We start from the raw sequence: 240686 nt of genomic DNA on the forward strand, positions 1-240686 counted from the left end.
AAAGGAAAGGCAAGTCCTTGCTATAGAACAAAATCTTTCTCTAACATAAAGTTCATTATAAGATACAAGAAGAGAAGTCTCATTCCTCCTTGTTGACAAGTAAAGAACATCAAAGACTGTTTCTCTATCTGGTCCTTTCAGGCTGGTAGGTTTTTCTTGTTTAACTCTTAAGTCAACTGCTACCAGTCAGCAGACAGGTCCCAAGGCAGACAGCATTGCCGAGCTTAGAAGTGGATTCCTGCTGTCCTGAATGCACAGGACTACCAAGGTCAGGACATCAGTGCTGGCTGATGGGGCTAGTCCTGGGAGACTGCCTCACTGTCTCACCGGGCTGCCAGTGAAAACAGACGGTTGTCTCAGCAAGAATGGAAAGAATTAATTGAGATCTCAGACCCAGGCAAGAAATTTGCTTTTTTTAAAAAAAAAATCTTAATGAAAATTATATCATACTCATCTTCAAGTTTCTCAAATAGAAACAGAATGTCAAAATGGAGATTAAAATGAAAGAGAATATGTCCAAATCGGCCAAAAGTTTTGTTTTCTCATGGAGGCCTGGAAAGATATCTTTGCTACTAAACAAGATCAAATTTTTCTTCTTTCCTGTGACTGGACCTTAAGTGGGTGTAAAGTGTGAATCGCATATGTGCTTTCTCTGTGCTCAGAAGGAAAATTTCAACCTGCTTGTACGCCACACTGCACTCAGTGGGAAATCATTTGACATTTAGCTCTTTTCTCTGGTTCACAGTTAAACTAGTGGAAAAGAACAATACTGAAAACAACTTCATAATGATGTATTGCTTCAGTTATCTACCAGATTTAACCATTTCTAAGAAATCTTCTCCAAGATATGTTATACAGAAATAAAATCTGGGTCATGTATTTTTGCTTTGTTAGGTTTTTTCTTCAACTGATGTAGATTTTTTTAATATAAGGACATTCTTGCTTTTTACTGTACAAAATATTACAAAACTTCAGCAACCAGCTGTAGTCGTCTTCTTTTGTCATAATTATTTCAACTGATTTAAAAATATAGTCTAGAATTTATTGCATATTTCACCCTTACAAATAGTTGCAAAAATCTTTCTATACATCCAGTATGGATAAATAAATTAATCATGAAACAAAACAGTATCTATGCATTCTCTTCATATTCTAATATAGCTTCTTTAAAATGTCATTCAGATAGATTGCAATAGTCTTTTTTTACTAGATTTGCATAAAACCCAACTAAGTCCCACTGAACATCTTGTGAAAAAGAAAACACAGGAAGTCCAAAATGTAGCCGATTTTTCTCCCTGGCTCTGAAAATAGGAAGAGAGCTAGCATTCTGAGGACTAGCAGTGACTTCATGTATTTACAAAGTGTATTAAAAATTATTCAGAGAATGCTGACATAAAATGCTAGGTAAAACGTCCTTTAGTATCACAAGGACTTGTTATATGAAAACAGGCCAAATATCACAGATATAGCATAGATCAGATCTTCTGAACCTTATTTACTAGTATGCAATTTACTAATGAAGACTAAAAACAAACAAAAAACCCCAACAATGAAGGTTGTTACATCCACAAATACTACTAATACTTCTTTCTTCAGATTCTTTTGCAAATTAGGGGTTAGACCCAAATCAGATATTTGAGATATTGCCTATTTCTTTATTCCAGGAACCATTCATATTCTTTGGTAATGTTATTTGTTACAAAGCCCCTGCCTCCAGGCAGCACACTCTCTTCTTCGAGTCAAAGGCAGCAGCTATGCAACTGTCTTCAGGCCAGCTGGCTGTGCTGGCTGAGCTAAGCTCTCTAGTAGTTAGCTAGTATGTCCGCGTTCCAATGTACTTATGCCTTGCAGAATGCCACTGCTAAATTTGGAGCTGCTTTTCAGCACAGACTTCTCAGTATCTCTGATCCATCAATCTAAATAGACTAGTACATGAAAATCTAAGTCAATCAGGTTACAGTGAACTGTAGGGGCTTTTGACTACCAGCTGTGCAATGAAGCCTTATTTTTCAAGGGTGCTTCTGAGTTGAGAATTCTTGAATGTAAGGAAGTGTACCTTTCAAGTGCATACAATTTTCCTCAGCAGGGGAGATTCATCATGCACCAAAATCCTTTAAATTAATTCACTTATTTGGCAGGAGGTTTATGAGCTTTTTCTTCTTGAAGTTCCGTGCAATATTCAACTTGAACTTTTTTTCTTACAACAAAAAGGGAATAATTGGCATTCGAAGGCTTGGATAATCCTTGAATTCTCGTAGGTAGGTGCAGTGTTTATCCTTTGCCCAGATTGTCATCTGAATGAAGCAAAGCAAGGTGAACAGCCCCACTGGAAGGAAGGGAGAAAAAGATACATTTAATTGTGAGATTTAAAACACACTCTTGTTGCTGACATCACTTCAGGGTAAAGTACCAAAACATTACTCACCTGGAACACACTGAGTCATGACAGTGAAACTGATCCAGGTCCCCACCTGTTTTGGCCAAGGAAATTTAAAATATTTCTTGTGACAGCATTTGCATTTATGTCTCTATTGATCAAAACCAACCTTGTCCTAGTATAGGTAAATAAAAAAGCCAAGATCAGCCAGATCAATTTCTAGTGTTAATAACCTTTAGCCAAAAAGGTGAACAGTGCCCTATTATCACAAACAAAACCTTCATGTTTGCCTCCATAGTTATCATCATGACAAAATTTTACGCTTTACAACATAGTGTCCTTTCCGTTTCTCTGCCTAATTTGTATTTGTCACACCTCCATCAGTGCTGGGAATGGTAACTTTCTATAGCCTCAGGCCAAACGCTCTTCTCATTAACATCTGTTAATCTCCACTGAAGTAAAAACCTGGTGCTGTCCTTCTGTGCAAGAGTGAATTTTACACTGAGTTGCACTGGTTTTAACTGTTTTTGAACTGAGTATGGCATTTGGCTCCTGATTAAGGAATATGAAGCAATAAACTGATTCAAGCTTCTAAAGCAGTCACCACCAACACAAGCAACTGTATAACTTAAGAAAATGGGGAAGAAGACCTGGGCCTATTTCCTATTTACCACAATACCTTCTCTTTGTCTTTCCCCTTTTTCTCTACCACAATATCTTCTATTCGTCTGCCCACTATCTTCCTGCATACTGTGATATTCCTGGGCTCTCTTATATTATAAATCCACCAGATGCCCCCATCCCCTCATTGCAACGCACATTCAGTGGCAATCTGCCTGTTCCTATCTGCAAAATTTGCACTGCTTTAAAGTGTGTCTGTCTTATCTAGCAGCCACACTGAAGCATAGGTCCAGGGTCTGGGCTGTCTAAGGTTAGCCCCCAAGTACTGCCTCAAGGGTGGAGAGGAAGAACAGACAAGTTCCTGTCTGCAATCTGATTTCATGGGGTTTAGGGGAGGAGGGGAAATGTATTGAGCTAAACTGTTTCAGAGGTTTCTTCCATGTTTAACATTCCAAAAGAAATGAAAATATATTCAGCAAAACTAAAATCTGAACATCTTATTTGAAAATACATACCTCATATGTATAGTTAGGGCAAGATACAAAGAAAAACAGCCATGTGAAAGGATTCTTTGTTGGATATGGGATCTTACGGATTTTGGATCCTATAGATTAGAAAACAAATCATAAAATATTCACACTCCTAAATATATTGTTTCCTATAAAGACAACCCAACTCTGCCTACTCCTGTGTCTCAACACTGTCAGAGGGACAAGTAGAATGTGGGGAAAAAGGACGTCCTCTGGACCCACAAGGAGGAATAGGATAACTGTGAGGAAATGTTCTGAGCGTTACAAAGTTATCAACCTACGCCTTTGATCACAGTCACTCCTGTAAGAAGAGGTACCTCAAGTTTTAGATTTAGAAATTAAAGGTTTCCTCAGATTGTTGCATAATGGTATTTTAGCACTCATAGTTGATAGCTGTAAATGTTTGGTTCATGCCCAAGCAACCCTGGCCTGCACAGAGATCTTGTGCCCACTGTAGACGCCAGTGAAATTACTTCCCCTTGCTCACCAAAGCATAGCTTATACTAGCACTGTTTCCTTCTGCACTACCAGTGTAACTAATATAACTGCTCCCCCCAACACTATCTGGCCCTAACCAATAGAAAATACAATAAGATAAGAAGTGCTATTTAACAGTCTGGTGTTGGATTCCTTGCCTGTCTGATCTCCCCTAGAATCCAGTGCTGAGCAACCTGCGCGCCCACAGCAGTCAGCTGGCAGGTATCAACGCCCTCCAGGATCAGGTCTTTCATGAGGTAGAGTAACTGTAGTAGTGAATGGCTGTGCAAAAGTGAAAAATGATAATGCAATTTTTACCATTTCTCTGGAGGTCACTGAGGACAACATGAATGGAAAAATTTCCAGCTTCACATAGCTGCAAGAAAAAGCATGACAGAGTTAAAAATGTACTTCCCTTATATTTACTCTTCTTCCTTTTGTTATTTCCTGGAGTACTTTTTTTTTTTTAAAAAAAAGGGAAAAGAACCTATTATAAACATAATGAATATCCTCAACCAAGACTGCTGTCTGATGGGAGGATGGAATGTCTTTGTTCAAACATGAGTCCATATTATGCTCTGTTATATATTTATGATATTTGCTAGCAAATGTGGACTTCATGTCCAAAAGATCAAACTTACTGCTTATATAAGCCACATGAGATCTAAAGGCAATAAACCAAAGGGGATAAAAGTAAATCCAGGAGATACTTCCTTTATCTTTTGGTTATTCTTATGTCTTTAAAAACACCTCAAAAATTGATTTGGGTAGCTTTGGTTTCTCAAAAGTTATTAAAATCCCAAGGAAGATAGGGGTTGGACTCTTAAGTTTAAGTTTTCTTCTCTAGAGTATAATGGATATGAATCATGAAATGTAATTGACCCAGCTTCCTCCACTGGTTTTAAATAATGCTTCCCCAATCAATTATGCAGAAAGTGTATTGAAATGACCCATTTATATGATTATGGACAGTCTCTAGTGTCTGCAAAGCATAACTATGAAAGCAAATGACTGGTGGTCAGAGCTCCTGAGTTTTATTCCCAGCTCTGTGCTTTCAGTTACATAGTCTCTCTATAAAATAGGAATAGATTATTAACTCACAGAATTTTCATACCGAGAAGCTGCTTTGAGATCCTGCAGTCACTGATTATTAGTTTCTCAAAGCAAGTGAACAGCTGATGTTCCAAACAAGTTACACATACATAGGAAAAATGGGTACATCTTTGTTGGCTACACTAACATTGCTTCTGCATGTATGAAATGTTCCTAGGAACTGTGAGAATGAACAGACAGTGACTTAAGAATTTTGCTTCATAAGGAAAGCCGTAAAAAATTTCTGAAGCCCAGCAAAATTAACCCCTATGCCTAGAAATTATTAGCAACATACTTTCTTAGCTGGCCAGTTCTCTGAGTTTTATGACCTGTTGTGATTCTTGACACTCAATAAACAGTTCACAAAACAAACTCACTGGCTTTTAAACACTGTCACAAACTGGTAGTTCCAGGATTCTTTTAAAGATTATAACAGATCATCCCGGCAGATAAATATCCCAGTCTTGGAATGGATACTGAATCAAAATCTTCCCTTGTGTACAAGATCACATCAAAAACTGACAGATTTATCTGTTCTGCGTGCAAGTGATCAGCTTTAGTATGTCCCAAGTGTTCAAGTTTTAAGTATCTGCTTATCCTACTCACTCCTCCACTTACACAACATAAGAAATAAAGCAACATGTTTTCGCATTTTATAAAAAGAGCAACAAACCTACCAGAAACATGATCACAGCAAAATTTATCTGTTTTTTCCCATACGCTATTAAAAAAAAAAAGTTTACATGTGATTAGTACTAAAATACAAACACATAAGTACTTAAATCACATTGAGGGCTGTTTTGCTACTTACAAGGAGGAGTGTAAAGAGGATGATTGATGTAATAAGCAAGCCAAGCTGCAAATCCCCAGTAATACAAGCAGTTCTGAAAAACAGGGAATTTGTCTTTGTTTTAGTACAATCCTCTAGGTCGGTATTTACTGCAAGGACCACTGACAACAATGAATTGAGCTGATCCTTCAAGCTGCTGGTAACACAACAACAAATGACAATGCTAAGTGTGGTAAGGTGGGAGCAGACAACAGGAAATAACAGGAAGGAAGTAGTGCTCATAGACTGAGATTTCCTCTCAAATATCTTGGAGCTGTTAAATTTATAAACAGTTTTAGAAAGTACGACCATACTATTGAAAACAAATTTATCTGGCAAGCCATTTGGCCAAAGATGGAGTACCATACAGACTGTATGTTAAAGAGAGGCTAGTTTTGCTAACCCCTGAGACTTTGTAAAACCAGATTTAGGCACTGTGCTCTCTTCCCCTGCTTATTACTTTGTATTGCCCAATCTCTTGCCTTTCCTCTTCTCCTTCATCCCATTGGTTTTCTTTCTTTCCCATGCTTTGACTTTTCCTACCTAAAGTCATCATGCCTGGTGCCTTCCTCTGCCCTTTCACTGCAATATCTTTAGTTTGTCTCTGCTGTCCTTGGCTTTCTGTGATCCAGCTTCCATCCTCTAAACTCTGGTAACACGGATGTCACTAATGGCTGTACTGACTCATTCCTGACCAACCTCAGAGTTTGTTCACAGGATTCATCCAGGAAAAAAAACTACTTACAATGACAATCTCTACCTCTTGTTTGGTTTTCCTGGCCCTGCCTCTTGTGTTTTTTCTTCTGACACTCATTGCTGCTTTAGTATCTTGGTGACAGGTTATCTTCTCCCTCCTTACATATCTGCAGGTAGGAGAAAGGCCCATTCCTCTTCTTCATCTATGCTCTCACCTCTAGGTTCCATTCTCTTGCAGACAGACTGTAACCCTTGTCAACAACTCATAAATTTGCCTCTCATCAGTTGAGATTTCTTCCTTTATCACACCTAGTGCCTCAGTTTTTAATGTTTTAGGGCATGTTTAGTTATCACCTGGATTTCAGCAAGACCGAAACTGAGCTCTTTATCTTCCTTTCACTTCTCCTATTCTTTCCTTCCCCTAATCTTTCCTTCCCTCCTGTTTTCACTCTTGAGTAGAACACTGATCCTCTTACTCTTTTCTGGTGATGCTTTTTTCTTGGCCTTCCAGTAGGTTCACATACCTTAGACATTTCTATATCTTTCTGCTTTTTCCTTCACAACTTTCCTTTCCTACTCATGCAGCCAAAATTCTTATCCAAGGCTGCATTCTTTCCTTTCCTGACTGGTTCAACTTTTTTTTTTTGCTTTGAATTTTGCAGCCTTTTTCTCCTATATATACCAGAACTGCATTTCTAGCAATAATACCCCGAAAAGTGATTACCTCAGCATCTGCAACACACACTAGCTGACTGCAGTGACTGACAGTGCGTTTTTGTGAAAATGCTGGTGAGGGGTAAGCCCCCCCCATCTGCTGCAAGCAGTTGTATCAAATATTTTGTTGCATTTCCACTTTCTTTTCAGAGTTAATTGAACCACTGAAGTGTACCGAGACCTCAGACAAAATGGACACGCTTTTGGGTATGCTTTAATACAAGCACATAGTATGTCCTTGCTCTGAGATTATATATTAATAGATAACTGATGAGAAAGAGCAAATTATTAACCAATAACGACAGATCAGACGGGACAAAAGGGCAGAGAGATTAAGTAACTTCCCTGTGATGACTTCTTTCTTCCCCAGGAAAAGCAGCAGAGCCAGAAGAACGACTCCAGTGAGGAACAATCTAGTTAGTCCTATCCATAAACTACTTCTTCTTCCCTAACAGCATGTTCTTCCATCATTACCTACAATTTACTAACTGTTATGATTTAACCCCAGCTGGCAACTGAGCCCCACACAGCCACTTGCTCACTCCCCCCACCCAGTGGAATGGGAAAGAGAATCGGAAGGGTAAAAGTGAGAAAACTCACGGGCTCAGATAAAGGCAGTTTAACAGGTAAAGCAAAAGCTGCGCACACAAGCAAAGCAAAACAAGGAATTCATTCACCACTTCCCCTGGGCAGGCAGGTGTGCAGCCATCTCCAGGAAAGCAGGGCTCCATCACGCGTAACGGTTACTTGGGGAAGACAAACGTCATCACTCCTAATGTCCCCCCCTTCCTCCGTCTTCCCCCAGCTCTATATGCTGAGCAGATGTCATATGGTCTGGGATATCCCTTTGGTCGGTTGGGGTCAGCTGTCCCAGCTGTGTCCCCTCCCAGCTTCTTGTGCACCCCCAGCCTGCCCGCTGGTGGGGTGGTGTGAGAAGCAGAAAAGGCCTTGACCCTGGCTAAGCACTGCTTAGCGGTAACAAAAACATCTCTGCATTATTAACACTGTTTTCAGCACAAATCCAAAACATGGCCCATACCAGCTACTATGAAGAAAATTAACTCTATCCCAGCCCAAACCAGCCCACTAACTGCTGTACAAACCTAGGTGGAAACAGTTTCTTGTAATGTTGGAATGGCATCTTATGAAAAACTTTTCCTAACTTCAGGGCTTGGCACAGGATGGATCATATGGCAATGGATTTCAGTCAAGTAAAATTAAATAAATAAATTATCATGGCTCAGCTCCCAACAATTACATGCTGTAATTAAACTGAACAAGTACTAGTCATCCAAAGAACATGATTTACTGCAAGAGTATTCCTCAGTTATAAGAAAAGGAGCTTTAAGATGAGTGGGGTCTGCCACTGCTAAGGTCCAGCGCCACTAGAAGCCTTATTGCTCATACAAAGGAACTTCCAGTAAGGTTCAGATAGAAACAGCAGAGTATATGCAGACTTCATAAACTCACTTAAAGGAAAGAAATTGTTTCTGTGAATCTTTCATATTCCAGGTAAATAATGAAGCTTTACACCTATCTCTTATAAGAAGATTTTGTGGATCAAGTTCAGATATTGCAGAAATCCCATAAATAAATTATTCGTAAGTTTACAAAGTTATGGTTCGGATTTTTGTCTTCTCTACTCCCATCATGATCCTTATGATGATCAAAACTATTTCTTAATGCCTTGTTTATGTTTATTCATGACCAGCATGTACCCTTCTGTTTGTCTTGTTATATTGTCTTCTGGTTTAAATGGTATTTCTTTATATATAGTGTTTGCTTTCATCCAGATGTTTTTATAGAAAGCAACAATATCCCCTTCCTTTTACCCACGAAAATGTTCAGTAAGACCAGTCATAAGACTAATCTTTGAGGAATTCCACTGGTACCTCCTATTGTTAAAGGTCGGACTAGATCCTTTTCTGGCACAACCACCATCACCTTTACTTTAGTTAGTTTCCTTTATCACCACACAATTTTTTTATTAATCCCTATCTTATTCACCCTGAGCCAGTTGTTTACTAAGTCCAGATAAATCAGGTATTCTACTTTTCCATTGCCTAGAAAAATGACGTATCTTAGAAAGAATTATACTATGATAGTATATAGCATGAATTGCTTTTGGTGAACCCCTGCTGTATTTTACGGCATCATTTATTCCTATTTCCATTTGGTAAACAAAAGATGAAAATCACAAATCTCATCAATTCCTGTCTCAGATCTCTGCTGATTAAGACTGAAGTGCCTCTTCTACAGGTAGCTTTCCACTGCACTTAGGAAATAACGCTATCTACGTGTGCTATGTATGTGATCAAACACTTAAAGAAGCTTTGTCTACTATCTGTATGTGAGAGAAAAAAGGGAAGAGGATTGATATTTTTCTCACTGGCACAATTTGGAGTAGCACCACCAAAGTCAATGAAATTATGAAAGCAAATCAAACCCAAGCACATGCTAGAGCATGTAGAAGAACTGTGAGCAACTTTATGAATGAAAGCAAGTACCATCAACCTGAGAAGGTGGAAAGGAGAAGTGATCAGAACACTGGTAGAAATGTCAATTTTTAGCAACAACAGTTTGTATGGTCTGAAAGGACAAGTAGTTGTCAGACATGGCAGTGAGAAAATGAAGACTTATCACACTGCATGGATCTTTTTCAAGGTAAAGTTGCTCATTTAGCTGCTGTCTAGCATGCATTAGCTACTACTGTGTCAAGAACAAGTCTTAAGAGATCTGCTAGCCTTTTAACAGTGCCTGCACTCTTCCACTGCGGAAGACACAGTAAATGGCTAGGAGGACTCTTTCTGAGGGCAGTGCTCAACTACAGACCCTCCTTCCACTTTAGAAAGCTTGAAGCTATCGCCAGAACTACAGAGCTGCCTGCACAGCTGGAAGGAGTTAGCCACGAGCTAGAGCTTCAGCTGCTGGGAGTTTCACTGCCATAATTGCAAATTCCAAGGGACTGTCTAAATACCAAATTGTTAAATACCCAAATGCTGATACCATACCCATTACGGTTTTCAGCTGCGTAGATTATAATCGTCTGTCTTCCTGAGGGATAAAGCGTATTTTTGAATGCCAGTGTGTACTCTGTTGCATAACGTTTGTAAAATAACTATGGCCCGTGCATAGCAATGCAGTCCACTGTACTATACTTCAAAGGAATAGAGAGGGTCTGCATCTCAACAGCCTGCTCTATGCCACAGCAGCACTGGTAATGATATACAGTGCTCCTGCAAGAGAAGAAGCACAGACCAAGCTGCTTTGTGCTGGATTAAGGTAAATTAACAGTTGCTTAAGAGCAAAGAGGTGGTTAGGGGCAAAGAAAGATGTAAAATGACTGTACAAAAGTAGATTTTTTTTTCAAAAGCAACCCTCCCAACATTGTGTCCTGCCTATGCTACCTTAAAAGTGAACGTTGTTACTAAAACCTTCACACCCAAGGAGCTAGCTGAGTGAAAAGGAACAGGTATGCCGAAGGTTTAAAATTCTAAAAGAGCAGATGAGAAGACTATAATTAAGAATAACAGTATGGCAACATGTGGGTTATTACAATAGCAACGTTAAGAAATCTTTTGAAAGAACTACAGCTTTATGGGTGAGATTCGCTGTGGCATTACTACAAAAGCCACACCAAAAATCCATGCTGCAGAGGCAGAGCATAGGTTGGCTAGGTTGGATTTGTAAGGGGGGGCTATGGATCGATTCTGACACAATTTACCTTCACAAATATTCCTCAGTGGGCATAGTCCCATGGGAGAACCGATGAACAAATACTGTGTTTCAATCAACCTTTTGAGTAGTGGAAAGAATGGCAGATACATGCCAAGCTAGAAACAGCAAGACAAAAGCATTTAAGAGTGCTTAAAAAAACAAGTGTAGCAAGACATTTGGAATATAGACTATAATGCTAACAAGAAATCTACTGCTCAAGCCTGCAAACGACTTACTTAATCTACTTGGATGCGGGCTTGATGTAAACCTCTCATCCAGACCATAGACAAAAGGCATGCGGAAATAAAACAGAAATAGATGAACAATGGACCTGTATATTCTATCAAAAATACACTGCAAAAAAGAGAGAATAATAATTAGACAGCTGAATTAGATGGTGGGTTTACTTTGGTTTCTTTGTGATAACTAATGCAGTGGGATAATCACCTCCACTGACCCAGGATGGCATTTAGAGAGGCGAGGGAGGGAATACCAGGTTGGGGCTTGGGCTATGAAACTGGTAGACATGCAATGTCAACGTTTTGCAACACATCTGCCTCAGTTGCATGCAAACAGCCATTGCCAGTGCAGCTGACACAGTATGGGTGAGAAAGGATAATAAGGGCAGCCCAGAGATCATGACAAATATGCGTGCATGTTATATTTACACAGCTCTCACCCTCCTCTTGCCCTCAAAAAACTGTTGCTTTGTTTTGGGTTAAAATGAAATTTGGTGAAGAATTTATCTTGAAAAAAGAGGAGTAGTTTGTTTCTAATGAATGAATTCTGTTTTTAAACTGGAAACACAGCTTGTAAGCGTTCACAGGTGACCCCATCTGTATGAACAGTTAGCACAGCAGAAGTCACAGGGAACGATTAATTCATTTCTATGTTCAAACTATCTTTAATTTGAAGACAAAGAAAAAAAAAGAAAAAAAAGAGAGAAAACTAAAGAAGCTAATATTTAACTTGATTTCATTTCAGATAGGTGTGTATTTCTTAGGAACATCACCTTAAATTGAAGTTAACTTTGAATCAAGCATTAACAGTTGAATTTTCCACACTTCTGTAAGTGACAAAGGTAGGCCCATACCTCATTTATGGAGAAAGAAGGGAAATTGATTGTACTTCTGTCAAAAAAAAACCAAAAACTAGCCACTGTTTTCTAATGTGTTTAGAGTTATTCTTACACTCAGAAAAGTTATGTTATTGACTTCTGTAACAATCAGCATTTTCTCTGGTGAAGATCAAATTTGATTGTAGATGAGAAATTTGTGGGGTTTATTTGATAAAACTGAAGCATTTCTTGGCTTACATTTGAATGAAGTAGATCGAAGGGCAAGGAGAGCAGAATGTAGAGGAAAGATTATGGAATGGCAGAAATCTGGAGTTACTCTTGCACTGTGATATTTTTGGTATATATTAATGCATGTATGTCTTGGGAGTCTACATTGCCATTAGAAGTTTTTGCCTGTCTTACCGTTTTTTGGATTGTGTAATAGCTACCTGATCTATCAGCATTGCATCCAGAGTAATGATGTGGAGATTCAGTCTTGCAGAACATTTGACTTTTAAAATTTTACCTCCTATGAATGTTGTCTTTGCTATTTGTCCTTAACACAAGATTTCATTATGTCTCATAGCTAAAGAAATGGTAAATGTGCCTTTAAATTACAGGGTACTTTTCCCTTCCTGCTGTTGCTGTTTCTTTAGCAATTAGTATAGTATGTACATAGTGTGACCTTCCTGGAGAACTGGAAGGGTCATTGGTCACCTCACTGCCATTAACAGCAGTGCTGTGTTGCCTGCAGAGTGAGTTGTGACAGAATTTGCGTTTGAGCTAAGAGAGTAATATGGCGAGGTGTTTGTGGATGGCTACTAATACTGCAGAAATTATCAGCTTGTCATTAGCCTGCCACTAGCATCCTGGGACGCAGCCACATGCAGAGAGCTAACTGATCTTTCTTTTGTGCATTTTCCTGCTGAAGTCACCTCAATTACTGACATGTGAAGTTGCTCACATGCCTCTTTGCAGGACAAACTCTGTAGGAGTATAATCCTGATCTTTGTCAGGAGGTTACACAGGCCCTGTGAACCCAGTATCCTCAAATGCATTTAGACACCGGAGTTCCTAGTGATTTTTGCAGGTAGACATCTAAATCCATTTGAGAACCCTGCACCTCAGTTCAGTAGAGCCAATCTACCCCGCAGGAAGTTTTCCATGGCTGCTCTCCCAGGGAGCTAGGTATTCAGAATACTTTGTTACTACTGCTTTCCCTGATTAAAATGAACTGAATCAATAAGGATTCATTGCCTGCATCCACTATCAGAGCAGGCATCCATGCAGAAATATTGGAGAGACAAAAAGTGTGTAAGGATTAATTATGGAAAAATAGCCATTAAAATGGCTCAGACCTTGAAGCATAGCTCACCGTAGTCCATCCTATCTGTGGCCCTAAAATCTTTAAAGTATAAGGTAGCAGTTGTGCCAACAGGGAGGTGCTCCAGGATTTCCTCATCCCCTCAGGGACTTTCCTTCTGACGAAGGAAAGAAGTAATTACATCTTAGTGAAAGTCAAGTCAGCTTTGGTAGCATACTAGCTTTATATTGTGCTTTAACCAGTCTGAGATTCTTTGATGTGACATGGGTTTATTGGAATCTCAATAAACAAACTAAGAATGTTTATACTTAATTTTGATTTATCTCTGTAATCCCATAATAAGCCTGGATCCTCTATTCACACTAATATAGTTAGGAGAATTCCAATCCTATATGCCTGCCTAGTCTAGTAGACTTGCTTCATCATTGCTACAGCAGGATTTGCTGATGGGTCACTGCCTTTTAACATAGTTCACTGACCTCCTAGTCAGCTGCACCTCCATCTCTCTCCTCTCTCTTCCCCTCTTCTCATTGCTCATCATCAGACAAACAGATGCTAGGATAAGCTGAGACTGGAAGGCTCTCCTACAGAGGTTTTCATTGCCTCCTTTTTTCCCCAACCAACCAGCTAAGAGGTGATTCCACAGGACTTGAGCTAGTAGTCAAGCTTTTAATGCCTAGATGTGGGGGAATCTCCAGAAGGCCAACATTTTCTCACGGCAAGTCTCACAACATAAGTCCATGGAGGAATCTGACCAGGTAGATCTTTGAAGAAGGAAATAAGATACTCATACGCCTGTCTTCCACGGACAGATTCTACACAATGAACTAATCTTCACCAGCACACTTTTAAGGGACTGTTTAAATAAAATTAAGCTTAATGGAAGCAAAAGAAGAAAGCGCTAAATTTCATACTGAATGCTAAGATGAATTAACACAGTTTGGCAATTAGACTTTCTTTTGTGCACCCAGGCCATGTACTAAGAGGCTTCTAGTAGCAATACCTACAACTGCATTAATGAAGTCAGCCAGCTGGCATCAGCTTTGTCAGCAAATCCTACACCCATGGCAATGTGTTTTGTATTAGCTTACCTCAAAAGAACTGTAATTCTTGCCTGAGAGCAGAGGATTATGTGAATTGATAGCTCTAACTCATAGCCCTTTTTAGTACTCCCAGCTGCGCATCACTGTGGAGATCATTTCATTGCAGCTAACGGAAATTAGTATTAGATTCTGTGCTGCCTGTCTTCAAAGCAAAAGTGCTCAGTAGTTATAAAGTGCATTGGAACAATGTGCAGACTCCTGAGTTAATAATCAAGCACCAGGCACATGGATGGAACTCTGTTCAGTACTTTCAAAGAATTAAATTTGTTTTGGATTCTCTTCAGCCTTCATAGTGCTAACTAACATAGCTGGAAACTCATTCTTAAGAGCTAATACCTGTGCAAAGTACACCTTTTATGCCAGGCCCCTGCTCAGAGCTTTGTTACTCTAGCCCTCACAAGTACTTACTCGGATCGAGTTTTATCGACTGCCTTGCTGGATACCACTGAGGATCTGTAAGACCATACAGAATTGTGTGATAAAGGATGTTTGTTTTAGATCATCCACTATTATAATGAATGCAACACAACAAGATAAGATTTAGTTAAAGATTTTTAGGAATATTTATTCAACATTAATATCTGTGAGAAAGTAGGCAGCAGAAAAAATACAAAGGTGTATCAGGACAGTATAAAAATGATACTGAAATCTCACTGTGATCACATTCATGTGCAGGATACTTAGCATTATGTGTGTGTACATCACAAGTTTCAAAATATGTAATTTTCTCCTATTTTTATACTGAATATTCTGATGTGATGTCAACTGCTGCAAAAGTTATACTCACATAGTTTATGGAACATCAGTCTGATCTCCCTAATTGTGGCATTTGGTTCCACCTAGGCAACAAAAAATATTGTATATGTAAGATGCATATTTTGAAAGACAACTACTAGGTGTAAGACTATATGAGTAGAAATGTGACTCAATGTAACAGTATAACTTTCTTACAGATGGCTAGGATTGGTATGGATGATTCAAAATACTTCTTGCAGGGAAAAAGGAGGACAATTTGTGGCATCTGTTTCAGAGGCAGTTTCTCTAGCAGTGATCAAGAGTTACTACAACAGCAGCGACAGTTTGATGGCTTATGAGTGAGTAAGGCACAACTGGCACCATCTTACTGAAGCAGCTGAAGTTGTGCTCTTTGCCCAAAAGCTCCTTCTGGAAAAGGGTTGAAGTAGTCTGTAGTCAGTATAAAGCGTGCATAATTGTTGCCTCTTCAGTGGCCAAAGAAAGGCTATCAGGAGATGAAATACCCTTCATAAACACTAAGTTTACTTAAAAAAAGTTAGTAATTTTTAAGTAGTCACCTAGCATTTTAAACAGACTTTTGTTTTACCTTATCTAGGAAGCACAGCTGTTTCTTTGTCTTCCAATCAAGGATTTCCACCTGATAGGACACAAAATGATAATTACTAATTATTGGCTAAATAATCTCTAAACTCTTAGTTGATTCCCAAATTCACAGTCATTGTTTGAAGTGAGACACCATTTTTCTCTGATCTGTGGACCGTATTAAAAACACTTCTGATGTGCTCAAGAGAGCTTTAATCACAGCCAGGTTCTCAAAGCACTCAGCTTGCAAAAAACATATATTCTTGCCAAATAAATTGTCTTCCTGGATATATTCAGAAGCAGAAGTGCTAACTTATTGATCAAAACACATTGATCTGGGGTATTTTCTTATGCTAGAGCAAAAGGAACAAATAAGGGATAGAGAAGTTTCACAGGAATCACTGAGGAACAGAATTTTTATGATTTGTAAAACTAGAAAGACAGTTTGAGGAAAAAAAACATTAAATGTGCATATTATATGCATATAAGCAAATATTCTGAGTACATACAGCTTGAAGATTAATGTGCATTGTTCCCAGAATATTTGAATTGTAAAGAAAGTGGAAAACATTGGCGGACATAATGAACACATGCAGCTGAAGATCTCTACTTCACAAATCCTTAAGAGGTTATTATAGGAATATTCAGTGTCACTCGTGCCTCTCAGATCACCTGTATTAGTAACTACATATTAGCATTTTATATTCTAAGCAGTGGTTTAGCTACAGGTCTGAAAAGGAAAGAGCAGTTTATTTCCATGATCAAATGTCACTTTGGCAAAAGGTTATGATTTTAATCAACAGCCAAGCAGAAAAGTCCCCAGACATTTCAAAGCCCAGTTGCAGCAGGCCACCAAAACCTAAAATACACTGATGGTGGTTTAATTTCATTTGTTCTCATCAAACATTTTGTATGGAACTTTGTGATACAGCTACGAGTGAAAGTTCAAAGCTTATCTGTCACACTAAATGACTGGGACTATCATTACTTAGTACCAAAAGAGTTTGTTGTTGGTTTTTTTTAAAAAAAACAAACATCTAGCATTAATTATGTTTGGTATTAACTGGCCAAGAGGATAGATTAACATTAGACTTTAAATACAATTCCTTACTAAAAATAGGAGTCACAGTCCAGTATCTTTCTAATAGGGTTGCTTTGAAGACATCGCTTGGTTAAAGTATCTTATTTCCTTCTTTTACTTGTCCCAAATTGTTCTTTCTCTATTGGTGCAGCAATGGAGCACTTCAGCTCCAGCCAGAAGTATCAAATCTGATCTCCGCAAGGAATACTAATGCAGTGATATTTTCTGCTTGTGCATTGTAAGCTCTAAGTGGGACATCAAGGGAGGTAAGCACTTTTCCTCCTTTGTGATATGTAACAAATGTGTGACAGATTATTGGGATATTGTATGTTTCCCCTTCATTTTTTATACTTGAAATAACACAAATTTCACGTTTTAATGTGTCTGTTTGTGGGACATCTCCATCAGAAAGCAAAGCAAGTGGATTCCCTTCCCAGAGGGATATTCTTGAAATATAGCATTCTGACTCTTGCAGTCCACAGAACAAGTACTGTGGGGGCTGTGAAACATTTTTTGTCCCTTCTGATGGCAAGTTGCTACAAGAGTTATTGAAAACTTTGGTGTATCTGAAAGCTCTTGTGTCAACAAATATCATTGGGCTGCCCTACAGACTGCAGCAGCACCCACAGTTTTAGCAGTCTCCTTCCTGTTCTGTACCCACTCCCAGCATATACATATTGGATCAGAATCCCACAGGGGCAGTTTTAGTCTGTAGCCTTCAGTGGCTGTATTAGAGAAATCTTCTCCAGACCAATTAAAGAGTGGTTTAGATATCTTTCTGCCACTCTTTTAATTGGGTTATTCTCATTATGCAGAATGCCAGACTGAAAATTATAAAGCATTTTATTTTGCTCTGTGGTTTTCATGGGAGTGACTGTACAGAAATTTAGGTACTTCTGTGAACCTTTGGAATCAGAGTGGAAAACAAACAATTCATCCAATATATTCTATACTGTTATTTGGTTCCATTCCAGCATGTCTCTTTGAAGTGCCAAACTGACATACCTGCCTGTACCGGCCCATTTCTTCAAATACCTAAAGGGAGCCTATAGAGATGATGGATCCAGACTCTTCTTGAAGGTACACAGTGATAATGGTGAGAGGCAATGGACACCAGTTGCAATATGGGAAAATCCAATCAGATACAGATAGGAAATTTTTTCACCATGAGCTTGGCCTAACATTGGAACAAGCTGCCCAGAGAGAATGTGGAATCTCCATCCTTGGAGGTATTTAAAACTGGACGGGACAAGACCCAGTGCTATTTTATCTATTTGTATCTGCTTTGAGCAGGAGTTGGGCTACATGACTTCCAGAAGTCCCTTGCAACCTAAATTATTCAATGTGTCTATATTTTTTGTGGACACCCATTCCTGAACTTCAAACATTTCCGTTTCTTTCCATTACTTTCAAGATATAAGCAAGTATCAAACATTCTTTCCCTTTTCAGAAGGATGGACGTAGGAACACAGCTTTAGTTTCCACTCCAGCTCATAGAAAGTTGTGCGACAACAGGGTGAAAACAAGGTGACTGTTTCCTCTAATTATCATGCCTCTTAGCTGTATCAGAACATCCCCCGACGTTTAGATGTTCCCTGCATAAGGGACAAAAAAGCCTGATCCAAGGCAAGCAATGTTCTCTTTTCTGAATATAATGGCCAATCACATGAACCCCCATAGCACTGAACACTGTGTTTCCAGTCTTCGGGCGCAGCACCAAGTCAGTTAATGTACTGGCTGGCAACAGTTTTTAGATACCCAGCAATCTGGCCTTGGAACACTTAGTGATGGGTATCACCCCTTTCAAACATAAATTGTTTGGCGTAGGGAACTTTAATTTCTATGCATTTTCAAAGCATTTAGCACAATAGGACACTGACTGTTGGCTTGCACTAGTGCAATATGATTTACAGTCCACTTATTTGGTGAATTTTTAAAGGCATTTTAAATTGCAGCTTCTCTAAAACTACTCTGAGTAGAACTTAATCAAGAGGCAGATTTGAGCAAAATAGCTATGTTAAAACTCTTCTATAAGTGACTGGAAGTATATATCTTCAGCGTTTAGAAGACAAATTTGTTCTAGTGCATAAGGGTTAAAGAGTGATAGTGTCTTTAAATCCAGAAAATTTCTTGATTATTATTTTTAAGATGCAGTGTCCCTTGGACAGGATTACAAAAATACAGTAGATCTCATTTCTGCAGTTTAAAGCCATATCAAATACTTAAGGATCAACAGATCTTCAAAAATTATGTGATAACTGTTATGGAATTACTGACACACTTACCATGTCCATGTATCTTGGAAGTTTTATTTGCAGCCATTTGTACTCAGCAGATTCAGTCACCTGCAGCTGAGTGAGATTTTGTGAGCATTGACATAAGAATATATTGTATTGATTTATTTTGAAATCACTCAGTAAAAAAAATTTATTTTACAGTCTAGGAACCAAACAGTCCAAGAAAGAGTAATGCAGAATGAATTAATTCTCCCTGAAGTATTAGAGTGATTACATAAGTCAGGTTCCTTGAATTTAGCACTAAAAAAAATTCACTGGTTGCCACAATCCTAATTAAATCTTTCTAAATGTTTTACTTTTCCTAGGAATTAGTAATTTCCTCTGTCGTCTTAGACTTTTCTGGTATACTATGTTGTTCCTGAAGGAGGTAAGCATGCCTTAGTGGGATCTCACGCTATCAAGAATAACTTTACTGAAGTCAATAGAGTTAAGCCAAAGGGAAATCGCTGTAAGTGTACTTACACTGAAAACTTTGTTTGTGCTGCTGCTACAAATGACTTTCAGTCTGAAATTTCCCTTGCACAGGAATGTACAAGCTGTTACAGAGGATGAGTCTAAGGATCCAAAATCTAGAACAGTATCTTTCCTTGATACAGGCAAGAGCAGGTGACTCAGAAAAAATAATAAAACAGGGCAAGAATGCAGTGACTGGGGGGAAGGGAGGAGACAGACACACAGACTGCAATTTTCCTGCACCAGAAGTGCTGCCTTTGTATTTAATAGCTTTTCATGGATTTTTCCTCAATTACTTTATCCACTTGCCTTTTAAACCTCTATAAACTGTTTGCATGCAGTGTCCTGAGGTGGGGAGTTCCATAGCTTAGCCACATGCTGCGTGAGGAATTCCCAAAGCAGAACCAAGGCAAATGTTGAACCACAAAGTGAAATTTCATCAACTTACCTGTGGAGTGCTGTACCTTATTCTTTAAGTAGTCCAACTAAGTGAAGCCTTACCTCTCTGAAGTAATTGGCTCATATTTCATGAGACTAGAATCTTATTACATTATTTCACTGTGTATAAAGAGAGGACATACAGTGATACCCATACTCAAAAGGTTTTATGCAATTAAATTTCACTTTTGTAGAATTTAGTTGTCTAACATTTAAAGGTTCACAAGACACACACTAGATACTTACTCCTCAGCTTCCTAAGTTCTGTTCCTATGCAAGCCAATGAGAACTACCGTCTGAACCGTGCTTAAAGTCAGTACATTTTTATTTCCTTCCACCTGTTTCAGTTTTGTTAGTTAGGCATGCTTGCATCTAAATCCTCGAGGACCTTGATCCGGTAAGCATCTTTATCCCAAGGTCAGCACAATGCACAGCATTTAGATTATTTCTGAATGAAACTGAACTGTCAGCAAAGCAGATGATCTAATTCTTCATGCTTTATATGTAATGGTTAGACCCACTGCCAGGAAGGGGGAAAATTACTTTAGACTGTCTTCTGCCATTCCCCACTCCTCCCATAGAAGGCTTGGGCCACCAAGCAAGGAATAAAGGATTCAAGAGAGACCAAAAAGTGTAGGCAGGAGAGGACAGGAGTGTATTCCAGTGAAAAGGGCAGTCTTCTACCAAAGAGAAATCCTGAATTCCTGTCTCTCTGGGCTGCTTCAAGTACTGCTCCCTTCCATTGCCATTCTGTTCAGCATTTCCCTACAGTGGATGCCTTTTGGGATACGACACAGTGAAGTAAACTTGGCTACCTTAACCAAATTGTCATATCCACTCTTGGAGCTGGGTGCCTAACCTGAAGGCATGGCAAAGCCCAAGTCGCTTTGTGGACCTGGACTTGAGGATGGTAACAGGTGTAGAGCTACAAATGGTCATCCTTCAGAAAGACAAATCTATTTATATAATTGACAGGGGATAAAATGAGTCTGTGTAAGAATGGTCAGGAAGGAAGAGAAAGGTGTATTCCCTTGGAGTGGGAGGCTGGTTTATTTTTCACAAAATGGAAGAGCTGTTAGAGATCTGTGCTTTCACAGTGAATTCTGGCTCTTGGAAACCTATGAAAGCTTTTCAGCTTTTACTAGCATGACATCTTCCAGGAGGATACACAAGATGGGAAAGGAACCTGCACCAGTTAATACTGACTGAGTGGGTATTTACTTACACTGGCTAACACAGAGCCACACACTGCCAATTTCCCAGGCATACTGAAGAGTGACATCATTCACTGAGTATCGCTGTCACTATGAAGCAGGCTGGAGTGCCTCCATCTGAGAACCTACACCAGCTTTGACTCAACACTAAGTAGGCATCCAGGTTTTTTTCAACACCACTGCATAGCCTTTTCCATGTGCAAGAGAATATTCATTGCCTCATGGCTTTAGTTTGTGGTGACTATTTTCTACAATGACAATATTCAGGTAGAAGAGGTTTATAAATTCTTTGTGAAATCAGAGTAATTTCTTTGCATCAGCACTGTGATTTGCAACGTTGAACTTAATTATCTGTAGTTCCGTTACTACTCTTCATGGATCATTTGGTGTATGGATGTCAAAATGTACATCCAGTGCAAGCTTTTGACATGGAATTGAAGAGACTGAAGAAAGATAATTTTTTTCCTTTTTTTTAATCTAGGGGTAACACAGATGGGTCTGCTCTCTTTTGACCTCGCAGGAAGACTGGAAGCCCTGGGAAGTGTGGAGCCCTTATACTGACAGGTGAGCTCACAAGATTTGTATTAATTTTTTAAAATATACTTCAAAGAAGCCCATTATTTTTTCTAAAACAAGACTTTCTATTTCAAACGTAGCCTTCAGATTCTAAGTAGCTCCAGGCACTTCCTGCCAAATAATGTTTTACTAGCATATTCTCCTATACAAAATTAAAAGTTTCTCTCTCAAGTTGCATAGAGAAAAAGGACAATTTACTGTCTTCTAAGTGAAGCAGCACAACTGTGTGTAGAAAGTGTTGGTAAGTGTGTGGAGAAGTGGTGAGGGAAGAGAAAGAATGTTTTTCCCTATCATCTCATCTCTTTCTGTGATAATAATCTTATGTGTTACTTGTGAAAACAGAGCAGATGTCTTCAAATAGCAGGACAATTTTCAGCATTGTCCCTTTAAATGACTGTTCAAATATCTCATATGTGGCCTTGTCTTGTTAAGGCAACTCTTGGAGGAGACAGCATCTTAAAATCCTCTGCAGTCCTGCTTTTGGCACTTGCTCTCAGTGCTCTTGATGAGGCTTTAGACAGCATAGCTCTGAGGGGGAAAAACCTTTGTAACAGGAGCTGTGACATCTCAGCAATGCTAGCTAGGCAGCAGTCACCTCCCCTCCCCTTGCATTCAGAGGGTTTTCATCACAGTCAGAAGGGGGAGAAATTTTAAATGCCAGCAAGGGGGGCCAGTACATTATTGCTTTTAGACTGTACTGCATATGTCAGTTCAATCTGTCCTCAGGGAGTGAAGACTCCAAAACGTTTTTGGTTATCACTGCTCACAAAAGGCACTTCCCATCCGAACCAGTTAAGGAAGCAAAAGTACAGCTGTGGCTCTTATGACGCTAATTTTCTACAGTATGAGTGTGTTTGTTCAAGTATCTTTCCTCTAGGAAGTCAGAGCGCCATACTATTTTCTTTAGATGAAATGCCTTTGAAGACCTAAACCTGTCAAGTAGAAAGAAAGGGTAGAATTCATAAGCCTAACTTCAGAGCTCTCTGCTACAGACATTTACATCAGAGCATGTCACATAGACAATCTTTGTATGGAAAGCAGGAAAGCAGGCACTTTTAGGATAAACTGTATCATAAGCTTTGAAACACATTAAAACAGGTCAGAAGAGCTGTTCTCTAATCAGTTTGGAGAAATGAGCGCTCCTAGAGAATATTAATTATCTAGACACAAGTCTCTAACATAAATCTCTAAATTTGCGGAGGTGAATCTCCTCAAATTATCAAGTGCAGTACTTTCAGGTATGCACATATTTCTTTAAACCGTAGTTGGTTTTGCTAAGCTTCTCCTGAGCTATTAGTGATAAAAAAGCTGAGGTGAAATTAGAAACATACCAATACCTGAAGTAAACAAGACCTATTCTAGCATTATTACAGAAAATTACAGAAAAAGAAATGTAGAGGCAGCCATCGAGACACAGGTCTAGGAGTACAACAACCTGACTTTGCATATCAGTTCTAATACAGACATAAGTAGAGGGAAATCACTCAGCCACTCTGTTTTTTTTGCTGTCCATCCATTAGGTCCAACATACTTTGGCTTAATTAGGTGGTTGCTCATAATTCTTGGTACTAAATTTGAACATAGCCAATTCAAAATAAGGAGTTAAAGGTATTTCCAAAGCTGAATCTGCCTTTCACTGGCTTCTTAATAGTCACTTAAAAAATAGGCAACACTATTAAAGTGTTTCTGTCTTCAGCTGCACTGAGAAAGACTCTCATAAAGAAAACCAAGGGAATTAACAGCCAATGTCTTAGCACTCACAGTCATAGAATCATAGGATTGTTTTGGTTGGAAAGGACCTTTAAGATCATCAAGTCCAACCGTTAACCCAGCACTGCCAAGTCCACCACTAAACCATGTCCCTAAGCACCACATCTACACATCTTTCAAATACCTCCAGGGACTGTGACTCAACCACTTCCCTGGGCAGCCTGTTCCAACGCTTGACAACCCTTTCAGTCAGTCTGATGTTCTTGCCCATCTTTTTGTAGGTCCGTTCACCAGAGTAATTTTATTCATGGATAAGGGAGAGGACCTTCCTACATACTCAGGAACCTATGAAATTGAGTGTGTACTAAGCATGATCAAATGCACAAACTCCACAAAACAGGAAGAAATGAACTCCACCAATAAACCTCTGCTAAACCTGTAACAGCCATTTTCCAAAAAACTCAATGACAGTTTGGTGACTGTAAAGTGCTTCGTGATTCTTATAAGGGAGCACCACAGAAGAGCAATAAAGGGTAAATGGCTGAGAGATGTACAGGGAAAAGCACAGAACTATACAGTATCTCAAACAGGGAATGCTAATGTTTGTAACACCAAAAGAGATTTCCACCCCATCCCAGGAAGCACTGGGAGAGTTGGGACACTTACCCTCTCTCTTTTGGTAGCTCAGTTTTGAATGCATGGTGGGGAAATGCAATTCAGAATTCAAATTCATTGAATTTATAACAGAAAGCAAATCAGTGGGGAGAACAGCGCAGAATGTGATATGCAACAGCACTGCTCAGGGCTACCTAGGCTGTCTTTGTCCACATTCTACACCCCGAGTCAGCTCAGACACCGGATGATGTAAGCAAATCCGTTTCCACCCATTATCTGCTGTGCAGAGAAAAGGACTAGACACACAAGGCTGACATGTAAATTTATGAGGCATTCTGAGTTTGGATTAGTGTTGCTTAGACACAGGATCTTGATTTAGGACTCAAAGACCTGTATCCGCTGCTGTTGTTCTGCCTAGCAAGATGGAGCAGGTCATTCCACTTTCTTGTGTTTCTCCGTCTGCAAAATCCGGTAACAGTAATGATGTCTGTGCTTTTGAGGTCTTCTAGTAACAAGTGCTATTCAGAAGTTTAGCATGGCTAAGGCAGAGGAGCAAACCTGCAGACCAGACAATGACTGAAGACATTGAGGAGGGTAATACACATGTGCCTGCTCCTGCATTTGGATCTCACGAGAGTCTGGGACACCGGAAGAAAAGCAGGAGGCAGTAAAAAGCTTGGTTGTTTTTCCTAAAAGAAGAGGGAAGTCAACACTGCAGACGAAGAGGCATGGTGCAGGTGTTGACCTCATGCCCACAATAGCTAGAGAGATGTTAATTTGCTGAATTGTTAGTGATGTCCAAAACACTTTTATAGCTTTGGAAAGCAAAATCTGAACGTTTAGGTCATGGTAAGTAACTGGAGGAGCAGCTGCTTTTCAGATTGTTTTAAATTATGGTAATGTTATAACAACAATTGTTTTGTATTTTGCGGGGGGGGGGGCGGGCGGGGGGGCGATTGCATTCACTTTTAGGCTAGTCTTGTGCTGGAGAAACTGAAGTGTAAGCCTGCAGAAACACATTCAGGATGGCTGACATGTAGCTTCTCCCGACTTGTTTTTGTAATACAAGCCACTCTTGAGAATTTTTGTATTAGCCCGTCTAACTAATTGTAGCAAAGAGTCGGTGTGGCTGTTTATATAAGTTGATGAGATACATTACCCTTCACGCTCCCCAGGTGCATGTCACTCTGCACTTTCTGTACACACAGGGAGCTGACTGCACTAAGCTCCGTCCGGCTATTTTTCATTTCCCACGCCCCGTGCCAGCAGCGGGCCGGTCGAGCCTGCCCAGGGCGGGGGCTGCGGGCGCCGGTCGCCCTCGCTCCCCGCCGTCGGACGGTGCGCGCTGCGGCGCCGAGGGGAGCCGCGCTGGGAGCCGTCCTCTCGGCCAGGGCACCACGTCCCTCGCCGGCTCCGTGCCACCGAACCGAGCCGCCCCGGGGGCTGCAGCGGGCCGGAAGGCTGAGCGGGCCGGCTCTCGGCGAGCTGCACAGCGGCTGGCGACAGGGTCTTCCAAGAAGTTGGGGACGGAAGGTGCCGAGAACATTCCTCGCTCTCGCCCTCTCCTGACGGCTGGGATGCACCGCCAGACCCACCCCGACAGGCTGACCACGGCGCTGCCCTCGGGGGGAGGCACGGGGAGCCCAGAGCCGTTGATCCGGCGCCTCCGCGCACCGCCCAGAGCCCGCCTGTAGGCCGGGGACCTCCCCTCCCCGCTTTCCGGGGCCACGTCCGGTGACCACCGGGGACGCGGGGAAGAGGAGCGGCGAGGGGAACGTGCCTGGGAAAGGAAAGGACGGGGCGGGAGGGGGCCGCTTCTGCCCCCTCGCCCCGAGGAAACGCCGGCGAGCGGCGCGCCCCCCAGGCTCCTCCGCCCGGCTCCAGCGGCGGTCTCTTGCCTTGGCAGACCCTCGCTCCGGCTCCCCGGCGCTTCAATGCAGATGGAGAGGGAAGAGAGAGAGGAGTCCGCCGGGACACCGGGCAGCCCCGTCCGCCGGCGGCAGGGTGCTGCGGGGCCCAGGCCCGGCCCCGGCTCACCCCGTCCACCCCCCGCCCCCGGCGCGGTGCCGCCCGCACCCACCTCGAAGAAGCCGGCCCTGCCGCCCATCCTGCGGGCTGCCGCCGCCCCGCCGCCTCCCGCCGGCGCGGCACCTTCCCCGGGCCCCCGCGCTGCGGCCAATGAGGCGGCGCCCGGCCCTCGCGGGGGGGCTCCCGGCGGCAGCGCCGGGCCGGGGGAGGCGGCGCCCGGACCCCCGCCCCGCCCCGTGCCGCTGCCGCTGCCCGGCGGTGCGCGTTGGGCGGCTGTTAAAACAAGTGCGTGCCCAGGCAGCGGTGGGACCCCAGGCAGCCTGCGGCAGGGCGGGGGAGCCGGTGCCTCGCACAAGCCACGTTCTGCCGCTGCCCGCGTTCAAAAAACTGGGAGAGAAGAGTAATATTCACCGACCGCCTGGAGTGACGATTCTGTCGCGTTTCATTCGAAAGGGTAATTTATTTTTCTTGGAACACTACAGAATTACTACAGGAAATCAATCGCATTTCATGGTTTTTAAGGATCTGAAGTAGTTTAATGAGATAACCTGCAAAAATACAACTGACCGTGAGCTAGAAAGCATCCTCCTTAGCTTACGTTTCAGGGGTGATTTGACTGACAACAGAACTCTGCTAGAGACCCCTTCTCCTGTGATGTGTTCCTGCCGCCGCAGAGAATTAAATGCATGGCATAAAGTAGTACAGAGACTGATACTGTTTTTCCTCCAACCAGTCTTCATTACGTGACATCCTTTTTCTAGAGCTGAGGTAAGGAAATTTTAGCAAATTTCACAATAGGAACATGCTTTTTCACTGCCACAAATTTCCATTAGAAAGATTTATGCTATGTGCTGTTTTAAAACCTTCTGCAATCCCCAAATTTAACCTGCTTCCGTGGAATTATAACCAAAGCTACTTAAATGAAATATCAAAAAATAAATTTCACCAAAAGAAAAGGCCTCTACTGGAAAGCCAGAGGTCGATCAGAAAGACCCAAGAGGGCAGAATTCACGACTAGTGTAAATATGGGCAAACCTGTGAAGGCGTATGGAGGTACGCTCCTTCTCAAGCCAGTTATGAGTTTGGATGGTTAACCTTTGGGCTAGGTTAGAACTTCTGGATTTTTATGTTAAAAAAAAAACCCAAACAAAATTACTGCTTTTCCAAACAAGCTGATATTTCTTTCAGTATATTTCACTTCCAGATGCTCTGGATTCATACAATGAGGAAAACATTTCAAATACATGAAAGTAATCCAATACGGAAAAGTAATCAGAACACAAATATAAAGAACATTTAAACTAACCTTCTGTAGCAGCAAGTATTCAGACAGTGCTTCAAACTGACAGAAGTTATGCAAATTGGTTCTATTAGCGCAGCGTGCAGCCTGGGGAAGGAAAATCTGTTAGAAACACAATTCAAATTCCTGTCCTGATAGCAAAGTTACAATTTGTGGCATACTGTTCCCTTTAACTGTAGTTATAAAAAAAAAAAACGCCCCCCAAAAAAACCCTTTGAATCTCCAGTACAGAAGGGCTTTAACGTTCAGAGTGTGGCTTTCCAGAGGCCACCCGGTCTCAAAAAAAGTGCCCTAACCGAAATCCTTCAAGTTTCACTGAAGTGTAAAACCGGAGTTACACCCTGACATTAAGTTTTCAGTTTCACCAAAACGTAAACATAACCAATCCAAACAAGCGTTTGGTGCCCTTTTCTGGGTCCTTTATCTCCGTGTCCATCAAAGCGTCACGACCGCAGTTCGGCCGGTTGCGTTAGCTTCGCCAAGCCCGCAGAGCAGCTGAACAAGGCACGTTTGCGAAGTGACTGCACTGGGCACCCAGCAACGGCTCAGGGCCCGGCCCGGCCCGGCCCGGCAGCGGCTCGGGGCCCGTTCCCCTGCCGCCGCTGCGGGCCGAAGCGCGGGGTGTAACCGAGCCGCGGGCCGCTCCCGCCCGGCAGAACCACGCCCGGAACCCCGGCGCTCCTCAGGGCACGACGCCGGGACCGGCTCCCACGGCCGCTGCCCGCCCCGGGCCTTACCGACACACAGGCCCCAGCTCAGCAGCCGCCGCCACACGGCGGCGACACTCCGCGTACCGGCGGAGGCCGCGGCGCCAACAGCCGAGCCCGCCCCTCCCGCCAGCTCCCGCTCTGGGAAGGTCCCGTCCCCCCCGTGAGGGCAAGTGTCTCGAGAGGGGCGGCGCGCAGGCGCGCGGCGGGAGCGTGAGGCGGAGGTGGCGGGGCGCGCGCTGCCTGGCGGGTGCGCTCGTTCCCGCGCTGGGCCCGCCCCGCCGCCCATTGTCCTCGTGCCATGTGACCGGGGACGGTTACAAAGCGTCCCCCCCCGCCGCCGTTATTTGTGCTGAGTCACGGCGCGGTGCTGCCCGGTGCCGCACGTTTCGCGGGGATCCCAGCCGCCACCGCAGCGCCAGGCTTCCTCATGGGAACCGACAGCGCCCGCGCCCTGCTGGAGCGGGCGGCCACCCTCACCCTGCAGACCGGCAACCTCCTCAACTGGGGCTGCCTGCGCAAGAAGTGCCCGGCCACCCCCGGCGAGGAGGTGAGCGGGGAGAGCCCCGGGGTTTCCCTTCAGGGCGCTGCTGCGGAGGCTCGCCCTGAGGCGGGGGGCGGGCTGCGGCGGGCGCCTGCGCGGCGGGGGGCCGGGGGGGGCTGTGCCACAGCCGAGCGGTCGCTGCGGCGGCTGGGGTAGCGCCGGCTACCCTTCCCCGCGCGGTCAGCGCGTTATCCGGAGCAGGGCGCTGGGCAGCATGGCCTGGAGTCCGTCACCGAGGGGAAAAGGGCGCAATTGCCCTGACGGCCGCCTCGGCGGTGTCCGCGGGAGGCAGCGGGCGGGGGCGGCGCCCGCCCTCCAGGCGTGCCGGGTGTGCCCGGGGCGGCACCGCGTGTGTGCGCTATCGAGGTACGGGATGGGAAAGGCGAAATAGCCTTTTTTTGTGTGTGTTCTCTTCCGTGTGCTCTGTCCTGCCGGGAAGGCACGGTGGGGCTGGCCTCGCTGACGGCCGGCGGGCCCGCGGCCTGGCGGGGAGCGGCGGGGAGGCCGCAGGGTGGCTGTGCTGGGCGCCGGAGGGATAGCCAGAACAACCCCGCTAGCAGCGGCGCGGAGGTGACACCCCCCCCGTGCCCCAGGAAGCACTTGGCAGTGTTTGAATCTCTGAGGAAAGCAGACTGTGTTTCTGCTCTCGGGGAATGAAGCATTGAAACGCTTACAAATTTAAGTACTCCCTGTAACGGCAAAGGACATCCCTGATACTTCTTTAGCAAGAGAAAGAGATGAATAGATACAAGTTTGCATTACAAATGATGAAAATTCTCTTCTCTAACCTGAAATTAGGTGGTGACTGGTGTCAGAAAAATTACTCATTGCTGTCTTCCTTAAAGAGTGTAGCTGTCATTCTTTATTAAAGATTTGAAAGAACTGCTTTAAAACTATTGCCTTCAGCTGTATGTGTCAACACCTACAATAATCCTGATAAAATGGCTGGAGATCCTGTGGTCATGAACTTCAAAGCCACTGTATTTGCTGTCTCATCATGTCATAGTGATCTGAAAATGGTCATTTAATAATCAGAATAACTATCCTTTTGGCTGGTTATTGCTACATAGTGGCACTGTTTATACTGTAGAAGTTGGTTGATTGCTTGTTAATCATGCACAAATGGTAGGAAAGGTGACTGGGAGGCTGATGTAATAAGAAGGAAGAATTCATCATACTTTTATTTGGTTGTCATGTGGTAATAACTTTTTTATTTGTCCTGGTTGCTTATTACAACATTCTGTGATCTGTGTGAAATAGGGATAGATTCTGTATCAAAGAGATAGCTGTATCATAATGGGCACCCTTGTGTGAGTAGTTTCTGGAGGGCTGTTAAATAAAGAGTGGCCAGTGTGCATAACTAATCAGTTAAGATAATTAAGTTCATTTGTTTACAGGAAAATCTGCACTTAAGCATAAGGCTGCCTGCTTTCCAGAGTTGCTGGAATTCCAAAAGCAAATAATTGGCATTAATTATCAGAAATAAACTGGCTTTTAACTCTTCTATTTGGTGTAGTTAGTGTGTGTATAGTTCTCAGCGGCAGAACAGAAGCTAAAATTTTGCAAACTATGAACCATAAGATTAGGAGTTTGGGGGTGTAACTGTATTTGAAAAAGCTGGTCAAAGCAGTCAAGTGTGCTGTGCTTTTTATGTGTTGAGGGCAGGGGGATGGTGTGCTTTGGAGACAGAGGCTTCTGCATAGTAACTGCAGTAGAAATACAAAGTGTGAGAGTTGCACGGTAACAATATATAGAATATACATATTTGACACAGTCTCACTTTCCCTCAGAAAGGAAAAGATAACATTATAAGTTGCATCAAAATAGGCTAAAGAGTTCCAGCCTTGTGGATAGCTATTTAGTGGGGGGAGTTAGTTCTTGCCTTTTGACTGAAGTTGTTTTTTTATGTCATTTTAAATGACTGGGAAAGAATGAATAGAATTTGTGTTCACAAAGTAGTATTACTGTGTTATGTCTTAAACTTTGTGATATCCAGTTTTATGGGGGGGACATTGGCTTCTCGTTTGTGCATGGTATTATGGGCTCTCTGAATTAATGTTAGGTGTCACAAGAAATTGCTATTTAATGGTACAAAAAGAAGGTATCCACATAGATATAAAATATATGGCTAAAAATGAAGTAAAGCAGCACTTTACTTATGAAAGTGCTCCTAGCTGTGGCAGATACCAGTCTTGACCGTATATTTACTTAGCCTGCAGGGTAACAACTCCCTGAGATGTATCAGAGGGAAGCTAAAGCATGGTACAGCTGAAGCGCTGGTACAGCATGCAGTTAATTAGCTGGTTTAGACTTAATAGTTATGCCTCACTATGTTCAAGAAAATCCATGGTCAGAATCCTAGTCAAGTTTATTTTGCATCTGCAAATGCAGGAAAAATGCAAGTGTGGGTTAGGATCTGAAGGTTCCCCCTTCGGTAATGAAGGACTTAAAAGCATTAGTGGCTTGGCACAGTGGGATAGGTAGGCAGTAAATGGAAAGGGTCAGATGCATCTTGGAAAGAGAAGTAATTAATATAATGAATATTTAGTGATTAATTGTGAAGTCTCGTTTCTGACAATGTCACAGCACGTGTGCTATTATCTGCCTACGTTGTAACTTAACAATCTCTACGCAAAAAGCCCCCCACCCCACACTCTAGTTCTTGCTTAGCATTGTTCTTTCCTTTAAAGGTGGCATTGGTCTGAGAAGTTAATGAAGTACAGTACTTACATTACTGCTAAAATTCTTTGTGAGAGAGGAGAGGAAAATATGTAAGTAAACTAGTTTGAACAAGTTTCAGATGGAAGCTATGAGGGAGGAATCTTTGTGGTTGAGGGAATGGTGTCATTAGTTCACCTGCTCTGTCTGTCCTACATGCCTGTGAAGCATTGTGTTTCGGTGCAGCTATAACATACCTACACTTCAATGTGAAAAAATATTTTGTAGGTGCGAGACTGCATTCAGAAAACGCTGACCGAATGGGGCTCAAAGATTGGACAAGATCTAAATCAGGTAAGAGGTGTTATGCATGTTATCCATGTTACACGTGAAAACAGAGAAATGTGTAGTTGGTTACACCTTATAAAATATAACTGAATCTATTAAATTTCTGTAAAAGTATCTGCAGCTCTGTATATCTTAAGAGAGTATTTCTCAACCCCTCTTTATTTTTTTTTTTTAATGTTTAGTAAATTTGGAGAGGTTAAGAAATACCAACTTAAAAGAATCCTGTTGATGGCAAATAAGACAATTCTTAGCAAAATAAAAGTCCTGGTCTGTAAGATTTCAAGTTAATTGTAGGGGCAATCACAAACAAAAAAAAAATGTGCATACCTTAGTTTGCTAGCATGCTTGTAAAAACTCAGTGGAGAAAACTATGGAGATGATAAACTAGATAGCTGAAAATCATCCCATTTGGTGGGGAACTCACAAGCATAGCCTTGGTTGTCTCAGAAATATTTCTGAAGATGCAGAAGTGGCAATTTTTCCTTTAAGAGCTAAAGACTTCCACATAATTCTTAAAACCACAGTCAAGGGCATCTGACATTAAGATCTTTGTGTATTTGCCTGCTCTTCTTTCACTATTGATTCTGAAATTAGGCAAAGCAGTAATAGATTCCCACTAAATACATTGTTTGCTCTGTGAAACATTAACGTGCTTCATTAAAAAACAAAACAAAACAAACTTTCCTGACGGTTTCTTTGGGTTTTGTTACCGGTTCTTGTGTAATGGTGGCATCAACTGCACATTGCTGCATTCCACACTGGAGTGTGGCGAGGCAGTTATTGCTGAATGATTTGTGGAAGATCTAATGATTGCTCAAGAAGAGAACATAAATAAACATTTGTCTCTGTAAGATGTAGTGATCCATTTAAAGTTAATTATTTAGTGTAAGCTAGGTTTTACTGTCAAAACTTGTCAACTGCATAATTCCAAATTCTTTTATGAGTTACTAGTTTCCAGTAATAAAAAAAATAAATAAATAAAAAAAAAATAAAAACGCCACCAAAAACTTTTGTTTAAAATGTTGACTGTATGGAATAACTCACTTGAGGATTTTTTGGTAGGGCAGCAAAAATTACCAGAGTTCTTGGTTGGAAGTGGCCTGGTATATATGTGTGTATAATACAAAATCTCGTGTAGGTAGAGCCTTAAAGTCACCTTGTACCAGCTGACGTAAGATGTCAGAGGACAGAGGGTGAAATCTCTGAAACTTTCCTAGCTTTTAGTTTCAAAACTATTGTTTTAAATCTGTATTTTACAGCATTCTCATGTTAGGCTTCACTGAAATTACAAAATATTTTTATGCAAAGATGTTCCCCTAATTCTGGTTATGGTTTTTTTTTGTCATTTGGTCATGAGGCTTTTTTTTTTTTTAAAGCAAGGCAGTTTGAATTGGTACGGCAATCTGTTCGCATCAGATAATCAGAACACTACTAAAGCTTATTCCAATAGTTCTTAATCAGTAATTCATATTTTTTTATATTAGGGGCATGTAGGGCCTTTCATATAGCTTCGTTTTCCTGTCCTCTCCTCAGAGATCAAGAAGCATTGGGTTACATTCTTTCTGTCACTGCATTTTTATACTATTTTTGTTTCTGACTGCTATAAGGCATTTTGGTTTTTTGTTCTTTTTAATTACTTAAAAACATTATTCAGAAACTTACTGTCTCTTCTTGACGAGTTGTTCCTAAGTCTCATGTACTTACTACAGGAAGTACTGGAGGTTCTGGAATGTACTGTAGCTCAAGCTATAGAAAAAATAAATCCTGAAGAAAGGGATGAGTTGAAAGTCTCAGGTAAGAACATAGTTAAAAATCCGGCAGCATAAGAAGGTTTCATATGCAGTTATTAATAGGATGTACATATATGTATATTTTTTCTACCATGTTTTGTAATTGCAAAGTCAAATGACATCAGTGCACACTGTCATGCTTTGGGTAATCTAGAAGTTGGCTAAGAAAGGCTTGAATTCATATTTCAGGTTTTAAAGCAGCTCGGCATTTTTCTAGTTTAACTTACATCCCCTGAAGACATTTTAAATGTATTTTGTGAATCTGTGAGTTTTCTGAAGCAAAGTATTACAGATAATACTACAATTAAGAAATAGCATTGGAAGCACATTTATTTGCATAATTTTTCCAGGTTGAATATGATGAACTTGAAGGAGGCAGTCCAAACTAACACTAGTACATTTTGAGTCTCAGTAAGTTGTGAAGAGGTCTGTTTGTACTATTATGTTTGGGGTTTTTATACAGGTTATTATGGTTACTGCTTAGTGTCTTGATGCTTAAATCCTAGCTTTACAGCTTATTAGATCATCTAACTGGATGATTGCTTGTTCTGAGACTGCACAACTTTGAAATTTAAGAGAACAGTGTCTTATTGGGCAGTCATCTTTCAGAAGGGTTTTTTTTTTTCCCCAACTTTTGAAGTAATTGATGTATATTCTAAGAACCCTTTATCCAAGAACTCCTAAGTAGTGTATATAGCAAAAGCAAGTAGCTATATATTTAATAACAGCTGGCTTGTTTAGTTATTGATTCCAGTTTCTTTGAAAATAGCAAAACTCTTCATCGTTGGATCAAACTCTTCATCGATCAGAGATGCAGTTGACATGGGTAAGTGTGAAACTCAAAACTTCTGGTAGGGTTTCTTTTTACTTCAGTGTTTGGAAATAAATTTAGAACCTTTTCCATCTAAGAGGTGTATTTAGTGACTGTCACAAGTATATCCAGTTTTTCTCTGAGGAGGGACTTAGGTAATCAAGTCTATTTACGTGTTAGTTCAGTCAGTAAACTTATTAAATGGGGATCACTGTAACCTTGGGACCACAAACTCAAATCTGATTCCTTGCTCCAAGCAGGAGCAAGGTTTTATTCGTTAACACAAAACGTGTTAAACAGCGAATAGCATGTGGTGGTGTAGTAACAGTGATAAAATAGTTCTTGCCACTTGTTGTTAGTTGCCAGTTGGTTTTAACATGGTGAACTTCACTACTAACTGCAGTATCTTAGAGATTATTTAGGAACTAAAACAATATTGCAAGCAGCTGATGAAATAGTTAAGTTTTATTGAAAATAGAATACAATGGCTATACTGATACCTAAAGTTCTGTTAGCCTAAAGTAGGAGTAATTATGAGCAGCACTGCACTTTACCACTTGGGAAGAATAGTTGGGCATGAGGGGTTACCAAAGAACAAAGGGTCACATATCATTCTTTTCTATTGATACCCCAGTTAATAGCTTCTTCATTGTAAGTTATAGTACCATTTGTTAAAAATGCATTCATAGAATCCTTCTCCAGAAGAAAATAATTTGTTTAGTGACTTAATTTTATTCTTTTTGCTGTGCAGAAGAGGCCTTGTGACTTGCATCTTTCCTAAAGCTCAGTGATACTGCAAGACTTGTCACTTATCTCTGGCAATTTAAATCTCCATATTTGGTGTGCTTTTCATCTAAATCATCCCATATATCAAATAGTTCTCCTAGTCTACGCCCTGTACTTGGGTTATAGTTTGGGATGAAAGTTAGGAATTTTGGAAGAAGTTGAGAGTGAAGGAATCAAGAATTGTATGTCACCACTGTCTTCAGGGAAAAATATAGTTTTAACATTGAAAAGGGGAAAAAAAGCTTCACATTTTGTTGGGGGGGTGTTTGGTTGGTTTTTTTTTTCCCCCAGGACCTACAATTGAAGCTTAACCTTCAGCTGTATGTCTGATTCTTTGCTAAAAACATTGTGTTACTATCCTTGAGTAGTGATACACCTAGAGCTTCAATGGTGAATGGGAAGCTAGCAGAGTGAAACAGGAGGCGTGTTTTTTGCTGAATTTGAAAAGTCATGCTGCTTATGTTTGTATTTCATGAAGGATTTTGCAGTCTCTCTGTTCTTTTTCCTCAGCATGTTCTGCCCTTGGAGTTGCTCAGTTAGACTCAGTCATTATTGCCCCACCTCCAGTTGAAGATGGAACTAGCCTCTCCTTGGAGTATTTGCAACCTTACTGGCAAGAACTTGAAAATCTAGTTCAGAACAAAAAGATTGTTGCCATAGGTACCTCTGACCTAGATAAAACACTGTTAGAGCAGCTGTATCTGTGGGCACAGGTGAGAAGAAACTTCCTGCTTGTAGCATTTCTAGGAGAGAGAACTGTGACGTTGGCTGCCACATTGTTATAAACTTGTGTTATAAATGGGTTTATTTACAAAATATTAATTAGCCCTGTTATTTTCAGCATCTTATGGATGGTCACAGTGTTGTTCAAGGTGGGGGAGGCTCAAAGTATGATTGTCACTTGTTCAGTATTCTTATGTATAGGCCAGCAAAGGCTGGAAACCACAGGTCTGTTCAGTAGCAGGTTCTTTGAAGTAGTTAAAGTTTAAGATTTGAATGCTATTATATTTAGAAAGGAGTATAAACAGTACTCTTAAACCTTCGGATTTATTCCAGGGACTCTGAAAACATAGCTGTTTTCACTTTAATCTATGTTATGAATGGAGGCATTTCCCCTTAGAGAAATGCTGTTTGAGTGCTGAGCTTAGAGGAAGGACAGGCTGTGAATCATGGCACAATAGTTTGTTGTCCAATGCGACTAATTGCCTTGTGTAACATTTAAGTGATGGAGGTCTGTACTATTATGTGCCCATGCTCATGTAAGCTTGTGGATTTACTGTTTCTTTATTAGTTCTTTGAGTACTCCTCTTACGACATTTCTTTTGTGGTATATGAACATACTGTATCTGTATAAGAGGTCCTGCTGAGGGTTCTGATCTGTGCTTTTCGCTGTTTTGTGTGTACCAAGAGGAGGATCACCTGCATGATGATCATGGGTGCAGTTTGTGATGAGCAGAGAGTCAGTGGAAGAGAGTCCCTTTTAACTTAATCTGATCTAGGCACTTACCTGAAGGCATGGGAAGACTGCAAATTATCTCCCCGTAACAAAAATTATTTGGATTTTTTTTAAGTCTCTTTCAAACTAACACCCCTATATGTTTTCACTGCGACCCCCCTGCTGTTTAGGGAGCACAGCACAGAAAGGGTTAGTACACATCCTACTGCGCAGCACCTGAAGTTAGATCCTATTCTTGTTCTGGACTCGGTGCTGCAGGGAGTTGCAGATTTTTGAGTTACCTGTCCAGCACGATGCAGAATTAATTAGCCTTGTTCAGACATCAAAACAATGGTCAAAGGCAAATTGTTCAAAGCAAAATATCTGTTGTAATATAGGGCATGGGGGAAACAACTAAAATAAGTACATTAATATTTTTCTTCTTATAAAAGTATTCTGTTGCTTTCAGGTGAAACCCAGTAGTAATCAGGTGAACCTAGCTTCCTGTTGTGTGATGCCACCTGATCTCACAGCATTTGCAAAAGAGTTTGACATACAGCTGTTAACTCATAATGACCCAAAAGGTAAGGCTTTGCCAGATAAATTAACACAAGACCACTAAATTTATTTATTCAGTACAAAATCAGGAATAATCTTTCTCTGAACTTCAAACTTTGTTATATTTGAATCCTGAACAAAAGATTCTGGAAGTTTCACCTCTATAAAATATTTCTAAGTTCTTGCTTTTGCTTCAAGAAAGGGGGGAAAAGGCCATCTTCCAGCCTCAGATAGTTTCTTGAAATTGTTTTAATCAGAGAAAATAAAGTAAATAGAAGAACAGAGTACTGAAAAAAGTGTACTACATACGTTCAAAAAATAGCTTATTTCCACAAAACATAAAATGAAATGACAGTTGTATTGCTGAAGGCCAGTAAATGACAAATGAAAGTCCACTTGCCCAGAACTTGTCTGTGAAATAGCTTGCACAGAAATGTTGGTCAGTTGCTTTTTGAGTAGTTTAGTAATGTTAGACATATAAAATTATTACAGTTTAAGCAGGATTCTTTCAAAGTAGTGACTTCTTAAAATAACATTGTTACAAAAAGAGTTGGTGTAAATTCTTTAATTGCTTCGTGCAGAGATTCATTTATTAAATATGACTGAAGGACTTGAAGGCTTTCCTTTAGACTCTAGGACTCCCAAGTTACCAGCTCCCTCGAATATTCTGGGATATGATATTAGTTTCTCTCAAACATCATCTAATCTTCTTCACTATAATGACGCCTTAAATATCTTGCTGGAATTGTAAGTGAGAAGTCTTAAACAATATCCAGTTCATTCCTTCCCTACATTCTTCCTTATGACTTCCTTATGATTCATGATGATCATACTTTTCCCTCCTTCTCCCTTCTTCCCATTCTTCCCCTGAAGAAAAAAAAGTATTAATGGAGTACATGTCTATAGTACCACTGTTACATACTCAAGCACTGATGAAATTCATTAGTTGTATCAGCATTGCTCTGGCAGCACACAAGATGAATTGCCATTCAGTCCGACAATTTCCATGTCCTGTGAAGTCCCAAGTGCAATCTGCAGTTTAGTAAATACTCTCTATTGAAAGTCATGAAATGAAGGAGAAGAGGATTTCAATAGAAAACAAGAGTAAGGAGTGATTCCCTTATGCATTGTTTGCTAAGCGTCACTTTTCTGTAATGGTCAGCTGAAGAGTATTGAGACTATCTTTTGGGAACGCTCATCATCAAAATGTTTGTTCCTTTGACTGACTTTCCAGAGGAAACTAGGAGGATTTGTACTTGCCTTCCTTTTCTGCTTTGTGGCATTTAAGCCCATTTTTCTTAATGCTTTCGGGGCTTGTAGTTATTATGAGCCTAGTTATGGGAGATGCTATAAATGTTGAGCTTCCAGTGACTGCAGAGGTAACTGAGAATGCTCAGTACTTTGCTGATTCCAGCCTTATGCTTTACTCACCTCTGGTTTGTCTAGCTGGCTTCTCAAATTTAATTTTCATTTTTTCCTCCTAACGGCTCTGCTGATCAACTCCATCTGATACTGTAGAAATCTCAGTTAATTAGTTTTGTGGGAAATACTCAATGTTGCAAATAAAGTGACCCGAAGGTTTCTTCTGTAATATTCAGCTGCTTTTACCCTATGTGCATTCTGGAAGAGTGGATCTGTGGAGTATCCACCACTGCTTAAGGTTTCTGGCTGTAGGAAAAGGCTTCTCTTACTAAGTGTTGCTCTTTGCAGCTGTTCAGATGACATTATTTAAAGCATGAATATCCTTTTTTAACTCCAGAATTACTTTGTGAAGCAAGTTTCCAAGAAGTTCTTCAGGAAAGCATCCAGGACACGAAAGCACACGAGTGGATTCCTTTATGGCTTCTCCGGTATTCAGTCATTGTTAAAAGCAGAGGAATTATCAAGTCCAAAGGCTATATCATGCAAGCTAAAAGAAATGCCTCTTAAAACACTTTTTTCTCCTTTTTTTTTTTTTGATGGCTTACTGTTTTAATTTCTTGGGGATGGGGGGAACATTGCTTTTTTCATAGAAACACTTTTACAGCATTTGTAACAAAGACCAAAAGTTGTAATTATTCAGTGTATTGTCAGCAGGAGTATCTGCAGTGTTCTAACACTATTTTTCTTTCTTAACCTATTGACCAGTTAACTTAAAATATTAAATATTTTGGGTTTGTTGTTTTTAATTGAAATTATCTATAGAGAAACAGTTTAAAATATTTTTCTTTGTATGACCAGTTCACTGTAAAATTATCATATTTTAGCTGCCATTAGGCAGTATAGAGGAACTTAAATATTTTTATTTTTTGAAAAAATGAATTTCTCTTAAATAATAGTTACTTATCTTGTAGGTACATAGATTTCAAGCCTTCAAGGACTAGTTTTTATAGAAAATTGTCATCTTTTCTGAAAAATAACCCCAAAAAATTAAACTGGTATCTCATTACTAGGTATGTATATATAGGCAAGTCAGCTGTTTAATTTGTGTGGATGGGAAAATTGCTTTATTTTTAATATAGTGTGAAAGACCTCTATGATTTAGAAAAAATGCATCTTCCGAATTACTTTCTGACTCTTACTTGAATTCCTTCTGGCTTCTTTGTGCCTCAATATGCTTTGTTTAGTGTTTGCACAAGTGGGATGGCATCTTTACCGTTTGAAACAGAAAATGTATTACTGTGTGAATGTTTAAAATAAGAATTGAAAACAAGTGATGAAAAAATGTTAATCAAAAATTGAATTGTGCCTGTCATCTTCTCAGCTGTGGCTTGTTTTTTTGATACTTTGTGAGCTACGCAATCAGAATCGGCCAAGTCAGAACAGATAGTAAGTGTTGAAGCTGTTCACTGTAGGATTGTGTAAAATGGATGACTTCTTTTGGGGTTGCCTAGGAAACTTTATTGCTTGACTGCCATTCAGAAATGATGCAAGCAAGGGTTAGCTTGAAGTTAGGTATATTTCTGTTTGGCAGTAGCTTAGCACACTGGCTTTTGAATCCTGGAGAGGTTGCTGCAGCTAAGGCAAGGCTTCTGGTTTAATGTAGTCTTTCTATCGAAAAGGCCTTTTCATTTCCTTGGCCTTTAAATCAGAATAGATAGGAAAAGCTCAGCTTGTAGTTAAGCAGGAGCTTGATAGTGTCTAAAACAATCATTTTCCTTTTGATTTCAGGCAGGAGCAGGGCTTCATACTAGTAGTACTCATTAACTTAGCTGTACATAGTTTGAGATTTGGACTGTAACGGAATGAATTTTTGCCAACATCTTTCATATTCTGTCATGTAGGCAGCTAGTGGAATTTGAATGCTTGTAGGCAGTGTCTAGAGGGTCAGCTTCCTATAATCCATTCTACTAAGTTAAAAGATTAATCTTTTTCAAGATACCTTTTGAGTCCTCAAATATCTTATCTGTAAGTGGCAAATAGTGGGAAATTCTCTTGGACTTCTTCAGTTCTTTTGATAAATGAGAAAGAGAGAATTGGAACTAGTAATGCATCAATGAAAGTATGAATTTTTTTCTCTTAATCAAAATGTAGCCTTTTTTTTTTAATGTCAGGTCGATATGTATCAGAGTTTCAAAATCACATGAGTTTCATTTTAAACTTCCCTACCACCTTTGAGTTGTGTGCTGCTGATGATTAACCACTATCTGTAAATTCTGTTTCTGTGTTTGGCTGTTGACATTCTGTATTGTATTACTTGCATGTGTTCTCAGTTTTATAAATTGAAATGCTACAAAACAAGAATTGTGTTAAAACAATGTATAGCCTGCTCTAATGGGATAATTATTTATTTCCTTTCTGTAAACTGTTAACAGTTTGCTTGCTGTAGAAGAGTACCTGTTACGACATGATAATTTTAAGATATTACAATTTTATTTTTCTAGAGTCACAGGTAGCGTACCACTTTATCAGGTTATCGCATTTGTTTTGTGTCAAAGTGGGAGAGATGGGATTTCCTTCCATGAGAAACTTGAAAGTTTGAATTAAAATCTGAAATTCCTGTATGCTTTTAATCTGTGCTTTGTATGAATCCTCATCATCTCAATAACAGTATTTTACACTGTCATAAATAGTATTTTACACTTTGTCCTAAAAGGGTCTGAAGTGTCCCAGCTCGGGGATTTCATCGCCTCATGGCGCCTATGACCGTCTCCCCTAAGCGGGAACACGCACTCCCTGCAGCACGCTGGGCTTTTCACTCCAAACCCGCTCCCCTGCGCCGCACCGCTCGTGTCCCGTCGGTGCCTGCAGCGCTGCCCTCTGCCACCCCCGGGCCTGGACCAGCCGGGGCCAGGCGGGCCCTCTCCCCGCCCGCGTCCCCGCCCTGCCCTGCCGCGCGCCGCCGGAAGGGCGGGCGGAAGGGGCGGGCGCGGCGCGGCTGGCAAGATGGTGGCCACGAGGCGGGCGGCGGCGCGGTGCAAGGAGCAGGGGGCGCGGGCCGGGGGAGGCAGCGGCAGCTCCTCCGGGGCCGAGGCGGCGGAGGTGAGAGGAGCCGGGAGCGGGGGGCGCGGGCAGCCGGACACCACCCGCCGTGCGGGGCGGCTGCGGCAGCCCTATTCCTGCACGCACGCGGCGTCGCCACGGAGGCCCCGGTGTCCGCAGCGGGCGGGCGGTGGAGCCCGCCGGCTCCGTGGGGCTCGGTGGTGGCGGCTGCGTAGCCGGGGCTGGGGGCGGCAGTGTGCCCGCCTGCCGGCGCCGCCGCCGTCCCCGCAGGGAGCTCCCGGGCTGACCCTGCCCCCGCCTTCCCTTGTCGGGGCTTGTAGCCGTTGTAGGTTGTGCAGCCATTGTAGGTTGTTCCGCCATGTCACGTTGCAAGTTAAAGGTCAGGGTATGGGGTTTTGTGGGTTTTTTTCCAGTGCAGTAATTTTAGTATTTCTCCGTGGCTTTTCCACTAGACATGAAAACTCTGATGCGTAAATACGGATAGTTTAGGTAGCATGGTTTATGTTGAGCCAACATTGTTCTGTGTTTTGGGAAGATCCTGCTGTTGTAGAGTGTGATTTTTTTTTTCCAAAATTTTGCAATGTTTTCCAGGTAACTTACAAGCATCGTTAAAGAAGCAGGTTATAACTAGTGTTGCGGTTGCTGTGAGGCTAGTCTGTTCCTAAAACTGCTAAAATTGGTTATGGAAACCATTTTGGTGCACATTCTGCCAGTTGCTAGGCTTGAGCAAATCTTCAAATGTCTCTGAACATCATTTCTGGATTTGTTTCCCATGGCAACTTGCCAGAACTTTTTAGAATTAGACAGAATATATGTGTTTATATTTCTTAATAGATGTGTGTGTTTGTTCTCCTGCCTTAACTAAAAGACAGAAGTCAAACAGATAAGCAAGGGATGGTTTATTAACCCTTCTTCCACATAGGGCTATTCAGAGACGTATAATATGTTGTCAGCTCGAGTAGATTTGTTCAAAAGTATTGTTACTGATCTGTATAGCATCCTTTTTATGGGTTTTTTTTTTTTTAATCTGTCAATAGCACACTTTTTTCACTCCTTTTCTAGACGGCATCTGCTGAAATTAGTACTTCTGTGTCTATGAGGATGACTAGAAGAACTAAATCAATTCATAAGCCAGAGGTAATTCAGGAATCTCAGTTTGAAGAGGTGGAACATGCAGAAACAAAGTCAGATGTCAGTGATAGCTTAGACATGCAAATTACTAGAAATGAGAACACAACTGTTCATTCAGCACAATCAGTTGCTGAACCACAAGCTGATGGGGATGTGTCAGAGGCAGAATCAAACTGCTCAGTTGTGTCTGGTCTTCAGACACCTTTGTTTGTAAGAGTAACAAGAAGACGACAAATTGTAGTTCCTTATCAACCAGATTCTCCTGACAAAAAAAGACATGACAAGACAGCTTTTCTAAGTAAGTTAAGCAAGTTTCTGGATGAAGATGATGTCTCTGAAGCTGAGTCTTGTTCTTCTGCTGTTTCTGGTGTCCAGATGCCTAATGTTATCAGAACTACAAGAAGCAGGCAAAGCAAAAAGAAATTGCAACCAGATACAGTTCGTGAAGCCCAGAGTGAGGATATTTCTGATGCAGAGTCTTGCTGCTTAAGTTCTCATATGGAACCATCCATCACTACCAAACGAATTACTAGGAGCATGCGAATGAAATCACAAGCAGAAAATACTAAGCAGGCTGAGAAAGGAAACGTCATTGTTTCAGAAGATGAGAATTTAATTGAGAACACTGTTAAATCTGAGCCAGTAATTGTTTCTGATTCTAGACCTCCTGCAGAACTTGTCTCTGACACAGAACATGCTTCCTCTGTCACTGAGGATAATAAAGAACCCAGTTCACCTAAAAGCAAATGTTCTTCCAAATCTGCCGATACAATCCAGAGTGAAGACGTGAAAGAAGAGATTTTGAATGATGAGACATCTAGCGGTCTTACAGAAATGAAACAAAGTGACACTGAATTGCCTGGAGAAAAAGCAATAAAAAATCCACAGGCTGTTGGGATAGATGATTCAGAGGAGGCATGTGGCTTAATACAAGAAGAACACAGTAAAATACTTGTGAGGGAGGAGAAATTAGAATGTATGGATCTTTCTTTGACTGATTGCATGAGTCCCAAACGATTTTTAGAATCCCAAGGGCAAATAACACCAAATGAAAGTAAAAAAAATCCAGAATGCACAAGAGCAGATGCTGAGGCAGACGCACAGCAGTCTTTCACCCATGCTGATAAATTAGGAGAGGGTGAGCAATCTAGTGCAGTGAGCAGCCCACAAAAGGACATAGCTGTTGCAGAAAGACCTGATAGCGTTGGTAGATGCAGGATGCTTGAAATCGGTGTAGACAGTGGTGAAGACCAAGCAGGAGAAAATGCTGAATCTGTATCCCACAGCAGTGAAAGATCAAGCAGTGGAAACGATTCAGTTGTGTTGTTTCTGAGCAAAGATGAAAGTGATGAATCTGAAAATAGTGATGTGGCAGACACAGATACAGCTGAAGAGAATCTGTGTTATAAAGGGGCAGATGAGAGGACTCCTTCCCTCAACAAATCTTTAAAAAGCAGTTCACTGTGTGCTGAAGGGCTTTTTGTAATTGATACTGAGCCTGGCATGAGTTCCAGCCAAAAGTATTATCTAGATCAGGTAGACCAAGATAATGATGCTGGAAGTAAGGAGGAAGGAAGTGAAAAAGTTGGAGAATCCTCAGATCTGGAAGAGGATGAAGAGGAATTGATAGATGAAGATGAGAAGGATGAAGATGATGATCTGTTGAAAACTAAGAGTGACATGTAAGTATCTTTCTGGGAATAACTAAAGAATCTGCATTTCATTGAAGCATATGCATGGGATATGTACATTAAGTGCTAAACGATGTGGAATAAATGAGGGAGCAGTCTCATGAGTCATATGACATGGAAAGTGGGGTTGCACAGATTATGAAATAGAAATATAGTCCATAAATTCAGGGTTTGTTTTTTTCAGTTTTGTATATAGCAGAACAGAACTCTGAAATATTTAGGCATCTGGAAGCCTTGTATGTGTTCAGCTTAAAAAAATCTGAAACTGGATTAAACTGGTCAGGCTGACTTAATTGCTTATTCAGGTCACTGTTTTCTTAATTGTTGTTTTTTTTTTATTTTTTTTTTTTTTAGTTTAGGTATAAATAACAAGAAGTGCAGTAAATTTCTTACACATTGCTTAATTAGGTCATGCTTTTTAATCCTAAACAGTTGCATATACTTTTATGTTTTCAGTTCTTGGTGATGCTTCAAGTGAAATCAGCCCAGCGTAGAATCATAGAGTAATTTAGGTTTGATGTGACCTCTTGAGTTCTTGTAGTGCAACTCCTGCTAAAATCCTTTTATATGCTTTGTATGTTTAAAGCATAATCTTCTGTTTAGGTTGGATAAATAAGTCTTAATCGTCTAAAAACCTTCAGGTAGGCCAGAAGTCTTCCAAAAACTTAGCCAAGCATTCAGTGTAAAGGCATTATAGAAGATTAGTCACAGTTTAATAGAAAGCTGTAAAGGGCTTGTATTAATAAGCATTCAAACTGTAATAAATACCTGTAGTACCTCTTTAGATATTACTGTAGTTCGCTGTAATACTTTATAGCTGTTAAGCATTCTTGTCATCAAAAACCTCCTTTTGTGTCAGCTGTCTTACATTGTTTGCAGATAACGTTCCTTTGACTGCCTGAATGAAGTGATGAAGAAAACGTGAAACATACTAGCTTTGGAATCTTTAATAACATTATTCTCAGTACTATTAAACAGACAAGGACTTAAACATTCTTAGAATGAATTCTAGCTTCTTCATACTTTTCACGAAGAGTTGACAATATTTTTACCACCCATATGTTTGTGCCTTTGGGTTTTTTTTTTTCCTCTTTAGCTAGCAAGTTTCTCAATGTGTAGGAGGAGGATGCTGGTCATGAGTTCTTTTGGCAAAGTTAAGCAAATTAGAATTAAATTTTATGGAAGATAGTAATATGTAAGATAAGAATATAGCATTAGAATTAATATGAAAGATTTGTGGAAGTGATTTGTTCTTTATTAAACTCTCACTTCACATAATGGCATGATTTTTTTTCTCCCCTCATCTTCTGTCACCTCGAAATTATGTATTTCCTCTAGATACTGAGGCTTAAAATCATTGCAGAACTGAACCTAAGTGGGAAGACTAAGAAAAATATTTTTTCTGTTTATCTTTCTCAGAGGACTGTACAAGATTAAGCTGCATGCTTGTTACAATATTCTAATCGTTAACTATTTCCCTTTTAGTTTACATCTTTCCAGCACCATAGACCCTGGTTTGAATATCAAGAAGCTTGGAGGTTTATATATTAGTTTTGATGCAAAAAAACAGAAGCCTAGATCGAGTGTAATTAAACAACTGAAGGAGGAGAAGGAGGACCAGGTAATGTGTTTACAATTATGCAGTTACCTGTGACTACAGTAACACAATGATGTTAATAAGGTTGTTTTACTTGTTTTTAAAGAAGTATCCTGTTTCATGGTTTGCTGAGAACTTACATTCTTTTTGGCCAAAGTGTGTATGTACATTTGGTTTTAATGGTGAGCATTTAAATATATGTGACACTTCAGAAACTGAAAAGCAGTGCAAATGCCAGCATTATCCTTAAAATAGAATCACAGAATCACAGAATGTTAGGGATTGGAAGGGACCTCGAAAGATCACCTAGTCCAATGCCCCTGCCGGAGCAGGATTACCTAGACCATATCACACAGGAACACGTCCAGGCGGGTTTTGAATGTCTCCAGAGAAGGAGACTCCACAACCTCTCTGGGCAGCCTGTTCCAGTGTTCGGTTACCCTCACCGTAAAGAAGTTTTTCCTCATATTTAAGTGGAACCTCTTGTGTTTCAACTTGCACCCATTGCCCCTTGTCCTGTCAAGGGATGTCACTGAGAAGAGCCTGGCTCCATCCTCTTGACACTTGCCCTTTACATATTTATATACATTAATGAGGTCACCCCTCAGTCTCCTCTTCTCTAAGCTAAAGAGACCCAGCTCCCTCAGCCTCTCCTCATAAGGGAGATGTTCCACTCCCTTAATCATCTTCGTGGCTTCTGGCGCTGGACTCTCTCTAGCAGTTCCCTGTCCTTCTTGAACTGAGGGGCCCAGAACTGGACACAATATTCCAGATGCGGCCTCACCAGGGCAGAGTAGAGGGGGAGGAGAACCTCTCTTGACCTGCTGACCACACCCCTTCTAATACACCCCAGGATGCCATTGGCCTTCTTGGCCACAAGGGCACACTGCTGGCTCATGGTCATCCTGTTGTCCACTAGGACCCCCAGGTCCCTTTCCCCTACGCTGGTCTCCAACAGCTCTGTCCCCCAACTTGTACTGGTACATGGGGTTGTTCTTGCCCAGATGCAGGACTCTACACTTGCCCTTGTTATATTTCATTAAATTTCTCCCCGCCCAACTCTCCAGCCTGTCCAGGTCTCTCTGAATGGCTGCGCAGCCTTCCGTTGTGTCAGCCACTCCTCCCAGTTTGGTGTCATCAGTGAACTTGCTGACAGTGCACTCTATTCCCTCATCCAAGTCATTAATGAATATATGGAATAGAACTGGTCCCAGTACCGACCCTTGAGGGACTCTGCTAGACACAGGCCTCCAACTGGACTCTGTCCCATTGACCACCACTCTCTGGCTTCTTTCCTTCAGCCAGTTCACAATCCACCTCACTACCCGATCATCCAGACCACACTTCCTCAGTTTAGCTGCGAGGATGCTGTGGGAGACCGTGTCAAACGCTTTACTGAAATCGAGATAGACCACATCCACAGCTTTACCATCATCTATCCACCGGGTTACGTCCTCATAAAAGGCTATCAAATAAAATGGGTTGATTATGCCTGCAGTTTTGCCTAATGGTACATGAGCTGAAGGTTTGCTGACAAGATATTTAGTCCATAGCGAGATTGAATTTCAGTAAATACAGGTCTGTACTACCCCTAATATGGAATTAGCAGTTTTATTTCAAAAACATGCCTTGAGATAAAGGGAATGTGTTATTTTTGTTGAGCCTCATCCATGATAGCCCTCTGTATTCTGGAGCATTTGCTGTCTTGCTTCTTCCAGAGCTAGCCAGCTGCTTGCTGTTGTTGACCAGGGTTGTGTTTTGAAGGTCCCTACTACTTTTGTTGTGAGTCAAAGAAGCTCCAGTATTGTATTATAATGCTTGCTTAGATTCTGCATGATTCCATTGGTAGCTTCTGTAAATACAGTAAAGCAGTAAAGTTTGTATCAGTGAGATGACTGTCTAACATTTAAAAAAAAAAATCTTCCAGCTCTTGCAGAAGAGTATAATAACTCCAGATTTTGAAAAAAAAGAATGTGTCCCACCCTTCAGGGAATCGCTTCACCAGCTAAAGAAACAGCGCAGGGTAAGTGAAGAGCTGATACTGCCTTGAATGACAGAACAATCTTTGGTAGAAAGCCCCATGCTGAGACTCTGTGCATATATAGGCCTCACTGGAAGTGATGAACTGTAATTTAGTGTCTTTCTTGAGCCATCTTGTGAAAAGCCATCCTTTTAGTCTTTGTCACCAGGACAGTGAAGTGAAAGATAATGTGCTCAGATGCTACAAATCTGTTACTACAGTGCTGATGACCATCTTATTATAAGGGTCATAAAATACACTCTTCAAAGGTACAGAGTTATGTTGTAAATGCTTTATCCATGTTTTGGAGGAGAGAGTTCCCTGCTCTATCCTGTCCTGGTTGCTGAATGCAAATTTATTATTCTTGGTATTGCATCCTAGGCAGAGCGAGCGAAAACAACAGGTGACGGTTGGTTTGGTATGAAAGCCCCAGAAATCACAAGTGAATTGAAAAATGATCTTAAAGTTTTGAAGATGAGAGCTTCGTTGGACCCTAAGCATTTTTATAAGAAGAATGATAGAGATGGTCTACCCAAGTACTTCCAGGTAAGGAAGCAGCAGAAGGTGGCATTGTACTGCTGAAGTTTTGAACAGCTATTCTTATTCCCTGCCTATTTTTGTAGGTAGCCTTTATGTTGATTTAATTTCATAGCTTAATTATTAAAGTATTTTGATCACTTGGCTGCAGTTTACAACTGCTTAACTTTCTACTACTATGTGCTGGGGTTTTTTAATTTCAGCTGATCTCATAGTACTGAACAAACATCTGACTTAATCCTTATTCTGAGCCCTCAGCAGACTAGGTTTTCACTACTTTTTTAAAGTAATAGCCTTTTTTAACAGGTGTGTAGAAAATAATTAGCATTTATTTTCTTACTAGCTAATACAGTTTGAATTATAGAATCATAGAATGGAGACAGCTAGCTTTGTGATCAGCCAGAATTTCTGCTGCTGATCTCTCAGCTTTGAAGCAATTTACATAAAGAAAATAATTACTGCAGAAACTATAGAAATAGGCTTCCATCTGCTTATGCCTATTTGAATAGTTAGCATGCTTGAGGAAATTATTTTCATGTCTCAAACAATTACCACTTCACTCTAAAGGGTGGGTTTTGTATGTTTTGAAGTTTCTGGGCATAGAAAAACTTAGAAGTGTTCCACATAATGAGATCGGCGCAGGTCTCTCTTTCACTACATGAAATATGTACTCCGTATATCTCCAGTACTAACCTGAATCATCAGAACTGGCTAACATACCAGTTGGAAAAAATGTGATGCATTCCAGGGTAAAGCCCTTGTATTAGGGCTGGATTAACTGCTGTGTAGCCATGTAGCAAAACCACCACAATGATAGAGATGGGAAAGAGCTAAGATGGTCATAAGGGTTTCCTTTCCCTCATTGGGAAAATGTTTAAAAGTGAAAAACTGGATTTCTTTTATGAATACAAGCACTGATGTTGAAAACTGTACAGTCTTAAAGCTCAGGCCCTCCTCTGTGCACTAAACAATGGGCCAAAATGTGACTCTGCATACAAAACATAGCTTAATTCTTTCGATATTTTGCACTTTCTTAAGATACCATTCTGATCTTTTCTGTAGGTGTCTTTACACTTGTTGCTGAGGATTTTAAAAAAAAAAAAAAGGCAAAATAGTCAACATCTTGCTGTACAGTAATGATGTTTTTGTTTCTGTTTTGAAGGTTGGAACTGTGGTTGATTCTCCCATAGACTTTTACCATAGTCGAATCCCTAAGAAACAAAGGAAGAGAACAATTGTTGAAGAGCTGCTTGCAGATTCTGAGTTTAGAAGGTATTTAAAAATGGTTTTGTAATTCTAACGTCCTATATAAGAGAGGAGTATTTTTAACTGTATAACTGTTTTTGTTGTTTTTATTCAGCTTACATGGGTTTTTTTATACTTCGAAGAAAACTTTTAAGTCTGTTTTAGCGCTTCAGCAGCACTGCCATTGAGAAGATCTAAGGGACAGGGGATAATTAAACTCAGACAGCATATTTCTTATCTTCATAAAAGGGTTTTATCCAACTCGGGTCATTGCTATTGGCAGTCACTCTTAAAATAATGACAGTGTTGAAGAGGTAACAATCAGCCCTATTCTGATTTAATTCTAAAGTAAGGGTTTGCACAGGCTTACACCAAAAACCAAGGGCTCTGAATGAGGGATTTATGCCTATGCACTTTTTTTGTTGTTTAAAGACTGATTAATTTTTCTTAGCATAATCCATAGAAAAGTGCTGACTGTAATTCCATGAACGTTGATGTGATTTCATTTTATAAGCATGTCAGTCTGCCACCTGTCATAGCAATCAAAATTGCACCAGAAGTCTGACTTGAAGAACATGATTGGATTTATTAATGTTTGCCTAACCTACAATTTCTGAAGTAGATCCCTTAGTTGATCCATTTTGATATTGATTATTACATGATGTTAATCTGCACTTCTTTTGTCACATAATGACATATTTTCTTGGAGGTAGTATATGCTTTGGGATTATAAGGTTAATGTCAGGCTTGTAAATTAATTATTAATGTTGGGAAGGCAAGTTAGTATAGCTATTTTTTGGCTTGACCTGATTTATAAGGTATTTATTAGGAGCAATTTTTAACAGTTAATGTCTTTGAAATTTGATCAGTTCATTTATGTTGTGGCCGATTAAGGGCTTTAACCAGATACTTCAGCATTAGTGCAGATATTTGTCAGGTTTCAGTCTCGCAATTGAAAGCCTCAGTACTGCTCAGTGTGCAGTGATCATTTGTGGCAATTGGTATAGGTACGTAAGAATCTGTATTAGAGGAGGTAGCAACTCATGTTCAGTAAGTGTATCTTGTTCATTGTTTAGTGTTAATCTCATGTCAGTTTTCAGTCTTGAGTACAGTAAGGTTGTTTTTCTTGAGTTTGCTGAGAAGGCAGTATAAAAATGGGTATAATTTGTCCGTAGCGTTGTTGAAATTAATGAGTCTTCTCACTATAAGCAGTAGCAGTGTTTTAGCACACTGTCCAAAATGTGATTGCATATGCAATGAAGAACACCTTGGTTATGCCAAAATTAATGATTCTTCAATCAAATTTACTTCCAAAACAAATTTACCTGCATTTATCATTAATCCAAGTGTTGATTTCCCTTTACCTACGCATAAGTGTATAAAAGTAAAGAAACCTGACTCGGAAAACAGGAGAGAACTCAGTTTGGCAAATTATATATGTAGAGTACTTTCCATGTTGTCTTTTCCCAAACTTTGGTTTACCATGCTTAAAAGTAAATTATCTATTTTGTTCAGATATAATAAAAAGAAGTATCAGGAGATCATGAGTGAAAAAGCAGCTTTTGCAGCAGGGAAGAGGAATCGGAAGAAGAAGAAATTTCACAATTAAGACTTGAAGAAAAATAACAAGCTGGAACAACTTATTTGTTATAAAACTTTTTACAGAATGCTTTGGTTGTGGTGTTTTTTTCTTTAAGATTGCAGGTTGTGCAAATTGAGCTTTAGGGAATTTCTTGCAGTGAGAATTTGGTAGGGAGCTTTATCAAATTATCAGGTATCTAAATTTAAATTAATTTAGATTTTAAATTAAATTAATTTTTATTTCAATTAATGTTTATGTAAAAAGGTAATTATATGAAAGCGTATTGTTAAATCTGAGCACAAAATACAACTTTATGGATTGTGATCTTTTCAGGCTTCAGTTTTTACATCAGTGAATTAGTCAATTCAGTTTAAAGTTATGTGCGTAATTCACCTTGGCACCCGTTAGGTGCCAGAATAAGTTTTTCCGTGTCTTGTCAGAGGTGCTGCTGGCCAATTCGGTAACAGAAGGTATTGAGAAATAGGTTGGTTGTGAAGGGTTTATTTCAACATTGACAATAATAGGATTGAGAATGTCCTGGAATTCAGCATATACACATATATATATTTATATTATAATATAAATAGTATATACTTCATAAATAAATATAAACAAATAATAAGATACAAATTACATACTGTATAATAATGTAAATATGTGTTATAAAATTTTAACATTCAGTTATATGTTGCTTTTATTAATTTTTACCATTTGATAATTGTCTAATGATCTTTCGGAAAATAACTTGACAGCGGGTCCATTATCTGGGCTGTAGTGTGCAGATTGTGGTCTGGCATACTTGGTCTGGACTTGGAATAGTTCTTCAGGTAAATGAATAGAGTGAGTTTGGAAGGCCTCTGCTACTATTACAGAACCAGAGATTGCATCAGTTCAGTTCCCCTTCAGTGGCAGTTTGTAACCTTTTGTGATTGTTGAAAACTTTTGTGGTCTTTGTTTGCTTTTTAATGACCTGCTTATTATATTGCTGTTACAGTTAGCATAACTCAGTTATACTGCCCTTAGGTAGCAGAAAAGACGGATAGCAGAAGAAATAAAACTGTCACTACGTTCTTGGGCGGATTGGGTGAGAAAGATTTAAAAGAGATTATCAGAGGACCAGTGATATTGATTGTTTCTTATCATAAGAACATTGAATTTTAAAGGTTGCAGATTTTAAACCAGTAGTATGCTCTTGACCAATGTTTAACCATGACATTTTCTATTACTGAGAAGTAGTTGGTTTTTTAAGGATTAGCTATTTGTGCTGGAAGTAGGTAAAATGAAATGAGCGTCATGGTATATATTGATCACTAACTGAAGTTTGAAAGAAATTTTCCCTTGATCCTTTGGGGTTTTTTTATATTCTTCTGAAGTTGACCATAATGTTTTGCTTCCAGAGACAGACGGGAATCTAGATTCCTTAAAAAGTCTTGACTTCCTGGAGGTGAATGGTGTGCAAAGTGAATTCGTTGGGACATATCAAACACATACAAGTAGAACCACCTGTCCCCAAGTCTCAGCTAACATGTAGATACTGTTCTCATACAATTCTATGTATGCTAATATCTCGATTCTCTGTAAATTATAAAAAAGCCAATAAAAACAACTATGGTGTCTTGTTCTCTGGATGAGGCATGGAAGCACAAAAAAAAATGCGAGGAAAGAAAACAAGGCACCACAGTAGTTGTCATTCTCTTCCATACTGGGATGTTCAAGTGCAACTTTGGAAAAGCAGTGTGTGACTCTGAAAGACCTTAAAAGAGAAATGCAAGCTTTAGTGCTACACAGCAAGCAACAACTCAAATGTCTGTTACTCAGGCTGCTCAATAGCTAGTTACAGAAGCTGCTTCAGGTGCAAGATAGCTAGTGATGGATTTGGTTTATGTTCTGTATCTTTTCCCTTCCTTTGATTTTTCTAGTGTCTTCTGTTTTGCCATGCACTGGGCCCAGCAACTGCCCATGTTCTGTGTGAGCAAGAGGTGAGAGGTACTGGACAGTGTTCGCTGGGCTGCAGTGTGGTATTTCCAGGTTGTGTTTGCCAGCTTGTCAGCTATTGCCTGAGCTTGTGCTTCAGCCTCTTTTAGTTAAGGCACTAGTTCATGTACCTTTTCTTAATCACCAGTTTTCATAAATGCATAGGCAGGTAGTATTTTGGACTCCTCTACCTTTCAATTAAATTTGATTGAAATTGACATAATGTTTAAGTTGCTGGGGAGAGAGTGAAAACAAAATGTACCATGTGATTGCATAAGCTTATCAGATTTCTCTGAAAATACTCAAATACGTAAAAAAAATTGTTTGTGAAATACCAGCATCGCTTGAGAAACTTTGCCTATAAATTGCAAGTTGTCCTCATGGCAAAAAAAGTTCTTTGTATCCAGTCAGATGTAAGGATTATTAGTGATTATCGGACTGCTTCTTTGCCTTCACATTGCTTTCTTTTTTAATTACTCCATAAATTTGTAACAAGCATCATCTGTCCAATTTATATTGTTTGCTATAACTCTTGAATTTTTTTCTCCTGATTCTCCTAATGCAGTCTGAAATACTGTAAGTACGTTGTCTGTGCAGCATTTTCCTCAAAACCCTCTTCATACACATATTTTGTGGAATTGTGTCCCTATGCTTTTCCACTCGGGTTCTAGAATGTTAACACAGCCAGTGTCCCAGGAGCACTGTGCCTGTGCTTACCTCTAGGAAATGCCCGGCTCCTTGGACCTGCAATTTTCTCTTTTTCTTTTGGACTGTAGCTTAACTCTGCATTTTTAGAGTATTGATTATGTAAATATTGCTTGCAACGTGCAAATGTATATGTAAGAGCCTCTGCCTTCAAATTTTTTCCATTGAAACTATGCAAATGTTATGAAGCTGTCCTTAGTTACAAAAACTAGAAGGGGGAATGGTATGTGGACTGAAATGCATTGCTGGAAGTGAGTGAACAAGGAGGAACATTTTCTTTTTTGTCATTTGATTTAGTTGCTTTTTATGGGGTTAATCTAGAGAGGTTTTGTTTTTGCTACGTATCTGCAAATTCTGAGGAAGTGATGTTTCTGTAAAGGGCTGTACATATTTTATAGCTAGATCGCATTCTTGAGTGGGTGACTGCTGCAAAACAGTGACAGTTATTGTTCCTCATGGTGTGTTTCATTTCAATTATGTGGCTTTTTCCTTTAGTGCTTTTAAATAAACATCATTACAGTTTGAATAAGAGGCCGTAGTCACACATGGCAGAATTAAAAATAATTTATAAAAAACCCCACAAATTTAATAAAGTAATGAATCAGATGAATTTATAATTTATTCAATCCTGAGCAAAATCAAGGTTTGTTCAGTGCTGCTATTTTGTGTTTTACTACCCAGTTCTTTTTGATTGCTGTTATTAAAATGGCTCTTCATCTTCTATCTATGGGTATGTGTAAGTTCAGGAGAAAAGATGGTATTAATTCAACTGTTAAATGCTTCAGTTTTGTCTACTGCATTTTGTGGGCTTATTTTGTAGCTTGAAAATAACTTTAACTAGAAATGTATCGTGGACTGAAGTGCCTCCAGGAAAGACAATCTTATTTTCAAGTCAAATTAATTTCCGGAGGCTGTCCTAGAAGCCTAACAGCGTAAGTCGGCTGGTTTGAGGATACTGACAAGATCTGCCAGAGCTGTTGCTGTTGCAGGGGTTTGCTTGGTGCCTTTTCTTTTGTACGTGTTTTTAAAAAGTTGCTGCGTGCGGAAGCGGGGCCCTGCCCGCTGCCGAGCGAGGGCGGGCTGCGGCCGGCGCCACGCGCGCCTCCGCGCGACCTTGCCGCGCGCGGGCGGCGGTTGCTGCCCGCGCGCCTCAGCGCTCCCTCGCCGCAGTCGTCGCCTGAGGGCAGCCGACGGGACGGGGTGGAGGAGAGCTCTTCTCCCGCGGGCTTCGCGGCAAAGGGCCGCTGCCGCGGCGCCCATCCTCGCCCCTTCTTCTTCGCTGGCGGTGACGCATCTTAATGTCGCTGGGGCCTTGCGGAGGTTCGAGCGGAGATGTCTGGTTTGCGATCGACGGAGCTTGGCGCCGCTGCCTCCGCCCGCTCCCAGCCTTCCCCACTCTGCGGAAGGCGGGCCTAGAGAGCCTCGCTGAGGGGAGGCGGCCGCCGGGAAGCGCCAGCTCGGCTGACCCGATTGCTCCGGCGGTAAGGGTGAGGTAAGGGACGGGAGAGTGGGGTTAAAATACTTCATCCAAAAGGGGAGGGGGAGAAGGAAAAATAAAAAAAAAATGGAACACACGACTCCGCCGGGACTCGAACCCGGAACCTTTGAATCCCTTCAACCCTCTAGAAGTCCAATGCGCTATCCATTGCGCCACGGAGCCACCTGTTGGAGTGTTTGCGCACGGCCCAGAGAGCCTGCGCGCGAGGCTCCCCGGCCGGCGCCGCGCGGCCCGTCGGGAGGGTCCCGGGCTGCGGGCACCCTCTGTGTCACGCGTTAGCGATGAATACGCGCTCTTTTTTCTTGGGTGGTTTGGGGTTTTTTTCCTAACCAGTATGAATAGGCCTAGTCTTGTAAGCCGCTGTATAAACGAGTCTCGAGGCAGCCTCTACGTGCCGCTTGAGCGCTGCCCACGGCCGGGTGCCGGGTGGGGCCCGCTGCTCGCTGTTAAGTGCTCGCCATAGGACCGCGTCGTTACTTCTTGTGAGAGACTGAGGGTTTTTTTAAGTTCATCAGTAATCAATATAAAATATTTGTGGTCATCCTACTTAGGCGTTTTCAACATTAATCCTTATGTTTGGGGGAATATAATTGTATTCTACAATTGCCTTGTATTGGGAAACTGTACTTCCAAACGTCCATCAATTTGCATAAGAAAGTTTTTATAGGATTGGGTATTTTTATACGGATGGAGGTGGTACACTGATGAATTAGATATAATGATTTTGCTTTAACAAATATTTCTCATATTGCAATTATTTATAATGTGCTTTACTCCAGCACTCCTTCTGAAGTGAACACGAACATTTTAGACAAAAAAACCAACCCCTTTCAGTCATAGCATCAAGGATATGGGAAACCACACTGGGTCAGTTCCAAAGTTATTTGGAACCAAGTTATTTTAACATTGGTGATTTCCAGAATTGTAGGTTCTTAGGCACAGTCTAAACATGGGGGTTTGGTTTTTTTTAAAAAAAACAATAGCATCTGAACTAAAGGAACCTAGACAACTGTGGTTATGTTTATGGGGCATCCCATGCACTGCAGCATTTTGCTGGCTTTCTAGTGTCACATGAGACAAAAAAAAATACTGTGTGAGAATCTGAAAGACAAGATATAGGTGACAAGTAAAAACGTGTCCATGCAATCTCTGCTAGACACTGCAGCAACTTATTGTGAGTTGACAGGTACAGAAATAGGATGTGGGAATCACACCTGGAAATTAGTGACTGAGAATATTTTGGAGAGCTTAAAAACCCCTTGTAAATGGAAAGAATAAAAAAAAGAAAATAAATTAGGGAAATAATATTCTATTACATGACAATATTTTCAATGTGAGTGAAAACATTACAGTATACTTGGATCATTGTTCCAAATACTGTGAATGCCTATTACTAAATCCATTAAAGGGAGCAATGACTGAACTATATCTGTTCTAAAATCACAGTAAAACCCCCAGTGGATGCAGTAAAGCAACATTTTTCCCTTAAAAGCTGTAATTACGGTCTGAAACAAGTCTTTGATGTTATTTTTTTAAATTAAGAGTAGGCATATTAGAAACCCCAAAAGACAAGAGTATGAGGTAATTCTTTCCTTAACCCTCTCCAAAACTGAATTCTAAGCCCAGGCGAAGCCTATGACTTTCTGCTGCTGCGGTGACCCTCCGGCTTGGCTCTCCCACAGCCGCTCTTGCCAGGCTCGGGGAGGGGGCGTGGGTCTGCCAGGCAGGAGGTCGGACTGGAGGGCTCAGGAGAGCGAGCTGGGGCCAGAGTGGGCAGGGCTGGAAGGAGATCTGCTCTGTAGTGCCATGGTCTAGGTTATACAGTAAAACTGTTTTATGAGAATCTTGTGTTTCACTTCATAATAATTGAAAAGCATCAGTATGCATGAGAGTTGAGAAAAAAGTGAAAACAAGTGCACCGTAAAATCTGATGAGCCAGGAAGCTAATCAAATCGATGTAAAATAAGCTGATTAGTATACACAATCCACTAGCCATTGCATCAAGGGCTGAGATACCAAGTGTAATGAATAACCAAGGTGACTCAGGTAACAAAGGCACACTGGTACTACGCCCCATGATTCCCATGAGGTCAGCTAGCGTGCCTGTGGCCAGCAGTGAGCCAAAGCTCATGAGCTGGCTGATTATTAAATAGCTCCTGCAGTGCTGCCCAGAAACTGGGGGGGTTACTGGGAGGGTTTGGTCGTTACAGCAAGTACCATGCTGGAGGTACACCACCTAAACTAACAAACTCTTGTGGAGACAGAGCAGTTGTAAACACAGACCAAGAATCACTAAGTTACACCAGATTCAGAGTAGGTCTGATTGAATATACAAGCTCTGGGTCCGTATGATCTTGCCACAACTGTACCATAGTGGACAGATCTCTTGATAGTGCTCCTGGGAAAGGAATGCAAAGTGTGGAAAGTTTAATTGGAGTCCTCAGATTGTAGCAGCTCGGGGCCTGTGCTGCGTGAAAGAAACAGAACTTTTGTTTTTAAGAATTTAGTTGATCTTTAGAATAATAAATTTAAATTTATGCTTGTGCAACTCGAATAAACTGCTTGTAAGTAACTAAGAATCACCATAAACATCTTGTAGTTTGTGAATACCTGGGCACATTTATTGTGGGGTGAAGTGAGTGTCAGTACCTCACCAATGTGATTTGGTAACATGGTGCCTTTGGACAGCACAGCACTGAATGACTGCAGATAGTGAAGAATCAGTTTGCTGTGAGAAGACTGGTTCTGAAGGTGTATGAGTGAAGAATCCTGAGCCTCATATGATTGTTATTTCCTCTCAGATTTTCATTTTGGTTAGCTGGTTTACACAGGCAGGTAAAGGCTGGCTATTGGTTCCATTTGTGTGGGAGGACTGACTGGGGAAGCGTTTAGAAATTTTCCAGAGATATTTGCAATTATTCAAGTCAGTTTCCAGTTTTACTCTGTAAATGTAGTCCCAGTGCAAAGTCTGCCTTCGTTTTGGACAGCAGATGGAGCTGCTGCATGAGAAACAGGACAGCTCTCGGTTCATGAACTAGGGAAATGTGTGTTAGGCAAAAACAACAGATCAGATTAACCTTCGCTGGCGCCTGGACCTGGATTGGTCCGTTGGACTTTCCCTCTTCTGGGGCCGGCTGAAGTCCACTTCTGTGGCAAGCTGGCTTTCATCTTAGCTCCTCTTGAACTTTGTGCTCAGTTTCAGGGAGTAGAAGTTTCTTGGAGTACAGTTGTGCTGTTTTTTGTTACTGGCACTTAGTAAATTTTCGCTAAACTCAGCTAGGTGCCATTTTGCTACTTTTAAATATGAGGAGAAACTGAGATAGGAATACCTTGACACAAGACAGCAAGAGCATGACAGGCAGGCCAAAAACGGCACCATCCTGTAGGACTCTTCCATTGATTAAAAACAAAATCTAGAAATTAGTTATGAGATTGAAGTATTCTTCGAGAGACTTTTTACAACTTGGGTTTCAGCATTAACATCTGTCATTATAAAAAAAAAGTGCTATGTACTATATATGCAATTCATTTTGGTAAGGTTAGAGCTTCAGTGAATTTATTAGAAAATCAGTTTCCAAATTTACAGAGCTTCCACAGGTGTTTTTTTGGGAGTACCATCATCTTTCTCTAAGAACCTTTACAGAAAATATACTTGTTGAGAGCAAGAGGTCATAGAAGGCTACAGAGAAAGAGGTTATCACGTATAGATTGTCTAAATGGGACCCTTACACAATCTGTACATTTCAGGTTCTTTTCTTTCTCTCCCTTGATGTGGGGATTATTACAACCCTACTGCTATAATGATTCATCTGTGTAATGCAACAAGAGAAAGCACTCTTTGAACTGGCAGGAAAAAGGCTGGGATGCACAGGGCCTGAGGATACTTGAAAGTAACTCTTTCAGGGAGGGTTTCTTTTGGTAACTTCCAATTTGTTTTTATGTACTTTCTTAACATCAAGATAAGTGCTTCCTGTTGTAGATGCTTCTGCATCTCTGCCTTTTCCTCAGTGGGGGCTGTAATCTCCATGTGACTATCAGGATATTGGAGAATTACCACTCTTCGTTTGTCAGGCTGCCAGCAGGAAGACTGCTGTTAGGAACCTCTTCCACTTACCTTATTTATGGCTGTTGTTGGACTAATACATGTTCTGTCCTCTCAAGTATATTTGGGTAGGTAGGAGTAATTCCCAAGGACGGTGTCTTGAGGAGTTGGAGACACATGAGCAATCATGCCGTATCGCTCCTACAAGAGAGTACAATGTTAATTCTACGGGCAACGTTAATTCTGTGTAGCTCTATTAACAGATCAGCTGCTGCAGAGCTAGCTGTGAGATGAATACAGTCGTTTGATGGAAAAGTTTGAACCCCTTTCCTCGTGTGGCATAAGTATTTTTAAAATAGTAATTTTTAAATACCTGGTGTACAGTCCATGGATGTTAGTCATTGTTTTCTGTGATGATGCAATTGGCGGTGAGCCTAGGAACTGCTTAGAATGGTATCACTTGCAGTTCATTTGTATTTGCTTAAATTCCTTCCAACGTCTTCTTTTGGAATAAATGCAAAATTATATTTTCATCATTCATATTTACAATTTTGTTATTGAACGCATTTATGTACCACACATTTGTTATTAATTTCTTATTTACTTTTTCTTTCTTTCTATGTTATTATTATTTTATTTCGTTATTTTATTATTTTATTTCATTATTATTTTATTTATTGTTATATTTTCTTCAGAAAGCAAACTACATAAAACCAGCTGTCTACAGTGACTTTGTTTTTGTGAGGGTTTTTCCCCATGTTTTTCCTACTTCCTGAGTATGTACATTTGGAGGCCATTCACTGCAGTGGTATAGACTGATGGTCAAAGGAACATTTTTAATAAATGCAGATTATTGCAGTCATGATCAAGAGTGCTTTCTTCATGTCACACAAGGATGAAAATCATGACTACAAGGTGCTTTTCATCCTTAATTTCCATTGACGTCCCTTGTGATATTGCTATTGACTGTTTTCACTGAAAATAATTTGAGCATTAGCACCTTGCAGCAGATCCTCAACACTTCCAGAAATCAATTTCAATAATCACATATACAGATTTTTTTTTTTTTTTCCTGGAGGATTGAAGTGGCAAATGCTTGACAAACATTTACTTCAAGAGCGCTTCCTATTAGTGCCAAACCTATGCAGAGTCATGTGGAATCTCTCTGAGCACTGCGACAGGACATTTGAAGAAGTCCCGGCTGGTGCCTCTTGCCAAAAGTGAAGTACATCTGACTTCCAGAAAGATGGGAGACTGTTTCAAGACAATTTCAACGTTTTCTGTTGTTAATAGGATCTGTTTTTTCATCAAAGCATATAAAATTTTGTTTCAGAAATGCATAAGATTTGTGTTGAACATCCTTCAAAAATACCCAAAGTGATGCCTCCCTTTCACTATATAAAGCTATTCCTAAAAAGCCCCTTTTTTGTTATTTTTAATATCACATTTTGTGAGTATGTTTAATTTTATGCTTGTTTTCAAGTGGGAATTTGCTTTGCAGAATTATTTTTTCTTTGGTTGATTAGCCTTTTCTACTTCAAAAATTTCGGTCCATGTTCTATATCTTAACACAGTGAAAATTAGCTGCTAGCATCTTTTCAGTGGTGCTACGTAGTTCTGCATTTCACTCATCTTGTATTCTGTTGCATTTCAGAAATGTAACTTTTTGTGCATTTCTGTTGCCAAAGGAGAGCATGTCTATGTTATTTTGAAAAGATGGAATTTTTTTGCTTTTTATTAACATTACAGGTTTGGTAATAAGCCCAAGTTTCTGACTTCTCAAACTGTTTCTCATGCATCTCTTCTCAGTGTCCTTTTGTGTACTTCCCTCAGGTTGTATTCTGTGCAAAGTACTCATCTGTGATGCATTTTGACTGAATTTTCTTAACTACAACTACCCTTGGTGTTTGGCCTACTTGTGTTGGGATTTCTGTTTGTGTTGCAGCTCTCCATTTCTATTTTGCTTAGTTCCACTTTTTTGTGTGAAATCCTAGACACATGATTTCATTCACCTTATTTTTCTGTAAGCATTTGTTCTTCTTTGTCTTAAGGTTGTCTCTTTGGTATTATGAAATTTTATCTAGTCTCTTTTTATGTTATTTGTAATTTTCAGAGCTAACGAAGTGATAAGCAACACCTATTTTTGTCTCAAGTTAATTCTCAAATTTATGGGGAATGTATCTCAGTTTACCTTAAGGGCCAAAGCAGTCTTAAAGACTACATCCTTAAGTTAATAATTATCAGAGACAACATTGATGGTGCAAAGTTTTGTTCTTGCCGAGATGTTGAAATCTAGGTGTAACCATCTGGGTTTTATTTTTTTAAATTAGCATCAAGCCAACAAATTTTACACAGTCAAGTTGTTCCTTTAAAGCTTTTCAGATGACACTATAGCTCAGCCCTTCCTATGCAGTTCAGCAGAAAAAGTATGTATCTGTGGTCTAGTGATTTAATCCTGAATTTATGGATTCTTATTCCAGCCATGCAACTACCACGCTGTGTGACTGTAGGCAGTCTGCTCCGTTTGCCCTTCTGTATAGACAGTAGATGCTTTCTTATTCTACGTATTGTTGTGCAAGTTAGTCGTCTGCAAGGTAACTGTAAAATTTTGAGATGAAACTTCCTCTGAAAATGTCTTATTATTATGTACCTTACTTTGTCACTTTCCATATATCAAACCTGAATGGCAGAAGATCTCTAATAGAATCTACCCAGGTAGCTTAGCTGCTTTTCAGCAAGTTTCCCTTCTCCTTTGTATGGGTTTAGTTAAATGCTATTGGGTGACAGAGTTCTCCTGTTGCCTGTTTATTCAGCTGCGTCTTCAGCTCAGTTACTTGGGTCTTTGTTATATTGTCCAGATAAACTTGAGACACTGATAAAGATTATGCTGTCTCTGCCAGTGTGTACTTAAAAAACAAATAGGAGAAAACCAACAGCAAGTACACAGATTTGGTCTCAAGGCTTCTGAAATAATCAAGAGGAGATGGATATGTTTCTCTAGGATATTGTGCTAAGATATAGTACTTTGAAATTATGAATATATAAATTTTGCTCATCATCAAGTATGCAGATTAAAAGCAAGAATTTGAATATACAATTAAAAGATAGTTAATCTGAAACAATCTTAAAAAATCCTTACCTTCTCCCGCACTGTTTAAATGCAGTATTTGCTTTCACTCCTCAGCCATGCGCTCTGGGAATGATGCGCACATATTAAATGCGTGCAGTGTTTAAACAGTGGTGCAGTGCAGTCGTCTGGTTCAGTGCAGAGAACAGGAATGTTATGTGAGTAGAAACACTGGGTTAACTTCTGCTTTCGTTTGAATCATTCTGAGTCTGAACTAACAAAACCAAGACAGCGGAGTTATTTCAAGGCTATATCAATGTTAGTAAGAGTATAATTTGGCCCAGAGTGTCTCGCTTTTTGTGGTGGACAGAATTGGCATGATGCTCACTTTAACAGAGCAAATGCAGGTGATTTTTTCCAGCCTTTCCTTTGGAGCTGTCCCTGGTTAATAAATCCAGGCTTTAAGTGTTGTCATTACCTTTCTTTCAGGGGAAAAGTGTTTTTAATCTGCATTGACTGGGACCTCCTCTGAATAGGGATAGGAAGAAAAGTGGCTGCAGATTCTTGTCTCTTTGATTAGAGGGATACTTTAATATTATGGGATTTACTGTTTATTTTTTAGATTTCCCAGAGTGTGGCACTAGTACTGTGTGAACTATTTTTCTTGACAGCTCAAAGTTACTGTGAGGTCAGAGTGTCCTGTCAACTGTTTGGATCATCACTGGGTAATAAGTGTGTCCCTAAGGATGGTTGTGTGTAGTCAGTGCCATTTCTGGAAATGGCTTGCCAAGCATGTTCTAAAAGGATGAAAAGCTTTTATTCTTGATAATATTTTGCTTTTCACTCATTTACGAATATGAGTGACTGACTCAGCATAACATGTGAATACTGACTCTGATCTAATTGCAGAAACAATACTATTTAAAAATCGTGTCCTTTTGTCAGACTTTTAATTACAAATATTACACAGGCTGGGAATCTAGCCCAGAATTATATATATGCCCTTCCACTCCTTCTCCCGACAAGTTTTTACTAGATCTGTTTCAAATGTATGTTGATTTTACTGTACTGAAACTTTTCAGCAAAATTATCCCTCTGTGGATTTTCAGAACTGGCAAATGTGGATTGTTTTTTAAAGGTTTATTTGTAAATTTGCTTTATGTACTTGAATATTCACTTCATGGAACTGTATCACAATTTATGAATTTGAGTTTTGTAGCTAAAGTCAGTGTGTAATATGAGGTAATGGACTGGGTGCCAGGAGTTCTCAAATTCTAACCCTCTATTTGTCTTGGCCTTGCAGCATGGCTTGGCAAGTCGTTCACATTTTCTTGTAGGTGAAGTGAGGGTGATATCCACTCAGTGTTCTGCAGAATTTTAGCTCCATAATATTTCTATGGAATTGACTAACTCTTCCGTCAGTACCCATAGCCTTCTAACTCTGTGCTGACATTCTTAGTCTTTCTCACTTTTTATTCCCACTTGGCAAGTGTGAAGGGAGTGTGACTGAGCACCTGACCCTGTACAGGCCCAGCTGTGCAGAGAAGATGCTTAGCAGCTCATGGTTCACACACAGAATGGACAGGGAAAATGATGAAGCACCTGTACTACAAAGGAGTTATCTGTGGATATTCCAGCTCCTTTAAACCAAAAGATGTGCCTAACAGGACATCACTACTGCCTTAGGCCTCTTGCATCCCTGCATGCTATCTGCCAAATGGGAAACAAAGCTCATCCCATTTTACAGGATTTATAGAAACTTCAGATTTACTTCTTGCAAAAATGAGCATTCTCTTTTATACACGTAGAAATCTGAAATTATTTTTATAGTAACCAGTGAGAGAAGACTTAAGATTTTTTTCTGGTATAATTGATACTAGAGTGTAGATCGGAGATGCACAGGAGTAGATCAAGTCTTGTGTCATAAGGGCAAACAGAGACCCTGGAGGTTATGCATGGGCTAGGTATGGTTGTGATGAATGGTATGAAGCAGAAGTGCGTCTGTGGTCAGTGTAATGACGGGAGTGATACTTCAATGAAAAGGAATAGTATACCTTTTTGATACTTTGGAAATAGAGTAAATGGGAACAAAGGAGTTTCAAATTCATGAGTGGGTGATGTGCACCATATGGGTTAACTCTGAAACCTAATTTTCAAATTTCATAAATTATTATCCACAACACTGTCAAAAATTCTTGTTTAGAATTTAAAATTATATTACAGCTAGCTGTTTTCTCTATGGATTAGGAAAAATTTTCACATATTGGGTGAAATGTGTTTACTGCATTATATGTGTTTTTCAAAAATAATGTTTTTAATGTCTTTTTTTTTGAAAGATAACTGGACATTATTTGCTATGTGGGTTATTGGTAATGATAGGCAGGTGGAGAGGCTGTGATTTTGATTCTATTTGGATTGTAGTCTGCTGTAAATTCTTTGATGAAAATGTGAGGAAATTCACTTTAACAGAGTTAAAGGCTGCCAGCCAAATACTTGGTTCTAGTTGTTGCTGTGACCTGAATATAAAGAACACAAGCAGCTCTTCATGTGGAAAGGGCAAGTCTTTCTTTTTCCTTTATTTCCAAAAGAATTTATTATGAAAACTTGTTATGTGAATATATATTTTTGAGTAAATAGCAAATCTTGTCAATTTTCTATCACACAGAATCACAAAATGTTAGGGATTGGAAGGGACCTCGAAAGATCATCTAGTCCAATCCCCCTGCCGGAGCAGGATTACCTAGATCATGTCATACAGGAACGCGTCCAGGCGGGTTTTGAATGTCTCCAGAGAAGGAGACTCCACAACCTCTCTGGGCAGCCTGTTCCAGTGTTCAGTTACCCTCACCGTAAAGAAGTTTTTCCTCATATTTATGTGGAACCTCCTGTGTTCCAGCTTGCACCCATTGCCCCTTGTCCTGTCAAGGGATGTCACTGAGAAGAGCCTGGCTCCATCCTCATGACACCTCTCCAGTTTGTAGAGCCAGGAGGTGTGCAATGATCAAACATTCTGTAACAACAGCTTTTATCATACTTAAGAGTGCATATATTAAATGTAAAAATCCCAAAAGAAGAGTGAAATTCAAACAGATTTCTGTCCCCAAACCCTCGGCTATCCTCTTTAGGTCTATTATGTAGGAAGTATTAAAAAAAAAAAAAAAAAAAATTGTTGCATGGTAGTGAATACTGATGGAATGGATCTGGTTTTGGTGGGAAAATTGGAAACTTCTGTATCCCTCCGGTGGCATTACTATAAACAAGGTAGTTGTGCTCACTGTTATTTGGAACATTCCCAAATTCTTTTACCTGGTACGTTGACCTTATACATGACACATAACATAGGACATCAGCCTTTTGCGGTCTAGCGTAAGCAAATGCAACATTGAGTGACCGTATGGCAGGAATTAATTTTCTCACGTAGAATAATTCCTATTAAGAGCTGCACATCAAAGGCTCTTCTGTGCAGGCAGTGCAGACACAAAGGCTGCTTTGTGATGAATGTGCAGAGTTAGCTCTACCACTCTAAATCAGCAGCGATTTTTCCTCAATTCTAGCACTGAAGTAAAATAATGTCCTTTGTTCTTTTAGGGGGCTTTACTTTTATTCCAAAATGCTGGCATGCAGTAAGCATTGACTTAGCAACCCAAAAAATTAATTTCCCGTGTTCAGAATTGTGATATACTTTTATATAAGTTTATCTTGGTTTATTCAAATTACTAATAGGTACCAGTCATTTCCGCAGCAAAGCGAAACAAGCAGCTTCCAGTCAGTGATCCCTGGAAATCATAGGAATCACTGATAACAAGATGTCTTATTTTTTGCCATCACCCTCCATGGAAATAATGTAATTATTATTATATTATTGCAATATATGACTGTAGTTAATTTTGTAAATATTCAAGTTTGCAACCACTAGGGTGTGGAATCCAGAAAAACAGTCTGAAAAAGCCGAAAGAAATACCCTCACAGCCCCCCTCCAAAATTACGGAGAGATTTGGGTAGACGTTTACACCCAGATAGAGGCTCAGGGACATTTCAGTCAGATTTTGATACAAGTGGCCTTTATTCAATAAGCTTGTTACAAAATCGTCACTTGCTTTTGTGAGTGTTGTGATGACAAGGTATTCTATTGTATGTGTAAAAGTGCGAATATGGCTTCTTAATTTACCCTCAGCACTAATCCTATTCAAGGCTAGTTTGGAAGGGAAATGGGCACTTTTTGTATTTGGTATTAATTGCTATGTAACTAGTGTTAGTTACATAGAGGCCTTATGTTTTTTGACTGGCAGTTTTGCATCTTGTTTTTCAGCAATACAGTTATCTACTAGAGATAGTTGTATGTTTTATGTTACTAATCAGAATGAGAAAAGAGTGAAACAGCATTTGGTGAAAGTGTGAGAAATGGTGTCTCTAGGCAGGCTGGACAAGTAATATTCACACCGAGGCCATAAAGGCCTGGGCTATGGAGAAAGAGAGTAATGATGGTGCTAATAAAATTTTGGTAGGGGTTTTGCTTTGGTTTGAGATTGTTCTTTCAGGGTCTTCACTCCCGCAATGCAGAATGGGGTTAGCGTGAGTGTCCAGCATAAGAACATGATGAAATCAGTCCCCCACAGCCTGTACTAGTTTGATTCTTTGTAAAATCAGAAATTCAGATTGTTTTGCAATCTCTGCGCTGGCAGAGCTTGTGTGACTTACATCCGGCATGGGAATTTACACCTGCAAGCCATACGTAGCTCAACTTTAATATGCTTACATAAATGATAAAATAATGCGTTTTCAACTCGTGGATTTTAACATTCCTGACATCATACCTCTCTTCCTTGGGCTTATACCTAAAAGCAATCTAGTGACCTGTTGTTTTGCACCAGGAGATACTGGTACATTATGGCCCCAGTAAGGAAGACTCTCAGACTGTAAAGTATTGCTTAAAATACCGTTTATTGGAGCTAACACTGTAAAAAAAAAAAAAGGATAGTGTAGATAATATTATGGCCTTCCAGATGCCGAGTTGTATGGTATCAAACAGGTCTCAAATCAGAGCCCAGCACACCAGGCAGATCCTGTCCATGGAAATGTTATCTGATGTTTTGATCTTTTCAGCTCTTACAGGATTTTTAAAAAACAATTCTAGTTCTCATTTCTACTGTCAAACAGAAAGCTGGTTCACTTGAGAACTTTTTGCTGCACTTTTAGATGAAGACAAGGACACCGAGTGGGAGCTGCCTGCAAGCTAACTAGCTGGCTAAGTTTATCTTGTAGCCAAGGGAAAAGTGCTGCACAGCACAGGTGTCTGACAGCCAAGCTGTACACACAGCGCAGCACTGGCCTGTGCCTGTTCCGTGGATCGCTAACTCCTCAATACAGTGGTCTTCTGGTTAGGATCAATACACCTGTGACTGAAGAAAAAATCACTTGGATAAATAATGCAAAGTGATGCAGTTATACATCTAGGTTTTGGTTGCATAAATGTTTTCAGGGCAGATATACAGCCTAGGTGAGCGGGGAATGATCCTAAATGAAACTCCTAAGTGGCTTCCGGAGTCAAATAATACTAATAATAATACATGATAAAATATAATGTGATGTCTGGAGTAGATAAGTTTACCTCTCCCTATTAATCTATTGAGCTCTGGACTGGTAGAGGGTGTTTTGAGCTTGTGCATAGTTTCACATTGATGGAAACATGTCAGTTTTGTTGTTGTTGGGATGTTTGTTTGTTTTGTTTTGTTTTTTTTAAAGTTTTTCTTCCAGTTTATAAGTAAACTTTTTTGAATAAATTTTTTGTAAGAAATATTTTTTAAGAAATAGCCTGCAAAAGTCTCAGGAGCTGAGAAGTAGGAAATTCTGTGTTTCATAATGGCTCATTGGCAAATAGTTGACACATTTTTCACCTAGTAGAAAAGCGATAATAATAATTAAAAATAAAGTGTGAAAAAGCTCAGTCAACACCGTATACAGCTTCTCCTTGATTTAGTGGGTGGGGAAGAAACACTGCTGAGTTATCGTCACTGTGATTCATCAGCTGCTGTCTCCTAGGCAGGTCTGGCTGCTGATTGGGCATAGGGCTTCTCAAGGTGTGTCTTTTGCCGAGAAGCTTTTGCATTGTACGAGTACATAATAGACCATGATAACCTCCTTCTATGGTAAGAACTGTTGTATGTATATTTATTAATCAGTACTGTCTTATGAATAGTGCTCGCTGGTTAATAACATATAATGAGGTGTGCTAGCCGATGTTTCCAAACCAACTTGTGTTGGGTTTAAAATTTGGAAAGATCTTAATCCTAGATCTTAACTGTGGCAGTTATTCCTCAGTATGCTAGTACTGTATTTTAAAATTTGGTATTAAAAGAAATGTGATTATATAACAGTAAGGAGTATTCTCAAATCCACAGAGAATAGGATAAAAATCTTCTCTGTAATGTAATATTTTGAGAGAGAAATCTTTATACTAAGATTTTAAATGGTCTGCATTTTTCATAAAAATTGTATGTGTTAACTATGTGCAAGTTAAGTAATACAGGGAATCTTTCTTCTCGTGTTGTATAATGTTCAGGGCAATTTTTTCAGGTATCTGAGTTGGTTTTATCTTTTAAATTTATCAATTTATCAATTAAATTATTTGGAAGATAAAATTAATCTTACTTTAACATGTCCTTTCAGCTGCCTTTGAAAAAATAAGGGAAAATCTTGAGGAAAAATACAGGAATATGTTGAATGAATTTTTGTTTTGTAATTGATAGTTTTATGTCAACTTTACTGTCAAACAAAAAGATGCAATGATTGCTTTGAGAGAGCCACAGAGGGATTTTGAAACATGCTACGTAGACAAGTTTTCATGTAAATGGCTGTGATCTAATACTGTTGGAGTATGGTAGAAAAGGCTTAGGAAAACAGCAGCTGTAATACCCAGTCAGTGTGATGTCTGCTTTCCTGCTTTTACAGCAGTAGTGCTCAGAGCTCATTTCACATGACTGTACTTGTTTCTGCTCTTGGAAAAATGTTGCAGTCATGGCACAAGCATCAACTTCTTTGTGAGGGATGATACAGTAAGCCATACTAAAAAGAGGCTTTCGTTTTAATGTGGCAGTAGTAACGATCTTATTTTTAGCAAATTTATAACTGAAAACAAAAAAAGACCCTTTTGATGATAAATACCTCAAGGATTTTCTTAGATACTCAGACGAAGGTTTATTGCTATTAAGTTACATGGATTGGGTTCTAGTGCTTCTGCATATTTCTTATTTTTGGAGCACCAGTTTTGTGTTTTAGAATAATAGGATCCTGTTCTTGACATACGCCAGGAGTGTCTCCACAGTTACTAACGTTACAGAGTAGATTTTTTCTCAGCGTTTTAACTCTCGGCACAAGTCAACACCAGAGGGTGTTGAAATGCAATACAATATTCACAAATTCCTAGTAAAATAGTGTTCTATACATAATATACCTTTTCTAAACATTGCTGTTTTGATCTCTCTCAGCCTTTTCTTGTTTGCATGTTCACCACTGTGATACTGTAATACCAGAATGCCCCTGGTTCTAGGTTTCCTTGTAATGACAGCAGCACATTCCTCTCACCAGTGGCTGGCACTGTCAAAGAAAGATTTTCAAGTACGCGGATAAACTTTACTTAGCTACAGCAGCAGTTTATGTCATGGCCTTGTCTTGCTTGTCCTGGCTTTAGTTCTATGTGCAGGGGTCAGAGGCTGTGGTTTCTGTTTCTATACGCCATGCTGTCAGCAAAGGGAGAAGTTAGTAAGAACTTTGAAATGCATTAATCATTCTTAGGCAAGACCTCATGGTGCAATTAATTTTGCAGTTCCCTTGTTTATATGATGTTTTTGTCTCGGCTGAAGCTTTTAGGATCCACCTGTGTTCTTCTCTTCAAGCTCATTTCCTCAAAGTCTTTCAGCTAGCATGCTTCAACACAAGGGGAACAAAAATGCAAGTACTATTGATAGAGGCACTTGTGTTTTATGGCTTAGAAATTTGACTTTGAGAAATGAGGTGTTGTGCCTTTGTTCCTTGGATGGCAAAAATTATAAGATACTCTGACTGAATGACATATTTTTAGGTTGTTTTTACTTTTAAAAGATAAAGAATACCATACTTTACAGTCCCTACTGCTGAAGAACTGCAGTGTATTTCTAAAGTTGGTTTTAGTTCATCAGCCAGCTAGGGGAAGGTATATGTCTCTGGCTAAAGAATACTCTCAGACAGTATTTGTCAGACTTGAGTCAAGGAAAATCGTTCAGCAGTTTACAGTCATTATAATGGTGGACTGGATTAGTGCATGGCCTGCGTGTGCATGTGCATTTGATCAAGTGCTTGTGAAGAAGCAAATGCTTCTTTGTGTCTTCCTCTTTGGTCACACTCAGTAATAAACTGAGTTCAAATAATAACTGCTAAGTTTAAAATTCTTGAAAGCAACCATTAATTTCATGCCTATATTTTTTTTCTGCCTCGGCAGCTGATCACCAGCAATCACCAGTGCCAATGTTTAGACACTTACCTACCTGATTTGTTGCATTGAAGATACATATATAAGTACATTATTGGTACCTGCAGTAAATTACACCTCCAATTGTGCAAGGATTGCATAATCCTTTGCAGTGGATTATATGGTTGGAATTATAATTAGATGCCAGGCTAAGAACTCTTTTTCTCATCTAAAAGGGTTTCTGAAAAGAAGGAAAATAATCTTGTCACTGTTGGAGACTTTTCTGTGTATTTTTAATGAAAGGCCTGTCACTTCATTTGTTGGAGTAGTGTCATCAGATTAGTGCTGCTTTCTTAACTGTGCCTAATCTCATTTGATTCAAGCATCATGGAATAAACAAAAAAATCAATGTAGCATAGGTTTGTTTTGAAATAAATGGGAGGGTAGCAAATCAGTAAACATCAGTTAATCATGTTTAATTAGCTAACAGGGATTTTCTGAAGCTATTAAGCAAGATCTGAACTAGCAAATTGGATGTAGGCTTATTAATTTATAAGGAAATTCTGGTGTGGAAACTTTAAATCTGACTGTGTTTTCCCTTATACAGACAATTTCTTTTTTAATTTAACAGAAATTAGAAAAAAGTTTGTGTATATATTTTCAGTAGCTCCTTCAATAATGTGAAGCATTTCTTTTAGTACCCTTCCACCAAGCTATGAAATCAAAAAGGTTGACATTTGCCTCCCTCTTTGGATCATTTGCAAGAAATAAAAGATCATAAACAACTCAGAAATTCCTTTACGTATCAGTATATCAGTGTATCAAATGCAAATCAAGTGAACTTCGAAGTGTTAGAGCAGTGACCTTCAACCAGACTCTGAGTCAAGAATTTCTGTTTCCAAGGCTTCTCCTTCTTGCTGAGTATTTTACTGGCATAGTGTATGGATCTTTTGTGGTGTGGTGTTTGCCGGAGAATGAATGAAGGCCCTCTGGCTCATTTATTCTACTGTTTCACTTGGGGTTTGAACTATGTTGCCAGAAAAGAAAGTCCGGTGCTCTCACTTTCAATTCTAATCCCCTCATCATTAGGCTTGCTGTAGCAGTTCCCTGTTGCATGAATATTTTTTTGACTATAGAACCTAGTGGTAGTTTTGGAGAGTCAGTAAAAGTTGAGTGGTTTTGAACAATAGCTAATATTTACTGAATATTGTATGGTTGTGCTTTTGAAGCTCTCCATTGTCATAAACACTTTGTATCTTAGAATGAGAAAAAGGCCTATTTTTTAAATAATTTCATTTTTTCCATACACTGTCTGTCTTTTTTCAGTTTGGTTAGTCTCTTTTTGTATTGTCCTTGTCTCAAACAATTGAAATTAGGGCTATCTCATATATTATCATAACACTGATATAAAAGGTATAGTAGACTGAAAAGTGTTGTGGGTTGTTTTGAGGGTTGTTTTTGTGGTGTGGAGTGTTTGTAGGCTGTTTTTTGTGTTTGTTTTTTTTTTTTTAAAAAAAAAAAAGGACTCACTTTGCATGCAGGCAGATACCATTTAAGAACAAAAATACTGTTATCAAATATAACTGTCTTGAATTCCAAATCAAGGAAATAGTAATTTCCTTGGAATAGATGATGGCTTTTTGTGTTCACTACATATAAGACACATTGTTAAGAGTTTATACATAATTATTAAAAGGCTTTCCTTTAAAAATTGTTAATTTGAATTTATAATTAGACCCAAGAGGGGGTAATTTCAGTATGACCACTGAAATTGCACATAGGTTCTGATTTAAATTGTATATTTACACTATAAGTACACCGATTTGTATGTGAAATTCATTTTGCAGATCCAGAAATATCGGTAAACATTTAATGTGGTGCACATTTTCTTATTGGAGTAATGAACAAGCTCCATTTCAAACATTCTTTAGTGGGAATACCTGAGACATTTTTTGTAGTAAAGAATGATCTTTTGTGCAATTACCTTTAGCTGAATTATGTCACAGAATTGCCTTGTATTTATTAACCTCCTGTTAGGTCTGGATAGCTTGCTAAGAAAATAATATAACCCTGTTTTGACAGAATGCACTTTTTAGACATAGTTTTTGGGAGAACAGAATAAATTCTTTTACAAATTTTCTTTCCTGAATTAATTATCCAAGAAATGGCAAGGCTATAATCTGTATAGTTTGTAACCTTATTAATTGATGTTATTAGAGTAAATTGTTATTAGTAACTTCAAAGAAAACCTATTATTACTTACCATAAAGTTTGGGATTTTTTTTTCATTGAATAAAATATCACTGTGATTCTACTGAATTTATGAGCTGGCTGGGGCATCTGTGCACCTTACATCGCTGACCAATAGCTGAGGTAATTGTCTTGATATGAGAAGAAGAGTGAAGAGGCATCAACAAAGTTGGCAGAGAAGAATGTGTGGAAAGCCTGACGTTCAGCTGTAGGGAGGGTTGTTATTAGCGGGCTGTAACACTCACGGAATAGCTGCATCAGTTCTCTAAAATGGTAACTGAATATTCCATTCTATCAGAGATCTTCTGTGTTGGTCTCTGTAACAGTACCTATTTTCTCCAGAATGAGAGACATCTAGGATTTTGAACTTTAGAATAATAAATAGATACTAAACACCAAAGTTATTTTTAGAAATATTGATCCCTACTACAGAATCTCTAATTTCCACTCGTATCTTTGCCTGTCTTTTAGAGGTGTTAGAGGTGTTATGTACCCGTATCTTTGAGCACTGATATCTTTGTGATTTCTTCTTTAGAAATCAAGTCTGATTGTTTTAATGTTATCTGTAAACAACTAACAAAACTTAAAATCCAGTTGTGGCTTCAGATTTTTCTGAACTTGCTGCTGCTTTATTGCATTAGCAAAGGACCTGAAACCAGTTACTTAAAGCAATTGTAAAATGCCATAGCTCATCACTCTGGAAAATGCTAACTGGTGAAAATCCTTTGGAAGCTTTGTGACACAGTGGACATAATAGAACCTGGAAAAAGTGGCAGAAGCTTTGATGTTTTATTGCACAGGTAAAAGATTTAAAATGGGGAGAATTTTAATCCTAAATTTCCCCGTCAAGTAGTGGATTGATGTACTTCAGACTGATCTGTTATTTTTAAATCTACAATCCATTTGCTTGTCTGAACCTCACTTGTATTTCAGCAGTATACTTTCCTGTCTTTTTCTTACCCTGCATCACAACTGTTCATGATATTAACGATTTTTTTGAAATCCCGGACCTCTGCTGTTAACTCTCCCTTAAGAATTGACAAAATAAAGCTAATCAAAAAACGGCCTTGAAGAAGGCACCACTTTACAGGAATTCAGTCAATAGATGGCATACCAACTGATGTAATTCAAGTATGGAGTTTTTTTTAACATTATTTATTTAAAAATATGGAAACGTATTATGTAGCCAAGTGTTGATCTACTTCCAGAACAATTAACATGTTTACAAACTCTTTCACTAGTAAAACTGCACTATTGCTCATGTAATAGTGAGGAAAAAAAAAAACAAGGAAAATTCTAGTCATTCTTGTGTGTCAGTTTTTTCTCTAATCATGCTTTAATGCAGGCTTTCAGATCTTTGTTTTGGTCTGTGCTAGATTCCTGTTCTCTATTCACTCTCTTTACTAACAGCTTAAAATTTTCCTGATGTCTTTTCATCTGGCTGGTTTTAGCTTCAGTTTTTCTTCCTCTTTACTGCATCTCACATTTCTCTGCCTTTCTTATTAATATGGAGTTTATTTCCTACTTTTTGAAAATACTTTTAGAAAGACTTCTCTAGAAGTGGCGGAGTCTATGAACCTGTAAGAGGGAAAGTGAAAAGTAAAAGAACTAGGTGGATTGAGGAGGGGGATAAAATAGAGTTGTTTAGTTATAACTAGAGAGAGAATTACTTCAGAAAAACTGCAATAAAATTTAAAAATATCAGAATTAGCAAAAACCGTTTAGGAAACTTCTCACATTACTCCATCCAGGAAGTTTGGGAACCATCAATAGTCTCTAACATTTCGGTGAAGGAAGGAGCTCTCAGAGTGATTTTTCATACTGATAGGAGGCAGATGTCCTTAAGTGCAGTGTTCTTGACTGGTGTTCTGCTGTCTTTCTATGTACAAGCTCTGGTTGTACATCCATGCCTAGCCATATCATTAGAACTGAGAACTGAAAATTTCCTTACGACATTAAGTATCTTATGGAAATATTTCTTTATATTGTAGCTTAATGTACTTGGGAGACTTTAATATGGGCCTCTCTCAACCTGTGTACAGTACAGCGACTACTGCGTTACACACTGGTGTACTTTTATCGGATTTCTGGATGCATCAGTTGATGTTAGCATGACTTTTAAGATTAAGAAGGATACTTGTGCTAATAAACTTAGAGTTTTACAATGCAATGCTGTCAGTCTTGAAACTTGCTTACCCTCTTCTTTCAACAGAGAACAGATCCTCCCCCACAGTGAGCATAATCTAGGCTCACTTTGAAAGTCTATTTAAACAAGCTCTCCAGGACAGGAGATGAGCTAGTTTCTGGTTTAGTTTCATTTTGTGGAATACTACTGCTGATGTACAAGTCTGTGTTACAATAGTAAATCTGCATGCAAAAGTATTGTAAACCCTTAGAATGTCTTTGAAATAGGTGGAGTATAAATAAAGGAAAATATATCAAAGGAGAGCTGCTGTTATTACTGCCCAGAGTTATACATAAGCTGTTTCTGTCTTCTTTCGCTCTTCTAATGAGAATACATAAAGCTTCAGCAGATGCCAGAGAAAAAGTTTAATGAGTTAAACTTCAGTGAGCACTGAAGCACTCCTTTCAGGTTGTACTTGATACAGAATAAAATTTGTGCTGAGGAGTTTATCTGGTAATTGCAAGATTACAGATATAACACAATCAAAGGCAAAGTGGTACTGCAGGTAAAAGCCCAGTGCTTCACCTGCAATGCATTGGGATTTTAATGCAGTCTAAGATACACTTGTGCCACTCAGCAGGTGTTCAGATATTGGTGCAAATTCAGGGGCTGGCTGAAGCAATAAGCTTTGCTCTGAATCACAGCTGCATTCCTGTAAGTTACACTTGAGAACCAAAGTTCTACTTGGTGGTGTCCTGTCCTGCAGCAGTGTGGATCATCTGTTTCTGTTCTGGTGCTATGTTATTGCAGCAGATTGCTACATAATATGGTGAGGCAAGGCTGAAGAGCCTTCTCATGAAGAGGCTCAGTGCACAGCACAGCGTTGATGGAAACTTGTTATGAGGAATGCTCCAGTACAGAAGTCAGCAGGTAAGGAAGGCTCAGTGGTGATGACTGAGAAATCAGCAGAATCTAACCTCAAGCCTTTATTTAAAGGTGGTTCATGGCTTGAATGCAGTAACACTGCATCAAGGAGTAGGAGGGAAACAGGAAGGGACTGGAAAGAAATCCTTTGGGCTGTCTGCAGAAAGACCAATAAAACTGTTGTGTAGACACGCTTAGTAAAGCATGAAGTTTGCTACCACAAAATTAATCAAAAATACTTGGAACAAATTTGAATTGGCATCGCAAGTTTAGACTGGCTCAGCATTTTGTGTTATCTACCTGTGGTGTTTTTTATCTGGCTTTAGGAATCCTGGCACTGCCTTTACCATATCTTCAAAGGGAAAGGAAATAGTTCTTTGTTTATCAGACTTTGTTTATCAGACTTGCCCTGTGTTCACAAAAATACAACTGGTAGCATTTTTGCAGGTAAACTCAGTTGATTCAACTAGCTCTTTGGGTCCAAAGGTATAGTAGAAAAATAAGTTATTGCTTTTTGCACATGTAATCAGATACTAGAATTTAGTAAGTAAAGGCTCTGTCTGACTCTTATAGGCAGATTGGCTTACTAAGAAGGTTGATGAGATTATGACCCATACTGCCCTTTATGGCTGAGCTCCCCCCATAAAGCAGCTTCTGAACTGTTGCAATTTTTAGCCCAAGTTTTCATGATACTGTGAAATATTTTTATTGCTAGCTGTCTCAATGCAAGTTACCTGGTCTTGTGAATTGTAGCCCTAAATGTCATGTATGCGAGGACATTCAGTTTAAAAGAGGAAGAGAACATCAATCTAAAATGACAGTAGAATTTAGGTTAAAACTACATTTGTTCCAGCTTTGTGCCCAGTGCTCTATAGATCATTCTCACTGACTACAATAGTTTATTTTAATAAGCCTGTTTATTTGGACTAGATGATCTTAAAGGTCTTTTCCAACCTAAATGATTCTATGATTATGGATCATCTTCAGGAAATGCGTTTTTTCTTTTCCTGTGTAATTATAAGTTGATTAAAAAGAAACAAGACAGAGAGTGATTTTACTTTCTGAGGTGGTTGAATTTACAACTAATTATTTTTCATTTCAGACAAAGTTAATTATTTCTGTTATTGCTGCTTATGCAGATTTATGAAGTATATCTGGAGGCAGCAGCTAGTATGTTATGTTCTGCTCTAACGATTCTTATCACTTTGTTATCTTTGCTAGGTAACCAGACATCTTAAGCAGTAGATGTTTTTGCTGTTCACTTGCTTTAGAAAAAATACCAGGAATTTTTCTAACAAAGTATCATTTGCTATGGTATCAGTTTGCTATGTTTTATAAGGAGGAAATGTTTTTATTTCAAAGTAATTTAATTTACTGTAAAAAGTCACAAAATAAGCCTTTTATGTTACATGAAAGCACCATGGCTTAGCAGGAATGTGTTTTTCCCATTCTCTTACATCTTATCGTTAAGTATATTTTGTCACTCGGATTCTGTTTGTTGATTTTGTGAGATTCAGTACATAACTGCAACAGTTACAATCTAAGTAATCAATATGAAATGTTTTGTCTAGTGTCTTTTCCTCTTAATCCATTATTTAAATAAATAGAAGTAGTTTATGTTAGGGGTTGTGCTTGAAACTGTAAAATAAAAGTCAACAAAAAGAAGTGCATAGATGGTGAGGGAAATGTACCAGGCATGACTTTGCAGTTTGGGGTACCAGACTAATGGGGAGAAGTGAGAGGGAGAGAGAAGGAAGGAAAGAAGAAAGAGACAATTCCTGTTGTTAACTACACAGTTCGGAAGTTTAGAGCAGCCAAGCAGTAAGAATACATGTACATGAGAGCAAAGGCAGGTTGCAGAGTAGAGAGGCCCAAGACTACTAAGCTGTTGCAGAAAAGGAGAAACCAAGCTCAGATAAACTGAGACTTTTGTTCTAATCCATTTCACACAGAATCACAGAATGTTAGGGATTGGAAGGGACCTCAAAAGATCATCTAGTCCAATCCCCCTGCCGGGGCAGGATTGCCTAGACCATATCACACAGGAATGCGTCCAGGCGGGTTTTGAATGTCTCCAGAGAAGGAGACTCCACAACCTCTCTGGGCAGCCTGTTCCAGTGTTCAGTCACCCTCACCGTAAAGAAGTTTTTCCTCAAATTTAAGTGGAACCTCCTGTGTTCCAGCTTGCACCCATTGCCCCTTGTCCTGTCAAGGGATTTCACTGAGAAATGCAAAATCAGCTGGGTTTGCTCAAACCACCTGTATCAATGTCTTAAGCTAAAAAGATTGATTTAGCACTGGTGTATGTGAAGAGTGCCAGCACAGTCCTTTCTTTTGTTATGCTGCAATAAACTGCAATATAGGGGCATAATGAAGCACAGCTTGAAAAAAAGAGAATGCGTTTGTCCATTGGTCATAATTTAGCAAACACACACCTGTGATCTATTTTGTTATTATTACTGCTGCCAGTTTGATTCTTACTGCAAGTCTAATTTGGTAGATCAGATAGCACTCAATTCCTAGAGTTAATTGGTCATGTGAATATCTCAGCCTTTTTAAAAAAGTTACATTATTTGTAGAACAACTTGAAAGAAAGACCTAAATTTACCATAAAAGTTCAAGCACCAGAAGGCAAATAAAAAGCATATTGTTATTAAACAAAAAATTGTGGGGCCTGATTCAGGAGTTCTGTGTGTATAAGGTCAAATATTGTGTATGAGCAGCCTTATTAAAAAAATACAGCAGTCCTACTATTTTGTTCCCATTCTGAAGGGCAGAAGAGGCAAAGACTAACCTATTCTATGATAAAACATTTCAGAAACCTAGTGCACTAGTAACTAGTAGTTAAAGGACTTGAGACAGGCTTTTTATTTGAGTGGTCCTGGATTTGCACATTTTTAAAACACGCGAACTCTGCAGAGGGGCAGTTGTTTTACTTTGTAGAAGGGGATGATTTCACATGTCCAGTTTAGCATTTGACCACACAAATGGTAGACTTGGTGCAATGGAGGTTAGTAACTTCTGGGTTGATATGGCTGAGGAATTGAAAGGAGCAGGACTAGTATATTTTAAATTGGATTAGTCTACAGTAAAATTTTAGCTTGGAATCACAGCTGTAATTTCATTTTCTCTCGATCTCCTCTCCCCACAGAGAGCTTAGCGTGCTAGCTTTAACCAGTTTTCTGATTATATGGCATACGCATTTGCAGTCTGTTACTGTTGGGTGTGTTATAGACTCTGGCTATTCAAGCTGGGAGGCAGCTGCGGAGTCTTTTCTGACAGTGCATACTGGCTCAAGTTCAGCATTGCACTAACACTTTTGCTGCTTGTGATTGTCTTCAGGTGCAGGCAGAATGAATTCCCATCTAGCTACAAAGACCACATGGGCATACAGAAAGAGGAAAGACTTACTAGACTACTGTTGTAGTGATCAACACTTTCTGTTGAAGTGCTCGATGATCTTTGTTCTATTTATTTATTGAACTAGAGTCTGCATCACATAAATACTGTTGCAGTTAGCCCTAGTCTTCAAAATATCTGCGAAGTTGCATGAGCTGAATAAATTTGGAGATTGTACTAGTCTTTTCTGGTGAGATGCAAGGTTCATTAATACTTGATCACCTGATTGCTGTCAGATCACCTGCCAGGGCAAGTCTGACCTGCATCAAGCGTGAATGTTTACCATTTCTGTCAATCAATAAGCATACGTGGTACACTATTCATGTTAACTTTAGGCCAGTTGCAGGAGGATGGACAATAACTAGTCTGGGCATAGAGTTAGGGAATTGCCAATATGCTAGATCAAATATTGTTAAAGTCTGCAGGAGCAAAGTGACACTTTCAGAATTCTTTGAACTAATTTGCACTAGTGGAGCAGGTTTGTGCCAGATCTGCACTCTAAGTGAAATGCAAGAACATCTGCATGGAGTCAGACCATAAGTGTATCAGTGTCTTTATAGGACAAGGTTATGGTTATAAAAGTGTTGTAAGAACATAAAGGGGTACTTATTACCCCAGGATATCACCACAGCTGTTGGTAGTTCACTGTGTAAGGATTTTCAGAGATTTTAGTTGTCTCTGTGTGTTTGTTTTAAATAGGTTTTGATTTTGTTCTTTTGTTTTCTCTGCACATACTGTCTTTTAAGCTCATTTATACTTTTGGCATCCAGAACATCTGTGACGGTATGTTCCGCATTGAATAAGATTGTGTGAAAAGCTTTCTTCTGTTTTAGAGCTTCTGCTTAATAGTTTAAAATATGTTGATGTTATGGAGAAAGTTGCTCTTCTCTTATGTAGGGAAGGTAAGTGAAGGGTGGTTAGTCTATGCCTTCCATAAGCAGTACATAAAGAATGATGAACTACTGTCTCAGTTGTTTCTTGTCAGCTACTGGTGACAGGTGTTGGCTACCTACTAACTGAAAATACCTGGTTTGAAGTCTGGCATAAGGATAAAGTAACTCAGTGTTTGTGGCATTATTTGTGAAATGTCTGGAAAACATAACTGTATCACAAGGAGAAAACCAAATAGATATATTCCATATAACTAATTTATTCTGACATAATAGTCTGAGTAGATGTTAAGGCACACATGTTAATTAGCTGTGAGTGATAATCTGCTGTAGTTGCTGAGTCAGTATGTATTTAAGTCCTGATTAGTATTTTGTAGATTCTTTATCTTTACGTAAACGTTGGCCAGAACAGCATATACAAGTTGAGTAATGTTCTGTGTTTGTTTCTCTGTAGTCTGTAACAGATTTGCTAAATGTCTGACTGAACTAAAAATCCAGGTTAGAAGTGTCACTTCAGTGCCTAGCCTGCCACCAATATTTTTGCTAATGGTTTGTTTTCAAAGAATTTGGTATCCTTAAGTCCTTCACAACGATTTGTCAAAATTTTACCAAAAATATTTTGATTATGATAGCTTAAAACAATGATTTGAACAAGGCAACATGAAACAAATCAGGAATTAAATAAATGAATGAAAGTATTGATAGTCTGCTCAGTACATTGTGTGATACTGCATATTCCTACTAGCTCTGTCTGCTCTGAGCTATTATTGTAAAAACCACTTCTCTAGATTGATGCTGAACAGCATGTGTAATGTCTGTGACAGTTTGAGCCCTTGGAGATGGAATTGGTTGAACAGAGTAGTCTATTCAGATAAATGCAGGGGATTCATTCACATGGAAATCTTTCCTGGCACAGTTGATACAAAGTATGAGTGGAAGAGGAAACAAAAAGGAGCCACAGAGAGCTGCATTCCCAGCACCAGTAAATCAGCAGAGCTTCATTGTTCACTGTACATGTAAGTGACTTTACATCACCTCAGTCTCACCCGAAGTTTTAAGAGGTAGTGGTGAGACATAGTCCTACAGTAAAAGATTACTTTAAATGGATTTGAAACCTGGTTCTCATTTATGTGTATAAATAAACCATGCTATGCCATTATAGCAGCAAACTTCAAAGTGAAGTGATTTTCATCTTCCTTAAAAGCCCATAGGTGTTTTTCTGTAGTACTGAAAAGTTGGATGAGTCTAGTTTAAATTGGTAAAGAGGGTAGAAAAAATGCAAAGCGAGCTGGTACCAGCAAAAGCCTTGTATTATACCTAGGAAATCTATATTTTTTCTGAATTTTGCTGTGTCGGATGTGCTTCCACTAGGAGGAGTTCTCATCATATACTTATGCTGTAAGAGTATCAGACTTGTGCTTTAATTATTTAACTCATTTGATGGAAAATGCAATTACTTATAGTTACAGTGTGAAATATCTATAAAGTTCTCATATATCTGACTGGCTTGTTGTACTTACTGCTAATTGGTATCAATATAAACATGAAAGGAAGCTTGCAGCTTGTGATATCTTACAAGCAAACTTATGTTTGTCATTTGCATTTAAGGTAAAAACTGAGTGCATTTCCTAGAGATTACAATTTATTGTGAGTTTCATGTTTTCTATAGAATATTATGATAACTTGAGAATTTTAGAGTTTTAAATTATGTTTTAATAGTCACAGCTAAGGGAAAAGCTTGAAATGAAGTGCCAGGATGTCTAGAAAGCCCAAGAAAGAGGCAAGAGGGGGAAAAGTTAAATCTCATATGTGCATAGTCTTAGGATTTTTTTGTTTAGTTGTTTTCTGTTTAACACTTTCTGTTTAACTGTTGCAAATACTGATTATGACTTAAAAATATGATGTTTTAGAAGTTCTAATGGTACATGCTTTCATTTGTATTTTAAGCTTAATGTAATACAGTTGCTGCTTGGATTTAAGTGCTTCCTTTGATCTGTTTGCCACTCAAGTGTTGCAAGACAGTGGTACACTTGATGGTACACAGTTTTGCTTTGTTTCTCATACTGTTTTCCAGTACTCATCTCTTTTCATCAAATCATGAAATATGATTCCAGTAAAAATTATGTTTTGGTAGGTTTTCAGCAGTACAGCTTCTGCATAGACTCCTGTGGGATAAAGAGACAGAGACCTTAATCAAGCCCGTTCTTTCATTAAGAGAAGGGGACTGCTTAAGACTTATATCAGCTTGGTATCTTTAAAAGACTTTCAGATTGTTCTAGAGCAAAAGAAAACAGGTGTTTAAACCTCTTTGATATCACAAACCAGAACTGAATTTTTCTGTGCAGCTTTACTATTTCTCTCGTCTAAGAGCCTTGATTTTTTGCACTGAATCAAACAGATACAGTGACTTACAGTGCTGCCACTCGCCAGCTGTCTTCCCCATCCCTTTGCTGTAGTTGTTTCCACAACACAGTTGGCAGAAAGAAGAAAGTCTCTGCCTCTTGCTTTATTTTGCAGTCCAAGATTGATTAAAAGGGTGTATGTTTACATGCAAACTGTGCTCTGGATGGCAGAGGAGTCCATAACCTGCAGCAGAATTTGAGAGGACATTTAATGTCTCAGATTAGCACTTCTGCTGTTTGACCACTTCCTCGTCATTGCTTGCTTTGTGCCAGCACAAGCTTTTCTGTGTCTGTACAGTGAAGGAAGTAAGAGACCTGATCTGACTTGGAATAACAATGCCTTCCTCAGGGTCATTTTCTCTGCCAGATCAAGTCTCTGATCCTCTTCACTGCATGGTCAAGCAAATGCTAGTGCTGGCACAGCGAAGAGATCAGTGCAAGGGAGAAACATGCACCTCAAGCTGGAGGCTGGTAATAAGAGGATAGCTACATAAACTGGCTTCAGCAGCGCTGCCACCAGGCATGCAACCATAGCTGAAAGCAACTGAAGACTAATGGTTGGAGTCAAATGAATTTGACAGTGAAAAGCAAAGCAGTGTTTAGACAGTTTATTGCAATATGAATATATTTCTTCTCTGTTCATTTTTACAGCTTTTATTCACATCTCTTGAAAGCACAGTAACTAAATGCTTGATAGAACTATAGGAAATTTGTTATTTTATAATATATTAAGTACACATTTGGTATAGACAACATATTTCCACATTTGTGGACAACAAATCTCCACATTTTATGTGGACAGTACAAGCAAATACCAGTTTATGTTAGCTTATGAGTTTTTGCTATATTCCAGAGTCTCAGTTGAATTAATTTTAATGAGATCTGAGTAGAAGAAAAAAAAGAAAAATAAGATTAAACACAAATAAAAAATGCATTTCAGTTAGCCAAAGAGCTTGGACACTTTTTTGTTTTGTTTTGATCAAAAACAAATTTTATTATTAAAGTTTTTTTATTTATCTGCCAAAGCAAAAAAAAAAAAACAAAAAAAACTGTTCTTTACCTCTTCAGCACAGAAGGCGGCAAAATGGAAAAAGCAAATATATTTCTAAATTTTTTGAGTGTCATATACAACATAACAGTAGTTTAACACAGTTTATGTCAGTCACTACTGTATACTGCCAGCAGCACGGTATGCACTGTGCAAATGCATAGTGCCTTTGGAGTGGTCTAATTTATTTGCTTAGGCAGATAATATTTAGGATGCCGGTTGCTTTGACTCTACCAGCTTACCCAAATTACTTAAAACCCCAGTAAGTATTTGTTTTCATTCTCCATACGTGCAAATGCATTTATTTTAAGTAGCCGATGTGATTCATTACATGGGAATGTCAGTCTTTGAATCTATTTTAAATTGGATATCTAAAGGAGAAATTCTCAATAATTTTTTCTATGTTTGAGTAAAAATTGCCACCAATCAAAATAATACACTGGAAAAAGTATGAATGTAATTATGATGAAAATTCAGCTGTGTGATACTATTTACGAAAAACTTATATTTTATAATAAAGCTAACTGTAGCTAACACCTTGCTAGCTCTAGCAGATAACATTTGCACTGAAGGTTCATGTTCAGTAATTTGTCCTTTTAGCGTTCTTTCTTCTGTTCAGTTAATCCCTCCCAGCACAGTATGAGATTATTAAAATGAAGAAAGCAAGTACATTAGATACATGGTTTGACAGATATTTTAGAAATTGCTAATTACCATTACCTATGCTCTTTTGACAACTGCCTTCATTTTATAGATATTTTAATTGTAAGACTGCGTGGTTTTTTTCCTTTCTATAGTATGAACAACACTAAAAAGGAGTCAACAAAGAGGTTCCTTATGTTCTTTTTGTGGTCAAGCTTACTGAGTACCTGCTTATGCTCCCTCTCCCATACGAATAGTTGAGACTTTTTCTGAGATCTGTTCAGTTGCCTGTTCCATTTCCTTTGCATGCTGCCTTACGGAAATAGCTTGACCTCATATTTTCTCCTTTTCCAGTACTGTGATAGCACCTTGGCTGTTTTACTACTGTTTTAACTCTGCGTGCTTACACAATACTGAGAATAGTTGTATGTCAACAGCTGATTCATAAAGTGCAGAATACATTAATAGTTTAGGTCCAGACTGTATGGACATAATTGGTTTTCAAGAGGATTAAGTAAGTATTTCACTTTACTAGGCCACAGACTTTCTGAACTTAAATTGCATGTCTTTATGTTGTGTTAAGTAAAATAATTGGATCATCCACATTTTTTTTCCATGATTTTCCTCTTCTTTTGTATTTTCTACATGTTATAACAGGGATTTATCAGAGGTACTACTTTGATCACTTTTATTTCTTTGTTTGATTCTGTTAAACGATCATCACTGTAAGAATGTTAGCCTTTTTTTACGTTATGTTCTTATGCTTTCTTTTTCCCCCTCCACCACTGATGCCCTCTGCATGTGGTTTGAATGTAGGTCACATACCCATCTATGACATTTTCCTACGTAGGTAATTCTTCTCTTGTAAGATGTTTTTGATGGATGTCTAGAGATGGGATCTGATTGTAGTAATTATTACTTGATGAGTAGTTGTTGTCTATTGTTCCTTCTCATGCAGAGTTAACCAAAATGTCAAGGTTTTGCATATTGTTCCTATCTGAAGAAAAAAAAATGGTGGTAGCTTATCTTTGATGTAATCCAGTTTATATGCAATGTACCAAGCTCTGTTTCAGTGAATACAAGAGGACTGACACAGTAGGGGAAACAGTTATTTTAGTCATAGTTTCCCACTCCTTTCAGCCACAGCCTTGGCCCAAGAAGTGCTTTCTCTGGACTGTCTAGTGCACAGTGCCAGTATTTGATCAGTGTCTGACAATTTGGTTCTGCTGATGGATTGCTTTTCAGGTATTTCTGCTGCTTCTGTCTCTTGCCCTGTCTTGCAGATGCCCTTCCCTTTTTGCTAGCAGAAAAGATAGATATGGCTTTATAATACAGCATTTTTGATCAGTAGATTACCAGCCTATAGCCTTATTAAATTAGGAGAACCATGTTCAGTTCTTAACTAGAAAATTTCTGGGTTTCATTTAAGGCAGTAGGCTAGAACAAGTCTCACGGAAATTATGGCAGTTTACCATTACTGTATTAACAAATCCTGGAGAAGAAGGTTACTTTTCTCACTGAGGTGTTATCACTGCCATAGAGATAAAACAAGCTTTGGGTCATTGACTGGTATCTTCTGACTTTCCCACTCTGCATTTAGTATTCCTTTTACGGAACAGTCAACTTCTGAGATTTTTCTAAAATACACAGATTTACTGTCTGTCCTGGTTTTGCAGGGATAAAATTTACAGAATCACTTTTCTGTTACATTTTGTTTCAGTTTGTGGCCAGCTGTGGTATGGTGATCAAGGCCATTAGCAGTGAAAGCCAGGGCAGCTGACCCAGCCTGGCCCACAGGTGTGTTCTATAACATTAACATCACTTCACTATAAATGGGAAAACTGCTGGGGATGGGGGGAGCTCTTCGCTCTGTTCTTCTCTCTCTCTTTCTCCTCTACTCTCCATGGTTACTGTCCCTGGAGGGACTTGCCACCACTCTAGGAGATACATATAATTTTATATCTTTTGTATTAGTATCGATATTGGTTTTCTTATTTTATTAAATCTGTTTACATTTCAATCCATGAGTCTCCCTCATTTTCCCAATTCCCTTTCTAGGTTGGGGAGGGGACATTGAGTGATAGAACAACTGGTTATTGTTTAGCCCTGGGTGCGGGCTAAACGGAGACACTGTCTTAAGCTGTACTACTGAGAACATGCTTTACATTTGGCAAATTGTTTAAAGAAGGGAGATGAGAAATAGAAATATGATCTGGGCTGTAAAAGAAAAGGTAGTTCTTTTGTATTAAGATGGTAAAATCTCTGAGAGGTGGCATTGCAAGCGTGATGACCACTTACAGCTTTCTAGTTTTCCATTCTACTGCATTCAGAAACTGGCACTCTAATGGCAGAAACATCCATTACAATAGAACATTCAAGAAATACCTGTCTAAATTGCTTAGTTAAGCACGAATAGTTAAGAAGTGATCAGCAAAGAGAGCAGACCTTTGGTCAGTGCTGTTACTTAGTGCCACAATACAGGACCTGAGGTGTACGGAATGTTGGATGGGATCAGCTTTATTGAGTCTGTAGTTTAGAGAGTTCATTGATTTCACTGGTGCTGGAGGAAAATAAAGGTGCATCTGAAAAAGTACATCTGAAAACAAAACTGATGTGCATTTGATTCAAGGGGGAGCTAGTTAGGAAGGTATGCCAAGTTCAAGTGATTAAAATCCTTAAGAAAACTCTTATTCATGTGGGTGTCCAATAAATCCATTTCTCCTAATAAATGATTGTATCACAGCAGGAAGCTAGTCTTAATTTGGAAGTACAATACAAGTAAATTTTGCTGAAGTAGAAAAGGCACAATAAGAGAAGTTACTTTCCAGATGAGATGAAATTGCTGGCTCACCTAAGTAACTTTGGTGGAGACGGGATTACACCATGATACATGGCTTTCTCCTTGTCGTATTACAGCCTGAATCCCCAAGGGAGACTGAAAAAGGAGCAGGAGCTATTGTCCCTGTACACAGTGATTCTGAGTTGCTCAACTTTGGTGTCTTTGTAATACACACATACCCACTTTTCAAAGATTACAGTGAAGCTAATTTGATGAAACCATAGCTGAATTAAGAATCCGGTATTACATATCACTTACCTTGTGTGTGGAGCATAACAAGCCAACATCATCAGCAGCATCTTTTCATAGTTCTGGGATATTGTGATAGAGGAAAGAAGAAAACTAATGAATTATCAGTATAGTAAAGCATTGCAGTATGAACAGTTCGAGTTAAAAGCTACATATAAAACACCTTTCTCTGTGCTTTTGCTTCAAATATACCCCAATATGTATGACTGCAACTGCGAGCATGTTTTTAAGATAATACAGAAAAGCACTCTGAAAGTAAAAGCGGAGTTCAGTTCAGTAGATCAGAGTGCCACCATGGGAACCTCCCATTATTACCCATTTGATAACTTTTTGGCAGCAATTTCATTTCGTAAAAGCCTCTGAACAGCTGGTATTCAGAAACAGAACTGTACAAACCTAGGTTGGATTTGAATTGTTTATTTTGATGTAAAAAACCCCTGAAATTGTATAAATGATGCGAGTAATGCTGCAGGACCTTCCACATAAGGATTTCAAAATACTGTAACTTCATTCTTGAGCTTGTTAAGTAATAACAGAAGAATAACAGTCTCACTGAATAAATAGAAGCAAGTCATGGAGTAGCCATGGGTTTATCCCATAAAAATCTGGTGACCTGACTAAACCTGTGACGATCTCTTTATTGCAGGAAACGTGAGAGGTACAGGAAGTGACGGTGTTTAGTGGGTAAATAGAACACAGATCTTGTATCACACTCCAATATATGCTGTCATCTTATATTTTTGTTTCCTTCCTTCCTCTGGAAAGGAAGGATATTAATTTCTCAGTGGGGAAAAAATATGTGCCCAACATTTGCTACACACCTTGCTGTTGTATTTATAATCGTATTTTGGATGTAAAAAAATACTGGGATTACCTGCCCTAAGCAAGAGTTAATCCTTTTTTCAGAAATAAAAATAAATAGTGTAAAAGTAGAAGAGTAATAGGAAACTCCCTCTGCCTAAACCCAGTTCTCATAATGATATATTTAGGGTCTCTTACAATTTATTTCGTAATTCCATTTTACTCTTAACCTTGATCAGGCTCTGAATATACCTCATGTACTGACCACTAGGTTGTACCCTGCATCCAATTAACAGTGTAATATTGATTAAATAAGAGATATTTGAGTTAATGTTTCTGTTACCTTTCATCACCAAAACTACCATTAGCAAAAGGATCAGAAAGGCAATTAGTTATCTTGTGGGAGAAGGGAGAGGGTTTTTTTCCCCTTCAGCTGTAGGAACAAATTTTTCATTAAAACAGTAAGCAAAAATCTACATAGGTGTCAACAAAGACTTAACAGCACATAAAATTATGCCATAAAGTAATCACATTCAAAGGTGTAAGGAATGTATTGTACTTTAACACAGGTAATACTGCTACTGTGGCCTACCTTTCTGCAGGACAGTATTTTTGGCTTTGCAATTTGTATCTAAAAAAAAGAAAAAGAAAAGCTTCAACACTTTTCTAGTGTTCCAAGAATTATAAAAGTGCTAAACAGCTTTCTCTATCTGATAGAAAGCAAGACTGGCTCTTTGCTGACCATAACATGTCAGCCTTTGGGCAGCTTCTTGTCACATGTTTAGAGTAGACAGATGTGTTGGAACAAGTGGTTTGTGGCTGGAAAGTCATAATTCCAGTTGGTTTATACAGAGCTAATGAGCAAGTACTTTTCCTGAAGTATAGATGAGAGGGAAATCTTCAAATAAAAAAATGTGTCAAAAGTGTATGATTAAAGACACTACATGTCTGAACGTGAACATTTCCTGCTTCTGGCTTCAGTGCTCTGATAGGAAATGTTCAGGTCACAAGTTACGGATTTCGAATTGGGCATCCTTGAATTTATTTAAGATATGCTCAAACTTGCAAACAGAAATCTCTTCACAAACTCAGCAATTCTTTGGAATCTTAAGTATTTCTTTATGTAGATCTTACATAACTGCTTACGTAGAGCAGTGATGTTGGGAGAATATTTTATGTGTTATCGTTTGTCTTCCGATGTCTGTTGTGTCCATCTTCATGTCTATCTTTTATTTCATTTTAGCAACTGGAAAAAAAAGTTTAAAAAAGTATTTTTATTTATAGATAACTCAAATTCAGACAACATCATGGTGGAGACCAAATTGTAACAATCTCTCAGTTGCTTTTTGTCGTAGAAATACTCCATAACAGGTTGGCTTTAGCTATGTTCACATCTTGGACGAACACCCACCACAGAATCTTTTTCATTTTGACTGTCTTACAGAATATGCAGTTCCATTCATATTCCTACAGATAACATTGCTTCTTTTGCTATTCCTCTTCATTTTGTACATTTTGTCATGTGTTACACACGTAAGAAGAATAGCATTATCACTAAATGAGCATATTGAGGAACATTCTTTTTGAATACAAAGGCTATTTTTTAGTTGATACTACAGTATTGAGTGACTCTGTTGATTCATCTTCTAAAAGATCAATTCAGCTGTGAGACCTAAACAAAAATACAGTATTCAGCATTCTCTGTTTGTATGAGGATTACAATGAAACAATTAAATGTAATAATCTTAATGCATAGATAACTATGTATTACCAAGCAGCCAAGAAAGTATTAATCTCTTTGGCCATAATGGTAGAACTTCCATGCTATTAAGTGCTTTGTGAGTTCAGTTCAGTCATTTAACATTCCTAAGCAATAGTATTTGTAATTAGGTTTTGGTTTTGTTTTCCAGAGTCAAAGGCATTGTGAGGTGAGGGAATAGATAATGAAGTACCTACCCATTTCTAACTGGCTGACCCAGCTTGGTCTTGCAGAATATTGCACACTCTTTGAACAATATGATGGCTTAGAGGTAAGAATTGGCTTTTTCAATAAAATTCTTGAGAAGATGTCAAGTGAGATGATACAATGCAAGTGATTAATGTTCCATGATATTATGTGGGAGAAAAAAACCTAAAGGCTGATAGTTTGTTTTTGTCTCAGGAAAGGGGAAGATAATACTAATGTCTTTTGTAACCGTATGTTAGAACAGAGAAATAGTCACTTACTGGTGTGCTAGATAAACTTAACATTTTACTATTTCTAATTCTGCTTGTCCTGTTTTGCTCTTAGCCTTCTCAGATTGTAACAAATGGGCATGTTCACCAGAGCAAGAACACATGGATAACTTTTGTTCTGCAAAAGTTAACAAAGAAGTTTCTTTCCTAAAATTCAAAACTAGATAAAATCTAAACTTATGTGCCAATTGTTACATGAAGTTGTTTATAGGTAAATGGATACTATGTGGCTTAAGAATAGTCTTCTCTATTGAGCAAATACCACATTACAGAAGGACCTTACATCAGTCATCTTGAAGATCCCTAGCAATTTATTTAGAAATTCTTAGGAAGCCCTTTTCCCACAGGTCTTGTCTTGATCAGAATTTCCTCTTTAGTGTCCATTTGGTGTTTTCAGTTCTTACCATCCCTGTAGAAATCTATTGACACTTACATACTATATCATCAATTAAATGCTGCTTTGGCATGTTTTAATTCTGTCTTGCTGTATGCCTAATTCAGAAAATAAATGTAGAAAGTGCAACTGAATATTCTTATCAACTCAAAATATCCTTGTATTCAATTTTAAGCAAATTTTTTGCAGGTTTTTTTTGTCAGTAATCGAAGTTTCATGAAGTGGCACTAAAGTTTATTTAAAATTGGCTTCTGTGTCACATCTGTGCTGCATGTAAACCAGAGTTCTTAGTGAGTGTCATAGTAATCTCATAATCCAAGCAAAATAAAAATAAAAGGATTTTAAATACAAGTAGAATTTGTCATGACTAGGAAAAGGACAGCATTTTCTACTTTCCCAAATGGACTCAGTCAGTAAGACTTAGAAGCACATTGGAAAATGTTATTATGTGATTCACGCTCCCATTGTAACATAGAAGACAGTAATACAGAACTGTGGGGCAGCTGTTTTGACAGTCAACAAACCAAAAAAGCCTGCAGCAAAGATAGTTTACAGCTTACCGAGCCTGAAAGCTGTAAAAAGTTTTTGCTGAAGTGCAAAAGAAAAATAGGCTTAATGTATCATCCTGGATACAATGGACTTTTTTTAATTTCAAGGCCGTGAGTCAGAATTTCAGTTCTGTGATATCTGTAGATTATAAGCATTATATCATTTCTTAGCTCCTCAGCCAGACTGAATATTTTCCTGAAACAAAACTTTAATTTGAGAAAATGCCTGACTTAAGAACCATGTTGAACCAAGCTTCTAAGTTCTTGAAAGTCTAAGTAGTTGCCTTTGATGTCTTCTACTTTTTAAAATAATTACTAATAACTGTTTACAGTGGGGTTTTTATCTCTGTAGTAAAAGGTATGCTTATATCCATTTTGCTGAGGAGGACAGTGAAACAGTAAAAATAAAAGGAAATACATTTCATAATAAATTTTCTACTTTGGATGTGTTTTCTTTTTGCTCTGAAATATGTCATCATCAAATGAAATTTTGTACATACAAATTGAAATTTTATGCTGACGTAAATAATGCCTTGAGTGATTCAGCAGTTTATTTTGAAAATAAATTAGTAATGATTTTGTGGAGAGAAAGGGGAATAAAACAGAACAATTCTGCTTTGATTACCCAAGTGCATTATCTGAAAATTCATGTTCTTCAAAACAGTGTCTCAACCGATGTTATCTATTAATTCCAGTGAATACCCTCTTGATTATCTAACACCTTCCTTTCCAATATTACTGTGCCCCTCAGTTCAGTCTGAGTTTTATCTTCGTTCATTAGCTTAAGTGCAATTGGCATACTAGCACTTTTGTTGTTTGGTGTTTTTTTTTATTCAAAGGAGTCATAGCCTTTAGAAACTCTCCAGCTATCTTGACCAGGTTTTTTTTGAGAAAAAATTTAGAGACAATGAATTAATATTTTAAAAGAAAAGTTCTTCATCCCTTCAATGACATAGCTTAACACAACAAAGGGCTTCATATAACACATAAATATACTTAACGTTTGCTGTTGTGTAGCTTATGGTATCAGAAACAGCAAACCTATCTGAAAGAAATTTGAATTTTCCTGGACTAATAGGTATTGTATGTTCCTTACTCTGGCATTTGCTACAGGACTTACTCCATCTTACAGAAACTGATCTTAGAAAAATGGGAATTGAAAATCAAGTCCACCGAACACACATCATTTCCAATATCCTGCTGCTTCAGGAGCTAGGAAAAAAGAGAGGTAAGATTTCCATGTTGTTTCCTAAAGACTAAGAGAATGAATTAAGGCAGCCTGAGCTTTCCTATCGCAAAGAGATGATAACTTATGCTCTTGATGCAGCCTAGGATACTGCTCTGAATACGGATCACAGGTGTACTTTACATAGACAATGAGAACAGTAGCTAAACATTGATCTTCTGGCAGCGTTTGAAAAAATAATATAACCTGTACTTTTTTAAGAAGTTGTCATTTAGAAAAGGCTCCGCTTTAATTTCACTTTCTATTTCTCTCTCAGCCTTCAGCTTAACAACATACAGTAATGTTACCAGACCATAACTGATGGAAGACTGTGTCACAAATGTCTTCCTCACTTGGAAAGATCATATCAAAAGGTCTAAACCAAGCTATTTTGTGTACATGCCACTTGAACCCTAGTGAAGAGAGAGGAAGAGTGCTTACACAGGCACTCCTGACCCTCTTTTTTCCATTTGGGACTTTGGTATGAATTAAGACTTGATCACTACATCTTTTGTTGCTTTTATGATGCTTTTATCAGTTCAGTATCAAAATTCAACTCAGCTCGTGAGAGTTGGAACAAGAACTGTAAGACATTCTATTCTGAGTGGAAGAATATAGTGAGGTGTATTCAACAGGATATTTTGAGAATAGTTAACAAGATACAAGTATTATGCAGTCTGCCCAATAATTCTGAAGATCACTGCCTAAGGCTTTCACAGATTTAATGTGAAGCAGTGATTTACTTGGCTAACATTCCTGCTTTTACCCTCTCTTAGTTAAAATAAAAAGACTTTTAGAGCATGTGTAGAAATCAAATATTCATAAAATGTGTTTAGCTACTTTAACTTTTAAGAAGATACTAGAACTGGTTGTGTTCAAGTAGATCAGTGTATTTTCCTCAGTGTTTTCTGAGGAGTTCAAAACTGATTTAACAATTACATAACTTCTACAATTCATTGGTTTAAATTTCTTAAAATATGAATATAGATATTATATTTTTGCAACTGCTACTGTGAACAGATTAGGAAATATTCAAGTTGATTACTACAGTGAAACTAGATGTATTTCAATCAGAATCTATTTTCATGTGGCTTTGGGACTGCATTTTGTAACCTTTTCAGGTACTGGAGTGAGGAATGTATTACAGTTCTCAATGTAACATTTTTTCAGAGGAAAGGACTGCTCAAACTGTCATTCACATGGTGAATTGATTTATAGATAGTTATGTAACATTTTAATCAACTCATTAGAACATCCCAAATTCTATTGCTATAGCTATAACTCGTGATTGTTCAGCTTCAGATATGTTAAGCTAAATCTAATCTTGCTGTACTGCTGGTGATCTGAATTTAAGTCAAACATTTTTTCTCCAGACTGGAGCGTATATATTTTTTGACCTCCGGACATGTCTTGCAAGGTGACAGCATGATGGCGTTTGTTTCTCTTTTTTTAGCAGCTAAGTGCTAGAATTTTTCAAGCTAAGTTCTAGTGAAAGTAGTGGTGGTTCATATTTTTATGGGCATTTATCTTGGTGAGCACTGTTTTCGTTGGCTCTCTGGTTTTGGCTAATGAAAACAATTAAGTGTATAATTGCATTATGTGCTTGAAAAAATAGAGCCAAATTGATCTCTGAGTTGTTCTGTTTACACCAGGATATTTACATCCTAGATAGCTTTGCCTGTTATATTAAAGAATTCTGGGAAGGCTGCAAAACAGATCGGTTCAGTCAGTCATACATGAGTGCAGACTGTTTTGTTTTCACAGTAGGGACTAATGGTTGTTATCTAGTCTCCAGCCTATTATGACATGGTTTTGTTTTGTGTCTGTCTTTGACAGAGTGCTGTGTCTAGGAGCACAGTGCCTAGTCAGTTACACTGAAATACTTGTTTTCCAGCACTGAACTGTACTGAAGTCAGACATTAGAAAAAATATTTTTTTTAAATCTTCCATTCTATTAAATAAATACTAATGTCCTACTAATGTGCTTACCAGTACAGAGCAAAGGCTATATTATTCTGTTTGCTGTTATTTTGAGCTTTAAACAACAGCATTGTATTTGTTGCTGGTTCAACAGTTTCCAGACAGTGCTTGATGTGATAAGTCACTTTAATATGTAAGCATTTTCACAAGGTTAATTTTATAGGACTCAGCATTTCTTTGTACAGTGAAGTTAAGTTTTGGATAATTTTGTCAAAACATTTTCTGTTTTCTAAACTGTTAACTGGTTCTGAAACTACTTTGAACTGAACATGTCTCAGTACACTAAGATTTGGATTCATCCCATCTAACTCTTAACTACTCAGGCTATGTTTCCACAGTAATTAATACCAAGATTTGTGCATTGACATAGTGCCCAGCAACACATTTGACCTGGATCAAATATGTGCACATGATCACGTATCTGTTGAATTAGGCAGAGTACACAATACGAAGTTCAGTACCTTTATGCTTTTATGCTATCTTTGTGCCAGCCAATGTTAGGGAAGTGATTAGAATAACTGGTTTGATGTGAATAGTATTAGCTAATCAATAGAAAAATCCTATTCAAAATTGTTAAACCACTTCAGTCCAGCAGAATGAATTTTATAGTGGATCAGTGCTTTGAATAATGGGGCTCTGATATTTTTGATCTGTATTAGAAAACTGAAAGGCTGCTGTGCCATTGACTTTTTTCCTTAATTGAAGTTGGGGTTTCAGAATGCCAGCCTAAGCAGTCTATGCTCTCTTCAGCTTTCCTTTAGCCGCTTTTTTCCATCTCTATATCATTGCTTTTGTTGTCAGTAAAACTATCCTGCAGCTGCATGGTGAGCCCATCAGGAAATTTATCTGGCTGAAAACCAACTTTTTTTTCGCCTCATATTCATCCAGATCAAGTCCCCATACCAGTTCACTGTTCAGCTGCACAAACACTGGTACAGGTATGAATGGCCAAGGAAGAGGCAGCAGAGGGTGGGCCCTGGTGACTGAAACAGCCCCACTGCCTAAAGGGAAACCACAGCTGAAGGTGTCCTAGTCACTCTGTGCTCCCTCTAGGTGTTAGAAAGAGGCAGATAAATTCAGCAGATAATTCAGTCCACTTTCAATTTGAATTACCTTATGTAGGTGTCTATATTTTCTTGTTGATTGTAGAGATATCCCAGGATGGCTGACTTCCTGGCAGATCACTCAGCAAGTGCTGACAACTGGTGAAATGAATTTAGGCCTAAAAGCTACATCTGCAGTTGGCCTGGACCATTTCATCTCTTCTTTTGAGTGCAGCCTTCCAAATTTCAAGAAAGAATTTGTTTCCTTTTCTCTAAATCCTGCTGATCTTAAATATTTGCTTAGGGCTTATCACTATATTTCATTTCCTTGCCAATCAAAGTACACAAGCGTAAAAATGTTTCCAATTCCTGCAAACTTTCTTCCTAAGTGCAAAATTGTTACCAGTTCTGAACATACTTCCTACCACTGTTCCATGAACAAAAGACTGCATGGCTGTGTACTGAGTCAAACTGATAGTTGCTCAAGTCCAGGATCTTGTATCAGATAGTGGCAAAGTAGATGTTGGGTGAAACATGAAAGAGCACAGCAACCTGTACTGATGCTTTCCCAAAATACTTTCTCAGCCTCTAAGCATTTAATTTAACAAAAATGAAGTTTAAAAAAGGTATGAATGTGAAGAGCCATAAATACTCTTTACACGGTCCATTTGCTTGTATCTTACCTTTTGATGTGCACTGCAGCACATTCTGGATCTTGGTGTACTGCCATCTAGGCCAGTGTCCATTCATGTGTTCATAGAATGCTGTGACTCCTTTGAGATGTACCTTTTGTTTTCTGTTCCAGGGAAATTGTAGAGTCAGAGGGTGGGGCCTGCAGCTTGTCTGGGCTTGTCCCAACATAGAATCAAGATGCATTCAAAATTTGGGTATTAAACCACTCCCAAGTAAAGTGAAATAGGGGCTGTGCTTCTGACTGTGCTTATAGGAATGTTCTCAGTGGCTATCTAGCATCTTTTTGTAGTCTTGGAAATGTTTGTTTGGCATTGCAAAGCCAGGAAATAACATATCCTCTTCTAGAAGCAGGTTCTTCTGATATGAGAGAACCTGATGACAAATTAGGTGTAATCTGACTCCAGTATTACACAAAAAGGTCTTCCTTCTCAGAGCATGAGGCATAGCACTCTGTCCTGTAACAATCTGCAGTTCAAGACAGACATCCTGAAAGCTATAGCCCAGTACTTAGAGTAGTGGTCCAGGAAGGAACCATGATTTTCTCAGTATCCTCTGATACAACTAAAGCAGGGTTTGGTGCTATGTGGGATTGGGACAGAGTGATATTTAGTCATGTTGCTGTATTGTGCTACAGTTTTTAGGAGTGTGGTTTTATTATGATTTCTTATGATCTATAGTAAAAGAATAAAGCATATTTCAGATGTGTTGAGGAATCCCACTGTGAAGTGACCAGCTCTTTCAGTGCAGTAGAAATGTTACCTAGAGAGAGGGTAAGGTAAATACATAAATGCAAATGTCTATTTTGATATAATAAAAAATACCATGGATATTGCCAGACATGGAAGATATTTCTTGGTTCCTCTATAACCATGAATTTAAATATAGAATTATTTTGGAAAGCTTTGTATCATTTGACTATTAAAATGTTTGTGTACATTTGTAAGTATTCATCATGTACTTTTCTGTACATCATTGGTTGAATTATGAGTGGAAAGATGTATAGAAAGCTAAGTGACAAGAATGTTTTTTCTGAGGTGTTCTAAGAGCTCTAGAACTTTGTTTTTCTAGTATCTTCTTTTCCTGACCTGAATTCTGATTAATGGGATTTTATGGCTTAATGTGATTTTATTAACATAGTAGGAGTGTTTTACTTTGAGAGGCTAAAGTTATAAAGAATCTTTCCTTCTTGTACAGGTTTTCATATGCAGAGAGATCGCAGTTTTAATAGGATATCTATTAAGATCTTGTGTAATTTTGTCATACAAGAAGGCCAGCCTTAATGGATTTAAATAAAATATATGCATTGACATAATTTATTATGAGTGAATATAAAATAATATGCAAAACCTGAATTAGATTAAATGTAGTTAATATTCCATAGCTTCCTGCTTTTGGTGGGGAAAAGAGATTTTGCATTTAAATTCTTAAATAACTGTTTCTGCATATGTTGTATTTCTTGCCCTTCTGCAGTAGTTTAAAGTTAAATATGAAGTGCTCTCTTGCCATGTGGGTCGTCTTCTCATTCGTTATGTAGAAGACCTAAGAAGTGTGCTATTAAGAAGGAAGATGAGCAAGCAGTACAGATCCTTGTTGTGCTTGTGACAATATAAATAGAGACAAGTCCATCTTCAAAGAAGGTGTTGAATAACTGAGGGCCTCCCTCATATGTTTTTATTAGATGGCCAAAATAATTAACATAAAGCCATAACTGGTTTTGCGTTGTCAAACCAAAATGTCTTGACTTTGTCACTCTCAGGTAAAGCCCTTTCACTCATTCTGTTTTTTTGTTGCTTCTCTTTGAAACATAACAAACACAACCAGAGTGCTTTGGAGCAGTGGTATGTAGTGTCAACCTGGCAGATTCCAGACTAGGGCTAAAGTATTCTGGTAGCTTTGCCAATAGATGAAGAGGAGGCTGCTTTGAACACTTTCATCTGCATAATAGTTAAGAGGTGGTATTGCTACCTGTGTGGTCTATTTTGCTCTCACTGAGAGATACAAGGATTTGAAGGTTTTTGCCATTTCTGTTTGAGGAGGTCAGAAATGTAGGTGCTGTTACAAAGTTGTAAGCATACACCTCTGACTGTACCACTTCATCTGTTGAAAGTTCCAAATTCATTTATTGCTGCTTTCTGGCCTTCTGTTTATCCTTGTCTCTACATCAGTTATGTTCTAAATGAAAAACTCCCCAACATCTGTCACATGCAAAGAGAGTGAGTTAGTTCTCTTGTATTTGAGACTTCTTGCAGAAACATGGAAAAACAGAAGCTTACAAGGAAATCTTAGCTCCATAGTAACAGTTCTTCTACTGCTAGAAGCAAAGAGAGAAAAATAGACCCCCTGGTAAAAAGGAACCCGTAAACCCTTGTCCAGCTTCTTTCTGGTATTGTCTTCCAGTTTAATGTCATTTACCAAAACTAGTCAATAAAAGAAAACTGACTTTAGTGCAGTTTTCAAACTTCTGAAACAAGTCCATCTAATCTATGCCAGCACAAGTTGTTTGACATGATTTTCCATACCAAATTGAAGGCGGGAGGGGAGGAACACAAAATGTCATTGTCACAGAATGTGTGCAATAATTTATTTTTACTAATTTTTTTATTACTAATTGTTTTTTGTTAAAGATGATACTCAGTTTTCTTGTATTGTATCTGACAAGGGCTGTATTTAGTTTTTTTGGTTCTAGCAGTGGCTGATGCTAGCTGACTCAAAACACATGTAATTCTGTAGCTCTGAGAACTTCTGATAGCTACAGTGAAATTCTTTTTCCAAATCCTTCCAAAAGTTTTGGTTTCTTTCTGACTTAAGGCTTAAAATAGTGAGCTGCAGATTGGAGGAGTTTAACGGTAAACCAATTCCCATTGGAAAATACTGATTTGTCAGAACTAAAGCTTTTAGCCAGTAGCAAATGAAGATTAGACATCTGGTATTAGAGGTACCCAATTTGTACTCTGCTAGGCAGAAAATCCAACAAGCCAGAGCATGTTCGTGCTCCAGTTTGTCACTGAATGAGCTAAGGTTTATTTAACTCCTCAAACTCTTCTGCTTTACTACAGCATTATTTCCAGGATGATGAGCTATATGACATTTCTGCTTGCAAACTTTTCTGAGGATAATGATTGTGAGGCTTCTTGACTCTGACTCATAACAGATAGCTCTTTGGGAGTTTCTGAAAGACCTTGTGTCTCCAGACCTAAGACAGACCAAGTAGCAAGACCGGATATTGGTAGCTTTATTATGGAGGTCTGGATAGCTGCTGACTAAACTCATCTGTTTCAGTTGGCAGCCAGGGGGGACATCAGAAAGCACAGTTGCCATAGCTCATAGTTCTCAAACAAAACATTGTCAGATTTCAAGTACTGGAGCATTTTTTCACTTCGTATTGTCATTCTAAATTGGCCTGATACATCTTTGATTATTTTGAAAATTACCAGCAAGTAAACTTGATTTCCTAGTCAACAGTTATACTGATCATTATTTTTTTTATGTGACATCTGTGGGAGTTGAGGGAATGTAGCATTTTGTTTGTTTTGGTCCTTTCTCTTCTAAAACAAGTCTACAGTAGAAACTTACTTTGACATTTGTTTATCAGGAAATCTAGAACTGCTGTGTGAGCAATCCATGCATACCATGTCCTCATCTTGTGTAGTTACTTCTGCATTTTATCATTGCAGCTGCACAGTAGTGCTTTTAGAGTAGATGTATTTTCTCCAGGTTATTTTAGGAAGACTAGAATTCTGATGTTTAAGGTCAAATTGAAAAGTTCCAATGAATCCTCTTATTTTGTCCCAGAATCTCTTTTGTTACCGTAAGCCAGGCACAATTTGAAAATGGTCTCTCAAGAACTGACAAGTACCCGACTCCTGGCATGACTAAGGTACGCAAGCTACAGCATCACAGGTCTTGTGACCTATGTCCCAGTTATTATTCCTCCTAAATCATCTGTTCAGATAGCTGCTTGTATAGGTGTCTCTGCTCTGTGTGGAAAGATGCACCTGTAGATATTCCCTTCCTTCAGAAAGCAGAAGTCAAGGGTGACCATAGAAGGCCACAGCAGTGTGTGATGTGTGGGCAGCAACGGCCAGCACACTGCTGGTTTCTCAGCCTCCCCTAGGCTGATGGCAGAAAGCACAGTATTTCACCGCTATCATGTGGCAAGGTGATACACAGACAGCATGATGCCATATAGATAAACAGATGGTTAAGGGGTATGGCAGGTCAACGTGGAATATTGATGGGGAGGGCTTGACAGAGGTGCTGTGCTTGTTTCAGAACATTGGTGCTTCCAGGCTTCATCCCACATTTCGGTAAACCCATTTCCAAAGTAGATACAAGGTATGAAAACGACAAAATTTTGCAACAAGGAATCTAATCTAGCTTAATTCAAAGTAACTCACAACTAACATAGCTAGTGCAGGCAGTCCTGTGAATTTTTCTTTGTTACAGGTTTCAGGCAGGTTCTCTTTAACAGCTTTGTATCAAGTATGTACAAGGATAGGTTGTGTAAATTGTCATAAGTGAAGACAAAGACCAATTCTCAATTTCATCTGAAGACAGAATAAAACTCCTAGGGAAAGGATGTAATGACTCATGCAAGAGTAATCGCAGCGTATGCAGGGCTGCCCAGCTACCAGTCCCATTACTTAGCACCGTGTCATGTTACTAAGGAAATTACTTCTTTTCTAGTTCTTATTCATAAAACATGACAATGAACCATGACATTACTTCCTATGTAATTACGGTGCCTGAAAATTTCCTGAGTTTTTAGAATCAGCCAATAGAGACCATCTTATGTGCTAACTGATCTGAGTTTTTGGCATGCTTTTAGATGTTTTTTACCTGAACTGTGGAACGTATGACGTAGGTAGAGAAGCAAGACATTTTCCTTTATGCAGTGAGGAAAATAATAGCATGCAGTTCTGTAGCATCTTCCACTTGATAAGCTGATACAATACTATGCAGTCTTTCCTGTGAAAAATATCCCCCACTCTGATGCACGTTACAAAAATGTAAGTATAAGTCATCCAGGAAGTAAATGGGTCAGAATACTAGAACTGAGAGAGTAGTCCAGGTATCTGCACTCCTCTTTCTGTATTCTCACCATAATTCCGTTTTTCTTGCACAGGACCTATTAGTGAGGCATTTTGGTGTCCAAGGTGGGATCACAGTCTGTTGTTTTGGTTCCGTTCTCTTCCCCCTGCTCTTCCCCTCCCTCCCCCAGGCATATTTTGGAGAAAGATTGTGCCTGAAATATCCTACGGGAAATCTCCATAGATTGTTACTTGCAGCAGTGAAATTCTGGAATCTGTCACTGTGCCTAAAACATTTCTGGTGCCTCTCTGTCCTCAGTACTGACCTGGTTTTGCACAACTGGCAATGACAAAAGCAGAGTGCCATCAGCTATTCAAGATTGCTAGCTTTCCTAGTTTATCAGTAGCTCAAATGTCATTGCATTTGGGGAAAAACTTTGTTGAAAAAAGACTGGAGTGAGTTTTTGTTGTGCATTTAGGCTTCATTTTATGTGAAATTGGTTTGAATTTTGATCTTAACTTCAAGGTTCTGTTCAGTGTCAGTATGATGTTATAATTTTCTGTAATTTGAGGGGAGACAGTTATGTAAGTGTAGAAGTCTGTGTCCATCAGCATGCCACAGGTAGTGTCTTATGTCCTAGCACCAATGAATGAATCCTTTGGGAAAGTGTTGTCTTTCACATTTACCTCAACTTTTCTGTTTTGGAAGTTGTTATTGTAAAAGGTGCGTGACAATACCAACAGTGATAATGCTGTCCTCCTGCTCATGCCCACCTTGAGGAACCAAAGTGGGGTTGCTATGGGAAGGGGAGCACCAGTCAGAAACACCACGATGAGCTTCCTTTACCTCGGTATATTAGATAAATTTAATTTTCTAATCTTCTGTCTCCTTTTGTTCCCTTACTGCATATTGGAGTGCTCTCTGCGTTTATTTTTTTTCTCTCATTTTATGCTAAACTTCATCTTACTTGAGCTTTCTTATGCAAAAATTCTACTCGTATCTAGGAAAATTCCCAGACTTTTCCAAGAGCTTTCCTACTTCTGCAACATACGTGATGGCTGAAGCATCTTGATGAGCTGAGTGTTTCTTAAGCTCTAGCTACACTTCAAAGGAAGGTCCAGTGCTCTTTCTGTCTTGAATTGCTTCATTTTTTAAAAAATTCATTTTGCTGTGAGATATTTTAGATAGCTCAGATTGCAAAATTCAGTGTTATGGACAATGCATAAAAAACAAACTACAGATAGATGTCCTAGTTCTGCCCAGTACACAGAGATGTCACTATGGTACGTCACCATGTGGAATTTTAATCTTGCTGTTGTCACTGGATGTAGCTTAACTTGTTTGGAGTGAGAATACCACAGTTTCATGTATTTTTGATGACTGGTTTGACGATACACAGAGGTCCTGGAAGGTGAATAATTTGCTCCTTAATGACATTTATGACTTAAATAGTTTAGGACCACAACTTCAGCAACATCATGTGGTCAGGCTCTGAAGTATATATATCAGAAGGTTATTAAAGATAGTCCTGGTAAAAATGGAGAAAGAGAGTGAAAGGATTGAACATTAGAGTGAAATGAAAATAGTGCATGAAGAGGATCTCCCAAAACAGAAGAACTGTACACCTAGTAGGGATCAAATATTTAGTGTCAAAATCAATTAAATGTTTGGTTAGAGAGAAATATTTGCCTCTGGAAAGCTAATGCCAATAGGATAGCTGTGAAGAGGTTTGCAGAATGTTGGCTTATGAATTCTGACAAGAGGGAAAGAACAATGTTATCAAAAGTGCTTTGGACAACTGGAATAACTGCAGCAAAACCAGAGAATTGTTGGCCAGGCAGCCTGAAAGACTGAGCCAGCAGGAAAGGGACAAACACAATGCTAAAGAAAAATTTGATCTAGGCGGTGCTTTAATAGTCAGCTGAGTGTGCCTTGATTTCTATTTAAGCAAAAGCCCTTTGGCTGAGTCAGTGGTACAGCTGAAGATGCCTGAGGTAATTTGTTAAAAATGAATATTCTCTCTATAATTATCTGATTGTTTTAAAGGGTGTACTTTACAAAAGGAGGTTAACTAGCCATCTGTTCTGCAATGGCTCTCGATCCTTTACAGCTAATTTGACTCTCTGTTTTAGAAAATGCGTTTTATCCCACCAACCTGTTGCACAGATAACTTCATGCAACATGGTGGGAGGAGGGGGAAGTCTGCTAATGTAAGTAAATTGTTTGTGTAAAGCGTGTAACAGGCTCTGAATTGTCCGTGAGCAGGGTGGATTTAGGACACTGTTCATTTTTGCTGTAGTGCTAATTTGGGAGCCGAAATTATGGAAGTCAAGTTCTTAAATCCGTGGAAAAGGGCAACGAGAGGTCACTGCACGCAAACGGCTGGTGTGCCGGCGCTCGGCGAGCCGCAGCCTGAATCGCCTGCGGAGGGGTGTGGTTGCAGCGCCGTAAATCACGGCTCGGCGCTGGCTGCGCTGCTCAGAGCGCCTGCGGCCGCGGCGCTGCCTGAGCTGCCGCACGCGGCGCGGGGGCCGGCCCGGCCCGGCGCCACCTCCCCGGGGCCGCGCTCGCCAGGTGAGCGGCGCCCGGGAGTCGGTCGCGTTTGCTGGGGCGAAAACGGGACAGTCACGGAACCAGGTTCGTACTTTCACGGCGGGAGAGTGAGCTGTAAGGCGCTCAGAGAAGGCTGCGGTTGAGTCACCCTTAGTTTGGTTATCGCGAACTGCTCTTCTTTAGGGCAGGCCGGTGCAAGTGTAGGCGCCGGCTCCTAGCGCGGCACGGCCATACCTTGCGCTCTCCCGAGAGCGTCCCGCTTCGTTTACCGAAAGCGCTCCGGACCGCTGGCGTTGCGGGTCCGGCCTCCGGCTGCCTGCTCCCCGCGGCTGCCCGCTCCCCCTGTCTCTGCAGCCCCGAGGGACCGGGACGAGACTCACTGCCGGGACAAAACCTCGAGCTAATCCCCAGAAAGCCTGGAAAGAAGCAGCAGTGATCAGACTGGTAACTGTGGGGACAGCGTTGTCCTCTCGGGCAGAGAATGAAAAGCTGGTTTTGTGTGTGAGCGTCCCGCTGTCCCGCCACCGCGGTCGGGGCAGGAGCGGAGGAGCAGGGCGAGCCCTGGCCCTGGCCCTGGCGGCTGGCTTGCGGACTACCAGAAATGCCATAGCTGCGGCAGTAACTACTGAGACGTTTGATCCAATGCTTAGGTTTTACAGGAATGGATCCCATGGAAATCTATTAAGTATTCTTTAAATATAAAACACTGGTGTACCCGAGATACTTCACCGAGTAGAGAGAAAGGAAACGCTGTGTTCTTTTTTGTCATTTAAAGAGGAGTGCATATAAAAGTGCTTCTTTCTATCCGAATTGTAATTTCCATAGTCGATTTAGTTCAAAATAATTAAGTGCATACTTACTGCTGGAAAGGTTTTTTGAATACTTAATTTTCAGTTAGTGGGTTTTTTTGCGGGTTTTTTTTCAGTAATATAGTGGGAACAGAGGAGCAGGCAAGATAATAAACGACTTCCCATACTAGAGGAGGAACAAAAGCTTGTATTTTGAAGCATTAGCTGAAAACCACTTATATTTGACTGTAACCTCGGTGAAGTCCTCTATTTCTGCCAGCAAAATAGGGAGAGAATGTTTATTTCAAGTCAAGGCTTCACACCGTTCAGGATTACTGAGCTAACTGATTGGGCACTTATGTTTCTGAGATAATTTCATAATATAGACCAGATGAGGAGGTCTCTACTTATTATTGAATCCTCTTCAATGATCACTTTTTCATGGCATTTTTATAGATATCAAGGCATTCTACATGTGAAAACTCGTGAAGTGTTTTATCGTGAAAAGAAGGGGTTTATCAGTTTCTCTCATCTCGAAACAAAAAAATTTCAAAGATAACTTATCCTTGCCTTTATGCTTTCTGTTGCCTGAGAATAATAGTTAAAAATAACATTTTCAATAGCTTGTCAGATTACAGTGCAAGGATGTATGAGAGGTGGAAATTGTATGACATATATAAGGAGAGAGAAAGAGAGCACAAACATTTTGATAGCACTTCAAGACCCTTTGAAAGCACTGACCTGGCTGTAATCTTGTGGGGAGTTTTTGATGTTTGACAGACTCATGTTTTTTCTCATAGTAGCTTAAAGCCTTTGAACTATTGCGTATGCTTTCTCAACCTATTTCTCCTTATCATAACAGGCTGTAGATTCTTGAACCTTAATATTCTTCTCAAAGTCCTGTGACTTGTTTGCTATAGCAGCTACTGCATCAGTTTATCTTGTTTTTAAAAAAGCAGAAAATATGCATTGGAGAAAGCTGCTTCTAAGCCATTTTGGGAGCAGGACTCCTCTGTGTTTTGTTACACTAATGAAGAAGACTGTGTCGCTTCTAGGGAGACAACATGTAATCTACCTTGAGTTTACAGTAGCTACAGTTTAACTGTATTTCTTCCTATGATAACTTCAGTGGCTTTTCAGTTGTGCTTTTTCTGTTTCCCTAACTTATTCTCTTACTATGCAAAAAAGAAATCCAAGGAAATTGATCTGGTTTTGTCCTGAACTTGACTTTCTTCACCATTAAGGTTGATGGCTCATTATTTCCCGTGTGCATCTGCATAGTGCATGCAAATGTGTCAAGTAACTTAGTAGGAAGAAGAGAGTAATATGTCTCCCACTCGTTGTGATTTATTGTTACTGGTTTTGAGGGAGGGAGGGCAGGTGGGTGGGAGGAGGTTGTGAGGAGATTTGCTGTGTCAAAAGTAAGTATAGTTTTCACAAAAGCAGACTTCAACTTGTAAAGACCTGAGAACATAAGGCAGTTGTTCTTCAGTTGGATGTATTAAACCATGTTCAAGCCCTCTTAGCTTCATAGCATATATAATGACAAAAACATGGTAAGACTTTGAGTAAAGTATTGTACCATTGGTGATGTGATAACACGCAGGTATAGAGTTCAGAGGGTTTGATCTAATGGGGAGAATCGCTTGGACTTCAGATCCATAAGACTTTTAGAGAAGTGTGAATCTTTTAATGTCCAAAACTGTTTTACATATAACTCAGAGTTTTGAGGTAGCTTGAGAGTCTGATTCGGAACTCTGAAATTGCTTTTCTATTTCCTTTTATGAGGTTTCCTTTAGCATGAGCATGTACAGCCTTGGGCTGTGTGTTATGCTGTTCACGTGTCTCTGAGGCCAAACTGGAGATTTCCCTTTCCGTCCTCCAGTGTATTGAAACAACAGTAGCAGCCGTTGCCACTAGTTGTGGTATGGAAGGGACACTTATTCTTGTACCTGTATCGGGTTGAATGAACTATCAGAACACCTCTTCAGACTCTCTGAACATCAGAAAGTTTTCATGAAGACAAGCTGAACCAGAAAGTTTGTATTTGCATCCCAAAGCTCAAGAAGGAATGCATAAAAGGATATTTTGTATGTTGTTTTGGGGAAGCAAAGATTATTTGTTCATGTGGCTCTTTTTTGTTTTGAGCAATGATGTGAAGAGATGCACGCCTTATCGGGTTAGAGCTTGATGTGTCTGGTCTTGCCCAACAGATATGTATTTATTCTCTGTCCAATCTCATACTGTTTTCCTGAATGCTGTGTTGATTTTAAAGACTTCTTCATTTGTATTCCCTCACCCTCATTTGTAACAAAAAAAACAGAACATATCAGAAGTTACCTGGAAACCTTTCACGCCATTCAATTCTCTGAATTGACAGTCTGTCTCCTGCCAATTCTATTCGCGTATACTTTCCCAAATTACAGACTGAAGAAAGAGAAATGCCACTCCATATATAAACACAAATTCACCTAGCATTTTTAACATTATGTTGGCATGAATCAATGTTGTTTTCATCTAGTTAGAGGAAACTTGTATGACTTCCAAAGTGCACTTTTTTTGTTAGATGCTGCATTTGGACAAATGGGAATGTGTGCAATTAAACTTCAGTTCCTTTTGGGCTATTGCTCTGCTATAATTTCTACCATTTCCATTGTTGATTGTGTGATGGCAGATGTTCAAAGCACACTGTCTCTTAGGGAGTAAAATTTTCAGGGTTTCTATATCTAGTTAAGTCAAACATTCTTTGAATCATATGCTAAAGTATTTGAGACATTCCAGAGTCTTCAGCTGAAGAGGCTCCCTCCTTGCAGTGTTTACATTCAATAAGAGAAAAATGCGTGGATAGTTTGGCAGGACTTTTGTTACTGAGCTAATTGTTGTAGGTTTTGGTTTACATTTATGAAGACTACATAGTACAGCAGCAGATAGGCGAGTGGATGAATTTATGGGTGGAAGTTAGCAGACCTGTTCTGGGTTTTGATGGGGTTGGTTTTTTTGAGGGATTTTGCAGGGAGAATTGCTTGAAATATTATCAAAGCTTCTGTATACACATGATTGTGGCTAAGTGTCTTGCAAGTCTTGAATGTAGGTATTTCTTACTAACTTGGAAACTCTTAACTTGATTCCTCAAAACAAAACTCAGGTGTGACTTTGATTGGATATTGGATTTGTAAATCGTGGGATGTTAGTGAGGGTGACTTAAAAGGGGTGATGATTAGGACATTAACTGAGGGAGTTGTTTTTTTTTTTTTCTTAAAAAGGGCTTCTTATAAGGGGAGGTTAAATGGAAAATGCTATACTTCAGAGGGTCATTGTTTATTTGTTGAAAATTCTCAGACTGTTGTATTGGAAACCTACTGGATTGCTATAATAATTATCCCATGATTTGGTTAGGAGAGGGAATTCTCAGCTTACTTTATGGATTCTCAAACATGAAGTGGTTGACGGTTCAGTGTCCTTGTAAGCCTATCATGAACTCATCTGGTATCAACTACTAAACTGAAGCTTTTGTTGGTTGTATTTATATATGCTTGGTTGTGATACTCATTTGCATGAAATGTGTGGTAATCTTGCAGGAAAGCCTAAGGAAAATCTCTCTGACTGGTTAACCTGCAGTTAAATAGTCAGAATTCAGAGATTTGGAGGTGTTTTTTTTTTTATAAACCAGTAAGAAAATATGATTATTAAGTACAGAATCTCAGCAGCCCCAAAAAGGAGAATAACGACATTTTTGCAATACGAGCAAGCTAGCCTCCAATTTTTCACTCTGTAAATGATGTTTGTTGCCTTACTACAGTAAACACATGAAGTTGAGTTTTCAAATGAATGTGTGAATTGTAAGAAGCTTTCCTCCCCGCCCCCCCCCCCCATTGTTCGAGGTGATTTTTATCATTCCTCTCTAATAATAAAGCTGAATTTACTTGGAAACAAGCTCTATCAGTTTGCTTTAGCTATAGGAGGTTGTAGCTTTGTGGTAAGCATTTGCATTTTAGAGCTTCCTATCTCTGGACCAGTTGTTTTGCTTAGAACAATTGTAATGCAAAACTGACTTTACAGCACTTTTTTTGTTATTTTGAAAATAGTTACGTGATATTTTTAATATTAGCCAGCAGAAACTGTGTCCTCAAACCACGTGATGAGAGGTGATTTAGTATTTCACATATGATGATTTGTGGAAGATTTTTTTTGTGAGAATGTGGTTTGGTTTCTTGAGGATTTTGAATTCTGTTTGGATCTGTGTAACTAAAAATGTCAGTTCTTGCTAACTTCTCAACTCTCTCATACTCTCTTCAACAAGAAACCTGACCAAAGTCAAACAGATTCTCTCTGGGCAGAGGTGCTATTTCCAGAGGCTTTTCTACTGCAGTACATAGTAGCTGTGCTCAGACAGAGCCTTGGCAAATTCAAGATTTAAAAAATCTGAATATTATTTATCATCTGTAATTAATGAGTATTTATTGTAGGACCTTCAATAAGGGAGAAGTGGGAAGGGAATTGTTGAAGACTGGAAGCCTTATGCAGCCTGTGAATCTCTGCAATGCAGCTGAGAGGAAATAGCAGAATTCTTTCATAAATTTGAGATCAGCTTTAGTGTTACTGTAAAACTAAGCCTGTTATGATAACCTCTGAGTAGAAGTAACAGTAGCTTCAGTGCAGCAACACTTTGATAGTACCTGTGATGCTGATGCTGGAGAAGGGAGCAGGAGGGCTATGGAGCCAGCTCTGTTTTCTTTGCAACACCTGGGCATTCCCCAAAACCAGAGGAATTCTTGTGCAGCTGTAAGCAGCTGCCTTCCAGGCTGCTGGGCCTTCAGGGTGCTACTCTTATTTTTCACCATGAAATTTGACCAAGATCAGAACAGATTCTTCCTGTCCATAATTGTTAGTTTCAAAAGTTTTTCTGGTTTCTGATTTCATATCAATCTCTGCCGCTCCTGTGGCTTTTCCAGTTTTTATAGGAGGCATCTGTTTGACTACCACATAGGTTAAATGATGTAGGACTAGTTGACCTTTAGGTCTGTGTGTATGTTCCATAGAGTGGCTTTTGCAGGCTAATATGACTGGATAGGACAAGGCAACTTGTCTTCTGTAATATAACACTATGAAGTAAGCACAAGGCATCATATTTTGAGGAACAGAACAGCAATCTGTTAATGTGCCTGAAGTGTTTGTCTCATGAAGTTTTTTGCTTATGATAACAGAAAAACCTGTACTGTACAGCAGGCTATAATTGATTGTACAAGAGACTGACAGCTATGCAAATCCCTAATGTCAACAAGGATTTGAGCCAGCAGGCTGTGCATGCTGAAGAGAATTCCAGTAATCTGCTCCTGCTCTTATCTCTTGGGTAGAGCCTTTTCGTTTACAGCCTGTTAGAAATATGTGACCAGTTCTCTGCTAGATTTATTGCTTGAGCAAGACTCTTTAGAAACAGTTTTTTCCTCACAGTGTGCCAACTACTGGGTTTAGAAGCATATTGTTCCAAACCAAGCTGTAGTGTCCTTTATTTTTTGGCAAAATGTTCTTAAAACTTTGCTTTTTGTTAATGATTCTAAGTTAATGTCTGACCCTTCAGAGGATGTGAAGGGAGCGAAAAAGAGGAACTTTGTAGATAAAAATGGAGAATTGCTTAGGGCCTGCTCTTGGATGTGTGTCCAGATTGGTTGGTTTTTGTTGTGACTTTTCACATGTGTAAAAGTTAATATACGTGTGTGCTTGAAGTATAGTTGGGAGCAATGTGACTGGATTATAATACAGGCTACATCTTGAGGTATCTTACTGCCTCAAAGCAAAGCAGAAATTCAGTTCTAAGATGTCTTTGTTAGTCATGCTATTTAACTTCCATTAAAGTGGGGGCTCTGATGATTGATGTGCTATGATAAATCTTGTTTTTGTTTTTCCAGAACCAAAAATGATAGCTGCAGGAAAATTTTCAAGTCTTCCCAGAAATGGCCCAGTGAACCACCAGTTCTCATTAGCTTCTTCCATGGACCTTTTGACCACTAAACCTTCACCAAGTGAGCATCGCTCAGACTCCTTTCAAGATATCTCTATCCATGGCACTCTCCCCAGGAAGAAGAAGGGGACAGTTCCCATTAGGTCTTGTGATATGTTTAGCCACACGGGAACATTGCCATACACCCGAACACACTGGCAGCAGCCATCTTTTGTACAGGATGTTATAGAAGAGTACCCTCTGCAAAATGGGAAGAGCAATAAACTCCATGCCAGGTACCTTGTAAAACCTTAATTTACATATGTTTGTTGCATAGGAATTATTATATCTTTTTCTAGACCTCTAAATGTTCAGTTGTAGGTGCAGCTGTTCATTATAACTGTGCATTCTAACAGAGGTTGATTTTTTTTTTTTTTTTTTTTTTTCTCCCTAGTACTCAATTTAGGTCTTGATGGAAGAAACCAAACAAAAAACAGTGTGAAACATATGCAGGATGGGGATGGGGGGTAGGGAATCTGATGCACATATTTCAGGAATTCTGAGAATTTCTTCTTTTTTTGACTTACTGAATAGCTCAGGCTTCAAAATAATTTTCCTTTTGCAATAAAATCAGTCAGTATATGGGCTGTTAAATACCCATGCCTGTTTAAAATTACCTTCTACACCACTCTTTCTGTGGGATCTAGTGATTTGGATTTTTAGTCTTTCTTTTGACATCTGTGTAGTTTTTAAAAACAATTTTAAAGGACTAGGTCTTGCCTCTGAATGTTTAAAAGGTATAGCATTGCATGTACTCTTCCCATGGAGGAAACTTTTAAGTCACTGAATTGCTTTGAAACGACCCTTTGCATTGTTCTAACAGAGCAGTTTTAACCCGGAAGTCAAACTGTTCTAATTTGGCTTTGATTTGGATTCAGTGCTTATGCAGATGGAGTTCTGAGGAAAAGGAAAGAGTGGTGTTCCAGCTGCCTCCAACCTAGAGCTACATCTGAGCTGTTTTTCTTGAAGACTTGGTGGAACCCAACATACACTGAGCTAGTGGCAAATTATACCTGTTTATTATTCTTGCCTGACTTCCTGGTTATAATATCCATGACTCTTGAGAATTATACTTTCATAGCCAGCATTTCTTTTGGGAATCTGTTATCATCACTGATATTTCATTGCTTACAAAAAAATAATTAATTTTGCAAATGTCCTTTTTTGTTCTCATATTGAGGTCTATAAAATGGGAAAAATTTTCCATCTAACACAAGAAAAATTAAGTGTAATGCAGTGGATGAGTTAAAGGCGCAAAGATGAGAGAGTGTTAGGTTGCTTGGGTGACAGAGTTAAAGGTTGAGAAAAGATAACAAAATGACGACTTCTGAATTAGGCTTTATAGTTTTACTCTGTCCATCACTGTAAGATTTCTTGTTCTCAAATCTTGTGAGGGAAGGACAGTTCTAATTATGTGGGGTTGTGTGTGTAGGGTGGTTTTTGTATGCTTTTTGCTTGCGGCATACAGGATCAAGCTTTCTTCTCACTTGAAAAAAAGTCTTTCTTCTCTGTACCCCATTCACTTCGAAAGAAGAAAGGGCCTCAGTGTGTTTAGTATTCCGCTGTCACTGATCTCCAAGATGTACCTGCTTACATGAACTGTGTTTTTAACATAATCTGCTGCTTTGATTTGCATACTTTTAGAAAACGCAAGCAGCCAAGGCTGCTGCCGTAAAAAGAATGTGGTAGTATACACTGAAGTTTTATCTTATGTCTTCCTTCTCAAGAGCAGTTACTAAACATGGTTTGCAAGAGATACTTTCTTTTCTTGAGAGACCAAAGCCTCCACATTGAATATATTTATACTCACAACTGATAACTTTCCTGGTCCTGTGAAGAACACTTCTGCACAAGGAATAAGAGTAAGAACAGAATGCTTGGGAGGAAAATATAAAGAAGTTCTACCTGCTCAGAATTAAAACATGATGCTTTTGAAATAATAAGAGATTCAAAGGATGTTATTAGTGCAGCCCGTTAATAGAATTTACATCTTTTGAGTCATAGCAGCAAGCGCTGTTCCTGTGTTAGATCTTCGAGTTCCTTTGGTAAAACACACAGAATGCTATGGTAACAACTTCTAACTTTTGTTTTCTTTAATTTTTACAATGGATCTCCATACATTCTGCTCCATTACCTGACAGCCCAGTTGTATTAGAGCAGAAGATGCTACCAACTTGACAGTCAGCAAATATATCACTTCTTGGGTCGTCTTGGGATGACTCTGCACCTTTCGTTAGTATACTTAAAAGAAAATTGAGAGAGCAAGTCTGATTTTCCTGTGGTGAGCATTCTGCCATATATGCTAAGGTATATGTTGTAATGCTTACAGTCATGTTGAAATTAGTTGGGACTAATAGTATAGGGAAGTCGATTTTACCTCATCAGAGTTATATCACAAAGCCTTGTAATAATTTTATTTCAGTGTAGGAACTTGTGAAATAGTATAACGTTACATGGATATTCTCATTCAGGAGTAAATCAGTCTTTCATTGCTATAATGCTGTTTACAAAAATTAAAAGTGTGAACACACATTTTAATCAAACTTTTTAATGGTGCATTGTTCACCGCAAGTGCTGAATATGATGTCAGTAGACCAGAACTAATAGTCATTAGGATTACAGTATTCATGTGCACATGGATCCGATTATACAGAACTGTGACTCGGGCATCTCATCATTTAAGTTTGTTTAATTCTAATTTAAAAAACATAGCTATGATAACTTTTTCAATAATTCAAAATGAGTAATATAATCACAATACGTAATTTTGTGGGACAAAAAATAAGCTAAAGCGAGGAGAATAGGAAAAAATAATGAATTGTGTCATTCCCTAATGGAACTCTCTCTGATTTCCAGAAACTTTCCTGCTGTCTTATATTACAGCTACCTGATTACATTACTCTGCAGCCAAGATGAAGTGCACATATAGTAATTTATTTGTAGGATTATATTCTGTCAGGATTTTTACATCTGTATGACCAGAAATAGTATGTCTTTTTGGAATTTCTAGTATCTTCTGGATTAACACGGAAAAATAAAATTCTGACGTACAAAAGCACTCTTCTAATGTTGCAGTAACTAATTCATGCAGTGTCAGGGGAAAAAAAAAAAAACAAAAAAAACCAACAAAACACACAAGAGATGAAGTTTCTTCAAACCTGATAGTCACTTCTGAAAACTTGGAGAAATTATTTTGTCAACTTTAAATACACTAAGATTGTGTTTTCTTCTGTTTCGTTTGGGAATGTACACCTGTGCTAGTTAGTTAAAGGGAAAAAACCATTTTCTTTCTTGAGAAAGCCTATATCTGTTTTTTACAGTCTCTTGGCAATAATTAAATGGCCAAAGTTAGAAGCAGCTGAGCTCTTGAGAGTTCTTGAAAGTTAGTTTTATTGGCTAAAATAAGAGTTCTCTCTTGAAAGTGAAGAGCTTCCAAGAGAGAATTCTTATTTTAGCCTGTGAAGGTGCCTGTGTGTAACATTCTTTATTATCTGATGTTGATAATTAAACCTAAATAAAGCACAATTGGAATTTCCCTTTGACACCTGGTCCATGGGTTCTCTTTGTTTAATTAGCTTTGACTTGTATTATAATGCCTTATTTAAAAGAAAAATTGTTCCAATGTGTATCTGTTGCTAGAACCTGTTGTCCTTTTTTGGCCTGTATCTTGTGTCTGCCATCAGGAAACCCAGAATTTCCAAGCTTTTTTAAATTATTAAAGTTTCACACTTGTGTGGATGAAGAAAGGCGTTAGCCCGGACATCTTTCTTGCTCTTCTTACTGAGACAGAGTACTGGCTGTATTTGCTATATCAAATGCTTCATTTCACTATAGAATCATAGAATTGTTTTGGTTGGAAAGGACCTTTAAGATCATAAAGTCCAACCGCTAACCCAGCACTGCCAAGTCCACCACTAAACCATATCCTTCAGCACCACATCTACTTGTCTTTTAAATACCTTCAGGGATGATGACTCAACTGCTTCCCTGGGCAGCCTTCATGGTCTTGTGCAGCTAGCTTGACTGATGCCTCTTGCAGGGAAGAAGAATAAATTTTGTTTCTCTATTCTACTGTTTTGGGAAGGGTAGGTGGTTCTTCCCCCTGCCCCCAATACTTTCCTAGTTTTCACAGGCAATACTAGCTCAAGTATTTGCATAATTTTAGACTCTTTATAGATTTTACAAGGCATATTTCATTTGAAATAAAAAAATATTGGAAGTGTCAAACTTACTTTAATTTCTCTGTGACCAAGCACATCACAAGTCTGCTGTCCTCATTAGGAAGATTTGTCATGTACTTACATTTGGGCAAAAAGCAGAGAGATGATGAGTCATAGCCTCATGTTGTTAAAAGCACAAACTTGAATTTACATTGGATTAACAGAATAAATAGTGTCATCTGGAACTACCTGTGCACTTGGATGATTATGATTCTCCCTGACTAACATTCTAGTTTAACAGACTTGTGGCATTTTCATGCTTTTTCATTAATGCAGCCAAATATCCCTCAAATAAACGAGACCTAAGAACAATGCAGAATGCGTACTATCACAGCAAGTGTGAATGTAGTGATGAAGGCAGCTGTCAAAGACCGATTTTGACATTCTACACTGTTTCAGTTGGATGTCAACAGCATCCACGTAGTCTTGGGTTAAGGTAGTAGTTGTCTCTGTGGGTCTGATACTAGCTCTGATACGAGCATACTTAAATGTTTCGTAATTGTAGAGATGCAAGAAATTTCTGAGGGTTGTTAAGAGGGTGGAATGGAGCAAAGATTTCTGCAAAGAATCTTTTCCAAATATTCCAAAGCAAAAGTAGATTCCAGTATTGATACTGTGCTCTCTGTTTCATGAGGTAGTGTGATTGCAAGAGATAGCAGACCAAGTAATTGCTTCTTGGATTGACTGGCAGCTGATAGCTTTACTATTCTCTGTTCCTAAACTTCCTAATTGTTACTTTTTTTTTTAAACAGTTTTATAAAAACTAAACAGAGTCTGATTCCAAAAGACTATTTCTCATACAAGGCTTATGTTTTGTTTGAATTTCAGTAGGGCTGCATACATACTATCCATTATTGGTAAGCCAATCCACATACCAGGGAAAGAAGAAGAAAGAGAAGTGTAAGACACATTCTGAAGGTTTTTCGTTAGGTTGGGGTTTTGAGTTGACATTTGTGCTTTTAGAAGACACAGAAAAATGCATTCCATAGTCATGGGTGCTGCTGCATGTATTCTTCAGTACTTAGTATAGAATAAATTTCAACAAAGACTTTTTCCATGGTTAGGATATTCATAGCATTTCTTCTTATGTGGATTCTCTGACTAAAAAATTTTGAACCTCATGCCACAGTCATCATCTTAGCAAGTTGTCTTGGAGGAAGTAATTTCCTCTGCTGCCTATAGCCACTTATTTTTTGAAACTGTGAGAAAGAAACATATTTTTGATACCCTACTGTCAAACAGGTCATTAGTTCCAAAAGTGTTTTGTGGGGAGAGAAATAATGCAAGTGGTATGATAGTGTCAACATTGTGTTCTTAGAGAATCAGACTAATAAATATGTGATCTTCACAATCAGTTTAAAGCATGATGAAGGAAAGAAAAAAGGTACTCCTTTCTCAATACTGGTAACTCCTCTAGTGCCTGCAAGGTAATAGGAAAAAAACCACCCCAGCCTGTATTCCTGTTGAAGCAAACAGGCTTTGCAACAAAATTAAGTGAAATTCACAGAATCACAGAAGGGTTAGGGCTGGAAGGGACCGCTGGAGATCATATAGTCCAACCCCCTCCCAAAGCAGGTTCCCCTAAAGCACGTTGCACAGGGTCACATCCAGATGGGTTTTGAATATCTCCAGAGAAGGAGGCTCCACAACCTCTCTGGGCATCCTGTTTTAGTGCTCTGTCACCCTCAAAGTAAAAGAGGGTCACCTCATATTCAGATGGAACTTCCCATAGTTCTCTTTGTGCCCGTTGCCCCTTGTCCTGTTGCTGGGCACCACTGAGAAGAGTCTGGCCCCATCCTCTTGACATTTGCCCTTAAGGAATTTGTAAGCATTGACTAGATCCCCTCTCAGTCTTCTCTTTTCCAGGCTAAACAGACCCAGCTTCCTCAGCCTTTTCTCATGAGAGAGATGCTTCAGTTCTCTATTCATCTTTGTAGCCCTCTGCTGGACTCTGCCCAATAGTTCCTTGTCCGTCTTGAACTGGGGGGCCCAGAACTGCACACAGTACTCCAGGTGTGGCCTCACTAGGGCAGTGTAGAGGGGCAGGATAACCTCCTTTGACCTGCTGGCCACGCTCTGCCTAATGCACCCCAGGATACCATTGGCCTTCTTGGCCATGAGGTCACATTGCTGGCTCATGGTGAACATCTTGTCCACCAGGACTCCCAGGTCCCTCTCCACAGAGCTGTTTAATAACAGCTCTGGTGTGAAATTGTTAACAGTCAAGAGGCCAGAAATAGGATCCAAATTTGCACTAAGTTGGCATTTTTGGGCTTTTTTTTTTTCCCTTCATGGTGCTTTGAAGGACTTCAGTACAAATTTCAGGATGGATAATCTAGCACAGTATTAAAATCAAAGCTACACACAATTTCTTATGAATAAGGTTATTAATGTTTTATGTAGTTTGTACAGTAACATACCTGTTCAAAGCCATTAGTGTTTCAGTTGTGTCCAACTCAGACTTCTTCGTAAAGATACTTGACTGATAAAAGTACATGTACTAGAAATTTAGCATTTGATGGAAAGAAAGATGAGTTAATTTTGTCCTTGCCATGTATATGTAGTATGGGACTCTGAAGAGTAGAGCTTTGGGTATTTTAGGAGAAACCGTATAGTCACATATTTGCATTAAATCACTCTCTTCCCTCTGCTGAGCCTTCCCTTAGGAAGTGTGGAAGTGCACCACCTGCCAGAAATGATCACTTTTACGTTTTCTTGCTAACTAAAGCCTTCAGACAAAGCTGACATTAATTTACACTGGCTGTTTCCCGTTGTACAGGATGTTTGTGAATATATGCTGGTTTAATTCCTGTTTACTAGCTGTCTTTCCAGTAACCGTTTCATCTGTTCACACTTGCAAAGACAATTTTTTGTCCAAATTCCATTCTTTGTCCATACTGATATTTCAAAAATAGAGTCACTGATAAACAGTAGGGCTGTACTCTTGGAACTGGCTTGGAATCAAAATACTTTGTAGATTTCTCCCAGTTGTGTATAATGCCCTGGATGCTTTGTTGTATCACTGTTCATGAGAGGTTCTGACCTACCAGCTGGTCAAAATTAGATTTTTTTGTTCCCCCCCTCCCCCATTTTTGAAGCTTTACTTTTAACTGTCTATATATTTAGAAGCATAGAGTTGTAACTATAGAGCTATAATTTTAGTTGTTTCTCCTTTTATCCTGTCTTAATTCTGTGTTTTCAAGCCCTGTAAATTCCTGTCTACGTTGAAAGTCCTGAATGTGATTGTAGCTACAACACTACTTCTCTTTTTATTGATATGGCTACAGACTATTCCTTTTTGTAGGTAGATAAGGCATAAGAGCTTCTTTTTTACTCTACCAAAATCTCAGATATGAACTGTTCATATCCAACATTTTTTAACATGGTTTAGGCAAATTAGGGAAAAAAGAAAAATTGTATCTGGTGGGTGTGGGGAGGGGTGTCGGGGGGGGCAGGTTGTGATTAGCTTGATTCTTTCTCTGAGGAAATGGGCAAACCAGTAGCTCTAACATCTTCCAGTGCTCACTGAACCCTGTTGCAAAAGATTAAAATACGTCAAATAACATGTAAACTAAAATGTATTTTGTAGATTAGCCCTAAGTATCTACATACAGATGCTAAGGATACACTTAGTTCTCAAAGTATGTTAGGTGTGTCCAACTGTATATTTAGCTAGACTTCAGACTCTTCGTTTGAGTACTGGTCAAGCAGACTTTTTTTCCTCTTGTTTTTCTACGTCAGCTTTTTCCCCCCATTATTTCAGATAAACTGCTATTATCTAGCATTGGACTTTCTGTTGCTGCAGCAGAGAGTCATTCTAGAGTAGAGTAGTTTATCTGGTCATTTAGGATGTTCTGTACTCTTAAACATTTCTGATCTTCAAGGCTCTGCATGTTTAGCTGGATGAGACTTGCATACTTATCTCATATAACTGTCCAGGAAAAAGTAAAAATATGTTCAATTTTAAACTTGACTAGTACCACTGACATTAATAGGGTAACTTCATCAGCATAAAGTAAAGCAGGTTCGCTGTCCTCTGCAGCACCTTGTCCTTGGAGGGCAGTACATTTGGAAGTTAGCAAGGTGTTAATCTTGAGGTATAAAGCCATTAATGGCTGGATTCTGGATTCCTGAAACTTTTCCTTCTGTCTTCATGTTATTACAACAATAAACAAGACCTGCTGAAGTCCTTGAATTGACAGTTGATAAGGGAAAAGAACTGGCAAGGCAGTACTCGGTGAGGAGCACACCGTTCAGGGATTTACTTCTTCCTTGTCAGAATTTGCAGCCTGTTTTGCTTCTCCAGATGCAGCAAATTCTTTTTCCTTTGGGTTCTTAAGAATGTGGTGCATCAGGTATTTAGATGGTGTTTATTTTGTTCTAACTAGTGATTTTGAAAATGTTATTTGTTGGATAATTTTAGTTTGAATGTGTGTTACTTTTTTATATGAATACTGTTTATGCACTTAGAGCATACGGTTAGGTGCACTTTGAAAATTAAAAATAAAATTTTATCTACTTAAGATTTGAATATGTCAAGTAAAGTAAGTATTTTACATGTTTCCTGTGTGGCAAAAAGTAGATAATGCTGTTTGTTGAGTTTATGGAATGCAGTGTAGTTCTTCAGGCATGAAAATATTTGCAAGGGTAAGGTGGGGAGGAAATTTTTATAAAACCACAGAATTTTTAAAGTAAAAATAGTTATGGTTTTGGTGTAATGCCTGAAACCTCCTCTTAGTATGAGTTTTATTTTCCAAAAAAACTGAACCAGACTGTTTGTGAGTTTGTGGTTGTGGTTTTTAACAGGAGTAGGGCAAGTATGGTGAATTTAGGGCTACTGAATATCTCAGTAACTTCTTCCATGCACACATAAATGGTTTTTCAAAAAGAAGGATTCCTTAGATGTTGCCAAAGCTTCGTGCTTTTTGTCCCAGAATTTCCCATTCTTTCTCTTTTTCTGTCCTGTTCACATATGCACCTGCAAACCTGACCTCTGCTGTCTCAGAGGCGGAGCAGAGCTACCCACTGAAGCTGGTACGTTTGTGGTAGAAGGAGTGCTCTGTTGTATAAGCACAGAATAGCTAATGTCCTATGCTTACATTGAGTACCAAATCCTCTTACCCTTTAACTTTTGGGAGTCACTTCTGTTTTGGCTTGTCTGCCTTTCCAGCCCCTCTGTCCGTTGTTGGGGTTGGATTCTTCTGTTGTAAAGTCCTACACAGCACTTCACCCCTTTGTTCCAATATGATGCTCACATCTGCTGCCTTTGTTTGCTTGACCAAGACCTGCAGAACCAAAGCTTCACTTCTTGCTTTTTATGGGGATTTTGGAAACCTGGCTACAGGCGACAATTATCAAAAACCTGCCCGTGTGGGATCTTGGGGGAGGGAGATGAAGGGAATGGGACAAAATGCCTCAAAGAGAGACCATCTCTCCAGGATTGGAGACTAATTAAACCCCGGTCCTTCAGCTTCTGACCAGAGGAAACGAAGTACCATAATATGGGATGGGCACAGCTGTATCATTGTTTGGAATTAATTGTGGGATCAGGACCTTACTGTTAATGAATGACTTGCCAGGTAAACTTGGGCCCAGATTCCTCAAAGCACAACTAAAATGAGCATATGTTATTTTTTAAAAACTTCCTGAAAACTTCTGTCTTTTTAGCCTGTTTTTCATTTGGGTAGAGGACACTGTATGTAGTGGAAAGTTTCTTGAATTACTCCTTACATCACATCCAAAGTTTCTCTCCTAGCTCTGCTGTTTCCTGGTCTCTTTTGTAAAGATTCTGGAGAGCCCTATTCACTTGCACCAACTACTGTATTGCTTCCTCAGCTTGCCTCCTGCCCACTTGTGACTGTTTGTTTTCCTTTCCGCCCCTTTTATGCTTTAAATAAAGATCCACTTTCCATGACTACTGCAGGATGTAACAACAGTATGTTATTACCTACGGCTAACAGCCAACAGTCCTGCAGATAAATGTGAAAGTGCTTATTTTCTTTTCAGTCCCTGAATGAAGACAGGTAGAAGGCATGTAGCAAAAAGGCAACTATGATTTTAAAATACTTTTTTTCTCACCTGTGCTTAGGTGCTTACTTCTAGTAAACACTTTTTTTAATCAGGGCAGCAAACATTTTAGAGGCCGTCTTTCTAAAAACACAATAAATCAGAAGAGATCATGACAATATTGTACTAGGACAACTGTCCTTATAATTTTTAGATTATGATAGACTATTTCTATAACAAAAGTTTTACCAACTGTGCCAAGTTTACCATATGGTGCCAAGCGCCTGTTAATCTGTCACCTTCTGAGTGAAACTACCGTTTATAGCTGTACTTCTTTCAGCAAGAAGTGTTTGTTAGCAGAAGATACACTGCATTGCCATTTCTCCTATCCTACAGTCTGATAGGTATTTTTATGATAGGTTGTGAGATACCTGCTGGCCTTTGAAAGTATTATAGAAGCTACAGTCAGTTCTTCACATCTCTTCTTCCATACCTTTGCCATCCTTCTTAATACCTTAGAACTGCTTTGTTACACTTCACAATTTGTTCTTCTTAAAGGTATTCTCAGTCTTTCTGTTCTGTAGCTGAAAAACAGTGTAAAAGGCAGTGGATTTTTAATGTCTGTTCTGGTAATAAGATAATTTGACACTTCCAAATTTAAAGAATTTCAGCTACTACTGCAGAAAGTAGTTCACTTAGCACAGAAACATTGAGACACGTGAAATTAAAATCAAGTATCCCTAACAGAATCACAGAATCAACTAGGTTGGAAGAGATCTCTGGGATCATCGAGTCCAACCTTTGACCTAACACCACAGTGGCAACTAGACCATGGCACTAAGTGCCATATCTAGTCTTCTCTTAAACACCTCCAGGCATGGTGACTCCACCACATCCCTTGGTAGCCCATTCCAATGCCTAATAACCCTTTCTGGGAAGAAATTTTTCCTGATGTCTAGAAAAGTACTTCTGTGCCCATTTTTTCCCCACTTTTATGTGCTAAGGTTGCAAGTTCCCGGAGTTCTGTGCTGAGCCTGTTCCAACTCACCGTTGCAAACGTGTCAAAATACAATCTATTTTGATGTGAGGTGGGGAGGGGAAATGAGTGATCAATTGTAATACAGGATTATAAATTTCTGTTAGTTATGAGGAAATCAGTGAAGTTGAGTAGAATATCCCCAGTGCAGTTAAATATCACATATGGGGATATATTCCTAATGCTCACTCACAATATCCAATGTAGAGAGGCATTTGATGCAATGAGCTGCTTAATTTGGGATAAGGGAATAGACAGGGAGGACACTTCTTTCTCCCACCATCATCTTATTCAGTACTAAAGCAAAGGATTAACTTTCCTATACTGCAGTCCAAGTACACATTCCTGAAAGACATATCAGCCAGGTGACAATCATGCTTTCTAAATAAACTGTACCTAGATTTACATGAATTTCAGATGAATTGATGGAGTCTGTGGTTCTGCTGAGCATTTGTCAGTCTTTTGGGAATGTGCCTATTCATTTTGCAAGGTTAAATTATTTTTGAACACTTAAAAATTTGTAGAGCTACATTCTGCATACCTACAGCAACTAAAGCACTGACTGTAAAGAATCACAGAATCAATCAGGTTGGAAGAGACCTCTTGGATCATTGAGTCCAACCATTGCCCTGACACCACCATGTCAACTAGACCATAGAGTTGCCAGCTGAAGGTGTATGTCGACAGACAACAGCACATATATGGAGAAGTCTGTAGAAACAGTGACCGTTTAGGTAAACAACAGTCTGGCTGCCCAACCAGTACTTTCACAGCACTGTAAGAGTCTTGTGAACAGAAGATTTAAGAAGGGCTTTGAAAAACAGAGTTTTGGCTCTGGAACGGCTAAATGTTAAGGAAAATAAAGGAAAAAGAATGGGGGTGCCTAGTCTGAGCTTTTGAACAGGTTGTAGAGACCAGTACTGTGTGTGGTGCAGAAGGAGAAATTGATTTGGAGAAGGTAGAAAAAATGGGATAGATTTTCTGCTGTGACAGGTGAAATGGAGTGAGTGGGGGGATGCAGAACATTGAAGTGGTAAAAGTAAATGGCTGTAACATTATCTCTGCAGGGGCATTCTGAACAAATATGAATGAGTTGAGATTTCATTTATTTCAGAGAGAAAAGTACATCGTATCTTTTATTGAATTTTAATTACTGAAGCGTCCCTACTGTTCTTGTGTGAACTGCAGGTCATTATGCAGTTAGTCATAGCAGTTTGCACTTGTTTCCACTGGTGTTTGAGTGACTCATGTCCATGGTGTTGTGCAGCTCTAGATAGAAGGGTGGTATGGCCTTAGGAATGTAGGAGGAGTGTGTGTGTGTGAAGCAGAAGCTGCTGGAGGATAAAATTACTGGGTCTTTTACTCTAGTTTACAGTACAAATAACATCAGTCTGCAGTACATACACTTAAACACAGTATGTCTAGCATGCTCAAACTTGCACCTTCATACTTAAGTAGTAGTGCATTTCTTAAATCTACATAGATGGAGAGATTTCAAAGGCACAAATTGAAAAAGGCATTTGATCCCATCTGGTCTCTTTATAGCAGTTCTGTCTGTGTAAGCAGCCATGCAACAGCTTGGTACGTTTTCGGTTTCTCAGGCTCACTTTAGGCCTGTATTGCTTTCACTGATTTGGTGTTGGCACTATTGAGAAGTTTGCTCTTCTCTGGATCACTCTTTCAATGTAGTAGAAAGGAGATGCTTTTGAAAATGTCCCCAACAAAGGTCACTATAAAATAAAAAAACAAACATACTTTCATAGATCAAGTACTGGCAATGTGTCCTAATGTTTTTCCCACAAGTACATTTATAAAAGTGTGGAGTAGCACAAAGCTGCTTCAGGGCAATTCAGCAGTTTCTATCACTGTACGAGTATCTATATGTTAGTTGAATGATGGTGAGGATTTGGGCATCTCTGATAATACTGTTGTGTTTATGCCTAAATTTTGTTAAAGTTATCACAACTGATTTATAATTGTGGCTGATATGTCTGTGAGGATGCCAAAGGCCTGGAGAAAGCAGATGCTTAATATGGTTTAGTCTGTGAAGGTCTGTGTGTTGCAGGATTCTTTGCAGCAACAATGATGAGAGGAGGTAATGTGCAATTGTTAGTAGAAAGATGGAGGTTTTCAGAGAATCAACAGCTAAAGATTACAGGATATCTGCTTAAAGGTTCTTTATTGAAGCAGTGCTATAGAGAGCTATTGGACAAACCTCAGAGTCTGAAGAAAAGACTTAACCGTTTTGAAGTTACTGAGATTCTGGCTATTCTCCTGCACCCACTGAACCAAATAATTTGCATTGGGGTTGAACTCCAGGATTTGTAGCATTGATTAGAAGTACATAACAATTTTATCAAATATTTTTAAAAGAATGACTAGTTACTCAGACTTCAGTGTTTTCTTTACTGGATTTTCATGTTTGATTCTTCATGTCTTCAAATCAGTGCAGGATTTGAAGTTGGCAGTATGGCAGTATTTAGTTTGTCATGCCAGAAGTATGATTCAGGTTGCTTATATGGATTTTTTCTTCCTTTTAGCTGATGATTGCTGATGTTGACAACTTGAAAAGGCATTTTTTAAATTCTTCCCACACATTTGACTGTCATTTAGAGGTGTTGGGAAGTGGAAGAATAGCATCCAGTAACATCTGAATTCCATTCCCTTTTCTCATCTCCATTAGCTTAACTATATCTTGAAGGAGTCTACATATAACGGTAATCCATGTTTTCTGAGAAGTTACGTTGGTTCTCACAGTGTTCAAGTGTATCATAGACAGTCACTTCTAATCAGTATGGTGCGAGGCTCTTCATTGTTAGAACAGATTTTGTTTTGGGGGAAGAAAAGAGAAGCAAAGGAGCAGCTCCATGTTTTCTGTTGTCTTGTCTTCACCTTTTTGTAGGGTTGCCGGAGCTCCATGCCTGACTTTCAAGCTCTGTGTATTTTCTTGGTAATACCAGTAAGAAACCCATATATAAAAAAAAACCCCATAATTCTAATAAGAATCTTGTAGCTAGACTGAAAAGAAATTGAGATAGTTTCCAAGGACTAGTAGGGAGAGATTAAATGGTTATATGTCTGCAAGATCAGGCATGAGAGACAAAGGTGGTGTCAGATGTCAGTAGGGATGCTCTAGAAAGAATATATTTCTGGCTAGGACAGCCTTGGAATGGTGAAGGTTAAGATTGTGATGACTAACTGCTTTCTGTTAGTGATGAATTATTACTGGAGGACTGTTTATGCTACTGCAGTTTCCCCATAGACCTTGTGCATGTGCAGGAGGGTCAACAGAGGACTTACACTACTCGGGAGAATGGCTTAATTACATGTATCAAGTCAGGCACTTTTTTTCCCTTCTCTTTTTTTTTTTTTTCATATGAGCAAAAAAATGCTGGAAAGGGGTTTTGTTTTGTCATGAAATGAGGTAATAGTCTGGCAGCAATGTGAATACCTGAAATGGATGTGGGAGTGTGTTTGCATCCCTTTTTAAAATTCTTTTCTGTGACAGAATGAGTATGAAAAGAGCATGAAGTCAATACTGTGTGTCCTACTGCATCCCTTACCCGACACCTTACGTTGAGGTGCTCTGAAAACTTCTCTATTCCAGGTGACATCTTTCTGCATTAAATGTGCTTTTTATCTGAATGGAAGTAGGGCTTATCTGATTATTAGGAAGCCAAAATGTGTAATAAAACCCAGCCTGTGAACCCACAGTTTACACAGTAATGGTTGACTTATGTGCAGACTCTAATTATACATGTTGTAGGTAAGCAGATGCAAACGAATACAGCTGTAAAGTCAAGCTTATTATGAAGATCAACATTAGCATTACTTGAAACATAATAAAATCTGATGAAAGATGAAGAACTTTGTATTATTGACACAAACCTTCAGTTGAATTGATTTGAGAGATGGCACAGCCTACAGGTACCTTTAATCTGATCTGGTAGTTATCTGAAAGTATTAATTTTTTTCTCAAGATCATTTAATATAAGAAGTGAGATTGTGGGTTCACCATTTTTATTGAGATTCCTTGAGAGGGAAAATGAAAAAAAGAAGTGCTTTATGTTTTTCTTAGGTTCCTGACATAGATTTCCTTTGCTGGGAGCATATGGCATAAAGCAGCACATCATCATTGCTAGCAGCTGAGATTCAGGAGGTAGTTTTGTGATCTAGTTATTTGGCTAGTTCCTAGTTATTTGGGCTGCTTAATCTGTTTTTCTGCTTATAATGTGGCAGTATCATGGTGGAATAGAATGACAGGAAAATGCAGTAGTTAATCTTTACTGTTAGTTACTGCACTCCTTTAAAATAAGTTAAAAAAATTTGCACAAAGATGAAAACTTAGACAACAAGGGAAGATGGGGTGAGAGAGGGGTCCATCTGGTAGGAGAAGGGTGTCTGAGACGAATAGGGCTACAACATAAACATATTTATGTATAACCTGTGCTTGTGGTGAATTGCAGGGTTTCCCACGTTTTGTTGTGTAACAGCCTACCAGATTAAATATTATAATACTTGTGAAGAGATTTGTTACACCATCCATTTCCGAAAGTCAGAATTTTCAAAGTGCTTTTGTCATGTGGATGATGAAGGAAATGTAGGTCACTTTTTTCCCCTCTCCCTTCTGGTCTTCCTGCTTTATATAGCATTAAATAGACTGCTTTGTCTTAAAGCTTTTCGCCCTTTTCCATTTTGCTTTGGCTTGATCTGTCCTAAAGATCTTTTTGTCTTGTACCTGACAGTGGGAACAGTGGAATCTGTAGCAAGGCTAGTCTGCAGGAGTGGAGTTTGTAAATCCAAACCATAACAATATGTGCTTACTGCCGAAGTAAGCGAGTAAACTAGTTGTTAGTCTTACTGCTCGTGTTTGTTCTTTTGGAGCGTGTTGCATATGCAGTGCTGGCAGACCCTTTGTCCTGAAAGATTCGGCAGGCGAGTGAGGAACTAAACTGCAAAGTTTTTCAGAACCATTTAGTTCTGGCACAACTTCCCACAGATCGTTTGATTGTGAGAAGAGTTCAGCCATGCTTGATGTGCTTTGCTGGGCTGATTAAAAATGAGATTTTTTTTCTCAGTCAAATCGCAAAGTGTTGAGAAAGAAAACTTTTTTCTGTTTAGAAACTGTCTTTTTTTTTTTTTCCCCTCTGTGCTTCACCCCTGTTTTCTCTGGTATGCTTGTACATATTTTATGTGCATACAGTTACCAAGCTGCCCCTTCTTTGTATATTGGCTAGGAAAAAGCTGCAAATGGTCCAAATTCTATTTCCATTGAATTTGGCAGCATTATTATGATTATTTTTTTAAATTAAGGTGGGAATGGAACTTGACCCTTGATAAATATTGGGATAATGTGAAACAGTAACCCATGATACAGCCTGAACAGTTGAGCACCATCACTCATGGGCAGGGCTAAGAAGTGGGAGGGCTCTGTTTTGTCTCTGTATAGGTATTCTAGATTAAAAGCTGTTAGGGAACCAGACTAAAAGCTGACTATAAAATAATAACTTAGTTTCAGGTGATATACAATTACATTCAAAACAACACAGGGAATTTAGAGAAACTTTTCTGGGTTGGTTGATTCCAGTACAACCCAATTTTTACGTATCTGAAGCTGCTTATTAGGTTTAGTGTTACATCATCGTAACAACTTCCACCAGGCAGGATTCTGCTTCTAAATTTATGGGGCATATGTTGTCCTTATGGCAAACTTGATTGCTATAACAAGCTCCTGATCCCTCTGTAAGTTTTCAAGCTTTTCATTGTGCCTGTTACATGTTTGTATTTAAGGCAGCACCATGTATGTCATCCCAGGTTCTGTAGAAAGCATCCAATCATGTACTGCAAACTCTGTTAACCTGCTAGTTCTCGAACAAAAACAAATATGCAAAAACTTTTAAAAATATGTGTTTGTTTTAATTTCTATTTATGGAAGGTGTTGTAATTGATCACAGGGCTCTTCACTTAGGTTTCTGTGCCTTTTGCCGTCTGTATGTATAGAAAACCTGCAAAGAGATACTTTTCAAAATAGGGAAATGACTTATCTGGCTTTCAAATAATTGTAATGTTGAAATTATGATAATTTTGAGAACTTTTTAAAAGAGTGCGAGAACCATATTTATTTTTCCAAATGTAAAATAAAACATTCTACTATTGCAAATCTATTAATTCTTTGCTTTGCTTATATAAAAAGTGAATGTTTTACTTTTTATTTTCTTGTGTTAGTAATGCCCTCTCAATGCTAGCAGTAGCAGTAGCTTAAATGGGAAAACATAAAAGCAAAGAAATAAATTTAGAAGCCATTGGGAGAGCTCTCTTTTAAATTTATTTCAAATGTTTTAGGTGGTATACAAGTATTTTCAGCCATCTGTTGAAATTTCAAGATTGTTTTTGCTTTGCTTAAAACTGTGTAATTAGTTTTATTTCCCAAATTAATTACTAGTGACTCCGCTACTTGACCTTCTAGAAGAAATCAGTGATTTATATATTTGTTAAAAGTTAGATAGCATAGACTATCTAGCTATAACACACAGTTTTTAACGAGGATTTTAACATGACCTAGTAGCTTATTGCTCGTACGAATGCATCTCTCGGTATGAGATTATATTTGGACTCACCATTTGTTTTTGTTTTGTTTTTATTTCTTTCTTCCTCCTTCCTCGCCCCATTTTCTTATAGAGATCAGAATATTCTGGATCCTGCTTTGGAATATGTTAAGGTAAGGTACCATTTCTTACCCTCAAAATATTTTATTTGGTATATAACCAGCACTGCAAGAGCATTTCCAGTCATTTGTAGTTAAATAGTGCTTCTGTCTATCTTTTGCTACAGAAAAACTAGTTGTATAAGTCAGACTATTTTCTACATGCTTCAGTGAGATACTTGTGGGCATTGAGCTTTGGGGGTAGGTTGCATTTTTGTATTGGGGCCTCTTTTCAGTTACATGGTGACTACCTATGATCTTGCCTTTGTTAACAGATTAAAAGAATCCATACTTCTTGCTTATGGATTTCTGGGGAAGTAAAGGAACACATCTGAAAAGACGATAAAAATGTCAGTTTTGGGTTTGTGGTTTTAGCAATATACTTACGTTACAGTCAAAAATTCACTTCTGGTCCAAAAAGTAACTGGAATCCTGGCAAAATTGTAAGTTCTGTTTTCCTTTTGTACAGATGAGAGTGCTGAAAAAATATATAAAGGTGTATTTAGTTAGAGTAAATTAAAAAATATTCTGGAGTATTCATAAATTTTATTCAAAAGTCAGTCCTAGCTTGGGAATGTAGAAACTTTGGAAGAAACCTTAGGGATGTGATTCTGTACTGAAAGTCTCTTGCAGTGCTGTAGTTTCCACTGAATTAGTAACTTTCAACATGTTTCATTTAAGTGAATATTATTTCGCAGAACCTTGAAAGAATCTGGCTTCTATGTCATGTCTCAACAACAGGCTTCTTTAATTGTTGGGCTTTGTTCCCTGTCTTTTAGAAGACCATAATCTTCTGAAAAGTGTCTGATAAACACAGGTTATCCTTGAACGTAGGATATTTCTGTATCTATTCATGTGAACAGCCTGAATTTCTCAGACACATGAATTTCTGCTTCAGGTTAGAGTTCGAGTGAGGAAGAGACTAAGGAGAGCCAGTCAACTGGGTTCTGCTGCTAGAATTCCCTCTGTGGGTGTTCATAGTTGAGGGAAACGGAGAGGTGCCCAGGTTAGGGTTCAGGTTGATCGAAGTAAACTAGGAGAATGTAATGCAGTGTTGAGAGGGGATTGCCAAAGGAAAGTCCCAAGAATTAATTTGCATGAAAGTGAGGAGGGGTCCTCTGCTGGACTTTCTGCCTAGGGTTGGGGTGGAGGTAGGAATTAGGGTTTGGAAGAAGAGAACAAGAAAAGCAGAACACAAAGGTCCATGGAAAAGGGGCTACCAAAGGACTCTGAGGACTGCTCTTGGAATTCCGCTCTAAACAGTTAGTTTGGTGTTGCAAGGTCCCTGGCTTCAATCCCAGCCTAAAGCTGGGATATGGTGAAGTAGCAGAGAGAGAGATGGCCAAGAGCCTTCTGAAGAGTACTGTAGCAGAGGGGATGCCAAAGGCAAGCAAGTGGTGGACATGTTAATTGCTCTATTTAATTTACTGTGTATCTTGCACTATGCTGTACAGGGTACATTGTTACAGTTTTAATAATACGGCCAAGTAGAAGACAGAGGTTTCATGTGCCAGTTCATCAATATGTCTGTCTTGTCTTGTTGCAGCAAGTTCTATATTACAAATGTGGTTTCTGATCTTTTCAACTTTTCTACTAGAAGCTTGTCTTGGACTCTTGTCAATAGCAGTGCTGCTAAGCTTAGTTATTAAAACTTTGATGTTGGGGAGGAAAGCCTGGGGAAAAAAAACTTATGAGGGAGAATACAAGGGTTACCATCCCCTTCTTTTCTCCTTCCTCTTTCAGTTTTTACTGTCTATATACCTACCTTTAGTGAACTGTGAGTTTGCTCCCCAGTTCAATAGTATCGTAACAGGAATTCTAGACAAGAAATCTTAAACTACAACTTTGAAAAATAAGCAGAAATTGCTTTCTGATAAATACAGCCCCCAAAAACATTTTCTGGCTGTAAAAGTCTGGGTTACTAACAAAACTGATTCCTTAAATGTGTTCTTACACAAAAAGTAATCAGTAATGCCAAATAAAGGAGGACTCTCATCAATAATTTGCTATCAGTTTGCTATGACTGTGAAAGATATGCCTGAATTCATAAGAACAGGAGCTTGGAACCCTCCTCTGTTGGCATAAGTTTCAGCAAGTATGTGTTCATGGTCTTCTGTAACTTACCTTATGGTAACTATTATATTAATGTTTATAAATTTTCTAGTGCCTTGAATAAATTACGATGGAAGTGTTAAGTCAGGTATAAACTGCAGAACACTACTCAAGTTAGAAAGCTGAAATAATAGATTTCTGTAGCATCTCACTATGCTTGTACCGACATTGCCATTTGCACAAGTATATTTGATATATAATGTGTGCATATTTAGTTTGAACAAGCAGGCTTGGTGCCAGTTGGGTAGGCTTTGACAGATGTTGCTTAAGTGGTGAAAAAAATATATTTAAATGAAGAAAATATATTAAAAGAACAGGGAGAAAACAGTAAGAGCATTTTTGGGAATCCTATTTTGCTGATTCAGGATACCAAAGTTCTGAGAGACAGATTCGTGTTTCTGATGCACAGGAAAATATAGTTAGTATTGTCTCTAGGCGGAGAAGTGTTGATTGACTGAAAACACATGTAAACTTGTGTATTAAGCATGTATGATGTATCAAGCATACATCAAAACTAACACTAGAACAAGCTAATTGTACACAAAATCTTGATACTGATTCTTGTTTCTCTCATCGTGCTGTTCAGACTGTAAAGAGAACAGAGACTTTGGATTAATTTGCCTTGTAAAAAATTGCATTATCTTGAAAGTAGCACATGGCACAAATTTAAGTTGCATTGGGGTGGTTTGGCTCCTGGTGATTCTACCCAGGAGTTACAGTCCTAAGTGAAGTGTACTGTGTCAGGGCCCTGAGGGCACTAATTGGCCTTAAGTGTCCTGACCAGCCTTAGGACCTCCACCCATACCCACTGAGCAAGGGCTCCATTTAAGCTCAGACTGGGGCCTTCAAGCCCTGCCTGGCTGTGTCTTAGGTGCACCTGCCCCTAGCCCTTTTCCTCATGTGCTATGTGGGAAACCCTGGATGGACCTTGGACCTGGCCTGTTACCCTGTCTTGCCTGAGGCTCACTGGACTGTGATAGGACCTGTTGGTGTCACCACTCTGCTCAGCTTGCTTGCATCTCGGTGCTGTGGGACTGCACCTTGTTGGTGAGTGCATTGCCCACCCTGTGCTCCCGGATCGCCTTCCCTTAGGGAGCAGCCCCACTCTTGCTGCTCCCCAACGTGCTGATTGTAGCCAGCTGTTTTGAAAAGATCCAGTATGATCAAATATGTGCCATCCTCGTAACTGATCCACTTTATCAGGCTGCACAGGCATACCTAGTCTCCTTCAACTCTAAGACAAGCAGCTAGTATTAAACTAGCTAGATTTAAAAAGTAATTTTAAAAAGGGAAGCTGGGCACTTCACATTTGCCAGTTAGCACTGTTTCTGCAGGGATGCAAACGTGCTTCTTGTGATTCCCATAAGACAGATAATAAATACTTGTTCAGAAGGTGCTCCTGCTGGGGAGTGTTCAACATCTCTTCAGAACTGGACTCTATTGTAGATAGAATACGGAGAATTCATTCAGGTATGAGGAAAAGTAACATGGTTATTTTTTTGATTCAGTGTGCTCTGTTTCACAGTGAGAAGAATATCGTAGTGTTTGTTGGGGAGAATATCATAGTGTTTATTGTGGCAGTAGTGACTATAAGCAGGTGTTGCTGTATAGGGCAGGGAGACTGATGGTAAACTTAGAAGCTGACTGTATCAATTTCCTTTTTATACAAACCTTTCCTTCTAGAATCTGGTGACTAAAAGTAATATAAATAATTCCTTGTATTTAGAAATACTCTGGACAGAGGAAAGGCAAAATAAATTGTTTTTTCTTCTCTTTTATTCTGTTTAAGATACAAGACAAAGCCCTGATTATAAAATTAATCCCCTGAAGGCTTTTTTTTTTAAGAGAATGCTCTGTATAGATGCACTGTGGTTTCTAATACTTGAATCTCAATTACAGCTCACAAATGGGAGTTTTCTGCATCTTGAATATTGATGTATTAGTTCAGGCAGTATATAAAGAGAGCTAATTATGCAAAAGCAAGTTCTAAGGAAAAAGAAAACTACTGATTTGCTGGATTCTGAGTACTGGAGTGTCCATATGGCTTCAAAACCTTCCTTTGTCTTCACAGCATTGCTGAAACCATGGTCACAGTTAAATGGCTCTTTCAAAAACCCTTTTATGGTATAAGAGAAAACAGGCCAGACCGCTTTGAGTCAGGCTGCTAACCGAGTCATGAAAGAGATTTATGGACACAATAGCACGTTGTACATTCTGGGATATTTTTACAAGTTTTATGAGCCAAATAATAGATCCATTGGTAGTCTCAGCAGGTTCTTCCCACACCCCGAGTCTGCATATCCACAGAAGGGACTCCTGCAGAGGAGAAAGGATCAAATGCTGGCAGCTTTGAGTGTGTCAGAGAACTTCTTGTGAGTCGTTTTGATCAAATTCATGTGAACTAAAGATAGCTTTCTGTCCCATTCTTGTTCACTATAAATACTTCAGGATCTTTTAATAGAAGTCCGTGCTGTAATCATTATGGCTGTATCAGGGTGGAAAGAAAGAAAACCAGATTTATCTCCTCCTTTCATGGAAACCTTTCGAGCATTTCCTGTGGAAATAGTGCTAATAATTACAGAAATACTTATCAGCGATGAGTTGATGAGTATTATTATGGCCTGAGGTTTTGGAATTTTATTTTAATCCATCAGTGGAAAAATTACAAAATTTATGACTGTCTGCTCAGCATGGTCATGAGGGAAGTTTATATTTAGATTCAGAATTGAAAAAACTGTCACGGGTCTAAGGAAGTTACAGTTTGTTACTGTTTGTCTCAGCCCGATAATGTTCATTTTTTCCCTATTTTTACTCCTTGATTTTGTTAGAAAGCAGACTGTCATAGAAATTATTGTCATTTATGGCAGCTTTTGTGAGTGCAGCTGAAAATAAATTTTTGATGACATTCCAATGCGTTGGTCGTTATCTGTAGCTTTGCAAGATAGGACAATATTTTGTGGGTTTAATTCAACTTCAGGGAACTTTGATCAGGTGATGAGGTTTATTGATGCACAGTTTGTATAGCTAATTGCCCAAATTCATAATGTTGTGGATGCCAGTCAAACATATGTGTGGGTGTTTGACTCTCATCATTCTAATGGCTGTGCCAAGAAGATAATATGGTAAGAATACTATCAAAAGCGAAGTTTGTACGTGTGTAAGTATGTTTGGGAAAGTTTAGAAAAAAATCTGTGTCAGCATGACAAGTAGTCACAGTTTAGGAAAGAATTCCTCCTGATGACATTGAACTTTAATTGCAAGGAGCCTTTTTTAGACATGCAAATATATTAGAGACATCCCCACCCCACTGGAAAAGTTGCCAACTACAGTGTATACCTGTTTGTGAGCTGCTGCGTATCACTCTCCTGTGGAGACTTGCCTGTTGAGATGCAAGTTGTGACCTGTGAGCAGAAAGTTTGTTGGGTTTCTGCACTATCTGACAGCATTATACATTAAGTATCTGAGCTTGGAGGAATGCCTGACACTAAGGCACCAAATGATCAGGAGGTTCTTTTTGAATCTGTAGCTCTATTTTTCTTTTTTTTCCTTTTTGCAGCTGCAGCAAGGGCAACAGCATCACAGAAGGTAGAATTATCAGATGGAATGTATTTTGTTGAGGAGAAAAGGAGTATGCCCATATAGCTGACTCTGACTTTACACGTCTCCCTCTGTCATTACGGATTTGTCAGCCAACTCGAAGATCATTATTGGTGTCTGTGATGTTTCAGTCAGAGATGTTTACCTTTTTTTCCATGTTTCTCTACTTAGTAGGAACTGAAGCTTCACAAACATCACTCCACAGCAGTTGCCGCTTGTATATAAGCTGTATAATTCAGAAAGATAAGATCCAGTTAGAGCTAATCTAATGTTAAATACATGTATTTAATATCTGTCTCACAACGAAAACTTTCATTTTTGATGCTCGATGGGTAGTTGCTGGTTGTACACTGCCCTCTGCTGGAGGAAAAACACTCTGTATATTTTTTTAATCAAGTCATAGCTATTAAAATCACATTTTTAATAATAATAATTTCATTGTAACTTTCATAGTAATAAAAAGTCTGTAGCCTGACTGTTGGAAGTTGGTTGCTTTTTCCTCCAGAGGCACAGAAGTGGGGGGAAAGATTCTCCCGCCTCCGTGCCATTAAGTTATGGAAGTAGGTCCTAGAGGAAACTTGAGAAATTTCTGTGTCGGGGCGTTACTGAGATGGTTAGAATAGATGTTCTGATTTGTTCAAAACCTCCAGCAAGACAGATTCTGTAGCTTCCCAAGATGATCTGTTCTACCTCCCAGACTAGATTAGTCTAATGGTCTTTTCATTGTTACTGTGGGAAAGTTTTTCCTAAAATGTGATGTAAATCATCTTTTTTTGCATATACAGGTGAAATTTTTTTTTGTCCATCTGTCTTCTTTCTGTTACCTTGATTTAATTTTCTAGTGGGATAAGTTTTGGCTGTTGCAATAAGTTGGAGAAGTCATCTTGTCTTGTACTTTTAATCCTGTTCTGGTAGTAGCGAAGTTTTGGGTAGTAGAATTTTTTCCTCAGCCTTATACCAGGCTTGGTTCTTAACAACATATGCCCTTTCTCTACTTAGAAGAGGCAACTGTTCTTTAAGTATGTATGATAGTTATTCCTAAAAGCTTTCAGCAACCCAGGAAAATTTCAAAAAGGACTGAGTTACATATGTAGTTGAAATTCAGTAGCTCTCAAGTAGTTAATCCCCTAAAGTCATTATGAGAATCTTGCCCCATTTATTTGGACTTAGTGAAAACTTTGATAGAATGCCATTATCCATAATTAGCGATGGATTCCTACACCCAAGTTTCAGTATTTTCTCATGTTGAATTTTGTTTGACCAACAGGCTAGTCTCTGAAAAGATGGTTGAGTCAGCAGTTCTGTAACCTTTTGGGTGCAAAGTGATGAATAAAATCTAAGCTGGTGTTTGCAGTAAATACACAGGAAGTATGATTGTACAGCTCTGCAAGACAATGCACTTTTCAGTCTACTGTCCTAGTTGGTGTTTTCACAGAATCACAGAATGTTAGGGATTGGAAGGGACCTCAAAAGATCATCTAGTCCAATCCCCCTGCCGGAGCAGGATTGCCTAGACCATATCACACAGGAACGCGTCCAGGGGGGTTTTGAATGTCTCCAGAGAAGGAGACTCCACAACCTCTCTGGGCAGCCTGTTCCAGTGTTTGGTTACCCTCACCGTAAAGAAGTTTTTCCTCATATTTATGTGGAACCTCCTGCGTTCCAGCTTGCACCCATTGCCCCTTGTCCTGTCAAGGGATGTCACTGAGAAGAGCCTGGCTCCATCCTCATGACACTTGCCCTTTACATATTTAAAAACATTAATGAGGTCACCCCTCAGTCTCCTCTTCTCTAAGCTAAAGAGACCCAGCTCCCTCAGCCTCTCCTCATAAGGGAGATGTTCCACTCCCTTAATCATCTTCGTGGCTCTGCGCTGGACTCTCTCTAGCAGTTCCCTGTCCTTCTTGAACTGAGGGGCCCAGAACTGGACACAATATTCCAGATGCGGCCTCAGCAGGGCAGAGTAGAGGGGGAGGAGAATCTCTCTTGACCTGCTGACCACACCCCTTCTAATACACCCCAGGATGCCATTGGCCTTCTTGGCCACAATGGCACACTGCTGGCTCATGGTCATCCTGCTGTCTACTAGGACCCCCAGGTCCCTTTCCCCTACGCTGGTCTCCAACAGGTTTGTCCCCAACTTGTACTCATACATGGGGTTGTTCTTGCCCAGATGCAGGACTCTACACTTGCCCTTGTTATATTTCATTAAATTTCTCCCCGCCCAACTCTCCAGCCTGTCCAGGTCTCTCTGAATGGCTGCGCAGCCTTCCGGTGTGTCAGCCACTCCTCCCAGTTTTGTGTCATCAGCGAACTTGCTGACAGCGCACTCTAATCCCTCATCCAAGTCATTAATGAATATATTGAATAGAACTGGTCCCAGTACTGACCCTTGAGGGACTCCGCTAGACACAGGCCTCCAACTGGACTCTGTCCCATTGACCACCACTCTCTGGCTTCTTTCCTTCAGCCAGTTCACAATCCACCTCACTACCCGATCATCCAGACCACACTTCCTCAGTTTAGCTGCGAGGATGCTGTGGGAGACAGTGTCAAACACTTTACTGAAATCGAGATAGACCACATCCACAGCTTTACCATCATCTATCCACCGGGTTACATCCTCATAAAAGGCTAACAAGTTGGTTAAGCATGACTTCCCCTTGGTGAAGCCATGCTGAGTGCCCCTAATGATCCCCCTATCCTTGATGTGCCTAGAGACAGCACCAAGAACAAGTTGTTCCATCACCTTTCCGGGGATGGAGGTGAGGCTGACCAGTCTATAGTTACCCGGGTCCTCCTTCTTGCCCTTTTTGAAGACTGGAGTGACATTCGCTTTCCTCCAGTCCTCAGGCACCTCTCCCGTTGCCCACGACTTAGCAAAGATGATGGAGAGTGGCCTAGCAATGACTTCCACCAGCTCCCTCAGCACCCGCGGGTGCATCCCATCAGGGCCCATGGATTTATGGACGTCCAGATTGCTTAATTGGTCCCTGACCCAGCCCTCATCTACCAAGACAGATTCCTCCTCTATCCTGACTTCTTCTGGGGCCTCAGGGGTCCGGGGCTCCTCAGGACAGCCTCCAGCAGTATAGACAGAGGCAAAGAAGGCATTCAGTAACTCCGCCTTCTTTTTATCCTCTGTCTCCAGGGCCCCCACCTCATTCATCAGTGGGCCTACATTGCCTCTAGTGTTGGCTTTACCTGCAATGTATTTGAAGAAGCCCTTTCTGTTGTCCTTGACCTCTCTTGCAAGGTTTAATTCCAAGGAGGCCTTAGCTTTCCTAGTTGCCTCCCTACATCCTCTGACAACAGACTTCTATTCCTCCCAAGTGGCCAGCCCCTCCTTCCATGATCTGTACACCCTCTTCTTCCACTTGAGTTTGCCCAGCAGTTCCCTGTTTAACCATGCAGGTCTCCTGGTACCCTTCCTTGACTTCCGACCTGTTGGGATGCTCTGATCTTGAGCTCGGAAGAAGCAGTCCTTGAATGCTAACCAACTAGCATTGGTTTTCCTAGTAGAGAGATTCCCAAGTTTAGCCTGTTACTGTTTGGGGCTTTTTGTTCTTTCCCAGCCCCCAATTCCTGAATGACCTGATTAGCTCTAAGATCTGGGGTTTTTTTGTGGGTTGTTTGGTTTTGTTTTGGTTCGTTTGTTTTTTTAGCATAGTGTGAGGAGGGATTTTTTTTTCTTTGTGAATGATAATCCTCAGATGAATTCAGTCAAGTGGATAGTGGCTTCCTAATTTTTCTGGCCTTTATTGTAAAGTCTTTTAGCAGTGGCTCTGGCATTCCCTTCTCCTGATGCTGAAATGGCATTTAGGCTATTTTGCTTAAGGAGCATCTTTTGTAATGCCGAGTATGCTTTGGTAAATCTAAAATGTTGATTATTCTTAGAGCAGCATGCATTCTGTCTAGTGGCATGCTAAGGGTTGATCTTAATCTGTCCTGTCATGAATTTGACCCTGTTAATGTCTATATTCTACTTCTTGTATTATTCCTCATTAACTCTTAAATTATATCTGATCTGGAGTCATCAAAAGCTGCTACATGCACTGAGATGGCACTGAGCTTTGAGTTGAAAACTGTCTATAAAATTACTTTGCACTAATTTCCTTGGCATCAGTAGTAACACTAGTGGCAGCAGATACCCAGTTGATCTTTTCAGTATCTTTATTAGATGATTAGTAACGACTATCAAGCCTTATTCACAGATGAGAAACATGATCTGCAAAGGTCTAAATCTGAAACACAGGACAGAAGTTTTGAGGTACAAGGAAATATTCTTTTTATTTTATCTCTAGCGATCTTGTGAAACTTGGATTTAAAAGAATTACCCTTTTTCTCCAAAATATTAATGCCTATGACTCTCAAATGCTGACAGTTATACGTTGCCACTGCTAATATCCCCAAGTCAAAATGACAGTGTCAGTGAAAGGAAATAGTAGTAAATGGTGACATGCATTTACTTTTCAAAGAAAGGAGGAAAAGAGTGGGTTTTACTTTTAAGACATTGTCTGTTTCACCTTGATTTGTGATACTTTTTCGTTGCAGAGTTATTGTATCTTCTATCAGATACTGTAATTGTTGAAGTGACTGATCGTTTCTGACAGTGTTTTCCTGTACTGAATTAAGCCAAGTTGTAATCCTGGGCCCAATCCATTGCATTGCATAGGCACTATGTTGCCTCATTTGCCAGACAAGACCATGCCATTTCCCACAAAAATGTTACCTATAGGGAAGAAAGAAAGGTGCTGAATTATAATATTTCCATGCCTAATTTTTTCTGTCTCATCTGTAGTGAACATTTTATCTACCTTGGTAAGAGCAAGCCCCTGCATAATGAAAAGGATCTGAAGATATGAGTGGAGACTAATCAGTAAAGTGCATAAAAATTAAACTTCTTGTAAAGTGAGTTTGGTTTTCTTTCTGTTTTCAGTTTTGGTGCAAATACTTGTCTCAGTTGACACAAAGAGAAGAAAAAGGCCTTTCTATCTGTGTGATGGCATCAACTGGAATTCTTAAAGCTTACAGCAGGCTTTTATATACATATATGAATAGGTGTGTATATATATAAAAGGTATGAGTGCCACACACAATTTTACTCCTTTTCATGTGAGATATTTAAACTTAATAACAGTAGAAAACTGACTACAGTCTGACATCTTTTGTGTTGATCTTTTCTTAACTGTTGCTGAGCTGTGTCTCTTGTGTAGAGTATTTTTTTCTCTTTTCATTTTGGGCTTTCAGTATTGTTCCACAGGAACTATGCCTTTAAGGTGATAGTTACTGATGTTGTTGGATCCTTTTCATAATTTTGAAGATGGACTAATAGCAAAAGCTGACTGGGATGTGAAAACATTAATCTTTGACTCCTCCATAGCAACGCTGTACTGAAGTTGATTTTTAAATTTATATAAGCGTATGAACCACAAGGGGGAGTAAGTATATAGCTTGTGAAAGGCAGATTGTTAATAAGCATTTTGGGTACTCTTACTGACAAAGCCTATGGAGGTAAAGCTCCTAATCTTTTGGAGCTGTGTTTATAGATAATAATTAGACTAAGACTGGTACATTGTGTATGTCAGTACATCTTGCCTCTTTTTGGAAACACATGGTTTAGATACAGTTTGGCCTGTGGAGAGGGCAGCAGAAAGAGCATGAGTACATTTCAGTTGGGATGCCATCTATTAAAGTGTGCTGTCAAAGGAGCAGGTTTGTTTGAGATTTTTATGTGTTGGATACTGTTAGGAACTACGCATCTACACAGATGAGAGAGTATAATGTTATGTGGGCTGTCTAGAATACCCAGAGGTCATTTGTCTCCATGCCCTCAAGTCCTTCTGTTAGTAAAACATTGAAAGGGCGGTATATGAGCTGAGGGGAGCTTGCTGCTTTTGCTTCATCAAAGTGTATTGTGCAAAAATGTGAGCGGGAGACAGGCCTCTTCAAACTTGAACGTGCTGGTAAAGACTTTTGAAAAACTGAATTCTGACAGAGCCCAAGTAACTTTTGAGTTTTATTTTCAAGTGCTACACATTCAAAATCTCTCTTTGTATAAAAGGGTGTAGTAGGGTCAATAAAACCTGCTGATGACTTCTTAATAGGAAGATAGTAGGAAAAAACAGGCCTATTGCTGGATGACTCTAAAGTTTGTATGTTTTCATTATAAAAGATCTGATTTTTCAAAGGTATTTGGATGTCTTAAGTGCAAATTAGGACCTAGTAGGAAGCTCATAAGCAGGCTGGGTGCCTATTTCTTGTAGCTGCCAATCTGTATTTTAATGAGAGTTGGATTTTTGAAGAGATTTACTCTAGCAGCATTGAAAACTAAATAGATGCAAACTCTGTTTTCTCACTATTCTTGTACAACAACTGCAGCATATTTCCGACTTTGCCACATGGAACTGCGTTAGAGAGGAGGAAGAATTTATGCTGACCTCTCCCATACCACACCCCTGCAATGCAAACAAGTGTAATTACAGTTACAGCTGTATCTATTGATTTATGATCAGAAGCTGCACCAACAACAGCCTGCAGGAAGTGAGGTTATAGAAGAGAACATGAAAAAGTCAGTTCTAATAAGAATTGACCCAGGAATGGTAGCACATGAGCTGGGTGGTAGGACTTTGTGTGCCTGTAGACAGTTGAGTTAGGAACAGATGAAAGTAAGCAACGCTTTCTGACAGTGTTGTCATCCCCTTTCTTCCACTTACTCTACACTTTAAAAAGTGCTCAGCTGGAAACAGTTGGGCACTACCTGTATATGGAGGCATTCCCCCCAGAACTTTGTTAGAGGCGATGGGCTATGTCTGAAGGACTTAAGTACTAAGAGTAAATGGTAGTGGGCATTGTGAAGATGCTGTTTGCGTGGACAAATTGTTTATCAGGAGTTGTCCCCTTTTTCCGCGACTGTTTCTCACATTAAAAAGAACAAATAACTAGTTATAGAGAAAAAGTCTTATGTATTAAACAAAGAATGTTTCAACCTGAATATTTAAATGCTTTGATTTTCTTTGTTTTCTTTTCTTTCAAATTTTATTCATATTGTGCTTTATTACAATCTTGCAGGTGCCATTTTATAGCCATAGGCACTCACAACCATAATTATATTGTGCATATGCACTGTGGTGTAATCGGGACATATCCGTATTCCATATGGCATTGTTAGTCCAGTGACAGTGAGCAGCATGCTCTGGATTGGCTGTGTGCTATATCAAATCAGACTTATGTTGTTGACCCTTGTTCAGTACACCATGCCTTCTTTCGTTTACAGCTAACTTTCTGCCTGGATTGTTTACCTTCATTTAGTTGAGAGAAATCTAAAACATTACATGTGTTTCACTGAATATTGTTAGGCTGATTTAAATGCTTAAATCATTTGTTGATGTAGCACTAGGTAACAGTGGCAAGTCACCAATTCCCTCATCTAGTTTACTCAGAAATTATTTCTCTGTAATATGAAATCACAAATCATAATTCGCTCTGTGAATTATAAGCACTTCCATGAACATGAGTGGTATTTGGTTCAAAATAGCTTCTTGTAGATCTGCAGACTGTTTTGATAACTCCAGACTGCTTGTGAGTTTTCAAGTGTTTATATTTTTATGGAGTTTGGTTGCTTTACTCGAGCCACTTACAACTTTGAAGCCAAAGAATTTTTTTTTTTTTTTTTTGGTGATGAGGGAAAAAGAAACCACAAACACCACACCACCCCGCCCCACCGCAAGAAATGATCCCTATATTCTATCTTGTTCAACCTATACAATTAAAGCAGCCTAAAAGGATTCCCCCAGAGCAGGTTCACACTATCCAGTGTGAAGGCTTCAAGCTCCTGCATATGCAATGTGCTGTGTGTGGAGCTGGACACAGTTTAGGTGTGTCAGGGGAATGGTCCCAATATGCAGTGCTGGGTAAGTGTAATTTAAACCAAACCATGAAAACACCCTAAATAACTCTAGATGCTTTGTAATAACACAGGTGGGATTGACAGAGACACCTTAATTTCTCTTCCTGATGTACTATCAGAAACTCAACACACAATATATGATCAAGTGTCCTTGAACTCATGTGGCCTTGAATTCTATGAACTTAGAAATCCTTTCTTAATAAACTTACTTATCAAAACCACTCTAGTGAGCTGTCCTTGGAAACAGATGAAGGGATTATCAGATATTTTAAGAGTCTTGGCAAGAATTGTTGAAAATTAAATGAATGGTTGATGTGTCAATGCTGGAGAGCATTAGAGATACATCAATAGATTGACTTAGCAGAAAGATTGTATTTGATGTTTCTAAGGTGTAAGAAACAGATGGTTTATTTCTCATGTGCAGAGTCTAAGAACCCAAAGTACTAGCAAACAGTTGCAGGACAGGAGAGTGAAAATGTGGCTAAACCATCCTTTGTTTTTCTGAGTCAATACTCACAGGTTACATATGAAGTGTAATTTGGAGCAGCCTGAAGGCTGTTCTCAATCATGCTGGCTGAAAACAGCTCCGTGATAGCCAGCAGTGCAGGAACTATAGTACTATATCACCCAGAGGTTTCTCATGTACTCTTTGAGATTCCCTCCAGTAGTCTCAATTTTCATTCTGCTGTATCACAGTGTCAAGCAAAGGTTCTGGATCTGACTTTTAAGAATGTGTCATCCATTCATTGAATGATATCTGCAGAAGTCATGTTAACCTTTATTAAAAACAAATATCCCATTAGTTTTGTTGAAGAAAAATTAGATTGGCTATCTAAATAAAGCACTCTCTTTCATACCAGTTACACTGTTGATAAAAAGTTTCAGCAGCTGCGGTATGAAATTGTACAGTATTATTTTTTAGGGTTCATTATTTCTGGCATTCTCACAGCATACATAATTTTTTATTCTTTACTTACTCCATTACAGACAGGAAATAAGGAACTGGCAATTTCCATTTGTAGTTTTATGCCCTGCTGTTCATGTTGAGCTGTGGATGTAACACTTAAAACTTTTTTCACTGCTGCTTAGTAACAAGCCTTTCAAATGAAAACCAGACATGCCCATCTTGAATACCTATTAGGCCAAATTTACTTTCCAGATTGAGCTGTGCTATTCACATTGAAGGGGGGAGATTGTGCCTGCAATCCAGGGAATCTATTGAAGATATAACCATTATGTCCCCTTGCTCTCAGTAGGAAAAAGACTAGAGGGAGAATCCAGGTCCTGTTAAAAAGGTTTGGGAAGATGATTCATACGCAGAAACTTCATTCTTTGCCTCCCTTGTGTTTTTACTACTTGTTTTAGGGGAAGGAACCGTATTGAGAATTATATCATTCCAACTAGACCAATAGAACTGTACCAGTAAGTATCCCTGGGTAAATGAGTGATACAAGAAGTTGCAAAAGTAATAGGTCTTTCTGTAAGGCATGAATGTATGCGTAAAGTTATCAAGGCCTGGGGAAGTATGTGTGTGTTAGCTAGTGAACCACAGGAATGGTTGGATTTGCAATCTAGAACTTGACAAAGTAGGAAAACACGAGTACATAAAGGATACTGCATCCTCTCTATTGTCACAAGAGTACCATATCATGCTACTATGGGGACTTGAGTGTTGTTTTTTTCTTTTTATGAAGTGCTTCATGTTGAGCTCTATTAGAACTGCCACTCCAACCCTCAATTTTTTTAAAAGTTGGGGGTTTTTATTCTTGGTGATGATCGAGAAGCTTTATCTAAATTCCAGTATAGATTTACTCATTGCTATGTCATAGTACTTCTTGTCTCTCTCTCTCTTTCTCTCTCTTTTTTAAAAACCCCACAAAGAACTCCTGTCCTTTTTGGAACTTACTTCTAATTGTTTTCAGAGCAAAAGTGACCCACCTTATCTTGCATTGCTAAACCAGTTGGTTTCTGCTGCCAAAATAGATCAGTCGTCCTAATAGCCCTTGTCACCTGCTGTAGTTTTGAGTTACTTGTCTTGATAGTTTCTGTTCATGATATGCCAAATGAAACCTTAATGTGTTGTGCAGTGATACTTTCTTGTCACCATTACAAAGCAGAAATGCCTCGACTGATGCATCCTTGAATTTCATTTCCCTTTCTGTCATCCCTCCACCCTCTGTAAATTGGATTAGGGTGTTATTATAAGAACTTCTTGATGAAGATGCTTCAAAAATACAGTCCTTGATGACATGTCCTCCCACAGTACCAAAAAACTCCAGACAAGAAGTCACAGTTGAGGCTTTCATGTTTGGAGTTCTGCAGGGTATCTTTTCATCTTCTCGTCTCTGGCTACCTGCTAAAGCAATCCTATGGATTTCCTCAAAGTGGAAAAAGAACTTAAAGTAAATTAAAATATGCTGCAGCATAGAGTAGAGGGAAAAGGAGGATACTTTAACATTCTTAGTATCTACTCATTCATTGTCTGAGTTTGTAATAAACTACTTGGAGAGGCATTTCCTCTCCCCAGCCATAGCAGGACTCCATCTTCAAGTCATTATTTTCAGCTTCTTTTCTGAGCCAATCTTTCATCCCTTTTCTTGCCAGCGTAATCAATTTTCAGTCCATTTAATGCTCTGATCTTTTATTCCTACAGGGTTTTCCTTTCCTCAGAAGAGTCACAGGCATAACATCTCCTACACATGGCCAGGTATTCTGACTAGCTTTATGAACATTCTGGTTTTAGTGCTTAACTTGGTGCTAGATACCCGCAAACCTTAGATGATCAAACGGGTAAGAGAGCTTTACACATCACACTTCCTTTTCCTTGTTATCAAGACTGAGGTTTCCTTTTCTTTTTGGATAGGCTCTCCATCCCACTTGCCTTGAAAGGCAGCGCACATTTTATGTCTTTTCTTTGCTCAGTGCTGCTGCTTGGTTTATGTGCCAAGTCCCATTGCTTGATGCAGGCACTGAGGGCACTTCACATTGTTCAGTCAATGTGGGAAGGAAGTACTCCATTATTAGGTGAGGGGTGTTACCTTGCAAGTAATATCTGAGGACATTAATAAGCATTTATATATGTGACCTTCAAATTATAGAATGTATTTGTTGCTGACGAAAAAGACAAGTAGCTCTTCCTTTTAAACGCTCCTTGGGACTAATTTACTCCTGAAAAGGTCTGAAATGTCTGCGATTTCTGGAATTCTTGGTCCCATCCAAGTTATAAATGATCAGTCTCTTCAAAGTTTCTCTTTTTTAAGTGTTACAGGCTTTCTTGTACCCCTCAATCCAGTGCATTTTGTTTCCTTTCACCAAGTCTGTTAATAGGGCTACTATCGAGGTGAAGTCTTGTCTCTAACAGCTATTATAATTAGCCAAGTTATCTGCCTTTTTGCCTTCGTTCTTGAGAGGGCATTGAGATATGTAGGCCAGATTCTTTGCTGATGAGTGGTTTACTGGTCAGTAAGCTATGGACTATGGTGTCCAAGAGAATAGAATCACAGACATAAATAAAACTACTGGTTTTTATTTTGGTTTAGTGTTTATTTTTACTTCACCAAATCAGAGGTGTTCTTGAATTCAATCCTTTCTTTCTCTAGCAGTTTGCACAATCCCATAGGACTATCACCAAGCTAAAGCTGTCCAGTAGTAGCTTTAAATACCAAAGGTACCTTGGTTGCACCACTAATACTGACTATGCTGACAGCGTTGGTTTCTTGCTATTTTTCCCAAGGACCGGTTGCCAGAAGCTTCCTAATTAAAAATAAACAGATTTATCATTTTCCTTGGTTACCTAAGCTCTAAGGATGTAATTCATATTTGAGTATGAAGAGTAACAGTTGTCAAACAGTGATCAACTGCTTTTCCTCTCTGCTTTTGTGTTTTATGTGTATATTGTTGATGATGCAGATAGAGACGTTGCAGATACAGACGTTGCGTGACTGAGCCGGAGCAACTGCTTAAGCCTTTATCAGCACAGGGAGACAGTCAGGTATTGCATCTCATCAAGATGAGAAGTTTCCCTTGAGCTGGTGGCTTAAATACATCTCTGAGCCAGGGGATACCAAGATAGAGGAGCTAGGATTTCACTGGTGAGTGAAACAGATCACATGAGTATTCTGGCACACTCTAGATGGCATGCTGGAAGCAAGCATGCCAGCGGCCACTGAATTGATAGTGTCAGCTTCAGCTGTGGAAAGTGTTCCAGACTGATACGAGAGTAGGCGGGTGTAGCAGCTCTGGCAGGCAGTGGTAATACTAAAGAGCTTGCTAAATCTCTGAAAACTGCTAATAGTGACTGTTTATCTTCAGTCCTGAGGACCCACAAGAAGCAGAACTGAAAATGCCGGAGGATTATAATGTTTTTCAAATGCTGATTGCAGCACTTTGCTGCTTTTATCATCGTAAGTCTATTATCAGAGTTAAGGTAGGTGCCCTTTTTCAATAACAGTAAATACACAGTGTGCTAGTCAGTAATGCTTTTAGTTTTTGTTCAGAAGTGTTTGTTTTTATACAATGGTTGGGTACAGTGTGTTTCTGTTCTAAAGAACATCTTTAGAATTCACCATTGTCTCAGAAGCTTAAACAACTTTCAGTTTTATGAGCCTGAAGCTGACTGGCTTTATGTTTAGGCACTAAGTTAAAAATGCCCTGGTTTGGACTTGCTGAAGAGAATTTTAGCAACGTTCTAAGGTTTCAGAATTTAACTGATCAGACCACTTGGTTCCCGAACTTTTTCGCCTACTACTGAAAACATAGGCAGTTGTGCTCAGGAGCTCCGTTTTTTTTAAACACTTCAGAGAATTTTGGGCTTGTCCTTATATTTTAGAACTTTTTTAGTTACAAAATGCACAAAATCATGTACTCATAGAATGGTTTGGGTTGGAAGGAACCTTTAAAGATCATCTAGTTCAACACTCCTGCCATGAACAGGGTCATCTTTCACTTTATGCAAAAATGCACTATATGCAAAGAAAAAGCCTCTATAAACATCTCAGGCCACACTTATGGAAGAGTCTAAGTGACTTGGGAATTGAATTGTAATCAGGTGGTGTATCTAACTACTTTTGAGGATCTGTGAGCTACACCTAAGCTTTTAAATCTCTTTATTTAAGATTTATGCTTGAATTGTTCTTTGAATAACAAAGTGTCAGCTCTGTAAGTCACTGTGTAATGTGTATAGATATTCTGGAGCACTTGCAATGAGGAAGGATGTGAAGGTTGCTATCTTCTGGCCTGTTGGCTTTCAAACTTTGATGGAGGCACTTCAATGTTGGGAACAGCTGCCCCCCTTCTCTCTCCTCCAGTGATGTAGCCTTCTAACTGTCCTTTTCTGAAAGTGGGGTGTGGGGCTCAGTCTTTTGGGCACACCGAAAAAGTGACTCTGATCAGACTGTCTTCTCTTTCTCACTGGGACAAATGTCAGAAGTTAGCATCAGAATAGAGAGCTAAAGATGCTCTCCTGTTACTGCAATTAATTTTCATTTTCAATCCGATTTTAAGCATAAGGCTTAATTAACTCTTCTGTTCTAAAACTTTAAAAATTACATTGGATTTTATTGTTGGCTGTCAGAATAGTTATAAAACCGTTGTTCTTGACCATGCATGCCCTTTGTTTAACTTGGCATGAATTTCTAATACCTAAAATAACAGTGGTGTTGTCATGACAACTTTCCATTTGGTCTAATCCATATAGTCTCTAGAGAAACTGAAACATTAATAGTGTTTGCTGTATGGAGGGTAGAAAATAAAACCTTTTATGTAGAAACTAATTACAGCTGGGCTGTTTTCAAAAATAAGGTTCTATTTAAAGAGATTTGCAGCATTTAAAATAGATTTGAATGCATGTGTTCCAGCATGCAGATTTAGCATTAGTTGAATCTGATGAACAGCTATTTTAAGGAGTTCTGATGATAGGAAACTGGGGTGTGTTTGCTGAAGAGCCAGTGGCTGTAGGTAGTGGTCAAATCAAGTCAGGTCTGCACCTTGGGGCCAAATGATGTACATTCTGTGAAATGCCAGAGTGCTTCGGATGGTATGAACAACAGAACCTAAGTTTTCTTACTTAATTTGTGAAAGCGTGCCACTTCAGGCAAAATCAGTTTGTGTGATTAGATGATATTCTTAGTTTGAACAGTAATTACAATTGTAATGAAATACCAAATTGATCCATAAATAAGCACGCTGAAGTCCGCAGCTGCCTCTGAGAGATTCAGATTTTTTGCTGCACCCAGATAAATTCATTGAAATTATATTGTCTGATTTAATTGAAACCAGTTTGTGTCCAAGCTCGGAGATGCCTCGTTGTGTCCCATCAAAGCACAGGAAACAGTACAGCACTTGAGCACTCATGTTTTGCTGTACTTAATTTTAGCGTGTGAAATTAGGATCTCAATAGCAGATGTTTGGTTTGTTTTCCCAGACATTAATAGAAAATATAATGATCAGTGCAGAAGATCTGAACTTGTATCAACTCATTCTTCAGTCGTGATGTGTCAATACCTTTTACAATCCCATTTGGTTTTAATAGCTTTTTACTAAGCTATTTAAGGTCGGCTTCTACATTTGAGGAAGATAAAGGGAAACTTCAAGGCAAGGGATTCCTGTTTATGGTTAAAAAGAAGGTGAAGAGAGAATTCTAAATTGTGACCTATGCCACTTCCAAGCCAAAATAACTGTTCTTTAATTTTTGCATTTTTTGGAAGTTAAGAATTAAGTTAAGACTAAATCAGCGATAAGTGGTGACTTAACTTTATTAATTTAGACCTCTTCATTTTTTTATCTTTGCCACAAGACAGTTTTTTTAGTTCTAGCTAGTATTGTTGTCATGATTGGAGAGACAGACCTTGAAGTTCAAGTATTTTCATTCTTAATTCTCTGCTATGATTCACCCTCAGCTGAAGCTGTGCAAAAGGGGAAAGCCATTCAAATTAGTTTTAGTTTTAAAACTTATAGCACGTTGATCTAGCTCATTACTGGGTCATGTACTAATGCTGTGAATGTAGCATGCGTAAGAAGCCTTTTATAAGCAGCTTCTTATTGCAAGTGCCATCTCTTATCTTGGATGAATTGCAAACACTTTTTATAGATAGTAGATCTTAATTAATATTTCTTCAGTATGTGGTGATCTAAATCTGTTTCACTGGCATCCTCGGGCTTCATGTATCCAGTTTCAGCATGTATGTGGAGGCAGTTGGATTTGATAACGTGAGTTTAGAAGTCATTACCACCCGGCATTATGGGTCTTCCTTTTTGATGTTAGATATGTTGTTGTTGGAGGGAGCCAGATGGGAAAAGACTGACTTATCAAAATAACGTGAAATTTTGTATATCTCCCTGAACTTTGATTCCCCATTGTCTGGCTGCTGAGTTTGAGTTTTGATGAGTCTTACACTATATAACTTTTTTCAATTTCCCATGGTAATTTTATACAGTTTATCAAACTTTCACTGCAGTATACCCTCTATCGTAAATATATAGATAGCACAGGGACCACTGGTGCTCTGTAAGTGATTCTTGTTCAATGGGAATGGGAACATTCTCCAGCAGATATTTATGCATTTAACTTCTTGGTAATACTTTTCATTTAGGTATTTCTTGGATTAAAGCAAAAAATTACTCAACTTCTAAAATACTTTAGATTTGTAGTCAAAATCCCCAGGGTAACTGAGTGAGGAGATTAGGATTTGACTAACTCTAAACTCAGGATTTCTCAGGATCCATATTCCAGAAATGAGGCTGTCCTCCTAGCTCTTGAATGTGGTCACCTAGAAAATTAAGGAATTGTTATCAGTGTAGTGTTGTAGTGGAAGGTGGATGCAGAGTCCACTAGAATTAAGTCTTTCTAACCTTGAGTTAACTTTAGACTGAACTTGGTACTAAAAACTTTTTTTATTTTCCTCCTGCCAAACAAATATCTCACTAGTTAATAAAAAATGGCCACTTTTCTGTGAGTGTCCTGCAGGTTATGTTGTTCATAGTGACAGACTGAGAACATCCACATGATGCAGTTTATTTGATTTTAAAGGACTGTCACAGTCACGATGGTCTTCATGGTGATTTGTTATCTTTTCATCAGTATCCTCAAAAGTTGTTACCTGTTACCTAAGCAAACACACAGAAATCTTGTGGCTTCAAAATTGCCATTCTCCTGTATTAATTAAGCTCTCTGAATAGTTCCAAGATTTCTCTCCTGTATCTTGGGCATGGCGAAAGTTTATATATTATTTGTCCTATGTCTCAACCAACCAATTAAGCCACTAGAAAATAAAACTAAAATTCTGCAGAAGTTGGCAGTCATCTGTGTGAAGAGACTTTTGTCACCCATTTTGTACCTCCCATTACTTAACATACCACTTGTTATAGTCCTGCGTGAACTTTGTGCACTCTGGAAGATTAGAGAAAATCGGCCCTGTGAAGAACATTGCAGCAGTTGTAGATCAAATCAGAAAATGGTTTCCTGAATTTAGAAACTCCCCTTTTCCCATCAGTTCTTTCTCAAAAAAACTATTTCAGAAATAACTCTATGTGTTCTTGTCACTTTGTAAGTTCTTGGCCAATGATACTTTTTTATACAGGAGAACTTATTATAAATAAAATTAAAACATATTACAAATTGATGTAGATGTATATTTTGAAATGCTTGTACTCATAGTGCCAGACAGGCAGTCTGATCAGGATCACAAGACCACAGGGTTAGAGACTTAAGGGATCTCTGCAGCCAGTGAAGTATATCTTGATTCAGAATTGGAACTTTGACAATAAAATGTTCATTTTCTCTATGAACAAGTTGATTGCTCTCTAGTGGTTTGGAAATAGAAGAATTTCATTAATTTTTCACTTTTCCAGATGTTTTTAGTGTCCTGTGTCTGTGTGTCCCCTCCCTTCTTCGTCTTCCCTTTCACATCTTTGTCTTCCCTCTTGGTATTTCCTGTCCCTGCCCCAGCATCCCCTTCACATTTTCTGTTGATTGATCTTTCTGTTAATTATCCACTTGGCTAAAAGCTATGTAAATCTCACAAAATTTAAGTTTTTGCTGAATCACAAAGTGTCTCTCATCTCTCCTCATTTATTTGGAGATTCTGTGGGACCTAGAGATTTTACAAGGCGAATGTAGCAGGACTTTAGTGTTGGAGAAAAGATGGATTTGGAAGAAAGCTATATTAGATTTGGTTTAGGTAGGTACAGTACATTTATTGAAAGTTTAGGAAAGGTGCTGGCTTGACTTATTTCCTCTGTCGGGTCACACTTCAATTTTCACAGAGCTGCTCTCATTTATCCCTAATAATTTACCTATTTTTATTTTTATTTTTTTCTTGAAACCTTCAAGACAACAGGAAATCAGGTGTTTCCAAGGCTGCCTGTTGGGCTAATTTAAATATCAGCTGGCAGAGCTGTGCAAAGCACCAGGAAATAATTGAGATTGAATGGAAATGTGGCCACGTTTAGTCATGTACCTGTAACAGCCCTTGGCTGTGCTTTAAGTAAATAATACTTTGCCAGCACGATACAAAGAGAGGTGATATGAAATTCCACATTATCAGAACTGAAGGAGAGATGATCTAGCATGACAGATTTTGGACCACTTCCAAACTGTGTCTAAAAATTAAAAAAAAAAAAAACAAAAACAAAAACCCAACCAAACAACAAAACCCCACTTGATCACCTTAGAGGTGACTTAATTAAGAACAATTGAGGTAAGCCATGAAAACTAGAACACATAAGATGCAACTTCGGGTATATACGTAGAAACATGTGTGATTCTCCTCTCAGCTACTTTGATATTCCATTGGTACATACATGTACTTTGCTGGAGTTGTTGCAGATACGAACTGGTGAAAGAATCCACTGCCAGTAGGCAACAGAAATAACTGTGGGACTTCTATTTTGTTTACCATCAAACTCATACAGTAGATTAGAATAATTTTTAATTGTGCTGAATAATCTAATGTGATAAATTCAGCTAGGATGGTTGACACAAGAGCTTGATATAGTCAGTTTCCTTTGGAGATTGCCAAACACTCAAATGAAAGTAACCGCTTGGATGCACAAACAACAGATTATTGTGAGAAATTCCCATTAAAATGTGTTCACAGGTTCCATAGGTACAGCATATTGTGGTAGGTTAAGTCCTCTTTAAATTTACCCTGAATAAGATCATATTTTCATGTTTTACTTCCTTGAACTTTGATATTTTCCAGTTTTTGGTATGCTAGATTAATATTTGCCTGAAAAAAATGTAAAACAATGTGTAGTATCAAGGGTAGCTTGTTACATCTGTAAGCAGAGTCTGCTTTTAGTTTAATTGCCCTGAAGTAGAAATCTTTTGTGAAATATAATAAACTTGCATGGCATTTATTGAAAACACTAAAATAACTGTATTGACTGGAAATTTTTTCCCCCCTTCTAAACTCCTGGCTCTCTGGGTTTTCCTTTGGGTATGTAAGTACCATTGGGGGCTTTTGCTGGATGTTGGTAATATTGTATTGCTAAATAGTTCTGTATTTTTCTTTTTTAAGACCTGTTCACAAAAACTCAGCATGGCAGGAATATCTTAAAATAGCACCAGGACTTGAAACAGTGTGACTAAGATGTGAACAAACAGTTCTGGAAAGCACATACTTAGGGTGAGTTTCTTGTAGGTCAGGAAAAGCATCTATTTGAAAAGAGTTCTGCTGACTTGATTTGGTTTTATGTTCCAGGGATCTCTGACAGGGTTGTTACTATTTGGAAATCTTAAAGAATTTAAACTGGAAGCTTCCTTGTGTCGCTTCAGCCGTGTTTTGTTGCAGAATGTACTGAAGTCTTTAATTTTTGCCTTCTATTTTTTTTTTTTTAAATTTCTTTTTACCGTCCACTTCACTATCTAACTGTAGATGTAAATTCAGGTTTCTTTCTATCATTGGGTAGGAGCCAACGCAGTGTCTTAAACAAAGGCATAAACTGAGGACATACTAGTAATGAAGGTTTGTCACTATGCAGTTAGTGCAAATTTACAGCATACCATTACTGTCCATTAAGTTTTGGGTGCTATTGGGAAATGAGGCTGAAGTATCTGCATCACGTTCTGTGGAATAGGTCACCTTTTCTTTTAAAACAAAGTCCATTGACATAGCTAATTATGCAGTTCTAAGCTTACACTCTTCCTTATTTACAGCCTAACATGCTTGTGTAGGCTGTGCATGGAGTGATTTTTGAGCCCTTACATGCCTGGTGGGAAGTTCAGTGTGCAGAGATTCTTGCAGGGCCAGAGGCCTTGAGTATTGCGTTGAGAGTAGAAGGACATAGGCTGGTATGATTACAGACAGTTCATTGGTCACACTTCTCCTTTAATGGATGTAGGTTGTATAAGAAATAACAAAAAACTATCCAGGAAGACATGCTATTATGAACCTTGCTTACCTAGGCAGTTTCTCCCCTGTGTAGTCTGAGATTTGTGCTAGCCACAGGAGTTCTTCCACTAACTTCAGAGTTGCATAAGGATTATTTAAGCATGTTTGCTTCATCTCAGGAGATGTCTGACCTCTGGCAATCAGAGCATGCTCAGTGTGGTAGACCATGGTGGAGAGGAATTTTAACAAACCAATAATCATGAATGGTAACAATTTAGTTGGTTTGGATTCCTTAAATATTTTTCTTGTTGTGTTGCTAGATGTAATTCAAGTGCAATATGTGTCTCATGACATTTATTAGAGTAGTGAAAAAATCCCTTTAACCACCAGAGAAATTCTACATTTCTCTGCTGTATTTGTAATTCATGTGTATCTGTGACTTGGTCAGCCTGGCTTTTTAAGGTAATTTGTGTCAGTACAATGGATGAAATTAGTCCATGCACAAAGACCTATAGCTCTTTTTGTTGGCTAAGAATCTAGCTCTCCTAAGCAAATTCAGTTATTCCATTTCTCTGCTATAGTCTGTTCCATTTACAGTAGCTTTGCCTACCACTGAGATACAGTGAGATGCTTTTGGAATTATAGTAACAATTTGTACAGTAGTTTGGGGTTTTTAAAGATCTCTATTCAGTCAAAAGCATCCTTCAAAAACTTAAATACAGTTCACATAAAAGTAGTAGTTCCTTTCAGAAGGTCAGCAAAATACACAGCTATGAACATAAAAGCTTTGTATACCATCACAACTGAACACTGTTGTTTAGACTGGAGGGGATACTTTGAAAGTTCTCCAGCCACTTCCTTGTGCGGTCAGGGGAAAGGTGCTCTTGAAAAGTCTACTTTCAGTTTGTGTGCTCTTCACTCTACCTTCAGCTTATGTAAACGCTATAATACTTGCTCTCTTCTGTATGATGTAGCAGTGAAATGGTTAACTCTTAATTCTGTAATCAGTGCCAGTCAGCTTCAAATGAGTACCCAGCCATTTGAGTTGGGACATAAAGGTGGCAGGCATGTGCCACTAGTCCTTTAGGTATGTTAGTCTGGTAGGTCACAGAGGTTTGGAGTGGAGGGGGGATTTTTGGCCTTACTTGACTATGTTTTGATACTTTGATATGCTTTTGGACTCGAGTCCTCACCAGGCCTCTTCTATGACTCTTTCTACACCCAGCAACTTAACCTCTTCACGTTGTACATGGCTTTATGAAAGAGCCCTCGTAATGAAGGTCTTTTTTTGTGATGTGGTTTGTTCCTGCACAGACTTTTCTTCTTGTAAAGCTTTGGAGGAGTTGATGAAAGACCTTGACTGTACAAAAGCCCAAAGGATTTACTCCTTGTTGAAAATGATTGTCCATTTTGAACCACATTTGTATGGATAAATACCACTCTGTTATGGTTCACAGAAGCAAAACTGAGGTGAAAAGTGATTCTTTACCAGGTTGTTTTTATCTGTTGCCTTCCTGTGTAAGCTACTACACTTAATTTGAGTTTGTCTAAGAGAAGCCTTAGTTTTCTCTGAGAAAAGCAGAGAGGAGAATTTATCTCAGGATTTCTCTGGGCTTCCAGCATGTTTAAATAGTCTTGGCAGCAGGATGCCTCTTCTGGCATTATTCCACCAAAAATCTGCTGTCTAGTAATCTGTTGTAATTCAGTCTGCTTGAAATTGCAGGGAGGATTCTTGCAAGAAGTGCTAAATGTATGCCACCTGCTCCCACTGTTAGGTGCTGTGCGTATTCAGTATGAAGAAGAAAAGGCTAGAGAGAGCAGTGTTCTCAGAAAGGACTGATGGGCAAGCATTCCCAGTTCTTTTTTAAATAATGCATGTGTTGCATATTTACATCAGTGTGTCAGTGAAGGGAACCTGTGAGATTTGGCACATATCCAGAGCTAAGAAAAATTCCATAATGCACTGGGGAAAAATGTTGCATTTTAGTCTGCTCTCCAGCTGGAGGCCTCTTTCTCTCTCCCTCTCCCTCTGTCTTTTTTAAAAATGTACTTTTATTATAAGAGGGAATATACTTTGATTCTTTGATCAATGTAGAACGTGTTCCCTGCAATGAACCTGTTTCTCTTGGGTATCTTAGGCTTTTGAAACTCTTCAGCAACAGTAAAGGTGGGCTGGAGTCCCCAGCCCTTGGGAGAATGTAAGGAAGTCCAAAGAACTTTCCTCCACTGAGTGCTTGTGAAAGAGTACATGACAACTCCCTAGAGAAGATACTGCACGTTACTTTGTTAGCAACACTGCATCCACAAGAAGGACTAATGAGCTAGAGTAGTCTGGCGTGGAAGCTGTACTCCAAGAAGAGATGAAGATTAAAATTTTCCAGAAAATCTTATAGTAGTTATATAGTGATGATGGACATATCTCTAAGCAGATCTCATGCTTTTTGTGCTAAAGGGCAACAAGAGCCCCTTAAGAAGGGAACATCTTGGACATGCAGATTAAATGACCATTAGAAGTAAGCCCTTTAGGGTTGAAAATGAACTTTGGCAAACTTTTTTTTAGTGCAACAGAATTATTGAACAACTAGGTATGTCCAGGTTAGCCTGTCTTGATGCATTTGGAATGTTCTTCTTAATTGGATGGGTTCAAAGTAAGGGTAGAGGGAAAAGTATCTGAATTTAAAATGAAAGTTTAAACAGGAGGAAGAATATTGGAGCACGGCATTTGGGTCTAGGTCCATTTTTTTGGGTATAGTTAGAATTCTTATCGGGAAGAGGAAGTAAGAGAAGTGACTTTGTAGGTGTGTCGTTATTAGCTTGGTGTACAGACAGAACACTTTGCTCCATTCTGTGCAGTGTATAACAATCACGTTATCTCACTGAATGCTGGATTTTGCAAATGCGATCTAGAAAGTGAAGCCAAGCCAACCTGCTAAAAGCAGCACCTGCATTCCAGTGGCTAGTGCAGATCATGTGATGGAAGTTATAACCCAGGTAAAATGTTAATCACTAAACTTGGCACAGCTGAAGCTTTTAATCTTTTATTGCAGTTTTCTAGGGAGAGGCAAGTTATGGACAACAGCCCAGAAAAACTGAAGAAGGAGTTAGAGGAAGAACTGCAGCTAAGTAGTGAAGACTTGCGTAGCCATGCCTGGTACCATGGACGTATTCCTCGGCAGGTACGTGGTCTCTGCATTGCCAAATGTGCTTTGAGCTTTCATAGACAAGCAGAATTGCACTATACACATCTCTGATACTTGCATTAATTTTAATGCTTATTCGTGTGAAAGCTGTGGTATTTATTACAGCTTGGCATAAAATGAGGCTGAGGAAGGATTCAGGGCAGACGCTGGTGGAAAATATAGATATTTCAGGATTTATGTGCACTGAATAAGGGTGGAAATGGAGTTTAAGCTTTAGATGAGAATACTATCCACATATTGTTCAGACACACTGACATTAATTTGGTTAAGTATTCTTAACCCAAGTTAAAATGTTCTTGTTTATTTTCTTTCATGTACTTGGAGTTTGGGGGAGGGAAAAAAAACCCCAGCAAAATCTATGCAATAACTTAATTTTGATCCTTACAATCGCAGTTAAAAATACGCTAAAGCTGTCGTTGGGCTGGAGCTGAGGTTCCCCGATCCCCTGGAGCTCCCCCTGCGGGCCGTCCTCCTGGGCGCACCCGGCCCTCGCCGGAGCTGCGAGCTGCCTCCTGCCTTGCACCTAAACAGGGAGCGCAGGCACAGCAGCCACGTACACTGCACTTAAGATTAACTGTTAGATGCATAGTTTACGACATGAAAGGACTAACTCAAAACAGAAAAACAGGATTTTTCTGGCTCTTCCTAGTACTATGCAGTATTCACAATGAATAAAAAATGAAAGCTTCTGTCACTCAAGGTAATAATGAAAGGACAATCTCTGGGGTCCTGTAGTAATGGCTTCTAAACTTCAGTGTGACTGTCTATTCAGATACTTTAAACTCTAAAATCCTGAGTCATTGCTTTCCCTTCATGCCTTGTTTTCTGTTAGCAAACTAGAAGAAATATATATGCAAAAGTGGGTCATGCTTCTGGCAGCTGAGCGTTTTCCAAGCAGCCCCTCCAGATCTCTGCTGTGGGATGTGCTCTTAATTTTAGAATTGGAGACATCATTCTTCTACCACACTTCATGCTTTGCTTTGTATTTCTGGCTTTGTCTGTCCTCCCAGAGCAGCCAAATTAAGTCCTATGTTTAAGAATGTTTTGTTGCGATGTGTGTTGTTTGAACTACTTGTTTTCTGATTCTGAAAGTATTTTTTTTATATTATTCTTTTTCCTCAAAGGTGGCAGAAAGCCTAGTTCAGAGAGATGGAGATTTTCTGATTAGAGATTCTCTCTCCAGTCCTGGGAACTTTGTTCTTACCTGTCAGTGGAAAAATACCTCTCAGCATTTTAAAATCAACAGAAGAGTTCTAAGACTCAATGAAGCCTACTGCCGTGTTCAGTATCAGTTTGAACTGGAAAGTTTCGACAGTATCCCCGGCTTAGTTAGATACTATGTTGGGAATCGCACACCAATATCAAAGCAGAGCGGAGCAATTATTTTTCAACCTATCAACAGGACTGTGCCTCTCAGGTGTCTAGAAGAAAAGTACGGTGTAACTCCAGTCCAACGAAAAGAGCCAAGTATCCCTGAAGGAAAACCAGAAACTGCAAAAAGGCTGAGTCTTGGTGTATCCAGCATGCAGTCCCCAGAGCAGAGCATACCCAGAGGAAATCTTTTGAGGTACTTCAGTTTTGCTGTCCTTATGGAGGGAAATGGAGTAATGCTATCAGCTCCCACTGTAGGTGATGTGAATTTTCACTCTGATTTTAGATGGAAGACTAGGTGTGAGGGTTTGTTGATTTTTAGCAAAGGATTTTTTAGGGCCTCATTTTTGAAACTTCTTGACATTGTTAAGAAGATGCTAACTACTTTGTGGTTATAGGGCTTAATCTTTAGAAAATTTAAGCTACATTAAGGACATAAAATAAGTGGGGATGGATGAAGCCATGATGTATGTGGCAAGGCTGCACACAGTCTTCACTCATGATGGGACCCAGAGCATGCCCCAGGTTTATGGGGAGGCTCTTACCCCTGATATTTGCATTACAGTAGTGACAAAATAGTGCTTCTTGAATGCCATTTGATTAGCCTAGCAAAAGAAAATAATTCTAGCAGACTGGTAAATGAGTGCAATAATCAGATTCTGAAAATATCTTTGGAAAAACAAGATGCACGACTGCAGTTCCAAAGGGACTAGTTACTTAAAGATGGTGATGTCTTTGGCTCTGGTTCTCCATTTGCAAGTTGATGCATATTGGGAAGAGGGAAGAGATAATTCATTTGAAATCCACAAAGTGAGAGCAAATGTAGACTCTGGAAGCACAACAGCAGTGCAACTTGTTCTTCAGTGACTTAGCAAATCTTGACTAGTGAAAGACAAAGGATTAAAATAAAATCTTGCTTCTGCTCCAGAGAAGTCTTTCTTTCCATATTTGACTTCTGCAATAAAAATACCAAACGTGGGATATGGATGCTAATTTTAGTGTCCAAATCAAGTGTTCCATTAAAAAGTCTCAACATTCAAAGAAACATCCTCACGAATGCTGCAAGGTCACACATATTATAGCCCATTTCATTGCTACCACAACAGCATGAAGTACCTTTTATTCTTATAAGCTGCCCAAGTGGAAAGCTAATGATCCTTGCTCTGGTTATGATATATTCTGGCAATTATTTATGTATGTTAAGAGTGTTGGATATATTGATATGTTTTTGTTTGCATTTTTGTTTACCCTAGAAACAAAGAAAAAAGCGGTAGCCAGCCAGCTAGTTTGGATCATGTTCTGGAGAAAAGATTCCCTCTAAAGGCTCACCAGTCAGAGAGCTACCTGCTAATAGGTATGTTTTGTAATTAAATGTTCCACACCTAAGAGTCTGTGCGTGCCCAGGTGGTCTGTTACACTGCAGACCAGAGTGAGACTGTTGAGTGTTCTGAGTACTGTATATACAGTTATATTTAATGGCTAGTGTAAGCTGGGTTAGCATGCTGCTTGCTCTTTAAGTCATTGGAACAGATTTTTTATTTACAATGCACCGGCTAGTTGAGTACCTCAGCACACAACTCAGCAGGCTTCCACACCAGATAAATGACATCCACAGTTGGCATTAATATCCTTTTTTGACAGTATTACGTTTTCGTGCTTTACAAGAACTGACTTGTTTCACTCATGTCATTCTGGCAGAAGTCTATTAAGTAGAAGTGGTGTTTCATGGAAATCCTGGTAACTGCTTTTTCTCAGTGTAAAGTATACAGATGTGGTAGTGTTCCTTACCAGGAGAAAAGCACTCCTATGGCTTTTGTACTCAGGTCTGTCCTTCTGTCTCCCTCAATCTCACTCCCCGCCCCGCCCCCCCCCCCCCCTTTTTGCTTTTCCACAGCCACTGTCATTGCCTTCATCCGGTGATACAAGGTGTACCAACACTTCATCAGTTGTTGATCGTGGCTTTTTGTTTCTCAGACAGGTTTAAGCAATTCTTTACAAACTGACATACTGTGTAAGGAAGCTTGCAATGATGCATCTATTCCCATGTGGACAGATTCTAGCGTTTGACTTCCAAGGCTGCTAGTCATTTTGAATACGGTAGCTGTTAAAATTTATGGTGCCTATTGTGGAAGGACTTCTCAAGACAAAGATAATATTAAGTATTTGTACAGTGAGGCTGTATTTTGATAGAAAGGGTGTGCTCCTGTGTTTAACAGTGGGATGGACAGACATTTATAAAACAAGTTTCTGTCCATCTGTAATTGAATTGATTATCTTATTCCAGTCCAAGGCAACAAAAACTTTTCTTTTGGTACTGTAACAGTTAACCTGAAGAGTACTGCTGTGCATTTTGTCATGGGGTGCTCTGAGCCAGTTCTGGTGTCATACTCCTTATGAGAGGCTGTGATTTGCAGGTTTTGTTGTCTGTATAAATTGAGAGCCAGCTGGAAACAAGCAGTAAAGCCCACATGATGCAACTGGCCACTTTGCTGTAGGTACCAGCAAATGCACTGAGAGCTGCGGACTGGGAATGACTGATACAGGGTTCAGTCCTATATTGAGGTTTGCATATGCAATGAGTACAGGATGAGGCATAAATAGTATGGATATGTTTCTCTAACTCTTGAAATCAGCTACTGTTTAGCAAAAAGATTAGCATCCTGAAATTCATTCCTTCCATACCTTATTGCAGGTTCAGGCTTGACTTTGGAAAGCTTTTCTTTCATCTCAAACTTGTCATTCTCAGAAATGACTCATCTTTATGTGGTGTGGCTGGAAGTTTCTGTTTTTATAGCCTAGATCGGGTTGCAATGAAACCTCCTATTCCAAGCCATGGAGATGACCCAGCTCTGACAGTATAGCCTATGTATGAAGCAGGGACTGGAATTATTGTCAGCATTACCACAGAATAATATCATGGCGCAGCTGTTCTGTGTATTTGGGATTTTGGGGGGCTTAGCAAGTGAATGGAATTTGCTGGCTAGCTCATTCTTCAAAATATAATTTCGTATACATTTTTGTCAGCAAATAATTGACATTATCTGACAATATTTTCCTTGGGAAATAGCATTAAGAGATGAACCCTGGGATAGGCATCAGGAATTACATATGTTTTGGTCTTCTGAATTACTGTTTTTGCCCTGCAGGTTCAAGACGTCCATCTCGATTACCTGAAGCAGATGCAGACTCCTGTCCAGGCTCTCCTGCATTTAGAACAGGCAGTGAACCTTCTCTAAGCCCCACAGTTGTTCAGAAAGTCACCTCTGAGTCACAAGTGGGGGAAGCACTTAGAGGATCAGACAGTCAGCTCTGTCCGAAGCCTCCACCTAAACCCAGCAAAGCACCCCTTATGAAGCCCCCAGATTCTCCTTTGGCTTCCCGCAGTTCAGAAGGACACTATTGTGAACTAAGCCCTGCCAGAGATCCTGCAGCAACAAAACAACATTTATGTAAGAAAACCAGCTATGTGGAACACCTGACACGAAAGGAGAGGGGAACACACTCATTCAGGAACTCTGAAACAAACTATTTGATCCTGGAAGATGACTCTACAATGAACTTTGCAGATCCTTTAGAAGCTTCAACTGAGATGGCTGAAGACGACAGCATCTTTTCTGCACCTGTTTTTGAGATGGTGTCTAGTTTTAAACCAAATGATTTTGAATCCAAACTACTTCCTCCTGAAAACAAGCCATTGGAAACATCAATGTTAAGAAGAGTTAAGGAGCTTTTCACTAACAACAATCCAAAGATTATTGCACAGCATATTCTTAGAATGGACTGCAAGGTAAAAAAACAACCCACCCAAAACGTTAATTTTCTTGCATTTTATTTTATATTGTGCAAGTTTAGACTTTTTAAAGAAGTGATTTGAAAAGATTAATGGGTAGATTTGCAGCTAATGTAATAAATGTAGTGACTTGCTTGCAGGAATTTTTAGGGTGGGTTTTTTCTTTTTTTCCATTTGGGGAACAAGAATGTTAACAAACCCTTTGGACTAAAGATCTCCCACCATCCTTGACTTTAGACTCGAGTTCTCAATGTGCCATACATCTTTTTAATCTCCTATTGATTGTTGTATATCTGTGATTCATCCTTTCTTCTATACTAGAGGAAGAGCTATCTATGCTATAAACCCTTGTGGAAAGAACTACTTGTGACAGGAAATAGCTCGTTAGCTTGGAAGGGCAAATGGTAGACAGACATTACCTGGTTGCTGTACTGCTGGCCGTAATATAAGGCATTCAGTGGAACTTCTAAAACTAGCTGCTGTTCTAATCCTTGAGTCTCTGTCTTGCAGCTGGATACATGGTGTGGGAAAATATCTATCGGGACTTCTGCATTTCTCTCCTGTGAGAGAACTGTATTGCTAGGGGAATTGTTTAGAAAGATGTAAAAAACAAAGAACTATTTTTCACAATGTAGACTTTGTTCAGCTGACAGGGCTTGGAGATCAGCTATTGGATCAGAAATACGGAAAGACAGGAGAAGTCGTCTGCTTACAAGATGATGTCTGTGTAATAAAATAAATGCAGCTGCAGTTGAATCTGCACCACTTTGCTGGGATGTCTGAGTGCTGTACCTGCCACAGAGCAGCTACAGGAACCGTGTCGTGGGCTTTGTTGGGTTTTGGTAGGTTATTTTTTTAAGAGCAACTTGGGAAGCAACACACATGGCTACTTACTGGGCAATTCCACTGCAGACAAGAAAGGAAGTGGGAATGGTGGTGCTCCAGAAGAAACGTGTGTGTAGCACTCTGCTAGTGCTGCTGCACTGATTCACACCATAGGTCTGGGAAGGGGGCAGTTCACTGTAGCTGCAGTGGGATGAGTGTGTGAGGGCCTGCCAGCTGCTGGGTTCCTGCCAACAGCAAACACAGCTTCTCTCCTCAGTACCAGCACTGGCTGCTGCTAAGTGAGGCTTCATGCAGACATGGTGACTCAGAAAAACTCGGCTCACAACTGCTTGGTCTTTTCAGAAATAGTAGATTGTGGCTTCTTTACTATGGTTCCATGAGTAGTAACAGCATTCTCTAACATGTTAGTTCCAAAATTCACCTTTTCTGCCTTCAACCAGAAGGTTGTTATTGTCATAACAATAACCAGAATGTCTTTTAATATATTGAAGAGTATATTGCTTGAAGGCATAGGATATGCATGCCTTACAGAAGTAGTAAGGGGTTTTATATATATATATGTATTATATTCAATTAGCTCATTATTAGTCTCCTTATTTTAAACCTTATGAACTTTGGAATGGGGCCAAGGAAGCTGGCCTGCTGGAAGTGCGGGAGCCTGTAAAAGTAATTAAGAGTCACTGGAGTGTTTTACAGAAACAGATTTTTGGATTTTGGAGCAGGAACAGTAGCTAGCTGGGACACGTAAAGTCTATTTTATCTTCATCTTGCAGTGCTGAGAGCCAGTGACTGTCATTTGTTGGTAACTTGTTGCATACTACTGCACTGATAAGAACTGCATGATACAATGAGATTGGCACGTGAACTGGCCCAGATAAATGCTTTGTACTGAGATCTGTGATAAGGCTGCAGTTCGTAGGTAGGTCTTCTCATGGCATCAGTAGCTCAGTTTGCCTTTTAAATAATGACATTTCTAGTAATGAAAGAAGCACCCATATGGTAAGTGATGGAGTATCTGCCACTTGTATGCCTGAGGGATTTTTGTAACGAAGGAGTAGCAATCAGTGTGTCTTCAGGCGCTTTGTATCACTCCTGCGTCTCTAGAAGTGAAACAGATTTCTCTAGTGCTAGATTTTGTACCAGTGAGGCTTGTTGTGTGGCCCATATTGCTTTCATCTTTTCATAACCAAGAAAGCCTGCTGATGGGTGTATCAGAAAATAGCAGGCAGATTGGTTTGTAAATGTGTCAACATACAGGCCTTAAACCAGCAGATAATCTCTCTTTATCATATTAATGTGGTTTTGCTTGTAATTAGCATATATAGAATTGTTATTGATATAACCAGTACTTAATACTGTATGTTTAAAAAGCAAAGACAAATTGGTGAGGGTGTCAGCTTTCACATACTGACTTCATTAGGCACTCAACATTCAGTGTCCTCCCTAAAGTCCTTTTACTGATTAATCCTTATGAGAAGCCTGTGGTGTAATCCAAAAACATTCTGAGCCGTCGCCTTTTTAGCAATAAAGGCAAAGCAAATGTGTATGGGTTTAAGGCCAAAGAGCAGTGCCACTCTGACAAGGAAGGATCAGGCTAAGAGAGCACCACGTTTCCTGGAGCTTGCATATGAATCTCCTTCTGGAAGTGGGAGGACAGAAGTTTGGTAACGCATTTTGGTCACACCTTTTAATGTTTTCTGATGGCTGAATCATGAAAAAAAAATATTTTATTGGTCTTTTTTTTGTGTTAAGGCACTGAATATGCATAAGTTATTAAGTTTTTTTTTTTTAGATGACTGTATTCTAACGTTGCACACTGTGCACTTAGTTCTCTATGCACTGCACTAATCTGGAGGACTTCTATGTGGCTAGGGATTTTTTTTTTGAAGTAAGTTTCAAAACTCATGCACAAGTTTTTGCACTTGACAGGTGGCGAGGATACTAGAAGTTTCTGAAGAGATGAAGAGGATTATGGGAGTGAACTCTGGTCTTGAACTGATTACCTTGCCTTACGGACATCAGCTGCGCCTTGACCTAATTGAAAGGTAAATGTTCCTGTTACTCATTTCCAGGGCAGATGGCCAGAAGATCAGCTCCTTGCTGCATTGTACTCTACGTTTCCTCAAAGAATGCTCTCCTGCACGTTTTCTGAATTCATGTGAATAATTTAGTGAGATGGCATGTAACTTCTTTTTGCATAGGAAAAATTCCTTAAGGTCGTGGGGCAACTCCATACATGTAATACAGGGAAAGGGGAATTGTGTTGAAAGCAGGGTCCTTAGAGCTGCTGAACATCCTCAGCTCTCTTTTAAGAGCTCAGCTAAACTAAAGTTCAGGGGACGTATAATCCAGCTGAGCACGTGTTTGTGGAAGAGATTGAAGGTAGTAGCCTTCTGCAACTGGGGAAGAGGCTAGAGGATCTAGTAAAGTAAAAAAAAAGGTCAACAAAGCTTTGTGTAAAACCTCTGCACATAAGGGGCAACAATTAGGGCCTTCTATCCCTGAGCTTTTCCACATCTCTGATTCAGATTTCAGTAGTTTGGTTGTTGAAATTTAGGGGGAAGGTCCCAGGATTTCAGTGTAGAGGACAAAGGGAATTGGGGCAATTTTCCAGTAAGTGTTCATTTATTCATTGCTTGAGCAGAATTTTGTATAGTAGTAATTATCTTAGGAAAATTTATCAAATTTATTAAAACACAAATGCAAAGCCAATGTGTATATATATTCCATATTAATGGCATTACTGCTTTTGATACAAAGATGCTGATAAGTTTGCTGGGCACACCGAAATACACCTTTGAATTGATCTTCTCTGAACACATGTACAGCATAAAGTATTATTAATTTAATAATTTATACCCACTATAAATTGTTTCACTTACAGGCACAATACCATGGCAATAGGAATAGCTGTGGATATCTTGGGTTGCACAGGAAATGTAGAAGATAGAGCGGCAACATTGAACAGGATCATCCAAGTTGCAGTGGAGCTGAAGGACTCGCTGGGGGATTTGTATGCATTTTCTGCCATTATGAAAGCACTAGAAATGCCACAGGTAAAAATCTGTTGCTCTTGATGTTCCAAAACATGGAGTTGTTTCATGGTTTATTTAATTTAATTTATGCAATTTCCTTAAGGCTAGAGAGCTCATCAGAACAGAAACTTTGTCACTAACAGTGTACATCTCCTGTGAATTGTTGTGGAGTCAATAATGGGTAATCTCTATTTTTGTATGAACAGGTTGCGAGGTTGGAACAAACCTGGACCTCTCTAAGACATCGTTATACCCAAACTGCCATTATGTATGAAAAACAGCTGAAGCCGTTCAGCAAAGCTTTGCACGAAGGACAAGATGAGTGGAAGAGTGAGTATGAGTGACACTGGTTTCTATTTAGCCTTTTAACTCTCCCACTACTGACTTCCTGTGTAGGGAGATGAGGCCGCTGCTGTTTCGATAGCTGTGCATCATACGTTAAAATGACAACACGAACTGGTATAATGCAGTATAAGACAATGAACGAGAAGGAAACAGTCTGCCAGCCAAACATCAGTATGTTCTTTCATGCATGTACCCATGCAGAATATAACATTCTGCCCAAACCCACACTCCCTCTTTGTGGAGCAGAAACTGAAACACTCTGCATCATCTTGCCACAAAGACAGGACAAAATCTCCTTCTTCCCCAGAGGAGAGTTATTTCTGGCAGATTTTGCTTTTTATTTGCTTTGCCTATTGAATTAGAGGCTAGATCCTCAAATACAAAGAATGGGTTAGTTAGATTATTCCTCTGACCACATCAGGTGCTCCTGCATCAGATTCTTTGCAGCTCTGGTCTCCAAAGAGGTGCACAGGCAAGACAACATTTCTCTGAACAACATTTCCCTAAGAGAGTGGGTGGAGAAGGAAAACTTTTTAGCCTCAATTTAATGGAATGACCTAGATTTGAAATGTGTTTAAAAAATCTCTGGCCACTGGCTAGTAATTCAGCAGAGCCTTCTGCTGTAGCAAATAGAGTTTTCCAACACTAATTTGTCTTGGCCTTCTCCCCAAACCAGTTCACTGGAAACTGGTAGGACAGGTATATCTGAGGTAAGGTGTTAATTTGAACAATGGAAGACAAGTAGTAGTTTCCAACTTTGCAAAGACTACTGCAGTTACAATACCTTCTTCAATTAGCAGGTTTTATAATGTCTGGTGATACAATTTGTTTGTTCCTCTCCATCCCAGAGACTGTCAGCGCTCCACAGAACAATGTAACAGTGCCACTGCTGATGCCTCTCGTTACCTTGATGGAGCGACAAGCTGTCGTTTTTGAAGGCACGGACCTGTGGGAAAGTAGTGACCAAAGCTGCGAAATAATGCTCAAGCACTTGGCCACAGCTCGTCAGATAGCACAGGACGCAGCGATGTACAGCTTGACGGCAGAACGGATGCTGGAAGGTAGGGAGCACTAGTAGGAGAAACTGCTGCACATTAACAGAATGTGTGGGTTATGTCTGAAGAACAAGGTCTCTGCCGAAGTGCCACTAAAAGTCAGTGCCAGAAATTCTTCTCCTCTTTCATGGGAGCTGAGATAGTAGCAAATGTCCTGCAGGAAACTCAGTCTGAGGACAGCATCAGTATTGTTTAAAAGCGGACAGTAAATTATTCATCACTATAGTTCTCCACTAAGCAACACAGCATACATTTTTGCTAAACGTACTCAAAGTTCTCATGATTTAATATGCTGACCCTTCTAGCAACTGAATAGGAGTACGGTAAGGACCGAGGATAACTTCCTGTCTTCTGTACAATTTAAAAATCCTACTCTGATTTTTGTGAATAAAACACCACCCATCATAATAAGATTCTTTACAGCAGTGCAAGATCTTGACCACTTGCAGCCAGAAAGCAACAACATGTTAGTAATGTGACTTTATATTTTAAACTTGCAGTGAAAAAGGGAGGGGAGAGAAATGTAAGTATTTCTGCAGGCAGCATTTATACATCAGTAATTATATTTAAGGTGGGGCTATAATGACAATTCTAGACCATTAGAATTGAGCAAAGGATAGCCTGTCCTAGTGTCCCTAGAGCCATCTGTGTGCTACTTGAATGTCACAGATGGAAAGGATTTTCACTGTCTTACTAGCTTGTTAAAATCATTGTGCAAAAGGAACCCAGCACACTAAAGCTTATCTTATTTGGAGGGAATACAGTTTAAAAAGCCAGTTCTTCTGAATAAAAAAAACTTGCCTGATGGTGATATTGTGGAATTCTTTTTACTTACTAGGTTTCCAGCCAGATGAAGAGATGAGTGAAATCTTCAAGACAGAATTTCAAATGAGATTGCTCTGGGGCAGCAAAGGAGCACAAGTTAATCAAAATGAAAGATACGAGAAATTCGGCCAGATTTTAACTGCACTTTCCCGAAAACTGGAACCTCCTCCAGTGAAGCAGGTGGAACAATTAAGTATATAAGACTCTGTAAACACTATATTTAAATTATATACTTGAAATAACCTTAGCTTTCTTTTGGCAATTTGATACTGCACAAACTTCTTGCATTTCACAAGATGTTTAGAACTTTTAACTGCACAATGCACACTTGTTTTAAAACTACTGATTTCTAAACAAATTATTTATTTACTCTGTCACCAAGTCATGTAATGATCCCTTTAAACAGTTAGGTTATTCCTGTAAGACAGTCTTACAGCTTTCTGTATTTCCCCAGAGTTGCAATGTTTTGATAATGCCTAGGAGTAAGGGCACTGGTATCTTAATATTAAAATGAAGCAAATAGTGTAAATAAAATGATACATTAAGTATGTGACATTGCAGAAATTTGTTGTATAATATTCCTTTAATGAATATAAAACACTGTACATAGAATTGTGAATTAACGTGTATCTTTATGCAAAATAATCTGCAGATCACAGAAATACTGCAGGTTACAGAAATGACCCTGTATCTGTGACCACAACAGAAGGCTCAAATATCACCGCACCTATGAAAGTAGGAAATTAGTTGTGTATGTGTTGGGACAACTTATGTGTTTTCTCTTTTTTAAGACAGCATCTGTAGTACTTCGGCTTTTGCTGGAGCCTGCACAACAGCTACGCTGCCAGGAATGAATGATGAAATGGCAAGAACAAACAATCCAGATAATCAAAATGCTTTCAGATATGAGTAAATGTGGGGGTGTGTGTGTATGTATTAAACTTGCTTCATTTACTGAGGTGAATCACTTTGGTAAGTAGTATTTTTTTTTCCTTTGGATGAAGGCAAAGCAGACGCTTTAGCACTTTTCATAGGATATCAGGCGTGCGTGGTGTTATATTAAGAGTATTTTAGCACCAAATTCCACTTTTGTCACATACAGAATTGGTGGATAAGCATTATCCTCAGAAGTTGTATAAATATTTAAGCAAGAACTATGGTTAGAGCTGCATGTGCTCGTTGTCAGTAAGCCTGTTTCTGGAGTGAGATGTTACTTAGAGCATTTGAAAGTATTTGAGTAGGCTAACAACAAAACCAGCACCAAAATGGTATTATCTGTTCCCCCATCTACAATCAAAGCAGAGGTTCTGCCACCACAACAAGAAGTTGCAGACCTCATGCTGAAAGTCTCCCTGTCAATCTTAACAGAAGACAAATGGGGAAGCTAATTACTTAGACCATTAAAAGATTTTTATTCCATGAAAATATTCTCAACAGAGAACACTATTTTTCAACAAAGCATTTAACATTTGGGAAATCAACATGTGCACAAAAAAGGATTAAAAATTACTGGAAAATGTAAGATTCTTTAAGACAATTCACGTTCATATGAATTTTAGAGTAAGTGATTTATAACTAGCTGTGCAAGTACAAATGTGTTTTTCCTATGTTTAATAACCCTCATACAAGTTGCACTATCCCTCATGAAAGCAACCTGCCTCTAAAGGAAGCAAATCCTGGTTTTAGAAAAACAAACAGTAGCCTGAAAAGAACGTTTAGTCCTTTACCAGGAAGTGTTATTACTGACCTGCAAGGCTGTTAGCCAGGCAAACCACAGGCCCTTTACAGAAAATACACAGATCACATTTCCTTCTTTTCTCTAACTAACTTTAAAATAAAAAAGCACTAGATTTAAAAAAAAAACAAACAAAAAAAAACAAACAACAAAAACCACCCAACAAACCCCAAACCCAAAAAACTACCTAGGTAGTTTTGTCAGTATTGAGTAATGTCACATTATTATATAAATAACCCTGTATACAAGCTCCAAAAATCTAAACTTTAGAGTTTAATAGCCCCCATACTACACTAGGTCAAGCTGTGTAATAGTGGTATACATAACAAAAGGAATAAACCTCTACACAAGTCACTCAAATTCAGTTTTACTGGTAGTACAGTTCCTAGTAACACTGAAATTAAAAAGAATCCAGCACTGCTGCATCCAAATATTGCTTCAGACCCCAGAAAAACAGGATGTTTTGATTATTATTTCATTTCCCCAAACAGCAGGTGGCTGGGTTCACAAGCTTTCTTTGCTACAAGTATCCCTTCCCCCAACAAGCTCTAGTCTAGTTCTTATCACCCTAATAAATCAGATATGATGTATTAATAGAACCACAAATGGGAGGCAAGACAACATAAGCAATAGGGGCACTGCAGACAACTATATTTACATGTATAAACATATCCAAATTTCCATTGTTTACAAGTAAAAGTGCACATAGATCATTACGAAATATCACTCAAATTTCAACTGGTCCATACAATGAAGCATCACCTGGAAATGGACTAGCACTGCAGTAATTAAAATTGGAACTTCATAGTGAAAAACTAAAAGACGGTTTCCATAAAAATATTTTTAAAAATATCAAAGTCAAATGAAGCGATACACGTTTCAATGTATAAAATTCATGACGCACCATGTATCCAGTAAAGTAGAGCTCTAGAAAACACCTACCGTGGCTACCTCAGCAGCTGCAGCACTGTGGAAAGAGCTGAGACACAAAGCCCTTTGTGGGATACTGCAAGTGGTAGTGTTGGCAAACAACAGGTTTAGGCACTCTAGTTTAAGGCAGCATTTGAATGGCAAGTGGTTGACTTCTGAAAACAGTCGTTAGCTTGCAGTGGTGAATCTCTCTGGTGGTGTTCCAGGTTTTCAGTGCTCACAGCAGCTTACTGAAGTGCTGAATATGGACCACAGTTCCTGGAGTTTCTCTTGATTGCATTGTAGGTTAGAGCTGAGATGTATTATTTCCCCAAATCAACACAAATGCATTATGGTCTCTTATCAGTTATGCCAAAAAAACTGGAATGTAATGATGGTTGCAGTGGTATAGTTATAGCAGCATACATGGATACTGGGATGAAACTCTAGTGTTGAAGATATTTAAACAAAATGATTTGTTGTTACAAAGTAAGACAAGCAACAATGGCAAAGTGTTATGCAGACATGCCTGACTGTCCTAGGCATGCAGGAGGTTAACGGCGAGCGTGGAGGTGGCACAGGCAGACTGATAACTGACATATGGTTCTAAATGGCTGCCAATTAAAATGAGTTGGAAAAGAGTATAATTGAGATAACCAAAACACCACACAAGCTAAAATATAGTTTGTGCATCTGGGACAATCTAGGACAATGAAAATAAAGCAATTTTAGGAGCAGTAGCCTTTATACTCTGGTAATGGAACTCCATTTTCCTGCACAAATTGAAGAATTTATAATACATCCTTACCTATGTATGGAGATGCTAAGATGTTAGTGACTAAATGAATGTCTGCATGCACTCATGCAACTAGCTTTTCCCCTTGGGCCTCCCAGTCTAGTACCCCCCCCCCCCTCCCCCCCCCCCCCCAGCAGCTGCATGTAACCTCCTTCAAGATCTCGCCCATTTTCTCAGAAACCCGCTTCAGGAACCTGCAGTCCAAGAGGAAAAAGAAAAGAAGACAGTTACTGAAGGCCTTCAGAAGATAGAGAAGTGTGCTCAGTTCTAACAGGCCGTTCTTAGTGGCTATACATTAGCCTTGTACTTAAGTCCACAAACTCTCATTAGAAATACAAGCCACAGCTTTTAGATTAGCTTTTTCTCCTCCCCCTAGTAATCAAGTAGTGCAATGCAGTTTCCAAGCCTCAGTCATTTAACAGTGAGGGGAATTACTGTACATTTAAGACCTTGATTTCAAACGAAACATGAAGCAATTCAAAGACAGCACAGAGTAAGAATATAACATCATTCTCTTTTCAGGAGCAGAGAGAGGTTTCAGTAAGACATCAAGCATTACATGTGGTCTCTTTCTTTGTTTGTTCAAGGTATCTAGAGTTAAAACAATGAAGTTGTGTCCAATACACAACATTCTACATTACAAGTACTGAAAAGGAAGGAGAGAGGCAGGTCTGTGGACTTTCTGTCCTCCTTAATCATAATGTTTTTTCCTGAGTATTTTTGTTGAGTTTTCAGAATCAGAAAACATTTTCCTGTTTAAGAAGTGAAAGCTGCCAAGTATTTTCTAAGGAAGGAAATTAATAATTTTCAGTAACCGAGTTCAGTTAGTTACTAGAGGAAAAAAACCCTCTGTTTTAAGCATATAGTTTAAGTCATAAAAGTGGGAACAGTAAATCTTAGAGATCTTTAAAACTAATTTTTCAGTTCTCTATAGAAACAAAGTATTCTATAGAACAAGCAGGAATCCTGGTCTTTTAATAGCTGAATTGGATTTAGTGCTTTGTAAAGCAGAAACACTAGATCAGTTAAACAAAGCAGAAGAAGTTGGTCAAAATTACAGACCAGTGTAAGATGCATAATTTAACGTGGTCATCTCCGAAAAAAAACTCCAGCAAACTCACACTGCAAACAACAGACTGCTGCTTGACTTCTGATATTCTAATGCTTTCCATGAACCTGTGTAACTTACTATTTTTCCACTATGTTCCCTGGGGAATGTACAACTGAAAGCTGCCAATTTACCGTTAGATATAGGTTACTGCACCTTTGCTGTTTTTCTCTAGCGTTACATCTATATATGATGTTGGCACATAGCCTTCCTCTCCATTATGTCTTCGAGCTCTTGTCCACCCATCTCCTTTGTCCTCCTCAATAATGTACAAAACTTCCCCTTCTTTCATCGCTAGAGTGCCTTCATTATGACCTGGGAAAAAGAACAGGCAAAGAAGTCCCAATGTTCAGACAGAATTTCAAGTCATCTTTTTCCCAGGGCATAGTTTCCAGATTATATATAAACAGGAAGAACCAAAAATCTGTGCAAGAGAACATATGGTCAGACAGGCTTACAGACAAAAAAACCTAGTCCAGTTTGTAAAGCTGAGTATTTGCCAATAGCTGTGCTAATATTTATCTTAAAACAGCACAAAAGTACTGCTCATGAATTAAAGTGATTTATAAAATATTTCCACTGATCTTATAAGCAAGTAGTTGCTCATACAGTTAATTTATTATTTTGAATCAGTTTACTTGTCTTCTCTATAACAAATAATCCATGCCTTCTAGTCAGGGAATCACAGTGCATGTTGTTAACCTTACCATCAAATGGATATATTGCCTTGCAATGTCCTATAGCTGGTAATGGCTCATCATCTTCAAACTCATCATCGAACTCATTTGGATGTGCATGTTGCTGTGGTGGGCCTCGAACTTCCTGATTCGCATCATCCGTGTAACTCCCTTCAGGGCTATAATGCAATGATTGGAGCGTGAGGACTCTGAAGAGTTCTTAGCTCTAAAACTCAGAACATACGTCCATCACAGCAAGAGCAGACCGCGGGTATCGCTCTGGGAATGCCTGTTAGCAGTTTTTATATTTACTGCTAGAGGTGATTTTCTCAAAATACTGATCTAACAAAGGCTTGGACTGAATTCTGCCTCAAAAACAAACATAAATTTGACATACTTGTCTCTACAGAGCATGGGAAACTTTAAGGTAGCTTTAAAAGGCACTGCTAGTTAATGAGTGGGTGTTTCGATTAGACTCACTATTTTTTTATGTTACCATAATGACATGAAGCGATGTTGAGAATTCAGAATCAGTAAGATTTTCCTTTAGAAGGACATAAACTTTCAGAGGATAAAAGTAACAACCATCACCTACTGTTAACTATATCAAGGTGATGGACTGATTCTAGCATAAGATATAAAAACAGTAGAGATAGATAGAATAGTGACCTCTCTCTGCCCTGTGTTACAAGGTGGTTGATATCACTGCTGTGCCGCCTGTCGCTTCTGGCTGCTACTTTACCTTCAACTTCAGAGAGCCAGGCCTTGGGGAAAAAAAAAGACAAATATTGGTGTCAAAGAAAACTTGATTCTAAACCAGCAAATACCATTTAACAAATACACTTCACTGCATACAGTTTACTTGTCAGTACACAGCCACAGAGAGACTGCATTCACATATGAAGTCTCATCATTACTTCACATGAAGCATGAACCTATCCCTCTTAAGGAAAAAAATAATCTTTAATCACATCTGAATTTCAGAATAAGTGACTAGTAAGAAATTCTTCTAAACAGTTTAGATCTTTATAATGTACATCCTTATTCTAGCTAGATGAATGTACTTGAAAATACGGCACCCCACAAAAAAGCTGTATCAGGAGCACTTTGTTAATTCAAGTCATTTCTGTGGGGGCTATATTTATAACCCATAAGGCAAGCTACAATTTATGACTCACGTCCATTTTCCAAGGAATTGTTTTAGAGTCTAACCTCATTCTTGTGTATTTCCATCCGAAGACGGTCCATGTTGCTCATAGTCTCAGTTAATTTTGGTTGCAAACTGCCTGGATCACCCATCTGGGGATTTTTTTCATAAACGTCCCTCATCTTGATGAGGGCATCTCTAAAAACATACAAAACCCGACAATAATTATGAAAAGTACATACATCCGTACCGATTCATTAAAGCTACAATAATGCTTATGTGCATGAGATCCTTCCCCATGATGAGATACTAAGCACAGACATGAGGAACTACTGCTCCCCAAACCACACCTAAAGCCTTTTCCCATTCTGCCACCTTAGTACTTTGTTTTCCTTTCTTGTGTCGTGCACAGGCACAAGACTCCAATTCTGTCTCCAGTCTCAATACTGTTTCCCATATTTTTGTTACACACGATTTCCTAAATATCAATAATGCTCTTTTCTTAATGGACTAAGCTGCAGCTCTCTTGCTCAACAAACCTACGCATTGATGGGATTTTTAATGCGTGCTTTTAGATCCAGTGTTTCCTCTGCAACGTTAAGATCAAAATGTGTATTATAGTAAAGCAGAAGGAAGCAACGCTAACAGAATCTACACGCAAAAAAACATGAACTAAAAAATGCCTTGTATTAGCCTGGACTAGCATATTCTCTCCTAGTGTCTGAGCACTGTTGGCTTAGGTAGAGGACGTCCAAAAAACCAGAGAGAACCATGACAGAACTCCAAAAAAATGCACTCACTTTTGGTCTGTTTCCTTCTGTAGTTCTCTGTTAAGTTCATCAATTCTCTGTTGCAGTTTCTTACGTCTTTGTTCTGGAGGGAGATGGCTGAAGTCTTCTAGTGCAGGGCCCTGCAAGTAGAGCACCTATTAAACAAGTTAACACACACATATCTGGACAGCTGAACTGACATACCCACACATGGACAGTGTTCACTGGAAGCAGGATGGACCTTCTTAAAAACTCTACTTGACACACAGCTCTATAAAAGCCCGCAACAGGATAAATGCATGTTCTTGCTGCCAGATCGTAGTCATTCATTCAAGGTTCTTTCTGCCTTCTGTAACAGTTGGCTCACAGATGTAATTCAAAATTTGTAGATTTAATTATTTTTCTGAAAAGCTGAGCCATGAACATCCTATTACATCCACTGCACTTAAAGCAGATTTAGAAAGGACAGAATTAATTACTACAGTGTAATTTCAGTCAGAACAAAAATCTAAGAGATGTTTATAATAATAATATGTTCTTTCTCTGGAGCATGTGTTCTGTGGTGATTTGGATGCTATCAAAAGAAAAATACTGCATCTTCACTCCAAAGTACTATTATAGTTCTCTTCCTGAAGTTCAGCAGTCTTGCCAGAAAACATACCAAAACTTACAAAGTTCTAATACATTTTACCTCGAGTAAACTAGTTCATGAGCATAGCAAAAGCCTTTATAACATGAAAATTTTGACCTAAATCTGCTAATCTGAATCAAAACTTGCTCAAATGTTCCCAGTCACCTTTTCCATTAAAAAAAAGAATGTTTCAAGGAGGGAAAAAAACCTCCTACTTTCCAAACTTTTTTTTTTCCCCCAGTTACGACCACCTGTTGTTCCAAGCCCAAACCTGCAAATGTTTGATTGCAAACTTGTGCCAAGATTATAAACAGGATAGAAGGACTTGGGTGTGAAAAGCATGGGAAGAGATTTTTTTTTACATATCTTGTGAGTTTGCAGTGAAAACTCTTCCCCTCAGGGTGACAGACACCAAGAATGTTAAGAAGGAAATACGGTACACGTCTTAATAACAGGTAAGTTACAGTACGTGTGTCCTAGTTGCCCAAGAAAGGTGGTTTTAGCACAAGAAACCCACGTGCCATTACAGGAACCCCCCATGGAGGCAAACCAAACTGGACAGCATCTCTTTTGTCAAGAAGAAACTTGACAGAAATATCGACTTGTGTCGAGATTTTGACACACGCAGCCTTAGGCTCACGTGCCAAGTTTCTAATACCCCTCTTAAGATCATCTTGCCCCTCAACTTCTTGGTTCTTTCGCACTTGTAAAACCATAATCTCACTGCTTTTCAAGAAGGGAATACAAGACACCATAAAAGGTGGGAAATCAAGAGATGATGTTTCCAAAATAAAGCAGAAGGTGTTTCTTTCTGGAGAAAAAAAAAAAATAAAATTCTTTCAGGTACTTTTACACACTACAAAGAAACAAAAAGACAATCACATCCTCTGTCTCGTTCTTCCTCACAGGTCAGTTAAAACCAGAGTATCCTACAGCAATAATCAGGAGAGGAGAGGTCTTTTTGTGAATTTTTTACTGATTTACTCTGCAAAACAACAATATTGATTAAGGTGTGGTCTTCATTTAATGTAACAGCTTTCTAATATTCCTAAGCCTAACGGATCATCTCCCCTGCAACTTTTTGGTTAAATTCAAAGGAGTGAATTTTGCAGTATTCAATATTTCTCCTTTACACAAGTTTTGTAATCTTTTCATAGACCTATTTTATGCTGCTTTTAACAATTTTCCTGACAAAGAGAAGTCACCAAGAATTTCCATCATGACCCACTCATGAATACTGGTCAACCCTAAAATGCCAAAATCACAGCTTTAGTTGCAGTCAGATCACAAGTCTAATTATCTTACATTAAGCATGGATGATTAAGAAGACTGTGTATATGAGTGGAAAAATCTGAAAATGTATTTCAGCACCTGACTTAAAGCAGTTATGATATGGAAACACTTTTAAAAGATTATTTTCATGCTATCTTAGCAGAAGTACAGCAGACAGATCAGCACACAGGCTTACCATCTTCACCGACCACTGCACAGTTCATTTGAAAACAAAAAGAAACGGGAAATTATTCACATGCAACAACCAGTTACGAAAATGATTAGTGCCTAAAAATGTATCTTTAAAATATTACTTAAGGATTAAAATTTTAATTTATAAAAAATACATGTTACTATGAGCACAAGAAAAGCAAAATACAATAATCAGAAATGCACTTCTGCTTTAAGAATTACTGATTTAAAAAATTACTACGTCATAATGGGTAGTTTAACTTACAAAATTCTAATACACAACTTCATTAAACTACTTTTGAATTTTAGTGTTTTGAATAATATGCTAAAGAACTTCTATTGTAGGAGAAGAAACAAACACACAGCGAACATTGCACAAAATAGCAGAACTTGATGATGATGAAGGACTGGTCAGCCATATGCAAATATTTTGTTAATTATAGCTAACAATCCACGACCATCACTTTTACAAACATAATTTTTACAATGTATTTATTATCTCAGCAGAACCACAAGAAACAAAGATCTTTTTCAAGTTTAGCAGTTAGTTAGTAATTTCATTTGCTGAAAACAGCATTTGGGTCATTGCTGCTATCCTAGAAATGTTTTAGTCCAGATAAAAACAAAGACATTTAAATGAGTAAAGACTTTATCCTTAGAAGAAGCAATTAGAAGATGGGATGCCAGGTGTCATCTCTTGGGTTTAACATTCACAGCATTTTGAAGATCTACCATGCCTTCAATGACTTTGGATAACCCTTTCCAGAGAAAGACCAAGCAACTTAGAAGATATGTATCTCTGACATCATTTATGACCCTCAGCAATTGTTAAAGCTGTTGACTGGGGCACACACACAAAATTAGAATTTCTAGCAATGAAGAAAGTAAAGCACCTTCACAACTGATACTTTGGTAGAAACCTCAATAAAGTCCAAAGATGATGTAAAATGGCTGTAGAACAAAAGTCTTGTTCCCTTTTTCCAAGAAAACACAAGGTCTACATATCGCTGTTGATGATGCATCTATTTATGTATCAAGTGGCATTGAGCAAAGACCTCTCGTAAGCACTAACTCTATCTGGAAATGTTAAGATTCCAAAGGATAATAAGCAGCATGTAATAGCAGTGCTAATAAAGCAAGTCACACTTGCTTACACTTAACGACTTTTTCCAATAACCTATTACAGCTACTGGTTGCTGCTGTTGCTATACATCGCGATAGGAAAGTGTAATGCATGCAGCACAGAATGAGGGCAGTCTGGTTTTGTGATCTCCAGTGCCTTGAGTGAAATCTTGTACAGGGCACGTTAAACACAATAACCAGCATGCTTAATGTCTGGTGTCTGCCAGCTCAGGGATGAAGCTCAGTAGTAGCAGCAGCCAATTAGTTCTACATGTCAATACCACCTGGGCATCATTTTCCAGGGACAAAACTGTGGAAAACAGCATCATGTACTAGCAACTATTAAGCACTGAATCAAGATATATTATAAAGATAAGACTGATCAAGCAGATAAAAATATCTATTAGAATTACAGTATACATTTAAGTGGAAAAGGCACTTCAATATGTGATAATGTGATATCTGTTAAAATGCTTGCAAGGAATTTCAAAATATATAAAAATTAAATGTTCATCCTGAAGATTTACAGAGATTAACTATTTGATATTGTGGGATATTTGAATTAATCCAGATTTGTAGGAAAGTAGTGATCCTTGGTAATTTTACAGAATACTATTCTGTATTAAAATTCATTCACTTTTACAACATAAACAATGAATTGTAAGAATAAAAAAATTAAATAAAATATGGTTTCATTTTCCATTAGCATTCTGTAGTTGTTAGGAGATGATTTTTTGCTTCAGTAAGAGGTTCTAGAACTACTGATATTACAAAGTGTTGATTTTTGAGCCAGGAGTCAATACATTTAGTGATCAACAAAAAGGAGGTGTAATCAAGACCCGTGCCATTTCAACAACTGTCTAATCCAGTTGATTCCTCACTAAGTGCTAAAGAAGGAACATTATCTTCATGACCAGAACAAATTATAAGTGACTCAGAAGGGGAGAGGAGAAGCTGTCCTCCGCAAATACTTAAGAGGACCACAAGAACCTTTTTAAAAAATGGTGGTGGTAGAAAGGGTATTTCCACAATATCTGGGGGCCTGAAATAAGACGCCACAACATGACTTGCAGAAAATAAGTTTTAAGCGTAACTCATAGTATTTCAGAGTGACAGCAAGGGAGCCTCTAAATCATAACTTTACTGCAATATAACATTGTACTTTCATCTCCACATTACGTCAACAGTAGTCAACCACTCCTGATGCATAGTAGCTGGTATGGGCCATGTTTTGGATTCATGCTGAAAAGAGTGTTAATAACGCAGAGATGTTTTAGTTATTGCTGAGCAGCGCTCACACAGAGTCAGGGCCTTTCTGCTTCTCACACCACCCCACCAGCGAGCAGGCTGGGGGTGCACAAGAAGCTGGGAGGGGACACAGCCAGGACAGCTGACCCCAACTGACCAAAGGGATATCCCAGACCATATGGCGTCATGCTCAGCATTTATAGAGCTGGGGGAAGACGGAGGAAGGGGGGGACGTTTGGAGTGATGTTTGTCTTCCCCAAGTAACCATTACACATGATGGAGCCCTGCTTTCCTGGAGATGGCTGCACACCTGCCTGCCCAGGGGAAGTGGTGAATGAATTCCTTGTTTTGCTTTGCTTGTGTGCGCAGCTTTTGCTTTACCTGTTAAACTGCCTTTATCTCAGCCCATGAGTTTTCTCACTTTTACCCTTCCGATTCTCTCCTCCATCCCACTGGGTGGGGGGAGTGAGCAAGTGACTGTGTGGGGCTCAGTTGCTGGCTGGAGTTAAACCATGACAGCAAGTCAATATTATTTTCAAATATCAGAAAATAGTGAATTATATATAATCAAATGCATCCAATTATCTCATTATTTGGATCAATAAATATCATAAAACGTACATAAACTGGGCAGCCTGTGCTTCACTGACATAACAGGAAAGTGCCAGTACATTTATCACTAGTACTACAAATGTTGCTAGGAAACCACTTAACATTTCCCTTTTATTGTCTTCCATATGCCACTATAAATCAGTAAATGAATTGATAAATCTCAGAAGGTGGCACTTGGTAGTAATTTTTCAATAATTTTATCCAAAAGAACCTTGGACAAACAAGAACAATTTTTTAATCAGAAAATGCATTAAAATTGTAATGTTTCAAAAATCAGTATTTCAAAATCTGCAAGCACCATGTGCTACAGCATATGCTGTACAAAAGAAATGTCTCCATTCTTAGTTCAGTGTCTCGTAATCAACTACTATTATTTCAATTAAAAGTCAGCAAGTAAGACATCTGATCTGTCAGGTGTTTTTTGTGGTGACTACATACCCAATGATAAATTACTGCTAAAATATGTTACACGATGGTAGGAAAACATTTGTGAAAGTGAACAACAATGAAGGAAGGTACCAAACACATGCTGAGCACCCTCTTTATAACACCTTTCTTTCAGGCACAAGTATTTGGAATGCTATAAAGAGTATTTCTATTTTATTTTATTTTCAAGCTGTTAGTAACGTCTGCATAGTATGAAACAAACTATCCTAAAAGTGACCTTATAGCTGAAGTGCTACTTTTAACAAAGTAAGCCTTATAATGAGGGTGAAGAGCATCAGAAAAGCCACAGCACAAACACACTGGTCATAGCCCATCATGCATTTCAACTTGTTAGCAAACTTACCCCTCTTTTGAGGCTTCTGAAAGAAGGAATTCTGGGCTTCCCTGTTTTTATGTCACTCATGCAATAATGCACTGGTTCAATGGAGAATATGGGATACTGGGACCCATTAGGAGTACTGGATGTGTATAAACTAGTAGGGGTTAGGGGTGGGGATTGTGGCTAATGTGGAAATAAAGAAAGCAATAAATAAGCCAAATGTTCAAAGTGATTTTAAAATGAAAATTCTGTCTTACAAAATTAAAATTTCCATCCAACACAGAAACAGCTTGTAACGTTCCAGACACATTTACACTATAACTGTATTGGTGTTAAAAGGTTTCTGTCATGAATTAATCTTCAGAGTTTACAGGTTGCTGCAGAGAATGAAGGACTATTCAAAAAAGCTTTAGACTCGGCACTTCCACAAGATCCTAACAAGATCCTGAAGTTACCTGTCTCTTTTCTTAAAAGAGGCAGTTCTGCTTTTCCCAACCTTGCTCAGCCATATTGGAAGCTTGTGCATTCCTGCTCACTGTTTCTTCCTACACTTTGATGCATCCTACCAGGTAAGCTCAAATAGAAATATTAGGTACGTCCATGGAGAATGACTGAAACAAAAAGTATACTCAATCTCTGTAGTCAAGCTGGACTGACACAATGGCTGCATTGCATTCTTAATGTCCTCACGAGGACTTCCTCCACTTTCTTCCTCCCCTTTTTTCAAATTGCTTCTCTTTTTTTTTTTCTCTCTCTCACACCTCTGCTCCTTTTTGCCAGTTCCATTTTTCTGTACTATTTCCTCTGCTGCACAACTCATTCCCTTTCCAAAAGACTTCTATGTCAAACAACATCAAAAATAGGTAAATGCATACCTGGAAGTCAAGACCAGCCATAGTTTCAGCTAAATGAAGGCCCAAAGGCCACCATGAATACCCAGCTACAATAAATCAGCATATTTTTATATCAGCTAATTTAAGAATATATTTTAAAACCTGTAAATAGTATTTGGAATTAAACATGTATCTCTTGGTAAGTATTTTGCTCCCAGCTGCTGTTTTGTAGAGTGTCCCTCCATCCTCCCCCAAAACAGGTGAAAAAAAGGGACATAATCATCTATTTCCTCCAGGTCCTTAAGGAAGAGATGCATGTAGTATGTATACATGTATGTATATCTGTGATTCCATACAGGAAACAGTAAGGCTGACTCTCTGGATGCTACATACAAAGTGAACAAACTGGGGAGAAGAAAGAGTCAGGGAAGTCCTGTCAGCTTTCTTCAGCTGTCATCAGACTGAGGAATTTCTTACAACTGCAGTAAATGCCAAGGTCCAGACTGAAAACCGATGCAGATTTTCATAGCTTCCCTCTCCAAGATTCTCAGAAAGATGTCTTTCTTGTCAAACTGGTAACATGATCTAATGTCAGAACAGGCTGAATCTCACTCACCTCTACAGCCAAATGCAATAAATATGCTAATGCATTAATACATTTAAAATATTATCAATCATTAATTATACTGCATGAAAAGTTAACGATAAGTTTTCATTTTAATACACAGCTGCAGTTACATAATACACTGAGGAGGGAATAAAGAATCAGCTCTATCCTTTCTTTCTGTAAAGGCTGCTTTCTTGGAGTACTATCAAGTGGAAAATAAATCCTACCACTAACAAGCTGTAAGAATAGTTTCCTATAATAGATGGCAGAAACTGACTTGGAGCATTAAAAAACCTCATAGAAATTTGTGGGAATCATTAAAATGACTCACTGATATGCTCCAATACTAAAGACCTAGCATAAAATTTAAATAAGCATATGCTTCATTATTCATTTATATAGCTAATGCACGTATTGATAATCTTTTTTGTTGATCCATGAGGGCATCTTGCACAGAAAGTGTTAATTGAAACTCATGTAGTAATACAAGAAAGGAGTAATTTCTCTGCTTTCAAGTTTTTCTTGAGCATAGGAATATTGTTACACCTATTTCATAGTAATATTGCTTCTGGGACATTTACCTGTGTGGAGCTTCAACAGTGTGTTTTATCAATGAGGTATTACAAATTTTTATGTTTTCAGACAAACCTCGGAAGTTTCCAAAACTAGCAGCAGGCATAATAAAAATCTGTATAACACTCCTATATATGAACATCTACAAAAGTGACACTTAGAAGGGGGTTGCTTTTTGTAGTATAAAAGAGAGATCTGAAGTCTGCCCGATTCCAAAGCATACTCCTCCTCCCCCTATTTTTACATTCACAATTAACGCCTTTTCTATGCAATTGCAGAAAGTCTTTACGGACACTTAGAAATGTTACAGAAATGGGAAGCTACTCCTATCAAATAACTACTAAAAACATTCCTAGACACAAATCACGACAAGAAAAATTTGAAAACTTTGCCCAGCGAGAACTTGATTTTTTTAACCTGGTATCCAGCCCTACTCAAACCTTCAGACGTCCTTTCGCGTATTTTAAAACACAGTGGCAGGCAAGGGGAAGGTTATTTTAAAATAAATAAATTGCTGCTTCCATGCACTCTAGAGCTTCACATTTTAATTTTCCGAACAGTAATTTCTTAACTGTTACCTTTGGCTTCTTCCCAAATAGCCACAGCTTTCCTTTAGCCTTGCCCACTGTAGTTTTTGGATCAATTCTCATTCCTTCCTGCTTTGGTGTACTGATGGTTCCATCAGAGATAGTTCTGTAAATATTCTGACTGTAATCTTCAAACGGAAAATCTCCAGGAGGTTCAAAACCGGATTTGAAGCAGTCTATCACTAGTTGAGAGTCCTAAACATAGGACATGAAGGAGTTTAAAAAGCAGAACAAGCAAACCCATCAAGAACCAGAGAGAGAAAAAACATGGAGACATAAATTTTCCTTTTAACTACAGAGATGCACGGATGGGAAAGTGAGAGCAGGCTCAAAATGCATGCTTTTGGATAGATCAAGCTAAGATAATGTATGTTCTTTCTCAGCAGTGTTACCATGAGTGTAAAAAGCATACCCTGCTATTCAGAATCCAGCAAATACTCCCCAAGGGTTATCACGAATTTAGAACAGGACATGCTTTAGGGCCGAACTACTACCCCACCTTCTAATCCTTCAACATTAGCATGTTCATTCAACATGAAGATAATACTAAGAAACTAGATATAGTAAGATACAATAGGGAAGAACCAGTATGAGGAGGAGTAAGAAGGAAGTGCCAATAGCTGCAATCAAACAGGACACAGAATGATACTTTGTTAACTAAACACCCTTTATATGATTTAATGCTACATACTGGAGAAAATCCCAGCCACACTGGTATTCTAGGATGTTTCACGATAACCAAACCAAAACAACATGTCCAAAATCACATGCAGTGAGAAAGTGTCAAAGATCTTCAGATCACAAGAAAGCAATAAACCAAGAAGAGAACAGACACCGAAAGTGGAAGTGACCATTTAGGCTAAAACTGGAGTCACAACGCTTTTCAAGCAGACAAATATTTGACAACAGAAAGATACAGGGTAAGTCCATCTTTCCCCTCTCCACAGCTTCCATATCAGTTAAATTGCTCATGCACATTTAAAACGTCACTCAATTCTACTTACTCTATGTTCATCAACTGATTTTGCTGCAAGGATCATCCCTTCTAAACATTTAGAGATAATCGGAATAACCTTGCGCTCAGAGTCAGCAAAGCCTTTGTAACATTCACTAAGTTTGATAGTCCTCCTTTCATCCATTTCTTGAAGTTGCTGCAAGCAAGTAAGATAAAATAAGGCTTTTATTTGCAGATCTTTTCCCCCGATCCTGCTGTATGCAGTTACTGTGGTCACCACAGAATTTCTGTGCTTTCCCAGTATTTTTATTTGCCTAACAGTTAAGCTAAAAAACCAAGTCCTCTCAGACATAGACTTCAGATGCCCAGAACAGTAATTACGAACAGCTGATACTCTCAGATTTTTAAAAATTATGTAAAAGGACTGGACTTTCTTTTCCTTATTCTTTTTTAAAGCACGTGTACCGTGTCTACAGCCACCTATTTAGCTTAAAATACTTGTTTCATGCAAAAATGAAAACTACAGTAAAGAAATTCTACTGATTTCTACATTTCCTCACTCTCTCCTTCCAGTTCCAAATAATTTCTCTCTGGTGATAAATATCTCTATCTTGCTTTTATTTGCTATTTTCCAATAAATACCAACAATTAAAAAAAAAAAAAAGGAAAAATTAGAAATATTAAAATTATATGCTGTTTAGACATGCTCTCTGATTTGAAATACAAACCATTTCCTTTAGAAGTGTGCAAGAAAATAGAGAAAAGAATACCATTACATAAGATTTGTAATAAAAGTCTACTGGAACACAACAAAAAGAACAAATTAAAGAGAAATACTATTAAGATAATAGCCCTGGACTTTTCACCTAAATGAAGGTGGCAAAAAAAACCCAAAAGAAAACAAAAAGCAACAGTACATACATCAACAGCTTATCGAAAATGGGATAAGAAGTTGGATCTTTTCTGTATCTACTCTAACAAAGGCAGACGTCTCAAACAGCATCCAATTTCACCTCTCCGAAACAAAGCAACAACCTAGTCATGCTAAATCCCTCTCCCAAGGTTTTCCCACAGAACGTTACCAAATATTTGCAAGGAAATAATAAAAACGTAGTCCCAAGAGAAAGTAGGACTAGGCCTTTCTGCTCTTACTGGAGATTTCAAAAAACGTAACTAATATCTCACAATGATAATGGATTTTAACTCTAGAGAAATAAAGGCAATAAACCAAAACGCTGGTCCAAGCTACAAAGACGATCAAACTGTTTCTCCTGGGAGTTCACTGCAATTCCTCCATCAGTGTGCTAATGTCAGACCTACTGTAGTGCTGCTTAACAGGTAAAATATTATAAAATTCTTTAATAAGCCAAGGCAATTTTCTCCTGTGAATCCTAGACCTTCTAACAAGTATTTTTTAAAATTGTGAACTCCCTTGTGCTTCTGGAAAATATCAAGCATTCTTAAGCTGGTACACCTTCAAATAAACCTAGTATTTTTACTTTCCATTTCCTCACTCCATGTCTCAGAATCAGTTTCTACAGTCACAGTATTTTCCCAAATGGCTGAACATACATGCCATTACACTTCTGAACTCTCCCTCACCTGATGCCCCCCAACTACTTTACTTTAAACTAGCTTTGCAAAGGCTTTCTGTTTTTGAAAACATCTTAAAAAAAAATCTTAATAGTTACATGAAGCACCTTAAGAAATCCCCGTATTAGATGCAAAGTATTGATCTAATTTGGCCTTTATTATTTTAGAGAGCTCTGTGGATTGCTGGTAGTATTGATGAAGCAATGACCAGACTGGGGGGGGAAGTGCTTCCGCCTCCAATGCACCCATTTTATACCTGTACATGAGATACATTAAACCACACAGTCACCGTCAGCTTTATGCTTTCCTTTGTCTCTGCCAGAGTCAAAACATTCACACACACAAATATTGAGAAAACTAGTGATCCAACCTTATTGTTTTAACAATTGTTTTAAATGTTTGCCCTCACCCAGATGTCTCAAATGTTAATTTTGCTATACCTCTTCTGCAATACTTAACCAGTCTACAAAATATAAAATCTTCACAGAAAATGCAACAAATATTTTCATTACAGGTCTAAGCATAATAACTGTAAGCAGTAAGTCTCACGATAAAACACACGTTGAATCAAATTATGATAATTTCTTGACAAAATTATCCACTAAAATCCCCCAAAGTAAAGTTTTAAAATTTAAAATCTACTTCTCCGTTAAAAGAAGATCAGGCATACTTTCTCTGTTAATTATTTTACCTTATAAATCTGAGGAATGACAATGTAGTAGTGTTTGTGCTGTTCTCCATTAAATTCTGTAGTTGTGCAGCATATTCATTTTTGTTTTCATCAGCCATATGTGTGCGCAGGTTTAACTGTTGCTTAGCCTAGTAGGAAAGCGTTATTAGTTCAAACATGTTTTGTGCTTTTCAATGGCATCCAGCATTATTTTAATTTATTTTACCAACTATGCAAAAACAATAATCACAAGTCATCAAAACTGACATCCTTGTAACTGAAATAAAAAGAATGTGAGATTTCATATATACTGACAGTCTACAGACCTAATGTGTTATATACAGAGAACGCAATGATCATTTTAGCTCCCTTAGCCACGGTGCTTACATGCATATCCTAAAAACCACAGAAGTGACTGAACATATCTACCACAAGATACCCAATACCAGTAAGCCTGCCTGTACAAGGATGATAGTCATCACCTCAACAACATCACCTCGACTAATGAAGCACACTCCCTCTCTGTGCTGTCTTATATTTTACTGTAACTTTGATTTTGCAAATAGTAAGCAAGCATATTTTATACGCAGTTTTATACACTCAAAGAATGTTGTTCTAGTACTGATGAGAAACATGCAAATAAAATGTTTTTTATAATAAAAAGAGTAAAGAAAGAAATGGCACCACTCTTACCTTCTCAACATCAGCCTTTGTCGCATTAGTGTCGTTGTCCAGTCTTTCGTAGCTTTGCTGTGCCTTCTCTGCCTCTCTGCATTCTCTCTCAAATTTCTTTTTGCTCTACAAAAAGCCACAAACTTACAGCTTCAACAACACACTATTCCCTTTTGATTTTGTACCAGTAATTTTGAGTACTAAATATCACAGCTTCCATTTAAATATCTTAACTTCACTAAGCACCTTTAAGTAAATACATTGTTCTCGAAGCAATCAAGTCTCAAAAATTTTCAACTTTTCTATTTAAAACTTATTTCCTTGAGGTACCAGCAAGGAAACAACTGTAATTATGCTATAAAATATCAGATAATCAAAATACAAAATAACCTCTTACAAAGATCCACAGTTAATTATAAACAGACAAGTCCACTTCCTAGCCTGACTTCAATAACCTAAATAAAAGTTAGAGGGCAGAAAACTTGAACCTGGACTTGTATGAGTAAAATTTTCAAGTTCCCCCCTTCAGTGATCAATTTTAATTGAACAAATTCAACTAAATTATTTTGAAGGTAGTCAGAAGGATTTATCTACATCACTATATCCTAGCATACCCATCCATTAACATCAGTATTCACATCAGCTGGTGTAGCTGTAAGCAGCACAGACAAACAGTATTCAACGAACGTGACGTTCAATATATCTGGTTGCTGTCAAGACAACTGCTGTAGGAAAAACCGTTGCATCTCAAGAAGTTCATATCTCTAGAGACAAACTGGCAACAGAGGTGACGTGAGCACTGCTCTCCTGCTTCAGTGCAAACTCAGGCAGTTGAGGTTAATATGTCCCTTAAAGGCTGCATGCATTTAAAAGACTGACTTTGCACTCAAGTAAACAACACTGCACACAACACAACTGATTGGTCGAGGTGAACTCTGGGAATTATCTTGGCGAAAGGTGACAGCATCTAAAACTACCACAGCTGCTTCTATTCTGATCCTCTGGCCATGAATTAAACTCTTTGACATGACACTGAAGCAAGACACTGCTTATCTGGGTCCACAACAACAAAATAGAAATTCACCTCTCTGGTACTGTTGCACAATAATCTGGATCAAAGATAAAATAAATTTCTAAGACACAAAACCAGCAGAATATCAGAACGCATCCTGAACACACTGGTTGAATTTTCTATCTTCTCACCTTTAAAAGCATGTCTCTCAGAAAAAAGGAGCTATAACCTGTTCTAGAGAAATTAACTTCCTGCATTTCTCTGTTAAAAAGTAATTCTACCTCCTGAAAGTGTAATGGTCTATAGTGGTATTCTTTAATAGACTTTATGTAACAAGCTCTCAAACTCAAGTCAAATACAGTGACTTAAGATTTCATCTTCATATAAATAAATTGTCATTATTAATTACTCTCTAAACAAAAACTAGCCTGCGGAAAAGCAACTGAAGAAGTCTGTACCCATGTGAAAAAGAGATTCCTTTACTCTGGATAAAAGCCAAGGCTTCACTCAAACATACACACAGAAACTGTTTACAGGAGATCTTTTTAAGCGGGGAACTACAAATACATTGAGCTGTATTTTGGATGTTACCGAGTCTGATTTGGACATGCCGTAATATAGCTAAACATTAAAGTGTAAGCAAGCAAGATGACAACAGTTCCACGTACAGACTGTACATTATTAAGTTTGATAGGGAAAAAAAAACCAAAACACAAACTCACATTATCCATCTGTTTCCAGCACATGTCCAGATACTGCTGAGCCTTTCGCCCTTCCTGAAGATGCTAAAAACATCACAAATAAGTTTAATTTATGTATCTTTTTAGTACTATCGCCATTAGTTAGCCCCTGCTCTAGCTGACACACTATGATGTACAGTATCTCCCACAAGTTACCAGTACTCTTTGGAAGACATTACTAATCATATAAGAACAGTACCACAGATGAAAATTACACTGGCAAAAAAGTTACTAGTAAGCACTATCTCCCAAGATCTTAATTTTTAGGTTTAATAACTGTAGTAAACCAGTATATAAAAATAAAGAATAACTTTAAATATGTTTTATAAATGTACTACAAAACTTACTTATTGCCAAGTTCATTAAACTGGGTAAACAAATACATCAATTCGTTAAAAGACATATCCATTTTGATATCCTATTATCAAATCAAAATATAGAAATTACCATTTTTCTCTCAGTTTTTAGATCATGAGAATATCTCATCAATTCTCCGTATACTCTGTGTCCCATTTCTTCTGCAACTACTTCTCGTTGTCCTGCATAGTCATTCAACTCATTAAGGATGTTAAAAAAGGCAATACACGAAGTAAACCTGACAGAAAGCACACACGCACAAACATACATATACAAAAAGTGAGACAGTTTCTTTAAATGAATTTCTTTTAGTATAGTCTGTACTCCTGATTAAATAAAAAAAACCACCACCATACATATTTTACAATAAACCTTATCTTAATGCTAATTGAATTATAGTATAAACACAAGTTGGGAAAGCCTACATTAAGCCTAGCATGTACTATACGTTGCAATGTCTCTTCAAATACATTTTATAAGAATATGGATTTTGGTGGATGGAAAAGAAAGAAGAAGAATACTACCTGGAAAGCCCTGTAGTATAGTGGTATCTCCTAAGCTGCCAACTGAGAGGCCTGAGCTTGGGAACGGATACATACGTCCCTAGGCCCGGAGGCTGAACTTGCTGCAGAGATGATGTGCTTGGTAGTCTCGAGGGTGGAACATGCCAATCATACCACTCATATGCATCCCGATGGATGATCTACAGAACAAGTTTGCTATCAGCTCTGGAGACAGCTGCCTGATTGCCTGCCCACCTCTTGGCTGGAAGTAAGGTGCCACTATGGCTGGCACTAAAAAGGGGGGAAGAGGAGGGGCAAAGGGTAGACAGTGTGTGTGGGAGGGAGGAAAGAAAAAAAAAAAACAGGCACCACATTAAAATATACATCTTTCTCTCTTTTAACTGTGGAATACTGCCATTTCCATAGGCTTGGCTCTGGGGAATTCAAACGGCACCCTAGCACTAGAAGTCCCCTTCCCTGTGGTCCAGGATCTTTAAACAGTCGAAAGAGCTAGAGGAAATCCTAGTGTGAATTCTCAGGAACTCTGTGCACAGCACGTGCTCTGGCTGCAACCTGAAACTTGCCCATTTTCTTTCCTTCATAAGAGTTATCCCTAAAGAAAAAAAAAGTATTGTGTTTTTCTAAATAAAAAAAATAGCTATGGACATGGACAGCAAAACAAGCACCTCTCTGATAAATAATCATAAAGTTCTTTAGCACAAATTGCTCCTCCACTTTTGTCTCCGGAGTCAAAGCAAGTCAGAAGTTTAAGAGCTCTTCTTGCCAAAAACATTACAATTTTGTGTACACTCAAGTCTCAGTATACAAATTTACAGATACATTTGTATTGCCACACAAATGCACTGAAAAACTCTACTAAACTAAGCAAAAAACACAGCCTAAGGACACATAATTGCTTTTCTATTAAAAAACAATACTAGACTGTGCATAGCACACTAAACTTCTGCTTTCAAACTTCCAGCTAGATAAAGATTAATTTGGAACAGAGCAAGCACAACCTGCCATGTTTACTACTTTAAAATACTAATAGAAGCAAACTCAGGTTTCATGCTTAAGAATTACAGCAGAACTATAAGAAGCCAAGCAGAATTCTTTTGTTGCCTTAGCCAATTAAATCTTAAAAAAAATAAATCCATAAAAGGACAGAGGAACATTTCTTATACATAGAATTTCAAATGCACATTTTTTACCTGGGTTCCTCATCTTTGGGTGAACGTTTAGGACAGTACTTCTTCACCAGATTTCTATTAAGGAAGAACGAAAAAAAGATGCTATTTTAGAGTCTCTTTTGAGAAGAGAAGACATACACATAGATTAACTGCATGAACAAATTAGTTCTTTTTAATGACTTAAAGGAACAAATCTATTCCCTCTGTCATCTTATAAGGGTCCTTTAGATAACACAAAGCAGAAATCTATGGCATTTTCAAAGTTTTAAGTCACTTTGACCTAGAACTATATAAGTATTTTAAAACCTCTGTTACACAGTGACTAGACATAAAATGAGTTCTTTATCATCCTTTTCACACATGCAAAAGAAGTTCTCATTTAGACTATCAAAGTAATATTTTTAAGTCTGAATTAACATCTCGGCAGAAAATAATGCATGTCAATTATTTGCTTTACAATCCCCAAATAGAAGCAACACAATGCTGGCTTTTTTCCCTGCATATCTCTAAATAATCATACCTTTCATTTAAGAACCAAAAAAAAACAAACAACAAAACAAGCACAGACAACTGAATCATATTGTTCAGGAGATAGCGAGTGTTTGACCTGAGCTTGTGAGGGAAGACTTCTCAAAGCGTGTTCTTGAGGTGGACCTCGATTATGCAAAGAATGCTTCTGCTTTTTAACTGGTATGAAACAGACTTCATTCAAACTTCAGTGTCATGTAAAGGGATGATATTTTACAATTAAACTATTTTACACACCCACCCAAGGAAGAAATAAAGTATAAAACAATGCAAACCTAGCAGAAGTGCTTTAACAGTTGTCTTTTAATTGGCCTCTGGATATAACTCTTCGATCTGTCTGTCCAGCAGTAACTGAGACAATTGCCGTTGACACCTTAGACTAATTATTAATATAGCCCAAAACAGTTTCCCCAAAAGCAGCAAAGAAGTGGACTATATAGAGCAGTCTACATCCCCAAAGCTACAGAAAAAAAGGAGAGGAGGAATAAGAAAAGATCTATGAAACAAAAGCTTGCATGCATGTTTTGTACCTCATTCCCACTGTCCACGTGTAACTTCAGTTATTACAAACTATGAACTACCTCATCGTTAAAACAAGGGTGCTAATCCTGGTTTCATCTGAAATAACCTTGTGCAATTTCTCAAATTAATTTATTTGGAAATCATATTATCTCTATGGTACTAGGTACAAGTAGTGAGACTATGTTCAGTCATGAAGTATATACCAAAACATGAGCAGGGAGTTGATGTAGAAAGAGCAAGCTTAGACCCTTTGTCTCCTTCCATACCCTCAGAGACTACAACCAGAAAGAACCACCATGATAAGACAGTCGAGTGCTTTTTACATCAATGTGTACTAAGAAACAGAATACGCACTGACTTTTTAAAAACTATCTGCAAATCTTTGAAGAACTTTCTCACTGAAGTTAAAACAAGAATCTCTCTTCGCTATCATCAGAATCCACTGCCTGTTGTAACATCCTACTTGGTAGGGATTAAACACAGACATTTTGATTGGAAAATGCATAAACGCAAGTAAAAGAAAAAAAAAAAGAACGATCTTCTTTGCTAAGTAACTTTCCCATGTTTCATTTTCCCTTACATTTCTGCTTTGCTCCTCAGTGCTTATTAACAAATGCGAAGCTCCTAAAATTCACCTTATTATTATTCAGAAGGTGAAATGCTTAACAAGCATACAATGCTGCCGCTAAGCAACCACGCACCAGCCTTTTCAAGGAAATATTTTCAGAGGTGGTAAAAATGAGAAAAGAAACCACTTACTGAAAAACATACAGTTGAAAGTGGCAGGAAAGAAGAGTCACAAATACAGATTATTTACTAGCATGCTGATTTCTGTTCTGGATTCATTTTTAAATGCAACTGTTTACTATTTCTAGGAAGACAAAAATATTATATAATCCTTTCTCCTAATTGAAGTCAGTTTCATTAGTCAATCTGGTCTACCTTAGGATCACAGGAACATACAGTTTCGAGACACCGTGTGATCAGGATTTAAGGTTCAATAACAGCACAAGGTACAATAATCAAAGTCAATAAATAATGAAATGACAAGCAAATGCAGAATTTAAAGTTCAAAGAAAAAGCCAGTGTTCATGTGAACAATGAAGCATAAATGGCTTTTCCAAGAAGTGAACACTAACAGTTCAAAAAAACCAGAGAAACTAGATTTAAATCTTTGAAAAAACGCAGGTTGACGAGCGTATGAGTGTGGATCTGAAGAGTGAAGCATTATTTCGAAGAGGAGCCAGCTGACACTTCAAGGGGGCATAATGTCCTTTAACATTTTTATCTAAATGTGTGTCTAATCCTCAGGATCCAAATATGGATCTGGACTAGTTTAGAAGAAAACTGAAGAAGTAATTGCAGACCATCAGAACTGAACCAAACCTACGGGATAAATTTCTCCATACTTCCTTAGAAAAAGTGTAGATTGATGACACTTTAATCCTCTCTGGAAATACGATTTAGATGACTTCTAACACACTCTGTCTTACAGCCGTCTGGAAGCAGAATTCATACAGGACTAACCACATCCAATTGTGCTGCTCCTGTAATTTTATCAACCTCTCTTCTCCGTATAAATTGGTCTCAGATCAAACTAGTGAGATAGCAGCCTGGACTATATTACTGGTCTTTAAGAGAAGTACCTCAGTCACGTAGCCAGAAATTTCAAAAAGCACCCTAGTTAATAAATTTAAATTATTTATAGTCATATACATAAAACATCTACATAAAATTTTACAGACATTTGTACAAAAAATGTTTTCTTCAGTTAATTAATATAGAACGTAAAGAATGGGAGCAGCAGCATCAATATGGTAGAATTTGTATTAAGGTAGCAGCTTGGGTACTGTGGCATCTGCTCATACTAAACCTCTACAGCCCCTACATCGTATTACAAACGAGCCTGGGAACAAACTTCGAAGTCTGCTTTCATAAGTTACTAAAAAATGCAGTAACTATTTAAAGCATTTCATATTGATACTTAAAGTAATGCTCTCAATAGGGTTCTGATGGCTTCAGTGATTGCATATCAATATTATGGACCGGGTGAAACCAATGACAAGGAACTGTATCTAGTAAGATGTCATCAGAAAAAGTTTTAACTGAAGAGATGAATCTTAAAAAATTGTAACACAGAGTTTGAGTTTACGAAGCTGAACATCCTTGGAACCGTTATGAATTCTTATATTTTGGCTTGCAGAAACGTCACTATAAAAGCCCTGTCATATCCATATTTGGATAATAATCAACAGCATAAATTCTCAGCTTCAATGAAAGGAAGAGAGATTTGAGCGTCCCCAACTTCACATTTGAGCTTACACTCATTTTAAATCATGTTTCCAAGATTCTACATATAAAAATGCGGTAACGATGTCTCAATTTGACTAGATATATGCATATATTAATATTGTGTTTAGAAAAAAAAAAAACAAAAACAAAACAGTTATACAAAATATTATGCAGAAGGGAACATGAAAAATACATTTGCTCAGATTAACTAGACTTCCCCAGAGATCACAACATACAATTTTAAAGGGAAACAAATAGTTCAAGAACAACCATCGCTATCTTCTTTAAACTGACAATAGAGAAGCTGACCAAATTCAGAAATCTTATTCCACATGGTAGTTTCATCTATAACTGCAGGTATAACTTGTATTACTACCTAACATCACAGGAAGTGGAACTCCTCTGTCTTCTCAAGTGTCACAATGCTTCAGACAGAACAAAAAGGGAGTGAACCTCCAGAATTATTTTGTGTGTGATGATGTGGAAGTAAACAAAACAGACCTTCACCTCGCCCCTTTTAAGCAACAATGCTGATCAAAAACAGCATCTGAGAATTCAATTACAAAATTCATCCAAGAGCCCAGTAATTTGGCACATACTAAATCTATTTTTTCCAATTATAAAAGAACAAATTAAACAGTCATATAATGAAAATGAAATCTATTAATACACAACATATATTGCAATACATTTGTCCTGATTCACACCCCTGTGACTCAGGAACAGCCTATAATAACCTTCACAACCCTTGGGGTACCACAGTATGGTAGTAAGCTACACAAAACTTAAGATTTTTCCCTTGAGCTGGCTCAAAAAAAATATTATAGTTGTTTTTTTTCAGAACAAAGTACATTGCAGACAAAAGACAAGACAAGCTCCCTAGACAGGTTTTGTTCTCTGTAGTCATTCGAGGATTCCTCAATGGTCTCAATTTTTTTTATACTACTTCTCAGTATCAAGAACTGCCTATCAAAGAAGAATAGCAAAGAATGACCTGCAACCCAAAACCAGCATTTGGACAGGATTCACACAAGTTGTCATTTCTGGAATTACTCAGCAACCATAAACTGCAATAACTGCATACAGTAAGAATATAGTAGTTCACTCAAACAGTTCCTCATATGCTATACATGCATCACTTGTCATCTCCTAGAAGACTCGAAACAGCTGTTGCACCTGGGAAAGACTCATCACTAAGTTGTAACAGTATACAAAAAAAAAATTTATCAAAATGCAAGGGTATACACAAAGTGAGTATGAATTTCTGCCAGGACACAGACTCTACTTTGTGAAAACTGTTATGAAAAATTTACTCATGTTTTCATGCTTTGGTTTAAGTCTATGAGAATAAGATCCATCAACAATCTCAACAGAATGTTCACGGCCCACATTGATACCGAGACAGAAAAAAAATACCACCATATATATCACTAGCATTATCTCCCTCGTTAAACTTGTTTTTTCTTGGTCTCCCATCCAAGTACTAAGAGAGCCGTAGAACCACCAAGAGGTGACCACTCACCATACTGTTTATACATCTACTGAACAAGGGCATAGTAAATCTCAGTTATAAAGCCCATTATGAAGAGATTCTCAACACACTATTTTTCAGATTGTATTTCATTACAAAATGAAAAAACTAGGATAAACTAGAAATTTCTATCAGAGATATTAATATTTATCTCACAGGCCGTATGTTGTCAGCTTTAAAATTCACCAGAACTATAGTCCATCCCCAAGATCTTCTCTCTCTGAACTCAGGAGCAAGCTGCAGGATGGCTAACTCTTCTGGAGGTGAAAATTTTGCTTGATCTCAAGACTGTTTTACATGGTTAAAAACAGTGAGTGTCTTCAAGATCAATGATGGCTGAAATCAAGTCGTTATCACAAGAGAGTTCACTACTAACAAACAATTCTCCCCCAAGGAATACACAGGCAAGAATATCGAAGAGTAGCTTTGTGAACCGGTCTACTGGCAGAAAATCGGTCACCCTCTTGTGTGTGCATTGTCCAGAGTCTCGTTGGCAGCAGGCAAGAAGTGCATGCATGCACTGTACAACACGTGTGCAGCAAGACCTGTGCTTCCCAAAACTGTCATACTTACTGCACATGGACAGTCAGTCCAGTCATCTGACAGAAGGGGTACTCAACATAACTCTTTCATTTTTGAAAGACACTTCAAGAAAAATCAATAGTTTTACCCAAAATAAAATGCTGAACAGAGAAGATTTCCTATTTTTAGTCAAACCCTGAAGTAACAATGTGGTGTCTCATCTTGCTAGCTATGGAATGAACCTTCAAATACAATTAAGCAAAATGCCACACGTTCATACTATTTAAGGAAAAGATCTGGATAGATCTGTGCAAATAAAACACATTTCCATTTTTAAACAGACAACTGAAAACAAATCAAAACTGGGCTGTGAACTGGTGCTGTGCATGCTTCAAACTTTCCTTTACCTCCTGAAGTTCTTCTACGCCAGCTTTGGAAAAGTGGTATTTATTTCCTTCCTTTTAAGAAAAAAATTCCTTCAGTAAAGTAATGGGGTATTATGTTAGGTGAATATACACAACGGGATCAAAAGAAACTGATAAAGAAATCAAAAAGGAAATGAGCAGCCTAGACAGAGAACATCCATACCCTCAGCTGTGAGCCTCATTACTGCATTTATGGGGAAGGATTCCTCAACTCTGTATCTGGTCACAATCTAGTTTTCCGATGATTAGACGATGGAAAACACCACAAGAGAGAAGCTGCTGTCAGTGTCAGTCTGAGAAGGGCTACGCAGCATCTTCAGCTGAATCCCCAAAGAAATTCAAGATAGCAAAGATTATGGTGAAGGCCAAGTTCACAGGAGTGTCTTATTTTAAATTTTGTTCTTCAAGCACCATGTGCACCTTTTGGTAAAAATCAATCCTACTTTACTCTGAAGAATGGGCTTCTCTGCCATTTCATTGCTGCTACTCTTCTTGTACGATCCTGGCACGACCCCTCAGGGGAAATTCCTATTGTACCTAAAAGATGTTTCACTTGGCATCAATAGAAAATAAACTGGAGAGGTAAAACAAAAGGTGGTTGGGTTACAGTCTCACCCAAAGGGACAAGACCAGCTACGGAAAGGGCGCGCTTTGAGAACAGGAAGATCTGCTGCTTTCTCAAGTTCTAGTCAATGATTTCGATCAGATTTCTTAACACAATGTAGTGCAGCTCTTGCCAATTCAACATGAGAAATTAATTAGTAGCAGAGGCTCGAAGCTGGTTGAACAAACACTTACAAAAATGTAGATATGGATAACGCACCTTGCAACAAACACGCTGATAGTCAGTGGAAAAATATTACTATGGTTTTGTTTTGAATCTTAAATTTCAGTCTTAAACCTTTTTAGTTCAAAGATTTGAAGGGTGGGCGGGAAGAGAGGGGGGGAAGAAGGCAAAAAACAAGCAAGCAAGCGCACACACCCAAAGATAATTTTCTGTTTGGACTGGTAAAGAAAAACTTGTCTGTCATGAAAAGAATTAGTGATCTAATTCACTCTGTAAATGAAAAATGGTCATTAATCACAACATTACATATTTGCCCATCATCTGATACAGTGATTTTAAGTAACTGTTAAGATTCTTTTAAAAAGAAAAAGAAAAAATCCTTACCTCAGTTGTTTTGCATAGTTTTGCTCAATTTCTATCCTTTCTTTTACAAATTTTGCGTATTTCTCCAAGAAGTCAATGCCCCACTGCGTATGCTTGTCCAAGTTATCAAACTGATCCTTTAAAGACAAAAGGAAACAAAAATACACAGAATTAGTTAAGAATCACAGCAGCACCAGAAACGATATATAACTTATTTATGAGTTGTGCAGTTATTCAAGTTATAAATCAGTCGTGTATACATATGTATACACACCAGCCACATACCAGAACAGTAAGCTGTCTGCGCAGGCAAAGATCTACCTCTTTCTCTAAAAACAGCTCCAAAAACTTGCATTTTAAGTTGTATGCAGTGTTTGAGCACTTTCACAATGCAAATATGTCTTTTTTTCCCCTAAAAATCCTTTAATTCAGAGGTGGATCTTTCCCACCAAGATAACGAAGACATAACAAAAGATCAGTATTAGGTAAATAAGAGACCGTTCAACAAGAGATATGTTTGGCAGTTTGAAAACACAAGAAGCTGTAATTTCATTGGATACAAAAAATTACTTCCACTCTTACAATTACCCACTGAAAGAAAAATAATACAAATAATAGCTGCATGACTAAGTTGGGTGTAGTCTGCATATGAAAAGATTTATTAAATTAGGTCTATATACACAGCTTACGATCAGCTCTAGCAAGAGACTCCACGGAAAGCAAACATGTCCTTAGCCATTAAGAAAGTTATAGCAAAGCAAAGGCACAAAACAAAGAGAAACGGTCAAAAATAAACTATGCTTCCAAAAAAGGTTTGGGGATTTTTAATACATTAAGTCATCTTCAAAACCAACCTTTCACTGTATGCCATACTGATCAACAGGTGGAGGATACACTAATCAGAACAAGTTGAAAATTCAAAAACCAAGTGGAAATATGGGGGTTAGGAATTAGGCCGGAAAGAATAATGGCACAAAACACAGCCTAGCAAATGTTTTTAGTCTAGCACACATCTGTATCACATGCTAAAAAGTCTGTCACAGTGGAAAAATCGAGGATTTTCAGCTTACAACAGCATTAGAGTACATTTTTCTTAACAGTTACTTAGTAATCCAAAAAGACAAGCAACTGCAACATCAAAGTTTGTGTCCTGCACATGCTGAATCCAAATACGTTTAACTTTAAATTTAAAAAATAAAAAGTAGAACAAGAAAGAAAAAGCTAAAGAAAGCATTTAAAGTCAATTTAACTTACACAAAAAAACTGTGAGGAGGTGTTTAGCAGAAGCTGTGTCTTGCAGATTCACTAACCTGCCTGAACCTAATGAACTATGTCAACCTTTATTATTAGCAATTTAAGTTCAATTTCAACATGCAGTAGGATGATCTGAAGTTAAATCAAAAAATGCCATAAAATGCTGCAGGGCTTAAGACTTGAGGAAAATGTATTCACTAGAAGAGATACCAAGACAACACAACTATATTACAACCTACAAGAATAATAAAAAAGAACATAATGGGATTAAGGTTGCTCTGAAATCTTGCCCTGCAGCTCTTAGTATCCTACACCATGGACCAACAATCATGGCCATTAGTGCCTTGAACACTTCAATCCAATGGCATGCAAGTACTGCCAACCAAAAGCACCCATCCTGTTCCACTACCAGCCATGTGCTCCTGCCTCTGCATCACTCTCTCCACCAAAACCACAACCACTTTCCCTGATCTGTTTCACCAGAGACCCATATAAAGAGCCAAGAACAGGAGAGGGACTAAAGACAAGATTTTAGTGTATTTCGGAAACCATGGCCTGTTCTGATTCACTCGCTTTACACCAACTGGGCATTTCCACACTAAATATTTTTTGCCAAATAAAGTGACATTCCTGCTACTGTTTTTAGAAAAGCTGCATATGAATTGTTTGTGTGTGGGAAGAGGGAGACAGTTACCATACTGCAGTCGGTGGCCACTGTTGCACATATGCATAAAAAAACATCCTCAATCTCAAGAAGCCTTTCTTTTTTATATTCCACTGATTTTTGTAATTACTCTGACAAACTTAACCTGGCATCCTGAAGAAGTTTCCAAAAGGTGCTTTTGGCATGAAGCCAACATCCAATACCATTAAAAAGAATTGACTTCCTTCAGTGCAGAGCAGAACAAAGCCTTTGCTGTCCTACTTAGGCTCTTTAGCCCACAAAGCTCTCATTTGCTGCTGAGGTTTCATTAGCATTACGGAACACCACATTACTTATGTTTCCAAACATGTAACCAGAGAGGATGGCTTTCCAAATATTTTGTTCAAACAAAAAAGGACTCTACTGGTCAAAATTAATTCCCTTGCTACTACTATGAAACTGGAATGGAAAAAAGTTGAGTACATTTGACATGCTGTTCACCCCTCACACTTTAATAGAAGTATTTTACCACGGATTGAGTGCCAAGAACTCTTCCTTTCCTCAATTCCTCCTTTTCATCTGATTCTAGAAACAGTATGCTCTGTGCAAAGACAGCTTTGTAGGATTATCCCATAGGCCCTCAAGGGAAGAAAGAATTTGTTCCCTCCCTATATGAGGAACATGCATAGAACACACACAGAAACAACCTGAATGGAGTAAATCCCGTCTAAGAAAAAAATTAAACCCCATTAGCTATCCTCACCACTCTGCGGACCTTTACATTAGGCCAACCCCTCCACCATTACTGACATCTATGAAACTACTCATAGATGCATTAATGGATCTCCTAGATAAGGAAGGGAAATCCTAATTTAGTGAGCCATTAGTCCACATTTACTGGAATAAAAAAAAAAAAAGCAGTAGTACGTTCCCACTCTTTTGAAGAGTGAGACAGCTTCACAACGCCACTTTGTTCACTGCCATTTTTTGGTCAGCAATTATATTATGCACTACCTTAGAATGAAGCATACAGTATGAAGGATAAAATAATACTTTCAAGAAGTAAAAAAGCATTTTTTGAAAACTGGCTTATGAATGACCAAAATTGGATGCCTAAAAAAAAAAAATCTACAGATTATTTGTATCCAAAATAAAAACACTATAATAAACTCTCACATAAACACTAATCCCTTGGATTAAGTTAGACATACTGATGCTATCTCTTAAGTTCTCTGTAAGTCACGTATGTACTGTAGAACAGAGATCTCAATTAACAGATAAAGAAAATATATTAAGCAAACACATTAGTTTCACAATTTTTCAAATTCTCTATAAACAATAAACCAGTGAATGAAAGTCCGCAGTCACAAAGATCACCTTACACTGCTCAATAATGACACTGAGATAAATAAGCAAAAGATAAAGGCAACATCAATGAATAAGCAGAAAGGAAGGGCCTTTTCAGAAAGGCTTCTAGAGGTCAGTCACAAATTTACTTCTGGTCCTTTCAACTTCTCTCCAGAAATATCCATGTTTGAGCTCTGCGCCTCGATTAAGCAAAAAGTTTCCATTCCATCCAGGAACACAAGCAGAAAATCTTCCACACTGCTACAAAGGAAATCAAATTAATGCACCGAGATACAAGCCATGCAGTATCCTGAATTGAAAAAAAAAAGGCACAAAAATCAGGCAATACTGTAGAGAGGAGAAAATGGACCAAAGAGTTGCAATAAAATTTAAGCCTGAAATTTCAAAATAAATATATCAGTGTATTAATTTGGCTGGCTCCTTTATAAGAAGTGTGAAAACTGCATTAACTAAAGATCAGCAAAAGGCAATTAAAAAAAAAAAAAACCAGCACATCCTACAATATTTGGCTATCTACCACCTTGATAGCAAAGTATGTTCTCAACAATATTCCAAGACAAATATATATTGCTGTTTGTCTAGTAACTCCCCATACCCCTTAGCAGCTGAGCAGGCAATTTTTGTAAAAAATTTTATTAAAACTGCAGCTGACTATCATTAAACTGATTAATGTCAGCTAATAGATAGTGGCCCTCAGTAGAAACTGCCCACTGTAAAGCTGGAATGTAGTCCAAAGTCTCTACATTATAAACAAACAAATCTGACACTTCACAAAAAGTCAATATAGCCTATTCCCAAAGAAATGTTACCTCCCTAAATACTACCTGCAGTAGATACTGCAGTAAATACTGGAACCACAGATCAACGTTACGAATACTTCAGGTATGCAGTTCTAAACTTATCAGGTTTTTGCAGATACCAGGAGGCTTTACAATAATAGCAGCTGAAGCATCAAAGCAAGGAGCCAATCTGAATCAAATCAGCACCAAAGACAAAACAACCTTTAGTCTTCCTAAAGCTATCAGTAGCTAGTCCGGACACTGTTTTATACGGGAGTTTCAAATAAAAGGCATTAAACCAGATCTGAGATTTTTAAAGGGTTAATGCTCCCAGCTTTCACCAATTTTTGGAAAGCATTTCTACTTGCATTAAAAGCTAGGATTGTGGTACCAAATTCTGAAAAAAAAAAAAAAAATCGATTTTACTAAATGATTCCTTTACAATAAACTCTAGTTTCCTGCATCATCATCAAATTGGCTGATTAGTCTCCACTGACGTCCATTTTGATGATCCCCAGACAATATTGTTGAAAGCCTTAAGAATCACATTAAACAGAGAACTACATCACCTTACAGGTTTAAGCAATCTGTCTCAATTAATTACTATAATCAATTAAATATGCAATATCTTTAAAATATATTATTTAATAAAGCATTTTATTTGACACCATGACACTTTGCATTAATTATGCTAGCATCATTTCGTTCTCTTTTGACTCAATTTTATCATTATTTCCATACTTCTATCTGACCACAATTTTAGTCTGCAGTTACCCAAGTGATCTTATTTGCAGTTTTGAAGCACTGGCACAAGACTAGGTTTTTTCCCAATTCTTTGTTCTCCAAGCTGCATAGCTTGGCCAGTCTAAACTTCTGATTCAGTGAGTGGGAGATTAGAAACTCAATCCCATATTTTGCTCTCTAAATTCTTAACACTTACGCAGTCCGGTATAAGGAAATACAAACTATGCCCTAACGAGATTCCACAAAGAAAGCGTTTGGAGCATGGAAAAGCAGGAATCAGGTCTTGTTCAGGGAAAAAACCTAAAACATTTGGCATCAAAAAAGCCTCAGTGCATTTGTGGATAGAAATGTTGTATTTTATTACCACTTTAGGAAAAGCAACAAATTACTTAACCACACAACTACAAGTCCGCAGTAATCCAACTCAGAAAATGTGGCTGATTATGTAATTGAACACTGATCACAGCAGTTCTTGTTTGCTCAATTAAAGCCCATGAGGGTTTCTCAAATGAATGTGAATTATGGCTAAATTTAAATGATAGGTTAAATTCTACATAATGTCCTTCCTTGCTGCATCACCAGTACTGCAGAAGACAAAAAGACACAAGTCTATTCCAGAAGTTAAATATTTTAAGTTACAAAATATTATAAAGTGCCTACTTCACATATTAAGATTTTATCAAACTCTTCTCCTGAAATATCTGAAGTGTTTCTATGAAACATTATGCAGCTTGCTTTTTGCTTTTTTCTTTTGTTTTAAAATAAAGATCAAGGCCTTGAATTAAGTTCAAACGACTCAACATTTTACATGAATGAGATGACTCCAAGTAAATTTATTTATTTTTAAAGTAACTTGCAGCATTTGTGCAGAGAACTACTTGATGTGCTACATTAAAAATTATGGGAACCATAATTGGACATAAATATATTAATGAGAAGTTACCAGTATAGTATAGTACAGTATACCTTTCCGTATTTGTCTTCAGGACAAATTAGATTACAAAATTGTACTTTAACTAGAATGTTACAATAATCTACTTCTGAGAATACAATTCAGTTTTTTTGATCTTTGAAACCTCTTCAGTGCCTAATGGTTTTTGTTTTCTACTTTTGTCTCTATCTTTACGCATTCCTGCTTCCTTTTCTATCTTAGAATAATAGCTCTTCTATTTTACTGTCTGAACTGATTATCACTTCTCTCTCTTCCTGCCTGTTTGTTTTTATAATTACCAATTTGGTCCTGCGGTCTTTCTCTTTTTCTTGCAACTGCAATGTGCTTCTTCCTAACAGGCAGACAAGAACTGCTTCCAGCTAAACAGTAGGGGATTTTTTTTAAACGTCCTTTTAGTTTTACATCTAAAAACTTACAGAGTTATTCCTATACCAAGAACAAAATAGAAAGTGTCTTGCTTTTCTGCTTTCTACAAGTTCTGGATTGTAGCTTCCAGAATAACTTGCAAATTATACTTCATTAGTCTCTGAAAACAATCTATGTATTAAAGTTAAGAGTGGAAAAAATGAAGCTGTGAGCAAACTTAAAGGCTAAGCATTTTATAGACTAGACGATTAATATCAATGAGAAGGTTCAGAGCAGCAACGCCAAAAGCCATAGCTACATTGGAAATAAAGCAGAGGCACTCAGAGACTAAAATGAAAAAAAAGTTAGAGGTGCTTACACATAAACTACACAGTCAGTACTTCGCACTTTAATTTCATATTAAAACAAAAGTTCAGTATAGACTGTACAGGCAGGATAGTATGAAGAAAATCTACTAGTCTTTTGGAGACAAGGAAAAATCATTCCTAAAAAGAACTTCTGAAAACAATTTGTTAGATGACCTTCAGGACACAGAGCTATTTTGCTTGCAAAAATCAAGACACTGGTGTTAACAGTAAACTGTATGTTGCAGCTTGAAAATATTTAAGTGAGAAACTCTGCTAGAAATGCAGACTTGAAGGCTTAATATGCAAAAGGAAAACAATGGAAATTAAAAAATTACTTTTAGCTGGATGAAAGACTACTTTGCTCTAAGGAATAACGAATTAATAAATTCATAGCATGAAGGCAGTATGAAAAATTCATTTGCCTGTAAAACTTGTATATATTCTTAAAAAGCAATACTACTGTCAACTTCTATTTTAAAGTCAACTTCTATGATTAGATAAATGTCTGTATGATAAAGTGAGCAAACAACTCAAAAGTGGTACTGAACCACTGGACATCTAGCCATGCTGTAGGATAATATATACAGCAAGTCAGGTTTCTAAAGTGAAGCTAAAAATGGAGAGCCACAATTGAGGAAGAGAAATACAAAGTCTCTGCTTTTGTCTTTAACGATCTCCTCAGACCAGCAGCAAAGGAACTGCTTCGGAAACTTTTGACGGAAAGTCAGGTCTGGCAGGAGGGCATGTCTTGTTTGGCAGCTAACAACTTCACAGGTGTGACAGACATATTTATTTTCCAGGAAGGGGCGGGAATCTACCACAGACAGAACAGGAGTAGAAACATTTGTGCCTGCTTCTGGAATGAGCAGCCAGAACCACAACAGAAAGAAGTTCTGCATCTGGAGATCAGCAGATCAGCTGAAAGACATTAGACACTGGCATTAGAGATTACAGCTGTGCACTCCAGTTCACCCATGCCACTGCATGTATCAGCTGGACTAACGATTAGACTTTAATAGCTTTAGTTTTCTACCAGCAGAGCAAAGTGGTTGAAATGGTTCACAGCTGGGACACCAAACACCAACGCTAAGGCAAGAGAGGAAAGGAACGTGCTGCCACACAGGGCATCTCAACAACCACTCCTATTTGTCCAGCTTATGAATCACCTCCAGAATTCTTCACTAATGGATGGGCACCTTCAGATGAATTCAAACAGTGCATTTACATCACTGTATCAGGATGCAAACTTAAGTAAAGAAAAACTCCATTCTTCACAAGTTTACCTATGCTTTCTGTTTCTCTCAGGAGACACCCCCTCTGGCTTCCCTTGGCGGGCTCACCGCCAGCCTCACCCCACAGGGAGCGTGGCTTCCTAAGTGCACCATCTCCTCCTCCTCTGGAAATTCTATCAACACAGCACGTAGTAGCCAGAACATTGTTACAGGCATCCTTCCTCTCTTCTACCCATCACAGCCTCTTCACATTGTGCATGTCAACAAACAACACTTGTATGTGGGTACATATCAGCTTTATTTTAACACCTTTACCTACAAGTTAGTAAGGAGGTAAGATACTCTGTCCCAAGCTAACAGAGTGGACTTCCTTATCACCATCACTTGAGAAAAACATAAACACACACACACACACACACAAAGCAGGTATCACTAACCATACAACCCTGCTTCTAGAATACAAGCATACATAAAATACATACCAGGAAATCCTACTTTGAAAACTGGATCAGAATCCACTCAGCTTTCAAATAACCCCTTAATCTCATTAAACTTTTAATTGGGAGGAAATTTGTTTAAATAAACAACTTCTGATTAAAAAATTAACTAGATTTTTTCGCATATGCTCTTTATAAAGATCTTTAAAATACTTGAGTCTTATTTGCATTTGAACCAAAGCTTAATTCTGAAACAGTAATTCTCCACTTAGTTTTACTTTAAGCTTAATTCCTACTTTAACACACATCAGACTATTTTCAAACAGTTCTGTCCAAGACAACAGCAGGTAACAAATCATATAAGTATGTTTTCAAGCATTATTGGATTAAAATAGTTACCACTTTAACACAGGGGCAGCACTACACTTGCCTTGTATATACAAAAGACATAATTATGTCCATTCCCCTAAACACCAAGAAATCTTACTTTCACCACAACCAAGCCAGAAAGAAGGCACTTCCTGAGCCTCCTGGGAGTGGCTGAATGCTGTTAATGAACAGACAGAAGCATAAGTAGATTTTAGCCCTAGTTATGTCCCTTGCAAAAGGAGCCAGGAAGACTTCAAGTTTAACCATAAATGAAGTAAGTGTGATAAGATGCATCACAATAAAAAAATGCTACTGTTTGTACAATGCTTAGAGATGCTGTTGCTCATTATAAGAAATATCTGGAGAAAATCCCATCTTTACAGCAATGCTGGAATAACAAAGTATAAAGCAGTGAGGCGACACATCAATGAAGCAGCAGAACGCTGAATTCGCTGTATGACCAATAGCCATGCAAGGTCTCATGTAAAGCAGTTCTGTACAAAACCAGAACATTTGCTGCATGACTAACGTTAGCCTGCAGAAAATTGGTAAGAACAAAGTATCTGGCTTGGAAAACAATGCTGCAAAGTCTTTATTTTGGAAAAATTGTGTAAAGAATCATTTCGTTCTTCAGTTTGAAAAGATTATTACACGGTTTGACTTTCAGTGTACAAGGTTGAGTATTTCAGTGTATGACTAAGCAATCCATTGGTGAAACCACTGAAAACTTAAATGCTTCTCTACAAATTACAGACTCCTCCACAATATTATTAAAACACATCCACAGGAATCCAAATGAGCAAGCAGCCCTGACACTCTCCAGTTCTTGCATATGTGACTTAACAATCTATTTTTGCATTCTAAAAGATCTGTTTTCTAAAAACTTGTAGAAACAGGAACAAGATCTTGCCTACTGCCAGCTTCTTCAGAGAAGGGTTAAGTTCCTGCTCTGGCCAGTCTGGCATAGCATCTAACAAGCAGAGTTAGCACTGCTTTTTTCATCTCCGTACACTATGGAAGTGAACTTAAAACACTGTGCTCAAGAACAGAAGGGAGTGGTACCGATGTTACAAATCGAAATGGCTCCCTGAGAGTAAGAGGTTACACTACCCTGGAGGTATAATGACAAGGGGAGAGGTACAGGGGAGACAATACGGGGAAGCTAAAGGTTTTGCAAATGGAATATTATTACAGGACACCTAGGTGCCCCACATCACAAATTCAGAAGAAAACAAGTTCCACCAGCTTTGCTGCTCATTCTGTTTCAACAAGCCTGCATCCACCGCTTATCGAGTTACATCTCCATCCCTTACATGTACGTGCACAACTCTGTACAAGCTGTATTACAGTACATCCAGTTGCACTACCGTGAAACCCAGCTTACACTGCAAAATTCAGCGAAAGTTTTACTGAATGTGACATAAGTAAAATAACTATTAGTTTGCATATAACTCAGAGTCTATACTATACACTATATTATAGTTCAGAACTATAACCGAGTCACAGCACTGAACTCAACAAAAAGCCAAGATGACTGTGATAGCAAGTGATACAAATTTAAAACAAGGAAGTACTCTCTGCCAGCTGGGGAAGGCAAAAAAGAAGGGAGAGTATCGACTTCCCTGTCACCCAAATATCACTTCCTTGTATTTATCTGTTCAGCTATTAAGTAGACCATTCTGAGGACAGCATTTTTAACTGTTTAACAAGTAGGGTGCACAAATCCCATGCAGAAGAGTCAATTTGGTGTATTTCACATTTAAAGATGCACATTTAAGCCCTACCTCAGTGGAGTAAGTAGAAAGAAGAAAACCTATTTCACAGAATCACAGAATCACAGAATGTTAGGGATTGGAAGGGACCTCAAAAGATCATCTAGTCCAATCCCCCTGCCGGGGCAGGATTGCCTAGACCATATCACACAGGAACGCGTCCAGGCGGGTTTTGAATGTCTCCAGAGAAGGAGACTCCACAACCTCTCTGGGCAGCCTGTTCCAGTGTTCAGTCACCCTTACAGTAAAGAAGTTTTTCCTCAAATTTAAGTGGAACCTCCTGTGCTCCAGCTTGCACCCATTGCCCCTTGTCCTGTCAAGGGATGTCACTGAGAAGAGCCTGGCTCCATCCTCTTGACACTTGCCCTTTACATATTTATAAACATTAATGAGGTCACCCCTCAGTCTCCTCTTCTCTAAGCTAAAGAGACCCAGCTCCCTCAGCCTCTCCTCATAAGGGAGATGTTCCACTCCCTTAATCATCTTCGTGGCTCTGCGCTGGACTCTCTCTAGCAGTTCCCTGTCCTTCTTGAACTGAGGGGCCCAGAGCTGGACACAATATTCCAGATGTGGCCTCACCAGGGCAGAGTAGAGGGGGAGGAGAACCTCTCTCGACCTGCTGACCACACCCCTTCTAATACACCCCAGGATGCCATTGGCCTTCTTGGCCACAAGGGCACACTGCTGGCTCATGGTCATCCTGTTGTCCACTAGGACCCCCAGGTCCCTTTCCCCTACGCTGCTCTCCAACAGCTCTGTCCCCAACTTGTACTGGTACATGGGGTTGTTCTTGCCCAGATGCAGGACTCTACACTTGCCCTTGTTATATTTCATTAAATTTCTCCCCGCCCAACTCTCCAGCCTGTCCAGGTCTCTCTGAATGGCTGCGCAGCCTTCCGTTGTGTCAGCCACTCCTCCCAGTTTTGTGTCATCAGCGAACTTGCTGACAGCGCACTCTAATCCCTCATCCAAGTCATTAATGAATATATTGAATAGAACTGGTCCCAGAACCGACCCTTGCGGAACTCCGCTAGACACAGACCCCCAACTGGACTCTGTCCCACTGACCACTACTCTCTGGCTTCTTTCCTTCAGCCAGTTCACAATCCACCTCACTACCCGATCATCCAGACCACACTTCCCCAGTTTAGCTGCGAGGATGCTGTGGGAGACCGTGTCAAACGCTTTACTGAAATCGAGATAGACCACATCCACAGCTTTACCATCATCTATCCACCGGGTAACATCCTCATAAAAGGCTATCAAGTTGGTTGAGCAAGACTTCCCGTTGGTGAAGCCATGCTGAGTGCCCCTAATGATCCCCCTATCCTTGATGTGCCTAGAGACAGCACCAAGAACAAGTTGCTCCATCACCTTTCCAGGGATGGAGGTGAGGCTGACTGGTCTATAGTTACCCGGGTCCTCCTTCTTGCCCTTTTTGAAGACTGGAGTGACATTCGCTTTCCTCCAGTCCTCAGGCACCTCTCCCGTTGCCCACGACTTAGCAAAGATGATGGAGAGTGGCCTAGCAATGACTTCCGCCAGCTCCCTCAGCACCCGCGGGTGCATCCCATCAGGGCCCGTGGATTTATGGACGTCCAGGTTGCTTAATTGGTCCCTGACCCAGCCCTCATCAACCAAGACAGATTCCTCCTCTATCCTGACTTCTTCTGAGGCCGCAGGGGTCCAGGGCTCCTCAGGACAGCCTCCAACAGTATAGACAGAGGCAAAGAAGGCATTCAGTAACTCCGCCTTCTTTTTATCCTCTGTCTCCAGGGCCCCCACCTCATTCATCAGTGGGCCTACATTGCCTCTAGTGTTGGCTTTACCTGCAATGTATTTGAAGAAGCCCTTTCTGTTGTCCTTGACCTCTCTTGCAAGGTTTAATTCCAAGGAGGCCTTAGCTTTCCTAGTTGCCTCCCTACATCCTCTGACAACAGACTTCTATTCCTCCCAAGTGGCCAGCCCCTCCTTCCACGATCTATTTGGTATGGGTTGAATCATACTGTTTAGCATTCTGACAATTAGACAAACGTAGTGTAAAAATATCTATACAGAACCCAAGCACTGAGTATCAGCAGCAGAACCTCACCGTTTCAACACACAGAGAGCAAGATATATCCCTTATAACTTTCCTCATATATACTTAATAAAGGTGCATGTTATTAAGAATATCAAACTCAAGTCAACAGTTCCTTAGACAAAATATCTTTCATGGCACTATTTCTAAATGGTAATTGGAGTAAACAATGAACTCATAAAATAAAACATAGCACAGGAATAAAACAAACATATCCTGGTGTTAACTTTTAGATCACTTCTCACAACAGGTATAATTAAAATACCCAGGAAACCTACAAGAACTTAGTACTGAAATGATACATATTGGATCTTCCGGTAAATGTGAATCTTTTACCTTTAAACACAGACATAGAGATGCAGACAGAATGTCCGTATTTAGCAAGCTCTGGTAAGCTGTTTCAACTACTCTCAGGTATTTCCTAGTGCTATTAACAGTTCCCATCAGATAGATTTAACATGAAGGCATATACCTTACATTTGTTGCTACTGGTAATCAAAAGATACAACTGTACTATATAGATTGTAAAAACGTATTTGCTCTTCTAAATCACTCCGAGTAAGATACCCATACACAGGTATTCTGATCAGCTCTTCAATTTTATTGAACTGAATCATTACCTTTTGTTGTTTAGGAAAGGCTGCAAATATTAACAGAATTAATCACCACAGACTGTTCTGAGCACACTTGGACATTGTTCAACACTTCAGAAGATCAGAGATCACTGGGGACTGGTTAGGTAAACAGTTACGGAACTGGAAGGCTACTCTGTTAATTGATTCACCATATGCTGTTTGTTTTTCTCAACTCAATAGACTAGGGGATTTTGCTGTAAAAAGTCCTACTCTAAGGTGAACTTCCCTTTTCAGTATCACCTGCAAATATTTTCGTGTTCAAGAGAAAGAATATACAAGCCACATCTTTTCCCCTATCTTGCAAACAACAGTAAATACTTTTCAAACTTGATTATAAAACCAAATCCATACACTTAACAGGAAACTAATATGGCAGTAGCCTTCCTATCTTCTTTGGAACACTATTTCAGATAAAGGTAACGGGGTGGGGGGGGGGGGTGTAAACAAAACAAAAAACCCCACCAAAACCCAACAACAACAACACAACAACACAAACTCACAAAAATCACCCTCTATTCACAATGGAATCTACTGCCTCATTGTTTTTAAAGCAAAATTCGTAGTAACAATAACATAACTTAATAAAGAATTTAAACTAAAACCAGATGTTACTGCTGGCATCTTCAAAACAATGGAATTTTTCAAGGTTTTGTGATTCAGATAAGTTAACATTAAAATGTAACACGATTCTGCTGTGTGTCACTTTATCTCAGAGTTTTTAAGACATGAGCCTAGAAATATACAGTAAATTCCTCTTACACTTCACCATAAACTTCAGAATCATAACTTGTATTGTAAGAATAACATTAAAATTATTCACAGAACATTTTTTTCTAGTAATGTACTTTCTTTGCAAGATAAATAATACAAACACATACTGTTCCCCTTCCAGGTTAACAAGGTATTTTTCCTTCCCAAATACCGTAAATTACAAGGGAAATTACCAGAGTGATGTTATTTAACCACAAGCATATGCACTTCCATTAGAAAAGTCACATTTTTGAGACAGTAAAAAAAACCCTATTACAGTGTATTTGCATATTGAAGTTGCATATGTAAAAGCTGAGTACAAACTTCAGTGTACTGAAAAAAAACCCCACATTTTTAAACTGTCATAGCTATGTTTCTCATTCTTTCCAAAACATATACAAAGCCCAAACTCAAAACAGCTCAATTTCATACTGTTTCTGTGACCCGGCATAGCAATTACATCAGTATTACAAAGACAACGGGCTCCATAAACATATTCCACACCACTGCAGGAGTTCAATATTGAAAGCAAACAAATCTATAGCATAATCACTGCAAATATTTCTGTAGCAAGACAAATAGTACTCACGCTCAGGACAGAAGTAAACATGGAACAACAGGGCCACATCTGGCAACACTGACAACAGACTGACTGCATCTGTTTCTTTTTGAAGAGCCAATTTCTTTTTGAGAGCAAATCAAACGTCCAACATAGAAATTAAAAGGTACTTCAGCAGGAGTCTACCTTCTGCAGTTATTTCCTTCCTGACTAAACTAACAAAAATACAAGGGTATTCACACTGAAATACAGTGGAGATCAGAAAGGTACAGCATCAAATCCAGGTACTTTATCTGTGACTGAAACAGAAGCGTCTTGGCCACTTTTTCCCTCTCGTAATTTCTCAGGAGCACTTTTTAACCATCTTCTAACCTAATTTTTTCATGTCCTGCCCATCTACTACTTCCCTTTTAATTCCTTCTTTAAGACTCTTCTGTACAATTTACCCTACTGACATAATTTCACTGTTTACTCAATAGGCAGATAACAAGAACCTCCTCTCTGCTAATCAATAAATACTTTGGGAAACCAATTTAGCAGCAATGCTTTAAGCACTACATTAATTCTATACTCCACACAACCAGCTTGATCACTGTTGACAGACACAGAAAAACTGCTACTGTAGTAAATAATTAGTAGGTCTCTTTCCTAATGACTTTTCAGTATTACCAAATCAGAAATAATAAAGAGTGAAACAGCAAAAAAGGGCTCAACAATATACTGGAGATGTAGTTCAAAATTCAATTGCAGATCAGCACAGCAACTCCCTATGAATCATAGTACTTCCCTTTCAAAATCCAGTTGTAACTGAAGAACCCTATAAAACTAACACTCCTTACTACACATCGACCTGTAAGGAGAAGAAAGGGGCACAGTCGTCTTCTCGCCTAAAGACGTGGAACCTCTCCTGTATTTATGTCATTGCCACATCACATTCTTTATGCCCTATACAGAAAACCCAACTATTTGTCATTTCATTCTTCAGCATGAAGTGCTGCTCCTGTCTTTACTAAGTACTCATTTCACTAAGTCCTCAGGGAATTAAAATAGCAAAATATTAATCAATAAGTGATAAATTTCAGCAGATAATGTTCTCAAAACTGTCATAAAATACTAAATAAATTCTGAGAAACAGACTCAAATATTGACTAAAACATGAAATAATTACAAAACCAAAAAAACAGTTTCTTTTACACTGAATAAAACTGTTATGTCTTTTCTTATTACATTGACTAGAAAACTGAAACCATCTAATTGCATATGGGAGTTCCAGCTTTGTTTTTAACATTATCAGCTTGACTAAAAACCCACTGAAAACTGATGTTTCATATCTGGGGAGCCTTAACACTTTATATCCTAGCAAAAACATTTTCAAATCAGTGATTAAAGCATGCCTATTTGTAATCAAAAACACATCAGGGTTTTGTGGTAGAAAAAATGCAAGAAGTGCCTTTTCCCCAAGTATATATTTTTTTATTTCATAAATCATTACATATCAATGTGCAAAACTATGTCTACCTTTTAAAAAGAAAATAAAAACAAAATAATATTTAAGTAGTCATTTTCTTATCTGTGTCAGTATCCGAATTCAATGCATCTTTAGCATATAATGGGAAAGTCAAGAAATTAAAGACACTCCTCAGTCATCCATTTTTCTGAAGAGAATGATTTGGAAAGGAAGCGAGAAAATCTCAAGAGTTCAAAGACAACTACATATCAATCCCGCAAAGGAGGAGAACACTGTCATAAATATTTTTTATTTGTAACTATTGTCCCCATGAGTCTCAGAAAAATACTAAATATTTTAAATGTTCAAAAGATCATTTATCAAAATACATTTGACTAAGTTTTGAACGTTCTTCTGTATCACATATATCACAGTCACATGAAGGATTTATTTCCCAGATGCTATGAAATGCTTGATAAGAATAAGCAAAATTATTATACGTCTACAATTCAGTAAAAAAAAAAAATCATAAGGTTTATTGTGACAGCAAAATTTGTTTTCATATCATAAAAAAGCATAAACAAAATACTTAACTGATAAATTGAGATATATTAAATAGTATTTTGTACCAAGATTAAGTATCTCCACTCTCCAGCTTCAAAGTAAATTAATAAACTGAAACAACGGTAGCAAAACTGAATCAAGTAATAGTCAAGAATATATTTTTATCTTAACCTGTCAGCAGTATCCTGAAACATCTCTTTAGCAATTAAATCCTCAATGCAAAGTTTTTACTTCAGAATGCTAGATTTCTTCTATTTCTTTAGTCTGAAGCAACTTCATTCCTCTGCGAATTTAAAAGAATCTTGTAAAGTCTATAAAGATTTATTCAGGAAGAGAAAAACAGAAGAGAAAGAATATGGCTTACAATTTGATCTTCCTATCTGAAGAAGTCATCCAGAGAACTAGCTTTTAGCCCGTCATTTAAAGGAATGCCACCCTGACGATAACGGCATGAAACACAGGTTAATTCTTGGTATTTCTTAAATTGCTAAAAGAAAACCTATACTGTAATAAAATTTATTTTCAGCTCTGAAAGTTATAGTGGACTTAGTTTTATTGTAATTGATTAAAAAACGCTTTTCAAATGATTACATATATGCAGGAACCAACTCACGTGAGATGCGCCCAGCATTATAATTACACATTTTGCATTAGTCCATCAGGCTGGAAATACTCATTTGATATCAGCCTGTTACAATTAAAAATGCACTGCTGATAGTAAAATTAAAGTTTCTTTTTTTTCGTTACATACAAACAATCCCAATTTTTTATGCCTCTCAAGCATAATAAATACTTGAATTTCTAGCATTCCACAAACCGGATCATTAACACAACAATCAAATGTATCATCCAGTTCATAGAGGCAATCACTAGTAACAAGGGAGCAATTTAAAAATAATTTGATACTCTCCAAACTGCTATGGTTGTCAGCATCAGTCTTTATGGCTGTCACCATCATTAGTTTCAATCGTTCTACCTGCATTTTAAAATCATGCTGAGATACAATATACTAATAACTTAATAATCATACTTTTAACTAAGCCTATATAAAGTGTTTTGATTTATATGGAACTTTGTGGCTCACGAGTACTGCAAACATCTCACATTAAGGATTCCAAACTCAACAATAAACTAAAGTGTTAAAAAGTTTTTCACTGTGCTGCAAAATAGTTTTCCCCATTTCAATAAACAACTGGAGAGATTACACAATACACTTACCACCACATCTGCACAGTCATCTCTGATTTCTGAAGCTGTGTATCTTAGAAACAACTCTATTCATTTTTACAACTGTAATGCTTAATAGCTTTTTTTGCAATAAAACAGATGTAATAGGTAAAGAACGCAAATGGAAACTAGATTCCCAGTAACTATAGCAGAATACTGAATAGCAATAAAACTGGGCCACAACATGGATAAATGCACAACTAGCACACAAATACTGAGGTGAAATCAGGCATATAAAATCATGGAGAAAATACTGAACAAAGGTGTTTTTCTCAAAATGTAACTTTGGATTCCTAATATTCCTGTAGGGTAACAGAATACCAAATATAATTCAAATAAACTACTTGCAGTTGAAACAGTAAACTGTTTTCAACCAGATGACTATAACTGGATGAGCCATACTACCCTCTGTGTCAGCTAGTGTTAAATATGGCTTTACTGGAAATGTCTTTTCATATACTGTCCTTAAGGTTTAAAGCCAAAAGATAAACTCACAAACTGCACATTTAAGCACTATATGAAACATATCTACCATTGTTTCCACTCAAAAAAGTTAAAGCAATGACGGCTACTGAAAAGTGTTCTTCATATGGCAATATTGATTACGAAAGACTGATGAAATATTAACATGAAAGCCTTCGGTAACACCATTTTAAGATGTTGCAAATGTTTTATATCATATAATAGAGATGATAAACCACAGCCCATACAAAGCCCAGAAGAAAACTGCACACATCAGAAAGCATGCTGTACCCCAAAAGACAATCTTCTTATACATAAATTTATATAACTGGTACTTCTTCATTGTTAACTTGCCATGCTAACTATTCTACCTTCCTCATAAAATAGAAGTTAATACTAAGCAGAAGACAGAAACTAATGTTGTTGAAGCAACTGAATGAACTGTAACTCTAAAGAGATAGAAGATTATGAATAACAATAACATAAAAAGATAGTCTAAACAAACTAAAAATGGAGCAAGTAAATTGTTAGGAACTTGCAGCAAATGAAGATAAAAAGAAATTGCTTTCAGGAAAAAAAAAAAAGGCAGAATCTCATGGCAAAAAATCGCTTAATATCTTAGGGTGCCATTTCCTGGCATAAATTTACTATTGTATTTGTTTATTTAATGGCAGAGAATATTGAAAGATAAAGGATTCAACTTCAAGCAAAGCCTGAAGCCCTCTACTTAGCACAGGAACAGGTAGATTTTTATTTAGATTTTTCAAGTGTCCCCATCAGCTCTCTACAAAATATAGTAACATCTCAAAACCCAAAATATTTCTTGCAATGAGGTTATACTGCATACTGTACTACTTTGAGATAACTGAAATCAACTGGAAATAAATAAACAACTTGCAAAGTGCTCTTGAAGAAATTCTTTAAAACTCACCACCTGAAACTATAGATTTGGAGAGATGTAAGGCATTTTTGCTCTGTACATGCAGCTGACTGGGCAATTTGTGTACTCAAAGAACAAAAATCCCTTTACAACATATGAAACATTGTTCTACGTTGATTGCCTTAGGATGGATGAAGCCTGCAAGTGTTCTGTCTTTCCTTTGTATTTCATTATCATGACCAACAACCAGACAAAAATTTACTAAGTTTAAAAATATGCATCACTCATTCCTCAATGTTTAACGAACAAAATATATAACCAGAACTCAAGAGAAAGTATTCCACAACAGACATATGGTGAAATTAATTACTGAAAAGTCACCTATAAATCCAGTGAAACTATTAACAAGTTTGAGTGTATGCTTTATTGAGTAAGAGAAATTAACAACCTAAGAAAGGACAGGAAGAAATGACATTATGAAAAGCTATGCTGTCCTCCTGAGTAACTGGTACCAGTTCTAGAAGTATCACAGGCAACACCCAAACAACCGTCAGATTAACTTGGAGATACAGGAACATGATCCTCTTCCCACAAATGAACAGCAGTCGGAAAAAAATTACGTCTGTTTTCCAATGACCTAAGGAAGAAAAACAGTCATGAAACCTACAAGCTTCAGGTCTGACTTACGGTCTGATTATGTCTGCATGATAAAAGTTTGAAATGCTAAGAACAAAGTACTACAAACAGTTTATCAAGATAAGAAGAAATACTTACATATAAGGACTTTGTTAGAAATTCACTGTTCTCAGTTTCCCAGCATTCAGCATAGATAAGCTAATAGCAGTACTTCCACCTAAGGTCTCTATAGAGATGAAACAGCAGCTCTCCTTTCAGAATTAAAACTCAAGATTGAAACTTGTGTTTGAAGCACTGATCTTCCTTTGTACCTCATTATTGAAAAAAGCATAAATGCTGGCCATTCAGTGCTATCACATTCAGTTGATTACATAGTTTCTCAAAAACTGCAGGGCATTTCATACAAATGATGTCAAGATATATTCATAACACAGCCCACAATTACAGCCTTGCAGCATAAACCAGACAGAACATGGAAAAATGTTTTATCTAAGAATCACTAAGCACAAATACCACTGGCATCTCATCTTTAAGACATTATTTTAAACCCCTAAGAAAATGACTTCAGTTCAACTATGAAAATTTCAGTGAAACTGAATTACATCCCTTCAGATCCAAAGTAACTGAAAGTCATCGGGTGCTAAGCCATCCAAGCCCGAAGAGCTGCTAGCACACACAGCCTGTCATTGGTTTTGTTTGCATCTACCAAGGTTTTAACGTACAGAGCCGATTCCTGGTTTTACAAAACTCCAATTCCAATGCCCTGACTGGATGTTTCTTCTGGTAAAAACTTCTTAGTGACACACAACTACTCCTACCTCACTATTTCCCTCTCAGGAATGCAGACGATAAAGCAGAACCCCGGAGAACCACACCCGTATCTCTCAAGTGCTAGCCTAGCGCCCGAGGAACTGCAGCGTTGCTCCTGGAAAGAGATAATGGTTACACTCCCTAGCACCAGGACCAAGGTAAAAACGTTTTTTAAAAAGTCATTTTAGAAAGCAGTTGCCCTTGTTATCAGAGAGAGATCAGTCAGGGAAAAACTACCCAATATTAATGGTCTCTCAATCTCAGGGAGATAGATGAAAAAGTCTAGGTTATATGAATGCAACACTTCAGGAGGAGTGAGAACCCAAGGAACACAAAAGGCCTCGCAGCTTTTACAAAACAAAGAAGCAATCAAGCTAAACCAAAACAAATAACCCACAACCCCTGTTTCCTTAGTCTCAACCTAAAGACTTAATCAGACCACCACATCTCTTGCTACAGGAATAAATATTTCAGTATCACGCCAAAGAGTCAGGATACCTCACAAAATTGCTTGGCTTGCCTCACATGGTGACATTTCTATTTAAGTTTCATGGAACTGTACAGTCTACATTCCCCTCACATTAGTTATGAATTAGAAAAATCCCAGGCATTTGCATTTTCCTGATAAGTTACTATTTATTTTCAAGAAACTAATTTTTCCTCTTTCAAACATGCCATCTTCTCAGACATGAGACCTAACCAGATATTCCAGTCTGGTTTTTCCCATTTTATTACAACATGTTGAAGAACCTTTCAATACAAGTTCATCCTTTTCTTCCCCTCCTCCAAAGAAATTTCTAACACCTTCTTGACCACACAGCACAGATCTCAAATATCATAATCCACTGTTTAGCAAATTCCCCAGATAATAAAAACCATAATTAAAATAAAACTTATTAATTAATTAATTCTAAGTCATTTGAAAGTAAAATTTTCATCATTCATAAATCCAAGTACTAACTTATATCCTTGTTCTACTAAATCCCAGTTTACAGCAGTCAAAGCTCACAAGCCTGAAAAGAGGTCCCATTAAATTAAATAACTAAAGAAAATAACAAAACATCAGTAATTTTTGCTGATTTAAATAATGCAGTGGAGGAACTACAATCTACAGGTAGAGTCAGGAAGCTTAGATGCGAAGCGGTAACTCAGGACATACTGCACATTTTACCACAGAAACACATTGGAGGGGCTGGGCAGGGTGAAGAATAGAAGACTGTCCTGTAAGATTACCTTGAAGAATGCATTAGAACTGCACTATCACTAGAGTATCTGCGGATTTAACCAGCTTTGCAACTACCTCCTCTCTAAAAAAAATCTATTCTGAAAAGTTCCTGGTATACAAGCACATTAATGAGTTTCACTGATCCTGTGAAACCTTTGTTCATAAAATGAACAAATATTGGTAAAATTAAATATATAGTCAAGTATCTGCACTATTATGATCTAAATAAAAGTTGATCTAAGGGGGATCTTCAGAATGAAATTGTTTTATCATCAGTCCTTGTTAATGAACCTTCATACAGTTTTCCATTTATTAATCACAAATTTGAACTGATTTTCAGAGAAACACTAAGATAAAATATGTTTCATTGAAATCTGGATGTGTATCATCTCTTATCAGCTACTGCACTTTATTGCTTTGTACCTTTATAAACTAGGGTCTTAACCTTTACCTTTTCTTTCAGCTAAGCATTTGACCTCTTTCCTGAATCTCAAATCTATGTTCCATCCTAAAGCTTGTTAACAATTTCTGTATCATTTTTTGAAAATCAGGCTCTTTCTAACCATTGCAATAGCTTCAATCTTTATCCATTCTTTATTGATCTCATTTCTCAATTACAGCAGCATTCTTTTCTCTGGTATTGAGAGACAATAATTTCACCCGCATACATTTCTTGAGCATTCTCTCTCCCTGTTTCTTTGCATCCTTCTCTATTGCATCAAACATTAGTCTCCAACCTCACTTTCAAGGGCCCTGCTGGCTGATTCCAGCTCTATTACCTCATTATACCAAAGGATTACCGTTTGCTTTTCATGAGACTACCAACACTCCCTTGTACATTTCAACAAGTGATTTCCTTCATTCTCTTGAGTTGCTTATGTGCCAGTCCCCTGCAAACATGACAAAGGTCCACCCCATTGCTACCCTTTGCTTGCAAGGCTCACCAAAAGAAACAGCTAAGACACTGCAGTTGAGATCATTGCCCAACACACTGAACAATACTCAGTTTTGAACAACTCTGCCATTTGGCATGATCAGTAACTGACTCATCTTCTGCTGGAATTGAAAGTTAACTGAATTGGGGATGGTCTTTACACTCTGTGTTTGTGCAGAACGCAGCACAAAACAGGCCCACTATTTGACTAATGGTTCTAGGCACTAAATAAATAAAAACATAAAATACACTCCAGCTATTGATTACAGATGTCAAATACCCTAAATATTCCTCTAATTGTGACTGACTGCATATAAATAGGGAGGGAAATTGCAGGAAAATCAGACGTCATAACTGATAGCCAAACCAGGAACAGTTTATCCACTTATTATAGAAAACAAAAAAGTGTCGGGCATTAGAAACATTACAATTTCCTCTACCAGAATATTCCTCTACTGCAGAGAAAGCCAACTGTACCGTAGCACAGTTATTGTCTTGGGTTCATACATACCAATTGTTTTCCTACTCATGGCCACAGGAAAACCTTCTGTCACTTAGAGCAAATGTTTATGTGAAAACATTATTAGAAAAGCAAAACACTATTTACCTTCTTTGAAAGAAATGAAGCATCTGGGGAAAAAACAAAGTGTACAAGAAGCATACCCCACATTCAAAGAAAACCCCCTCAATTACTCTGCGAACCACAATTTACAAAGCGAGGTTTTCACATCCACTCGAGTTGGGTGCCCATCATGAATGAGAAAGAATCCAGCAATCAAATGCTGTCTTTGCAAAGGATTTACAAAGCAGAGAAAGATCAGAAGGCACACTGATCTTCATCACCTTCACTCACATGTGGCTCCCCCAACTATGCCGAAAGTTAAGACCGCCTCTCAACTCTCCAGTGCAATTGCTGTCATATTTCAGAAGTTCTTCAGTACTTAAATAACACTTCAAACTCAGATCAAGTGGATGTCATTCCATTGCACAATGCTGAAAAAAAATACTGTCTACTTAATACGAAACTACAAAAAAGCATGTTGTACTATTTCTTGTGTACCAGCCGATGAGAAGTGGTTGGCACAGTACCTGCCTCCTAAACAAACACTTGCTAAGCGTAAGCCTTACGTGAACAGACACTACGATAAAATGGTGAACTTTCTTGTTAGTACACAGTAGATTTTACCCATTCAAGTGAAGAGTTTTAAATGGTTACTTCAAGTAGACAGTCTGATCAAAAAGAATCAGGATGAGCTATTAGAATTCGCTGCTTTTTGTGTTTTGCTTCTAACATTTTATAACACTATATTGCTTTGCACTTACACATTAAAGAATACTGAATTATTCTACAAATGCAGGTATTGTTACAATATTAATTTGATTTTAAAAAGCCCAAACTTTATACCAATTTTACAGCCCAAATAACAGAGAGAAAAAATAAGTTTCCTTGCCCGAGACCACACAAGAGTTCCACAGTACAGCCCAAGAAAAATTCAGGTCTTGCAATATTAGCTTTTTAGCTCACTGTAAGACTCCACTTTTCTTTGGAAAGATGTAAAAAGTAACAAAACTATGCACAAACGTACAAACCACAATGCCAGAAAGCAGTTTTAACAGTCTAATGCCCTTTTCATTGTAAATGACAAAGCAGAAGCAGAGTTCTGACTAAAGAAAAAAAATCAAGGAAAAGGTATTCAATACTAATGAAATTAACAGAAAAATAAGTACACCTGAAATTAAGGCCTTTCTTGTTCTTGTCACCTAGCAGGAAATACAATACTGCTGCCACTCTCCTCTTAGAACTTGTAAAGGAGAAAAACCAGCAACCCAGACCAACAAATTTATTGCAGATAATTCCATAAACAAAGTCAGTGTAGAGGGTCAGCATTTTAATGAAAACCAGAAGGTTTTCATTAGTGTCATACTTTTTTCCTTCTCCTCCCATCCAGCTGAAGCACTGACATGCGTCTGAAGATGAACCTCTCAACTTTCTGCCAAGAGAGCGCTGGGACTGGGGTACATAAACTCACTAGGGGCAAAATGAAACAAGCTGATTGGAATTTCAGCTTTCACTGAACAATTTGTTCACCAACACAAGGAAAAAGCTGAACATATCTGGACTTTGGGGAATTCTTTTTCTACCAAAAAGAACTCAAGTTGCTGAAAAAGTATGCACATGTGTGCTATGAACAATGAAAATTTATTCTGAAATGTGTTAAAGAACTTTCCCTCCATTACAAAAAAAAAAAAAAATCACACAACCAAAACCTGCATTACTGAATTACTGGCTTTACCAGGCATGCTAAAAAACTGCTCTGCAAATATAAGAACTGAAGTATTTAACTCCTGTATTAATAATAGATTATTATTAATCAATCAATATCAATTAATAATAGACTGATCTCACCCAGATCAATCCAGTATAAGAAATATTTTTAAATGCAATTTTAGACACTTGAGAATTATTTCAGTATGTCTATAGCATCAGTCACAACTCTACACAAGCAGTAACACAAACCTTCTGTCTTCCAGTATTTACTGGTGAACTGTTGAAAGCACAAATCATACCTACTTGGACACCTCTCACCAAGAACAGAAACCTGAACACATTGACAACAGACTTTTCTCTGCTCATGTTTTTCTCCATCCCAAGTTCTGATGGATTTGCCATTCCAAAGGATCATTATTTTGACAGATACACTCTTTAAAGAAATCCTCTGCTTGGTTGAAAAAAAAATCTTGCAATCTCAAACAACCTCCTGCTATTCTCACTCAGGAAATCAAACTGCCAGCCGTACCATTTAGAATCTTGATATAGGCAACTCTCAGATTTTGTATTATGAATAAGGATACTACATACATTTTTAAAAAGACAGAAATATTTTTCCAGCATTCAGCATTTCCAGATTAGTAAAGTCTCGCGTATGTTTGTACAAACTTCCTTGAAGAGCATACACATTTCCAAGTTCATACATAAGTGGGGCCATAAATAAAAACAAATGCCATTTTAATAGATATCAGGTGATAAACAGTTTTCAAAACTGAAAAAATACTTTCTAAACAGATACTCAAGGGCACAAACACATATGCATTCTCAAATTAAATTATGCTCAACATCAAAACCAAACTGATAAAGTCTCAAGACAATGACTCACCTCTTCCTGGAAAAATCAGTAAAAAGGTCAGATGTTTATGAACAAGACAATTGCTGGAAAAATGCAGACAAACATTATTTCTAACTAAAACTCGACATAATTGTTTTCATTGCGGAGCCTGAAGTAACTACACATTCAATGATCAAGTACTTGATCCTTGCATAACTTTCTATTTGGAAATCTCAGAGGTCTTCACAAGAATGAGACAAGATGCACAATATTCCTTGTGAAAGACTGTAACCTCACAGAGGCTAAGCATTTTATCCAGTATCTTACCCAGGACAAAGGAAATACATGGCCATCCCATGCATCTGAAAAACTCTGTAATTTCATACTTTAGCCACACGACACATTCCTTGCACACATTTGCAGACCACAACAGCAATAACACTGAATGAAAAGAGAATCCATACGGAGTACTGTTTGCAATCTTTGTGTTAAGTTGAAGGAGAAATGTGGGAAAAAAACATACAGGTTTCATCTCACAAACATCTATGTATTAAATAGAATATTGCCTTTAACACAGTATATGTTAGCACACTGGAAAAGAAGTTTACGAAACATTAAGATTCAAAAGCACATAAGAATTTCCACATGGGATAGGGTTTGATATTTAGAACTACTTTCAATATTTTCTCAACTGTTTAAAAAAAAATTTACTATCATTAACAATGCTAGTGACTCCATAAACACACAGTCATATTAATTGTAATGAAAGGTTTCTCAGTTTCAGATGGCTTTGAAAAAAGTTTTATGTAGCTAAAAAAAAAAATCAAATTTTCTGCTCTAGTGAACACAAATACAAGAAATTATTACACCAGAAATAAGCTACATAATACTTAGCTCTTTTTTGAAGTCAACTTTTTCATATTTACATTCTGTGGATGTTTTCCATATAATTAAACTTGGCAACTTTTAAGATTAGACATCACCACACAATTTATCTTCTTCTACAAAAAGAGAATACGATTTCAAAACAAGAAGGAAACAATGTCTGAAACAGGCACTGAAAGCACAGGAAAATTTTTAACAGCTTTTGAAAAACTACTGATGCAACTGAAAATTATTTAATATTTTTGTAAATAAAACTTGGATTTAGGCATGGAATGAATCTTGTTTAAAGATTAAAAAGAGCACATCACCAAATATACTTTGATCTTTCTTTGGTCAAATGTAACTCATTTCTAAAATAGTATTCCACAGTGCCAGTGGTTTCTTAATTACAAAAGATGGTGTGCTTCTGGCCCCAAGGAGCTCACAACAATAGTATCATTAAATCTTCTACAGCCTTTTTTTTTAATCATAAAATCTTAGCACAAAAGCCCTCAGCAAAACTTCTGCTTTAAATATTTATCAAGAGGTGAGAAACAGATGGCTAGACTGGTTTTACAGACTGAAAATGTTCTGACATAGTATTCAAACTCTTTTTTTGCCAACTGCTGTTAAGGGGTTCACAGAGGTTCGAAAGACAGAACATTCATCAAAAGTTGAAAAACATCCTTCCTGATTTTTTTAAAGAGACATCACAAACTCTTTAATTAATTTCCAAGGAAGCCACTTCAGAGTGCCAATCACACAGAGTTTCACTTGCCTCCACTCATTAAGCCAAGAACTTCATTACCAACCCTCCTCCAGCCTCCAAAGCTCAGTGAGCCTTTAGCATCAAAGCAAATGCACTACATACTCAATTTAACTGAACAAAAACCCCAGACGACAATAACCAGATACATTTTGTTAAATATTTTATGTTAATGCTATTTGTACACTTTACGCCCATCACAAAAAGAACTCCAGATGTACAGAAACATACACACTGAACAGATGCTCATGCTGAGTAGATTCTTTAACGTATCAGAATCCATCATTTTTATTTCCAAATATTTCAAGTTACTAAAAAAAGCAAATGTTAGTTCCTTTCATCTGTTTTTGCCTTGGATATTGCAGTAGTTTGATAGAAGTCAGACAGGGGCACCTTATTAAGTATGCAAGTCTACCCAGGACTTCAATGCGTAAACCCTCTAACTGCTCATGAGGTGGACCTAAGCATGCTGCATTTGAAAAAAGCCTGCTAAAAAAAGTTAAAACTCTGAAAAATGTATGTAAATAGACAGCAGCAATTTTCTATTACTAATTAAGTGCAGCAATGATACTTTGTGATTATGTGCTCCCTTTCATCAGACTATTATTGCTTTACAAGTATTACCTAGGAAAAAGTAAGCTACTACAGATAGGAAAATTTAGCACACAACAGTCAAATTCTCAGAAATATAATTTCAACTGGATTAGAGAAGACTAGACTTCACAGTTCTCACTACTCTGTTCTAACCATTAAGAGAACGTTATCATGCAAGGCGGTTCACTGAAGTATGTTAGTTTTTGTGTGGACACACCATAAGGAATATGCTGCAGAGTCACCACAAAGATAAATGCACTAATGAGAACAAAATTATTTGTGGAATAATACTTTCCAAATCAAAATTTTTTCTTGTGAAAAAAAAGCATAAAAGGGGAACACATTTCACACAGCGTAGAAAACATTATAGAATGCAACAGTTCTAATGACAGGATGGCTGACATGAATCAACAACTATTTCACTATTTGATACTTCATACAATGCTATTAAAGGAAATATATTCACAATTGGAAGCAGTAATGCAACCGGGAGCATGCTGTTTAGCCAAGACATACTGAAAAGCACAAAGTGCCTCTAACTACTTCAGCCTGCTCAAGACGTATATGTTTTGGCCAATGCACACCTACTTCAGAGAATGGTGGTATACTTATAAAAAAAGCTGTTTGAAAAATAAAAAGCCCCATAATCCACAAACTGAAATAGCAGCTACAGAATTTAAAGAATCAGAAAATACTGGCCCATCAAAGCAAATCTTTCCCTTGTCATGTCTCGGATATAACCATTTAAGAAATGAGTAGCATATGCATTGTTTCAATACCAGAACAGCCATATTAAATAAGTACCACATAAATACCAGACATGAGTTGCTTTCCTAATTCCCTAATTTTTCTTCTGGCTCCTTGTTTGTCTCTAAATTCATCCATACACACTTTTTACTTTATCAGAAATCGCATAAATACTCCACAAAGGAAAAAAAAAAACAGAACTGTGAATCAGCGTAAAATACCAATAATCAGCATGAAGAGATACAATTTGAGAAGGCAGGGTTAAGGAGACACTAAAACACCTGATACAAAGTAATCAAATTTGCCTCAGTGAATCAGCAAAACCTACACACATATTTGCAAATGTTCTGAAAAATTACCATCTAGATACCCGTCTTAATCCTGAAAAGTGCCACTTTAAGACCACAGGTGCAATTGCTAATGAGGGAGAGGTTTAGCTCAATGAGGTCTCCAGAAAACCTGTGCAGAACAGCTCTCTGCAGCTGGAGACTCTGAACACCATGAGCTGCTGGAGCCCTGCTGCCATCAGCAAATCCAGCGGGCTTGGGCTGCCTTCTGAAGCTGCACTGATGCTAGCAACAGGGAACGACGATGAAGGAAAATCTACAGCAGAACACGGACACGTCTAATAGTCTATTTATTCCTGGTTCAGAGTCCTCTCTTTGAAGCTCCACAAATACTGTTTTCCCTTGTGTTTTTAACCTAGATTTAAGCTAATTTTTAATGAATTTAATTCTGTGCCAGATTTCAAAAAAACGATCTTTATTTGTCCAACACGAGTTGTTAAAACAATTAAACATTCAATACTCGTCTCAACCAGTAAGAAAAACACCGAATATTCTTCCAACTAAGAAAACGCTGTGCTTTATAATCCTAATAGATTTTTTAAAAAGCATTATTAGATTCAACAGAAAAAAATAACCCACTTAAAAGGCACACTTTAATGTAAAAACCTGTATTGTCAGAGTCTAGTTGTAGTTACAAACGGACCATTTTATGCACAGTTAACACTAGTGTACAGTTGCAGGTATCTCCTGATATCAAGCAGAAAGCATATTAGATTTTGCTGAAATAAAAGTGTTGCAGTAAAACTTTTAGCCTAAAATTCTAGCATTATTTCTTCAAACTAACACATGAGAATCAGTGACTTAGGAAACCACATATAGTAGGTCTAGATAAAATTCAGCCAGTTTCATGACACTGTGAATGAAATGCCTGTCATTAAAAAGATGTCTGAGGTCAAAATCCACCTTTTTGTATATATTTCTTAAGCACATAAGGAAGATAAACACTTTCCTACAAAACTGAATACAATATAGACTTCAAACCCTTAACTGTCATTTACAAGCTGAACAAAGAAAGGAAAAGTAAGAGGCTGCCAAAATGAACAGAGACAAGTAAGCTAAAACTCCTTTTTCTAAAGCAATACATACTTAAGTGCTTACAGAAGAAAATTCGGTGCTCTCCTAAACTGCAAGCCCCCACTATTCCAAAACACTGACCTACAAACTCTCATCTGAAGTATATACAAGCATGAGCTACAAAGACACACTTGTGCTGCCAGCATAAATCATGGCTTTTACTTACTACTTACTGTTAATATTACAAGTTTTGTATTTCAGTTTTGTTACAGCAGTGCTGTCAGTACTTCACAAGTGTACTTCATCTGAATTCTCATCATGCCTATAAATCCTAGTTAAGTACACAGCACTGTACAAAACACTGAAGTAACCCCTAAATATCTTTAAATCAGGCTTCACCATATAGTACACTTGATGCAATGCTATTACACCTTCATTTTGCATAGCCAGACACGACACATTCAGGTGGCTTCAGGAGCTTCACTGGCCCAACTCCTACACCCCACCCACATACTCTGCAACACCACAGCCTGCCCTTGACTCCCCAGCTCACTCGGGCAACTAGCTGTCTCGGTGCTGAGGAGATCTTTGCTCCTCTAAAGGCTAATAGCCCTATACTAGAAACTACTGATAAAGGAACTAATTCAACTTCAAACTTAGGGAAAAAAATGTATAGCGCTAGATCCAAGTTAAGAGTTCCTGAATAGACTTCAAGTTGCAATGTTTAGCTTTCTGTACATTTTTTTCTGAGTGCAAGTGTCTGTGCTTCAGTCTTTGGTCTTTAACAGCAAGTAAACGAAGTGCAGGCAGCATTTAAAACGGAGACGCTAAACCCTCCTTGGTACTATATCTTTTTTTTTCTTAAGCTTTCCCACGATCAGTGTCAGCTTCAGTTATAGCAGCAACAGTAGGAAATCTGACAAAGAAAATAAAGCATCCCACAACTGCCTGCGAGCAGAAATCGCTGTGCTTCACTCCGGCCGACTCCCCCGGGAGAAGCCCTTTCTTTACTGCCCTCGGCACAGCCGAAAAGCCTCCGGAGGAGGAGTGGAGGTTTAAAAAAAGATCTAACGCAAGGCAGACCCAGGCGCGCAGGCACCGCCGGCCTCCTTGCTGCCCATTCTTCGTATTTAACAAAATAAAATACAACACAGTATTAGCCAATGTTCTGGGTTACTTTTAGAGAGGAAGCTACATAATAGCTGCTTCCAATTACGGGCGACAGCTCTACTCGTCAGAGCAGTCCGGTGGTTTTCGGGAAAGGAGAGGCCCTGCGACCGCCCGGCACCGCCGCCCAGAGGGTGCCGGCTGCGGGCCGCAGTCGCTGCCCCAGCCCCGCCGGGACCCCGCCCCAAGCCACCCCCCCCAAGCACACCGCCGGCCCTCCCCGCCTGCCGCCTCAGAGGAAGGCGGGGGGGGGGCGGGGGCCGCACACAAAGCAACCCGACCTGCTGCCGCCGTTACCGGGCGAACGGTGGAGGGCGAGGTGGCGCGCGCCCCGCCCCGGTGAGCGCCATGGCCGCGCGCGCGCACCCTCACCCCGGACGAGGCGCTCCCGGACCCACCGCCCCCGCCGAGCGTCCGCCCCTCCAGCCCCGCCTCAGCTCCCCCTTCCCCAATGCTTACGCCGCCTCCCTCCGCCGCTTCCAGCACCTCAAACCGCCCCCCCGCCCTTGTCCCAAGGCCCCCCGCCCGACCCCGGTGCCCGCCGCCCCAGCGCCGAACAAAGCGCCTCGGCGGCCGCCTCAGCTCCAGCCGCTCCGCGCCTCCCCCGGGAAAGCCGCCTCAGCAGACAAGGGAAGGCGGCGAATCCCAGACACAATGAGAGACGAGCCGGGACTCACCCACAGCTCCGTGCCCCAGCTCATGGCTGCTCCGCGGGCAGTGCCGGGTCCAGCAGAGGCGACGACGGGGATGAGGGGTCGGGTGGGCGGCCTGAGAAGGGGTCCCGCCGGGCAGCGCCGGTGCCCTCGGTCACTAGGGAGAAGCGAGAGGCGGCAGCAAAGAACGACGTCGCTCCCAGCTCCAGCTCCGCCTGTCTCGGGGAGGGGGAGAACCGCGGAGGAGACTGGGAGAGGGGCGGGCCCGGCTGAGGCGGCGGGGGGACGGGGGTGGGGCCGCCGCGGCTCACGGGAGACCCGGCGGCGAGGTCGGCGCCCGGCCTCCCCACCGTGGCCCCACGCGGGCCGCGGGACGGAGGGGTGTCAGGGTGTGAAATGGCTCCTGTTGCCGGGTGCGTCGTTACTCGTGAAGGAGGAGCGGGGGGCGCCTGGCGGGAGGAGGCGACGAGGCCCCGGGTCTTTGTATCCCGCTCGGCTGCGAGGCCTCCTCCCGGGAAACCGCTGACTCACGCCCGGGAGAGAGGCGGGAGTCGCGCCTGCCTGGCTGGGCACCGGCTCACCTTTCACGCTGGCGATAAAGAGAAATAAACAAGGAAGGATTTTTATTATTTTTTTTTTTATTTTATTTTATTTAACCCCACAGGTGTGTAAGTAAATCATAAATGAGAAGTTAGGAGACGCGAGGCTGGCACCTGAGGAAAAATCACCTGTTTTTGATGGAGTAGCTGGATGAATCATATCATTGAATGACTGCAACAGGGAGTTTCCTCAGAAACTAGAGAACGAGGGCTGTTAAATCCCTGTCGAAGATTTTTTTTTCCCCCACCGAAGTGTCTCTTATGAAGCTACTAATAGAAAGCAAACGCTTTGAAAGCCACCCGAATTAAATTCCCTCTCAAGGCATCAATTTCTTGATTTTCCTCTCATTTTTAGTTAAAACCATTTTTATAGACTGCAATAAAACCTTAGTGAAAATACTGCTGTTGTAAGTCTCTATATCATGAAACAAAAATGACTTAAATCCAAATATTTTTTTATTTCCAAATCACCTTTCAGGTAATGTTCCTTTGCATCACGCTTAATTTTAGTTTAGTTCTATTTTCCATATGAAAGGAAAAGGCAAGTTCTGGATCTATATGAAATTATTGTATTAGAATAATACTAAGATCAGAATTTATCAAAATAAGCAGATGAGATCACAGATCAACATTGTAATTTCTGGACTGAAATGTTTAAGCTAGTCACATTACACAAGAAATGCATTTGGTCTGTGGGGATCCACAAAAGGAGTAAATGTGCCATATGATATGGTGGCCTACACATGTTTTAGCAAGCCAGTGGTCATAGAACCCCCAAATTTCAGACTCTGAAGATTAAATTCCACACCTGGGCACACTTCACTTGGAACTCTAACACATTAACTCAGTTTGTAGATTGCATACATTACTGAAAATATTCACCAAGCAGAATACATGTTGAGGATTTGGGTAATGAAGCAGAAATAAATAAATGATTAAAAATTATGAATAAATATATATTTAAATTCACTCAACTTACATGCTTTTCAGGATTAGGAAAAAATAATTTCCATTATACACTGTAAACTTCAATCAACGTTTTGCTTAGCTACCAGTTCACCTTTACACAATTCTTGAGAAAATATGATCAGGTGATATAATGAGATAGCTTGGTTCAAAACATAATTAAGTAAAAATTAAAATAATTTGCTCATTTTATATGCTTTTTAATATCTTTTAAATTAATACCTATGCTATAACTTGCTGCATATGTAATAATTTTAAAAAGAGGGATCTCAAAATCTTTAATCACGCATTAATCCATATCCTACTGTCTCCTAACCAAGGTTTATAAATACACCCAACGATCTGGGCACCTTTGGTTTTGGATGCCCGATTTGGCACATTTTTTTTAAGGGCATAATTTTGAAAAATAAATGAACCTTTAAACACTGGGGGTGAGAGTCCTGACTAAGTGAATTAGAAATTTTCTGCTGGCCTCAGGAGAGACAGGATTTTTCACTTTCTGATCATTTCAGGAAAACTCATCTTTCTAATTGTTTCAGCTTAGATATCTAAAAGTGTACCCTAAAAAAATAACTTTTGAGTTAAAATTTTCAACCTTAGAATCCCCAATGGAGTATTGAAAATTAATCATCTACTGAAAAATGGATCCTAAATTCTAGATCTATGGATCCAGCAGCTTTGAAAGTCAGGCATGCACTTGGCACTCAAATATGAAATACTGGCCCTTCATTGCATGAAACATACATCAAGAGAGTTTCAAAGTGTAATATATATATATATATATATTTCTACATATATTTGTGGTGGTTGATTGATACCTGAACCCTCAGGTTCTTTTACTTAACTCAAATTTAAGAATTAACTAATTACTCCTATTTCTGCAAAATGAGCAAGGCCAACATTCTCAACATGTCAGGATTTGTTTTCAATTCAGAGAAGTATAATAAAATCCAATGTTTTATGGTGATCTCTAGCCCTTTTAGAAGAAGGAAACTGCAGCCTGTATCATAGGTACATAAATACAATACTTAGCTTCTCAGTAATGCTTAAAAAGCCTAATTCTAGCTAAGGAGAGGCTTTCCTAAGACAAACAGGATTCCTTCTTTCCATGCAGCTCTCTTCAAAAAACATCTTTACAAGCCCCTAGGGTAAAGCAAGCATCAGGAGCCGGGCGCTTGTTGCAGAGATTCTGGACAACTTCACAACCTCCAGAACAGGTTGAGAGGCTGCTCTGATATACTGTGTAAAATAGGATAGGTGTTATCACAGCAGCCTCTGGGCCATACCTACCTTTTAAGAGCATATGTACACTATAAAAAGAAGCAATCAAAAGGTATTACTCAACAGGCTTTGAACAAGCCAGCACTGGAATAGGAAACTGTATCGTTGCATTAGAGTACTACTGCAGTTTGGCTAATTATTCATGTTCAGAGGTTAACAATTAGACTTGGGAAATAAGGCTGATGAGGCCAGAAGCTGTACACATTAACATACTGTTTCTTGGACCCAACCTAGTGTTTCTGCATGGAAGCACAATGAGCCGTTTAGCTCTATCAGTTCATTCATGACTAGCTCAGATCTTGGACCTTCATTCTGCAACACAGAAACACCCCTAGAAAATCTGCACAAAATCTGACTCAAAGGGTACAGTTCACAATGATATCAGATACTGCTGATAGCTGTTGCTTCTTCAGGTAAAGTAAATTAAACAGACCAGGGTGTGTTGGACAACATATATACACTATAGGGAAATGGAGGAATGATTGCTTCCAATATTCCTGGAAAGGCAGTAAGTATTTCTTAATTGAATCTGGACATATTATTATTTTAAAACATTAAAAAAAAAAGTAAGCTTTTAGAGCCTGTGTGATGTAGGATAAAAAACATAATGTCTTTTATACAGTTCTCAAATTACAGGATTCTAAAAAATTCAAGTGCAAAGCCTATTTCTTGCCAACAGATTTCAGTGGCTTTATTAGTTTTAATTGAAATATGAGCATAACTGTTTTCAAGGTTGGTTTCTGGTTTTTAGTTTGCTTTCAACCTGTACTTCTTCCAAAACTGAAGTGCATATATATATATATATATATATATCAGGTATGTTTACGGAGATGTGCATTTCACCTTTACTTTAACTAGGAGCCACCTCTTCATCAGTAAAGAGAAGATTATAACTCATTACATTACAACAATAAACTACAAAGGTAATTGATTGTAAGTTAGTTAAAAGACAAAAAGCACTTAGATAAGTTATCACAGAACCTGGAATTCATAAACAATATATTAGGACCATGTGATCAAACCAAATTTTAACTCATTAAAAATAAAATATAAGTCTTAGCAGCATAACACTTACCATTTCAGCTTAGCAAGAAGTCTGACATCAGTCATCAAGATCTTAAAGGTCTTTTCCAACCAAGATGATTCTATGATTAGGCCCTTTTCCTGCTTGAGTACACTCTTCCTTTAGGAGATTCCCATCAATATACTGAGCTATGCTCTCCTCCAGTTCTGCAACTCAGGATGTGAAATCACCTAGCTGCAAGATGAGGGAAAGAGCCTACTGCATCTCCGCAGGACATTGCCGGAAATGTTATAAATAATCATTTAGAATTTTGACATTGTTTCCATTATCAGGGATTGCAATTGGCCCTTGGCCTAGAAGTAGTTAAACAAATATTGCCCTACAGATTTTTATTCTTCTAGTCACATCCTTAAAAACGTTAGTCTTGGGAAAAAAAAGAAAAAAAAAGATTAAAAAAAGTCTCACTAAAGGGACTCAAGAATAAATTAAAGACATATTTAAGTAATTTTTACATGCAGCAAATGCTTCATGATAAATTGCATTGTTCTAGCATCCTTGTAAACCATGAGCATTTTCTGGAAGATGATGACAACTTATTTTTAGCTCAGAAAATTTACTGTTATATTTAGCTGTTTTCCCCATCATTGACTAATTAATGCAGGCTTTAAAATAAAACTGCCCGATTTTATTTTTAGACTGAATCCACATCATTCCAGTTATTACAATAGTTATATATTTTCCTAATCTACTTGAGTTTACTAGTGTACATAAGGATATTATGTTGGCAGAACAACAATTTGCATGATTAATTCAGAGTGGCAGAAAAGCTGTGGCACTCCCTGTGGGCACATTTTCTTAAGAGCGAAGCAGCTTAGCTTTCCATTGCCACAAAAATCAGCAGGACCAAACAAATTACTTCCAAATATCTCTTTCTCAGTGTGAGGTGCCATTAATCCTTTTCTCTGCTAGCCAGCAGTCTCTTTGTCATATTAGAATTGGACTTCTACTCCACAAAGAAAATGAAGTGTTGCAAAAACCCTAAGTATTATCTCTTTTTGCTTCAAAACCAAAAGCATTTAATTCTCCCCCCGCCCCCCTTTACACATGTATTTCCCCCATCACCAGCACTCTAAGTGCTGTAATTTTTAAAAATACTGATGTTCATAACACCTCCGTGTGGTGAGTGGGTAATCGTTACTTTACAGCTCAGGAAATACTTTGAGACTAAATAATAGTTGTCTTGACACTTCAACTTGTGCTGAGTTCTCCACAGACTTCCTCTGTCTCCCAGAGGCTGGTTATTTAACCGTAACCAGCAGTATGCGAAGAGTTCGTAGCTGTGCATCTGCCTAGAGGCTTACTTCCACAGGGTTCCTATTTCAACTATTAGGCAAAATAAACTTAGTTTCACTCTGAGTACTCTTTTTTTTAAGCTGAAAATTAGCAGGGAACTGTATTAGTTAGACCACACTACCCGTACTTCAAGGCAGAAGAAGAACTGCACTTAATAGTGCAGCCTCAGCTACTGCTTAGGGAGACCTAATTCTAATTTTTCTCTTATCTCTGAATTTTTGTGGGAAGCACTGTACCCCCCCATCTTTTCCAGTCTGTACTGAAATGCATTTTATATAGCAGAAGAAAGGTATGTTTCTTCTTTTTCTCTTGTCTCAGCAAGCAAAACAGAAAGACCTCACCAGTGATCAGATAACAGAACTGAAAGGACACTACTTAGACCAGCTATAAATAGGAGGAAAATGAGAACTTCTGTCTGCTTTTATGAAATATCCTGTGTTCACTCTTTTTGCCTGTACTATAGCCAAGAGCACATCTCTGCATGCCATATGTAGCAGAGGATATATGGTGTCAGTTAGCATCAACTAGCAATATTCTAAGTACAAACAGCCTCTTATTTCACATCTTTTTTTCCAGCGAAGCAAGACTTATCACATGATAACATCTTTTGATAACATACAACTGTATCCCAAGCTGGAGACCGGACAATTACACAATACCAGGGAATACTCATAAATCACAATCTCAAAATATGATATTCAATTCTTTAATGCTTGCATTACCTGCTTGAATACTATAAATCCATTTGCTTTCATTGCACATACTTTCAGAATTACATCAAAACATAACCATAAACGCCAGGGCTTTGCTACCTTAATTTCTGATATCCCCAGTTCACCTAACCCATGTCTTCTCCCACCAACCCCATCCATGCATTTCCTTACATTAAAAGAACACTGAGCTGTATCTAATATGCAGTTAGGTATAGCTATGGTGAATTCTGATAGTCAAAATTTTTCATTACCATATTATCTACAGGTGTAAAGATTATTAGTTTTGAGATAATAACCAAAGACTTGAATAGTAACTGCTATTTGCATCAACTAGCTAGCAGCTTTCGGGCAGAGCGTATGGATTGACATACTGTATCAATATTGAAAGATGGAGAGTCTGTCTTGGTACTAATTCAAGCTGTAGAAAAATGAATAGTGGATGAATCACAGAATGTGTAGCTAAGGATCAGCACTACCCATTTTCAGACTTGCTAAAATATTTTACTATCGTCTGACTTTGAATTATGATCAGAAACACAAATATATATATATGCAGTTGTGTAAATCTGCCTTAACATTTGGACATAATCAGTATCCTGCATTACTGGTTATTCTCATTAGAGGAATTTTAATTTAAAACTGGTTCATGAATTATCACCATAGACTGTAAGGTTCAGTTAACAGGTTTTCAGTAGTTTCAGCACTCCAGCCGAAACCCATCTCCTGAACCTGACAGCCGCCTGCTGGCAAGCGAAAGAACAAGCAGTATAACATAATGCCAGCCTGTTTCTGCTGTAATCAACCAGATCCTATTTCATTGAATAAGGTATGAGTTACATTAATTTGAAACTGAGAAGGCCAACGATCCCCTGATTGTCCTACCTTCCATACCACTGCACGTCTTGACTTCTCTCCTTTAAAGGATTTCATTTCAGTGGTTTAATTTCAGCTGTCCTTCCCGTGTTTATTTTAAATCTGTGGTGGCTCCTCCTTTTCTCATGAGAAAGTTGATGTCCATGTTGCATAATACCACATTTAACTGGTGCATGAAAAAACTGTCAAACAGTCTGGAAGGAAACTCAAGAGTAATTCACATATCCAAGAAAACGCTCTCCCTCCCACTATTCATCACCTTAGAAGAACAGGAATCAGTAAACAAAATGAACAATGGGAATGAGAACACCGTGTGCTGTGCATTGAATAGATATCTCACTAAGCAAATCAATTACTTTTCTATGTCCCTCTTGCATTAATAAAGACAGTTACAACTCCATTTATCATTCTTATTTGTTCCAAGTGAGATTCTGATCAGAGACTAACTGCAGAAATTTTCAAGAAATCCCAAAGAAACAAAACCAAAAATAAAGCAAACACTTGTTTAGGAAGGAATATTTTTTTTGTGACATTACAGTTTTGGAGCTCTATTTAACTACATTCAAAGACCAACGCCTGCTCTTTGGACTTAAAAGGCAGATCAAATCTAACAGGTAGCCAACTGAATCCTAGTAAGAGTCTTTCCCCCCACACCCCTTTGTCTTTGCATATTCTTCCCTTCAAGACAAGGTGAGATGCAAAGGGAAGAATATACACAACTTCTTAAGGCCGTTCCTTTCCCTCCCTACCACACTCAACTTCTAGTAGCCAGGGGTTTTCCCTTTGGATTTACCGCTACCTTGGGTACTCTCTTTATGTCCAGATCTCCTCAGCTGATGAATTTTTGACAACAAAATACACAGAACATGAGTGTTCAGTTGTGTTGCTACTACCTTTGTGTCTTTAACAGCTAGTCCACAAAAAGAAGTTATCATGTTGCTATATCCTATGACCTTTTTTTTCCCACTAAAAAAATGCACCGTTTTCAGAACAACGTAAAAAAATCTGACTGAATTTGAGGACTAAACCGACCCTCTTGGAATATATACACCACTGAGGAAGGTTCCAAAAATATATCCGAACACAGATACACATGAAAAATCTGTTTCAGCATTCAGCAGCTTTATTCTGTGTTCATAAAGACGAAACTTTTAAAATATGCTCTTGTAACACAGTTATCACCAGAGATTTCATTTTAGGGCAATGTCCAATTCTCAATCCCTTTTTCACAGGAGTAAAGCAAAAACACAGTTAAAGCAATAAATGAAATGCCCTCTCCCTCCAGCCTTGTCTGCTACTATAGTTCTTCCCACAGGACTGTGTGATTCATGCCCTAGCTCCTCTTCATCTGTGAAGGGAAGTCAGTTCATCATTTTCCTGGGTTTGAGGGGTGATTTTTGTCTCAGAACATCAACTAACACTTTTCAAATAGGTAAAATAACATTTTTCCACATTTTGGAAAAGATAACTCACAAACAGCAGAGACAGTTTAGCCCGTCCTGCAGACTGCCCCTTTTCATTTTAATGATACAATATATTAAAAGAAACGAATTTCATTTATTTATAAAGTTTTAGTTTTGTTTAAATTTTATTTAGAACTATATTTTTAAAACAATTTTGTAAGCATCTCAAAAACTGTAAAATTTTTGTAGAAATGAAAACGTTGTTTCCAACAGTTTCAAGTTTCAAAACACTAGAACACATTGACAACAAGAAAGAACAAGTTATTCATAATTTAAGGGTAATGAGTTTAGCTGCATACAACTTAGCCACCAAGCCCAGACAATTAAATTACCACAGCTATAGAATACGTAACACCATCAGAGAATATGGAAGATGTAAGTGTATATTTAAGAAGCAACTGTCTTTAAGTTTTCAGTTTTACTTGCCTGAAAAGTAATTATCTAGGCATGAAAAGTTGTACCAGTTAGCTGTTTGCATTACAGTAGGAGAAAAAAAAAAAAATAAATCTTTGTTGCTCAAATTCCTCCTTCATCATGTAGATTTTCTAACATTTTTAGAAGTGAAGTCTTCTTTACTTCAGGATAGGATGGTGAAGACTTTCAGATTTTTTGCATTACTAACACTACCACTGCCATGACAAATTTAGTTCTTTTCCATGGGTTACACTGCTGCCTAACTGAGAAAACAAATTCGTACCTGAAACAAAAAGGACATTGAATTTGTTTTCTAATTCAGCTGTGGTTTTTCACTCTGTAGGTGACAGAATGAAACTTGAACACAATATTAATGAAACCAAGTCCTGGCCCATAACCAGCAATCCCAAGCACAGTGCTATTACAAATAAATCCTTTCATCTCTGACAATGACTTTTGTAACAAGTCTGTTTTCCCAATTACTTGCTCTCTAGATGAGTCACCCTTCCATGAAGTCTGACATGAAGATAACATCTCTTTCCTCTACATAGTGCACACCTTTTAGTTCTGCAGCATGTGAAAGTGTTAACTTCAAAGCACAGCACGGACTGTTCAAATACCGACATTATTACACAGGCGTGTGTAACATTGCCTACGCCTAATTAATGCTTGTACAATGCTTTGAAGATCTAAAAATTTATGATTACTGACTAGTACAGTATGGAACTAATACCAAAACTGGACTAATTCCTACTGAAACGAGTGTGGAAATTGTTCAAAGTTACACCATGCAATACTACTACTCCAACAACATTAGTTCTCCTAGGTGGGGGCTGAGGGGGAAGGGGAGAAATCAATGACTTCTTTGAAACAAGAAAAAAAAATAATCTCTCAAGTCTTACAAAAATTAACCATATGAACATTCAGCCTTAAAATTAAATGTAATCTTTACATAATTTAATATGCCTCTTATAAATCTTCATCCCAGATATGTAAAGCGTAGTAGCTCTTCACACGTAAAACTCAAGAAAAAGGAAACAGGTTGTAGCAAGTACTGTCAATCCTTCCTTGAACATTTGGTTCAGGCTGTGGGATAGAAGTCTTCATGTTGTATTCCTGTAGTTGACATGACAATAAATCATGGCCATGAAGAATTAAAATCAAATGTCCCCTTCCCCAATATATGCAGGAGCATCACCTGCTATGTATTTCTACCCTAGGTTATTCAAGTTTATGCTAGAGTCATCCACAGAGCAAAACCCACGCTTATTGAATTCAGGAATGACTGATGTTTGGGATCTGGCGGATCCAATTGGATTCACTGTCTAATCATTTTGCTGCAAAACCTCCACTCCCCAGTACTGGCTCAGTTGCATTATAGCACAGTACCACAGAAAAGAACAGCCTCCA

At 38.6% G+C, this 240686-nt stretch overlaps 5 protein-coding genes, 1 long non-coding RNA gene and 1 other non-coding gene across 13 annotated transcripts; 3 read left to right on the forward strand and 4 right to left on the reverse strand.

Annotated features, from left to right (window-relative positions):
- Nucleotides 1-879: 879 nt before the first annotated feature.
- On the reverse strand, nucleotides 880-26366 carry TECR (trans-2,3-enoyl-CoA reductase). Its single transcript, XM_068406112.1, is given in 19 exon segments — nucleotides 880-2326; nucleotides 2426-2471; nucleotides 3514-3602; nucleotides 4324-4381; nucleotides 5775-5818; nucleotides 5909-5981; nucleotides 7187-7190; nucleotides 11067-11119; nucleotides 11121-11169; nucleotides 11286-11364; nucleotides 11367-11407; nucleotides 13469-13512; nucleotides 13514-13573; nucleotides 13575-13591; nucleotides 14946-14990; nucleotides 15325-15376; nucleotides 15880-15930; nucleotides 19716-19834; nucleotides 26336-26366. Coding segments are annotated over 19 exon segments (1083 nt in total). The 3' UTR covers nucleotides 880-2198.
- Nucleotides 26367-26744: 378 nt separating this feature from the next.
- Nucleotides 26745-28467, reverse strand: LOC137666270 (uncharacterized). The gene is made up of 3 exons (XR_011048621.1): nucleotides 28325-28467; nucleotides 27594-27674; nucleotides 26745-27050 (listed from the first exon to the last, which is right to left on the reverse strand). It is a non-coding gene; the product is annotated as an uncharacterized lncRNA (long non-coding RNA).
- Nucleotides 28468-28505: 38 nt separating this feature from the next.
- Nucleotides 28506-41216, forward strand: GCLM (glutamate-cysteine ligase modifier subunit). Its single transcript, XM_068406399.1, has 7 exons — nucleotides 28506-28844; nucleotides 31785-31850; nucleotides 33554-33638; nucleotides 34404-34460; nucleotides 35742-35944; nucleotides 37136-37250; nucleotides 38984-41216. The coding sequence occupies exons 1-7, from the start codon at nucleotides 28725-28727 to the stop codon at nucleotides 39151-39153; spliced, it is 816 nt and encodes a 271-aa protein (XP_068262500.1). The 5' UTR covers nucleotides 28506-28724; the 3' UTR covers nucleotides 39154-41216.
- Nucleotides 41217-41551: 335 nt separating this feature from the next.
- On the forward strand, nucleotides 41552-51534 carry DNTTIP2 (deoxynucleotidyltransferase terminal interacting protein 2). Its single transcript, XM_068406975.1, has 7 exons — nucleotides 41552-41685; nucleotides 42709-44459; nucleotides 45954-46089; nucleotides 47993-48088; nucleotides 48467-48631; nucleotides 49785-49894; nucleotides 51383-51534. The coding sequence occupies exons 1-7, from the start codon at nucleotides 41590-41592 to the stop codon at nucleotides 51474-51476; spliced, it is 2448 nt and encodes an 815-aa protein (XP_068263076.1). The 5' UTR covers nucleotides 41552-41589; the 3' UTR covers nucleotides 51477-51534.
- A 3934-nt stretch (nucleotides 51535-55468) lies between these two features.
- On the forward strand, nucleotides 55469-169673 carry BCAR3 (BCAR3 adaptor protein, NSP family member). 7 transcript variants are annotated; one of them, XM_068406072.1, is made up of 15 exons: nucleotides 55469-55620; nucleotides 86579-86655; nucleotides 90658-90777; nucleotides 93038-93152; nucleotides 111144-111471; nucleotides 129176-129215; nucleotides 157196-157324; nucleotides 158473-158915; nucleotides 159973-160073; nucleotides 161866-162506; nucleotides 165285-165400; nucleotides 166240-166411; nucleotides 166597-166720; nucleotides 167584-167796; nucleotides 168629-169673. In XM_068406072.1, the coding sequence occupies exons 3-15, from the start codon at nucleotides 90691-90693 to the stop codon at nucleotides 168814-168816; spliced, it is 2697 nt and encodes an 898-aa protein (XP_068262173.1). In that variant the 5' UTR covers nucleotides 55469-55620; nucleotides 86579-86655; nucleotides 90658-90690; the 3' UTR covers nucleotides 168817-169673. The 7 variants fall into 7 exon arrangements, with proteins under 7 accessions (XP_068262173.1, XP_068262171.1, XP_068262176.1 ...); XM_068406070.1 differs by lacking the exon at nucleotides 86579-86655 and having other exon boundaries at nucleotides 55470-55620; nucleotides 168629-168795; nucleotides 169407-169647; XM_068406073.1 differs by lacking the exon at nucleotides 55469-55620 and having other exon boundaries at nucleotides 168629-168795; nucleotides 169411-169650.
- Nucleotides 55703-55788, reverse strand: TRNAR-UCU (transfer RNA arginine (anticodon UCU)). The gene is given in 2 exon segments: nucleotides 55703-55738; nucleotides 55752-55788. It is a non-coding gene; the product is annotated as a tRNA-Arg (tRNA).
- Nucleotides 169674-172171: 2498 nt separating the features above from the next.
- Nucleotides 172172-230812, reverse strand: FNBP1L (formin binding protein 1 like). Its single transcript, XM_068406077.1, is given in 18 exon segments — nucleotides 172172-172249; nucleotides 173320-173478; nucleotides 173871-174019; nucleotides 174510-174604; nucleotides 175053-175185; nucleotides 175788-175897; nucleotides 181625-181783; nucleotides 184192-184395; nucleotides 185205-185351; nucleotides 187440-187495; nucleotides 187498-187567; nucleotides 188112-188216; nucleotides 189825-189887; nucleotides 190290-190437; nucleotides 191914-191967; nucleotides 198884-198999; nucleotides 218242-218366; nucleotides 230615-230812. Coding segments are annotated over 17 exon segments (1842 nt in total). The 5' UTR covers nucleotides 218308-218366; nucleotides 230615-230812; the 3' UTR covers nucleotides 172172-172241.
- Between the last annotated feature and the right edge of the window lie 9874 nt (nucleotides 230813-240686).

The sequence above is a fragment of the Nyctibius grandis genome, chromosome 8 (genome assembly GCF_013368605.1).
Source record: "Nyctibius grandis isolate bNycGra1 chromosome 8, bNycGra1.pri, whole genome shotgun sequence".
NCBI classification, from domain to species: domain Eukaryota; kingdom Metazoa; phylum Chordata; class Aves; order Nyctibiiformes; family Nyctibiidae; genus Nyctibius; species Nyctibius grandis.

Excerpts from the sequence above, each read along its gene's own strand:
- GCLM (XM_068406399.1), top strand. The coding sequence starts at position 28,725 with ATGGGAACCGACAGCGCCCGCGCCCTGCTGGAGCGGGCGGCCACCCTC. Across the intron at positions 28,845-31,784 it reads CGGCCACCCCCGGCGAGGAG|GTGCGAGACTGCATTCAGAA; the intron begins GTGAGCGGGGAG and ends AATATTTTGTAG. Across the intron at positions 35,945-37,135 it reads AGCTGTATCTGTGGGCACAG|GTGAAACCCAGTAGTAATCA; the intron begins GTGAGAAGAAAC and ends TGTTGCTTTCAG.
- DNTTIP2 (XM_068406975.1), top strand. The coding sequence starts at position 41,590 with ATGGTGGCCACGAGGCGGGCGGCGGCGCGGTGCAAGGAGCAGGGGGCG. Across the intron at positions 46,090-47,992 it reads AGGAGGAGAAGGAGGACCAG|CTCTTGCAGAAGAGTATAAT; the intron begins GTAATGTGTTTA and ends AAAATCTTCCAG. Across the intron at positions 49,895-51,382 it reads GCAGATTCTGAGTTTAGAAG|ATATAATAAAAAGAAGTATC; the intron begins GTATTTAAAAAT and ends TATTTTGTTCAG.
- BCAR3 (XM_068406070.1), top strand. The coding sequence starts at position 90,691 with ATGAAGTACCTACCCATTTCTAACTGGCTGACCCAGCTTGGTCTTGCA. Across the intron at positions 162,507-165,284 it reads TTCTTAGAATGGACTGCAAG|GTGGCGAGGATACTAGAAGT; the intron begins GTAAAAAAACAA and ends TGCACTTGACAG. Across the intron at positions 168,796-169,406 it reads AACCTCCTCCAGTGAAGCAG|ACAGCATCTGTAGTACTTCG; the intron begins GTGGAACAATTA and ends CTCTTTTTTAAG.